The sequence below is a fragment of the Vulpes vulpes genome, chromosome 7, assembly GCF_048418805.1.
Source record: "Vulpes vulpes isolate BD-2025 chromosome 7, VulVul3, whole genome shotgun sequence".
Taxonomy (NCBI): Eukaryota; Metazoa; Chordata; class Mammalia; order Carnivora; family Canidae; genus Vulpes; species Vulpes vulpes.
The window spans coordinates 65,893,364-66,109,671 of NC_132786.1; the positions used below are offsets into that span (position 1 = coordinate 65,893,364).

Here is a 216,308-nt window from a genome sequence, read left to right on the forward strand (position 1 = left end):
GGAAATTTGGACAGAAATACAGACACAGAAGTCACAGGGAGAATGCCATGGGAAGGAGACAGGCATTGGGGCCTTGTGTCTATATGCCCGGGAACAGCAAAGACTGCTGGCAAGCAGCAGATGCTAGAAGCAGAGCAGATTCTCCCTCACAGCCTCAGGATGGAACCAACATGGCCAACACCTTGACTTTGGATTTCTAACATCCAGAATTGGGAGATAATAAATGTCTGTTGTTTTAAAAATAATAATAAATAAAATAAAATACAACACAAATATAGAAAACAAGATATAGTACATCAGATTTGATCTTTAGAAACAATCTGCCAACAAAAGACTCCTGATAAATGCAGGGACTCTGGGACCCAGTGAGTTCACCTGGCAGAGTTCAGCCTGGGAAGAGGGACATGGATCATGCCACATGACATTAGGAGAGGCGAGCCACTGTGTACGAAGCGCAGGAAGCGGAGTAACAAGGCAGAGCTCACAAGGAAAGCTGGGCTTGGGAAGCCGGGCTAGCCACCAGCAAGGACTGAGGGAAGCTGGGATCCTGGAGGAGCCATTGCCTCTGTGCAGCCCTGGTGAGTGTCTCTCAACATATCAAGCTGAAGCTGGGCCCACCCTGCAGAATCTGATCTAAACAGGCTTAGATGAGGATATGTCATCCCAGCACACAGCACAGAGGAGGTTACCAAAGAAATGCAGCCTCAGAAAAGTTGCTCAGTCTCACCTGGGTCCCTATGCACAGAGCCAGGGTTGATGTGGACACGGCCAGCTGGGGCTGGGTGAGCATGGGACGGAGCGGAAGGGGTGGGCTCAGATGCAGACCATGAGGGCTAAGAACAGAGGTATGTTCACTGTGTGTCTGAACAAGAGTGGTCGGAGCTATAGGATTGTTGAGGGACTCTTGGCAGAATGCTCAGAGGTAGTCCCCGGGCACAGTGGACCTGCCCCAGAAGAGAATACTGGCAGGACTCCATTCCTAGCTGAAACTAGAATTAGAATCAGTCAAGGCAAAACAAGGCAGCCAGCACTTATGCAACGCCAGACCCACACATTCTTTCCAAATGAGATTTCCCTTGTGTCCAGAACATCTAGCAGGAGTGGGAGGCAGGGGGTGAGAGGCCTGGAGCGGGGTGAGGTTCCAGATTTTTCTGCAGCTTCTGCAGCCTCCCGGTTCAGGAGTCTGCCCCTGCTTCCCCTGTGGGTGGCCTGGCTGGTCACTCACCAGGCCCCTTTCTGCTTCCCACAGAGGACTGATGTGGCCAGTCCTGGAGGCCACACTAGGTCAGCGAGGCAACTGTGGGGACCAGGCTGGTTGGGATCTGTGCACCTCCCAGCACCCAGGTGCCCCAGGAGAGGTGCCTTGGAGGCCGCGGGTGGGGCTAGGCTGGGGACCCGCAGGATCGGATCACCCTAGGTGAGGCTGCGCTGGCAACTCTGGTTCTTCCACTCTAGGGGCCAGATTCCTCACTTCCACTCATTCCATGGGGAAGCGCAGTTCCACTCCTTACCTCCCCAAGTCCCAGGTGAGGTGGCAGGACCCTGACTTCTTTCCTCAAACTAAACTGAACAAAGACACAGATTACACCTCATCTGGTTCTGCTTTTTATTGGCATGCTGTGCATATACAACAGGGGGTGAAGCCCAGCAGGGTGATCTCCTCGCCCCCCCCAACTCCACCTGGCCCAGTGCTCAGTGCACCTGTGCCAGATTGTGCTTCTTATACAGCAGTGCCCGCCTCTTCTCTCGCTCACGCAGGAAAGCACGCAGGCGCACTGTGGGGAAGGTCACGGCAGCTGGCTGGGAGCCGGCAGGGCCCTCCTCGGTTAGCCACGGGCACTGCAAGCAGCTTGATGCACAAGGCCGGCCCCTAGATAGAAGATGAAGGTGTCTGCTGAGCCCTTGGAGCTGAGGTGGGGCGGGGAAGGGAGGCGGGAAGTGGGTAGGCAAGGTGGGGGAGCGGGCATTGGTGGACGTGGGGCAAGGCGGAGGGTGTTGGCCCTGGCGGGTCCACCTTACCACGGGTGAGCACACAATGTGCTCCGGAGAAAAGCCACAGCGCCGCCAGACAGCCCTGCGTAGCAGCGGCTCAGATGGATCAGCCCCTTGCGCAGGCTTTTCTGCAGGTCGCGTGTCCCTTCACTGTTCACGGGGTACTCCGCACTCAGCCTGCACACAGGGTGTCAGGGCACCCAGGTCACTCTCAGGTGGATGGGGCCACAGGGAGCTCCGGGGTCACCCTCGATGGATAGGGAATCATAGGGAACTGAGATCACCCTCAAATGGATAGGGGACTCGAGGTCTAAGGCTACCCTCATTTGGAGGACACACAGGGGGCTCCCGGGACACCTCGATGTATCCCCAGTCTCCCGGCCCCTGCGCTTGGAGGAGGACTTACATGATGAAGGCTGTGACGCCTATGGCCCAGATGTCGGTCTGCGGGAGGGCACTCTGGCCCTCCAGGAGCTCGGGAGCTGGGGGACAGCACAGGTGAGAGGCTGGCTGTTTGCAGGGCAGTGGGGGGGGGGGGCAGGTCTGGGGGCGGGGCTTCCTCCTGCCCCCCTCCTTTTCCCCCTCTCAACACCCAGGTCAGGTTGGCATCTGCTCCCCGCGCACCCATGGTCTCCACGTAGTCCTTGAAGCCCTTGGACGGCAGGATCCTCTCCTGGGTGAGACTCTGAGCGTTGCCCAGGTCCACGACCTTGAGTAAGTTGTACTCGGTGACGATCATGTTCTCCGACCTGAGGTCCAGGTGTAGGATGCGCTGGGCGTGCAGGTACTGGGCCGCACTCAACATCTGCCACAGGTAGTCCTTCACCTCTGATTCTGAGTAGGAGACCCTGGAGTGGCACGGGGAGGGGGCTCAGCCCTGTCCACACTGCGGAAGGTGCGTGGGGACACCAGCCCTTCTGGTGGGCTTGGGAGGGGTGCCCCCCCAGAGCTCCCTGGCTCTGGCGGGTGGTGGAGGCCAGGCAGCAGGTGGGCGGCGAGGTGAGAGGCAGTGCACCTGTGTGTCAGGTGCCCCTCCACGCCCCGACGTGCTGAGCATCCCGCCCTGGGCCCTGCATCCAGGCGAGTCCTCACCTCTCCGCCAGGCAGGGGAGCAGCTCCGGTCCCAAGCACAACTCCAAGATAAGAACCAGGTGCCGGGGGCTGAGGTAGGCGGCCTGTAGCTGGGCCAGGTGCGGGTGGCGCAGGCTCTTGAGGGCTTCGTATTCCCGCAGCACATCAGTCCTGTCCTCGAGGCGGTAGGGGATGATCTTGGCGGCCAGCGCGCGCCCGCTGGCCTTCTCCTGGCACTGCCGCACGACGCTGAAGCGGCCCCTGGGCAAGCAAACACCGGACTGGCTGGTGAGGACCCCCGCGCCCTCCTTCCCAGGAGGGGCTGGAAAGCGGGGCAGCGGGAGGTGACTGGAGCCTTGGGGAGGGGGCTGAGCCTCTCGGAACCACACCATGTGGGCATGAGAAGCAGGGAGAGAGGCTGAGGCTGGGATGGGAGCAGGGAAAGCGGGGAGGGGGGGCAGGGGGGGCTGCAGCACCTTCGGATCTGTGTCTGGAAGGTGAAGGTCTGTGTGCTAGGGAGGGGCTGCATGGGCCACGGGATGCTGCTCTCTTCCTCCGAGGCTGTGGGAGAAGGAGCCAGTGAGTGGGAGGCACCCCTACAGCGCCAGTTTGCCCCGCCTGGTCTCCTGTACCCTTTCCCAGGCCCTCTAGCAGGGGCCCCATCTGTGAAGCCCCACACTTTTTTCTCTCATTCCTCAGGACCTTTGGGGGCAGAGGCCTACCAGTGAGTGGGTGGGTCTGAGTGAAGGGGCAGGGCCAATGGATAGGACTACCGCCCCACGCCAGCAGGCTTGACAAGCACCTCACCCAGGTGGCTGGGTCCTCCCAGGAGGACCTGCTCTGAGGGGCTGCTGTAGGGTCCCATGCCCGCCTTGCTGACGCAGGCCGTCCGGAAAGTATACAGGCCCCCCGGGGAAAGCTTGCTGGTGAGGTAGCAGCAGTCAAAGATGTCGGAAGCCAGGGTGCTCCAGCTGCCGCCTGGGCCACAAGGAAGTGGGTGAGGGACAGTCCAGGGCCTCCCCATTCCAGAGTCGGGGGGTGCAGAGACCCTTCCCCAAGGGAATACAGAGGTGGCTGGGTTCTGCCCAAGAGGCAAGGCAGCGGGGGCTCCTACCTTCCAGACTGCACTGCACGATGTAGGTCACAGGTCCATAGGACTCCACGGGCTTCCAGACCAGCAGCACTGCATCAGCATACACCTCCCCAATGTCCGGGCGTGGAGAAGATGAGGGGCGCTCTGCAGGGCCCATGGGCAGCCGTCAGAGGTGGGCCCCCCACGGCTTCCCACCACAGCTGAGTGCCCCCAGCCCTGCCTCAACCTCCCGCACCTGCTGCCAGATTCCTGAGCCCACCATCCCCTACAGCTATGCCCCACCTGGGGGCGTCCCAGTCTGCAGAGCGGACTCTCCAGGCCCTGGCCGTGCTGGGGTGGGGAGATGACTGAGTGGTGAGCATCATGCTAAAGGGGCCTCCTCTGGAAGGGGACCAGCACAAACCAACTCACAAAGCATGAGGTGGTCGGCGGGCACCCTAGAAGCACCCATCAGGGTCAGTGCCCACCCCCACCCTGCTGAGAGGGCCTGGCCTACCCACCTGCCTTCCGGAGGACAGCCGTGGTGGCTGCCGTCCCCAGTGTGTTGCTCACACGGCACGTATACACCCCCAGGTCCTCAGCAGTCACCACCAGAATGGTGAGCAGCTGGAAGTGCTTGAGCGTGGCAGAGATGAGGAGGTGGCTGCTGCTCTGCAGGAGAGCCCCGTCTACGGCAGGACAAAGCAGGCCTGGGCAGTGGCACCACATGCACCCTGCCTTCCAGGGGCCTGCCTCCCCCTATTCCAGGGGGCACCCTCTGCCTTCCTGCCACCTGCCCCGGGACATTTTCTTACCTTTGGTCCAGGTGGCCTGTGCAGCCGGCTGGGCCGACACTTGGCAAGCAAGAGTCACGGACTGGCCCAGGACCACTGTTTCGTCTGAGAGCTCCCGTAGAAAGGATGGCGCTAGGGAAGGGAGCCAGACAAGCCTTCAAAGCCACCCCCAACCTGAAAACATGGCCTGCACCCCCAAGACAGGGATGCTAGGGAAACCCATGCCCACTCAGCTCCCCTTCAATACTAGCGCCTCCTCCAGGAAGGCCTCCAGGACTGCCCCAATGCTGGGCACCAGAGCCGCCCTCATGTCCCCACCTAATCTGGGCCCCAGGCCCTGTGGATGTAGGCTTGGCCCCTCCAGTGGCACTGGAAACCAGAGAGGGGCTCCCTCCCCCTGCAGTTGGGTCCCCATGGCTGCCCCTGGGCAGCACACCCACCTTGGTCCCTGCTCTTCAGGCCCAGCCGGAAGGAAGCCAGGCCTGCCTTCTTCTTGGGGGGGCTCTCTTTCTCTGGGCCTGCAGGGAGGAAGAGGCCTCTGGAAGTCACAGCTGTGGAGTCAGCTCCCCTGACGTTGACTGTGTTGGCATCAGTGCGGGAGCAGAGGAGGAGGAACCAGGACCCCCACCCCCCACAGGGGGATTCCTGCATGGCCACAGAGCACAGAGCCCAGGGGTCCAATCCGCTGCTGACACCACACCCTTCCCACCCTGTCAGGGTCAGTCTATCTTGGGCAAAGGCACCAGGGGCAGGGGATGGGGAACGCTCGGGCCACTGGTGTCTGGGGAGGCCTGGCCATGGGCCCCAGGGTCAGGGCCAGTCAGGCAGGGCTCTCTGTTCCCACGCTGGGCCATATGGTGACCTCAGGAACAGAAGCCCCTGTGTGCAGGTGATGTGTGTGGCCCAGGGAACCCCCACCCTAGAGAGTGGCTTCTGGGTCAGCACAGGGGGTGAGGTGCCCCAAGGTTCAGAGCCAGACACCGGCCACCTGCCAGGGCTGGGGGGGGGGGGGGGAGTCACCTTCAGGCCTGCCCTTCAGGAGGCGGGAGATGTGGGCCACAGACGCCCTCACCCTCCGGCGAAGGCCCAGCTCCACGGGCTCCTGCTCCTCTGGCAGCACATGCCTCCCTGGGAGATGGAAGAGGTCACGGGCGGGGGGCGACCATTTGCGCTTCCTGCTGCCTGTGGCCTCTCTGAGCAGGGTCTCCATGTCCTCTGGCTCCTCAGTGATGTGCAAGCTGGCTGGTGTGCCCAGGGCACCTGGCCAGGGCCACCCGGCCTCCGGGAGCGTGGCCAACTCCTCCCCGGCCTCAGACTCAGGGGAGGATGGTGGCTCTGGCTCCACAGGCTTGGGGACCCTCCTGAAGATCATGAACTCAAAAGGGAGGTACTTGATGTCATACAGGTCAGACAGGTTGAGGTAGGCAGGCTCCACCTCTGAGATGTCCAGGGATATGGTGTCTGCTGCCTTGGAGTCCCCGGACAAGTCTCGGATCTGCACCAGGGACACCTGGGAGCCACCACCAAAGTCTTCCCCCGCACTCAGCTCCGGGGAAGCCAGTGGGGGTGCCCCACTGCCCTTGGGAAGGGGCGCTTTGCTGGCCTGGGGTGGTGGGCTCTGGGCCCCTACTTCATCACGCTCCTCTGAGGACTGAGAAGTGGCCCAGGCCATCCTGGCCCACAGGGGACCCTGCCCCAGCATGCCCCCTGCATCCCCACCGAAGGCAAAGGTGCCATAGCCAGCCACGCCTGCGTAGCCTCCACGCCATGCCCCCAGGGAGAACTTCCGTGTTGTAGCCTGCTCCTGAGGCCGTTGCAGGCTGGGTTCCCACTCAAGAGCATCCTCAGGCTCTGCAGCCAGGCCCTCCCTATCCTGGGTAGGCCCAGGCTCCGTTCCTATTGGGGAGGCCAGCCCTGGGGCGCTAGGGGGGCCCCGCTTCCCAGGGAGAGGGCTGTCCTTCAGTTCTGTCTTACCGCCTGGCTGGGGACCCTCTTGGGCTAGGGACAGGAACCCCTTTGGCTCTGGGGAGAGGAGGGAGCTGGAGGGAGCTGAGAGGGACCCGGTGCACTGTTTTGTAGGGAAAGAGCCCGGAGCCTGTGGTGTAATGGCCGGAGGGGGGACCCAGCCTTCCAGGGCAGTAGGACCCCACTGCCCCCCACAGCTGTCCTGAGGTGACCCCTCTTGCTGGGTGGCCCCCAGGGCCCAGGTGATGGACTGAAACAGTCTTGGCCCCTGCTGGGGTCCCTCTGGCAGCTCCCTCTCCCGGGCAACTGTGGCGCCAGCTCTGCCCGGCCAGCTCTGCCCGGAGTCCATCGGGGCGTCTGAGGGAGCCGGGGTAGCGCACTGGCCGCCGCCGCAGGCCTCGACCGAGGGGCTGGGGCCCGGGGCCCCGCGGGCGCTCTCGGAGGAGGGCGCCTTGGCCATCAGGGCGGCCTGCTCGGCGCGGGCCGCCGCCTCCTCCAGCGCGCGGTGCTCCAGCAGTGGCTCCCGCAGGCCAGGCAGGGCGCGGGCGAAGTAGCCGCCCTTGAGCAGGTGCCGCCACCGCGCCGGGGGCCTCGCGCCACCCGCGGGCCCTCCGCGCTCCGGGTCCTCGGCCGCCTGCTGGTGGAAGAGGCTGCGGATGACGCTCTGCCGCGGCACGCAGCCCGGGGCGGCGGCAGGGGGCGCGCGGGCCTCGGCCTCCTCGGGCAGGCTGGCCGAAGGCCGCAGGAAGCCCCGCGGGTGCAGCAGCGGCGAGTGGGTCACCGGAGACGGCGGCAGCGACTTGGCCCGGGCGAAAGGGGCCAGCTCGTTGTCGGAGGAGGAGGACGAGCTGCTGGAGGAGGCGCTGGCGCCACCGCGCAGGTGCCGCGCCACCCCGAGGGACGGGCTGTCGGGCGGGCCCTGGAGCAGCTCGGGGATGGAGCGCATCACCAGGATGGACTTGTAGCTCATCAGGGAGCGCTGCGGGGCGCGGGGGAGGGGACGTCAGCCGTGCGCCCCCCACCCCCGCCTTCTTCGCTCCCGGCAGGCTCAGAAGGGGCACCCGGGAGCCGGGAGGCGCTACAAGCTCCACGCTTCGGATCCCCCGGCTCTGCCCGCGCGGGACTCTGCACGCCCCGCCGCCCTGCCCCCGTGGCTCCGGGAGCGCGGCCCCGAATTGGGATGCCCTGTGCCGCCTGCGGGGCCTGCTTTCTGTCGCCCCCCACTCCAGGCCCCTCCTGGGCGCTGACACCGCATGGCAGCTTCCCCCCTCCCTCCCTCCCTCTTCCCGCCTCCCCCCCCACCCCCCGAGGCTGCGGGGCTCACCTGCCAGCGGCTGCGGGCCAGCAGAAACTTGAGTTGCTTGGTGTTGATAAAGTGGGCCTCCTCCGCGGGCACGGAAGTCTGAGGGGGCCCAGGTGAGAGGGGCGATAAGGGGGGCCCCAGTGCACCCTGGGTCCACACAGCCCCCCCCCCCCCGGCCCTCAGATTGGCCCCCTGTGCACATCTGCTTGGGCCCAGCCTACTTACCTGGAACCAGGGGTGTGTGAGGCATTTGGCTGCACTGGGCCGGGCCCTAGTGAGAGAGGAGGGCCAGGGATCAGGCCAGGTGGCCAGCTGCCCCAGGCCTCAGCCTAAGAGAACCCCAGATGAGGCAACAGGTGGGGGGTGCTGTGCACTCACTTTGGGGCCCTTTGCAGGGTAGCCTTGATGAAGTCCTGGGCATCCTTGCTGAGGTGGGCAGTCATGGGGCTGTTCCAGGACACCCGCCCCTCCAGCACGTTCAGGAGGGTGGCTCGGTCACTCTCACCAGCGAATGGTGATGAGCAGGTCAGGCTAGAGGCAGAGACATGACTTGCCTTCAGATGTGACCTGGACTTGTGATCCATAGAAGCCAGAACTTGTACGGGGCCCCCACTCCTGCCTGGGTTGGCCACAGTGCCATGGCCATCCAGACCCCAGGATTCCCACAATGGTCTGAGACTTGCCCAGAGATCCAGGCTCAGCCCAGGACAGGGATCAAAGCTTAGCTTGAGGTGGGATCCAGGTGAAGGCTACACCAGCAACATGCTCAGAACAGTAGTAATTGGTGGAAGGGGCCCTCCAGCAAACTACCCAGACCCTTTAGGGAAACAGCTCACTGCTTTGCCTGGTGACTCCACAGAGCTTCTCTGGGACAGTGTGTGTAAGAAAAGAGCTCAGCGGAAACCCCTTATCAGTTGGCTGACCGCTGGTTCCCATAATAGCTGCCCTTGGGGTCCTGGATCTTTGATCTGGGGAGCGGCCAGTAGTGCTCGAGGCCTCCCCTGGGCCTGATGGGGAGGGGGTCTGGGGTCGGCTTCAGAGGAGGTGGCTGACAAAGGCTTGGGTCTGCTCACCTGAGGTAGGAGATGACGCCCATGGACCTGCAGGAACAAAACCACAGTCACAGGGTGTGCTCGAGGTGTGTGTGCTGGGGGGGCTGCTGGCATGGAAGCTGGCCTCCCCAGGCACCCACTCACTCACCAGATGTCGGAGGCCTCGCTCACTGGGGTCTGCTCGATGATCTCGGGAGACACAAACTCTGGGGAGCCATACTTGCTGTACTGTGGCTCTCCTGGGGTGATTTTTTGGGCAAAGCCAAAATCGCAGATTTTAATGTCTTCCCGAGCAGGATGTACCATCAGGATGTTGGGGGGCTGTGAGGGAGAGCCAGGGAGGGGTGAGGCCATGCCCTGAGGAGGTTACTCCTGGGGCTGCAGGGAACACTCAGTTCTGTGAGGCCAATGTGGGAGCGCCTCTGATTCATCAGAGCTGTACCCTACCGGAGAGAGCTCCCCATCCCCAGGGGCAACCATGTCCTAACAGGGAATCTAGACATGGTAGGCCTGTGCCCACTCCCTCCCCCGTCTGCAGGCCCCAGGCTCCCACCTGTCCCTCCTGGGTCCCTGGGCACCCATGGGGGCTGAGTAACCTTTATGTCCAGGTGCAGAACGCTGTGGCTGTGCAGGTACTGTAGCCCCTCCACCAGCTGCTGGACATAGACCTTGACCTGTAGCAAAGGCCAGGGCTCAGGTGGGAACCCTCCTCCTCCTCCCCCTTCTCCTCCTCCTCCCCCTTCTACTCCTCCTCCCCCTTCCCTCCTCCTAGCCTTTCCTCTTCTATTACCCCTATCTACAAGGTATCCACTTCCCTCACCATCTGAGCTTGGGATGGTGCCATGGGGCAGGTCATGTGTAAAGCTTCCCAGACCCCATGCACATCAAGGCCAGAGGACTCCTCCAGCCTGGAAATGGATCAGCCTGACCAAAGCAGGACAGGGTGCCTCAGGAGCAGGCTAGGATGGCACACTGGCCAGGCAAGGAATCAGTGTGTGTGGGGTGGGGGGAAGGGGTGCATGGGAGGGCTGGGAGAGCTCTAGGAGGAGTTGCCACACCCTGTGAGGTCCGGGGAGCCCCAGAAGTTCTCTGGGCTGGGGAGCCTGGGGGCGGGGCCTGTGTGGGCAGGGGGACAGCAGGCAGGCAGTCACCTCGGCCTCGGTCACCACACTCTTCTTGAACAGACGGTCCAGCAGCTCCTCCGACGAGCACCTGGCTCAGGTCAAGAAAAGCTCTGGAGTCTGGAACCCACCTAGCCCCACACATCTTTAGCCAGTCTCACCTGGGGTGGGGGTGGGGCCATGCTGGGGAGGAGGTTGAGGAGAGTGGGAGGGACAGGGTCCCCAGGAGGGGGGCTGGGGGCCGCCCCCCCCCCCCGCAGCAGCAAAGGGGGAGGGGAGCGAGCAGTGCGCATGCGTCCCTCCCGGGAGTCCCTCCCTGGAGCTCAGGTGGGCAGCCCGAGGGCCCTCTCAGCATGGACGCTGGGGGCACCCACCTAGCTGGTGAAGCCCCGTGAAGCATGGCAGGGGCCCGGTGAAAACACGTCCTGGACCCTGCGGACACAGCTCCGTGGACACAGCCCTGCCCTAATCCCCGGCCCCTGGCCCCGCGAGCTACGAGGACGGTGCTGCGTCCAGGGACCCCAAACAGCAGGCCCCGCAGGGCCCTGGGACCCTGCCTACCCTCCCTTAGGCTGAGGGCAGGATACAGCTCCAAGACAAGGATCAGGGTCTTCCGGGTCTCAAACTGGTCCAGCAGCCCTGTTACCAGCGGGTGGCTCAGCGTGGCCAGGATGTCCCGCTCGCGGTAGGCCTGGGTGCGTGTCCTGCTCCGCAGCGGGATGAACTTGGCTGCGCAGGACATCTGGCTTCCCTTGTGCTGCGCTCTCTTCACGAAGCCGAACACGCCCCTGCGCGGAGGGGGGCCACGATGGGCGGGCACAGGGCGTGGGGGGCGTGCCGGGCGGAGGAGAGGTGGGGCGGGGCGGAGTTCGCCGCGGTCGGGTCTCAGGAGGCGGGGCGGGCGGCGGGACCCAGGGAGGCGGGGCAGCGGCTCGGGCGCCGGCTTGCGGGCTGTACCTTCCAATTTCCTCCTTGACCTCGTAGAAAGAGTGCAGTTTCCTGCGGTAGCTCTGCTTCTCAGAGTCGGGTTCGCTGTCTCCTGCAGCCAAGGAGCGGGCAGTGTGGGTGAGCACGTCCACTTCGCCCCGCGTAGCATCCCGGTGCTGGAGCCTGTGGGAGGCGACGTACACACCCTCCCGCCCCCGTGCCAGCGAGGCACTGAGACTCACCCCCATGGACCACCAGCTCCGCTTTACACAGCACCTGTCCACCCGCGTTGCGGGCCAGGCATGTGTAGACACCCGCATCACTGTGTGTCACGTCCCTCAGCACCAGGGAGTAGGTGGTGCCTTCCCGCTGCTGGCTGAGCCGGGTGCCATCCACCAGCTGGGCGTTGTCCTGGGGGCACAGGCGGGTGGGCGGGGCCATCAGCCCGACCTGGGGGGCCCCTGCAAGGTGGCCTGTTCCGTCCCCCAGGTACTGCCTTACTGCGGGTGGGAACGCCACACACTCCCGACTCCCAGCACCCAAGGCAGCGCCTGTCCCTACCCGGTACCAGGTTACTGTGGGCTGCGGGTTGCCATCAATGACTGCCTGGAACTGGGCTGTGCTGCCCTTCTGTGCCTGCACATCCTCGATAGTGACCTGCATGGACGGGGATCCTGGGGTGCAGGAGGGAGCCTGTGAGGGGGGACCTGGCGGTGCGCAAGCCCAGCACTGAATCATCAAGCTGGAGCTTGCAGCCAGAGACCCCCTGGTGGGTGAGTCTTGCTCCTGGGCCTGTCCTGACACCCCAGACAAGCAGCCAGGCCCTGGGATACTCCCCAGAGCAAGAGCTCATCTGCCTCCCCCAGTGAGGGCAGCCTTCTCCTGACTCTGCCAAGGCCCCTAAGAGTCCATCTAACCTCTGTCTGTCCTGCTTAGAGACCTTAGCTGTCCAAAGCATGCTAAACCCTGCTGGGGAAGGGGGCATCCACACCCAATTCACTATTGTGGGCGCCCCCAAAGGAGCGTTCTCACCCTCCCCAGAGAGGCCCCTCCTAGGGTATGCAGGGAACAGGGCAGTGAGGCCCCCATCACAGCAAGGCTGGGACATGCCAGGTGGCCTTGCAGGTTCCTCTGCACAAGTGTCCACCCAGTCCAGAGCATGGGGAGCACACGTATAACCTGCTAAGTCCCCACCTACTTGTGGCACCCGTGTCGCTGGCCTGGTACACGTATGTCCGATGTGTGGTCTCCATGAACACGTGGCTGTGGATGTCCCATAGCTCCCCTGCACCTGCCCCCAGCCAGGCTGCACCCTCCATCCTGTGGTGGTGGAGTTGGGTGAGCTGTCTGCCCTCCTCCTGCACCTCTGGAGTGTGGGCAGCCAAGCCTCACCCTAAGATGGGGGTCCCTGCCTCCCCCTCCCTGGACCCCAGTGGACTTTCTGGGAGGGGAAGTCCAGAGAGGGGACCCAGCCCTGTGCAAGGAGAGGGCTCCACCAACATCCCAGGGCAGCCTCTTCTCCCTGCCCTGCCCCTGGGGTGTCCCCTCATGAACTGCCCCCACCCAGCATGCCAGGGAGGTTACCGGATGGGCACAGTGCATTCCTGGCCCTCAGCATGGTCCCCCAAGTCCCGCTCCTGGTCCTCCTTGGGGAGAGGCTGTGGAACCTTCTGCTGCTCAACTGGTCCAAGACAAGGGGCTTAGTGAGAGAGAGCTTGGGATGCAGCTGGGACTGCCCCCCCACAATGCGCCCCTTGTTGTCCTCCAGTCCCAGAGGGTGGGAGCACGAGGCAGAGCAGGGACTTCGTGGGTGCAGGGCCCTCTAGGTCAGAAGAGACAGGGAACATGCACCCCTAAAACCCAGGGCTCCAGACCTCCCTGCAGAGCTCCGAGGTCCAGGCACCCTCGGTCCTAGCTCCTAACTTGGGCCACCAGCCCTGAGGCTCCCCCTGCTGGCCACCCAGACAAGGGCCATGCTGACAGCCAGGTGTAGCAGCTTCTGGGGGAGGGGCCTGAAGGGCTACATCCCTGGAGGGAGCACCTGTGGGGTGGGGGTCATGAGAGATCTACTCCTCCCTTTCCTCCTTCCTCCCCCTTCTCTTCCTTCTCCCTCTCCTCTCCCTCCCCCCTCTTCCCTCTTTTCCTCCTCCTCTCCTTCCCCGGCCTCCTCCTCCTCTCTCCTCCTCCCCCTTCCTTCCACCCCCTACCTCCTACTTCGTCTCCTCCCTATTCCTTCTCCTCCTCCCTCTCCTCTCCCTCCTCCCTCTCCCATCCTCATCCTCCTCCCCCCACCGCCTCTCTCTCCTCCTCCTCCTTCTCTTCCCCCTCCTCTTCCCTCCTCCCTCTCCTCCTCCTCACCCACCTAGGAGCACAGGGTACCCAGGGTGTGTCTGCTCAGGACTGACCACCAAAGCTTCTGGTTCCCAGGACAGATGTACTCATGAAGAACCTCCTAGTACCCATCCCCTGCCTAGTTTCACAGACAGGGAGACTGAGGCTGAGTATATGGGGCTATTGGGATGTCAGGTCCCCAGGGTTCTGCCCATTTGCCCACATTGGATGGATACCTGGGGTGGCCAAGGTTGGGGCCAGCACAGGCCAAGGTTGGGGACTGAGAGCAGGTGGCACTTGGTGGTCAGCCTGAGGCCACTGGGCCTCACCAGATGAATCTGCAGCCTCCATGCCTAAGAGTTGGGGGCCAGACTCCTGGGCTTTGGGTGGCCCTCTAGGGCCAGGGCAGGAGCTGGCATGGTCCCCTGTGGAGGGTCCCGGAGCCTCAGGGCACACCAGCATCCTTGGGACAGACGTGATCTCCTGGTCTGCTGGCTCCAGGGCAGGAGGAGAGACAGCAGCGTCTGTGGGAGAGGCAGGTCAGCGTGTAGGGGTGAGGTGTGACCGGGGCCCCAGGAGAGGGCTCCAGAAATTTTGTGCCAGTCCTCAGAGGCTGCCCTTCCCACCTGCCTGCCCCACCCACCCACTCAAGGCAGCGGAGCTCAGGACCTCTGGGAGCATGTGGGCTTCTTTGGGGACAGGTGAACCTGAATACTTGCCCCCTGTCCTGGCTGGCCCCTCAGGCTCAGTTCATGCCCTCCCTTCTCCCACCCCATGGCCCACTCCAGACTCCAGGGTACTGGGCTACCCAGGCCAAGGTGGGCCCAGCTCCACACTGTAGGGAAGTCTGGGGACAGCCTGATGCTGTCAGGGACCAGGCGCTCCTTCCTGCCCTCCCAGAGCAGCCCCCGCTCCCTGCCTGGCACCTGCAGCCTAACCTCACCCAGGCCACTGCACCATCACTGGCTCCTACCACAGCCTCCCACACAGCCCCCTTAGGGGACTCTCAGACTGTCCCATGTGCTTGCCCCCTGCTCCCCACTTCCCAGCACATTTTCCTCCTCCAGCTGGAGACCAATGTGCATGTAGCGAAACCACAGCTTCACATGCCCAAGAATGCCCACCACTCCATTCCCAGTAGGTCCCCCTGCCTGGAACTCTCCCCTGCCCCAGACCCTTTCTCTTGCTGATTTTCCATATCCTTGGGCCCTCCAGGCCAGAGAGGCAGCTGGGCAGGCTGCTGTTTGCCCCCCGTGGCCCTAGAGCACCTGTCTTGTTCTTACCCAGTCCAAGGACATCAGCAGATCCATGACACATCACACCTTCCCTATCAACCTCGCCGACAACCCCTACTGCACAGGGGGCAGGAAGACCTGCTTAACCCCCAGCAGGCTGGGAGTGACCACTATGTGCTGTCCTGGTCACAGTATATGCACCCATGTGAGCAATCTAAACTGGCAAGCTGTCACACCTCCACCCAGGGACCCCAGAATGGGCCAGAACCTACAGGCTGATGCCAGGGGCTGACTCAGGGCTGCCATTGGTTGGTCTCCAGGACAAGGCCTGGACGGCACTCCCCACAAGTCGCCGGAGCCACCAGAGAATCAAGAAAGCACAGGCAATACAGGGAACCAGTTTATTATCATTGGGGGTAACTGATGGGCCGCTTCCCATACACGGACCCTGGTCCACCCTGCAGAGAGGGCTGGGCCCCACACAGGCCTCCTGGAGGCGGAGAGAAATGTTCATGGTGAAGATGTGGCCGGGAAGTCCCCACTGAGAGGAAGACTGGGTCCCCAGCCTGGACCAGAAGGGACCCAACTGGCAGCCCGGCCTTGTAAACATGGCAGGGCAGATGCAGAGTCCCTGACCTGTGTCTAGAGCCCTGAGCCCAGAGCTGTGGTCCAAGAGTCCCTCTGGCCTGCACTCTTAGGTGGCTTCTGTACTTTCTGAGATTCCCAGTCTGTGTGCAGTGTCTTCAGCTGCATCAGGCCCCATGAGGTAGGAAGTGCTTGGAGTGGAAGGGGTGGGCAGGCTCCAGCCCTGAGTTCTTGGAGATTTGGAGGGAGGATCAGAGCACACATGTCCACAGAGCGCTGGCTTCCTCCATGCAGCCAAAGGGCCCACAGCCAAGCACCTGCTGCTCACAGCCTCAGCCCTGGGAGGGGCCAGGGGCCTTGTCCCCATCTGGGCGGATGTGCAGGGTGACTGTCTCACCCACTGTCCCAAAGCTGACTGTCTGGGTGGAAACCTCCGTTTTGAAGCTGCTCTGGCCACTGTCTGCAGATCTCTGGACCTGGATGCAGAAAGATGGCTTCCAGGATGCAGCACCCCCAGCCCGGGCCTCCTGCATAGAGAAAGAGACTCCTGCAGGGCTGAGAACCTGAGGCCCCAAGGGAGATGCCTCTCGGTGACTGAAAAAACTGGGTGGGTTTCGAGGGCCAAGGAGATGCCCCATGTTGAGCACGACAGGCTGCCCCACAGTGGGTTCACTGATATCTCTCTGGAGCACGGACACTTCGCAGGGTGGGTCGTCAGAAGTGCTAGGCACAGGGCCACAGCAGCCGAAGGTCTCCCCCTCCCGGGGCACATAATCCTCCAGGTCAGCCAGCGTCAGCACTCGGCCGTTGTGGGTGAGGATCTTGGGGTCATGGCCCCAAAGGCCATTGGTGCCCAGGGGCTCCTTGGTTGGGAGGGCACTTCCTCCCTCCACTTTCTCCAGGGGGGCTTCCTCTTCAGCCATCTCAAGAAGGGATGGCCCTGGGGTCTCCTCTGGCCCAGTGTCCATGCAGAAGATGAGGGGCTCTCCAGTGCTGACCGTGGCTCTGCCCCAAGCCTGGGGCTCCTGGGCCAGTAGGTTATTGTTGGAGTTGTTTGCATTGGGGTCTCCTACGGGGGTCCCACCAGGCAGTGTGAAGAGAACCCCTGCCGAGCTGTCAGGTGCCTCTCTGGCAGGGGATGTACCTCTGGATCCTGTCTTCTTCACCCTGACTTCAATGGTCTCTTCAACTTCTACCCACTTGGGCTGGGGTCTTGTGCCCTGGGGTGGGATTGGCGTGTGGGACTCAGGCTCTGTCACATACAGCGTGGGTACGGTGGGCCTCCAGCCTGGCTCCACCTCAGGCCTGCGAGGCTGGCCAGCCCCCAGTGAGTACAGCAGCTCGGGGGCTGCCTGGCCTGGCTTAGGTGGGCTGGCAGTGTGGCGGGAAGGTGAGCGAGAGGGAGACTTGTTGGGGGACCGGCGCCGGCCACGAGGGCTCTTCACCACGGTGGTGATGGTTTCCTCTCTGCAGGGAGAGGGCCAAGAGGAAATCTGTGCAGAGACCTACAGCTTCGCCCAATGCCCGTGCCATCAGCACATGCAGCAGCCACATGGGTGATCAGGTTAGTGTAGCAAGCAAATGGTGACACTGAGTGAACAAATTTCTACATATGTGCTTGAGCCCAACCTCTGGAACCAAAGAAACAAAGCACAAAGCCTCATCTGGCCAACATTAGGCTCTACTCTGCAGGTCTCAAAACAAGAGTTGAGGCATCAGTGGAGGCCCATGTCACATCACAAGGCACCTCCAAACCCCAGACCATGTCTGGGTCACAAGTCTCCATGTACCAGTCTCTCCATTTATGGTCATCTGATTTTGGAGCTGCTAATGCTCCTTGCCGAGCTAATGGACAGGGACACAGGAACACAGCCATGTGGCTTTCCTCATCTGTCCCATGAGTGCTTTGTGCTTTGTATCATGAAGGGTTGCTCCAGGGAGTTCTTAGAGGACAGGAGCCTCAGTGGTCCTCAGTTGGAGAAAGGTTGGCAGCAGATGCCACAGGCACAGGTGCAGGTCCAGGAGGGTTGTCAGAGCCTTGCGGGTGTGACAGCCCAGCAAGAACACCTGGCTCCGGGCATGGCTTGGCTATCATGGGCTGTATGATGTCAAACAGGTACTTCCTCTTTCTGTACCCCTTCCCCCAAATGCAAGTGGGCAGGAAGGAGAAGGGGAGGCAGAACTCAAGGCCAGTGGTATGTGGGCGAGCATCAGGCACTGGCCAAGGACTTTGTAGCAGCCTTGGGGGATGGACCTAAGCTTCTGCAAGTGTGGACCACGAGGCTGAGAAGGCCAAATACTTGCCCGGGGCCAAGATTCAGAATCCCACCAGTCAGCCCTGGCACTCCTCTGCCACCCGGTGCCCCTGACCTTGCTGGGTGCTGTGGTTAAAATTAGTATTAGGTGGTATCAGGGAGCAGAGTAGTGCTAACACACAGACCCTGGGGAACTCACAACTCTTCTGGGCCCTGGAACCTGCATTTTCTCTTAGGCTCAGGCATACATATGGTGAAAGTTCAATGTTGTCACCAGCTGCCTGCTAGGACTAAGGCAGGCTCATGCTCTCTCTCTCCCTCTTATTCAGCGTCTGCCCAACTCAGGGCTCCAACCAGGAGCAGGTACACTCAAGGATAGGCTCAGAGGCGTGTGCTACCCCTTGGGGTGCACGGCAGTTACAGACCTTGCCTCCTCAGCCCTCACCTGGTAAGGAGGAAATGCTACACCCCACCTAACTAATGGGAACACTGAGGCTTGGATGTGTGGCCTATTCAAAATCACGAGACTGCCTTCCAGCCTCATGCCCAGGCTCAGGAGCACTAGGCTTGTCCCTGAGTGAGAGCTTGCCCAAACATCAGGGGAACCTGGGCCAGGCCCATCTGCTGGCCTCATGCCTCTGAAATTCGCCAAGGCAGGACAGTCAGACGGGTGGGGTTCAGGGTGCCTCTTGAGTCCCCTAGCCCAGCTGTCCTAGGTGCGAGTCCTTTCTGAAGTTTTACTGATGGGGCAGCCTGACCCTGTCTGTTTTCCATTTTGTCATCTGTAAGATGTAAATAATAGAAATGTTCCCTTCATGGACGAAATGTAGGGTTAATTTGTGTAAAGCTCTGTCATAGCTATACACCTCCAGAAAGGCTTACTACTGCTCTATGTACTTTGGGCCACAGTGTGCCTTGGGGGAAGAGGGAGGGAGGGGTGGAAGGGGTAACCCAGGATCTGACCAAATGTTGGGTGATAGGGTTCTCCAAAACTTGGCCAACTACAGGCCCCTTTAGGAGATCACAGGTCCATGAGGACCAACTGGAGCTTCCCAGTCATCTGATCTTAGACCAGTCTTTCTGGTCTCCTGCCTTTTGCAAGCTTTTCCACGATCTCCAGCTGCACACACTTCCCACTGGATCGAGGACAAAACCAACTCTACCTTCTGCGGGCTTACTCAGTTCCAGGCCTCTCCAGTTACTTAATTAGCCACAACCTCAGCCTTGAAGGCACCAAATGAGGGGATGGTGGGCGTGGCACCGGGGAAATGGGGTACCCGCTGGCTTTCCATCATGAACCACCCTGAACAAGCCTCCTCTTCCCTGAATTTCAGTTCTCCATCCCCCAATGCTAGGGTTGGGCCTGGAGGCCTTTAAGAGCCCTAGAGTTGTGCTGCCTATCAAGGTTACACTATTTTAATTAAATGCAAGTTAAAGATAATTTTAAAAATCCAGAATTCAATTCTTCAGTGGCTCTCAATACACTTTAAATTCTCAGCCACGTGTGCCTAGTGACTGCTTTTGTTGCGAGCATAATTAAGATATAATATTCCCAACACAAGAGAAAGTTTGTGGGACAAAATTGCCCTAGATCTTTGGGTTTTGAGGGGTAGAATGTTCCCTCTAGCCCACTGTGGGACGCAGTTCAGTTCCTGCTCCAAACTAACTGATGTGATCTGGCCCAAGGCCTGAGTGAGCCATTGCCAAGTACACAGAGCAAGTCTACCTTGTGGAGGCACTGGAGGCATGGAGGCCCTAGAAGAGAGAGCTGTGAAATGTGAAGGCATCCAAGGCCTCAGGGAACAGTGAGCCCCTTCAGAGGCGTCTGCAAGGTGCTGGCAGTCTGCATGGTGAGCAAAGGCCATGTGAGCAGGTAGTCAGACAAGCAGGTGGCTGGGACACACAGGCAAGGTCCATGTGGGTTAGTGGGCATGCAGGGGGCACTACAGTCAGAAGGAATGGTAGGAACACGCCTGCACTTACATGATGACGGTTTTCTTGGGGACTTTAGTCTCCTGCTCAGTGACTACAAAGAAAACAGTTGGAATAGCGAGAGTTACAGATCAGCCAGTGCTTGGGGGCTGAGCCATTTGAGTGGCATGGCAGTGTAGTAACTTGCTCGGCTTCAGAGCACTGTGTCCACGTCGTGCCTCACCTTGCCTGTTATGGGTTGGGAACTCAGTTCTGTCATCTTTAACATGTCTGCTCTGAGTGTCTGGGAGATGAGTGAATGTGACATCAGTATGTCCCATGTGAGGGAATGAGGGTCTTGTAGGGAGTGCAGCAAGAGTAGGGGCCCCACCTGGGCTGCTCACGCAGAAATCCCAGCTCTTCCATCAGCCCATGTGCCCAGGGAGCCCTGTGAATCTGTCAAACCTAACGTCCCACTTCTCAGACAGAAACTGAAGGCTAGGGGGAGGGTGGCAGGGTAACTGGGATGGCTGGTGCCTGTTTTATAAAATATCCTGAAGACCAAGGGCACCTCTCCAGGGGAAAGGGGCTCTGTAGTACTAGAGATGGCACGTCTGAGCTTTGTCCCATGAGGCTATGGAAATCCCATCAAGAGCAACCAGAGACACCATGACAGGGTCCTGAGATCCAAGTGAGTAGGGAAACCTAGGTGTCCCCATAGATATTCCCCATAAACTCAACAGCCTTGATTGTCCTAACTTCCCACCTCCCTGGAGTCAGCAGATGGAGGATCTGAGTTCCAGGGAGAGAACTCACTTGGGACCAGGCCACACCTATTCCCACCCATCTTGAGGCCTCTTCCTCTGTAGCTTCTGGGCAGGGCCACACTTGAAAGAGAGGTGCCCCTCCTAGCCACACCCTGCTGGGCAGCAGATAGTCCACCGGATACCAGGACCCTCAGATCTCAACAGTCCCTCTTGCCATTCTGGGGACAAAGCTGAGTGGGATGCTCAGCAAAGTCAAGTGGCACAGCCTGCAGCACACAGCATCCTGGCTTCCGGTGTGTGGGATTTTAGGCTTTGGTGCAGTGCCACGCAGAGGAAGAATTTCCCTTAGATGACCAAAAGTATTTTAATCTTGTGTACAATTGGGTACACGTGAGTTAAATAGACCAGCTGTATTTGTATGGCCTTTGGGAGCCTCATTTACTTGTGTACATGTGTGCGTGTGTGTGCACATACATACATGTGTGTGTACATACACATATGTATGTATGTCTGTGTGTTTGTGCCCACTGCTTCTTGGAGAGGGAAACCCCCTGGGAGAGAGAATGGGATCCAGCCAAAATGCCTTGTGTGTTTGCCTTAAGTTGGACCCTGAAAGAACCAACCTGTTTGCCACCTGCAGGCCAGACCCTGTGTGCAGAGTGATGGGAGGACACTCCCCTGTCGGGGTCCTGTTCTGGCTGCTACATTGCTGGTACCTTTATTCCTGACCTGACCTGCCACCTGACAGGCTCTAAGCTCCAGTGAATACTGGAGCCATTGGAGGGGTACAGCTGTGCAAAGCGGGGCTTCCAGCCCAATGCAGTTCCAAAAGCGAGGGGGCAGCACCCACCCTACAAGGCCGGCTAGGGCTGTCTTGGCTGCAGAGCCACCAGGTTAAAGATGAAGCGGCAGGATAGGGTTAAGAAGCAGGACATGGCGGGCTCCAACCACTGGGTCTGTGAGGACTGGCCTTCTTGGATGTGAGGTGCCATGTTTCTGGTATTAAGAGGGCTGCCCCTCTTCCAGACTCCAGAGCCATGAGATGATGACAGAAAGTGACCCATCATGACCATGAAGTGAATGCCTCTGTAGGACACACTTGTCACCAGCCCAAGAAGGAGTGCTGAAGTCCTTGCTCCCCAACATAAGATGCCATATGGCAGAAAGCACAGATCCCTGCAGATACCACTAGGCCCTCTGAGGAGCAGGAACATGGACCCCGGCCCACTCTGTGAGGGCTGTGGAAGGCATCAAAGGCTGTGAGGTCGAGCTTCAGATGCCAGGTAGGCTGACTCTGGGAGGGTCCTCAGATAGAGGCTCCTGGACACTGGGCCCCAGGAGGGACTGGATCCATTAGCCCAAGGCATCACAGAAGCCACCTGGGAGGATATATCTTCCAGCCCATCCACCGTGAGAGCTGCAGCTCCACCAGCTCTTGATCTAGCATCAGCCTTCATGTCGCTAGGGACAGGAAGCACAGCTTCTTCTAGGTGGAGCAACTCACACTGGGAGAAGCTGTCCCTGAGGCTGCAGCCTGCTCTGCAAGCACCATAAGGTTCTCTCTGCCTGAGCAGGCCCAGGACACATGCCAGTTGTCCTCCTTCCCATTCTGGCCATTCTGAGGCTAGGCCCAGCTGGGACCCTGGACTCAGAGGTGAGTGGAGGCATGAGGCATCCTGCTGCCCACCCTTCACCTCCCACACAGGAGCACATCTCCCCTCAAGGAGCCCAGACACCCCCACAGGCCAGGCTTGAGAAGTGTAGCCACAGCATTCTGTTTGTTTCCATGACGGCCCAACCCAGTGTGGAGGTACCAGGCCCCCTGCCATCACTCCATCTCCTGGAGCCACACAGGGACCAGCAGGTGGTGCACTGCACTCAGCACGCTTTGCTCAGAGCCGTCCTCCCTAGGGTCCACTGCCCTGCAGCCTGCCAGGCCCAGCCTGGCCTTCCTACACACTCATTACTGCCCCAGGGGTGGTGGGCAAGATGCAGGCCCCCACCCAGGGCTACCGTCTAACCTAGCTGGAACTCTGGGCTCAAGGTTCACCTCATGCTGCCCAGGATGGGGCTGGAACCAGCCCTTGCCTCATAGTCTCTGCATTCCCTTCTCTCCCAGACAGACCCCTCCTCAGCCCTCACTGTCCCTCCTCCAGAAAGCATACCCTGCTTGGAAAGGCTGGTGTGGTGGTTTCCCCCCAACTTGGCCCCACAGCGGCACTTACCTTCCATGGCTGCAAGCTGCTCCCTGTGAAGCTGTTCCCGGGCCCGAACAACAGGGCTCTGCATGCACAGCTCTGCCCCGCCCCTCACAGAGCCCAGCTGGTTCACCAACTGCAGGACGGATGGCAGGAGCCCACTTAGAGCTTGGGGCTCCCTTGGGACCATCCAGGCCATCTCTAGTATGGGGGGCCCTCTGTGGCTGTGTCCCAGAGCCACAGAGCCTGCCACAGAAGAGAGGCCTAGGGGTTTCTTAGGTGGTAGGGACACTATCTGCACAGTATGGCATGGTGGCTGTTCCCACACCCGAGCACTGGAAACGGAACCGAATCTTTACCTACAGTTAACTTGATTTCAACTCAAATTGCATGTATGGCCAGTGGTGATTGAATCAGTGTGGATCTGACTGGCTCAGGTCCATGTGCCTCCCTAGGAGCTGCATGGGGGGCAGGACCCACCTGGCCCAACCCAGGCTACTGGTCTAGCCTCAGCCTACATGTTACTAGGGACAGGAGGCCACACAGGAGCAGCCACATCGGAGAAGATGGCAGCCAGGAAGAGTCACAGCCTGCACGTACCTTCCACAGACCACAACTGGCCCTGCAGGTGGGCAGATGGCTTGGGAAGAAGACAGGATGCCACCTAAGGCTCCCACTCAGGTCCCTGTCCCCTTACATGTACACTTGGTGATGGGCTGGGGGCTCTTCCCTCATCAGGGTGACAGTGGGCTGGGGGCCCCTCCCTCATGGGGACACTGGATGATGGTGGGCCGGGGGCCCCTCCCTCATCGGGGACACTGAGTGATGGTCCCCCAGCCATTCCTGTGCCCGCCTACCTCACCTCACACTCATAATGGCCCAGGTCCTCCTTGCTGGCCGCCAGGATCTCCAGCACCAGCAGACCACTGCGGGGCTCGCTCAGGGTTCGGTATTTGCTGCTAGGCGTCAGCAGAGCCCCGTCCTTGTACCACCTGCAGCCAAACCCGGGTGTGAGGCAGAGCCACCCCAGCTTCCTCCACTGAGACCCTCTTCTCACCCACCCTGCAATTCTGGGCATCCATACAGAGCCCACACTCTCCTGAAGCCCGCCACTCACCCGCCATCCAGCAGGTGATGCCCTCTCTGCGGCAGAAGCCATGTTCAGAACCTGCCCAGCCCCAAGAGGCCCCTACTCATCAGAAAGGCCCACGTTTAGTGTCCAGCCCGCCCCAATGTATTGAGCATGCCACCTACCTTCCCTCCCATGCCCCCAGGCTCCAGCTGCCCAGCCCACCTGATCTGAGGGTGTGGGGCGCCTTCGATGGTGCAGGTGACCTGAGCGTCCTCTCCCTCCACAAAAGGCACTGCCCGGACCTTTTTCACAAACCGTGGGGGTACTGTGGGGCCACAGGGCAGGTAAGGGAAAGACATACAGAGACACCATGGTGGGGCATGACCCTACACCCACCAGCAAGTGTCCCAGGTTCCTGAGGCGGCCCACCTGCAGGCCTGCACCCCCCATGGTGCCACCTAGGTGGATGGGGGTCTGGATGCCTCATACCACAGTCTCCCTCCCCAGACTCACCTTGCACCAGGATTTTGCCCAGTGTGCTGGCATTGCCAGAGGCACTGGCCGCAAAGCACATGTACTGGCCAGAGTCCACTCCAGTCAGGTTGTCCAGAATTAGGGCACACGAGCCATCAGGGTCTTCAATGAGGATGTGGTGTGGATCCACCTCCACTGGCTTTCCATCTGGAAAGGAAGGCAGGGCCGTCATGGAAGGGACCCTGCTGGGGACAGGAGGCTGGACTGTCCGGGGCTCATGGTCCCGGGGCAGTGGGCTGGAGCACAAACCACTGGCGGGGCACCTGGCTGGCCACGCTGACCCACAGTCCTGTGTCCTTCCCCGATCTCTTGCGCCTGCTGTGCCTACTGTGTGGCCTCGGAAAAGTAGCTCAGAGCTAGAGGCAAGAGCCAGGAAAGGGGACCTGACCCCACAGAGGACACACAGACCCTCAATAACCTGGCCACTGATTCCAGGACTCCCGCCCGCCCCCTACCCCTACAGACAAGCTGAGACACTGCCTGTGTCCCTCATCACCGCCCTGTCAAACACCTCAGGCCATAGCACGATTCCCTCCTGGGTGGGGCGGGGGAGGGGGTGGGGAGATGTGTTCTTTCACTGGGTAGGCCCCCATCCTCCACCAATACCTGCAGCTCCATGGCTGACCGCCTTCCAGCAGCCCTGTACCTGCCCAACGAGGCTGCCGTTGAAGTCATAACAGCCCACGAGCAGCATCCTGGCTCATGTCAGGATGCTTTATGTCAGGTGACCCTGCTCTTTCCCATCTGGGGAGAGCACCGGCAGGTGTGCCCACAGCCCCACAGAAGCTCAGCCTCCCCCAAAACCTGTGTTCTCTCCTGTGGGCAGCCCCCTGCCTGCATTTAACACTGGGCCCTGAAATGTGGGGCTGGAACATGCCTCTCTCACTGCAACCACCCATCTCTCCCCAGCCCCAGGGTCTTGGTTTCTGTCTGTATCTGGCTGGCTTGTTGGTTTGTAAGTGGGGAAACACCGCAGATCCTTCACACGTTGGGGACGTGGAAGGGATGCCCTCAAGGATGCGGTATTCCAGAAGAGAAAGGAGGTAAATAAGCAGAGACCCCGTGGCCCTGTGAGAGGACCTGAGCGGGTCCCTGGGCGTTGGCAGCACACACGCTGACCACACCATGGCACCTGCTGGACAGTGAACCCCACTCCCCTTTGCTGCATGAAGACAATGGGAAACAGGGCAGGAGACTGTGTCTGGGTACTGAGAAACTGGTTCAAAGATCCCTGGACAGTGCCCTGGTTGACACACTCTCCTCTGAGCATGCCTGAGGTCAGCTGGTGCCCAGCCAATGCCAGAGCCCACACTGGGTGCCAACCCTGATGGGCAGTGGGCAGGACGGCTGGCGAGGAGCGCAAGGGACACCCTCGGAGGGAGGTGCAGCTGCTGTGTGTGTGCAGGCCTGGCCGCGGACCCCCTCGGGGAGCTGTGGGTGCCCATCAGGAGGGCTCTGGGTTCCAAGGTGGCATCCACAGTGTGGTGACAGGCTCGAGGAGGCAGCGGCGAGTGGGGGGTGTTGGGGCATTCTGACAGGTGGCCCAGCTTCCTGGGCAGCCTTGCTCAGCCCCTGAGGCCAGTGGATGCCCTGCACCTGCATCACTCATGATGTGAGCCAGGTTCCCCGCAAGCAAAGAGGGGACTGTTGCCTTGGAGCATGTCAGGGGACCTGACATGTGCCGTTTGGGATGCCCTGGCTGGAACGTGTCAGGGCAGGGGTGACCTGGGACCCCCAGACTTTGTGGCTCCCATCATGCCCCGAGTCAACCTGAGAGCCCGGCACAGGGCCCACATCAGCATCCACCGTCCCCTCTCCTGGCCACCTGGCTTCCTGCCCTGAGCTGCCAAACGTCCTCCAGAGAGGTGGCTGCAAGGTATCAGCCCCTGCACCCCGTCCGCCCTATCTCTCGGGCTGGCCGCACCGCTGCCCATGTCCTGCCACTGCTCTGTCCTACAGGTTGCCACCTGTCTCCTCCCCTGGACCCCTGGATGCCAGCACCCTTGGGCAGCAAGGGCAGGTCACTCCATCTGAATCTCGGGAGCACACCCTGAGCCTCTGTCCCCCCACCTCCACCAGCACACCGGGCTCGGCTGACTAAGTTACCAGGGACTACTGGACAGGAGGCCTGGGCGCTGTGCCCTGCCATCCCCACCCCTGCCCCCGCCCCCCACCCCGCTCCACACCTCCCTCCCTGGCGGCCCAGGCCCTGCCCAGGCCCCACCCAGATCCTCCTCCCTCCTCCCACCATCCCCACCCCGCCCAGGCCTGATTTCCTCCCGGTTCTTGCTACAGGAACACCACTCTAGGGCCTGGGCCTGCGGACCTTTGTACCAGCTGACGATGGGCTTTGGGGTGCCCGTCACGCGGCAGGCCAGCTTCACCGTCTCACCCAGCTCAGCTGTGCAGTCCGCCAGCTCCTCTTCGAAATCTGGTGGGTCTGGGCACACATATACAGGCCCTGAACTCTTGGGGGTTTGGGGAAGGACAGCGGGGCCCCATGTCCTTGGTACGTCCCTGGCAAGCCCTCCATCCCAGGGTGTGGTTGTTACAGACACTACCCATAACGACCTTCCCTCCAGGTGGCCCCTCCTGTCCCTAACGCTGTCTGGGCTCCTGCACTGTGGTGGGGGTGGGGGCCAGGGGTGGGGCCTGTCCTGTGCTGGGGGAGGGCTCTGTCCTGTGCTGGGTGGAGGCCCCTATCCTGTGCTGGGTGGAGGCCCCTGTCCTGTACTGGGTGGGGGGCCCTGTCCTATACTGGGGACCCTGTCCTGTGCTGGGGGACCCTATACAGGGTGGGGGGCCCTGTCCTGTGCCTGAGACACCCCTGTCCTGTACTGGGGGGCCCATCCTGCACTGGGGGGCCCCTGTATGAATCCCGAGGCTCCCCTATGCTCAAGTCGGGGTCAGCCCCACTTCCCGGCTCAGGCTGCCAGCAGGCTGAGCTGACTGTGCCCCATATGGAGTGTGTCCTGTGTCCCCGGGGCCAGGGGCCATGTGCACTCACGCCACACAGGCAGGGCCAGGCGCTGCTGTAGGCCACAGATCTCCTTCACCCAGGAGCTCTTGGTGATGACTGTCCGCGCCTGCAGCACGTACTTCCGCACGGAGTCCTCCCGCTCGTGCCACACTTCAAAGGCACGGTCATCACCCTCCACCTGGTCGTTGAGGTCGATGCTGCTCAGCTGTAGGGGCGGAACACAGGCTGACTGCCTGGAAGCAGGCCTCAGCCCTTGCCCTGGGGTCCCCACCTACCCGCCACCCCCCTGCCCTACCCGCCACCCCCGTGCAGTACCCCCTTCCCTGCCCGCACCCCCTTGCCCTGCAGCCTCCACCGCACCCCCCTTGCCCTGGCTCCGCAGGCGCCCGCAGACCTTCATCATGTTCCGGAAGACATAGCTGAAAGTGTCAGTGCGAGAATCCCTGCGGGGCTTACAGACCAGCAGGTGGTGGCGGAACAGGAAGACGTGCCGGTGGTGGCCCTTCCAGGGCATCCGTGCGCCCGGTGCCCCCTCCCACACGATGAAGTGGCCCTGGGGGAGCACGCGGCAAGTGGTGAGCCTGGTGCCCGGCCCCCAAGGGGCCCTGCCCAGGTGACAGGCCGTGTCCTGCATCCCAGACCTGACGGATGGGCTCGCCCAGTGCCTCCAGGGTGCCTGGGTAGTTCTCCATGAGTGACAGGTGCAGCTGGTTTTCAGCGCGCTGCGGCAGGGCCGACACCACAGCGTATGCCTGCTCCAGCAGCGCACAGTTCTGCGCGTTCCTCGCCTTGTTGCGGATCAGCTCCTGGGGGACATGGCGTCAGGCCCCGGTGGTGCAGGGGAGGGTCGGGGAGGGTGGCCAAGCAATGCACCCCCTACCTTGAGCAGGGCCTGGTACTGCTGGACCCGCTCCACGGGCTGTTCCAGAAAGTGCTGCAGGGGTGGTGGGGGTGGCTGCGAGGGGTCTGCGGCCGACAGCACCTCTTCTGTATATTTCTGTGAGAACCGCAGGCCGGGGTTGGGGACACACAAGGCCCCCAGATGACCAGTGTCACCAGAGGGGGGGGTGCTGGAGGGCGGGGGCATCGGGGTACACACACGCACACACTCACTGCCCCTGTCCCCAGGCCAGCCATACCCTGACCCCACTGTGTCACCACCTGAAGGTGAGCACAGGGCTGCAGGGGCCCAGGTGGGGGTACCTTGTAGAACTCCTGCACAGCCGGGCTGACCACTGCTGACTCAGCCTGTACTCGGCCCACCAGGAATGCCAGGTACTGCTCGAAGGCCGCCTGATTCTTGATGAAGCACATGGCCACATCGTCATCTGTGTCACAGCTCTGCAGCTCCCGCTGGAAGCTGTGGTGGAGGGCAGGGTAGTCACAGGGAGGGCGAGCCCTCGGGTTTGGGAGGCAACAGCCTGCTGCCCACAGCTGGGCTGCTCGGGAATGAGTATGCTGGGCTGTGGGGGCTGCAGGCGTGGGGCATGAGGGCATGCATGTCTGTGTGCATGTGTGCTGTGTAGGCAGGCAAGGAAGTTCATGTTCATGCAGCTGTGCATGAGCAAGTATGTGTGCCACATATATATATTTTAATAAGCATCCCTTTATTTGCTCATGCCATTACAAAAAACAGATTACGTTAGCAATAAAAAAAGTGTTTTCTTCAAGTCAGAGGCAGTTGCTCCCCAAAGTGTTAAGTAAAACTGTACATCAGTGTTAAAATGTTAAATTTTATATTGTTTTTACTACTTTTGATCTTCTGAACAATTTTATTGAGCAAAATAAGATAAAAGATTACATACTTATTTGATGTTAGGAACGTAGATAAACACATATAAGAGTGTGCATGTGAATGCAGGCCTGCACGTAGGAGAGTGTGCCTGTCATGTGTATGGGTAAGTTTCCAGAGTGTTCTCATGTACATGTGTTGGTGGCAGGTAAGTATACTGCAGGGGCTTCCATGGGTGTTCCCATTTGTGTCCTCATATAGGAGTGTGGTGCACTGAAGAGTGAATCAAGTCAGCAAAGTTCTCTCACATATGCATGTATGTGGGCATGTGTGTACCTCTGTATGGCGTGTACCTGCACGTGTGTGCAGGCATCACTCTCAGCTGTGCACCACTCACACTGTACACGAGTGCCTGGCACATTTGTGCACCCTTGAGGACACGCCCGCCTGCCCACCCACCTGCTGTGGAAGCGGCAGATGTCCTGCACGTTGCGGAAGATGACCGCCTTCTGGCTGGCCACAGCTGTGGGCACGTGAGGGCAGCGGTCCAGGTGCTGCACGTGGTGGCTCTGCAGGAACTGCAGCTTACCCACAAAGGTCTGCTCAGAGCTCAGCAGGTCCTGGATGATGGAGCTGGGAGGGGACGGGGCGAGGGGGATCCAGGAGCATTGAAGGGGGTACTCGGCCTCCCCCTGCCACGCAGCCTGCCACCCACTGTCAAAGCAAGCCCGGTGAAGTAGGGAGAGAGCACTCCCAAGTCCACCTCACCACCACAAAGCCGCTCACATCCCCGCCTGCTGGACCCTCACCTCAGCCTTGTCTTGTATTCATCCTCAGACACGGCCTCCCCCGGGAACTCGGGGGCCTCGGTGGGCCCCCACTCGGGTGACAGCTGGTGAGAAAATGGGAGTGTGGCCTAGGCTCTGGCCCCACCCTGTGGGAGTCGGGCTCCTGTCCTCACGGGGGACGATAATCCCAGGCCCCACCCCAGCCATCCAGTACCTTAAGCCGCCTGTCCAGGTAAGCAGGGGACACCCAGCCTTGCCGAGAGGGGCTGGATTTGGTGGGTTTGGTGCGCACGAGCCAGCGCAGAGGGTGGGCCGAGTCTAGCACCTCCACGTACTGGCCCTCCCGCAGTGAGAGGGCATCCTGCTCTGCCCCCAGGGGCAAGTAGTCAGCCGTGACCACGTAGATATCAAAGATCTGGAGAGATGATGCTGAGTCAGACCCCAGGGGTGCCAGCCTGGCCTATAGCCCTCCCCCAGCCCCTAAGGACCCCAGAGGGGCAGGACCAGGGCAGGTGGCCACCCAGGCTTCCCAAGGCACCCCCAGCCCCTAAGGACCCCAGAGGCTACAGGGTACTTCGCATTAAGTGGTGGGAAAAGCCATCTTGAGATTCCATAGAGTTCCAGAACAGGCTCAACACATCTCTCCTGATGGGAATCCCATCGGGGGGGTGGTAGTGAGGTCACACCAGAGGGCCAAGGCACAGCCTCAGGGATGCCACCCAGATGTGTGCCCTCCACCCTACCTCACACCCCCTGTGACCTGCCCACCCCTGCTGGCAGAGCACCTCGCCTCGTGAGTCTCCGTCCTCTGACTCTGAGGACGACTCCTGGACACTGGAGGAGGGGCGGGAACGGCCGTGCCAGGGGGATGCGGAAGGCGTCTTGGATTCCTCATCGCTGTCACCTCCCGGCACCTGCAGCTTGGCTAGGGGATGCAGGACAGGTGACACCCAGGAAGGGCTCCCCCCATGAGTCCCCGGGGTGGATGGACAAGGGAAACCCCGCCCTCACTCCACAGCCTGTGGTGCCCTCACCATGTGTGATCTTGGCCGACACAATCTCGGTGATCTGGGATGTGAGCTTCTGCAGGAACTCCTCTGTGCCCACCTCAGCCAGGGACAAGTGGCCACGGGTCTCCACTGCTGTGGGCTCTGCGGGGGGGCCACAACCTAGCTCAGCTGGACACATGCCCTGCACACATGCCCAGGAAGCCCCTCCAGGTCCCGTGCTGGGCTCAGTCAGCCAGCAGTGCCAAGGAGCACACAGATGTGAGGCCACCACTGCAAGGAGCTTTGCAGGGCCGGGCTAGGTGAAATGAGAGCTGCCTGGGTGACCCCAAAGGTCAGCAGGCAGACCCTGCTGGGGATGGGGGGCGGATCCAGGAAATAGGAGGTCCTGACAAGGGCATGCCCAGCATATGCGTCCCACACCACCCTTACCCTGCTCTCAGATGCGATCTGCGTCCAGGCCTGCTGGAGGGGAGCCCTGAGCCTAGGGCCGCAAGGCCTCCAGGGGAAGGCGAGCAGGCATTCCTAGGGGCACACAGCCTGGGGCAGCCCTTCCAGGCCTCACCCCTATCAGGGGCATGTCAGCCCCCACTCTGCAACAACATGCTCCCAACCAGCTCATACCTTTCCTCTGTCCAGCAAGGTCAGCGAATCCCACAGGTTCTGACATCTGTGTGGAAATGGCTTGGGTCCTGAAGGGGAGCGGTGTCCTGAGGAATGCCTCAGCAAAGTCCTCTTTTCACAATGGGAACACTGAGGCACAGGGTGGGCCAGGGCTGGCCCGAGCCACAGAGCCCTCGCGGGGCAGGTTTGGGCTGCAGTCTAGATGGGGTTCCCTCCCCCACAACAGCACTGTACCCCCAGGGCTGGGACGCCCTGCTCCTAGGCCTGCTCCCTGCACTCACCCCTGTAGGAAAGTAGAGATGAGGGCCTCCTTCACCCCAGCATGCTCCTCCGCCACCCTGGTCTCCTTAGGCACTGTCAGGAGAACAGGTGAGTCAACACATGTTGGCCCAAGCCCTGAGCCACTTCTGGTTGACACCTGGTCCAGGACATCTGGGGCCCCAGGGGACTTGGCTCTGGTCCCGCGGGAGCCCCAAGATTGAGTGGGGCCCAGGAAGGAAACACTAAGGGTGGCAGGGGGCTTCTAGGAGGGTCCCGGCCAGCTGAGCACAACTGGCAGAACGGGGATGGGAGCTGGCCCACCAGGGGCTGTGGCCTCCAAGTTGGGGGCTTGGTGGATGCGTCCTGAGTAGGTCCCGACCCTGGAGGGGACTCACAGCCAGAGACGTGCAGGCTGGCAGAGCAGAGGGCCTGGCCGGCAGCATTGGTAGCGATGCAAGTGTAGGTGCCCTGGTGTGGCCTGCCCACGTCCAGCAGGACCAGGCTGTGCTGCTGGGCAGAGCTGGCCACTGTGTAGCCTGGCGTGTCACGGCCAATCCACAGCACGCCGCGCTCAGCCTCCTCCCGAAGCCAGTGCACAGCTGGGGCCGGGAATCCTGCAGGCAGGCGGACAGGCCCTCTGAGGGGTGGGGGTCGCCTCTGAGCTCCCTTGGGGGGTCGTAGGTGGGGGCAGGAAGGGGCCTCCTCTGAGCCTCCCGGGGAGATGAGGGGATCCCAGGTGAGGGGCAGGGAGGTACCTGCTCTGAGCCTCCCCAGTTGGGGGGGGGGGGGGTCCCAGGTGGGGGCAGGGAGGTAGGAGCACCCTACCTTCCACCTTCACTGAGAAGGTGATGCTGGAGCCTTTCTTCACTTTTTTGGAGGTGAATCTTTCCAGGAACCGGGGTGGTACCAGCTGCTGCTGCACATCTGGAGAAACAGCAGGCAGTGGTGACCAGCACCTGGGGAGCCTACTCCCTGTTGGGGCACCCAGCCCAGCCACAGCCTCCAGGTCCCAGCCTCATCCTGCCCAGGGCTGGGTTTCCACAGCCTACACCCAGCCCTCCTCCCAGCCTGCCTCCATCTGCATCACGAGGTTGTGTCCCTCACGCGCTTTGGGGGAGCCACCCGCCCCCTCTGCCCTCCGAGTCTGCTCACCCAACGCTGGCTTCTCTTCAGGATCTTTGGGGCCTGAAAGAGGCAAGAAATGGAAATCAGGCCTATAGCAGCCAGGGTCCTCCTGCCCAGGGCCCTGCACCTGCTGGGGGTGGGGCCCACAGGGGAGCCCCACCCACTCCTTTACACACTTCCCAAGACCCAGGCCGCGCAGCCAGGGAGTTCACACTGAGCCTATGTGAACCCAGGCTGATGCCACCTACACCCCATGGCCCCGGGAGCGTGGTGTCCCTCTGGAGCCTACGCAAGGTCTCAGTGGAGGCTGGAGACAGACTAGGCAGCATAGGGCCAGCCAGGCCCAGACTGAAAGCACCTGCCGTCAGTGTTCAGAACTTTGGAAAACAAGGAAGCTCAGACCTCCCCTCCCACAGTGGCCCTTGGCCTCTTCCTCCGCGGGGTCTCCTGGTGCCGGCACACCTGCCTGTTGTGTCTCAGGGCCCCCCAGCACCCCGCACGGCCTGTAGCCACCACCCAGTCCCCACACCCACCCCGGACAATCAGCCGAGCGGACGAGTAGGCAGCGCCCACAGCGTTGCTGATGTAGGCCGAGTACTGGCCATCATCCTCGCAGGTGACCGACACGACCTCCAGGGTGTGCAGCGTCTTCCGGTCAGCCATGTGGATGTGCTCAGAAGCCGTCAGGGGCTGCCCATCTTTGAACCAGTACAGTCGGGGTGCCGGGTAGCCTGGGGCCACAGGAGAGTGGTCAGCACAGAGCCCTCGTCCTGGGGGCACCACCCTACAGCCCCCTGGGGCCTAGGACCGCTCAGACTACACGGTTATATCACGGCTCCTGGCCTTTCTCCCTTTCTCACCTTTCACTTTGACCTGGAACTTGGCCAGGCGTGTGCCGGGGGCCACCTGGAGATCTTTTAGCTCCTCCACCACCTGAGGCAGCTGCCCCTCCTCCGAGGTAGATTCCGTACCCTCTTGCTCCCGGCTGGTGGGGGGAACAAAGAAAGTGCAGTGAGGTGGACCAGCAAGGATCCCAGCACCTGGGGGTCAGGTCAGCCATGGTGGCTTCTGAGGGCCCTGTGTGCTGGACAGACACTGCTGGGGCCTGGATCAGAGCTCCAGCATTCAGATTCTCTTAGTGCCACCCGCTGGGGTGCCGCCACCTGCTGGGGGATAGCCCGCCTGTGTATGGTCCTCTACCTGGACAGGTAGCCCTGGGCGCTGAAGTAGGAGGAGGTCTCTGTGGCATCTGCCGCAGTTTCATAGTCTGTGCTGGTCACTGGGAAAGGAACAGTGGTCGCAGTGAGGCTTGTGTCCCACCTGCCTGGGCACAGCCCCATCCCAGGGCCAGCCACCAGCTCTCACTTCAAGGCCATCCCTGGGAGCTACAAGCATTCCTGGGGCAGACGCCATGGGGTATGTGGTTGCCAGTGGCCCTCTGCACCCAGGCTGTCACCAGCCCGTGCTTCCAGGCCTGGAGCTAACTGCAGGCCCCAACAAATTGCCAACCCTGGGTGATTCTGGGCCTCATGACAGGGGGGGCTGTGTCTTCCAGTTTTACCCACTAGGGGACCCACGCTGGAACCCAACACGCTGGCGCCTGAGCTCAGATGTGCAGCCTCCAGAACCAGGAGCAGGAACCTTCTGTTTAAGCCACATGCTCCGTGGCACCTGTTAGAGCAGCGGGACCAAGACAGCCTCCCCCATCCTGCCTCCGCCCAAAGAAGATGTCAGGAACAATGGTTGTGATCGTGGGATTTAGAATAAGAAACACACATTTGGTCTTTGTCCCAGGACCCTGGCAAGGAGTTCCTAAAACCCTTAGCATTTCCTGTGCTGAGAGCCGTAAGGTGTCTTTGTTACGTACTGAGGTGACCTTGGGCAGCCCCTCAGGATGGGGGCGAGTGGCCAGGGGACCCAACTCTGGGAGCAGAGGGTTGGATGCTTCAGTCCCACCCCCTGACCTCTGATCAGTCACCAATGGCCAGTGATGTAACCAATCACACCCACATCATGAGGCCCCATGAAAACCTGGGAGGTCGGACTTGGGGAGCTTGGAGTTGGTGAACACATGGAGACGTGGAAAGAGTGACCTGCCCCGGAGCTGGCCCCAGGTCACAGCCTTGGATAATAAGCTGGTAATGTCAGACATTTCTCTGAGATCTGAGCCGCTCCAGCAAGTTCAGAGACCCGAGGAGGGGCCATGGGAGCCTCTGGCCTGTAGCTGGGGGGTCAGCGGGGGCGACCCCTGGACTGTGGCTGGCGTCTGCTGTGAGGTGCCCTGTGGGGTGTGGATGGGGGCAGAGCGGAGTTAATTGTAGGACCCCCAACTGGTATCAGAGAATTTCTTGTTGACCCCTTACAGATAGGAAACAATAATGAGCCCCAGCTTCCTGCCTTGAGTCCAGGAGGAGCAACTGAGGCAGAGCTAGGTAGACCCTGAGTAGAGGAGCTGGTGTCCACAGGACAGAAGCCAGACAACAGAAAGCTGCAGAGGCAGTGAGCTCTCTCCTGGAGGATTCAGCAGAGCACTGGCTGGCACGTGCACGCAGGGACAGAGACACCTGAGGGGCCATTAAAACAGCGCAGAGGACGTCATGTTTCCAATCGGACTGGGAACTTCCCCAGTGGATGGCTTCAGGCTCTCAGCAGAGGGAGGGGATCAGCCCTGGACTGAGCCTGCTCCCCACCTAAGAGGAAGACCTTAGGCCTGCAGAGGTAAAGTATGCAGCCCCCACGAGGGCAGGCACCCAGTCAAGGACCACCAAACATGCTCGCAGGCAGGAAAACACCACCCAGTGGGTCAAAACCAAGCCAGGACGGTGCAGGTGGAACTGGCAGAGAAGGAAGTCAAAGTATTAGGACTGCATACATGTCTCCAAATCGTCAGAGACACAGAGCATGTGAAAAGACTCAAGAAGTTGTAGAGAAGAAAAAATACAACAATGGGACGGACAGCAGGTGAGCGATGACAGGACAGTGAAGGGAAGCAAGTAGAGGTACAAACCGCAGGAAATGAAGTGCATGGCGGCAAGAATTGTAAGGGAAGTGTGTCAGCGTGTGGTAGCATCACGGCACACAGCTTCATGTGCATGTGACTGAGGTCCCCAGACGAGGGGGAAAGTTAACACACTTGAAGAAATAACAGCCAAAAACACTTCCAAACTTGATGAGAAAACTAGAAACGCCAAATCCCAAGTGGCTCAGTGAACTGCAAGCACGAGGGAACATAAAGAAAAGCACACCCAAGAACAGCACCGTCAGAGTACTCAAGACCAGCAAAAAGAAGGAAATCCTTAAAAATAAATGCCCAGAGGCCATTTTGGAGGACTTTGAGAAACTGATCCTAAAAGTCATATAAAAATGCCAGGGACTCAGATGCTCCAAACAATCGTGCACAAGAGCAAAGCTGGAGGACTCACTTGTCTCAACTTCAACACTGAGCACGAAGCTACAGGAACCAAGATGGTGTGGGGTTGGCAGAATGACAGACATACCGATAAATGGGAGAGAGGTAGGAGACCAGAAATAGACCCATGTATGTCATGGAAATCAGTGTCTGACACGAGTTCCAAGACAGTTTTATGAAGGAAAATAGTCTTTTCTACGATCGGTCCTGGAACAACTGTATTTCCACAAGAATGGATTGGGGCCTTTCACACCATACACCCAAACGAAGCCTACACACAAGAGCTAAAACCATGAAACTCTTAGAAAAAAACAGGGGTGCAGATCTTTATAACGTCGGATCGGGCAATGGTCTTGTAGACGTGACAACAAACGTACAAGCAACCAAAGAAGCAATGGAGTTCATCACAATTAGAAATTTTTGTGCATCAAGGAACACCATCCAGAAAGTGGAAAGAAAATCCTCAGAATGGGGAAAATAATTTGAAAATCATATATCTGATAATGACCCAGTACCCAGAACATATATATGTATATAGGGTTTCTTTCTGGGATCACAGAAATGTCCTGGCACCTGATGGCAGTGACGCTTGTGCGACACGACGAATATACGTTTTCAAACGGCACATTTTTATGGCATGCAAGTGTCTAAAGCATCCCAATCCTAAGAGTAAAGGCAAGTTTTGCACAGAGAAATGAAGATACGAGTGGCGTCCTGCTTCTCAGCGGAAGCAATGCAAGCTACAAAGGTTGTCTGCGCAACAATATCTTTCAGAACCACCACAGACACACAGATGTTTTCTCCAGGCATACAAAAGGTGGAAGAACTATAGCACACCCAGGCTACGGAGAAGATGCCGAAAGGTGTCCTTCAGGCAGAAGTAAAGCGGAGCCAAAATTCACATCCCCACCGCAAAGTGAAATCCCTTCTATGTGGGCCAACATGTACAACTTTGTGTGGTTCGAGGGACCCGGCCAGCTGTTTGCAGCCGTGCTGCTAAGGGCGCGCCTGTGGCCCCGTGGCCCCTTCGCATGTGCCCAGGACCCCAGTGGGCTGCGTGTCTCAGACCCTTGGAAACACACGCAGGCCGTAAGCCCACTGAGGCAGGATGGGGGAATCCATCAGGGAGGACAATCCTGCCCACACCCCATAGATGCTTGGGTCTCCAGCTGGGACGCTGCCATGCTCGTTTCCAGAGAACATGTCCACGTGACGTTCCCGCCAGCAAGGAATGAGCGACCCCTGTCACTACACCCTGGGCACAGCGTGTTATCTCCAGTTATCATCCTCCCACCCTGCCAGGCACAGCGACGTCTCGCTGGGGTTTCGTCAGCATTTCCCTGCCGCCTAATGATGCAGACAGCTCCCACGTGCGTGTCCTCTCCTGTGAACATCTGGACATGTATTTTGCTTTGTTCTAACTGGACTTTTAATTTTTATTTATTTATTTTTTACCATTTACTGCTAAGCATTCTTTATTTTTTTTTAAGATATAGCTCTTTACTGGACATGTGGTTTGCAGACACATTCTCCCATCCTGAGGTCCATCCACACAGAGAAAATTTTACCAATTTTCCCTTTTCCCTTTTTCTGTTATCTTTACAAAGCTTTATTGAAACCTGTACATCAAGGTGACAATAATTCAGTGTTTGGAAAACAGTAACAAAAAAAGGGTATCCCAGACTCAGGTTTACCAAATAAATACTGGAAACCAGGGAGCGTGTTCCTCCATCTCTGGGCAGGAACACAGGGCCTAACAATAGCTTCTGCTGACCTGGGGACAGGAACCTGTGCTAATGGGCACATCTGCAGCATCTTTCCAGAAACCATGCCCAGCATAAAGAGGTTTGCTTTGGTCCAAAGGATGTCTTCCCAACACAAATTTAGAAGGCTGCTGTTAAGTTCTAAGTTCCTTCCAGAGTAAGCAACAGCAACTGCGACAGCCTTCACTGCTAGGTAGAGACAGAGGTCCTGAGCAAGGCAGCACAGGCTAGCATAGGGTGCTTCTCCAAAGTTTTCATGGTAACACTGCCACCTCATTACGATTAGAATAAAAAGCGTCAAATCTAAGACGTTTTTTCCTGGCTGTGGCTCCTAAAGATGTCTTCCTTTTTTTTTTTTTTTTTTCTGAAAGTATCATACTTTCATATCTTGTATTTATGGATGTAATCCATGTTGAGCTGATTTTTGTTTGAGGCCAAGGTCTAATGTTTTGTTTATAAACATCCCAACTCCTCCAGCACCATGAGATTCTATCCTGGAATCTAAAAGTCTAACCTTCCTCCACTTAGTTGCTCTTGCACTTTTCTCAAAAATAAGATGGACATACTCATGTACTCATGTGAGGCCCACCAGGAGTCACTGCGCTGGACTAAAACAGGCTTCCTGTCCCCTTGTCACTGGGGGAGACTTCTGGGGACTTAGGAACTGTGTGCTAGGAGCCAGGGACGAGACCAAATACCCACTTCTTATCTCAGCACAGCCAGTCACCCACACGTGCCTGGGGCATCTCCAAAGTCCCCAGGCCCATCCCCAGCTTAGACACCCCCCAAGGAGGTAAGGCCCCCCAGCCCCTGTGGTTCCAAATCCCGCATGACCTGACACGAGTGCTCTCTGGGTCCTCCGGCCACCCCGCCCCACCGCTCCCAGCTTCTACCCTGGGGCCACACTCACGGTCTACACGGAGCTCTGCCTTGGTGGAGGACACACCCACACTGTTCTCAGCCATGCAGCGGTAGACGCCCATGTCTGCGGGCACCACGGCCGTAATGATGAGCTGGTGGCCGCCCTGCTGGTCCTCACTGATCATGTAGTGGTCATCCTCCTCCAGCATCCTGCCGTCCTTGAACCAGCACACGGTGGGCACAGGCTGGCCTGTCACCACACAGTCGAAGCTCACGGGATACCCATCCAGTACCTCTTGATTCTGCAGCTCAGTCAGGAACACCGGGGCTAGGATGGATAGATGGGTGTACAGGGGTTCGGCCCCGGGCTTTTCCCCCAGCCACCCCAGCTGCCGGCCCCTCAGTCTGCATCATCTGCACAGCGTGCTCAAGTGAGAGTGCTGGCGGGCTCCCGGGTGGAACAGGACTGTGCCTCCGCCAGCCTCCCCCCATTCTCTGGGAGAATCTGTGCCTTGCCAGCCTGTGTCTCAGGCCACTGAGATGCTAGAGGAATAGAAGCCAGGAGACAGCAGGAGGGGGAGCTGAGGGCAGACAAAGGCTGTGTGGGCTGGGGGTCCAGGGGTTGCAAGCATGAGGACGGCCCCAAATTACACGGAGTTTTCCAGACATGACGCCATGGGTTACATGTTACATCACACCCCTCACAGCTCCCAGGGAGTCACAAGCAAAGAGTGTAAAGGCTTCAGTTGCTGGAGCAGATAGATGATGGGGGCATGGAACCCCTTCTTTTAGAATACTTGTATTCCAAACACTCACGGAGCAAAAAACACAAGCTGTGGAAAGCCAGGGTTCCTCTACCCACTTCACAGAGCAGGACCCCGAGGCCCGCAGAGGCTGGCTCATGACAGGTAGAGCGAGGACGAACAGCGAGCTCTGTCTACCCATAAATTCAGGGCTCTTCCAGCTCAGGAGTCCCCTGGGCCAGCCCCGTGCCCCTCTGTCCTGTCCCACCCCAGGCCACAAGCAGACTCACCAGCCTCGGAGGTCAGCGTGGGGAGCGCGGGGAGCGCCCTCTCCCGGGGTGCCGCAGGGGCGGGAGCCACTTTGCTGATGCGCATCTCCACCCCCCGGGGCCCCTGCTCCGACAAGCTGATGTCCACCCCGATGCCCATGGTGCCAAACATCTCCCGGAAGCACGCGGCAGCGCGCTGGGACTCAGCGAGTGACTCGAAGCGGATGTAGACGAAGCGCTCATCTTCATGGTAGGTCTGCCAGTCCCCGGGCTCCTGGGGCTCCGCGGGGCCCTCATCTGCACTGACGAAGATCTCTTCATCTGAAACCTCGGCGGGGCTCTTGGTGCGGAAGAGGCGGTGCAACCGCCGGGCTGCCCGGCGGAAGGCGTCATCCAGCTCACCCCCCGAGGAGCTCTCCGCCTCACTCTCTGTCCCGCTGACCACCACACATGCGCTGTGGGCCACATGGCCGAACTTGCTGCTCACCTGGCAGGTGTAGCGGCCGGCATCAGCACGGCCCAGGCCCGTGACCAGCAGAGAACAGGTGCCGTCCCCAAGCTGGTCGATGTGGTGGTGCCGGCCGTCAGTCAGCTCCACACCATCCTTCAGCCAGCAGGCATGCACGTCCGCCTTGCTGGACACCACACACTCCAGACGCAGGACATCCCCCACCTGGACCTCGGTGTCCCTGAATGTGCGGGAGAACGCAGGTCCCTCCTGCTGCTTCATCTCCTTGCGGACCTTGTAGCCCTTAAAGGCAGCCTGGATCTTCACGGCTGCTTTGTCCATGGATGGGTCACTCAGGTCCTCAGCACTCAGGTCTGCTGGTGCAGAGTGAGCTGCAGCTGGCTGCTCCTGATGCTTCTGTGGCCTCCCAGATGAGACTGTGGAAACCCCGACCTGTGCACACACGGAAGGTTTGGAAACTGAGGCCTGTGACAGGGCCAGGATGGGGCAGGAATGTATGGAGCGGAGCAGGAAGCAAAGCCCAGGTCTGCTGCCCCAACTCCACGTGGAGCCACTTCCTGCCCACCCAACAACTGGTCAACCATCGCATGCCTCAGGGCTCCTACTGCCACTGAGAGGCAACTCCACCTTCCCTGAGTCACTCTAAGTGGTAACCCAGACAGAGTGACAGGTTGTGAGGGACACCACAGAGAAACCAGTTCCAGCTCGTAGCAGCCAGGTGGATGGTGGGGTGGGTGGATGGGTACGAGGTGGGCAGATAGGTGAGTGCTGGATGGGTAGATGGGTGAGGGGTGGATGGATGAGGGGTGGGTGGGTAGGTGAGATGGTAAGTGGGTGGGTGAATGGTGGGTGCATCATTGAGATAGGTGGTAGATAGTTGGATGGTGGTTGGGTACATGAGAGAGTGAATGGTGGAAGGATGGGTGGGCAGTGGATGGATAAACAGATGATGGATGGATGGATGGATGGATGGATGGATGGATGGATGGAGAGGTAGTGAGTGAATGGTGGAGGGATGGGTGCTGGATGATGTAAGGATGGGTGGATGGATGGGTGGTGGCTGGGCGATGTGTGAATGGACAACAGGTGTATGGACAACGGCTGGCAGATGGGTAGTGAGCGGATAGGTGGCTGTATAAGCTGGCGTCAAATGGACAGATGATGGAACAACACGGGGTGGCTGGTGGAAGACTGGTAGAGACCTAAGACGTCCAGGCTGCTCCCTGCAGGCCACACAGGGCACTCACCTTGCTGGCTGGGGGTGAGGTGCTGGGCCTTCCAGCCTTCTTGAGGTAGGTAACCAGGGAAGGAGTGCCTGCCCGGGACTCGTCATCAGAGCTGGTGTGCGAGAGGTCAGCCTCCCCAGTGCGTGCCAGCTCGTCTGCCGTGGAGTAGTCCTCGGACAGGTCAGGGGCCGCTTCCTCTGCCTCCTGCCGCAGGCGCTGCACGCGCCCGTCCTCCTCGGGCAGCTCACTGATGGAGTCCAGCGTGGGCTCACGGCTCATGCGGCGCTTCCTTGCCAGGGCTTCCCACAGCAGGTGCAGGTCACCCTCTTGGGCCGCCTCAGGGGGCAGGCTGGGCTGCACAGGGGCCTCATCCCTGGATCCTGGGGTCAGCTCCACTGAAGAGGACATGCTGCTGGTCAGCAGGGTGGGCACACAGCCTTGATCCTGGGCCGGCCTTGGCTGCTGACTGCGCTGCCTGCCTGGGCCGCCAAGAGCTCTGAAGGCCCACTGTGCACAAGGATTTAGGGGTTCTGGACTGGCCCTGGGCCCCAGCTCCCCTGGGGAGGCCAGACCTCAACCTACCTCAGGCTCCTGCACAGGGGGAGTGGGCCCAAGCAGAAGGCCAGAGGCAGTGCAGGTGCAGGGGGGCTCATGGTGTGAAGGGGCTCATATTGTGGGGGGTTCATAGTGTTAGGGGGGCTCAGAGCACAGGAGGTGGGGGCATGAGTTCAGGGGAGTGTGGTTCAGAGTGGGGGGCCCATAGTGTGGTGGTGCTCAGAGCATAAAGGTGGGGTCAGAGCATGGGGTTGGGGAGTCAGAGTGAGGGACTCAGAAGGTAGGGGGAGGGAGGCTCAGAGTGCAGGTGAGGGGACGCAGAGCATGGGAGGTGTGGGGTGCAGGGCATGAGGGGGAGGCTCAGAACGCTGGTGGAGGGACGCAGAGCATTGGGGGTGTGGGATGCAGGGCATAGGGTGGAGGCCCACAGGGCAGGGTTGGCCAGGGTCCTGTGGGGGAGCAGTGTGAGCTGAGCTGCCAGCCTTCTGAGGAAGCTGAGCCACAGGACTCTGTGCATTTCCCCCACCAGGCCTCAGTTTGACAGGAGGCAGGCTCCTTAAGAGGACCCCCTGACTGTCTCCAGGGAGCTAATGAGGATGAAGGCCCAGCTCATTCCCACATCCCATGCCCTCCCACCCCCACTGGGTCCCCAGGACGCACCCTGGAAGGAGGCAGTGGCTGCAGAGGAGGTGGGGTCCCAGGCAGGGCTGCAGCAGTACTCCCCCTGGTCCTCCGCCGAGAAGCCCCGGATGACCAGCGTATGTCGCTGACCCCGGCAGAGAACCTGGACGCGCCCGCCAGGTTGGATGAGCTCCGTCCCCTTCAGCCAGACAACTTCACCCGCCTCGGCCACCTCGCACTCCAGACACAGGTCCTCGCCGGCACCCACCTGCCGGGTTTCTGGAGCAGGGAGCATGGGAGCCAGGGGTGCAGGAACTGGGTGCGCAAGAGCCCGGGTCTCTGGAGCTGGGGGCACTAGGGTGGGGGGTGCCGGAGCCCAGGTCTCTGGAGCTGGGGGCGTGGGAGCTGGGGACGCTGGAGCGGAGGGCTCTGTGGGCAAAACCACCACTTCAGCAGACATGCCCCGAGGCTCCTCAGCCTGGGAAGACCAGGAGTGCTCTGGGCAGACTTCACCCTCAATAGCCACAGGGCGCACAGCGACTCACCTAGCCTCACTGTCTGGGGCAGGTGCACTGGCTCCCCAGCCCCCACTGGGCCCACTGCTGCCACGCGGAAGCGGTAGGTCTCCCCAGGGGCCAGGCCGTCCACGATGCACTCAGGCCCGGGCACCAGCTCGTGGCACAGCCGCCACTCGCCCGTGGTGGCTGCCTTCATCTCCACCCGATAGCCGCACAGCCCACCGCCACCATCGCTTGCCGGCGCCACCCATGACAGCGTCACAGAGCGGCCAGTTTGCGCCACCACCTCAGCGTCCTCTGGGGGGTCCGGGAGGCCTGCAGGGAGGAGGGCTGGTCAGTGGAGGCTCCCCATCAGTGCCCGCGGGTGCCCAGCCTGCCTGCCTGGGGTCTGATCCCAGGGTGGGGAGTGGGTGCCGGGTGGTCCACCCCCACAGGCTGGTGAGCCGCTGTGCTTGGGGTCCAGACCCTCTGAGACAGCAAAGGCCACGCTGCGCTCGGGAACCAGGGAGACCGTGTGCCCCAGCCCACCAGGACGGCCCCTCTGGGACCAGAACAGCTGAGCACCCAACCCACACACACTCCCGCCCGCGCAGCAGTCTCGAGAGCCACCCACTCAGCACGGTGAGCCGGGCGGAGGCCACGGCGTCGTGGGCGGCGAAGGTGACCTCGCCAGCGTGGTGTGGCTGGGCACCGCGCAGCAGCAAGGCGTGGTGGCTGCCATCTGCAGTGACCGTCCAGTCAGGGTCGTCCGGCCGCACGGCGGCCCCATTGATGTACCAGGTAGCCTCGCCCACCGGCACCGCCTCGCTCAGCACGCAGGTGAAGTGGGCCCGCCCGCCAACTCGGACCGACGCGTCCCGTGGCGACTCCAGCACGTCCAGGCGCCAGCCTGTGGGGCGGGTCTGCGGTGAGCGCGTCCAGGGGCTGCCTGGAGGCAGGGCGGGGAGCCCCGGAGCCACGGCGTCCGCCAGCCCCGGCCCCTGTCCCCTGGCCGAGGAGGAGGCCGGCCCGCGCAGGAGGGGTCTCAAAGACCAGCGCCCCCAGACCCCAGCCCTGCACCTCCCCTGGGCGGGATCCGGTGGGAGGGGTCTCAGACACCTGGCTCCACCCTGCAGCCCCGCCTCTCCCACACACCTGGGGCGCAGCCTCCGGTGGGAAGTACCTCAGATACGGCCCCCCACACCCCTAACCTCTGACTGTGAGGAATGCGGAAGTCACCACATCCCCCGCCAGGAAGGTCACCCGGCAACTGTCCTGCCGCCGCAGGTTTTTGAGCAGAAGCAGATGCCGCAGACCGTTCTCGAAGTAGACCACCTCCGCGTTTTCTGAGGTGTGCACAGGTTCATCGTCCAGCAGCCAGGTGTGGGCGGCCACCTCAGGGCGGGACAGCTGGCACTCGAACAGTGCCTCGCCACCTTCCAGTGTGTCCACGTTCTCCAAACCGCGTACCACGGTGTTCTTGGCTGCGGGGAACGGGCAGCTCAGGGCGCGTGGGGGCCTCCTCTGCACTGACTCCACACAGTCAGGGGGAAGAGCCTCCCCCGCAGGAGAAAGGGTCCGAGGGCTGAACATAAGGCCGCCAGGGGAAGGGCAGTGTGCGGTGTCACTTGGGGCCTATGCACCCCCACAGCATCACGGCTCTGGTGGCCTTCAATTGTGGCCAGGGAGGGGGTTCTCCACACCAGCCAGGTGAGACGGCTTACTCAGCGGTGTTCCCAGAGCTGCCTGACCCACAGCCAGGCTCATACCCCCCACCTGTACCCCAAGAGCTGTGCCCCTGCGGGGACTACAGAGTGCAGCTCTGGAAATGCGCACCCATCTTCCCAGCCCTGAGCCAGAGCTGAGGCAGGCCAGTCTGCTCCCTGACTCCCACACACCAGCCCTGTCCCTATTCCTGACCCACTCTAATCCTCTTCCGCACACGGTACACTGGTCTTACTAAGTGAGCATGGGTTTCTTCGGTAAGCCATGAGCTCAGGAATGGGGGTTCCTGGCCCCAATGCCAGCTCAGTGCCTGACTGCACAGGCCTGCCCCTGCCACGGCCCATTCCTGTCACGTACCACCTCTTGGGCAGGTGATATCTGAGTGGGCTTCCAGGAGAATGAACCTCAGGGCATGACTGAGCTGGGTGGGGTAGTCATCTAGGCAGGAGGAGTGAGAAGAGAGGACACCAGGATAGGAATGAAGGCAGGATGGTCAGCAGAGCAAGGGATTCAAGGCACCAGGTGGGGTCCTGGCGGCAAAGCTGCATGTTAGGCCAGAAAGGAGGGCCAGGTGGGCCAGGGCTGGCCCAGATGCTGGCAAGGGTGTGACCCTGATGCATGCGACCTCAGGAAGCCACTGCCTACAGGATCTGACCTGACAGAAGAGGGGACAGCCAAGCCCACAGCCCCACCTGCTGTCTGAGGGACGTGCCCAAATGAAACTTGTTCACAGCCCAGGACTGAATCCAAACTTGTGCACGCGCCCTGCAGGCAAGCGTGTCTGCTCAGGACCAGCAGCCCCAGGGACTGAAGGGACCAGAGCAGAGGCCCCCAAGGACCTGTCCACATTCCTCTTCTGGCTGCCTTCCTGGGCCTGGGCCGCTCACAGACCACACATCCCCACATCCTGGCCCTGCTCCTCCCACATCAGAATAAACAGCGGCCACAGCCTAGCAGCCCATCCACACCTCCACTGTGCACTGATGGCTACTTTGGGGCCACAGCTGCCCTTAGTCATGAGGGGAGGAGCAGTGGGGTGACTGCCAAGCCTGCAGTCACCCAGAGTTACCGAGATGGCACCTAGAGTCACCCAGACTGGCGCCAAGATGACACCCAGATGGCACCCAGAGTCACCCAGATCACACCCAGATGGCACTCCTGCTTCATCTCTATACAATCCCGGATATCCAGGCAACAGCAAGCCCCTGAGCCCCCTGCTGTCTCCCACCTCTCTGGGCTCCCCTGTCTACCTACCCTGCCCAGATGCCCTGTCCCCCCACTCCCACCTCTGTCCAGCCTGGCACTCACAGCAGCCCCTGCCCACAGCTGCTATCACGTCCTCCTGCAGCTCCCACCGGGATAGTCCCCAGAATGGAGGAACTGCTGCCTATTCTGATCTGTGTCCCCAAGTGACCACAAAAAAAAGTTTTTTAAAAACTTAGCTCTTTAAAGAGTGAAGGAAGGGGTGGGCAGGCAGTGGCCAGACAAGCCCACCTGCTCATCCTGATGGCCCAGAACACTGCTCCCACCCTCCTGCTCACTCGCCACTAGGAACGGTTCAGATTTTCCCAGATAGGAAGTGGCATCAGCCAAGTGATGACCCCCTCTGACAGGGGCTGCAGCCAACACCACTCTCCTGATTCCCCAGAGCGTCCTTGCTGTACACAGACAGGGACACAGGGCTCCAGTGCCCTCTAGGTGGCCAGCCTGGAAAGCAGAGTAACCAAGACCCCAGGATTCCAGGAGCTTAGCCCAGCACCCCCATCCTGTCCCGTCACGCTGCTGTGGAAGGAGCAGGGGGCTGCCTGCTGCGACCCTGTCTTTCTGGCCTGGTCACAGGGCATAGGCTGTCGCCGCCTGTCTCTATACCACTAAGGACGATCCCAGCCACGCCAGAGCTGTGCAAGGCCTCACCTTGCACTTGCAGCAGGGCCACCACATGGGTGCCCGCAGCCTCACAAGAATAGATGCCACTGTCGCAGGGCAAGGCCGGCCGGAAGGACAGCCTGGCCACGGTCCAGTCCTGCTCTATGACGACACGGCGCCCGTCGGCGCGCACCTCCTGCTCGTCCATCTTCCACGTGGCCTGCACGGGCCGTGAGTACTGGCAGAGGAGCTCGGCCGGGCCGCCCTCCTCCACCACCAGGTCTTGCATGGCACTGACCACCTCCACCGTGGGATCTGTCGGCCGACACCCCGGTCACGCGTCAGCTGGAGCCACGCAGCTGGACCCCACCCTCCCTCTGCCCTCAGAGGCTTGGCAGCAAGCAAGCGCAAGGCTGCGGCGTGAGGGGACCTGTAATGATGACCCAGGGCCCTCTTCACAGGGCAAGCCATGCCTGCCCCCCGCACCACCCACCCTGGCAGATAGCCCTCAGGGCTAAGCCCTCCCGTCCCCTGGGTCCCTGCATCCCCCTGAACCCCTGGCCCAGGGCATGCTTTGCCTCAGCAGGGACACAGCACCTCTCCCCAAAAGCCCCCTGCTGGACACACGGCACCTCCAGCCTAGGTTCTTCTCCAGAGGCCTTGCCAACCTCCTTGGGGTCCCTATCCCTTGTTAGCCTGCTGAAATCCTACTCAACTAATGGTTCACCCCTCAGATGTGGGTGAACGTCCACACTTATTCTAAAGCACAGAGGAGGATCAGGGCAAAAGTGCCGGGTGAAGCCTTTCTGGCCAGCCATCCCAGGGGGACCGGACACCCCCACTGGTGTTCCCCGAAAAAGCCTAGCTCAAAGGGCACAGGACCTCAACTGAGCCCACAGCAAGGGAAGCAGCCACGAGCAGGGACAGTGCAGGCTCGGCCCAGGGCCAGGAAGGGGACTCTCGCCTCCTGGCAGCCCTGTAGACAAGCACCTGGCCACACAGCAGGGGCCAGGCAGGAGGCAGTGCCTGGGCCCCACAAGTGGGTGGGATGGGGTTGGCTTACAGCTTTACCATTGCCCAGCCTGACCTTCTCATCCACCAGTCAGGCCAGCAGACCTCCCACTGTGCCTGCCCATGACACGCACAGAGCAATGCCCAGTCCGTGTCCCAGGACCTGCCCAAACCTGCCACCCCGGGAGCCTGCAGCAAGCGTGCGGAGTCAGTAGGTGCAGAAGCGCCAGCTAAGGGCAGGGTCCCATTGGCCAATACCTTTGACCAACAACTTGGCTGTGGAGACCAGGGGCCCTGCGCGGTAGGTGATGGTGCCGGAGTCGGCAACCCCCAGGCCTGAGAGTGTGAGGGAGTGGAAGGTCCCATCACGCACGGAGATGGCACTCTCGGGGCCATCCTGCAGCAGGGTGCCATCCAGCCACCAGCGGGCTTCCGGCCCACCCGCACGGGACACCTCACAGGAGAACGTGGCCACCTCCCCCGCAAAGACGTCCACATTCTGCAAGCCACGTACCAGGCATGGTGCTGCCTCTGCGCAAGAGGGCAAAAGGAGGGGAGCTGTGCATCCTGGGTTTGTGGGGCCAAGCTGGGGTCCACACAGGCTACGCTGGGCTGAGTCTAGAGATCTACCCAGGCCAGCTGGATCACCTCACTTGTAGAATGATAGGCAGAGACTACCTACAGCAAGCCCATGGAGGGCCGCCTCAGCCCCCCTGTACCCAACACCCCCACTGGAACATGTCCAGGTTCACCAAATGAGACTGATGACCTACATCCATGCCCTTTTCAGAAGGCACAACACATAAGCTCCATGCCCCCAGAATGTGATCTCTGTGGGGTGGGTGTAGGGTGAAAAGAAGCCTGCTGCTCTGATAGGGTGGGGGGTATCTCCCTTGGGAAGTAAGCCCTCCATCCCTGGAAGTGTAGAAGCAGGTACTTCTCCCATCCCCAGAGCTCCATTTGTCCAGACGTCTTGAGGTCCCCCCAGCCCTAAGATTCCTGGGCCCTAATGCCGTGTGGCAATTGCCCCCTGCTCTGTCATGCAGTAGGACCTGAACCCAGGGCCTTCCTAGACACAGATGATGACTGCTCTGTACCTGTGTGCCCACCATGGCTGCATGGCTGCTCCCCTCAGAAGACTCCCATGCCCTTCCTAATGGTGCACTTAATAGTGCACCATTAACATTCCAGCCTGCACTTGCCCTTCCACCCTCTCCCCAAAGTGCACACCTGATGGCATCCTTGCCCTACCCCATCAGCTCCCCATTCCCATCTCCAGTAGAGTTCCCAAGTTCATCTATATGCCACCTACCAGGGCATCCATTCACACACCCCCAGGCTCACAGCCCTCCCCACAAGGCTATGGCCAGGTATCTGACATGAGCCAGCACACTCCAACAGGAGACACCGGGCCAAGAGGCACAGCCCTCAGTGGAGCCTGCAAAGTCCAACCCAGTCCCATGCTGCCCCCTTACAGATGCCCACCCTGGACCCACTCCCACTCCACTCAGGACACCCAGAGTGCCACTCCTCCTCCATCACTCAACTTGAGGGCACTGCACTCTGGAGCCTTTCCCAGTCCCACAGTCCACAGAGCTAACTGTGTCTGTCCACCCTTTGAAGATCCCAGAACAGGGGAGGGGACCTGAGATTCAGGACACATACTGTCTCTATGTCCAACTCTAGATGAGCACATGGATAGAGGTGGGTGGATAGATGATGGATGGATAGATGGATGGATGGATGGGTGGATGGATGGTGGATAGATAAATGTTGGATAAGCAGATGGATAAATGGATACGGTGGGTGGATCTGCAGTAGCTGGATGGATGGTGGGTGGATGACAGATGCATGAATGGATGGTGGGTGAACGTGCAGTAGATGGATGGATGGATAGCAGATGGATGTGCAGTAGATGGATGGATGGATGGATGGAGGGTGGATAGATGATGGATGGGTGGATGAGCAGATGGATGAATGGATGGTGATTTGACAGATGGATGGGTAGTGGACGGATGGCAGATGAGCACATGGACAGTAAATGAACAGATGGACAGATGGATGGTGAATGGATGGATGGTGGATGGGTACATGGTGGAGAGGTGGATTAAAAGGTAGATATGTGGATGTAGACAGAAAAATGTGTGGTGAATGGACGGGTGGATGGAAGAGTAGAGGAATGACCCGCAGGCACGCGGCTGGTTATCGGAGCAAGCTGCCCACCTGTGACCTTTAGCTGGGCCTCCGAGCTACACGAGCCCACTTGGAAACTGATGGTTCCAGCATCCTCCAGGGTTACCTAAAGGAGAGAGGGGGGTCTCAGCCTGGCAGCCCTGCTCCCATCATTTCCACAGGCCCCCAGCCCAGCCCCACCCCACATGCATCGTGGCAGGCAGCAGGTCCCAGGGAGCCTACCTTGTGCAGGGTGAGCAAGTGGAGCGTGCCATGCTCTACTGTGATGTCATTCATCTCGTTGGCCTTCAAGGGCACCCCTCCCAGGGCCCAGTGGGCCTCCTGACCAGAGGCCCTGGACAGTTGGCACCGGAAGTGGGCATCCTGGCCCTCACTGAGCTGCACATCCTGTAGGGCCTCCACGATGGTGACCTCGGGGACTGTGCAGTGGGAGACAGGGCATTGGCCTCTGTGCCAGGCGTGCCTCCCAGCCCCCAGGGCCCGCCCTAGCACCCAATCCCATTTCCTGGAGACATCACGTGGGGCATCACTCCAGTGCATCTTGGCCACCCCGGCACCACCCATTCACAGGGCCACCTCCCCACCGGTTCCCTCCCTGCAAGGGCAGGGACCCAGGGACCTGTCGGGCCCACACAGGGCCTGGACCTTCCACCCTGGGGGCAGTGAGCCAGCCTGGAGCCCACTACCTCGGACAGTGAGCTGGGCGGAGGATGTGTGCCTGCCCACATGGAAGGAGACGGTGCCTGCATCCTCTGGTGTCACACCCTTCAGCTGCAGCATGTGGGTGCGGCCGCTTCGCACAGACACCTCCGTCACCTCGTTGCTCTGCAGGGGCAGGCCTTGGAGCCGCCACTCCACATCCGTGACACCGGCCCGTGACACCTCGCAACTGAACTCCACATCCCCATCGACCTGCACCTCAGCATCCACCAGCCCCCGCACGATGGTCACCTCTGGTTCTGGGGTATAGGTGAAGAGATCCCTTCACCAGCCAGGCCAGGGCACCCAGGCCAACCTCCCACTCCTCCTTCTCTGAGAAGCTTTCCTGAACACCCTCACTCTTCTCTTGCCACAGCCTCTATGTGCCCCACATGACATTTGTCACCATGACATTCAATTCCTAGGGGCAGAGACCCGGCTGGGGGTGCCTCTGTTTGGAGGAAATATAAAAGGAGTTGTGGAGGGGTGGGCTGCCTCTGTCCATCCCCACCCTGTGGCCAGCCCTACCCTAGCCAGGACAGCAGGGAGCCAAGCCCTTTGAGAGACGCAGGGGCTCCATGGCGACGACCAGGACAGGCCGCCCACCCATGGGCTGGGGGTGAGAGGCAGGGCAGTGTCTGGGGAGGGGTGCAGCTTGTTTCCCAGAGCAGAGCAGAAAGGACAAGAGAGAGCCTATGACCCCAGAGCCGCCAAAACAAGGTACAGACAAGTGCTTGACCTTAATGGGTGCTGGGCTGGGCCAGGTGTACGCCTGGGCAGCCGCAGGGAGAAAGTGTGTGGCAGCGAGGACTCACCTTTGACCATGACAGAAGCCATGGTTTTCTGACCACCGGCCATGCAGACGTACTCGCCAGTGTCTTTGGGCTCTAGCCCGTGGATGAGCAGCTCACACGTGGTTCCCACGCGCCTTATCTCATATTTGGGGCTCAGGTGCAGCTCCACACCCTCCTTGAGCCACTGCACTGGGACATCAGTCTCTGCCTTGCTCAGCTGGCAGTGCAGCCAGGCCACACCGCCTTCTTCCTGCTCCGTGCTCTGCAGCTCCTCCTGGAACACGGGCCTGGGGGCTGGGGGGCCAGGGAGCGTTGCTTAGGGCTGCCAAGCAAGGCTCTGGGCTCCCAGCCGGGGATTGAGGGCTCCAGGGGGGGACAAGGCCACTGGGCAGCTTACCTCGGACAGAGAGGCTGGCTGTGCTCTGCGTGTGGCCAGTGTCACAGGTGTAGTGGCCGGCGTCCTCCGGCTCTACGCTTCGCACCAGCAGCTCCACGGTTGTTCCCTTCTGCACCATCTGGTACTTGGCACAAGGAAAAAGCTGCAGGGAACCCTTGCGCCAGTCCACACTGGCACACTCTTGGCTCAGCTCACAACGCAGGCATGCCGTGGCACCTTCATCCACCTCCTGGGCCTCCAGCTCCCTGAGGAACCGCACAGGTGCAGCTGCGGGAGGCAGGAGAGTGTGAGGGCCATGAGGGCCAAGAGGGCCATGAGGGCTGGGGCAGGAGCAACCAGGGAGTGCAGGGGGGAAAGCAGGAGCACAGGAGCGGTATTGCTAGGGGTGCAGGGAGACGGGGGGGGGGGGTGCAACTGCGTGGGTAGGAGAGGAAGTGGGGGTGGGACCCAGGGTGCCACAGAGGTGCAGGGGAGGATCACCAGAGAGCAGCTATAAAGTAGGGGAGGCACCACAGATGCTTAGCTGAGGGGTTCCAGGAGATGGGACTGACTGCTGGGGCAGGGCTAAAGAGTGGGCGGGGCAAACTGCTAAGGATCTGAGGAATGGGAACCTCAGGGGTATGTCTATAGGGTACAGGGGCGTGGCTACCGGGTGCAGGGGTCCTCAGGGGTGTGGCTATGGGGTGCATGGGCATGGCTGCTGGGTAGAGGGGGACCTCAAGGGTGTGGTTATGGGGTGCAGGGGCATGACCACAGGGTACAGATGGGAACCCCTATGGGTTTCCAGTGGGACCTTCACAGGTACAGCAGCTACAGGACTAGGGTGGATCCCACAGGGGTGCTGCTATGGAGTGCAGGAGGGGAACTGCAGAGGTGTGGCTATGTGGCGCAAGGGTGAACCACAAAGGGTGCAGCTGTGGGGGATGGGGTAACCTCAGGGTGAAGGCTGAGCTTCCTACCAGGCTTGACAGGCCCCCAGGGGATGCCCAGGGTGACACTGCCACCCCAAGGCCCAACCCAAAGCACTGGCTCCGGTCTCGCCTTGGGGTTCACCTGTAATGGTGAGGGTGGCACTGGTAGACTGCAGGCCACAGGCACAGGTGTACTCCCCTGAGTCCCCCCGTCGCAGGTCCCGCAGCACAAGCTCCACCGTGGGGCCCTGCTGCCGAGGCTCCCGGCGTGAGTCAGCCTGCAGCTCCAGGCCGCCCTTGCTCCAGACCACAGTGGCACCGGGCCGGGACAGTTCACAGCACAGGGTGACTGATGTACCCTCCTTGGCCTGCAGGCTCCGGAGAGGCTCCTTGAACACCACCTGGGCAGCTGAGGGGTGGGCAAAGGCAGACGGGAGCCAGGATCAGCCCTATGTGGGAGTCCCAACATGCAGCTGGACACACTGAAGGGGGATAACTGGGCCGACTGGGGTGAGACGGTGGCGGGGGGGTCTGTCATACCAGCAGGATGGGCCGTGAGGCCATGAGGATGAACATTAGTGACCAAAGGACACAGAGGTGGGTCCTCTAAAGGCCCGAGAAGATGCCAAGACATAGACAAGGACAGGCACTCATGCACTCCATGCGGCCCCACGCGGCTTTTACCTCTGACGGTGAGCACAGCCGCCGTCCTCTCCTGCCCACACACGCACGAGTACTCCCCGGAGTCCTCCACGGCCAGGCCCCGGATCTGCAGCTCGCACACGGCCCCGTCCTGCCTCAGGCTGACCCTGTCCCCGGCTCTGAGGGCCTCAGGCCCCTTCCTCCACTCCACGGGGGCCGCCTTGCTCAGCTCGCAGCGCAGCGTGGCCGTGGCCCCTTCCGTGGCCTCTTCATTCCTTAGGCTTTTTGTGAACTTGGTGGGCAGCTCTGCAGAGGGTCAAGGTGACACAGAGGAAATCCGATTGTCTTGGGGACACTTGGTCTAAGATGAAACACCCACGAGAATCACATACCAGTAAAGGGTCACAGCGTGAATGACTTAATGAACACACAGATAGCGAGGAAGACAGAGTCCAGAGGGGACATAGCATGGATGTGAACATCGCGACAGATACAGAATAAGGATGTGGAAGCTGGGAGAGACTGGAGAAGGTCACTGGCAAGACGCAGACGTCCACAATCCTACTAGAGAGAAGGGGTGACAGGATGACACTAAGCCGACACCAAGCTCCAGGTCCACGCGACCCCATGCGGTGTTTACCCCTGACGGTGAGCACAGCCACCGTCCTCTCCTGCCCGCACACGCACGAGTACTCCCCGGAGTCCTCCACGGCCAGGCCCCGGATCTGCAGCTCGCACACGGTCCCGTCCTGCCTCAGGCTGACCCTGTCCCCGGCTCTGAGGGCCTCAGGCCCCTTCCTCCACTCCACAGGGGCCGCCTTGCTCAGCTCACAGCGCAGCGTGGCCGTGGCCCCTTCCGTGGCCTCCTCCTTCCTCAGGCCCTTGGTGAACTTGGCGGGCAGCGCTGCAGAGGGTCAAGGTGACACAGACACAATCATGGTCTCTGACCACAGGGAAGAGGCAGAACACGAACATGACAGAGAAGACACAAACCCCAACAGACATGGGCCAGGTGCTGGGTGTGCAGAGCACTTGGTGTAGGCCGTGCCCTGCCCCCCCAGCCTGGCCTGCTCACAGTGTGGCCGTGGCCCTTCCGTGGCTCCCCAGACGTTACGCTTGGTGTGATGCTGGCCAGCACGGCCGGGGAGAGCCAGGACTCCAGAGCCAGTCAGCTTTCTGGGGCCCTGTGTCCAGGATGGGTACACATGCAAGGATCACACCACCTCGAAGGGCCTCACATTAGTGAGACACATGTGGAGACAATGAGGGAGGCCCACAGGCCTTGCACAGATGAGGGGCACAGGGCTGAACATAAACATCAGCATGTCTGCTGAAGGAGGAAACAGGATCCAGGACAAACAGAACCACAGGAGGACAGACATAGGGGCCCACAAAGTGCTACAAAGGAGGGGTGATGGGGAGACAATGGGCAGACACCAAGCCCCAGGTCCACGCGGCCCCACACGGCGTTTACCCCTGACAGTGAGCACAGCCACCGTCCTCTCCTGCCCGCACACGCACGAGTACTCTCCGGAGTCCTCCACGGCCAGGCCCCGGATCTGCAGCTCGCACACGGCCCCGTCCTGCCTCAGGCTGACCCTGTCCCCGGCTCTGAGGGCCTCAGGCCCCTTCCTCCACTCCACGGGGGCCGCCTTGCTCAGCTCGCAGCGCAGTGTGGCCGTGGCCCCTTCCGTGGCTTCCTCCTCCCTCAGGCCCTTGGTGAACTTGGCGGGCAGCGCTGCGGAGGGTCAAGGTGACACAGAGGACGTCAGATGGGGAATCTGAGGACTCAGGCTGTGGACGCTGAGATGCACACAAGAGTCAGTGTGTGGTGGCAGAGCGCGAATTGGCCTAGACCCAGGGACACAGGCCAGCAACGACATAGAGGACCTCTGATGTGGACACACACACGGAAGTGGTCACGGTGCCCAAGGGATGGATAGAGGCAACAACCCAAGGGCACATCTTCCAGCATCTTCCATGGCTCATCCTGCTTCAGGCTCCCTGATACCAGAATCCAGGGCCCAGATCCATCCTGTACCCCACACACCCAGACTATGCCACTGCAGTCACTCCATGCCCATGGCCCCCTCAGTGGTTCCCTATATTGTAGCCGTTTGCAATTCTCACGGACACAGCTGAGGAACGGGGCCCCCCAGACTCTCCACAGGAGTGAAACACCCAGCTGAGGGAAGCGGAGCTGCAGTCCTCACAGCCTGTCCCCTTGTCGCAGTGTCCTAGGGACCCCACTGCCAGCAGCAGCTCTCTCAGGCCACCCACAGCCACACAGCCTGGATCCTCCACCCCTCTGCCCCTGGAGGCTCCTAGACAGGAGGGCACGCAGACTGCTGGGCAGGCCCCCTGCCCGGGCCCTCAGGGTCATCCAGCACCACCATGGCAGAGGCTGTGCTGTCCCCACAGCCCCAGGGCACAGGGGCCTGGCCTGCTCCTTGGACCCTTCAGGATGCGGTGGGTGGCTTCACCCTGTCCTGTTGCATCTGCTTCTCTGAGGGAGGGGACCAAGCCCCCATGGGGTCCCTGAGGGACGGGACCAAGCCCCCACGTGGCCCCTGAGGGGGAGGACCAAGCATGAGCCCAGGTCAGGCCCTGCACTGGGCCCCTGTCCCCAGGGTCCTGTTGTGAGGCCATTGCACGTTGCTTGGGGCCCTCCCTTGGCCTGCCCAGGCCTCAGGACCCTGGCGAATGGGAGGGCCAGGCAGACTCGCAGATCACGGACCCAAGCCAGAAGGTAAGGAATGGCCACAGATGGGAAGCTGGAAATGGAGCTGCCTGGTGGGGGCAGGGCCCCTGGGGACAGTGGGCAAGATGCCCCACAGGAGGTGGCTCCACTGCACAGGGACCCTGCCCCCACCACCCGCCACAGGACATGGCCCTGCCATCTGGGAGCCCTGAGCCAGCCCTCCTGCTCTGGCTGACACAACCCTGCCATTCCCTGAGCACCCTGAGTCCCACCCCAGTCTGACATACCATGTGCCAGCACATACACACATACACCCTGCAGCTACTGGGAGTACAGCCAGCCACCACACATGGACCCCCAGCAACCATGGACACCCACTGCCTTCCTGGGGAAGGCACTCCCTGGCCTTCCCCTCCTTCTACATGCAGACCTCACCTCCCACCTCACCTGGTCACACAGCCCCAACATCACCTCACCTTCCTCACCTCACCTTCCTCACCACCCCACCTCATCTCACCTTCCTCACCCACCCCACCTCACCTCATCTACCTCATCTCACCTCCATATACACCTCACTTCACCTCACCTGCCTCGCTGCACCTCCACACCCACCTTACCTCACCTCCACACACACCTCACCTCAGCTCCACACCCACCTCACCTCACCTCACCTTCCTCATCTACTTCACCTTCCTCATCCACTTAGCTCCTCACTCCCCTCATCTCACCTTCCTCACCCACCTCGCCTCCACATTTCATTTCATCTCACCTCCACACTCAGATCACCTCACCTCCATACATTCCTCACCTACACACACAGACCTCACCTCAATTCACTCTACATATCCAACCTAGCCATACTTCACCTCACCTTAACCTAACACATCATCTCAGCTTCCACCACCATTTCATCTCAACTTACTCTCCACAACTCCCGTTACCTCACTCCACTCACCTTACCTCACTCTCTACACCCAACACACCTCACCTCAACCTTCCTACTTACCTCAACAAACTTTATCTCCAGACCCAACAAATCTCTACCTCATCCCCACACCTAGACCTTACCTCCATCCACCCTCCACACCCACACTTCCTCCTCTACAGCTCTCCTATGGCCCTGGCTCCCCTCCATAATCAGCCTCCTGGTCTCCCGGTTTCTAATGCCAAGCTCCAATCTATGGCGTGCTACCTCCAGAGGCCTCAAAAGGCTGTAATTTCCTTGTATGTACTGAGGGATGCCCCCCACCCCGCCTCCCAGATGTGCCCTCCCTAAGGGCAGGGAGGGCCTTGTTCTCTGCAGTTCACCCAAAATGAGCCTCACACAAGCAGCTACTAGAGATTCATACTGCAGGACACAGGAGACACACAGAGAAGCAGAAGCACCACACACGGTGACCAAGGCAGAGTAAGAGGACATGACACAGCTTCGGGACATCAGACACTGCCCCACGTGGCCCCATGCAGCGTTTACCCCTGACGGTGAGCACAGCCGCCGTCCTCTCCTGCCCACACACGCACGAGTACTCCCCGGAGTCCTCCACGGCCAGGCCCCGGATCTGCAGCTCGCACACGGCCCCGTCCTGCCTCAGGCTGACCCTGTCCCCGGCTCTGAGGGCCTCAGGCCCCTTCCTCCACTCCACGGGGGCCGCCTTGCTCAGCTCGCAGCGCAGCGTGGCCGTGGCCCCTTCCGTGGCCTCTTCATTCCTTAGGCTTTTTGTGAACTTGGTGGGCAGCTCTGCAGAGGGTCAAGGTGACACAGAGGAAATCCGATTGTCTTGGGGACACTTGGTCTAAGATGAAACACCCACGAGAATCACATACCAGTAAAGGGTCACAGCGTGAATGACTTAATGAACACACAGATAGCGAGGAAGACAGAGTCCAGAGGGGACATAGCATGGATGTGAACATCGCGACAGATACAGAATAAGGATGTGGAGGCTGGGAGAGACTGGAGAAGGTCACTGGCAAGACGCAGACATCCACAATCCTACTAGAGAGAAGGGGTGACAGGATGACACTAAGCCGACACCAAGCTCCAGGTCCACGCGACCCCATGCGGTGTTTACCCCTGACGGTGAGCACAGCCACCGTCCTCTCCTGCCCGCACACGCACGAGTACTCCCCGGAGTCCTCCACGGCCAGGCCCCGGATCTGCAGCTCGCACACGGTCCCGTCCTGCCTCAGGCTGACCCTGTCCCCGGCTCTGAGGGCCTCAGGCCCCTTCCTCCACTCCACAGGGGCCGCCTTGCTCAGCTCACAGCGCAGCGTGGCCGTGGCCCCTTCCGTGGCCTCCTCCTTCCTCAGGCCCTTGGTGAACTTGGCGGGCAGCGCTGCAGAGGGTCAAGGTGACACAGACACAATCATGGTCTCTGACCACAGGGAAGAGGCAGAACACGAACATGACAGAGAAGACACAAACCCCAACAGACATGGGCCAGGTGCTGGGTGTGCAGAGCACTTGGTGTAGGCCGTGCCCTGCCCCCCCAGCCTGGCCTGCTCACAGTGTGGCCGTGGCCCTTCCGTGGCTCCCCAGACGTTACGCTTGGTGTGATGCTGGCCAGCACGGCCGGGGAGAGCCAGGACTCCAGAGCCAGTCAGCTTTCTGGGGCCCTGTGTCCAGGATGGGTACACATGCAAGGATCACACCACCTCGAAGGGCCTCACATTAGTGAGACACATGTGGAGACAATGAGGGAGGCCCACAGGCCTTGCACAGATGAGGGGCACAGGGCTGAACATAAACATCAGCATGTCTGCTGAAGGAGGAAACAGGATCCAGGACAAACAGAACCACAGGAGGACAGACATAGGGGCCCACAAAGTGCTACAAAGGAGGGGTGATGGGGAGACAATGGGCAGACACCAAGCCCCAGGTCCACGCGGCCCCACACGGCGTTTACCCCTGACAGTGAGCACAGCCACCGTCCTCTCCTGCCCGCACACGCACGAGTACTCTCCGGAGTCCTCCACGGCCAGGCCCCGGATCTGCAGCTCGCACACGGCCCCGTCCTGCCTCAGGCTGACCCTGTCCCCGGCTCTGAGGGCCTCAGGCCCCTTCCTCCACTCCACGGGGGCCGCCTTGCTCAGCTCACAGCGCAGTGTGGCCGTGGCCCCTTCCGTGGCTTCCTTGTTCCTCAGTCTCCCTATGAACTCGGTGGGCTGGGCTGTAACAGGGCACACAGACTAGGTCATGTTCATCATCCCACCAGCATAAAGGGGCCTGGGGGCCGGCAGGCAGGGGTGCTTACCCTTCACATTGAGGGTGGCCAAGGTCATCTGGTCCCCGAAGCAGCAGGAGTACTGCCCACTGTCCTGGGGCCGCAGGTCCCGCACCACCAGCTCCAGCACTGGGCCGTCCTGCCTCATGCTGTACTTGCCTCCGGGCCGCAGAACTTCGTCTCCCCGGCGCCACTGCACGGGTGCAGCCACCGTGGACAACACACAGCGCAGTGTGGCAGCGCCACCCTCCAGCATATCCAGGTCTTGTAGCCCCTCCCGGAAGCACACCGGCCGCGCTGTGGGCAGGCACAGGCCTGGCTCAGCACCCATTGCGGCCACCTGGCTCATAGCCCCTGCTAGGGGCCACGGGCAAGCCGTGGCCTGATAGTTCAGGCAGGCCCACCTCGCCCTTCCCACACAGGAGCTACAGAACACAATCCCCAACACTGTCTTCCAGGAGGGGGACAAATGGTCAAGAGCAGAGAAGGACAGAGTAGGGTGGTCTGTACCCCCCAAATCCACACACTGGAGTGCCCCAAACCCCAGAACCTCACAATGACTGTGTTTGGAGGTAGGGTCTTAACCAACGTGATTAACATAGATGAGGTCATCTGGAGGTGCCTAATCCCACAAGACACATGATCACGTCAGAGAAAGTTAGGGCACACACACAGGGAGAAAATGGCATGTACACGCCGTGCAGGGACCTTTGGAAGGATGTGGCCCTGCCGACACCCGGCCCTGTGACTTCCCAGCACCAGGACAAGGAATGGTAAATGCTGCTGTGGAAGGGTTGGCCTGTGGTGTCTGTGATGTGGCCCATATGCTGACACAGGTGGAGATGAGCCAAGTTGGGAGAGGGGGACACAGATGGGCCAGAAACCAAGACACAAGATCGCTGCTGGTCAGGAGGCCATGGTGGCAGAAGGGGCAACTGGAGCCAGACTGTGGGGGTCATGGGCCTCCCCAACCAGGAGAGGAGGAGCCACATGGGGCCTGGGCGCCCCCCCCCCCCTCCGCCCCAAGACAAGGGCATGACCCTGGGAACTTACCGTGGACCCTGACAATGGAGGTGCTCCAGGAATCCCCAGCCTCACACTTATAGCGCCCGCCGTCCTGCATGGTGGCACCCGTAATGATCAGCTGGGCACGGTGGCCCTCCTGGCTCAGCTGGCACCGGGCTGATGGCCGCAGGACCTTCCCATCCTTGGTCCAGCACACAGAGCCATCCAGGGTGGTGATCTCGCAAACCAGGGTCAGCTCCTCCCCCTCTGTGACCGTAGTATCTGTGAGCTCCCGGGAGAAGACGCTGGGCTTTTCTGGGGGTACAGAGCAAAGCAAGGACACTTGGGGACTCCTGCAGACCAAGCAGCTCCCTGGCCAAGTGTGCAACTGTCCCTTCAGGCGGGGCCACAGGGGAACAGGGCAGGCCCGAGGTGCCGCAGCCCACAGTGTGGACACAGTGGATCATCTCTGCACGCCATATGCGATGACCACCCAAAATGAGCCCTACGGGCCGGGCACGGTCAGCCCAGGACCATGCTATGCACGTGGCCAAGATCTGCCCACCATGAGGCTGCACCCTCCAGCCCAGGGACCAGACCTCTCAGGGCACAGAGCATACCACCCACCTGTGACCCGAAGGGTGGCCGAGGCCCGCTGGTCCCCTGCCTCAAAGTGGATGGTGCCCGAGTCCTTGAGGGCAAGCTGCCGCAGGGTTAACACGTGGTAGCCACCTGGCTGAACCTCGATCTCATTGAGCTCGTTGGGGTGCAGGGGCGTCTTGTCCAGGAACCAGTGGACAGGCCCATAGTCGGCAGGAGAGACACGGCAGGAGAAGGTGGCTGAGGCTCCCTCACGCACCTCCACGTCCTCCAGAGCCTCCGTAATGAGTACACGCTGGCCTGCAGAGCCAGTAAGAGCAGTAAGTCAGGGTCCCCAGCCACCAGCTCCAAGGGAAACGGTCACTCCCCAAGACCCGGGCAGGCTCACAGCTCATAGGCCGCAGGTGACAAACCCAGGAACCAGGAAGGGGCGCAGAGCTGAACTGTCCAGGCCCACCTCCAGGGTCCTCCTGCGGAGCACAGAGGCTGGGCGCAGAGGGCCCTCGGCCGCTGAACTGTACTCCACACCTGCCTGCATCCGTCCCCAAGGTCCCAGACGCCATTAAATCAGGGATGAACAAAAGGACCAGGAGCGTGACAACAGTTTTGCCTTCGCTAAAATCAAATTCAAATACTTTGGAGGATTAGCGACATGAATCATTAGGGACAAAGACCCCACTTCTGCCGTGAACAACGTAGGTGTGGGGACAGCTCAGAAAGCAGTCCTGACGACTACGGTGGATGCTGCTTCCAGGCTCCTCCTGTACCTGCAGGGGTCTGAGGGCTGTGGGGCCATGGAAAGAACTTGGGGGCGACCCAGAAGCTGGCAGCAAGTGCAGAGCAGATGAGAAAGCACGCGAAGACCAACACAACTCTGGCCACACTGCCGACAGCCTCACAACCATGTCTGGTCTTCGCAGACAGGGCTTTGCTCCTGTGGGGTCTCACTCTAACCCATGTTGTTTGGACTAAGCATGGGTGCTGCTTTGTTATGGAGCACGGTTTCTAACCTACTCAGGGGTCTCCACGTGAGCTCACTACACGGCTGGCTGTCATAGAAAAAACACAGCAAGCCTTTGTGGTTCTTCCCTTGCTTCCTGTGGACAGATTCCGCCCCCCACCCTGCCCTGGGGGACCCTGCCCTGAGCCTGGATGCTGGCCTTGGTGATGAGGGCAGTGCACTCCCCTGCTAGACATGTGCGTCCTATGGCCCTAGGCAGCCACAGCTCCTACGGCAGGCCCGTTCCCCTATCTGTGAGGTGGGGGAATAACTCTCAGGCTACCCACAGGTACAGCTGCTACTCACACCTGAGGCCTCCCAGGCCCCCACATCCCATGTGCAATCCTTCCCGAACCCCGGGGCCAGCACACAGGAGGGGCTCTCAGCAAACAGCTGCACAAGGACACCCACGCCGTCACACCAGGTCCCTCCAGGAGGGCCTCGGTGACAATACCCCCAGTGCTGAAGTGTCAGGGATCAGGTCCGACGGCCTCCAAGCCCATGTTCAACAAAGCTTGTGCCCACCCGGGCCTCACCTTGCACCAGGAGCCGGGCCTGGGAAGAGGCCTGGCCAATGTCACAGGTGTAGGTGTCACTGTCTGCCTTCTCCAGGGCATTGATGGTGAGCTTCAAGGTTAGGCCGTCCTGGCTGGGCACGTGCTTCCTTGAGGCATGCAGTTCTGTGACACCCTTGCGCCAGGTCACCGTGGCTGCGGGATGCTCTGTCTTGCACATGAACACAGCCATGCCCCTCTCTTCCACCTGCACATCAGCAAGCTCCTCCGTGAACCGGTTTGCCTTTTCTGGGAGGGGGTGGAAGGAGGGGAGGTTGAAGGCAGCACAGACCCCATGCCAGCCCCTCAGGATGGGGAATGGCCCCCATCCTGCACAGATCCCCTGCTGAGCCAGGAGGGGAAGAGGCCATGGGGACCCATGCCGGGATCTCTGGTGGGGTCACCTTCCACACAGACTGTCGCCGTAGTCCTGGAAGCCTCTGTCTCGCATGAGTATTGGCCCGAATCCCTGAGTGAGACTTCATGGACCACCAGCATGGCCCGAGTGCCTTCCGTGACCAGCTGGTACTTCTGACTGTTGCGAATGGACTTCCCATCCCTTAGCCACCGCACCGGGGTGCTGGCCCGAGACAGCTCACAGCTCAGCACCACATCGTCACCCGGAGCGGCCCGCTGGTCCTCCAGGGGCTTCATGATATCCACTGGCCTCTCTGAAGAGAGCAGAGCAGCCACACATGAGGCCCAGCCAGGCCCTAGCCATGCTGAGGGAGAGGCCAAGACCACAAAACCTATACAGAGCCCCCATGGTCACAGGGGAGGGTTGGGGAGGGAAAACATGAGACCACAGACTCTCAGGCCTCAGGATCACTCAGATCCCCAGCATCTGCTGTGAACCAAATCACGCAGCCGTGTTTCTGCCAGGTGCACGAGCTCAAGAACGCCAGTGGTGGTGCCACAAGCTCAGGGGGCTGCCCAGCTGTGGGACCACACAGTAGACACCAGAAACTCTGCTCCCGCCCACACACTGGATGATCTCACCCTCTGGAGTGAGCTCCCTTGGGAAACTAAACCCCCAGCACCTTAACAGATGCCTCTGGGCCCCCACCAGGGGAGCTCCCCAGGCCTGGGGAACAGAGTCCTAGCAGTGCCCATCCTAGCCCGCAGCCCCGCTCCACCTCCAGCCTGCCCTGCCCGTGATGCTCACCTCTGACAATGAGGGAGGCCTTGGAGGTGAGGTCCCGCATGGAGAACACCACCTCCCCAGCGTCACTAGCAGCAGCATCTCGGACAGCCAAGGTGTACTTGCGGCCCTGGCGTGTGGCCCGGAAGCGGCCAGAATCTCCCACCATCTTGCCGCCTACGGTCCATGTGGCTGCATCACCGGTACTCTCGTGGGACAGGACACACTCAAAGCTGCAGCTCTGGCCCTCCAGCACCTCCACTGTCTTGAGTCTCTTGGTGATGCCTACGTGCAGGTCTGAGGGCCACAGGAGACGGTGGTCATGCCAGCCAGGACGCCAGTGCCCCCTCCCCGATCTACATGCCCTGTCACAAGGGCTGAGACCTCACTCCCACCCTCCAGCCCCAGTCTTGGTGGGCCTGCTGACCCCCAGCCTCCAGCTGGCCAAACCCTGGTGTTTGCATCGCCGAGGGCTGTTGCAACCAGTATGATCGCCATCCTATCTTACAGAGAGCAATCACCGTCCACAGTAGTCATGAGCTCAAAAGCTCCTGAGCTTCCAGTGTCCCCTTCCTGAAGGGGAAGGATGGGTGCCCCAAGTGAAGGGGCCCTCCAGCTCCCAAACTCACCACACTGCTCTGTCTTCTTCCCTGAACCATCTAAAACTTCGCCAGACCTTTAGAGACCTGCCACAGGGTGACCAGGGCACAACCCTGCCATGTACATGCAAGAAGGGAGAATGGGACCACAGCTGGGCCGGGACAGCAGTGCACACAGGAGGCCAGGCCCAGGCTGAGAGGGACATCCGAAGGGACCCTGGTGTCCCGGGGGGTGAGAGGGCTGATGCTGCCCTGCTGGCGGGTGACCTATGACGTGGTTGCCTAACAAACAAGAAGGTGGTCTACCAACAACCACCTTCTCCGGGTAGTGCCTGCAGCCTGGGAGTCCTTCTAGGGCATCCTATGTCTGACACCTGGGCCTCTGCCACAGGCTGCCTCCAAGAGGTAACCCCTGACTACCCTCTGCACCCCTGCAACTGCTCACACAGACCCTGGTGCAGAGCGAGGTTTCCAGCCTCTGCAGAATCCCTGGCACCTGGTGACCCTATCAAACAGGGCCAGCCCAGTGTCCCCAGCCCGACCTTGCTCAGCATCGCTCACGCCCTGCCTGCACCTGGGCCTGCTCAGATCATAGGAACCTGCTCCTCCAGGAGTCTGAGCTGACCGCTCGGTCTGCAGCAGCTTCTAGCCTTGGAGAATGGGTGCCCCCCTCCCCCGACCCTTTCCCCTGCCCTGGGCTCAGTCCCGCGCTCCTGGCCCGGTCCCGCCCCCTGAAGCTAACCCCTGCCACACACCGTGCACAATGACTCGGGCGCGGGTCTCCTCCAAGCCCACGCTGCAAGTGTAGAGGCCGGTGTCGTCCCGGCTCAAGTCGTGCACCACGAGCCCACGCGTCCCCGCCGTGTGCAGGAAGTCATACTTGTCGCTGGGGCCCAGCTCCACACCGTCCTTTCGCCACACCACGCAGGCCTGGGGGTCTGAGACCTCGCACTGCAGGGCCAGCGTGCCCCGTTCCTCCGCGGATACATCGTCCAAGGCCTTCAGGAACACTACCGGCTTTGCTGGAGGGAGAGTGTGGGGAGCTGAGCCAGTGCCACCTCCTGCCTGCGGAGAGCACCCCCCCCCCACGCCGAAGGACCCCAGGGATGCCTCACCCTTGACCTCCAGGCGGGCGGTAGCCGACACTTTGGGGGAGGAGACGCGCACGGTGCCTGTGTCCACCCGCCGGACCCGCTTCAGCACCAGCGTGTGGCAACGGCCCTCGTGGGTGATCTCGTGGAAGCTGTCGTTGTACAGAGGCGCGCCGTTGAGCGACCACTCCACCTCCTCGTCCTCATGGGACAGCTCGCACGAGAAACAGGCCCGGCCCTCCTCCGTGGCTTGTGCGTCCTGCAGTGGCTGCGTCACGGTCACCTCGCGGGCTGCCAGGAGCACAGCGGCTGCTCAGCACCCGCCACAGGTGCCCCCGGCCCCGGCCCCCTCCCGGACCCTGCGCGCCCCCGCTACCTTCCACCGTGACCTGGGCACTGCTCTCGGCGCTGCCAGCCTGGCACCGGTAGATGCCTGCATCAGCAGGTATGAGGCGGAGAATGCGCAGCTCAGCCATGTGGCCCTCCAGCATCATCTTGAACTTCTCCGAGGGTGCCAGGGGCGTGTCCTCCTTGTACCACTGCACAGCCTTGGGGGGCGGCTTAAAGTCACAGGACAGGACCACCGACTGCAGCTCGCGCCCTGCCTTGGGCTCCAGTGGCCGTGTGAGCACCATGGGGATGTCTGCAGTTGGAGGGGAGAGGGTAGCGCTGCCGACACGGAGGGCCCCCCGGGGTCCCCACAGCCCGAGGAGGTTACCCCCACCTGTGCCAGGTCCATGCCAGGTCCATGAGCAGCCTACCTGTGGGGCCACGCCCTCACCTGAGACCACCAGGCGCGCGGTGGAGCGCGACTTGCCAATGGTGAAGTGCACTGGGCCGGTCATGGTGGAGCAGGTGCGCCGCAGCGTCAGCCGGTGCACGGTGCCCTCCTGCTCCATGCCCACATTGGCCCCGGCCTGCAGCACCGTCTTTCCCAGGAGCCACTTGGGTGGCCGCACCGATGGGATGGAAGTCTCACACTCAAACCAGGCAGGGGCAGGTTCCATCACTGTCATGTCCTGCAGGCCGCGCACGATGGTGATGGATTGCTCTGTGGGCAAGGGGCTGGTCACCGGCGGCGTCCCATAGGGAGGACCGCCAGCCGCTCCCGGGACGCTGGAGAGGTGCTCGCACTGCCCTGCCCGCACCTTCCACAAAGAACTGGGCGCTTGTCTTCACGTCCCTGGCATCGCAGGTGTAGGTGTCTTCGTCCTCGGGCTGCACATCCTTGATGACTAGCTTCCGGTAGAGGCCGTCACTGACCATCTCGTACTTGGGCCCAGAATGCAATTCCACGCTGCCCTTGAACCACTGCACCTGGGCGCTGGCCCGAGACATCTGGCATTCCAGTACTCCGCGGTGCTTCTCCATGGCTATCTTGTCCCGCAGTGGGCGCAAGATGGTCACTGGCAGCTCTGTGGGTGTGGCCCATGAGGAAGTGGGGTTCTCAGGGCGCCCAGAACCCTACCCTCACCGTGGCCTGGGGGCTCTGCCTCTGTGTCTTCCTGCCACCAGGCTGGGCCCCTGCACTGGGGCAGAACAGCCCTTGCTGACCCCTTCCCCTCTCACCAGGGCCACTAGGGGGCGACCCCATGTCACCCAGGGGCTCGCTTCTCTGGGGCCCACTTGGAAGACAGGAAAGGGATGTGTGCTCACTCAGGAGCCATCCAGCACAAACCCTCCCCTGCACTCTCACCTTTCACTCGCAGCTGCGCTCGAGATTCTGCAGTTTCAACCACAAATTTGATCTCCCCTGCATCTTCTACCAGGACCCTCCGGTAGATGAGCGTGTGTGTCCTTCCTGGAAAGACGGGCCACTCAGTACTGGGGGACGGAGGGGGGATGTGCCCACCCGAGGCCTGCTGAGCGTCGCACCTTCCTGGCGGATGCGCACGTTGTCACTGGGCCGGAGCTTGCTGCCCTCCCAGAACCACTCTGCTGGCACCTCATCGAGAGAGACCTCACAGGAGAAGGTGGCGCCCTCCTTCTCCATCACTTCCACATCCTCCAGAGGCCTCACGATCTGGACCTTGCGACCTGGGGTAACAAGCCAGGCCCTGTCACACACAGACACACGGAGCTTTCCCCCTCCCCCGACTACTGAGGAGCACAGGGCAGGGCAGAGCAAGGGGGCTCAGCATTCGGCTGGGAAATGCAGGGAGGCCTGGACCCCTAATCTGCCCACCTTGCACCTTCAGGGAGGCTGAGCTCTGCGTGTCACGGGCGTCACACACGTACACGCCCTGGTCCCCGAGCTCACACCGGTAAATGATGAGACTCCGACATGCACCTTGGGCCACCATGCCCACTGTCTTGCCCACCCGCAGCTCCACGCCGTCCTAAGGAGGGATGAGGTCAGGTCAGACACTGGGGCTGCCCAACAGAGCCACCCCACCCCTGCGAGGCCACGAACAGGCAGGGGGAGCCCAGGACTCCCGCAACAGGGAGGTACCTTCAGCCAGCGTACATCCACGTTGGGGCGTGACAGCTCACACTCCAGGGTCACCTTGTCCTTCTCTGTGGCCACTATGTCCTGCAGGGGGCGGCTGAACCTCACAGGCAGCTCTAGGTTGGCAGGACAGGAGAGGTGAGAGGCAGGGTGGTGGGGGGAGGGCTGAGCTGAGTGGTATCACATGGCTGGTTCTAGGAATGAGACCCAATGCCCCTGACCCACAGGATTCCACCACCCTGTGCTGCCCGCCTTCCCCAAGGGCAGAGGTGAGGCGCTCTGCAATGGGTCCTGCCCAAGCCCACGCACCAGTGACTACAAGCCGCGCAGACGTGTGCACCCCCTCAGCTTTGAAAGCAATGAGGCCACCGTCCTGTGGCCGCAGCCCGAATAGCGTCAGGGTGTGGATGGGGCCGTGCACCGCCAGCTGGCATGTGGGCCCTGGCTGCAGCCGCAGGCCATCATGCGTCCAGCTGCCCTCCACATCGTCATGGGACAGCTCCACCTCCATGCTGATGGTGCCCTGCTCCGGTGCCTCCACTGCCTGCAGGCCCCGCACCAGCCGGACCTGGCGCACTGCAGGACAAACGCACAGGGAGGGGTGAGTCCCTGTCCGGACACCATGGTCCTCAGGCCACTCACCGCCCCAGGGGCCTCAGAGCGGGCCAGCTGTCCAGGAGGGAGAAGCCCACCCCATCCGCCCTCGCTCCCTTCCTGGCATCCCCCAGGGCCCATCCCTCCAGGGGGACATCTGCTCCCCTCCCCGTCCCGTCCCATCTCCTTCCCAGTTGCCCACCCCCCAGGCCCAGCCTGCTGCTGCTGCTCACTTTCAACGGTGAGCTTGGCCTGGGTCTTGTCGTCCGGAGTCTCACACCCATAGAAGCCACGGTCAGCAAAACCCACGCAGCGAAGAATCAAGCGGTGACTGGTGCTCTCCGCGTGAATCTCCACATTCTTGCCTGGCGCCAGGGCGGTAGCATTCCGTGTCCACTTAACCTCAGGCCACGGCCGAGTCAGCTCCACTTCCATGGTCACCAAGCTCCGCTCTTCCACTGTCTGTGGCTCTAGCTTCTTTCTGAACAGCACTGGGGCCTCTGGGGTCCCAAGCAAGGGAGGTCACTGCAGCCACTGCCACTCGGGAAGGCCAGAGCTCGGGGGCCCTTCCACCCCGGCCCACGCCTGGCGGCACAGCTGATCCCCAGCATGATCTCACATGCTGACTCCAGGCTGGCCCCAGCGTGCACCTGTACAGGTACAACTACAGGGGAGGAAGCCCAGGCCCTGGGACGCTGTGCATTCCCCAGCATGCCTCTCATCACCAGCAGCCCTACCCCCCATGACCCTGCCATGCCTGGAACTCCTAAGTATGGTGCAGGCCTCCTAGTCCAGGCCCTGCCACCATTTCCCCAAAAGCTGTGTGCTCACATGACTCCCACTCAGGACCTGCAGCAGATCCCCAGGGGAGGTCCTGGCATCAGCCCATCACCACCTCCGGCCTCTGCCTGCACCAGCTGCCAACCCCACTTCCTCCGCTTTGCTCTCCAGGGGGTTTTGGCTTGGGATGCCTCCTCCAGGAAGCCTCCCTGGACAGCTTCAACCTCTGCCCACTCCCCAACCAGATGCATTTTGTAGGAGTTTCCTTTGCCTCCTTCAGAGTAGGTACCTGACACCTGGGCCCCACCCAGAGAAGCCTCCAGGTCACCCAGACCAGCTGGACACAAGCTGGCATCGAGTGCTGCCAGGAAACCAGCCCTTGGGGAGGCCCTCCCTGCCACACAAACACACTGCACACACACACACCTCGCACGCGGAGAGCAGCAGAGGACAAGACGCCCTCAGCCTCCACGGTGATCTGGCCAGAGTCCTCCAGGGTCAGGCTGCACACCGTCAGGCTGTGGCTGGCACCACTCTGCGAGATTAGAAACTTCTCGCTGGGCTGCAGCAGGGTGCCGTCCCGGAACCACGAGACCGCTGCGTCGCTGGGGGACACGACGCACTGGAAGGTGGCCTCACCGCCCTCCTCGGCCACCACGGCGCTCACCCCCGACGTGAACTTGACCATGCGGGGAGCTGCGGATGGGAATTTTGCTGGAGAGGCGGGAGGAAGGCGGGGGACCAGGTAGAGGCAAAGGCCCCATCTCCCCGGCATGGACAAAGGACGCCTCCTCCAGGAAGCTGCCCAGGTGCACCCCGCCCGACCGCGCACCCTACCGCCGCGTACCGCTGACCCTGAGCTGCGCGCTGGTGCGGTCGTCGCGGGTTTCGCATGCGTACTCCCCTGCATCCTCCAGCCGCAGGCCCGACACGGTGAGCGTGCGCCGGGGCCCCGCAGCTTCCATGCGGAAGCGCTTGCCGGCCCGGAGCTGCACGCTCCCGTGGCGCCACACGACCTCAGCCTGCGGCGGGCTCAGCTCACAGGCCAGGGTCACCGTGCCGCCCAGCTCCCCGCTGGCGGGCTCCAGGTGCTGGCAGAACTTGGCTGCCACCTCTGCGGGGGGGGGGGGGGGGGGGGGGCAGGCGCATCACTGCGGTGGCCCCGAGGCCACCTCTGCACACAGCAGCGGGCTGGTGAGTCCTACTCTGGCTCTGCACAGGGTCACTGCCCACAGCACCTCCCGGGGGAGCGCACCCCCCGGTGCCCTCACCCTGCACACACGGGGCTCTGGGGGCCGCCCAGTCCCGCTGACCTTCCACCTGCACGGGGAAGTCCTGCCCCTCTGCGCCCACGCGGCAGCTGTAGACTGCGCTGTCCAGGGTTTGTGCTCCGTGGACCGTCAGGGTGTGGGTGACCCCCAGGCTGGCCATTTCATGCCGCTTGCTTCTACGGATCTCCACGCCGTCCTTGAGCCAGGTCACCGCAGCCACAGAGGGTGTCACCAGGGTGGCGGTCAGGAATATGTCCTCGTGCTCCCTGACCACCAGAGGCTCCCTGCGGCCAGGTTTCTGCAGGGTAGGGGGCTCAGGCTCCGGCTCTGGGGGGGACATCGGTGGGCATAAGAGCAGGGCCCTTCCTTTCCTGGCCTGTGCCCCATCCCACCTAGGAGCCAGACCACCTGCCAGCCACTACCCAGACCCAGAGCCAGACAGAGCACCCAGAAGGAGCCACCTGGGACCACAGGCCTGAGGCCAGGAGTTCTGTCCCTCCCAGACCTGAGAGCCCAGGATCCCTGCCCACCAGGGAAGGTGGGCCCCATGGGCAAAGACTGCAGGAAGGGAAACCAAGTGTTTCAAAGAGACGCTGACACAGCCTGGGCCTGGACCCATGTTTCAGAAGGGCCTCAGGAACAGGGCAGGAGAGGGGATAGGATAGGACAACCTGGCCCAGGTCCATGCCCGGATTGGCACCCAAGCAAGGGCAAGCCAATGGGGCTAGGCAAAGGACAGCTGGACCCTCAGGATCCCAAGGCCGGAGACCACTCAACTGAGGCTGCATACCTCCACAACAAGGATTTAAAATGGGAAATGTGTCTGTTCAAAACCCTACACAGAAAAGTTCTTCTGATAGAGCAGTGCTTAGCAGGTGCAGGTGACCAAGGAAGCCTCAGTGGCAGGTTTTGTACTAGATAAGGTGCCGATGTGACAGAGAAGAAAAAACCTTAGAGAAGCAGATGCCAAGAATATGCCACAATACGGCCTGCGGCATGTTGTCCAAACCAAGGACCCAGGAACTGGACAGAGGCTGAGATTGGGCCCATTAGCAGACATCCCCACGCATGGACAACACACACCAGATCCCACTGTGTCAAAAAGTCCACCTTTCCAAATTTGTCAGGCGCTATAACCTCTGCCCAATGCTAAAACCCACCTGCAAACTCGAGACTGAAAAACACCTTCTGGGCTGATCAAAACATTATCAAAGTTAAGATGCAGTACTGGGCGGTGCCTGGGTGGCTCAGGTCAGGATCTCAGGGTCCTGGGATTGAGCTCTGCATCGGGGCGGGGGTGGGGGGGGGAGGCAGGGCGGAACTTGGGGGGGGATCCCTGCTCAGCAAGGAATCTGCTTCTCCCTCTCCCTCTGCTGCTCCCCCTGCTTGTGCTCTCTCAAATAAAATCTTAAAAAAAAAAAAAAAACTTAAAAGATGCAGCACTGGGGAAGCGGGAGTACCCAGGAAGCTGGGAAGTTCTCCAGGCTGGGCACCAGCTGTGTGGCCCTCAGGCCCACATGGGTCCCTGCTCCCACCGACTCTGTGCCGACAGCCGTTGGTGATGGGCTGGGGGGTAATGAAGCTGTACCTCTATCCCCCGTGTGATGCTTCCGACAGACTGGTGTCACCTTGCTCATACTTCGTCTCACGCAGAGACCCTGAAATCCATGACAGACCTACACTATGAAGTGTTTCTACAGCCCCGGCCTGCTTTGCTATAGAACTTACGCTACCACGTAAAATGAGATAAGAGCACAGCTCCTTTCCTATTCTGTATAAGAAAGTCCACGAGCAAGAAGTGATTAAATTCCAGCATATCTGGAAGAATTCACCCGGCAAGCCTTTGGACTCACACGTGGATTCACAAAGACATTTTGTTACTGGCGCTACATCCCGGCGGGGCCGTTTGCATTGTCTACTTCTCCTAAGATTCTGTTGGAGAGAGGGGAAGAGAGAAAGCAAGCGGGGGGAGGGGGGCAGGCAGAGGGAGAAGGAGACCCCCGTTAAGCTGGGAGCCCGACACAGCTCGATCCTGGGAGCATGGGAACAGGACCTGAGCCGAAGGCAGACGCTTCACCCACAGACCCACGCAGGGAGCCCCACTGTTGACTTCATACATCAGTTTGATTTCCTTTCCTACAACCGCTGGGACAACGTGTCATCACCATTCTGATTCTCTTGCATTAAATGGTGTCAGACTGTCTTAAACAGCAAGTCGAAAAGGCGCACAGCCGCCGTGGCGGTGTCCATGCACGCCCGCGGGGTCATGATCTCCTGAGACAACAGCAGTCCACTGTGTGCGGCCCCAGGGCCAGGGCGGGGCTGCGCTGACCCTCATCCGAGACACGGAACATAAAGACAAAGTCACAGGATTCTCTGAGAACCGGCCCGGGAGGCACAGCTCATGGGCCCCCATCGCAGACCCTTTCTGCCAGTCGAGGGGGGGTCGCCACCACAGCGCTCTGGGTCACAAGTGTGCCCATGGGCTGCGTACTCCTCTCCCTCTCTCAACCCTTGCCTCGGAATCCCACGGAGTTCTAACACGGGATATCCTAACTGGAGACAAAATGATACAGGACGAGCTTTGTGAAGGCAGCTCCCGGACACACGCCTGTTGCACCACGGGTGCTTGGCTACCACTTCCATGCTCACTATTTCCTTGAGGCTCTGCCATGAGCATCTCTCTGGCCTTTGTGCAGAGAGGTTCCATACCCGTGTGCAAGGAAAGAAGCACGCCCAGGACACCTAAAACCTCCATCACAAACACGCAGTGTCGAGATAATTCCAGGGATGACTGGGTGCCCGCGTGCTTGCCCTGGGCACTGGACTCCACACGTCTCTCGATGGTGAGAAACACCCAACGAGGCCTCTGGGAACCACTAGAGCATCCACAGGTGAGGACATCTGGTCAACTATGGCCGGGACACCAAATGGAGCCCAGGTGCCGGACGGCAAAGAACAACCGTGCATTCCGAACGAGTGGCTGAGGGTTGCCCACGAGGGGCCCATTCGCTTCAGTAAACCCTTGCCCGGCAATATCTCTGGGATCAGCCACCAGACAGAAAGTGGCAGCTGGGAGGAAGGGACAGGAAAGCTCCCGGGTCCGTCTGGGCTGTGGGCTAGTGTGACCATCGCCTGTAATCCAGGCTATTCTCCGCGAACTGACCTGCGACGTCCAGGCGGAAGGACACCTTCTGGCCCCCGGCCTCGCAGCTGTACTCCCCGGCGTCGGCCCGCCCCGCCTGCTGCACCACCAGCCTCCTGCTGCAGCCCTGGGCCTCCACGTGCACCCTGGAGCTCGCACTCAGCTTCTTCCCGTCCTTGTACCACGTCACCTCGGTCCCGGCCTGGGCCACCTCGCAGCTCAGCGTGGCGCTGCCGCCCGCCTTGGCCTGCACCTCACTGCGTGCTGGCTGCTCCTTGGCAAACACCAGTGTAGGCTCTGGGGACACAGGGGGACATGCAGGGTCAGAGGCACCATCCAAGGGAGGAAGGCAGCACTGGGGGGAGAAAGATTACACGGGGCTGCAGGGGACTGGGAACGTCCCCAGGCTCTGCGCCAGCCATGTGACTGGAGAAGCCCCATAGCTTCTCGACCATGAGGGACACGATTCATGTGCCCATCCCTCACTGCTCCACAGGGGCCCCTAGACGTGGGGACCACACATCCCATCATGGCTCTACACACGCTTTCCAGGTGGGGCGGGGGGGGGGGGGCGCCACATTCTAAAAGTGTCCCACCTAGTCTGGTTCCAGGTGGGGCTAGAATGTTTATCACCGCCGCATGTGGGCCACCCAGTGAGGCACCTCCATTCCAGGCTGATCCACATGGGCTTGTCCAGGAGCAGACCATATCTTCTCCTAGAACTCCGTGAGAGCTGCTCCAGTTGGGATCATACATCCTACAACTGCCCCATGTGGGCCCTCCAGGTGAGGACAGTACATTCTAACTCTGCTCCACATAGGCTGTTCCAGGGGGCACCACACATCCCATCATTGCCCCACCTGGGCTGTTCCAGGGGGCAGTCTGGGACACTTCTGTGTACATGGACTCTGTGGTCATGATACATGGATTGTTCTACTTTCCCGGAGGACATTCGACATTTCTGTAGAGTTTGAAGGGAACTTTCCCCCGCTATGGTCTACAAAGCTTCCGAGTCTCCAGCCGTCTCCTATCTTAGTATTTTCAACTGGTGTCTATCTGGTGGAGTCCCTGTACTTCCCCCAGCATCTCTGTCACTGTCTGCTGACTCATGAGGCCTGGCACCTCCCCCAGTATTACTGGGCTGCCCACTCCTGGTTGCTCCACTGTGGGGACACTGTTCATGTCTCTGCTCACTCACCAACAGTACCGTCTTTTCTCTATTCATTTTAAGGCACTCTTTCCTTAAAAGTTAGAGACTGACAACTATGTGTTTAAAGTTGTTTTCCCAAACCTGTGGCTTGCCTTTTCACTCTCTTATGGCCTCTTCAGAGGAATGAAATTCTCAATGCTAGTGTCATCACATATGTCTATCTTGTCCTATTGCATTCAGAGCTTTCAAGTTCTATGGAAGGAATCTTTCCTTACCCGAATCTTCAAACAACTGTGTGTCATCTGAAGGTTTCATGGTTGCTGTCCTACCAGGACATGGCTTTTGGGTGTTGTGTGAATTCCATTACAGTTTAATTTTTTCCCTATTTTAAATGATTCAAGCACCGTTTATGAAAACAACTCCTCTCTCCTTATCGTATAGACATTGCAGTAGAAACAAACAAACCTGCGGTTTGGCAGGAGTCCGTTTATGCAAAACTCTGTTTCTGTTTTGTTTTGACCCCTTGATCTGCAAACTACCCCTGCGTCGAGCTGCACAGATACCGCACATCCATGTGAAAAACAATATCCTGAAGCAACCAGGACAGGATAATCTAAAGTTTAGTTGACATATTTCCAAATATGATTATATGGTCAAGACCTCCCCTATTGGTTTCAAGAAACTGAAATGTCTCCTGCTAAGAAGAACCCCGGACAGTGCCCCGCAAAAAAGCACAGTCACATAACCAAGGTGTGAGATGCTTAGTCTACTTGATGCCTCTACCCGAGCGTGGAGCACAGCCATCATCCTGGTCACCGAGGAACTCTGGGAGGGTTCTGTGCAGGTGCTCAGATGCATGACTAAGCATTAGGACATGACAGCACCGCTCGGGGGCGCAAAAACGGCCCTGTCACTGCACACACACACCCTTCTCATTAAACCTCCATCCGTCCAGCCATGGCTACGAAAATAGAGGCAACAGGATGGCAGAGGTGAAAAGGTGAGGACGAATGCAGGGAGCAGCAGGGCCTATGGGGTGTGTAATGCAATCCCTTCATCACCTCCACACAAGACTCAGTTGGTGGAACTGACCTGCGACGTCCAGGCGGAAGGACACCTTCTGGCCCCCGGCCTCGCAGCTGTACTCCCCGGCGTCGGCCCGCCCCGCCTGCTGCACCACCAGCCTCCTGCTGCAGCCCTGGGCCTCCACGTGCACCCTGGAGCTCGCACTCAGCTTCTTCCCGTCCTTGTACCACGTCACCTCGGTCCCGGCCTGGGCCACCTCGCAGCTCAGCGTGGCGCTGCCGCCCGCCTTGGCCTGCACCTCACTGCGTGCTGGCTGCTCCTTGGCAAACACCAGTGTAGGCTCTGGGGACACAGGGGGACGCATGATCAAAACCATATCTGAGTCAAGATGTAGTACTGGGCGGTGCCGGGGTGGCTCAGGTCAGGATCTCAGGGTCCTGGGATTGAGCTCTGCATTGGGGCGGGGGGAAGCGGGCGGGGGGTTCCCTGCTCAGCAAGGAATCTGCTTCTCCCTCTCCCTCTGCTGCTCCCCCTGCTTGTGCTCTCTCAAATAAAATCTTAAAAAAAAAAAAAAAAATTAAAAGATGCAGCACTGGGGAAGCGGGAGTACCCAGGAAGCTGGGAAGTTCTCCAGGCTGGGCACCAGCTGTGTGGCCCTCAGGCCCACATGGGTCCCTGCTCCCACCGACTCTGTGCCGACAGCCGTTGGTGATGGGCTGGGGGGTAATGAAGCTGTACCTCTATCCCCCGTGTGATGCTTCCGACAGACTGGTGTCACCTTGCTCATACTTCGTCTCACGCAGAGACCCTGAAATCCATGACAGACCTACACTATGAAGTGTTTCTACAGCCCCGGCCTGCTTTGCTATAGAACTTACGCTACCACGTAAAATGAGATAAGAGCACAGCTCCTTTCCTATTCTGTATAAGAAAGTCCACGAGCAAGAAGTGATTAAATTCCAGCATATCTGGAAGAATTCACCCGGCAAGCCTTTGGACTCACACGTGGATTCACAAAGACATTTTGTTACTGGCGCTACATCCCGGCGGGGCCGTTTGCATTGTCTACTTCTCCTAAGATTCTGTTGGAGAGAGGGGAAGAGAGAAAGCAAGCGGGGGGAGGGGGGCAGGCAGAGGGAGAAGGAGACCCCCGTTAAGCTGGGAGCCCGACACAGCTCGATCCTGGGAGCATGGGAACAGGACCTGAGCCGAAGGCAGACGCTTCACCCACAGACCCACGCAGGGAGCCCCACTGTTGACTTCATACATCAGTTTGATTTCCTTTCCTACAACCGCTGGGACAACGTGTCATCACCATTCTGATTCTCTTGCATTAAATGGTGTCAGACTGTCTTAAACAGCAAGTCGAAAAGGCGCACAGCCGCCGTGGCGGTGTCCATGCACGCCCGCGGGGTCATGATCTCCTGAGACAACAGCAGTCCACTGTGTGCGGCCCCAGGGCCAGGGCGGGGCTGCGCTGACCCTCATCCGAGACACGGAACATAAAGACAAAGTCACAGGATTCTCTGAGAACCGGCCCGGGAGGCACAGCTCATGGGCCCCCATCGCAGACCCTTTCTGCCAGTCGAGGGGGGGTCGCCACCACAGCGCTCTGGGTCACAAGTGTGCCCATGGGCTGCGTACTCCTCTCCCTCTCTCAACCCTTGCCTCGGAATCCCACGGAGTTCTAACACGGGATATCCTAACTGGAGACAAAATGATACAGGACGAGCTTTGTGAAGGCAGCTCCCGGACACACGCCTGTTGCACCACGGGTGCTTGGCTACCACTTCCATGCTCACTATTTCCTTGAGGCTCTGCCATGAGCATCTCTCTGGCCTTTGTGCAGAGAGGTTCCATACCCGTGTGCAAGGAAAGAAGCACACCCAGGACACCTAAAACCTCCATCACAAACACGCAGTGTCGAGATAATTCCAGGGATGACTGGGTGCCCGCGTGCTTGCCCTGGGCACTGGACTCCACACGTCTCTCGATGGTGAGAAACACCCAACGAGGCCTCTGGGAACCACTAGAGCATCCACAGGTGAGGACATCTGGTCAACTATGGCCGGGACACCAAATGGAGCCCAGGTGCCGGACGGCAAAGAACAACCGTGCATTCCGAACGAGTGGCTGAGGGTTGCCCACGAGGGGCCCATTCGCTTCAGTAAACCCTTGCCCGGCAATATCTCTGGGATCAGCCACCAGACAGAAAGTGGCAGCTGGGAGGAAGGGACAGGAAAGCTCCCGGGTCCGTCTGGGCTGTGGGCTAGTGTGACCATCGCCTGTAATCCAGGCTATTCTCCGCGAACTGACCTGCGACGTCCAGGCGGAAGGACACCTTCTGGCCCCCGGCCTCGCAGCTGTACTCCCCGGCGTCGGCCCGCCCCGCCTGCTGCACCACCAGCCTCCTGCTGCAGCCCTGGGCCTCCACGTGCACCCTGGAGCTCGCACTCAGCTTCTTCCCGTCCTTGTACCACGTCACCTCGGTCCCGGCCTGGGCCACCTCGCAGCTCAGCGTGGCGCTGCCGCCCGCCTTGGCCTGCACCTCACTGCGTGCTGGCTGCTCCTTGGCAAACACCAGTGTAGGCTCTGGGGACACAGGGGGACATGCAGGGTCAGAGGCACCATCCAAGGGAGGAAGGCAGCACTGGGGGGAGAAAGATTACACGGGGCTGCAGGGGACTGGGAACGTCCCCAGGCTCTGCGCCAGCCATGTGACTGGAGAAGCCCCATAGCTTCTCGACCATGAGGGACACGATTCATGTGCCCATCCCTCACTGCTCCACAGGGGCCCCTAGACGTGGGGACCACACATCCCATCATGGCTCTACACACGCTTTCCAGGTGGGGCGGGGGGGGGGGGGGCGCCACATTCTAAAAGTGTCCCACCTAGTCTGGTTCCAGGTGGGGCTAGAATGTTTATCACCGCCGCATGTGGGCCACCCAGTGAGGCACCTCCATTCCAGGCTGATCCACATGGGCTTGTCCAGGAGCAGACCATATCTTCTCCTAGAACTCCGTGAGAGCTGCTCCAGTTGGGATCATACATCCTACAACTGCCCCATGTGGGCCCTCCAGGTGAGGACAGTACATTCTAACTCTGCTCCACATAGGCTGTTCCAGGGGGCACCACACATCCCATCATTGCCCCACCTGGGCTGTTCCAGGGGGCAGTCTGGGACACTTCTGTGTACATGGACTCTGTGGTCATGATACATGGATTGTTCTACTTTCCCGGAGGACATTCGACATTTCTGTAGAGTTTGAAGGGAACTTTCCCCCGCTATGGTCTACAAAGCTTCCGAGTCTCCAGCCGTCTCCTATCTTAGTATTTTCAACTGGTGTCTATCTGGTGGAGTCCCTGTACTTCCCCCAGCATCTCTGTCACTGTCTGCTGACTCATGAGGCCTGGCACCTCCCCCAGTATTACTGGGCTGCCCACTCCTGGTTGCTCCACTGTGGGGACACTGTTCATGTCTCTGCTCACTCACCAACAGTACCGTCTTTTCTCTATTCATTTTAAGGCACTCTTTCCTTAAAAGTTAGAGACTGACAACTATGTGTTTAAAGTTGTTTTCCCAAACCTGTGGCTTGCCTTTTCACTCTCTTATGGCCTCTTCAGAGGAATGAAATTCTCAATGCTAGTGTCATCACATATGTCTATCTTGTCCTATTGCATTCAGAGCTTTCAAGTTCTATGGAAGGAATCTTTCCTTACCCGAATCTTCAAACAACTGTGTGTCATCTGAAGGTTTCATGGTTGCTGTCCTACCAGGACATGGCTTTTGGGTGTTGTGTGAATTCCATTACAGTTTAATTTTTTCCCTATTTTAAATGATTCAAGCACCATTTATGAAAACAACTCCTCTCTCCTTATCGTATAGACATTGCAGTAGAAACAAACAAACCTGCGGTTTGGCAGGAGTCCGTTTATGCAAAACTCTGTTTCTGTTTTGTTTTGACCCCTTGATCTGCAAACTACCCCTGCGTCGAGCTGCACAGATACCGCACATCCATGTGAAAAACAATATCCTGAAGCAACCAGGACAGGATAATCTAAAGTTTAGTTGACATATTTCCAAATATGATTATATGGTCAAGACCTCCCCTATTGGTTTCAAGAAACTGAAATGTCTCCTGCTAAGAAGAACCCCGGACAGTGCCCCGCAAAAAAGCACAGTCACATAACCAAGGTGTGAGATGCTTAGTCTACTTGATGCCTCTACCCGAGCGTGGAGCACAGCCATCATCCTGGTCACCGAGGAACTCTGGGAGGGTTCTGTGCAGGTGCTCAGATGCATGACTAAGCATTAGGACATGACAGCACCGCTCGGGGGCGCAAAAACGGCCCTGTCACTGCACACACACACCCTTCTCATTAAACCTCCATCCGTCCAGCCATGGCTAGGAAAATAGAGGCAACAGGATGGCAGAGGTGAAAAGGTGAGGACGAATGCAGGGAGCAGCAGGGCCTATGGGGTGTGTAATGCAATCCCTTCATCACCTCCACACAAGACTCAGTTGGTGGAACTGACCTGCGACGTCCAGGCGGAAGGACACCTTCTGGCCCCCGGCCTCGCAGCTGTACTCCCCGGCGTCGGCCCGCCCCGCCTGCTGCACCACCAGCCTCCTGCTGCAGCCCTGGGCCTCCACGTGCACCCTGGAGCTCGCACTCAGCTTCTTCCCGTCCTTGTACCACGTCACCTCGGTCCCGGCCTGGGCCACCTCGCAGCTCAGCGTGGCGCTGCCGCCCGCCTTGGCCTGCACCTCACTGCGTGCTGGCTGCTCCTTGGCAAACACCAGTGTAGGCTCTGGGGACACAGGGGGACGCATGATCAAAACCATATCTGAGTCAAGATGTAGTACTGGGCGGTGCCGGGGTGGCTCAGGTCAGGATCTCAGGGTCCTGGGATTGAGCTCTGCATTGGGGCGGGGGGAAGCGGGCGGGGGGTTCCCTGCTCAGCAAGGAATCTGCTTCTCCCTCTCCCTCTGCTGCTCCCCCTGCTTGTGCTCTCTCAAATAAAATCTTAAAAAAAAAAAAAAAAATTAAAAGATGCAGCACTGGGGAAGCGGGAGTACCCAGGAAGCTGGGAAGTTCTCCAGGCTGGGCACCAGCTGTGTGGCCCTCAGGCCCACATGGGTCCCTGCTCCCACCGACTCTGTGCCGACAGCCGTTGGTGATGGGCTGGGGGGTAATGAAGCTGTACCTCTATCCCCCGTGTGATGCTTCCGACAGACTGGTGTCACCTTGCTCATACTTCGTCTCACGCAGAGACCCTGAAATCCATGACAGACCTACACTATGAAGTGTTTCTACAGCCCCGGCCTGCTTTGCTATAGAACTTACGCTACCACGTAAAATGAGATAAGAGCACAGCTCCTTTCCTATTCTGTATAAGAAAGTCCACGAGCAAGAAGTGATTAAATTCCAGCATATCTGGAAGAATTCACCCGGCAAGCCTTTGGACTCACACGTGGATTCACAAAGACATTTTGTTACTGGCGCTACATCCCGGCGGGGCCGTTTGCATTGTCTACTTCTCCTAAGATTCTGTTGGAGAGAGGGGAAGAGAGAAAGCAAGCGGGGGGAGGGGGGCAGGCAGAGGGAGAAGGAGACCCCCGTTAAGCTGGGAGCCCGACACAGCTCGATCCTGGGAGCATGGGAACAGGACCTGAGCCGAAGGCAGACGCTTCACCCACAGACCCACGCAGGGAGCCCCACTGTTGACTTCATACATCAGTTTGATTTCCTTTCCTACAACCGCTGGGACAACGTGTCATCACCATTCTGATTCTCTTGCATTAAATGGTGTCAGACTGTCTTAAACAGCAAGTCGAAAAGGCGCACAGCCGCCGTGGCGGTGTCCATGCACGCCCGCGGGGTCATGATCTCCTGAGACAACAGCAGTCCACTGTGTGCGGCCCCAGGGCCAGGGCGGGGCTGCGCTGACCCTCATCCGAGACACGGAACATAAAGACAAAGTCACAGGATTCTCTGAGAACCGGCCCGGGAGGCACAGCTCATGGGCCCCCATCGCAGACCCTTTCTGCCAGTCGAGGGGGGGTCGCCACCACAGCGCTCTGGGTCACAAGTGTGCCCATGGGCTGCGTACTCCTCTCCCTCTCTCAACCCTTGCCTCGGAATCCCACGGAGTTCTAACACGGGATATCCTAACTGGAGACAAAATGATACAGGACAAGCTTTGTGAAGGCAGCTCCCGGACACACGCCTGTTGCACCACGGGTGCTTGGCTACCACTTCCATGCTCACTATTTCCTTGAGGCTCTGCCATGAGCATCTCTCTGGCCTTTGTGCAGAGAGGTTCCATACCCGTGTGCAAGGAAAGAAGCACGCCCAGGACACCTAAAACCTCCATCACAAACACGCAGTGTCGAGATAATTCCAGGGATGACTGGGTGCCCGCGTGCTTGCCCTGGGCACTGGACTCCACACGTCTCTCGATGGTGAGAAACACCCAACGAGGCCTCTGGGAACCACTAGAGCATCCACAGGTGAGGACATCTGGTCAACTATGGCCGGGACACCAAATGGAGCCCAGGTGCCGGACGGCAAAGAACAACCGTGCATTCCGAACGAGTGGCTGAGGGTTGCCCACGAGGGGCCCATTCGCTTCAGTAAACCCTTGCCCGGCAATATCTCTGGGATCAGCCACCAGACAGAAAGTGGCAGCTGGGAGGAAGGGACAGGAAAGCTCCCGGGTCCGTCTGGGCTGTGGGCTAGTGTGACCATCGCCTGTAATCCAGGCTATTCTCCGCGAACTGACCTGCGACGTCCAGGCGGAAGGACACCTTCTGGCCCCCGGCCTCGCAGCTGTACTCCCCGGCGTCGGCCCGCCCCGCCTGCTGCACCACCAGCCTCCTGCTGCAGCCCTGGGCCTCCACGTGCACCCTGGAGCTCGCACTCAGCTTCTTCCCGTCCTTGTACCACGTCACCTCGGTCCCGGCCTGGGCCACCTCGCAGCTCAGCGTGGCGCTGCCGCCCGCCTTGGCCTGCACCTCACTGCGTGCTGGCTGCTCCTTGGCAAACACCAGTGTAGGCTCTGGGGACACAGGGGGACATGCAGGGTCAGAGGCACCATCCAAGGGAGGAAGGCAGCACTGGGGGGAGAAAGATTACACGGGGCTGCAGGGGACTGGGAACGTCCCCAGGCTCTGCGCCAGCCATGTGACTGGAGAAGCCCCATAGCTTCTCGACCATGAGGGACACGATTCATGTGCCCATCCCTCACTGCTCCACAGGGGCCCCTAGACGTGGGGACCACACATCCCATCATGGCTCTACACACGCTTTCCAGGTGGGGCGGGGGGGGGGGGCGCCACATTCTAAAAGTGTCCCACCTAGTCTGGTTCCAGGTGGGGCTAGAATGTTTATCACCGCCGCATGTGGGCCACCCAGTGAGGCACCTCCATTCCAGGCTGATCCACATGGGCTTGTCCAGGAGCAGACCATATCTTCTCCTAGAACTCCGTGAGAGCTGCTCCAGTTGGGATCATACATCCTACAACTGCCCCATGTGGGCCCTCCAGGTGAGGACAGTACATTCTAACTCTGCTCCACATAGGCTGTTCCAGGGGGCACCACACATCCCATCATTGCCCCACCTGGGCTGTTCCAGGGGGCAGTCTGGGACACTTCTGTGTACATGGACTCTGTGGTCATGATACATGGATTGTTCTACTTTCCCGGAGGACATTCGACATTTCTGTAGAGTTTGAAGGGAACTTTCCCCCGCTATGGTCTACAAAGCTTCCGAGTCTCCAGCCGTCTCCTATCTTAGTATTTTCAACTGGTGTCTATCTGGTGGAGTCCCTGTACTTCCCCCAGCATCTCTGTCACTGTCTGCTGACTCATGAGGCCTGGCACCTCCCCCAGTATTACTGGGCTGCCCACTCCTGGTTGCTCCACTGTGGGGACACTGTTCATGTCTCTGCTCACTCACCAACAGTACCGTCTTTTCTCTATTCATTTTAAGGCACTCTTTCCTTAAAAGTTAGAGACTGACAACTATGTGTTTAAAGTTGTTTTCCCAAACCTGTGGCTTGCCTTTTCACTCTCTTATGGCCTCTTCAGAGGAATGAAATTCTCAATGCTAGTGTCATCACATATGTCTATCTTGTCCTATTGCATTCAGAGCTTTCAAGTTCTATGGAAGGAATCTTTCCTTACCCGAATCTTCAAACAACTGTGTGTCATCTGAAGGTTTCATGGTTGCTGTCCTACCAGGACATGGCTTTTGGGTGTTGTGTGAATTCCATTACAGTTTAATTTTTTCCCTATTTTAAATGATTCAAGCACCGTTTATGAAAACAACTCCTCTCTCCTTATCGTATAGACATTGCAGTAGAAACAAACAAACCTGCGGTTTGGCAGGAGTCCGTTTATGCAAAACTCTGTTTCTGTTTTGTTTTGACCCCTTGATCTGCAAACTACCCCTGCGTCGAGCTGCACAGATACCGCACATCCATGTGAAAAACAATATCCTGAAGCAACCAGGACAGGATAATCTAAAGTTTAGTTGACATATTTCCAAATATGATTATATGGTCAAGACCTCCCCTATTGGTTTCAAGAAACTGAAATGTCTCCTGCTAAGAAGAACCCCGGACAGTGCCCCGCAAAAAAGCACAGTCACATAACCAAGGTGTGAGATGCTTAGTCTACTTGATGCCTCTACCCGAGCGTGGAGCACAGCCATCATCCTGGTCACCGAGGAACTCTGGGAGGGTTCTGTGCAGGTGCTCAGATGCATGACTAAGCATTAGGACATGACAGCACCGCTCGGGGGCGCAAAAACGGCCCTGTCACTGCACACACACACCCTTCTCATTAAACCTCCATCCGTCCAGCCATGGCTACGAAAATAGAGGCAACAGGATGGCAGAGGTGAAAAGGTGAGGACGAATGCAGGGAGCAGCAGGGCCTATGGGGTGTGTAATGCAATCCCTTCATCACCTCCACACAAGACTCAGTTGGTGGAACTGACCTGCGACGTCCAGGCGGAAGGACACCTTCTGGCCCCCGGCCTCGCAGCTGTACTCCCCGGCGTCGGCCCGCCCCGCCTGCTGCACCACCAGCCTCCTGCTGCAGCCCTGGGCCTCCACGTGCACCCTGGAGCTCGCACTCAGCTTCTTCCCGTCCTTGTACCACGTCACCTCGGTCCCGGCCTGGGCCACCTCGCAGCTCAGCGTGGCGCTGCCGCCCGCCTTGGCCTGCACCTCACTGCGTGCTGGCTGCTCCTTGGCAAACACCAGTGTAGGCTCTGGGGACACAGGGGGACGCATGATCAAAACCATATCTGAGTCAAGATGTAGTACTGGGCGGTGCCGGGGTGGCTCAGGTCAGGATCTCAGGGTCCTGGGATTGAGCTCTGCATTGGGGCGGGGGGAAGCGGGCGGGGCGGGGGGGGGCGGGGGGTTCCCTGCTCAGCAAGGAATCTGCTTCTCCCTCTCCCTCTGCTGCTCCCCCTGCTTGTGCTCTCTCAAATAAAATCTTAAAAAAAAAAAAAAAATTAAAAGATGCAGCACTGGGGAAGCGGGAGTACCCAGGAAGCTGGGAAGTTCTCCAGGCTGGGCACCAGCTGTGTGGCCCTCAGGCCCACATGGGTCCCTGCTCCCACCGACTCTGTGCCGACAGCCGTTGGTGATGGGCTGGGGGGTAATGAAGCTGTACCTCTATCCCCCGTGTGATGCTTCCGACAGACTGGTGTCACCTTGCTCATACTTCGTCTCACGCAGAGACCCTGAAATCCATGACAGACCTACACTATGAAGTGTTTCTACAGCCCCGGCCTGCTTTGCTATAGAACTTACGCTACCACGTAAAATGAGATAAGAGCACAGCTCCTTTCCTATTCTGTATAAGAAAGTCCACGAGCAAGAAGTGATTAAATTCCAGCATATCTGGAAGAATTCACCCGGCAAGCCTTTGGACTCACACGTGGATTCACAAAGACATTTTGTTACTGGCGCTACATCCCGGCGGGGCCGTTTGCATTGTCTACTTCTCCTAAGATTCTGTTGGAGAGAGGGGAAGAGAGAAAGCAAGCGGGGGGAGGGGGGCAGGCAGAGGGAGAAGGAGACCCCCGTTAAGCTGGGAGCCCGACACAGCTCGATCCTGGGAGCATGGGAACAGGACCTGAGCCGAAGGCAGACGCTTCACCCACAGACCCACGCAGGGAGCCCCACTGTTGACTTCATACATCAGTTTGATTTCCTTTCCTACAACCGCTGGGACAACGTGTCATCACCATTCTGATTCTCTTGCATTAAATGGTGTCAGACTGTCTTAAACAGCAAGTCGAAAAGGCGCACAGCCGCCGTGGCGGTGTCCATGCACGCCCGCGGGGTCATGATCTCCTGAGACAACAGCAGTCCACTGTGTGCGGCCCCAGGGCCAGGGCGGGGCTGCGCTGACCCTCATCCGAGACACGGAACATAAAGACAAAGTCACAGGATTCTCTGAGAACCGGCCCGGGAGGCACAGCTCATGGGCCCCCATCGCAGACCCTTTCTGCCAGTCGAGGGGGGGTCGCCACCACAGCGCTCTGGGTCACAAGTGTGCCCATGGGCTGCGTACTCCTCTCCCTCTCTCAACCCTTGCCTCGGAATCCCACGGAGTTCTAACACGGGATATCCTAACTGGAGACAAAATGATACAGGACAAGCTTTGTGAAGGCAGCTCCCGGACACACGCCTGTTGCACCACGGGTGCTTGGCTACCACTTCCATGCTCACTATTTCCTTGAGGCTCTGCCATGAGCATCTCTCTGGCCTTTGTGCAGAGAGGTTCCATACCCGTGTGCAAGGAAAGAAGCACGCCCAGGACACCTAAAACCTCCATCACAAACACGCAGTGTCGAGATAATTCCAGGGATGACTGGGTGCCCGCGTGCTTGCCCTGGGCACTGGACTCCACACGTCTCTCGATGGTGAGAAACACCCAACGAGGCCTCTGGGAACCACTAGAGCATCCACAGGTGAGGACATCTGGTCAACTATGGCCGGGACACCAAATGGAGCCCAGGTGCCGGACGGCAAAGAACAACCGTGCATTCCGAACGAGTGGCTGAGGGTTGCCCACGAGGGGCCCATTCGCTTCAGTAAACCCTTGCCCGGCAATATCTCTGGGATCAGCCACCAGACAGAAAGTGGCAGCTGGGAGGAAGGGACAGGAAAGCTCCCGGGTCCGTCTGGGCTGTGGGCTAGTGTGACCATCGCCTGTAATCCAGGCTATTCTCCGCGAACTGACCTGCGACGTCCAGGCGGAAGGACACCTTCTGGCCCCCGGCCTCGCAGCTGTACTCCCCGGCGTCGGCCCGCCCCGCCTGCTGCACCACCAGCCTCCTGCTGCAGCCCTGGGCCTCCACGTGCACCCTGGAGCTCGCACTCAGCTTCTTTCCGTCCTTGTACCACGTCACCTCGGTCCCGGCCTGGGCCACCTCGCAGCTCAGCGTGGCGCTGCCGCCCGCCTTGGCCTGCACCTCACTGCGTGCTGGCTGCTCCTTGGCAAACACCAGTGTAGGCTCTGGGGACACAGGGGGACATGCAGGGTCAGAGGCACCATCCAAGGGAGGAAGGCAGCACTGGGGGGAGAAAGATTACACGGGGCTGCAGGGGACTGGGAACGTCCCCAGGCTCTGCGCCAGCCATGTGACTGGAGAAGCCCCATAGCTTCTCGACCATGAGGGACACGATTCATGTGCCCATCCCTCACTGCTCCACAGGGGCCCCTAGACGTGGGGACCACACATCCCATCATGGCTCTACACACGCTTTCCAGGTGGGGCGGGGGGGGGGGGGCGCCACATTCTAAAAGTGTCCCACCTAGTCTGGTTCCAGGTGGGGCTAGAATGTTTATCACCGCCGCATGTGGGCCACCCAGTGAGGCACCTCCATTCCAGGCTGATCCACATGGGCTTGTCCAGGAGCAGACCATATCTTCTCCTAGAACTCCGTGAGAGCTGCTCCAGTTGGGATCATACATCCTACAACTGCCCCATGTGGGCCCTCCAGGTGAGGACAGTACATTCTAACTCTGCTCCACATAGGCTGTTCCAGGGGGCACCACACATCCCATCATTGCCCCACCTGGGCTGTTCCAGGGGGCAGTCTGGGACACTTCTGTGTACATGGACTCTGTGGTCATGATACATGGATTGTTCTACTTTCCCGGAGGACATTCGACATTTCTGTAGAGTTTGAAGGGAACTTTCCCCCGCTATGGTCTACAAAGCTTCCGAGTCTCCAGCCATCTCCTATCTTAGTATTTTCAACTGGTGTCTATCTGGTGGAGTCCCTGTACTTCCCCCAGCATCTCTGTCACTGTCTGCTGACTCATGAGGCCTGGCACCTCCCCCAGTATTACTGGGCTGCCCACTCCTGGTTGCTCCACTGTGGGGACACTGTTCATGTCTCTGCTCACTCACCAACAGTACCGTCTTTTCTCTATTCATTTTAAGGCACTCTTTCCTTAAAAGTTAGAGACTGACAACTATGTGTTTAAAGTTGTTTTCCCAAACCTGTGGCTTGCCTTTTCACTCTCTTATGGCCTCTTCAGAGGAATGAAATTCTCAATGCTAGTGTCATCACATATGTCTATCTTGTCCTATTGCATTCAGAGCTTTCAAGTTCTATGGAAGGAATCTTTCCTTACCCGAATCTTCAAACAACTGTGTGTCATCTGAAGGTTTCATGGTTGCTGTCCTACCAGGACATGGCTTTTGGGTGTTGTGTGAATTCCATTACAGTTTAATTTTTTCCCTATTTTAAATGATTCAAGCACCGTTTATGAAAACAACTCCTCTCTCCTTATCGTATAGACATTGCAGTAGAAACAAACAAACCTGCGGTTTGGCAGGAGTCCGTTTATGCAAAACTCTGTTTCTGTTTTGTTTTGACCCCTTGATCTGCAAACTACCCCTGCGTCGAGCTGCACAGATACCGCACATCCATGTGAAAAACAATATCCTGAAGCAACCAGGACAGGATAATCTAAAGTTTAGTTGACATATTTCCAAATATGATTATATGGTCAAGACCTCCCCTATTGGTTTCAAGAAACTGAAATGTCTCCTGCTAAGAAGAACCCCGGACAGTGCCCCGCAAAAAAGCACAGTCACATAACCAAGGTGTGAGATGCTTAGTCTACTTGATGCCTCTACCCGAGCGTGGAGCACAGCCATCATCCTGGTCACCGAGGAACTCTGGGAGGGTTCTGTGCAGGTGCTCAGATGCATGACTAAGCATTAGGACATGACAGCACCGCTCGGGGGCGCAAAAACGGCCCTGTCACTGCACACACACACCCTTCTCATTAAACCTCCATCCGTCCAGCCATGGCTACGAAAATAGAGGCAACAGGATGGCAGAGGTGAAAAGGTGAGGACGAATGCAGGGAGCAGCAGGGCCTATGGGGTGTGTAATGCAATCCCTTCATCACCTCCACACAAGACTCAGTTGGTGGAACTGACCTGCGACGTCCAGGCGGAAGGACACCTTCTGGCCCCCGGCCTCGCAGCTGTACTCCCCGGCGTCGGCCCGCCCCGCCTGCTGCACCACCAGCCTCCTGCTGCAGCCCTGGGCCTCCACGTGCACCCTGGAGCTCGCACTCAGCTTCTTCCCGTCCTTGTACCACGTCACCTCGGTCCCGGCCTGGGCCACCTCGCAGCTCAGCGTGGCGCTGCCGCCCGCCTTGGCCTGCACCTCACTGCGTGCTGGCTGCTCCTTGGCAAACACCAGTGTAGGCTCTGGGGACACAGGGGGACGCATGATCAAAACCATATCTGAGTCAAGATGTAGTACTGGGCGGTGCCGGGGTGGCTCAGGTCAGGATCTCAGGGTCCTGGGATTGAGCTCTGCATTGGGGCGGGGGGAAGCGGGCGGGGCGGGGGGGGGGGCGGGGGGTTCCCTGCTCAGCAAGGAATCTGCTTCTCCCTCTCCCTCTGCTGCTCCCCCTGCTTGTGCTCTCTCAAATAAAATCTTAAAAAAAAAAAAAAAATTAAAAGATGCAGCACTGGGGAAGCGGGAGTACCCAGGAAGCTGGGAAGTTCTCCAGGCTGGGCACCAGCTGTGTGGCCCTCAGGCCCACATGGGTCCCTGCTCCCACCGACTCTGTGCCGACAGCCGTTGGTGATGGGCTGGGGGGTAATGAAGCTGTACCTCTATCCCCCGTGTGATGCTTCCGACAGACTGGTGTCACCTTGCTCATACTTCGTCTCACGCAGAGACCCTGAAATCCATGACAGACCTACACTATGAAGTGTTTCTACAGCCCCGGCCTGCTTTGCTATAGAACTTACGCTACCACGTAAAATGAGATAAGAGCACAGCTCCTTTCCTATTCTGTATAAGAAAGTCCACGAGCAAGAAGTGATTAAATTCCAGCATATCTGGAAGAATTCACCCGGCAAGCCTTTGGACTCACACGTGGATTCACAAAGACATTTTGTTACTGGTGCTACATCCCGGCGGGGCCGTTTGCATTGTCTACTTCTCCTAAGATTCTGTTGGAGAGAGGGGAAGAGAGAAAGCAAGCGGGGGGAGGGGGGCAGGCAGAGGGAGAAGGAGACCCCCGTTAAGCTGGGAGCCCGACACAGCTCGATCCTGGGAGCATGGGAACAGGACCTGAGCCGAAGGCAGACGCTTCACCCACAGACCCACGCAGGGAGCCCCACTGTTGACTTCATACATCAGTTTGATTTCCTTTCCTACAACCGCTGGGACAACGTGTCATCACCATTCTGATTCTCTTGCATTAAATGGTGTCAGACTGTCTTAAACAGCAAGTCGAAAAGGCGCACAGCCGCCGTGGCGGTGTCCATGCACGCCCGCGGGGTCATGATCTCCTGAGACAACAGCAGTCCACTGTGTGCGGCCCCAGGGCCAGGGCGGGGCTGCGCTGACCCTCATCCGAGACACGGAACATAAAGACAAAGTCACAGGATTCTCTGAGAACCGGCCCGGGAGGCACAGCTCATGGGCCCCCATCGCAGACCCTTTCTGCCAGTCGAGGGGGGGTCGCCACCACAGCGCTCTGGGTCACAAGTGTGCCCATGGGCTGCGTACTCCTCTCCCTCTCTCAACCCTTGCCTCGGAATCCCACGGAGTTCTAACACGGGATATCCTAACTGGAGACAAAATGATACAGGACGAGCTTTGTGAAGGCAGCTCCCGGACACACGCCTGTTGCACCACGGGTGCTTGGCTACCACTTCCATGCTCACTATTTCCTTGAGGCTCTGCCATGAGCATCTCTCTGGCCTTTGTGCAGAGAGGTTCCATACCCGTGTGCAAGGAAAGAAGCACGCCCAGGACACCTAAAACCTCCATCACAAACACGCAGTGTCGAGATAATTCCAGGGATGACTGGGTGCCCGCGTGCTTGCCCTGGGCACTGGACTCCACACGTCTCTCGATGGTGAGAAACACCCAACGAGGCCTCTGGGAACCACTAGAGCATCCACAGGTGAGGACATCTGGTCAACTATGGCCGGGACACCAAATGGAGCCCAGGTGCCGGACGGCAAAGAACAACCGTGCATTCCGAACGAGTGGCTGAGGGTTGCCCACGAGGGGCCCATTCGCTTCAGTAAACCCTTGCCCGGCAATATCTCTGGGATCAGCCACCAGACAGAAAGTGGCAGCTGGGAGGAAGGGACAGGAAAGCTCCCGGGTCCGTCTGGGCTGTGGGCTAGTGTGACCATCGCCTGTAATCCAGGCTATTCTCCGCGAACTGACCTGCGACGTCCAGGCGGAAGGACACCTTCTGGCCCCCGGCCTCGCAGCTGTACTCCCCGGCGTCGGCCCGCCCCGCCTGCTGCACCACCAGCCTCCTGCTGCAGCCCTGGGCCTCCACGTGCACCCTGGAGCTCGCACTCAGCTTCTTCCCGTCCTTGTACCACGTCACCTCGGTCCCGGCCTGGGCCACCTCGCAGCTCAGCGTGGCGCTGCCGCCCGCCTTGGCCTGCACCTCACTGCGTGCTGGCTGCTCCTTGGCAAACACCAGTGTAGGCTCTGGGGACACAGGGGGACATGCAGGGTCAGAGGCACCATCCAAGGGAGGAAGGCAGCACTGGGGGGAGAAAGATTACACGGGGCTGCAGGGGACTGGGAACGTCCCCAGGCTCTGCGCCAGCCATGTGACTGGAGAAGCCCCATAGCTTCTCGACCATGAGGGACACGATTCATGTGCCCATCCCTCACTGCTCCACAGGGGCCCCTAGACGTGGGGACCACACATCCCATCATGGCTCTACACACGCTTTCCAGGTGGGGCGGGGGGGGGGGGGGCGCCACATTCTAAAAGTGTCCCACCTAGTCTGGTTCCAGGTGGGGCTAGAATGTTTATCACCGCCGCATGTGGGCCACCCAGTGAGGCACCTCCATTCCAGGCTGATCCACATGGGCTTGTCCAGGAGCAGACCATATCTTCTCCTAGAACTCCGTGAGAGCTGCTCCAGTTGGGATCATACATCCTACAACTGCCCCATGTGGGCCCTCCAGGTGAGGACAGTACATTCTAACTCTGCTCCACATAGGCTGTTCCAGGGGGCACCACACATCCCATCATTGCCCCACCTGGGCTGTTCCAGGGGGCAGTCTGGGACACTTCTGTGTACATGGACTCTGTGGTCATGATACATGGATTGTTCTACTTTCCCGGAGGACATTCGACATTTCTGTAGAGTTTGAAGGGAACTTTCCCCCGCTATGGTCTACAAAGCTTCCGAGTCTCCAGCCGTCTCCTATCTTAGTATTTTCAACTGGTGTCTATCTGGTGGAGTCCCTGTACTTCCCCCAGCATCTCTGTCACTGTCTGCTGACTCATGAGGCCTGGCACCTCCCCCAGTATTACTGGGCTGCCCACTCCTGGTTGCTCCACTGTGGGGACACTGTTCATGTCTCTGCTCACTCACCAACAGTACCGTCTTTTCTCTATTCATTTTAAGGCACTCTTTCCTTAAAAGTTAGAGACTGACAACTATGTGTTTAAAGTTGTTTTCCCAAACCTGTGGCTTGCCTTTTCACTCTCTTATGGCCTCTTCAGAGGAATGAAATTCTCAATGCTAGTGTCATCACATATGTCTATCTTGTCCTATTGCATTCAGAGCTTTCAAGTTCTATGGAAGGAATCTTTCCTTACCCGAATCTTCAAACAACTGTGTGTCATCTGAAGGTTTCATGGTTGCTGTCCTACCAGGACATGGCTTTTGGGTGTTGTGTGAATTCCATTACAGTTTAATTTTTTCCCTATTTTAAATGATTCAAGCACCGTTTATGAAAACAACTCCTCTCTCCTTATCGTATAGACATTGCAGTAGAAACAAACAAACCTGCGGTTTGGCAGGAGTCCGTTTATGCAAAACTCTGTTTCTGTTTTGTTTTGACCCCTTGATCTGCAAACTACCCCTGCGTCGAGCTGCACAGATACCGCACATCCATGTGAAAAACAATATCCTGAAGCAACCAGGACAGGATAATCTAAAGTTTAGTTGACATATTTCCAAATATGATTATATGGTCAAGACCTCCCCTATTGGTTTCAAGAAACTGAAATGTCTCCTGCTAAGAAGAACCCCGGACAGTGCCCCGCAAAAAAGCACAGTCACATAACCAAGGTGTGAGATGCTTAGTCTACTTGATGCCTCTACCCGAGCGTGGAGCACAGCCATCATCCTGGTCACCGAGGAACTCTGGGAGGGTTCTGTGCAGGTGCTCAGATGCATGACTAAGCATTAGGACATGACAGCACCGCTCGGGGGCGCAAAAACGGCCCTGTCACTGCACACACACACCCTTCTCATTAAACCTCCATCCGTCCAGCCATGGCTACGAAAATAGAGGCAACAGGATGGCAGAGGTGAAAAGGTGAGGACGAATGCAGGGAGCAGCAGGGCCTATGGGGTGTGTAATGCAATCCCTTCATCACCTCCACACAAGACTCAGTTGGTGGAACTGACCTGCGACGTCCAGGCGGAAGGACACCTTCTGGCCCCCGGCCTCGCAGCTGTACTCCCCGGCGTCGGCCCGCCCCGCCTGCTGCACCACCAGCCTCCTGCTGCAGCCCTGGGCCTCCACGTGCACCCTGGAGCTCGCACTCAGCTTCTTCCCGTCCTTGTACCACGTCACCTCGGTCCCGGCCTGGGCCACCTCGCAGCTCAGCGTGGCGCTGCCGCCCGCCTTGGCCTGCACCTCACTGCGTGCTGGCTGCTCCTTGGCAAACACCAGTGTAGGCTCTGGGGACACAGGGGGACGCATGATCAAAACCATATCTGAGTCAAGATGTAGTACTGGGCGGTGCCGGGGTGGCTCAGGTCAGGATCTCAGGGTCCTGGGATTGAGCTCTGCATTGGGGCGGGGGGAAGCGGGCGGGGCGGGGGGGGGGCGGGGGGTTCCCTGCTCAGCAAGGAATCTGCTTCTCCCTCTCCCTCTGCTGCTCCCCCTGCTTGTGCTCTCTCAAATAAAATCTTAAAAAAAAAAAAAAAAATTAAAAGATGCAGCACTGGGGAAGCGGGAGTACCCAGGAAGCTGGGAAGTTCTCCAGGCTGGGCACCAGCTGTGTGGCCCTCAGGCCCACATGGGTCCCTGCTCCCACCGACTCTGTGCCGACAGCCGTTGGTGATGGGCTGGGGGGTAATGAAGCTGTACCTCTATCCCCCGTGTGATGCTTCCGACAGACTGGTGTCACCTTGCTCATACTTCGTCTCACGCAGAGACCCTGAAATCCATGACAGACCTACACTATGAAGTGTTTCTACAGCCCCGGCCTGCTTTGCTATAGAACTTACGCTACCACGTAAAATGAGATAAGAGCACAGCTCCTTTCCTATTCTGTATAAGAAAGTCCACGAGCAAGAAGTGATTAAATTCCAGCATATCTGGAAGAATTCACCCGGCAAGCCTTTGGACTCACACGTGGATTCACAAAGACATTTTGTTACTGGCGCTACATCCCGGCGGGGCCGTTTGCATTGTCTACTTCTCCTAAGATTCTGTTGGAGAGAGGGGAAGAGAGAAAGCAAGCGGGGGGAGGGGGGCAGGCAGAGGGAGAAGGAGACCCCCGTTAAGCTGGGAGCCCGACACAGCTCGATCCTGGGAGCATGGGAACAGGACCTGAGCCGAAGGCAGACGCTTCACCCACAGACCCACGCAGGGAGCCCCACTGTTGACTTCATACATCAGTTTGATTTCCTTTCCTACAACCGCTGGGACAACGTGTCATCACCATTCTGATTCTCTTGCATTAAATGGTGTCAGACTGTCTTAAACAGCAAGTCGAAAAGGCGCACAGCCGCCGTGGCGGTGTCCATGCACGCCCGCGGGGTCATGATCTCCTGAGACAACAGCAGTCCACTGTGTGCGGCCCCAGGGCCAGGGCGGGGCTGCGCTGACCCTCATCCGAGACACGGAACATAAAGACAAAGTCACAGGATTCTCTGAGAACCGGCCCGGGAGGCACAGCTCATGGGCCCCCATCGCAGACCCTTTCTGCCAGTCGAGGGGGGGTCGCCACCACAGCGCTCTGGGTCACAAGTGTGCCCATGGGCTGCGTACTCCTCTCCCTCTCTCAACCCTTGCCTCGGAATCCCACGGAGTTCTAACACGGGATATCCTAACTGGAGACAAAATGATACAGGACGAGCTTTGTGAAGGCAGCTCCCGGACACACGCCTGTTGCACCACGGGTGCTTGGCTACCACTTCCATGCTCACTATTTCCTTGAGGCTCTGCCATGAGCATCTCTCTGGCCTTTGTGCAGAGAGGTTCCATACCCGTGTGCAAGGAAAGAAGCACGCCCAGGACACCTAAAACCTCCATCACAAACACGCAGTGTCGAGATAATTCCAGGGATGACTGGGTGCCCGCGTGCTTGCCCTGGGCACTGGACTCCACACGTCTCTCGATGGTGAGAAACACCCAACGAGGCCTCTGGGAACCACTAGAGCATCCACAGGTGAGGACATCTGGTCAACTATGGCCGGGACACCAAATGGAGCCCAGGTGCCGGACGGCAAAGAACAACCGTGCATTCCGAACGAGTGGCTGAGGGTTGCCCACGAGGGGCCCATTCGCTTCAGTAAACCCTTGCCCGGCAATATCTCTGGGATCAGCCACCAGACAGAAAGTGGCAGCTGGGAGGAAGGGACAGGAAAGCTCCCGGGTCCGTCTGGGCTGTGGGCTAGTGTGACCATCGCCTGTAATCCAGGCTATTCTCCGCGAACTGACCTGCGACGTCCAGGCGGAAGGACACCTTCTGGCCCCCGGCCTCGCAGCTGTACTCCCCGGCGTCGGCCCGCCCCGCCTGCTGCACCACCAGCCTCCTGCTGCAGCCCTGGGCCTCCACGTGCACCCTGGAGCTCGCACTCAGCTTCTTCCCGTCCTTGTACCACGTCACCTCGGTCCCGGCCTGGGCCACCTCGCAGCTCAGCGTGGCGCTGCCGCCCGCCTTGGCCTGCACCTCACTGCGTGCTGGCTGCTCCTTGGCAAACACCAGTGTAGGCTCTGGGGACACAGGGGGACATGCAGGGTCAGAGGCACCATCCAAGGGAGGAAGGCAGCACTGGGGGGAGAAAGATTACACGGGGCTGCAGGGGACTGGGAACGTCCCCAGGCTCTGCGCCAGCCATGTGACTGGAGAAGCCCCATAGCTTCTCGACCATGAGGGACACGATTCATGTGCCCATCCCTCACTGCTCCACAGGGGCCCCTAGACGTGGGGACCACACATCCCATCATGGCTCTACACACGCTTTCCAGGTGGGGCGGGGGGGGGGGGGGCGCCACATTCTAAAAGTGTCCCACCTAGTCTGGTTCCAGGTGGGGCTAGAATGTTTATCACCGCCGCATGTGGGCCACCCAGTGAGGCACCTCCATTCCAGGCTGATCCACATGGGCTTGTCCAGGAGCAGACCATATCTTCTCCTAGAACTCCGTGAGAGCTGCTCCAGTTGGGATCATACATCCTACAACTGCCCCATGTGGGCCCTCCAGGTGAGGACAGTACATTCTAACTCTGCTCCACATAGGCTGTTCCAGGGGGCACCACACATCCCATCATTGCCCCACCTGGGCTGTTCCAGGGGGCAGTCTGGGACACTTCTGTGTACATGGACTCTGTGGTCATGATACATGGATTGTTCTACTTTCCCGGAGGACATTCGACATTTCTGTAGAGTTTGAAGGGAACTTTCCCCCGCTATGGTCTACAAAGCTTCCGAGTCTCCAGCCGTCTCCTATCTTAGTATTTTCAACTGGTGTCTATCTGGTGGAGTCCCTGTACTTCCCCCAGCATCTCTGTCACTGTCTGCTGACTCATGAGGCCTGGCACCTCCCCCAGTATTACTGGGCTGCCCACTCCTGGTTGCTCCACTGTGGGGACACTGTTCATGTCTCTGCTCACTCACCAACAGTACCGTCTTTTCTCTATTCATTTTAAGGCACTCTTTCCTTAAAAGTTAGAGACTGACAACTATGTGTTTAAAGTTGTTTTCCCAAACCTGTGGCTTGCCTTTTCACTCTCTTATGGCCTCTTCAGAGGAATGAAATTCTCAATGCTAGTGTCATCACATATGTCTATCTTGTCCTATTGCATTCAGAGCTTTCAAGTTCTATGGAAGGAATCTTTCCTTACCCGAATCTTCAAACAACTGTGTGTCATCTGAAGGTTTCATGGTTGCTGTCCTACCAGGACATGGCTTTTGGGTGTTGTGTGAATTCCATTACAGTTTAATTTTTTCCCTATTTTAAATGATTCAAGCACCGTTTATGAAAACAACTCCTCTCTCCTTATCGTATAGACATTGCAGTAGAAACAAACAAACCTGCGGTTTGGCAGGAGTCCGTTTATGCAAAACTCTGTTTCTGTTTTGTTTTGACCCCTTGATCTGCAAACTACCCCTGCGTCGAGCTGCACAGATACCGCACATCCATGTGAAAAACAATATCCTGAAGCAACCAGGACAGGATAATCTAAAGTTTAGTTGACATATTTCCAAATATGATTATATGGTCAAGACCTCCCCTATTGGTTTCAAGAAACTGAAATGTCTCCTGCTAAGAAGAACCCCGGACAGTGCCCCGCAAAAAAGCACAGTCACATAACCAAGGTGTGAGATGCTTAGTCTACTTGATGCCTCTACCCGAGCGTGGAGCACAGCCATCATCCTGGTCACCGAGGAACTCTGGGAGGGTTCTGTGCAGGTGCTCAGATGCATGACTAAGCATTAGGACATGACAGCACCGCTCGGGGGCGCAAAAACGGCCCTGTCACTGCACACACACACCCTTCTCATTAAACCTCCATCCGTCCAGCCATGGCTACGAAAATAGAGGCAACAGGATGGCAGAGGTGAAAAGGTGAGGACGAATGCAGGGAGCAGCAGGGCCTATGGGGTGTGTAATGCAATCCCTTCATCACCTCCACACAAGACTCAGTTGGTGGAACTGACCTGCGACGTCCAGGCGGAAGGACACCTTCTGGCCCCCGGCCTCGCAGCTGTACTCCCCGGCGTCGGCCCGCCCCGCCTGCTGCACCACCAGCCTCCTGCTGCAGCCCTGGGCCTCCACGTGCACCCTGGAGCTCGCACTCAGCTTCTTCCCGTCCTTGTACCACGTCACCTCGGTCCCGGCCTGGGCCACCTCGCAGCTCAGCGTGGCGCTGCCGCCCGCCTTGGCCTGCACCTCACTGCGTGCTGGCTGCTCCTTGGCAAACACCAGTGTAGGCTCTGGGGACACAGGGGGACGCATGATCAAAACCATATCTGAGTCAAGATGTAGTACTGGGCGGTGCCGGGGTGGCTCAGGTCAGGATCTCAGGGTCCTGGGATTGAGCTCTGCATTGGGGCGGGGGGAAGCGGGCGGGGCGGGGGGGGGCGGGGGGTTCCCTGCTCAGCAAGGAATCTGCTTCTCCCTCTCCCTCTGCTGCTCCCCCTGCTTGTGCTCTCTCAAATAAAATCTTAAAAAAAAAAAAAAAAATTAAAAGATGCAGCACTGGGGAAGCGGGAGTACCCAGGAAGCTGGGAAGTTCTCCAGGCTGGGCACCAGCTGTGTGGCCCTCAGGCCCACATGGGTCCCTGCTCCCACCGACTCTGTGCCGACAGCCGTTGGTGATGGGCTGGGGGGTAATGAAGCTGTACCTCTATCCCCCGTGTGATGCTTCCGACAGACTGGTGTCACCTTGCTCATACTTCGTCTCACGCAGAGACCCTGAAATCCATGACAGACCTACACTATGAAGTGTTTCTACAGCCCCGGCCTGCTTTGCTATAGAACTTACGCTACCACGTAAAATGAGATAAGAGCACAGCTCCTTTCCTATTCTGTATAAGAAAGTCCACGAGCAAGAAGTGATTAAATTCCAGCATATCTGGAAGAATTCACCCGGCAAGCCTTTGGACTCACACGTGGATTCACAAAGACATTTTGTTACTGGCGCTACATCCCGGCGGGGCCGTTTGCATTGTCTACTTCTCCTAAGATTCTGTTGGAGAGAGGGGAAGAGAGAAAGCAAGCGGGGGGAGGGGGGCAGGCAGAGGGAGAAGGAGACCCCCGTTAAGCTGGGAGCCCGACACAGCTCGATCCTGGGAGCATGGGAACAGGACCTGAGCCGAAGGCAGACGCTTCACCCACAGACCCACGCAGGGAGCCCCACTGTTGACTTCATACATCAGTTTGATTTCCTTTCCTACAACCGCTGGGACAACGTGTCATCACCATTCTGATTCTCTTGCATTAAATGGTGTCAGACTGTCTTAAACAGCAAGTCGAAAAGGCGCACAGCCGCCGTGGCGGTGTCCATGCACGCCCGCGGGGTCATGATCTCCTGAGACAACAGCAGTCCACTGTGTGCGGCCCCAGGGCCAGGGCGGGGCTGCGCTGACCCTCATCCGAGACACGGAACATAAAGACAAAGTCACAGGATTCTCTGAGAACCGGCCCGGGAGGCACAGCTCATGGGCCCCCATCGCAGACCCTTTCTGCCAGTCGAGGGGGGGTCGCCACCACAGCGCTCTGGGTCACAAGTGTGCCCATGGGCTGCGTACTCCTCTCCCTCTCTCAACCCTTGCCTCGGAATCCCACGGAGTTCTAACACGGGATATCCTAACTGGAGACAAAATGATACAGGACGAGCTTTGTGAAGGCAGCTCCCGGACACACGCCTGTTGCACCACGGGTGCTTGGCTACCACTTCCATGCTCACTATTTCCTTGAGGCTCTGCCATGAGCATCTCTCTGGCCTTTGTGCAGAGAGGTTCCATACCCGTGTGCAAGGAAAGAAGCACGCCCAGGACACCTAAAACCTCCATCACAAACACGCAGTGTCGAGATAATTCCAGGGATGACTGGGTGCCCGCGTGCTTGCCCTGGGCACTGGACTCCACACGTCTCTCGATGGTGAGAAACACCCAACGAGGCCTCTGGGAACCACTAGAGCATCCACAGGTGAGGACATCTGGTCAACTATGGCCGGGACACCAAATGGAGCCCAGGTGCCGGACGGCAAAGAACAACCGTGCATTCCGAACGAGTGGCTGAGGGTTGCCCACGAGGGGCCCATTCGCTTCAGTAAACCCTTGCCCGGCAATATCTCTGGGATCAGCCACCAGACAGAAAGTGGCAGCTGGGAGGAAGGGACAGGAAAGCTCCCGGGTCCGTCTGGGCTGTGGGCTAGTGTGACCATCGCCTGTAATCCAGGCTATTCTCCGCGAACTGACCTGCGACGTCCAGGCGGAAGGACACCTTCTGGCCCCCGGCCTCGCAGCTGTACTCCCCGGCGTCGGCCCGCCCCGCCTGCTGCACCACCAGCCTCCTGCTGCAGCCCTGGGCCTCCACGTGCACCCTGGAGCTCGCACTCAGCTTCTTCCCGTCCTTGTACCACGTCACCTCGGTCCCGGCCTGGGCCACCTCGCAGCTCAGCGTGGCGCTGCCGCCCGCCTTGGCCTGCACCTCACTGCATGGTGGCTGCTCCTTGGCAAACACCGCAGAGGGCTCTGGGGACACAGAGGGACAATCAAATACCTAGAATCAGATGAGGGTCTACCTTTCGGATGCCAACCCTAGGATGCCTCGGCCACAAGCCTGCTCTGCTCCTAGCACCCTCTACATGGAGAACCCTACAGTCTAAAGACACATAAAGCAAGGAATTGCTTAGTTCTCAGGATGTGAAGACAAGTCAAATAATTTCCAGGTAGATGAGTGTTACAATTCAGGATTTGGCATTTATCATCTGTGATCCCATAACTCTCCTAACCTATGGAGGCATACCCTATTGCCTGCACGTCAAAGCACAGGTATTTTCAGGGAGAATTTCCTATGCACTGTCACCATCAATGGATTACACCCAAGTCACAAGAACACAGACACAACTTCTAATTCAGCCTGTAGATTCTAGCAAGCCAATCACCATCCTCATAATCAAACCCTGGCCTTAGGACTGGGCATGGTTTTATCAATTTACCTCTTTGCCTTCATGTCACATTACTTCTAGGACCCACTCTGTCACTCTAGACTAAATATTTTTTCCTTTGAACATATATTCATCAGTAATTTTTTCCAGCTAGCTTTTGTGAGTGGTAAATTCTCTTCATTAACTTGCTGAAAACATCTTTATTTCACTTGAACTTTTGAATGATAGTTTAGCTGGATACAGAATTCTAGTTGACTGTTCTCTTCCCCCAGAACATTAAAGATGATCTTCGTTGCCGTTGACAAGGATAACTGTCCTCCCATTGATCTTTGTTTTTCTGTGGTTCACTAGGATGCATATAGCTGGGAATTTATTTTTCCTACATTTCCCATGATCACTTGGAAGTCCTGAAGCTTAGCATTCACATCTTCAACTGCTGCTAAAAGTTCTCTGCATGATGGCCTTCAGACTTTTAACTTCTCATTCTCTCCAGTCTCTCCTAAAAGTCCTTTTGGACATACACCTGGCCAACTGCTTCTCTTCTCTACATCTGTCCTTTTTTTTGTTTCTGTGTTCCACTCTGTGTAACTTCTCCTAAATCTATCTTCCAATTCAGTGATTTTTCTGTCTAATGTGTTTTTATTTCTTCACTAAGTTGTTCATTCTGAATGCTGTGTTTCCCATTCAAGAAGCTTCACTTGCTGCTTCTTTGAATCTGCCTGTTCTTATTATTATTTTACTTTTTTCTTGCTTTTCCAAGTCTCCCATATTACTCATCTTCAGTGTGCTGCTTCATCATATGAGGTCCCTGGGGGGTCTAATCCCAATTTTTTCTGTGACTTCCAACTCTCTTCTATATAGGATTGTTCCTCCGGTGCTTAGATACATTTTATTGTGAGTACATCTGATGTGGCATCCTTTGCCATGTGGCTCTGGTGGTGGGGTAACCCTCCTTGTACTCTTACCATTGCCAGGCACTCCAGGACTACTACTGGCCCGGAGCCCCATTTGTAGGTTAACTTCTCAGTCTGGGGTCCCTAGTATTATAAATTGAAATCTCAATCCCAAGTGAGAAATAGTTTCCTATTTCTTAGAGGGAACTTTTCCCACCTGAGCCAAGGAAGATGTACAAGTCCCCTGTGACCTCCCTGGGCTGCAGGAGATTGCTCTTCTGGTCCACTTTTTCTTTAATGATGTAGTTCTAGAAGGTTTCCATCTCTTTATGCTGATCTCTGCTCCACTTCCTATTTGTTCTCATGCCTATTTGCAAGCTGGTAAGTCAGACCCAGGTCCCTGGGACCCAAACTCCCCGCAGCAACTGTGCACCAACTCATCATGCACTGCTTTAGTTTCTTTAGTGCCTCCTCCTCTCTAGCACCTCGAAATGTCCCTTTTTTTCTCCTTGCCAGTCCATTAAATTGACCTGACTTTGTTACATTCTGCCTAACATTTTGAGATGTCCATAGTGGGAGAGTTTTCAAACTATAGAAGTCCACAGTACTGCTGGAACCTGAAATCCAGAGGGGGTGCTTTTAACTCTACCTTTCCAATTTCAACTACTAGAGACTCTGCTTTGAGAACACCTCTCTATTTTCCCAATAGAAGTCAATGAAACTCTTGATTTTGGACCTGCACATCAAAGCATAGGTATTCTCAGGGAGAATTCTTTATGTTATATCACCAAGAATGGGCAATATCCTGAGTTACAAGATATTTAATTGAATTTTTAGTATTTTTGAAATGCACATAGCCAAAGTATAGACAGTTTTATTTTTATGCCTCAACCTGTATTTTTCATGGAGAAAAACATAAAGCATCCAGCTGACTTTCACCTGGGGCAGGCAGCTGGATGGAGTGATGATCCAACAATCTGTGCAGTGGCTAATAGGGGCTGTGATCAGCCTTCATGCCACTGGGTTCTCCCTCCAACCTTCCAGGCCTATATGGTCCCAGCTCCCTCAGGATCCCAGGGCTAGGTCCCATCATCACCCACTCCTTCCACAGTACTTCTTCCCCCAGTCCCTCCCACCACCAAAATGCCAACAAATCCTGAATATCTATTCCCAGATCAGCATCAACTGAGTACCATGTCCAGACAGCCAACCACCCCCCAGAAATCCCAGGCTAGTTTGTTACCTGCTCCTCCCAGTGAATCTGCTCCTATCCACATGCCACATCTCAGATGGTGGCCCCTCAGTCTATCAGTGCTCAGTGTTCACCTAAGCTTGTAAGACTCACCTATGCCTACTGTTTCTCAGCCCACACCCACCTGAGCACCACTTCATACATTCATACACCCTCTCTGTCCCTTCAACCACCACCTCTATTTGACCCAGACACCTCCAGAGGCAAAATCTCTGCAGTAAGATGTCTCCAGTGGCCAAACAGATTAAGTGGAGTCCACATGCTTCTTGTGGATGTGATGTTCACATGAGCTCCTGCCATATCTGCCCTTCCAGCCAATAACAGCCTTATTTCTGGAATCATGGCCTCTCTATAATTTTTCCACCCCTTCAGGCTACCACCAGAATTCAGCAAATGGATGAGTCCTCACAAGCACTACCATGTGAAAGCAGAGAACACCTCAACCACACAGCCAACCATCATCCTCAGCAATGGCCAGCTGGATACACACCTTTCAGACTGTATGGTGAGGCACCTGCCACTCATTCTGTGGCCCCAGATTCACCTGCATCCTCAAGATAAGATTACACCAAGTCTCTTATTTCTGATGTTCACTTCACAGGAATCCTCACAGATTAACCTTGAAGGAAATTGTGTCTCTTTGATATTCATGTCATAAAATCATTCCTCATCACACTGTGCGTGGGTATGTCTGTGTATATATGGGGGGTATGTATGTATGTATGGGTGTATGTCCATGTATATATTTATGTATTTCTATGCATGTGTTTAAATGTGTATGTGTGTATGTATATCTATGCATGTGTTATGAGAATATATGTTTAAATGTACATGCATGTATGTTTCTGTGTATGTATGTTTATGTGTGTGTTAAAAGGTGTGCTGGGGTGTATATATGTCCATGCATGTGTATACGTGTGTTGTGAACATGTATATGTGTCTGTGCATGTGTGTGTGCACACATGAATGTATTTAAATTGCACACATGTATGTGTGTGCATGTTTGTGTGTGCTTGAGATGGCATGCCACTGGCTGTGCTCAGGAAGTATGTGGACTCTCCATAGTCACCCTGACTGCACAGCTGAGCCCACACCATGAGGCCCCCAGATACACAGTGGTTTACCTTCAAAATTGACCTGATTGAGTTACAAATATCACCACAAGGATACCTAGGATTTGTCCCACACTAGAAACACCAAAGTTTGGGTCCATCTACATAATTACAAAAAATTAGAATACATATTTTTACAAAAACACCTGTGGTTAGTCCCAGTTTTGGGCACAAATACTCCACCCTATCTCAGTCACCAAATATAGCCACAGGGCCATGGAGCTGGTTTGAAGGTTCTCAAAGTAAGCAGCAGCAGGCAGATTGGGGAGGAAAAAAAAAACAGAATTCAAAATCCACCAAACAAAAGTGAGTCTACCTTTTCCCCCTTGTCTACACACAGGGCAGCTCAACATCCAGAAGTAGTCCCCCGCTCTCCCCCACAGCATAGGGAAGAGAACCCCAAATGCTCAGAGAGAATAGAAGACATCTCATTTTTTCTCCATGTTCTCACACCCTAGCCCATGAAGATTAGAGACCCCTAGAACACTGGGGGAGGGTGAAGAACATTGTTCTCCAACCAAAGGAGGACCCACAGATCTTTCTTTTTTCCATCCTCCTACTGATGTATGTCGGACCATGAGAGAAGCAAGCACCAGAACAACATGCTTAGAGCTCCACCTTTCCAACTAAAGAACTAAAAAAGATGACAGAGGATCTAGAACATGACGTTGTCCAGGAACACCAGGGCTCACCCTTGAGCCACATGTGAGTGGATCTGACCCCAACCAGCAGACCAAAGACTTTGAGCTCTAAAGGGGGGTATGGTCCCTGTCCAGAACTACACTAACCACTAGGTAAACACATTCAGGACAAACCCAAATGGCACTTCAGAGCCTCTGTAAACAAAATAACCCATGGGAGGCTGGCAGGAACCCATAGCTTGAACTCAACAAAGCTTATTTCCAGCTTAAAAAAAATCAACACTAGACATAAAGAAGACCCAGGGTTTCAAAATATAGTAATCAGTATATCCACAATGCCATCCAAAACAGTGCCCTAAAAAAACAGGAAACTCGCAGTTCACATGCTTGGGAGAAGACTATTAACAAATACCAATGTCAGAATGACACAGGTGCTGGAAATATCTGACAAAGACTTTAAAGCAGCTATTACAAAAATGTTCCAAGAAGTGAAAGCAAATACCCTTGGAAGGATTGGAAACACAGAAACTCTCAACAAAGAAGGACAAGATATAAAGAACCAATGTACCTTTTACAAGTGGAAAATAAAAAAATGGGAATAATTCACTGAACAGGCTCAGTAGCAGAATCAGTAGACAGAAAAGCTACTGAACTTGAAGATAAGTCAATGAAAATTAAGCAATCTAAGTAAGAGAAAGAAAAGGAATTTTAGATAGAGCTTCAGGGATCTATGGAATGAAACTGAAAGGACTAAAATTCATGTCATTGATCCTATAAATAGAGAAGAGTATATTTCAAAAAATATTTTCAAGAAACAATGATTGAAGCCTTTTCAAATTTGGTGAAAAACATCAACCAGATTAAAAGAGCCCAGCAAACTGCAGACACAATAAACCTAAAGAAATCCACACCCAGACACACCATTTCAGAGTCACTGAAAACTAAACAACAAAGACTCTTGAAAGCAGGAAGAGAATACAAACACATGATTTTCAGGGAGACAATTTGAATGACTGAATATCTCATCAAAAAATAGTCACCATCAAAAGAAAGAGCCAGAATTCTGTATCCAGCAAAAATATCCTTCAGGAAGTAGACTGAAAGTCAGTAACAGAAATATGGAAGTAAAATCTCTAAATAGTTGGGAATCAAACAGTACACTTCTAAAAATACAGAAATCAAATTAGTCTGAAGGTAAATTAGGAAATATTTTAAACTGAACAATGAAAATAAAAACATATCAAAATGTGTAGGATAAAGTTAATACTTAGGGAGAAACTTACACCATTAAATATTTATAATAGACTCCTGATGTACCCACAGCTGATACACTGTCTATAAACCTGGTCACAGTCTCCCCTCTCTGAACCAGACACACGTGAATTTGGACCAGATCCTGCAGACTCTCCCTGACAACACCCCCACCCCCTCCCTTCTCTTCTCCCCTCTGCTCCCCTGTCCCTCAGGCTTTGGTTTCTCAAAAAAAAAAATTATAATAGAAAAGAAAAAATTTCAATCAGTAATCCATTTTTTTCCACCTTAATAATTTAAAAGCAAAATAAAGGGATCCCTGGGTGGCTCAGCGGTTTGGCGCCTGCCTTTGGCCCAGGGAGCGGTCCTGGAGTCCCGGGATCGAGTCCTGCATTGGGCTCCCAGCTGGGAGCCTGCTTCTCCCTCCTCCTGTGTCTCTGCCTCTCTCTCTCTCTCTCTCTCATAAATAAATAAATCTTAAAAAATAAAAATAAAAAATAAAAGCAAAATAAACCCAGAGCAAGCAGAATGAAAAGTAATAAAGATAAGAACAGAAAGCAACTAAATTGAAAAAATAGAGAAAATCAACGAAAACTATATATGGTACTTTGAAAAGATCAATAAAATTGATAAATCTCTAGCAAGGCTAAAAAAGAAAAAGGAGAGATGATCTAAGCTAACAGGGATGCCTGGGTGGCTCAGCGTTGAGTGTCTGCCTTCAGCTCAAGGCATGATCCCAGGATCCAGGATCAAGTCCCACATCAGGCTCCCTGTGGAAGCCTGCTTCTCCCTCTGCCTGTGTCTCTGCCTCCCTGTCTCTCTCTCTCTCTCTCTCTCTCTCTCTCTCTCTCTGTATGTCTCTCATGAATAAATAAATCTTAAAAATACGTGTATATATATACATATACATATATATATGCATATACATATATATATATATATATATATATATATATATATATATGCTAACAATATCAGGAATGGAATGAAACATCACCACAGATGCCCCTGACATTAAAAGTATAATAAAGGGGGGATCCCTGGGTGGCTCAGCAGTTTAGCGCCTGCCTTTGGCCCAGGGCATGATCCTGGAGTCCTGGGATCAAGTCCCATGTCGGGCTCCCTGCATAGTCTGCTTCTCCCTCTGCCTGTGTGTCTGCCTCTCTCACTCTGCGTCTTTCAGGAATAAATAAATAAAATATTTAAAACAAAAAAAGTATAATAATAAAATTTTAAATAAAATATTTAAAACAAAAAATATATAATATAATAATATAATATAATAATAATTATAATATAATATAATAATAAAATTTTAAATAGAATATTTAAAACAAAAAAAGTATAATAACACTACAAGAAGCTCTATGCACACAAATTAAACAAACTTGATGAGACAGAACAATTCCTCAAAAATCACAAACTACTAAAATTTGCCCAAGAGGAAATAGGTAATCTCCATAATTTAATCACTATAAATGAAATGCTTTCAAAATTTAAAACTTCGAAAGAAATAAAAATTTAGGTCAGGATGATTTCACTGGTTTCATCAGGGAAATAACTAAAAAAAGAAATTTAAAAAGGAAGAGAAGGGGAAAGGAGAAAAAATGAGTGGGAAATATCAGAAAGGGAGACAGAACATGAGAGACTTCTAACTCTGGGAAACGAACAAAGGGTGGTAGAAAGGGAGGTGAGCAGGGGGTGGGGGTGACTGGGTGATGGGCACTGAGGGAGGGCACTTGAAGGGATGAGCACTGGGTGTTATGCTATCTGTTGGCAAATTGAACTCCAATAAAAAAAAATTAAAATTAAATAAATAAAAAATAAAAAGGAAGAGAAATCACATCAATTCTACACAATCTCTCACAGAAAACAAATGAGAAGGGAGCCCTCTCCAAGCCATTTTGTTAAGCCAGCATTACTCTGAGGACAAAACCACACAAAATCATATATGAAAACTACAAACCAAAATTCTTCAATAATATAAATACAAATATACTCAACCAAATGGCATCCCATTGAATCAGAAACATGTAAAAAGAATAACACACCATAATCAAGTGGCCTTACTCTCAGGATTGCAAGGCTAGTTAAATATTTTAAAATCTAAAGGAGATGTCAGCAAAAATGGTAAATTAACAACTTTTCAAAAAATGTGTAAAACTCTCCACCATAAAAGCAATTAAAACCCTTGCAAAAATTGTTGGAATCACCTTTTTTTCAGGCTCTGGAAATTAACCAAAGGCATATAGCAATCTATGGAGCATATATTCCAGGAAAACAGCTGAACAGTAAGATCATCAAGATTTGTGGTGTTTTAACCTACTGAATTTTCATACATGCCTCCCTATCCCTGGGGTAGTCTGGAAAACCAATAGTCCACAGTCACAGTGAAGAATGGCAGCCTGAGGGGGACAGAATGGGGCAAAAGCCCCATTCCCCGAGAACTGTCATTATTTGACCTATGTGGTGATTCACTAGAAAATTCCAGTCATTGAAAATATCAGTGAGGGTGACAACACATGAGAGACACCTAACTCAGGGAAATGAACAAGGGGTAGTGGAAGGGGAAGTGGGCAGGGGGTTGGGGGACTGGGTGATGGGCAATGAGGGGGGCACTTGGCGGGATGAGCACTGGGTGTTATGCCATATGTTGGCAAATTGAACTCCAATAAAAAAAAATTTTTTAAAGGAAAATTCCACTCAGAAGACTGACTTCCCTCCTGCCTTCCTGCCTTCCTTTCTTCCTTCCTTCCTTCCTTCCTATCCAAGCCTGAACAGAAGCTCACTCAATGCAAATAGCCTTTTCCCCCAATAGCAGTTGTTGAAACCATCACAAGCAATTACTGAATATCATGGCTGCCCAAGGTGGTGGATATCAGTTGGGCAAACAACAGGCTAACTAAACAGCTTAAAAGGAAATGCTGTAGAATGATGTCCATAGAGAGCTATGGAAAGCTCTGGCACATTCCTAGAAGGTCATACATATACATACACTCAGGAATCACTTGAGAAGGTCCTAAATTCACACACTGGACTAATCTTGAGGAAGTGGAAGCATGACATAAGGGCAAATATGGAGTTGTAAACTGCCTGGCTAACTGGTATATGCATGCACCAACACCCATACAAAAGCCCACAGAAAAAATTGAGAGACTTACTGGTTACAGGCATCTAAAGTCATCACTGTAGCTGACCAATAAGCTAACCAATCAGAAATTTCAGTGGTTTACACAGTACAAAATGCAGACTCCACAGAGGTAGTTCAGAAAAGTGACTGAACACACAAACAACAGCAACAAAAACAAACAGCAAAAGGTTGGACAATATGAACTCAAGATCCCACATTATATTACTTAATATTCCACTTGTCAACAAAGAATTACATGACATGCCCATTACAGGAAACGAAGAAGTCACAATGAGGTCCCTGAGAATGTCCAGATATTGTCTCACTAAACAAAGTCTTTATGTCAGCTGGTTTAAATATGTTCAGAGAACTAAAGGAAACCATTTCTCAACAAATAAAGAAATATATGAGAACAATGTCTCACCAAATAGAGAATACCAATAACAAGATAAATTTCTTTAAAAAAAAAAATTGAGAACCGCAAGAGGGGCAGTGGAGTTTCCAGTATCCTGGAGTCACTAACAGAGGAAGTGCACCCCGGGGTACAGTGCCCCACATACCACGGCTGATCTTGGTAAAGGGCAGGAGCGCATGTCCAGCGGGGCCTTGGGGAGAAGTCAGTCCATCAGGCAGGGGCTCCAGATGGAGGGGGCTGCACTCTGTTGCTTTTGGGAGCCGGGGCCCTGGGAGCATGATTCCAGTAGCACAGGCCCTGGATCCCAGGGCGCCGGGGACACAGCCCAGATTCCTGCATTCCCCCGAGACATGCGAAGGTAGGGAGGACACAGGACAGCAAGGACTCTCCTGCCGCCAGATGCCCCCAAGCTGTGCAGATCAGTGCCCCACACCAGGAGCATCCAGGCCAGTGTGGACTGGGAGACTGTGATAGTTATAGTGGAAGCAGACTCCAGAGCTGGAGAGCTGGCCACCACCAGTGTTGTTGATCCTCCTGGTGTCATCCTGTGCCTGGGACGGAGCAGGGCCGCCAGAAGACAGGGGCCTCACAGGATAAACAGCTCCCACTGAGCCGTGCACCTGTCAGGGGGCCGGCATCTCCCCCAGGTGAGCAACTGAGAATCAGCACAGCAGACCCTCCCCCAGAAGACTAGCTGGAAGGACAGGGGAAGAGCAAGTTCTTGGCAGAGCAGCTCTGGAAAGCTCCAGGGAAAGTGGAGGGATTTACAGGGTACAGAACCAGAGGGTACCCCTCTCTTTTTTTTTCTTCCTTTTTTCCAGTACAACTCGTTTTTAGCCACTCTGCACTGAGCAAAATGACTAGAAAGAAGAACTCACCACAAAAGAAAGAATCAGAAACAGTACTCTCTCCCAAAGAGTTACAAAATTTTGATTGCAATTCGATGTCAGAAAGCCAACTCAGAAGCACAATTATACAGCTACTGGTGTCTCTGGAAAAAATCATAAAGGATTCAAGAGACATCGTGACTGCAGAATTTAGATCTAATCAGGCCGAAATTAAAAATCAAGTAAATGAGATGCAATCCAAACTGGAGGTCCTAACGATGAGGGTTAATGAGGTAGAAGACAGAGTGAGTGACATAGAAGACAAGTTGATGGCAAGGAAGGAAGCCGAGGAAAAAAAGAGAAAAACAAATAAAAAGACCATGAGGATAGGTTAAGGGAAACAAATGACAGCCTCAGAAGGAAAAATCTATGTTTAATTGGGGTTCCAGAGGATGCCAAGAGGGACAGAGGGATAGAAAGCATATTTGAACAAATCATAACTGAGAACTTCCCTAATTTGGGAAGGGAAAAAGACATTCAGATCCAGGAGAAAAAGAGATCCCCCCCTAAAATCAATAAAAACTGTTCAACACCTCGACATATAATAGTGAAACTTGCAAATTCCAAAGATAAAGCGAAAATCCTTAAAGCAGCAAGAGACAAGAGATCCCTAACCTTTATGGGAGATATATTAGATTAAAAGCAGACCTCTGCACAGAGACCTGGGAGGCCAGAAAGGGCTGGCAGGATATATACAGGGTCCTAAAAGAGAAGAACATGCAGCCAAGAATACTTTATCCAGCAAGGCTCTCATTCAGAATAGAAGGAGAGATAAAGAGCTTCCAAGATAGGCAGAAAATGAAAGAATATGTGACCACCAAACCAGCTCTGCAAGAAATATTAATGAGGATTCTGTAAAAGAAAGAGGATGCCCAAAGAAATAATCCAAAAACAGGAACTGAATAGGTATTATGATGACACTAAATTCTATCTTTCAATAGTAACTCTGCACATGAATGGGCTTAATGATCCCATCAAAAGACGTAGTCCTTTTACAGACTGGATAAAAAAGCAAGACCCATTTATTTGCTGTCTACAAAACACTCATTTAAAACCTAAGGATACCTTACAGCCTGAAAATGAAAGGTTAGAGAACAATTTACCATTCAAATGGTCCTCAAAAGAAAGCTGGGGTACCAGTATTCATATCAGATAAATTAAAGTTTATCCCAAAGACTGTAGTAAGAGATGAAGAGGGACACTATATCATACTTAAAAGGTTGATCCAACAAGAGGACCTTAAATCATGAATATTTATGCCCCTAAGGTGAAAACTGCCAAGTACATCAATTAATAACCAAAGCAAAGACATAGATAATAATACACTAATACTGGGAAATTTCAACACGGCATTTTCTGCAAATGACAGATCTTCTAAGCACAATATCTCCAAAGAAACAAGAGCTTTAAATGATACACTGGACCAGATAGATTTCACAGATATCTACAGAACTTTACATCCAAATGCAACTGAATACACATTCTTCTCAAGTGCACATGGAACTTTCTCCAGAATAGACCACATACTGGGTCACAAATCAGGTCTGAACCAATACCAAAGATTGGGATCGTCCCCTGCATATTCTCAGACCATAATGCCTTGAAATTAGAACTAAATCACAAAAAGTTTGGAAGGATTTCAAACACGTGGAGGTTAAGGACCATCCTGTTAAAAGATGAAAGGGTCAACAAGGAAATTAGAGAAGAATTAAAAAGATTCATGGAAACTATTGAGAATGAAGATACAACCATTCAAAATCTTTGGGATACAGCAAAAGCAGTCCTGAGGGGGAAATACATCGCAATACAAGCATCCATTCAAAAACTGGAAAGAACTCAAATACAGAAGCTAACCTTACACATAAAGGAGCTAGAGAAAAAACGGCAAATAGATCCTACGCCCAACAGAAGAAGAGAGTTAATAAAGAGTCTAGCAGAACTCAATGAAATAGAGACCAGAAGAGCTGTGGAACAGATCAACAGATCCAGGAGTTGGTTCTTTCAAAGAATTAATAAGATAGATAAACCATTAGCCAGCCTTATTAAAAAGAAGAGAGAGAAGACTCAAATTAATAAAATCATGAATGAGAAAGGATAGATCACCACCAATACCAAGGAAATACAAACAATTTTTAAAAACATATTATGAACAGCTATACGCCAATAAATTAGGCAATCTAGAAGAAATGGACTCATTCCTGGAAAACCACAAACTACCAAAACTGGAACAGGAAGAAACAGAAAACCTGAACAGGCCAATAACCAGGGAGGAAATTGAAGCAGTCATCAAAACCTCCCAAGACACAAGAATCCAGGGCCAGATGGCTTCCCAGGAGAACTCTATCAAACGTTTAAAGAAGAAACCAGGGATCCCTGGGTGGCGCAGCGGTTTGGCGCCTGCCTTTGGCCGAGGGCACGATCCTGGAGACCCAGGATCGAATCCCACATCAGGCTCCCGGTGCATGGAGCCTGCTTCTCCCTCTACCTGTGTCTCTGCCTCTCTCTCTTTCTCTCTGTATGACTATCATAAATAAAAAAAAAAATTAAAAAAAAAATAAAGAAGAAACCATACCTATTCTACTAAAGCTGTTCCTAAAGATAGAAAGAGATGGAGTACTTCCAAACTCATTCTATGAGGCCGGCATCACCTTAGTTGCAAAACCAGACAAAGACCCCTCCAAAAAAGGAGAATTATAGACCAATATCCTTGATGAACACAGATACAAAAATTCTCAACAAGATACTAGCCAATAGGATCCAACAGTACATTAAGAAGATTATTCACCATGACCAAGTGGGATTTATCCCCAGGATGTAAAGCTGGTTCAACACTCATAAAGCAATCAATGTGATTGTTCATATCAGCAAGAGAAAAAACAAGAACCATAGGATCCTCTCAATAGATGCAGAGAAAGCGTTGGACAAAATACAGCATCCATTCCTGATCAAAACTCTTCAGAGTGTAGGGATAGAGGGAACTTTCCTCAGCATCTTAGAAGCAATCTTGAAAAGCCCACAGCAAATATCATTCTCAATGGGGAAGCACTGGGAGCCTTTCCCCTAAGATCAGGAACAAGACAGGGATGTCCACTCTCACCACTGCTATTCAACATAGTACTGGAAGTCCTAGCCTCAGCAATCAGACAACAAAAAGACATTAAAGGCATTCAAATTGGCAAAGAAGAAGTCAAACTCTCCGTCTTCACTGATGACATGATACTCTACATAGAAAATGCAAAAGCCTCCACCCCAAGATTGCTAGAACTCATACAGCAATTTGGTAGGGTGGCAGGATACAAAATCAATGCCCAGAAATCAATAGCATTTCTAGACACTAACAATGAGACTGATGAAAGAGAAATTAAGGAGTCAATCCCATTTACAATTGCACCCAAAAGCATAAGATACCTAGGAATAAACCTAACCAAAGAGGTAAAGGATCTCTACCCTAAAAACAATAGAACACTTCTGAAAGAAATTGAGGAAGACACAAAGAGATGGAAAAATATTCCATGCTCATGGACTGGCAGAATTAATATTGTGAAAATGTCAATGTTACCCAGGGCAATTTACACGTTTAATACAATCCCTATCAAAATACCATGGACTTTCTTCAGAGAGTTAGAACAAATTATTTTAAGATTTGTGTGGAATCAGAAAAGACCCCAAATAGCCAGGGGAACTTTAAAAAAGAAAACCATACCTGGGGGCATCACAATGCCAGATTTCAGGTTGTACTACAAAGCTGTGGTCATCAAGACAGTGTGGTACTGGCACAAAAAAGGACACGTAGATCAATGGAACAGAATAGAGAACCCAGAAGTGGACCCTGAACTTTATGGTCAACTAATACTCGATAGAGGAAAGACTATCCATTGGAAGAAAGACAGTCTCTTCAATAAATGCTGCTGGGAAAATTGGACATCCACATGCAGAAGAATGAAACTAGACCACTCTCTTGCACCAGACACAAAGATAAACTCAAAATGGATGAAAGATCTAAATGTGAGACAAGATTCCATCAAAATCCTAGAGGAGAACACAGGCAACACCCTTTTTGAACTCGGCCACAGTAACTTCTTGCAAGATACATCCACGAAGGCAAAAGAAATAAAAGCAAGAATGAACTATTGGGACTTCATCAAGATAAGAAGCTTTTGCACAGCAAAGGATACAGTCAACAAAACTCAAAGACAACCTACAGAATGGGAGAAGATATTTGCAAATGACGTATCAGATAAAGGGCTAGTTTCTAAGATCTATAAAGAACTTATTAAACTCAACACCAAAGAAACAAACAATCCAATCATGAAATGGGCAAAAGACATGAAGAGAAATCTCAGAGGAAGACATAGACATGGCCAACACGCACATGAGAAAATGCTCTGCATCACTTGCCATCAGGGAAATACAAATCAAAACCACAATGAGATACCACCTCACACCAGTGAGAATGGGGAAAATTAACAAGGCAGGAAACCACAAATGTTGGAGAGGATGTGGAGAAAAGGGAACCCTCTTACACTGTTGGTGGGAATGTGAACTGGTGCAGCCACTCTGGAAAACTGTGTGGAGGTTCCTCAAGGAGTTAAAAATAGACCTGCCCTACGACCCAGCAATTGCACTGCTGGGGATTTACCCCAAAGATTCGGATGCAATGAAACGCCGGGACACCTGCACCCCGATGTTTCTAGCAGCAATGTCCACAATAGCCAAACTGTGGAAGGAGCCTCGGTGTCCATCAAAAGATGAATGGATCAAGAAGATGTGGTTTATGTATACAATGGAATATTACTCAGCCATTAGAAACGACAAAGACCCACCATTTGCTTCAATGTGGATGGAACTGGAGGGTATTATGCTGAGTGAAGTAAGTCAATCGGAGAAGGACAAACAGTGTATGTTCTCATTCATTGGGGAATATAAATAACAGTGAAAGGGAATATAAGGGAATGGAGAAGAAATGTGTGGGAAATATCAGAAAGGGAGACAGAACATAAAGACTCCTAACTCTGGGAAATGAACTAGGGGTGGTAGAAGGGGAGGAGGGTGGGGCTGGGGGTGAATGGGTGACAGGCACTGAGGGGGACACTTGATGGGATGAGCACTGGGTGTTATTCTGTATGTTGGTAAATTGAACACCAATAAAAAATTAATTTACTAAAATAAATAAATAAATAAAAAAGAAAACATCCATGCAACCCCCACCCAGGTGAAGAAACAGACCACCTCTGAAGCCCCCTGGTGTTCTCCTTCCCTTCACTACACACTCTGTCCTCTCCAAAAATACCATGATTCTGACTTCTAACATCACAGATTACTTTGGCTTGGCCCATGATCTTTCAATGAACAGCTGTTTTACACAGAGTTTAGTTGCTCAGACCTAAAAAATAAATGTGAATTGGAATGAAATGGGGAATTAAGACAGCATATCCCCAAAGAAATCCCATACCATACCATTAAGGTCTATGGGGTCTTCCCTCGGGAGTGATGAAAATTGGGACTAGTTGAAGGTGGGGATTATACAACATTGTGATGTACTAAATGCTACTGAAATGTTTGCTTTAAAATGGCTAATTTTGTTATGTGACTTTTACCTCAAAAAAAAAAAAAAAAAACTTCATCCCTTAAAAAAAAAAAAAAAAAAAAGAAACGACAAATACCCACCATTTGCTTCGACGTGGATGGAACTGGAGGTATTATGCTGAGTGAAATAAGTCACTCAGAGGAGGACAAACATTATATGGAGAAACAGTATATTTCTTTTTTTTATTTCTTTTTTTGGAGTTCAATTTGCCAACATATAGCATAACACCCAGTGCTCATCCCATCAAGTGCCCTCCTCAGTGCCTGTCACCCAGTCACCCCCACCCCTTCCACCTCCTTTCCACTACCCCTTTGTTTGTTTCCCAGAGTTAGGAGTCTCTCATGTTCTGTCACCCTCTCTGATATTTCCCATTCATTTTCTCTCCTTTCCCCTTTACTCCCTTTCACTATTTTTTATATTCCCCAAATTAATGGACGTGGATGGAACTGGAGGGTATTATGCTGAGTGAAGTAAGTCAATCAGAGAAGGACAAACATTATATGGTCTCATTCATTTGAGTAATATAAAAATTTGAAAGGGAATAAAGGGGAAAGGAGAGAAAATGAGTGGAAATATCAGAAAGGGAGACAGAACATGACAGACACCTAACTCTGGAAAACGAGCAAGGGGTAGTGGAAGGGGATTTGGGTGGGGGGATCGATGACTGGGTGATGGGCACTGAGGGCGGCACTTGATGGGATGAGCACTGGCTGTTATGCTATATGTTGGCAAATCAAACTCCAATAAAAAATATGCAAAAAAAAGATTTTATTTTTTTCATGAGAGTCAGAGAGAGAGAGAGAGAGAGGAGAGAGAGAGAGGCAGAGACACAGGCAGAGGGAGAGGCAGGCTCCCTGTGGGGAGCCTGATGCAAGACTCAATCCTAGGACCCCTGGATCATGCCCTGCCAAAGGCAGACGCTCAACTGCTGAGCCTTCCATGTGTCCCAACAAGATAGATTTCTAAAGGCAAACAGAAATTCTAGATTTGAAAAGTATAACTAGAATTAAAAGTTACTAAAGGGATTGACATCTGATTTGTGCAGATAGAAGAAAAAATCAGCAAATCTGAATGCAGGTCTCATGAAATTACCCAGTCTGAAGAGCAGAAAGTAAAAGGAATGGAGGAAATCAACAGAGCCTTAGTTGTCTGTGGGGCAACATATGCACAAGAGGGTTTTATAGGGAGAAATGACAAAAAAGGGGCACAGAGAATATGTAAGAAAGAATGCTCAAAAATCTCCAAAATTAACGTTCAAGAAGCTCAACAAATAATAGGAAATGTAATTACACAGATAAACATAAAAGCCAGTATTACAGCATTCTTAGTTTGTAGCTCTTCATTTTTTTACATGACTTAAAATACAAATGCACAAACAATAATTAGAAAACCACAAAGTTAATGGACTAAAGTTAGTGTATACAGACATAACTTTTGATGATGAAAACATAAAGCCATCCGTTGTATGGGGCACAGAACTGTAAAGGAGCAGTTTTTAGTTTAAACTAAGATGGCATAATTTTAAACTTGAATATTACAAAGTAATGATATCAACAAAAACAACTCACAGGGAGACCAAACTACATGAAGTGAAAACAAGCAGATTAAAGAGAGAAACAGATACACAATAATAGTCGGAGACCTCAGTGCTCTGCTTTCAGTAATGGACAAACAGACAGGAGCTTGGTAAGGAAAGGGCAGCATACGCCAAGTAGACCCAGCTGTCTCTGCAGAACTCTGCACCCAACCACAGCAGGAGACACTTTACTCAAGCGCACACAGGAGGTTCTCTAGCACAGACCACCAGTTATCCCAGGAAATGAGTCTCAATAAATGTAAAGATATTGAAATAATACAAGTATCTTTCCCAAACACAGTGGAATAAAGCTAGAAGTCATTAATGGAAGCAAAGTGGAGAGGTGCCTGGGGGGGCTAAGTCGGTGAAGCATCTGCCTTTGGCTCAGGTCGTGATCCAAGGGTTCTGGGATGGAATCCCATGTCTGGCTCCTTGCTCAGTAGGGAGCCTGCTTCTCCCTCTGCCCCTTCTCTCCCCTCCCCACTCATACTCTCTCTCTCCCTCAGAAATAAATAAATAAATAAATAAATAAATAAATAACAAATCTTTTTAAAAAGAAGGAAAACTGGAAAATTCACAAGTCTGTGGAAATTCAACTACACACTCTTAAAGAAGAATTATAAGGAAAATTAGAAAATATTTTGAGATAGACAGAAATGAAAACACAACAGACCAAGACTAATAAGGTGCAGTGTTTGGAGGAAAACTCACAGCTATAAATTATAGGCCTGTGTCAAAAAACATGAGCACAAATCAATAACCCAATTTCACACCTTAAGAAACTAGAAAAAAAGGAGTAAGTAAAACCCAAGGTTAGAAGAAAGGAAATGAAATCTCAGCTGAGATGAATGAAACACAGAATAAAAAAACCAATAGAAAAAATGGGAGATGTTTGAAACAACCAACAAAATTGACCAACCATTAGCTAGACGGACACAGAAAGTTAGATGACTTGGATTATTACAACAGAATCAATGCAGGGACATCAGCACAGACCTTACACCATGGACAAGTGCATGGTAATGAGTTGGACGATGAAGATGAAATGGACAAACTCACAGAAACACACAAGCTACCAAAACTGACCCCAGAAGAAACAGAAAGCCTGAACACACCTACAATAAGTAAAGAGATTAAGTAGGTAACCAAAAACAAAATGAGAGGGACACCCGGGTGGCTCAGTGGTTGAGTGCTTGCCTTCAGCTCAAGGCGTGATCCTGGAGTTCCAGTATCGAGTCCCACATTGGGCTCCCTGCATGGAGCCTGCTACTCCCTCTGCCTCTCTGTGTCTCTCATGAATAAATAAATAAAATCTTTTAAAACATAAATAAATAAATAAATAAATAGGCAGCCAGACTGGAAATAAAGTAGTAAAACTAGCTGCACATACAGGTGACACCTTTTTGTATCTAAAATAAAAATCCTTAGGAATCCACAAAAAAAACAACATGTGAATAAACCAGTTCAGCAAGGGTTTAGGACACAAGACCAATATTCAAAAGTTCACTCTATCTCTGTGTATTAGTGATGAACTATCCCAAAATAAAATTTAAAAACAATTCCATTTAAAGAAGTATCAGAAAGAATAAAATACTTAGGGGATCCCTGGGTGGCTCAGCAGTTCAGCATCTGCCTTCGGCCCGAGGCATGATCCTGGAGTCTCAGGATGGAGTCCCGCATCAGGCATCCTGCATGGAGCCTGCTTCTCCCTCTGCCTGTGTCTCTGTCTCTCTCTCTGTCTCTGTCTCTCTCTGTGTGTCTCTCATGGATAAATAAGTAAAATCTTAAAAAAAAAAAAAAAGAATAAAATACTTAGCAACAAACTCAACAGGTATTCCACACTAAAAACTATAAACTGTTGAAAAATTTTAAGGCCTACATAAACAGAGAGGCAGCCTGTATTTATGTCCTGAAAGGTTGATATTGTTAAGATAGCAATTCAAATGGGTCTACACATTCAGCTCAATCGCCATCAAAATACCAGTTGTCCTTTTTGTAAAATTTGTAAAGCTGATCCTAAAAATCACATGGCAATGCAAGGGAACTCAAATAATGAAAACAATAGTAAAATAAAAAGAACATGGGATGCCTGGGTGGCTCAGCAGTTTGGCACCTGCCTTCGGCCCAGGGCATGATCCTGGAGACCAAGGATGGAGTCCCGCATCAGGTTCCCTGGATGGAGCCTGCTTCTCTCTCTCTGCCTGTGTCTCTGCCTCTCTCTCTGTATCTCTCATTAATAAATAAATAAATAAAATCTTTTTAAAAAAATAAATAAAATAAAAAGAACAAAGTTGGAGGACCCACACTTCCCAATTTCAAAACTCACTACAAAGCCACAGTGACCTAGACTGTGGTATTGACATAAGACAGATGGACTGACATATATGTCAGTGAAAAAGGACTGAGAATCCAGAACTAAAACCTGACATTGATGATCAATTGATTTTTGACAAATGTGCCAAGAAAATTTAACAGGGAAAAAAAGATATCTGTTCAACAAACCGTGCTGGAACACCTGGATTTCCACATGCAGAGGGTGGAGGTGGGTCTCATCGTCACAGCACACAGAGAAACTAACTCCAAATGGGCCGAAGACCTAAATGTAAGAGTAAAACTAGACAACTCTTAGAAGAAAACAGGTGTCAGTTGGTGTGACCTTGGATCAGGTACTGGTTTCCAAGATAGGACACGAAACATACAAGCAACCAAAGCGGGTACATTGAAATTCATCACAACTTAAAAACTTCTGTGCATCAAGAGACACTATTGACAAAATAAATGGGAAAAGATATCTGGAAATCTTGTATCTGATAAGGACCTAGTGTCCAGAATATGTAAAGAACCCTTACAACTCAACAATAAAAAGATAAACACCACTATGTAAAAATGAGACAGAGAACCTGAATAGACATTTGTCCACAGAAGACATCCAGATGGCTGACATGTACCTGAAGGGATGCTCAGCGGCACTCCTTGCCAGGGAAATGCACACCCAGACCACAACAAGATGTCACCTCACACTCACCAGTGTGGCGACAAGCAAAAAATAAATAGATGAAAATAATGAGTATTGGTGAGGACGTTAAGCACATGGATTCTTGCACACTCTTGGTGGGAGTGTGAGAGGGCAGCCAGTGTGGGAAATCGAGCACTTCCAGGGCGGACGCATGAAATCGCTATATGACCAAGCCATCCCAAGGGAACCAAATAGAAACATTCACTCGCACAAAATGTCCCGGCAGCGCTGTTCTTAACAGCCCAGCATGGGACCAACCACATCATTTGCCGGCTGGTGGAAAGGACACAGTCCACAGAGCAGGAGGTCACCAGGCTGTATGCATGAAGCACACATGCACAGCACAGCACATGGGGGCCATGGAAGCACCACACTCGTGCGAAGGGCCCGACTTGAGGGGCCACATGGCACGTGGTCCCATGTAGTGTCCCTGACCGGCAAAGCCAGGGGCACACAACGGACCTATGGTTGCCAGGGGCTGCGGGAGCACACACGCGGTGGCATACTGCTGGCATTTCATAGTCGTGAAAGCGTTCTAGAATGAGGTGGTGCTGGAGCATACAACCTTGCAACGTACTCAAAATCGCGGAATCGGGAAAGCACAGGTTTATGGTGTTTTACTCAATTCTCCCGGCCCTGCTTCCTGCTCAGCCTCCTGCTCCAAGCCTCACACACCACCAGCCAGCGCCTTCCAGAACGTTCCAGACCTCAGCGTATGGGCCCTCCTTGAGGGCTACCCGCCTATGACACTTGGGTTCACCCTGCAGGGCCTATGCCCTGGCTGTCTTGCGTGGCCAGCCCTGGTCCCCTCCCCTGCCTACCTTGGTCAGGAGGTCAGAATTCACAGGGTCACCACGGGAGGCAGCCCAAGCTGCCCCCAGAGGGCCAGGGGGTCTTGTGGGCACAGTGTCTCAGCAAAGCCCCAGAAACTCCATTACCACTTCACATATGGGACAACTGAGTCACAAGGAGCAAATTCAGGAGGTTCCAGGGAAGCAGGATCAAATGGTCACTAACAGGGGGCTCAGGACACCAAGCTCTGTGCCCTCCCAGGTCTGGAGGCCAGGAGTCCTCAGTCAAGGTGTCGTGGCTGTGCTCCCTCTAAGGTTCCAGTAGGACCCCTCCACCTGGAGGGGCCCCTTGCATTTTGGGCTCGTGGCCATGTCTCCCCAGTCTCTGCCTCTGTCACCACATGGTCATCTCAAATCTCCTTCTCTTGTAAGGACACCTGTCATAGGACTCAGCGCCCGCCCGGCACCAGGGCGCTCTCACCTCAAGATCCCTGCCTGGGTCACCTCTGCAAAGACCCCATTTCTACATAGGGCCACACTCTGGGGTCCAGCAGGATAGGAATTTGGGGGGCACACATCAGCAACAATCTGACCAAGATCACCCGTCAGGGCTGAGATCGGACCCCTTCCACACCCCAGCACTGCCTGCCTTGAAGGGGGCGTCCGGACTCAGGATGCATCTGCCCCACGTGGGCACAGAGGGGTCCCTGGTCAGACCCAGGCTGGCCACTCGACCCCAGGCCCACCTCCTCCACCCTGGACATCCCACTGCCCAGACAGTAGGCCAGAGGCTCATTTTTCCGAGCCAAATGCACAGCCCCAGCCAGCGGGGTCCGGCCCCAGCCAGTGGGGTCCTGCCTCAGCACACACGTTGGGGGCAGACATGCACCCTTCCTGAGGCCCTAAGCAAAGCCAGCTGCTCCAAGGTCTGGAGTGTTTGTTACTGGGCATTAGCTCACTGACTGACACAGGCCTGACACAACTGTTGACCTCAGTCCAGCCCCCAGCAAACGCCTCCTCCAGGCCTGCTCCTGGAATGTGGTCACACCCCTCCTTGTCAACTGACCTGCAACGTGCAGGCGGAAGGACACCTTCTGGCCCCCGGCCTCGCAGCTGTACTCCCCGGCGTCGGCCCCCCCCGCCTGCTGCACCACCAGCCTCCTGCTGCAGCCCTGGGCCTCCACGTGCACCCTGGAGCTCGCACTCAGCTTCTTCCCGTCCTTGTACCACGTCACCTCGGTCCCGGCCTGGGCCACCTCGCAGCTCAGCGTGGCGCTGCCGCCCGCCTTGGCCTGCACCTCACTGCGTGCTGGCTGCTCCTTGGCAAACACCAGTGTAGGCTCTGGGGACACGGGGACACAGCGTCAGAGGCCCCGGAGGTGACATTCCCTGAGCCCTGGAGCCCGGGTACACACGCTCTGGACTCAGGGCAGCCTTACCCCCCCCCCCCACCAGGTGCAGCTGGTGGGACCCTTCTCAGGCACAGGGGAATCCAAAGCCCTAACCCCTCCTGGGCATGCTGGGGAGCAGCCTCCGAGCACCATGATGGGCAGCCAGGACACCGTCTGGGGCAGACGGAAGGTGGGGGGCTGTGGCTGAGACCCCACCAAGGGTCAGCACTGAGGCCCCAGTAGCTTCTAGAAAGAGTCAGAGCCACAGGCATCAAGAGCCCAACCTAAGCTGCTGAGGACACTTCCAGCACCTTTCGGGTCTTGTCAGTGTCACTGCCTCATCTTCAAAAGGGAGAAAGGGTGGGATCCCTGGGTGGCGCAGCGGTTTGGCGCCTGCCTTTGGCCCAGGGCGCGATCCTGGAGACCCGGGATCGAATCCCACATCAGGCTCCCAGTGCATGGAGCCTGCTTCTCCCTCCGCCTGTGTCTCTGCCTCTCTCTCTCTCTCTGTGACTATCATAAATAAATAAATAAATAAATAAAAATTAAAAAAAAAAAAAAAAAAAAAAAAGGGAGAAAGGGGCTGCAACTTTCCTTGTCTTTTTATTTTCCGCATCCACATCTTTTCTCATCTAAATGTTAGTTCTCTGGGAAGTTTCTTCTCCCAAATCCAGAAGGAAGTACCCCTCCCAGGCATCTGGGGCTGCAGCTCACCAGAGACACGCAGCTGGAAGTCCACGGAGTCCTCACCCACGCGGCACGAGTAGGTCCCCTCGTCCTGCCTGCTGACCGAGGACGCCACCAGCCGGTGTCGCGTGCCCACGTCCTCCTGTGAGAAGCGCTGGCTGGAGCGGCTCAGCTCCGTGCCATCCTTGTACCAGCGCACACGCACGTGGGCCTCGGAGGTCTCACATTCGAAGTGGGCCAGGCCTCCAGCCACGGCCTCCACGCAGCCGCCAGCTGTGTCCTTGTGCAGGAAGGGAGTAAGCCCTGCAAGGGCACACGGACAGGTCAGGCAGCAAGGCCTGGGAGGCCTCACCCCGACCAGGGCCCCTTCGGAGGCAGAACCAGGGCCCCTCGGGGGCAGGACCAGGGCCCTTTAGGAGGAAGAACTGGCTGGGCTACTGAGTTCTAACCCCCGCACCACCCAGGGCTGCCCCCAACGCCCTCCCCAGCCCTGCCCACAGGTCACCCACCCCTGCAGGGCTCCCACTGCTCACACCCCCTCAAGGCTGCCCAGAGCTGGGGCATGTCCCACGGTCAAGACAGGGGCGGTGGGCCCATGAGGACCCAGACACACACGCGGGAGACGTCACCTTGCACGGAGAGCTGGTAGGCGATGCGGCCCCCACTGCTGATGCACTCGTACAGGCCAGCATCGTCTCGCACCACATCCCGCACCAGCAGGGTCCGCTGCCTGGCTGATGCCTGCACCTCGTACTTGGGGCCTGGTGGCAACACGTGGCCATCCTTCAGCCATGTCACCGCCGCTGCCTGGTCTGACAGCTCAGCCAGGAGCTGTGCCTCTTCATGCAGCTGGGCCAGCACCTCCCTCACAGTGGCCACCGGAGGCATGGCGGTCAGTCCTGGGGGCTCTGGGGGCCACATACAGGAGGACAGAAGGTGTGTAGACAGAGAGAGGAGGGGACAGAGGGAAAGGAAACAGAGAAGGAGCGGACAGGGGAGAGGGGATGGGTGGGGAGGGGACAAAGCAGGAGTGGAGGGGACAGACGGGTGGACAGATGGGTAGGGGAGGGGACCCAGGGGGAGGGAGGAGAGGCAGTGGAGAGTGAACAAAAGGGAGTGTCAGGCAGAGGGGAACAGAGAGGAGCCAGAAATGCAAACTGTGGAAGGAGCCTCGGTGTCCATCGAAAGATGAATGGATAAAGAAGATGTGGTTTATGTATACAATGGAATATTCCTCAGCCATTAGAAGCGACAAATACCCACCATTTGCTTCAACGTGGATGGAACTGGAGGATATTATGCTGAGTGAAGTAAGTCAATCGGAGAAGGACAAACATGGTCTCATTCATTTGGGGAATATAAAAAAATAGTAAAAGGGAAAAAAGGGGAAAGGAGAAAAAATGAGTGGGAAATATCAGAAAGGGAGATAGAACATGGAAGACTCCTAAGTCTGGGAAATGAACTAGGGGTGGTGGAAGGGGAGGAGGGCGGGGGGTGCGGGTCACTGGGTGACGGGCACTGACAGGGGCACTTGAGGGGATGAGCACTGGGTGTTATTCTATATGTTGGCAAATTGAACACCAATAAAAAATAAATTTATAAAAAAAAAAAGAGAGAGAGGAGCCAGAAAGGAAGGGACAAGATTGCAGAGTGACGGAATGAGCGGAGAGGAATGGGAGTCGGGGAGACACCGAGGCTCTGTGCCCCCTTCCACTCATATCCCAGCCTCCCCTCTGCAGCCCTGCCTCATCCAGCAGACCCCCTACCAGCCCACCTGCCCCACCCCAAGGACAGAGGCCTGGGGGTCATAGCTGGGTCGCCTACCTCGGACCTCCATGCGGATGCTGCTCTCAATGCCGTTGGCCATGAACTTGAGCTCAGCGCCCTGCAGGCTGGCGGACGCAGCACGGATGGTGAGGGTGTGGCGAGTGCCATCCTGGCGGATCACATACATACTGCTGGCCTTCAGGGCCTGCCCGTCCAGGAACCACTCGCCCTCCGAGGCCAAGGTGAGGTCCACGGAGAAGGTCACCTCGCCACCCTCCACTGCTGCCACTGCCTTCAGAGGTGTCTTCACGGCCAGCTGGGGGGCTGCAGGGTGAGGGCTTCAGGAAGGGGCCCGCCTCTGCCCACCTCACCTCCTCCCCTAGAGCTGGGGCCCAAGAGCTCCCTCCCCCAGGAAGCCCACGGAGCCCACACCCAGAGTGCCCACACCTACCCAGGTGGACAGTCCCCGGGAACTCGAGGTAGGGGCTGTGGCCAAAGCTGTTCACAGCTGACACCCGGAACTGGAAGTCCCCCTCCTCAGACATGTTGGCTATGGTCAACTCCTGTGTGGCCACCCACTCAGCCTCGTGGCACCGACTCCAGGTATAGGCGCCAAGCCGCTTCTTTTCCACCACATAGCCGTCGATAGGGACAGGGCGGTCTCCGTGGGGTGGTGGGGACCAGCCGAGGGTCACAGAGCACTCCGTCCTGGCCTTTACCACGGGGGCCTCAGGGGCTTGCAGGGGCAGCTTCCTAGGGGCTAGGGAGAGCACAGCTCACCGATGTCACCAACTGGGAGCTCCCTCAACCCCTGGGTCCAGGTCAACCCAGCAAGGTGTTACACAACCCCCAGCCCTACTGAGGGGGCTGCTTCCACGGTCTGGAATGGCCATGGCCCAAGGGGACAGCAATACCAATGGAGGCTGTGGGCGTGTGACCCCTGGCTCCAGCCCTATGGCCGTTGATTTGGTTGCGGTGGAAAGAGTGCTCTGGCTTTTGGGGAAACACAGCCCAGGTGGCCTAGGGACAAACCCCATCTGTGCATCCAAGGCTCAGGCTAGGCAGTGACCACAGCAGAGCACATTCCACAGGTCCATGTGCTGGGGCACATTCCTTCCCCAACAAAGGGCTGGCCCAGTGGGGGCCCGTGGGGGAGGGTCCTACCTCCCAACCTACAAATTTGAGACCAAAGGGCCCAGAAAGAGGACATGCTCACCCACAATGCCCCACACCTGCCTCACCCACGCGTGTGCTTCTAGAACAACCTCTACCTTCTAACTTGGTTTGCAGAGTGGGGAATCACCAGCACTCCTACCTCGCAGTCACCTGGGGTGATCACCGTGAAGGAGGGCAGCAAACCAGGGGTGGGATGCGTCGGCCCAACCCCCCAAACCCTCCCTGTGGCAGACCCCAGGGCACAGGGCTGGGTGGACAGAGGAAGGGGGGCTCTCCTTACCAGACACAAAGAACTGAGTGGATGTCCGGCAGTCCCCGGCCGTGAAGGTCACCTCGCCCACGTCCTCCAGGGTGCACTTGGAGATGGTTAGCGTGTGGCACCTGCCATCCGTGGTGATGGCCACTCGGCCCCCAGCCACCACCTCCTCCTGGTTCCTCAGCCAGTGGACGGGGTCCTCGGGCCTGGCCAGCTCCACGCAGAACATGGCCGTGTCCCCCACGCGCACCGCGGTCTTCCTGGGGAGCCTCCGGACTAGGTTGCCTGCGGTAGGCAGGGCGCGGGGGCGGGGTATGGTCAGGGGGAGGGGGCACGGGCTGCCCTGCCGGCGCACCTCCGGCCCCGCCCCAACCGCAGCCCACCTTGCACCGCCAGCTCCGCCACAGTGCGGCTGCCCTCCGCAGTCTCGCAGATGTAGACGGCGTCGTCGTCCGCCGACACGTTGCGCACGGTCAGCCGGCGCTCGGTGCCCGCCTCCTCGATGCCGTACTTGGCGCTAGCCCACAGCCGCGTCTCCTCCTTGTACCACGCGGCCTCCGTGGACGGCAGCGGCACCTCGCACTGGAACGTAGCCGACTCCTTCTCCTGCACCTCCAGGTCCCGCAGTCGCTTCTTGAAGGGCATGGTGGGCTCTGCGGGGAGAGGGGGAGAGCGCGTGAGGCGGGGAGGAGCGGGGAGGCGCAGGGGAGCGCCCCGGGCGCGGCGGGGTGAGGGTTAGGGCTGGAGCGGGGGCGGGGGACGGGGAAGGCAGAGAGGCTGTAGGGATGGGGAGGAGGAGGAGGACGGGAGGGGGCAGAGGAGAGGGCACAGAACCTAGAGCCTCCCCTCTTAATATAAGATGTCTGGAAGAGGAGGAGAAACAGGCACATAAAGCCACAAGAAGCCCAGGGACGCTGCTCCCGGGCGCAACACCCCGTGGGCCCGTGGCCCCGCCAGCCTCCCGCCCCCAGCCCCTGGGCCCGCTGAGACCGCGGGCCCAGCCCTGCTGCCCTAGCACTTCCCCCACACAGTGTCTGCAGGCACCCCCTAGCCCTGGGGAGTCGGGCCACTTCCCCCGCCCTGGGAGACTGCTGCGGGTCAGAAATGGAGGTCAGGAGCCTCGCCCACCAAACCCGACGGTGCTTCCCGTCCTCTGCCCCCGAGCCCTGGGGGAGGCCCAGACCCCTACCAGGGCCCTCAGCAGAAGCCGGAACAGCGGTCCAGAAGGGTCTTCAGGCTCAGCGGCCACAGCCTCTGGCCTGCCTTTGTCCCCACCCTGCCAGCGAGAGACCCCTCAGCATCCCGTGACGGCGGAGTGCCTGGGGGGAGGGGGCGCCGAGGATACAGCGCTTTGCTGTTCACTCCTGTGACTCGCAAACGCCAGAGCCAAGACTCCGGATTCCACCGCGGATTTCGTTCTCGGTGGAAAGGAGCGGGGAAGGGGCCGCGCGGGGATAGTGCGGCCCGCGAGCGGAGCTCACCTCGCACGACCACCAGCACGGAGCTGTAGGTCTGGCCCACCAGGTTGGACGCCGTGCAGGTGTAGAGGCCCCGGTCCGACTGCTTGCAGAAGAGGATCTTGAGCACGAAGTTCTCCTGGGCGTCCTCGTACACCACGTGTCGCCGGCCCTCCACCACCAGCTGCCCATCCTTCTTCCAGACCGTCTCGGGCTTGGGCTCCCCGGTCACGTAGCAGCTAAGACGCGCGTGCTTGCCCTCGGTCACCGTACAGGTGCGCGTGCAGGAACCGGGAGGCGAGGCTGGGGCGCCCTCGGCGCGCATGGCCTCGCGCCGCCGCTGCAGGTGCGCCAGGAGCGCGGCCGTGGAGGCCCCGGGCGGGCTGGCGGCGTCCGCGTCCGCGTCCGCGTCCACCGTGAGCGCCGCGTCCGCGCTGGCGGCGCCCAGCGGGTTCTCGGCGCGCACAGTGTAGGTGCCGCCGTCGCGGGGCCGCGCGTCCCGGATGCGCAGCGCGCTCGCCTCGCCGAGGGCCTCCACGCGCACGCGGGGCTCGTCCGGCGCGCCCAAGCGCCGGCCGTCCTTGGCCCAGCTCACGGCCATGGGCGGGGAGCCGCGCACGCGGCAGCGGAAGGTGGCCTGGGCGCCCTCGCGCACGCGGATGGACGTGGGCCGCAGCAGGAAGTGGGGCGCCTGCTCGGCGCGCGCCGCCTCGGCGTCCACCTGCAGCCCGACGGCTGCGAAGGCCTCGCCGATGGCGTTGCGCGCGCGGCACACGTACTGGCCGCTGTCGCCCAGCGCCAGGTCCAGGATGGTGAGCCGGTACAGGTCGCCGTCCTGGGCCAGGCGGAAGCGCGCACCCTCCTCCACCGGCAGCTGGTCCTTCTCCCAGCTCACTTGCGGCGTCGGGTTGCCCACGATCTGGCAGCTCAGTGTGGCGTCCTTGCCCACCGACACCACAAAGGCCTTGGGCCGGGTCAGGAATCGGGGGGCCCCGCTGAATGAGTGATCCATGGCAGCGGCGGGGGGGGGGGGGGGGGGGGGGGGGCGGCGGCGGGAGGGACCTGCGAGTGGGTTGGCGGAAGGTCAGAGTGGGGAGGAGACCCAGGTGGTGGCCGAGTCCCGCACCTGTGCCCCACCTGGCCATTCCCCATTCAGACCTCCTGAAGGACCCGGAGGTCTCACCCCCCACCCCACCCCCGCCCCTCACCCCCCACCCCCGTATGTAGAGTCACCAGGAGGCACCATGGACCAGAAACTCAGATTTAACCCTTTCTGGGCATTCGTGTTCTGTTGCCACACCCCCCCACCACAGGCTTTGCTCACAGTTGGGTATCTCTTCCTCCTGACCCCCAGCTCTAGCCCCACAGCCCAACTCGAGGTCCTATTGAGCACCATCTCCAAACATCACAACAGCAGCCTGGCTGGCCCTGTCCACCAATGTCCTTCCTACCTGGGTCCACACAGACCCGCATGTGTGTGCCCCCCCCCCCCCCAGCTGCGTCCAGGCACCAGTCCCCCTCCCTGACATACCACAGCCTCCTGGATGCTGAACCTCCAATCTGCCTGTGTCTCCTGCTCCAAGAGGAGGCGGTTCTCCCACCTGGGCAGGGCGGGCCCTGGGAGGCCTGTGCTGGGCACCTGCTGCTAGCCCAGCCCCTCTCTGACTGCTTACTCCCGAGGTCACGGGATTCTCCACCCCAGGAGGCTCTCCTTTCCTCTGTGGGTCCCTGCCCTGCTTGCCCAGGCAGTGCCCATGACAGAAGTCCCCCCTGCAGCTGCCAGTGCCTCTCCTGGGAGTTCCAGGTCCCTTTAACCCCGAGCCTGCCACCGTCTGAGTGCTGAAGCCCACGAGCTGCCCACACCCCCTTCCTGCGAGCACCCGCTCCTGGTTTGGGACAGCCCACAGTCAGCGGACAGGAAGACAGGCACAGAGTACTCTGGAAGAATCTGGGCCGTCCAGGCTGAGGCTGGCCAGGTTAGCCGGCAGGGCCCGGTCAACCTACAGACTTTGGCTGGCTCCCTGCCGGGACAGGGTTGGCACCACACAAACCAAAGGCCTCAGGTCACTGGCCTCTGCCCATCCCGGCAGGCCCTGGCTGGCCTTCAGCACAGGTGGGTTAGGTGAGCCGGGCCTGGCCTACCCTCCACCCCACCCACCCCTGGCTTCAGTAAGAGCAGCAGCCTCTTGGGCTCAGGGCTGGCCCCAAACGCCTGATCACCCTCCTCAATCGGGGCTGGGCTTCCAGCAGGACTGCCTACTGGGGACAAGTGGGGTGACATCCTGTGATTCAGGGCCTAATCCCCTTAATCCCCCTCGAGGTGAGTCCCCAGCAGCAGCCTGCTGACTCACTGTGCAGTCAGCACCTCTGTCCCCTAGCCCCACTGCCTGGCCAAGTTCTGGGGCTGGGAGGACCCAGGCGAGTGGCTACCCGGGCTCCGCCTCCATGGACGCCCTCCTGGGCCTCGCTGTCCCTCTGGGGAAGGGTTACTCTGACACCAGGTCTCCAGAGGCCCTGCGCTCTGAGCTCCCAGTGACCCTCCCCTGGATTGCAGTTGGCCCGGGGGTCCCCTGAGCCAGGACAGTGCACCTCACGCCCCCCCACCAGCCACTGCGGGAGCAGGTATGGGAGCTAGGTGCTCTGAGCTCACAAGTGGGCAGGGTCAGAGGGCCACCTCCACAGCTGTGGCCTCTGGGAGCCAGGACCAGGATGGGAGAGGGAGCTCCCATCACTGCACGTCCTTAGAGGGAGCCAGCCCAGCACTCGGCAGGTGATAGCACTCTGGCCTGCAAGGGTGGGTAGAGACCCCAAGATCCTAGAAGGCCTCAGGGCTGGTGCTGATGCCCGGCTCCCTGGCATGGGGCCTGTGTTCCCCAGCTCAGTGCAGCAGCCCATGAGGCCTGGGAGCCCCCTCTAGGCAGGTTCCCCCTCTGCTCAGTAGGGCCATGGCACCCTAGATGCTGACGAAGGACTCCAGAACCCTGGAGCGGGGGGCAGAACTCCTCCTGGGCATGAACATGCAACAGTGATGGCAGAGACGGGACACTCAGGAGGGGACACGGGGCCAGCACCTCAGCCCCAGCCTCCCAGGGAAGCCCCTTCTTCCCTCAGTGTGGACCCCATTCACACTCCTCACCCCTTGGAGGCCCCAATCTGCCACTAGCAGGAGCCTCCCTCCACATGGCTACATGGCGACCATGACCTCCCCAGACCCATCTGGGGTCATGCCTCCAGAGCTTCCAAGTCCCGAGGACCAACCTGAGCCCTGCTCACAGCCTCCATCCTTGTTTTTCTAGAACTTGGCCAACCTTGGGGCCTCCTCATGGGGCCCCTGGACCATTTCCCAGATGAACCAAGCATGGGGAATTGCTGGCAGCCTCACTGCACAGCCTTGACGCCTCCCTGGAGCCCCCGCTGCCCCCACCCCTGTCCCCCACACCCCTCTTCTAGAAAAGACCTTCCCTAAACCCCTGGGCTGGCGGCTTCCCGAACTCCCGGGGAAATTCTTTCCTGGAGTCAGGTGTCAGTGCCCCTCTGGCTGTCCCCTCTGCTGAGCCAACAGGCCAAAAATAGCCCCAGCTGTCAGCGGGCATCCATCCTAGCAGGCTGGGGGCAGGGCCGGCCAGACCCCCAGGCCTCCCTCTGAGCAGGGGGCAGTGGAGGAGAAGGTGGAGGCCTGCATGGCCCCTGACCTCCCACCCTGCGTGAGGGCCCAGCTCAAGTCACCAGGGCATCAGGGGCTGGGTTCCAGGGCCCCAACCCATGGAGCTACACGGCCTGGCTGGACACCCCCCCACCAGGCCCCTCTGTACCCCAGAGTCCTGACCTTCAACTGGACAGCCCTGGGGGAGAGGGCCTAGGTCCCGCTCAGCCCCCACCCTGCCTGTAGGCCTCCTCACCTGTCTCTACGGGGAGGCTGGGAGCAGCTCCCACGTGGGGGGTGCAAACGGTGGGCAGGGGCTGCTGGGTCTCACTTCCCTCCACAGGCCCAGGACCGACACGGCTCCCACCCAGCAGCCCACTCTCTGGCCGGTCCTCAGACTGGATGGGGACGAAAGGACAGGCGGACGCTGTCAGCTGGAGAAGGCTGGGCCCGCCCCCACGGCCGGCCAGCCCAGCCCAGCCCAGCTCCAAAATAGCCCGAGTGTCAGAGCTGGGATTTGGTTTCACCCCCAGCCCCAGGGAGGCAAAGGGCAGAGGCTCTGGGTGGCCAGGGGTGGGGGTGGGGGGCAGCGATGGTGTGGGTGAGGCTGGGACCCCACCTGGTAGGGAACCCTGCTCAGACTAGCATCCTGGAGTACTAGGCAGAGGGGACCCAGGATGCACCAGAGGGCACCCAGGACAATCCAGCGGGGAGAGGGGGACTTGCAACCACCCAGAGGGCACCCAGAATGTGTCAGAGGGCACCCAGGACTGTCAGGGGGGAGAGGGGGACTTGGGACCACCCAGAATGTGTCAGAGGGCACCCAGAACTGTCAGGGGGAGAGAGGGGGACTTGGGACCACCCAGAGGACACCCAGAAAGTGCCAGAGGGCACCCAGGACAGTCCAAGGGGAAGAGGGGGGGTTGGGACCACCCAGAGAGGATCCAGAAAGTACCAGAGGACGCCCAGGACTGTCCAGGGGGAGAGGGAAACCCAGAACCCCCAGAGGGCAGATGGACTCAGGCCATGCTGAGGGCACTGCCACCTGAGGGTCCCAGAGTCTGGGTGGAGGTGGCACCCAGAAGCCCTGCACACCCCAGCATCAGCCCCCATCCATCCCCACCACACCATGCCCAAGGCAGCTTCTTTATCCCTGGTCCCTCTGGGCAGCACCTGGCCTGGCTGGGTGTCCCCAGCACCTGTAAATGGGGGTGAAGACCCTGAGAACCCATCCAGGGACCTCACTGGCCATGGACAAGGGCCCAGGCCCAGGAGGATGGCTGGCAGGACAATGGTGAGCACTGCTATGTCCCCAGAAAGGCTGTCCCCCTCCATTCCCTTGGTCCTGCTGCAGGGACAAGCAGGGACAATACACCAGGCCCACCTGGAGGAAAGGTGGCCCTTGCCTGGTGAGGGCCTCACCAGGACCCAGAGGCCCCTGTGCATGTCCTGGGTCTCCTGGGAGGGGGCTGCCCCCTAGCCCCCGAGGCCCAGGTCTGAGACCCCCCCCCCCATCAAGGAGCTCATCTAGGGGTGGGACCAGGGCAAGATACCCAGCAGGCTGCTTATATCCGCCCGCCCCGGAGGCTTCTCCTGCAGTATCCACCTGCTGACACCCAGCCCAGCGGGTGGCCGGGGCCTGGGTCTAAGCACCCAAGGGGTGGGAACAAGGGTAGGCAGGATGGGGGAGGCTCTGCTGCCCAGCCTCACCCCTGCCCCCAAGCATGAGGAAACTGAGTCTGAGCCCAGACCAGAAACCCTGGAGATGCAGAATCAGGCACCATCATGGCCACACACAGCAGGACGTTAAACACATTTATTTCTCAGGGTGCTGGCAGGTGTCATCTGGGAAGGCGATGCTTGCAGACCCTGGGATGCTGAGGTGTCTCCCAGGTACAGACGCAGCCCCCCTCAATGTGCCCCAGTGAACAGAGGGCAGCACTGGGGGACCCCCTGCTCCCTGAGGACACTGCTCCCAGTCCGGGCCCAGGCCAGGATGTCACTGCACTGACCCCCCTAACACCAGCATCCGAGGGGTACTCACTCTCCTCCTCCTGTCCTTTGTCCCTCTACAACTCATCCTCTTCTTCCTCCATCTTCCTCCCTGTCCTGCGTCCCTCCACAGCTCACCCTCCTCCTTCTGTCCCCCTCCCTGTCCTGTGTTCCTCCACAGCTCACTCTCCTCCTCCTCTGTCCTTCTCCCTGTCCTGTGTCCCTCCACAGCTCACTCTCCTCCTCCTCTGTCCTTCTCCCTGTCCTGTGTCCCTCCACAGCTCACCCTCCTCCTCCTCTGTCCCCCTCCCTGTCCTGTGTTCCTCCACAGCTCATCGTCCTCCCCCTCAGTCCCCCTCCCTGTCCTGTGTCCCTCCACAGCTCACTCTCCTCCTCCTCTGTCCTTCTCCCTGTCCTGTGTCCCTCCACAGCTCACTCTCCTCCTCCTCTGTCCTTCTCCCTGTCCTGTGTCCCTCCACAGCTCACCCTCCTCCTCCTGTCCCCCTCCCTGTCCTGTGTCCCTCCACAGCTCATTCTCCTCCTCCTCTGTCCTCCTCCCTGTCCTGCTCCAGAGCTCACCCTCCTCCTCCTCTGTCCCCCTCCCTGTCCTGTGTCCCTCCATAACTCACCCTCCTCCTCTGTCGCCCTGCCTGTCCTGTCCCTCCACAGCTCACCCTTGTCGTCCTCTGTCCCCCTCCATGTCCTCTGAATCTCATGCTCTGTGTCTCTGGGTCACTTGTCCCCACTTCCCTTGAGGACAGACATTTGGTCCTAGGAAGTGGCAGCTGCAGTTCAGCTCCCCCACACACACACACCGCCTGTGCCACATCGCATATGGCGTCACTGCTGTTGCCCCTGCCCACACAGCAGAGGGCTCCTGTGGGACAGCCCTCTGCTGGTGCTCCCTGCCTCTAGTCAGATCCCCCACACTGGCTGCACTCCACAGTATTGGACGTGGGCCCTGACTAGGACTAGCCTCCCTGGGCTGTAAGCGCTCCGTCTGCAGGGAGCCCATGCTCACAGGCATCCCAGGCCTGAGCCCCTTCCTCTGGCCATGGCCCCGCACGGCTCCCCCAGGAGCAGGGACCGGGCTGCAAACTCCTGGCCTGGAAGCTCTACCACGAGCCCCTGTGATAGCTGGCAGTGCTCCTAAGGGGAACATGGTGCACTCGGTGGGGGAGGGGAACCTGCTTCACTCTCCCCGACTTGGACCATGTGTGGTGTAAATGCTCCTCTCGGGAAGGCAAGCCCGCGTCACCTTCTGGTGTTCCCTCCAGAGACATGGACAGTCCCCAGGATGGAGTGTCTGCAATTTGCAGCAGGGAGACTGTGGTTCAGGGGGCATGGTTTGCTTGTTCACACGGCTGAGGGGTCACACCTTTCTCCCTGAGTGACTGACCAATGGCCAGGAGACCAGGGAGGTGTGATGACACAGCCTGTGCAGACCCAGGCACAAAATGGGGACATTAGTGGGGGAAATGGTGGTTTCCAAGTAAAGTTCCGAAAGAATTGCCGCTGCTTTAAGGGCAGCTGGGGGATTGCACACATGCAAGCCTCCCATCCGGCCAGTTCCTGGTGCCCACACCACCCGCTCCCCACCATGAGAGGCTGAGCTTCCAGCCAGGAGCTGAGGGTGAGGGCCAGGGGTCAAGCAGGGGAAAGGGACCCAGAGCCAGGCAGTGAGAGGGGCTCCTGGGGAGCAAAGGGACCACAGGGACATCCTGGGCTGGGCTGGCCACAGGCAGGACTCCCAGGCTCTGCACAGTGGCTGCACTCACCCTCGTGCAGGAGAAGGAAAAGGGGAGCTGGGTGGGGAGATGTGGGTGGGCAGGGCAGGTCTGGGAGAGGCATTGAGGGTCCCTGGGGCAGGGAGAGCTGCCAGCCCAAAGCCATGGCTGAGGCCCGGGGAGGAGACCCAAGGTGGGGGGACCCCAGCATCTGCGCTAGTGCCCTGTGCACACTCCTGGGGCAGGCCATCTCTCTGGACCTGAGTGCAGCCACCCGCGACCACAGCCCACACTGGAGAGGTGCCAGGACATGCCGCCTCCAGGCCTGCACCCCAGTCCCCACCAGGACCACGGAAGCCCCGCCACTGGGGCCAGCCCTGTCTATCCCCACCACAGGGGGGCTCAGGGGGGCTGCAAACCCCAGAGAAGGTTGCAAAAGAAGTTGTCACAGATTTACACCGCATGCAAGGAATGGGGGGGCCAGCCAGCAGTCATGGGGTAAAGCCTTTGACTCCCGCAGCCCCAGAAGGCCCATGTTCCTGGGGCCCTGCCTCTTCTCACTCCACTGGGGCTTCAAGTGGACTTTCCCCGGGAGTCCTTGGAGACACAGTAAGATCCACTGGCACAAATGACCGCTGCGCAGATCCAGGGAGTGCTGCGGCTAGGGAGCTATGGGGTGGGGAGCCACAACAGGAACCCCACAGGCGCACAGATTCCCAGAGTCAGGTGTGCAGAGAACTCGTCCACAAGGTTACTAACGGGTGGGTCCCAGGCACACAGCACTGCTGGGAGACCGCGGGCTTTCTCCCCTCCATGTGCCTCCCCAGTTCCACGCCCGCCCGAGACCAAGTGCTTGCTCCCTCCCAGGTGACTGTGCTGTTTGTTGCTGGGTGAGTTTGGTCAACAGAAGAAAATTGGACCATGGAGGAGTCTCTGATCCTCTTTCTCTCTTTCTCCTAAACATACTCCAAACAGCCTCACCTTTCTGTTTCCAAAACAAGAGTGAAGGAAGGAGGCCCCCAAATGTGTGTGCTATGAGGGTATAGCACCTGCTGCCAGAAATGAGGTGCATTAAAGACCCAGGACTTCATCTGTGGCCATGAGGACCAGGGGGCAGGACAGGGCTCGCCCAGAGGGAACCTCAGCTCCGGAGGGAAACTGGGGATCATCTTTGGGGAGGCTGTGCTCCAGTCAGGGGTCAGCAAAGCTTTCCAGGGACATGCAGACCCCTCCTGAGGAAGTGCATCCCTGGTGCAGGTGCAGGCAGCGAGCTCCTGCTTCACCGAGGCCATATGCACGAGGCCATATGCACGTGTCCTCAGGACTCTGACTAGGTAGGGCCTTGGCTGAGCTGGGGCCCCTGAAAGCCAGTCTTCTGGGTGTGGGCCCAAGGGCTACCTCCAAGGTATCCAGGTGTGCAGCATGCCTTCTGGGTGTGGTCCCAAAGGTTACCTCCAGGGTATCCAGGTGCACAGCATACCTTACTGGCTGCATCGTAAAACCTCACCTGTGCCCAAGACAAAGCGTGCCGAGGTGCAGCTTCTGCCTCCTTCCTAAGATGGGTTGGGGGCCTCAGGAGCAGAAGGAGGGCAGCTCTGCACCTGTAGGACCCTGCTGACCTTCTGTCAACCCACAAGGCTGTCCCCACTCCCAAACGGGCTGTGTGTGTTCTGAGTAGGGGGAAGACATGGGTGTTTTCTTCACTGAGAACTCAAGTGTGAACCAAACCTAGAGACCCCTTGATTCCAGGAGGACCCCAAGATTTCCTGGCCTGTGGTGCGGACCCAACAGACTCACAGGTGGGCTTGCTTTAGACCAAATGTTGACTGCTCCCTCAGGTACCCCAGCACCACCCTGGGAGCTAACCCCACACACTGGAGAGCTGCCCCCCCCCCAAATTCATACACTGCCACCAGTGCCATGGTCCTGGAGGCAGGGCCTTCAGGGGGTGATGAGGTCCTGAGGGTGAGTCCCAGGATGGGATTTGTGCCCTCGTGAAGGGAGTGCCAGAGAGCACCCTCACCCCTTCCGTCACAGGGCACAGTGAAGGACGTCACCTGTGACACCACCTGTGACCTGGGAATTGGGCCTCCATAGACATGGCAGCATCTCCAACACCCAGCCTCCAAAGCCCTAAGAAATGTCTTTACAAGAGTCCCATCTGCACTGTCCCATCTCAGCAGCCCCAGAGGACTGAGGGACCGACCGCTCATCGGAAGAGCCACAGCCACATGTGTGAACCCATGGCTGTCACATCTGAGTCATGAAGCATTTTGTACTAGGCTTTTAGAGGATCACACAGCCCCAACCAGATCGACTCAGAGGCAATCACAGAATCTTAGGGAGGGTTGTGCCTGCCTGTAGCCGAGCCTGCTGGGGAGCCAGGGCCAGGTGCTAGGCAGCTGGGCTGCCCACACAGCTCAACCTGTGGCATCTGGTCTCACCCTGGTTCCTGACACGGAACTTCTGGCCCCCTGGGAAGGCCCCGGCAACAGCAGCACCCCACACTCTAAGCAGGCCACTCTGGGTAGGCTCCGGAGTGGGGGCTGGTCACCAGGAGGATGAAGCTGGACCTGAAGCCTGGAATTTCCAGCCCCACGTCCACCCTAGGGGCAGGTTCCTCATCCTTCATGCCTCCTTGATAAAGCTCCCATGGGAATTCCAGGAGCAGGGCATTCGGGGAGCTTCTGGGTTCGTGCCTCCCAATGTGGGGAGGGAGGGGCACCCCGAGTCCACAGGGAAGGACACTCCTGTGCTCGGGGCCTCCCAGACCTCACCTATGTGCCTGTCTACCTGACTGCTCATGAGTGCCCTGCGTCACATCCTTCACTGTATAAGAAGCCAGTAACCGTCCATAACTGTGTCCCTGGAATCCATGAGCTGCTCCAGCACATAGTGGAATCCAGGGTGGGGGCCCTGGGGACTGCGGACCTGCAGCCTGTGGGTCGGAGCACAGGTGACACGGGGATTGGCATCTGCGGTGAGATGGCCTTGTGGCCTGAGAGCCCTGATCCCATGGGGCCTGACGCCAACACCACACAGACAAGGTCAGACCTGAGTTAAATGTAGTCCCCCAAACGCCCCCACCCCCACGCTGGTGTCCATGGAAAATCAGAGAATTGGTTGTTGTCGGAAAACACCCCGGGTCCCATCGGTTCTGAAAGCTCGAGGGGAGTGGCAATTGTAACAAAACTTCCCTGAGGAAGTGGCCCTTGTGGAAAATGAAAGTGTGAAGATGAGTGAAGCCATCATGTCACCTGCACACCCACGGCCACACTGTCCAGCCAGTGAATGGCACTAGCTGGGCTTTCTGGTTTTCACCCTGTGACATTCTGATAAACCACCCCTTGTATGATGCATATCACAAGCGCTGAACATTTCTAAATTTTTTTTTTTTAATTAGGCTCCACAAGCCTCGGTGTCCATCGAAAGACGAATGGATAAAGATGTGGTTTATGTATACAATGGAATATTACTCTGCCATTAGAAACTACAAATACCCACCATTTGCTTCAACGTGGATGGAACTGGAGGGTATTATGCTGAGTGAAATAAGTCAATCGGAGAAGGACAAACATTATATAGTCTCATTCATTTGGGGAATATAAATAATAGTGAAAGGGAATATAAAGGAAGGGAGAAGAAATGTGTGGGAAATATCAGGAAGGGAGACAGAACATAAAGACTCCTAACTCTGGGAAACGAACTAGGGGTGGTGTAAGGGGAGGAGGGCAGGGGGGTGGGGGGGAATGGGTGACGGGCACTGAGGGGGACACTTGACGGGATGAGCACTGGGTGTTATTCTGTATGTTGGTAAATTGAACACCAATAAACATTAATTTATTAAAAAAATAAAAATAAAAATAAAAATAAATTAGGCTCCACAATCCAACATGGGGTTTGAATTCAACGATCCTACTGATGGAGGTGCCCCAGGTGCCCCGGTAAATGCTGAATATGTTGATGAAACAGTGCTTCTGCTTCCCAAAGCACCAGCTGCCTGCAGCAGTCACCCAGTGCTAAGAGGCTCCACCTGCCCCAGGCCCTCCCATCACTGGAATCATCCTTGTGCCCCGTGGAAATACTTTTTAACCAAGACCAGGGGGAAATCACACATTTTGTAACATGTCCGGAGGTGTGTCGATCTTCTGATCCTCTATTTTGTTGGATGTGGTCAGTCCACACTGGGATGAAGCTGGTGTGTCTCCAGAGCAGGTCTGCAACACCTTGGGGGCCCACGGACACCTTCCCAGCTGGCAGGTCCCCCCAACATGTTCACAGTCCATAAGAGTGCTGTCAGCCCTGGCAACACATTAGTAGCTACAGTGTCTCACATGTGCCCAGGCCACAGCCCAGAGCCATCGGATCACCACTCCTGGGGTGGGTAGGCCGAGCAGCAGGGCCCCCAGGCCTTGTCCCCGAGCACCATGGCCCCGACCTCCATGCAGAAACAAGGTACCAAGGTCCCACTTGCAGGGACTTGCTCGGCAGCAGACCAGGTATAATGGGCAGGTGAAAACCAACTCAAGAAAACACGTATAATCTCTGGACACGTCTCCTCAGGGCAGGGAGCCCACGAAGAGACCCAGATTTGGGAACATCTATGAAAACAGGAATGACATTGAGCATGTGGTGCTGTCTGGCCTCGTGCTCCAGCTTGGCTGCTCAGCGAGGCCAAGAGGACGGGCTCCCCATTAGCAATCAGCAGGTGGGGTATGCGCCAGTGCTGCTCACTCCACAGCCACGTCGGGGGGGGGGGGGGGGGGGGGGGGGGGGGGGCTAACCCCTAAGGCAGCACGGGCCCTGGGTTCCCAGCAAGCGCCCACCACATTTGGAGGCCGCACCTATCCACGGAGGCACGGCAGACACAGCACCCAGGCCCTGGCAGAGCAGCGGCTCCAGCGCAGGAGAGCCAAGCAAGCAGCCCAGGCCACTGTACAGGGCACATGGCGCACACCCCAAGAGCTCTCAAGCTCTGCTTGGAGGAACCCAGGCAAGGAAGGTTCTGGCCCAAGGCTGCCCTTGAAAACATCAGCCTGTCTTGAGTAAGCCAGAGAGCTTGTCAGGAAGCTTCAATGATAAAGCTGTGGCTCAGGGCTGGATGAAGGGAAGAGAAGGAAATGGAATGGGATGGAGTGGAACCACAGAAAGCCTGGAAACCAGAACCAGCAGCTCTCCTCTGAAACACAAATGATGTCACCACTTCACACCTGTCACAGGATGATGTCCCCAGCATCCATCCTAGAGGAGAACAAAACTCCCTTGACCACACTGAGATTTGTAGTGGCTGCCCAAGAAAAGACACCAGACACAAACTTTGGAAATGATGCCGCCACACACATGCCTTTCAGGAGTTCCTACGCGCATGTACCACAGTACAGGGACAGTTAGGGCAGTGGTGGTGGCAAAACATGGTGAGCGTCAAGTAAGTCAGGGCAGAGCACCAGAAACACTGGCAGCTCCTCAGCTGTTGCCATGGAAGACACTGGTACGAGCATTCCCCAGAGACACAGAACCAACACAGGCCCATCCATGTTCACCTGGGTGAGCAGGCTGGAGGCCCAAGAGAGCCAGTGCTCCAGTGCAAGTCCAAGGACAGAGAGGGGATAGGGGACCCAGAGGAGGGCGTGGGAGAACGTGGGGGGCTAAGTTGGATGCCAGTGTGAGGACCGCAGTGAGGAGCCAGCTAGGGCAGCAGTGGCTTCCCAGGCCTGGGGTCAGGCGTTGCCCTGACGAGGCTCTCCAGCACACCTTCTGTTCAAAGCAGAAGGGAGCCCATGCTGTGGCTCTCACCATGTGGGTCCCTGCACCCCATGGGCCCTTCGAAGGACCCAGCAGTCAGGACAGTCCTCACGGAAAATGCCATCTGCATCTTACCCACAGCCTCAGGCCTCCCCTCTGCAGCACTGTGCCAAGAACCCAGCTGTCTGGGGTGCAGCTTGTGTTAGAGGGATTCCCACACTGCGATAAATGGCACTCCCTTCTCTGCGTTGTGTTGTTGGTTTTGGAGAACATAGCTTTTCATTAAAAGTATGTCTCCCATGTGAACATCATCTCCTGTCCTGCTCTGTGTGCCAGGTAAGGAGCCAAGTTTACTCCCTTGGTGAAATATCATTGAGTCAGGATCCCTGAACCTGCTTTATATTGTGATTAACTTTTCCTTTATGATACAATAAAGCTGACAGCATGGAAAGATGCAATCCACATGAGCATCTTTGTAGTTTCGTCATGACGAGCAGGAAGGCCCAGGTCTCACTGAGACCACTCAATGGGTGAGGGGCAGCCCCCTCAACAGACAGTGTTGGATGTCCACAGTGGAAGTTCTCCCTGACATTGGCCTTGGCAAAGATTTTTTAGACCTGATGCCCAAGCACAAGTGCCAAGAGCTTGTGGTAGGGAGAACCACATGGAAGCCCTAGCTTCTGTGCAGCAGGTGATACTGTGGATAAGGTGAAGTGACAGCCTACAGATCAGGAGCACTCTCTGTAAACCACATGGCCGTAAGGGATTGTGGCCAAATGAACCCATGTGGCCCAACCGAGGCAGAAAAAGAAAGGGTCAGATTCACAGTAATTAGTCAAATGGTAGCTGCCAGGGGCAAGCGGATGAGGACAAACATCATCCTTCATGACAAGAGAGAGTCCCAGGGATCTGATGCACAGCATGGTTACAGAAGGAAAACACAAGCAGACACTTCCCCGAACTCACTGGATTATGCACTTTACATGGATGCAGTTGACACATCAATATAGATGATTAAAAAAAAAATGATATCATGGGGCGCCTGGGTAGCTCAGCCTGCCTTCAGCTCAGGGCATGATCCCGGGGTCCTGGGATCGAGTTCTGCATCGGGCTCCCCGCAGGCAGCCTGCTTTTCCTCTGCCTGTGTCTCTGCCTCTCTCTGTGTGTCTCTTATGAATAAGTAAAATCTTTTTTAAAAAAATATTATTATGGGATCCCTGGATGGCTCAGTGGTTTGGCACCTGCCTTCGGCCCAGGGCGTGGTCCTGGAGTCCCGGGATGGAGTCCCACGTTGGGCTCCCTGCATGGAGCCTGCTTCTTCCTCTGCCTGTGTCTCTGCCCATCTCTCTCTCTCTGTGTGTCTCTCACGAATGAACAAATAAAATCTTTTTAAAAAATGATATCATGAGCAATCTCATCACAATGAAATTGAGAACTAAGATGATGTGGACAAGTTTTTAGAAAACACAACCACCATTTCAATTCATGCCTACAAAAACCAGTAAACTCCAACAACCGGTCATGATATTTCCTTTAGGTTTTATTTTTTATTTTTTGGCAGGGAGAGAGTGCATGGGCAGGGTTAGGGAGGGGCAGAGGGAGAGAGGATCTGAATGGACATTTTTCCAAAGAAGACATGCAGACAGTAACTGGCACCTGAGAAGATACTCCACATCATTCAGCCTCAGGGAAATACAAGTCAGACTACTGTGAGGTACCACCTCACACCTGTCAGAATGCCTAGGATCAGAAAGATGAGAAACAACAGGTATTGGAGAGGGTGCAGGGAAAGGGGAGCCCTCATGCTCTGTTGGGGGCAATTTAAGCTGGTGCAGCCACTGTGGGAAACAGTGTGGAGGCTTCTCAGTGAAAAACAGAAATGCCATAGGATGCAGCAACTCCACTTCTGAGTATCTATCTGAAGAAAATGGAAGCACTAAGCTGAGAAGACCTCTGCACCCCCATGTTCAGAGCAGCAGTATCTACGAAGCCCTGACACCGACCAGGGAATGGATAAACATTTGGTGTATGTACAAGGGAATAGTATTCAGCTATATAAAGAACAGAACCTTGCCATCTGCAACGTGAACAAACCTCCCAGGCATTATACAGAGTGACATGAGTCACAGACAAACATTTATTTCTTGATTACAGGATTTTACTCAGATGTGGAATCTAAAAAAAAACCCAAAGAACTCAAATAGGCTTCCTTCCTCCCTCCCTCCTGTCTCTGTCTCCGTGTGTCTCTCTCCCCTCCCCCCCTGTATGGTATCACGTCTCATTCACAGACTTCAGCATTGGGATCAGACTCTCTTCTCCCCAGAAGGGCTGGGTGTCCATGGACAGCTCGAGCTCTGAGTTTCCATCCAGGTTCTCTGCTTCTAGGAAGCCTGACCAAGGTTCACCGTGGGCTGCGGGCTGCAGCTGCATCGCCCTTACCCGCCTGTGTCCTTCCCTTCAGACACACACCTGCCCGTACTGACCCAACTCACACCCCTCATCATCTTCTCGCTGTGCTCTCTCCTGTAAGGGACTCCTCCCTATGGACTATACCCTACCTGGCTTACTCTCTGGCCAAAAAGTAAGTTTCTGGAAAATGAACCATAGTTTTCCTCTGAGTCACACTTAGAACGAATCCTGTAGATATGTTTCTTTGCAGGAAAGTCTAAGCTGAAAAACTTAGTTCACTGTCTTCCCCATTATATACTGGAAACTTCTGTTTATGACTATGTTTTGCGGGTTAGAGATTTTCCTAAATTGATACTCTGGTCTCTCAGACACTCTGTCCTCCCACTTAATATTTCTATTGTTTTAGGTGATGCATCTCCCCACAATTTTTTTCCAATACAAGACAAGCCTCTTAATGTCACATATTGAACTAACACAAAATGAGGTAGCGCAAAACTGACGAGCTCTATATTTCCACAAGTACATGGAGCCTGTTTAAAATAAGTGACATGGGCAGCCCAAGCTCATGATCCTGGAGACCTGGGATTGAGTCCCACATCGGGCTCCCTGCATGGAGCCTGCTTCTCCCTCTGCCTGTGTCTCTGCCTCTCTCCCTCTCTGTGTCTCTCATGAATAAATAAATAAATAAAATTTAAAATAAAATAAAATAAAATAAAATAAAATAAAATAAATAAAATGACATGTACCAAGAACAGCTAATGGTGTCAATTCTGTTCACCACTAGATTTCCAGCACCAGCATGAGGCCTGCATTTAGAAATCTCTCCAGGGACGCCTAGGGGGCTCAGTGGTTGAGCATCTGCCTTCGGCTCAGGCCGTGATCCCAGGGTCCTGGGATCGAGTCCCACATTGGGCTACCTGCATGGAGCCTGCTTCTCCCTTTGCCGGTGTCCCTGCCTCTCTCTCTCTCTCTCTCAGAAGAAATAAAATCTTTCAAAAATAAATTAATTAAATAAATTTGTTTAAAAAAGAAGTCTCTCCATGTGTTTGCAGAATTATGTAGACAGGGGATCCCTGGGTGGCTCAGTGGTTTAGCACCTGCCTTTGGCCCAGGGCGTGATGCTGGAGTCTGGGGATCAAGTCCCATGTTGGGCTCCCGGCATGGAGCCTGCTTCTCCCTCTGCCTGTGTCTCTGCCTCTCTCTCTCTCCGTGTCTCTCATGAGTAAATAAATAAAATCTTAAAAAAAAAAAAAGAATTACGAGACAAGCTCACACTCATATCCTCAATTCTAAAGTTGAAAGTACAACTGACTTAAAAAAGAATTTGCCTGTCAGTGTAGGTAGAGAAATTTATAATCCTTGTTTACACAATAAATCATCATGCTCTTGAGAAATGAAAAAAAGAAAGAGAAAAAAATGTAAGGCTTCTGGTAGACACACACTTCCTCTGAAATTTATATGTGAAGGTGCAGACCATCCAAGGCCTGAAGAGCCTTGAAAAAGAATTAGGTGGAAGAGCCCATCATGCCCAAGAGAAGGCATGGACGGATGAGCGGGACAGCACAGGGTACCCACACACAGACCCACACACACATACCCTGCTGGCCTCTGGCACACCAAGGGAAGAGGGGCCTTTTCAAGAAAGGGTTCTGAGAACCTGCACATCCACCCAAATCTCACCCCAGATGTTTGCAAGACTCGTGCAAATCAGGGGCTCAGACACAGAACAGACACCATGCAGCTCTCAGAGAAAACACAGAAGAAAACCTTCCGAGTCTAGGACCCCAGCAAAGAGCGCCTGCACAGGGCACCCATCACAATGCATAAAAGGGAGCATGGGTATCAATATCCCGCCACTGGGCATCTACCCAACGGATTTGCAAAGACGAATGCACCCCTGTGTTTTGTGCAGCACTGTTCACAGCAGACGAGACCCGGCAGGACCTGAGGCTCTATCCAGAGATAGATACCAGGGGGATACTCGCCACCGAAGAGGAGATCCTGCCATCTAAGGCCACCAGGCCGGACCCAGAGTGTATGGTGCTAAGTGAAGTGAGTCAGTTGGAAAAAGATAAATACCTTGTGATTTCACTCACTTGACAAAGATAAAAACATCCAAACAAAACCCAGAAGCAGACGTGTAAATACAGAGAATACACTGAAGGCTGCTGGGGGGTGGGGAGGTCCCAACTCCCTATGATAGAACGACTAAGTCACGGGGAGGAAAGGCACAGCAGGGGGACACGGTCCATACTATTATGACAGCATCTGCGGTGACAGATGGCAGCTACACTTGTGGTAAGTCCCCATGAAGTACAGAGAAGCTAAGTCACAAGCTCACACACCTGAAGCTGCCATGATGCTGTGTGTCAGCTATACCTCAACAAAAAATTCATTATATAAACAAATAAACAAATAAAAAAGAGGTGGGAAAAAATGACAGAAGGGACATCCCTACGAATCCTACAGAAATTAACAGGGTAATAAGGGAATACGATGAGCCACTCTGTGCCCCAAAGCTGATAGCCTGGAGGACACACAAGGTGCCATCTGCCAACAACACTCCGGGAAGGAGAGGCAAGCAGTACCAATAGGGCTCAACCTACCAAAGAAACCAAGGCAATAATAAATAACCTTCCAAAACAGAAAGCACCAGGCCTAGCTGGGATCCGAGTGGATTCCACCAAACATTCCAGGAAGGAAACTAACAGCCCCCTCTAGTCTCTGTGGGAAGATAGCACATGGGGAACACCTCCCTTCTCCATGAGCAAGGCCAACAGCACCCGGACACCAATACCAAAGACATTACAAGAAAAGACCACAAACCAACATGTGTCTTCAACAGAGACACAGAAACAAAAACACAAAAAGGAAAAAGGAAAGACCAGTGTTTTGGAGCCCGTCAAAATTTAGACCTTCTGCTCTGCACAAGCCCAGGTGACAGATGGCACGTCCAGCCACCCACAGGGCTGGAAATGTGCAAGCCACGGTCGACCCTCGGCACTCATGGTTTCTGGCTTGGCGAATCCGCCCATGTATGAAGCGTGCCTATGTGCCCACAGCAGTTCTGGAGACATGCTGCATCCCCGCGGACACATGCAGAACAGTGACACAGTGCTACAACATGCACCCTCCATAGGGTCCCTTCCACGGTTGGTTCAGGACCGTGATCTGCACTTGGGGATTTCTGCTGGAGATGTCCCTGTGTACAAGCAGGGACCTGGGGGGTTGTCTGGTGCTCCAGAGTGCAAGGGGGTTGCACTGTGCCTCACAGGGAGCATGAGCGTGCAGGAGGTGCTGCAGTTGGGCCTTGAGTCTCGCTGGGGCCTGTGGGTCCAGTGTGAATGCATCAGCAGTACCTACACATAAGTGGTCTTCAAACAAGACATACATCAGGTGAAGCCGCCTATTGCCGACAGAAATGTTGAGGCCGGAGCTTGGCAGGAAGCAAAGTGCACTTTGTGGGAATCAACACAACAGGACACTCTAGTACAGAATGCACGCACCCTTACAGGTGGGCTGCCCCAGGTCAGGAGAATCCTCAGCATCTGAGGAAGGACTGGGACAGAAACCCAGACTCCCCAGTAAAAATGAAACACAAGATCCCACTAGGAACCTGGCAAAAGTCCTGAGAAGGCATTGCAGCACGAGGGCAGAGAGGCCATCAGGGAAATTCATGTCAAATCCACCACAAGACGCCTCTCACAACAGGTAAAACCAAATCCACTGGCTACCCCCAAAACAGGAAACTGGATCTCTGGCATGCTTCCGATAGGAGCGCATGACACAGCAGGTGCTCTAGAAAAGTCTGCAGACCTTGTCAAGTTAACACGTCAATGGCCCAGGCCGGCCTCACCTCCTCTGGGCATGTGTACACGTGAAACCTGTGCATGAACATTCACAGCCGCCGTTTCTGCAGTCGACTCAAGTGTCCTGGCCCAGGGGGTGGCTGAACAGACCATGATGGATGGCCCCATGGAGCCAACAGACAGGCAGAAATGAGCTCCATGCAGCCACCATGGGGACCTAGCACAGTCCTGGAGAGCTGTGCTGAGTGGCCCAGGGGAGATGTCTGGGTGGGTCCTCTCCCAAAGCGCAGCTGACAGGACAGAATGTAGAAAGAGGGCAGATGGTGGTGGACATGGAGGGGCTATAGAGGCTGGGGGGGGGGGGGGCATCCTGTGACCCAACTGTCCTGGAGACACTGCCCCCGGGTGACAACCCCAGCAGGACCGTACAGGCACAGGAACAAGAGGAGGGGGTGCTCACCAGGACACTGGGTCCTGTGTGATGTTGCAGCAGCTGTGCACACAGCTACCACTGGGGACCGGCAGGGGGCGGGGAGAGGGGGGCCCAGAACACAGGGTGGTGGGGATCCCAGGCAGGTCCAGGCAGGGGGCCCCACTGGTGAGCCCTGGGCCCAGTGTCCCCCAGAGCCCGGTCCCTCCCATGGGTCCACCATACCCTCTGCTCCTGTCCTCCAGGCCACCAGCCACCCAGCAGGCAGCCCTGCAAAGCCTCCCTGATGCCTCCTATAAGGAGGTGGGCCACCCCTGGCTCCTCACCCGTCAACACCCTCCCCACCCCCAGCCTGGGGATCCTGCCAGGACTGCCACATTTCCCCCAGCTCCTCCTGTGCACAACAGCCCACCTCCCTGACCCCACCCGAGCTCCGCCCAGCCAGGCCTCCTCCAGCGCTCCCCCTCCTGGCCTCCCCCCACCCCCCGCTCCTCCCAGCCCCCTCCCAGCCCCGCCCTCCCGGCCCCCCCTCCAGCCCCACCTGCAACCACACTGCTCTATGCAGTTGGAAAGACAGTCAAGGTGTAGCATTCTGCAAGGCTCTCCCCAAGATGTACCCTCTCTCCGGGGATGCCGAGCACACCTGCCCCTCCACCCCGGCCCTGTGTGTGCGTCCAGGCCCTGCTACACCCCGACTCCACACACTGCCTATCGTCCCGCTACTCCCCCACCCCGCTGTGCCTGGACCCTGCACACAGCCTGCCCCATTCCAGCTTCATCACATGAAAATCCAGCCTACTTTGTAGTTATCTCATGGCTGGTGGGCACTCACCTACTGAGGGAACAGATGAGTGAATGAAAGGTAGACCAGGACACGACATGGCAGACTCCAGAATGTTCACCAGCAGAATCCCTGTGGCCAACTTTCCCTGACCAACTCCCCTTGGAGAGCTCTCCACAAAACACAATTTCTTCAGAAATTACTCACAAATATGACCACACTGGATCAACACCCCAGGAAGAAATGGAGACAGGGACGTTGGGGTGGCTGGGGCTCCCCACCGTCGCTCACACACAGCCAGGCATCGGCCGGATGTCTGAAATCTAAACACCAGATCTCCAAGTGGAAGTTACAAGGGCTGCCACAGGTCAGCAAGGCCATGCTGTCCGCGGGCACACCACACGGAGTGGTCACGCGGAGAGCATGGGTGGCTCCCCACGCAGCCCTGTGGGTCTGACCTCGGGCGGTGATCTGACCAGATAAGGCTTATGTCTACAAAGGGCTCGCTCCCATTGTGGGCATCCGCGGAGACCCCCGCCAGAACAGGCAGAGGCCACCTGCTCAGAGCTCTGACATGGCAAGGGAGTCGGCCACCCAAGCCATGTCTGCAGATTCACAGGCAGTTGGGGGCCTCCACCATTGGTGATGGATTATGGGATTATGGTGTGGCTGCCAGGGCTGGGGCTGGAGATGGGCCAGTTTCCTGGGCAGGCTATGGGGTCATGAGTATTTACAACAGTCCAGCCAGGGTCCATCAGTCCATCTGTCCGCTCAGGGCTGCTTTCCCGGTAACAGGACACAGCGACACTAACTGTGGTCCAGCTGCCCGACAGGAGCACTGCCCTCCCCGCAAAGCTCTAGAGCAGCCTCAGCTGTGGGAGGTGGGGTGTAGGCACTGCCTGGAACGGGGTGGACAGGAGCTGCCCGGTGGTGGGAAGTTCCAGGCTCTGGGGTGCACAGCTGTAAACACTTCTCAGAACCCATGAAATAGCAGCATCTATGCATTTCACCATAGGCCAATTTTACCCCTGAGGGGAAGAAAGAGGTTGATGTTGATGAAGGCATTAGGCATGAGGGGGCTGAGGTCTGCCACCTGCTTGGACAGGCAACGAAAAATGACAAAGGCTGAGGGTCCCAGAAGATGGGGGTGCTGGCCGGGGACCCAGCAGCCAAATGCCTGCAGTCAGGCAGGTGCACAGGTGCTCACTGCCAACTCTCATGCCCCCTGGGCCCCTGGGTTATGTGTACACAACAAAATGTAGAGGGAAGTCAGGGCACTCCGGTGGCTCAGCTGGTTAAGGGACTGACTCTGGCTTTCAGCTCAGGTCATGATCTGGGGGTCCTGAGACTGAGTCCCACGTCAGGCTCCGAGCCAAGTGTGAAGTCAGCTTCAGATGGTCTCTCTCCCTCTGCCCCTCCCCTCCTCCATGCTCACCCTCTCTAAAATAAATAAATAATTTCTCAGTCTCTAAAATAAATAAGCCTTTAAAAAGCAATGTTACAAAAAAAAAAAAAAAAGCAATGTTACTTGACAGGATAAGCACTGGGTGTTATTCTATATGTTGGCAAATTGAACACCAATAAAAACTAAATTTATTAAAAATAATAATAAACAAAAAATAAACAAAAAATAAATGTTGAGGGAAACACGTCTAAACAAGCTTCACAGGGGGGACCAGGGGCCTTGGGAGGGCCAGAGCCCTTCACCGGCCACTACCCGGACCCTCTCAGGGCACAGGGGTGGGGCATATGACAGCTTACTTCTCAGAACTCTGAGCTTCGCACGCACACACAAGCAGCTGTGAGACACAGCAAGGGGCTGAACACACACACCCGTTCTCAGAAATCGGCATTTGTGAGCACAGAAGCAGGCGTCAGCATCACGCACTGCCTGATGCCCTCGGACCCCCAGTGGCGAACACCAGTCTGCCCGCCTTCTGCCGTCTGCTCCAGGCTCCCAGCTCCCCAGCCCTCCCATCCTCAGAGGCCTCTTCCCAGGGCTCTGCTGGGAGATTTCATCTGCTGAGTTCTCAGGGTGTCTGGTCTACACAAAACCAAGTCCCACCACCTTCTACCCAAAAGGAAACCAGAATTCCACACAGGCTACTTGTGGGTCACATTTTAATAGCCACCCTGTAACATCAAAGAGGACACCCCAGGACTAGAGGTTCACATTGCAGGGGACAACGGAAGTCAGTGGTCTCAAGCGGGGAGGAAAGTCACCCCCAACTGTGAAACCTTGGCCACATCTCAAACCAGCAGCAAGTAAACCAAGCAGAAGCTCCATCCTGGGCCCTGCTGTCCAGGCCCAGGGCAGCTCCAGGGCAGGAGATGTGGAGGGCTGGCATGAGGGAAGGCAGTGCCCAGAGCCCGCCTGTTCTATTGGCCAGCCCCAGATGCAGAAGGATGCAGGCAGCCCCAGGGCGAGGCTGGACTGCCCTTGTCCTGCGCTGATGGTGGAATGACCTGCAAACCCTCAAAGCTGGCATCTTGTCCAACATCACACAGCAGAGGCTACAGCTCAGCTCAGTCCAGAAACAGATGTGCAGCAGGCTCCTCCTCACCCCCAGGCCAGGGTGGGCTTCTGCCACTCCCAGCCACAGGGAAGCCCCCACACAACGGCCCATGCAGGGCCTCCAACCCACCACGAGAAGCACGGTGGGCAGGGCATGCCTGGGCCGCACCTGGGCAACACCAGCGGCCCTGGGAGGCCCACTACACCTGGGGGCCTCCAGAGCAGGGGACCGCTGTGGGCAGTGAGGGTCAGCCTGCAGAACGTGGCCAGCAGACAGGGCCCTCCACAGCTCCCCTGGCAGCTCCAGAATCTCTGGGAGTGGCGGGCATCTGGGGCTACTTGGTAGCCATGGGCCACCAGTCCGGCACAGACACAGTTACGGCCACCTGGCCGCTCTCAGAGGTCCTGATGTGGAGAGGACCTCTGATTTTCTCTGACCGTAGCAAGGCCAGGCCCACATCTCCCTGGCCTGCCCGGTACTTGCCAGCCACCTGCCCCGACTCCATGAGCACCGTGGTGCCAGGCGTGATGCCACTGGCAGGGAGAGGGCCTGAGAGCTGTACCGGGAAGAGGCGCTTGCGGATGACGCCCATGTGGTGGGTGCGAGCTGTCAGCTCCTGGCCGATGTAGCAGCCCTTCGTGAAGCTGACGCCATTCATGAAAGCCAGGTTGGACTCCAGGGGCAGGGCTACTCCTGGGGGCAGGTCACGGATCCCCTCGGGAACACCTGCAGGGTAGGAGGGAAGTGGCTCCCTGAGGCCTGAGGGGTCCTTCAGCCAGGGGGTGGGGGGCACCCCTCCCATGCCCCACACCCTGCAGAGCCCGCTGTCCACGCGCCAGCCTCCAGCACAGGTGGGGTTGTGGAGAGCTAGCACTGAACACCTGAGCCCCTACCCAGGCCCCCCAGAGCACAGGCCCAGCACAGGGCCACCACTCCACCCCACCCCCACCCGACCATGCCCCATCCCACACCCAGACCTTGCCGGTACCGGTGCCGGTGATAGTCCCGGAGGTCTCCCAGCTGGCCCCTGGGTACCAGGGCCAGGCCCTCATCCTGGGTGAGAAGCCGCCAGCCCATGCGGGCGGTCCGAGGGTCGCGGGTGAGGATGGTGGCCCCGTTGGCCTGCTCCCACAGCGGCACAGCCCCACCAGCCTCCTCAGGAGAACTGGGCAGTATAGCCCACACACGCAGCTCCGGGCACGGCTCCACCTTGACCTTCCGTCGGATCTTGTACAGAGCCAGGTGCCCCTGCAGCGCGCCCAGCACCGCACTGTCACACTCCAGAAGGAAGGCGGGTGCCTCGTCCAGCTCGGAGAGACTGCAGGCAGAGGCAGGAGCTCCTGAGGTCAGTGCCCAGCCATGGACCACCCGTCTGTACCGCTGTGTGCCACCCTGAGCCCCACACGCCGTGTGAGACCTCATGTCCACTGAGGCAGCCCTCCCCACCCATAGGGCTGGCAGAGCTGGTGCGGGCCCAGGGAGTAGAGCACGCGGGGCAGGCCCGGGGCCACAGCCCTGCAGGTGGGGGCAGGCCCGGGGCCATGGCACTGCGCAGTCTTCACAGACAGAGGAGCACAGACCACGGCTAGTGCAGGGTCCTTAGCGGGACGTCCAGGGCCCACACAGTACAGAGGCGGGATCCTGGCTAAGAAGTGGATTGAACACGGACCCACAGCTGAGGGGAAACTGAGGCAGGGAACTGGTAAGACCAGCCAGGTTTATGTCTGAGAAGGTCACCAGGTGCTGCCCCTGGCCCTTCCCCTAGTCCCCACCAGCAGGCGCCCCCCCGGCCCCTCCCCCAGACCCCACCAGGTGCTGCTCCCCTCCCCTCCCCCCATGCCCCACCACCAGGTGTCCCTGGTCCTTCCCCCCAGGTCCCACCAGCTGGTGCCCCCAGCTGGTGCCCCCCAGACAAAACAGGGTTAAGTGCTGCCCTGGAAAAACCAGTCACTCTCAAAGAAAAGAGCTGCAGGGGTTTGCTTGCCTCACCCTAAGTATACATCCTGTTGTGTTCACACTCATCCCACAAACAGCAGCCATGGGTCCCAACCAATACAGGTGGACAGAGCTAAAAAAATGTCAAGGTATGTGAGCCCAAGCCAAACAACTCCCTTTGTCTAACCTCCTGAGACGACCCATTACTCAGGGTAGAAACGAACAGCCAGGGAGGAGTAGGGGCTGAGAAGGGCGGATGTGCGCACAGGGCTGACGGGACAGCTGTCCTTTTTTTTTTTTTTTTTTTTTTTTTTGGGACAGCTGTCCTAACCCAGTCACAGACACCTGCGCACCCAGACACACATTCACACGTATGTGGCTCACGTCCCACCCCTGAGTGTCACCCCAGACCACAGGAGGCAAGACTGTGTGTGGAACTAGGGGAAAGGTGCTTGGAGCCTCCCTGCTCCTTTTTCTGCTTCCTGTGTCTACAATTATTTAAAAAAAAAAAAAAAAAGTTAAAAGAGATAAAAAAGCAGCTGCCTGGAAAGATGGAGCTCAGGGTGTCTGTAGGGGATCAGCGCCCTGCACAGCGCCCAGTATGCTGGCATGTGCCCTGCCATAAACACAAGATTCCACTCTACCCTGGGCCAGGATCTTCACACATACACGGTCCCTTGAGGATGCGGTGGGGGGCCAGGACCGGACAAGGACAGAGGCTGGCTGGCATGCTCCAAGTCACCTAGGGGTGCACCTACTGGGTGCACAAGAGGGGCTGAGGACACAGTGGCATGCAAGCTCCCAAGAGCCACCCCCCGAAGGCCAGGGCAGGAGTGCTGCCGAGATGCTGGTTATATGCATATATGCCAGGGGGCACCCCCTGCTGGAAACAAGGGAGCAGATGACAGTCCCTGTCCTCAATGGGGAGAGCACCTAGCAAGGCCAGCATAGCCAGGGGCAGAACCTACAGCATCTCCTACACGGTCTGTACCCGGGGAGGGCCCACAGCACTCGGGGAGGGTCCCGCAGCATCAGGGCCACGTAGGGGTCCCATGCATAGTTGGAATGAGACAGCACACAGCCTGGCCTGAAAGGATGAGCCAGCAAGTGTCACATCTGACAAACGTCTGTTGTTCAAAATACAGAAGAGCCCTGGAAACTCATCAAGAAACAAACAACCAGATTAAAAGCAGGCCAGAGACTTTAAGAGACAGCTCCCAGGGAAGACAGCAGAAGGCAAAGAAGCTGGTTTGTAGGACAGCACAGCCGCTCTGGAAGACAGTTCGGCGGCTTCTGGCAAAACCAAATGCTCTTCCGCTACAACCCAGCCATGGAGCTTCTAGGCACTGTCCCAAAGCAGATCCCCAAATCCCGACTCGGGGGCTTACAGCAGCTTTACCACAATCGCCACAACCGGGAATTGTGAATGCCTACAGACACCTTGGGCCGTCCACACAATGGACAGGACTCAGTGCTGAGAACAAACGGGCTTCTAAACCATAAGGAGCAGTGGGGGAACCTGAGGGGTGGGTTACTGGGTGAAAGCCGCCCATCCCAGCAGGCACGCACTCTGTGATTTCAAGTGTGGGCGTCCTGGAGAAGACGGGGCTGTTGACACAGGAGACAGGTCCCCTCTGTGGGCGCCTGGGGGCAGGGGGGAAGACTCGGGGAGCACTACAGAGCTTTGGGGCCATGAAACCATCGTTGTGTGACCCTGCGGTCCTGGGCACACACATCCTACTCCATGCCCACGGCAGGCACAGCACCAGGAGTGAACCCCATGGAAGGGGGGGTGGGAGGGTGAGGGGGCTCTGGGTGATGCAGCACCAGTGCGGGTCCATCAGCTGGAACCATGCACCCTCCTTCTGGTGGGGACGCTGACCTGAGGGCGGCTGCAAACAGGAGCTCTCCAATCCTTCCCCTCAATTCTACTGGAGCCAGAAGCCGCTCCAAACAGTGAAGGCCACTATAAAAGCAAAGCAGCGAAGCCACCCCTGCGACCAGGTGCCGCACCCAGGAACACAGAACAGGGAGCCTGAGGAAGGGACAAGGTGCGGACGCCAGAAACTCCAGAGAGCAGCAGGCAGGGGCGCTGGGCTCCCAGGGAGGCGGCCGTCTCCGCAGCGCAAACTGGGCCAGGCAAGTAGGCAGGACTGGACCCACCGGAGGAGCCAGACCTCACGGCAGGTACTGGGCCTACACATACCTCACGCAGGGACGTGGCTCCTCACCGCCCCGAAAGGGAGCCGACTGCGGGGCGGGGCGACCCCCCGTGGCACCGAGGACCCCGCACGCGGCTTCCCCAAGCGCAGCTGAGCAGAAACCGCCCCCGAAGGCGCCCGCCTCGCGAGCCGCGGGAGTCTCCGGCGCGGCGCTGGACGCCTGGTCCGCCGCCCTCCCCCGGGCCCTCCCGCCGCCAGCTCGGCGGCCCGCGCTCACCCGTACAGGAGGACGTCGCAGAGCGTGCGGCCCTGCACGGTGAGGAAGTGGGCGTAGCGGGCTCGCACCGGGGGCGCGGCCGCGCCGGCAGGACCCGGGCACGGCAGCTCGTTGGTCAGCAGCCCCAGGAGGAAGGGCGCCGAGTCCGGGCCGCGCACGCGCACCAGAGCGCGCTCGGCCAGCTGGAAGCAGGCCCAGGCCGCAGCACCCCCAGGGTCGTCGCCCTGACAGCCCGCGCCCTGAGCCAGGCGGCGCTCTGGAGCCGCGCGCAGCCGCCAGCACCGGGCCGGGCCGCCGCGCCCCGGGACCGCGCCCCGGAGCAGCGCCGCGGCCGCCATCTTGGGGAGGAGTGGGGCGGCGTGAAGGGGCGGCCCCGCTCCGGCGCGGGCGGGCGGGCGGGCGCCACAGCGCTCTCTGGCGGCGGGCGGGAGTACACGGGGGGCGCGGCTCGCGGAGCCGGACGGAGCTTCTGGCGGGCGGGGCTTTGGCGCGGAGGGGGTGGGGCCAGGGCCGTGGGGCGGGGATTGTGAGGAGGGGACGGGAGGGCGGGGCGGGGCTTGCGGGGGGCGGGGCTTTGGCGCGGAGGGGGTGGGGCCCGGGCCGTGGGGCGGGGATTGTGAGGAGGGGACGGGAGAGCGGGGCGGGGCTTGCAGGGGGCGGGGCCTCGCGTTGTCCGTCAGCCTCCCGCCTGGTCCTGGCCCCTGACCCGTGCCTGTAGTCCCGCTGGCCTTACTGCGGCAGGGTGAGCTCCGCCACTTTGCTAAGGCGCCGTCCAGCTCATTTACGTGCCCCGCCACCAGCTCCCAGGACTCCCGCTGCCCTGTGTCGGGGAACCTGACTCCCGAGGGCGTCCGGAGCAGGCCAGTTTCCTATGTGTAGGAGCAGGTGCCAGGGCTTCCTCTGTCGTGGGGAGGTGTCCGTGGCTTGGAGACCCCGGTCGCAGTTCCTGTGGGTTCGTGTGCAGGACGCCTTTCTCCCCCTGTGGATTCTCAGCTCTCACAATCCCCTTTTCTGATGCCCTGGATGCTAGATGTGCTTGGGAGGGGGTCTCCGCTCTGCCCCCATCCACGTGGAGTCACACCCCACAGGCCACCTCACAGCAGACGCCAGCCACAGTCCAGGGCCGCCCCCGCTGACCCCCCAGCTACAGGCCAGAGGCTCCCACAGCCCCTCCTCGGGTCCCTGAACTTGCTGGAGCGGCTCAGATCTCAGAGAAAAGTCTGACGTTACCAGCTTATTATCCAAGGCTGTGACCCCAGGGCCAGACCCGGGGCAGGTCACTGTCCCCACGTCTCCACGTGCTCACCAGCCCCAAGCTTCCCAAGCCTGTCCTCCTGGATTTTCATGGGGCCTCATCACTGGGCATTGGCGACTGACCCCTCTCCCCTCCCAGAGATCAGGGGGCAGGACTGAAGCATCCAACCCTCTGCTCCCAGGGTTGGGTCCCCTGGCCACCTGCCCCCATCCTGAGGGATTGCCCAAGGTCACCTCCACACTCCCTCAGGGGCTCCTTACAAGCACCAGGACACCTTCATCACTCTCCTCACTTGGGGAAACCCCAAGGGCCTTGGGCGTTCTGTGCCAGGAGCGGTGACAAAGACACACACATGCTTCCTGGTATAAACCACATGATCATAGGTGCACACCCCAAGGGGAGTTGCCAGGTCATATGGTAATTTTCTGACTTTCCAGGGAAAGTCCATACCATTTTCAGTGGTGTGTGCATCAATTGGGAGACACGCCCCATCCCAGGTGGCTAAACCAGACATCGGTGTCTTGAAATTCTGGAGCCTGGAGTCCAGGAACGGTCAGTTTCTGCTGAGGCCTCTCCGTGGCATGCAGACAGGGCCCTCTTGCCTTTACTGTGCCTTCTCCTGACCTGGTCTACCTGTCAGAGCCCCCCCCCCCCCCCCGTAGCAACCTGGCATGCAAATGAGGCCAGAGGCCAGGCTGTGCCAGCCCCTGCCCAGTGCTCCAGGGCCATGCTCACACCCTGTGGTACCCACCCCCCTCACACTGCCTGCAAGCACAGCTCCACGTCCCTGTCTGCACTTGAGACATCTTCCCCAAATTCCAGATCCGCGGCCTGCTGGGCACCCCCTTGTGTGTCCCGTCCCTCAAGCAAGAGCATGTTTGCACCAGTGGGACCGCACAGCTCCAATGGCCCTGAAGAAAAATTTTGGGACACCTCCCTCTGCACACCTGCATCCAGGAGCTTGGGGCTCCACATGGCACCAGGTCCCCCTGCGGCATGGCCCCTGGGACTACCCGGGTGGTCTCCTTGGGTTCGGGTACTGAAGAGACCACTTGAAAAGGCTCTGGCTGCTGGAGCCACAGCCACCCTGAGTGGCATCCCACGGTAAGCAGTGTGGTCCTGCACCTAGCGACCCCACAGCTGCCCACCTGCGGCCATCTCCAGACTGCCCCCCCTTGCCCTGGCCACTCTCTGAGACACTGAATGCCCCACTGATTCATGTGGTTAGTGTGTGAAGCACCAGCATCTGGGGTCTCTGTGGCTCCCTGCCGCACCCTGGGGCACAGGTAACAGTTGCAATGCACAGGCCAGCGTCCAGGCAAGCTCCATGGAAGGGCCCATCGTGCATGGTCCAAGCACCTTAGCAGCCTCATCCGGGGCCCTGACCTACCTGTCCCTCTGCCTCGGCACCTCTGCTGACCCGGCTCCCTTGCACCCTTCCCAACCCTTGTCACACTCATGCTGCCCAGGACCTAGGAGGTGCCAAGTCCCTCCTGACTGGCGGCACAATGACGAGTGTGGGTGTCCCAGGTCCTTGGCCCCCCTCCCGGCTGGCGCCCTGGCTGTGACCCGCCAGCCCTGGTATGCGTCCCCCCTGGCCGCTGGCTGTGCGCCCTTTCTATAGAAGATCTTCCTCTGCCCAGCCTGGCATTCCACAGGTGACCTGGCACCTCCCTGTGTGCCCGGGGAGGATGGAGAGGAAGCCACTGGGACGACACGGGCTGGGGGTCACGTTCCTCTGGCCTCACGTCAGCCCATCCCTCAGCCAGCACAAGAGAGCTTTCCCACCAGCTCTGGCCAGCAGGCACCCCCCGGAAACTTCCCTGACCTTCCCAGTGCCCCCCCCCCACCCCCGGCACTGTGCATCGCAGCAGCTGCCTGCCCCAGGGCTGCTCAAGGACTCCCCAACCCAAACAGAGCCAGTGAAGCTTTGGCTTCTGCCTCAAGTCACTGCCACGCCCAGAGCCTCAGGGCAGGTGGCTGCCCCCACCCACCCACCAGCGCCACCCCAAGCCCCCTCCTCCAGGAGGCCCTCTGGGCTCTCCATGCCAGCCTGGCCAGCCCGCCAGTGTGTGGGCTGTGCCTTCCTGGGTGCAGCTCTATGCCAGAGGTGGTGGAGGTGGTGGAGGTGGTGGGGCGCGGGTCTGTCTGGGCGCGGAGGCTCCCGGGCACCCATACTCCTCTACCTGGGTCAGTCCGGCAGCTGCATCGTCGCTGTGCCCCCCATCGGAGGGGCGGAGAGCCGGGAGCTGGGAAACCGGCAGGCCTAGGGGTCCCGGACTCGACTTCCCAGCTGCTGCTGGGACAGGGGTGGTTTCCTGTTATTCTCTGCTCGCGGCCTCCTCCCTTCCCAAAGGGAAGCGTCCGGGCAGCCCCTCCCCACAGCCCTCCACAGTTGCCCCAGTGCCAGCAAGTTGGCTCCAGCTGTGGAAACGGATGACAGCCAGACAAGGCCATCCCGTCTGCTCTGGCCCCCCAGCCCAGCAAGGCCTGGGCTCTGCCTCCTCCACGCTGCAGGGACCAGAAGATGGGGGGCAGTTAGGGGTTGGCCCTGCATCCTGGGTTCAGCCTGCATCCTCACAGCACTCCCAGGTGCATGGGGAAACTGAGGCACTCATGGAGAGGGGCTTGTTCAAGTAGCTGAATGAGTATTGAGTGCAGGGGACTGCTCAGGTGTGTCTCCAGCTCCGGGAGTTAGGAGCCTCAAGAGCCTGGGCACCACGTCCTTTAGGGCGCCTTCAGGTGTGGGATCAGGCCATGTCAGTGTTCTGTAGGCTCTAGGCCTGGGCAGCCGAGACGGCATGACCACAGAGCCTAAGTCCCTGCGTGCAGAGGGCACAGAAGTCAGGGGATCCCTAGGGGTACATGTGGGCCCCCGTGTCCCTGGGGTGGGTGCTCTGTCAGCAAGCCTTGGCTGCTAGGATGTGGATTAGTGGGGGGTCTCCAGAGAATCAAAACCACTAGGGTATGTGTCGAGGGAGAGAGATTTATCTTAGGAAATGGGGTCGTGTGGGGATGGGGCTGGCGACCTGCATGATGGGCTGCATGATAAGCTGGGCTGTAGTCCCAGCCTGAGTCTGTCCCAGCAATGTGAGTTACCTTCCATGCCACCTTTTTGTTCTGCTTAGGCCTTCACCTCATTAGGTCAGACCCACCCACACTGGCCCAGGCATCTACTTTACTTGGTCTGCAGATTTTTTTTTTTTAAGATTATTTATTTATTCATGAGAGACACAGAGAGAGAGAGAGACAGAGACACAGGCAGAGGGAGAAGCAGGCTCCATGCAGGGAGCCCGATGCGGGACTCCATTCCGGTCTCCAGGATCACGCTCTGGGCTGAAGGCGGCACTAAACCGCTGCGCCACCGAGCTGCCCTGTCTGCAGATTTAATCCCCAGACTGAGCAGGGACCTCAGGCTTTACTCGGCAGACCATCACCTGATTGGATGAGGCCCACCTCCACTGGCAAAAGCAATCTGCTTGACCAAAGTGTGCTATCAGTGTCAATGTCATCTGAAAACACACCTTCATGTGACATCTAAGCTGGCGTAGGCACAAGTCACTGGGCACGGATACCTAGCCTACCCACATCTGCCTTCTGTATCCAGGGACTCACAGCAGAATGGTTTCCCCAGCAGCCCCCTGGCAGGTCCTCCTCCTGCTGACTCCAACTGCCTCATATTGCATGCAAACCAATTAAGAGTGGGGTGAGGGAGGGGATTGGGGTACAGAAACCAGATAGGCTGCACCCTAGAGGCAATTCACAGGGGGTGTCAGGACACTGGTTTGAGGAGGGTAAGTGACCACAAAGTCCCTGGGAGCAGGCCCCAGCGTGGGTGAGGGGATGGGGTCCCTCATCTATGGGAGGGGGGGTAGTAGGTGACCAAGCAGGCTGCAGCATGGGGAGGGGACAGGGTCCTTCTTCCTATGGGGGGGAGCAGGTGACCAAGCAGGCCCCAGCTTGGGTGAGGGGACAGGGTCCTTCATCCATGGGGGATGCAGGTGACCCAGGCTGGCAGGGCCCATGTGGTGGTGGTGGTCTCTGAGACCCCACCGTCAGATTTCCTATTCCACATGTGCCCTTCACTGTAACATGGACCCCCCCCCCCCCACAATGAGTCCGGTTGGCTCCTGGATCCCGCAGGCCTGTGGCCACCGTGGAAACAGTGTGACATCCAGGCTGGGGACCAGAGTCACCGGCCTGAGCCACGCTGAGAGGCCCCACCACAGAGACCTGGACTCCCAGGACAACACCACCAGTAGCACACCTCAAATAGGGATGCATAGGCCTCCAGCGTGTCCTGGGCTGGATGCCCCTGGGGACCCAGCGTCACTTGGTGTCACGGGCAGGCTGACACTGGGCCGGGGACACTGACAAGGGTTTGCCGGCCAGGAGGGCTTGTCCCAGCCTGCTCGGGGCCTGAGTTGTTTTGGAGGATGCTGGGTCCCCTAAGTCGAGTTGGAGGGGGCTCCTTGCTGGCAGCAGCTGAGCCTCCCCTCAGCTGTGGCCAGGTTCAGTAATGCTGTGCCCTGAGTGCCCGCCACCCGCCTGTGTTCTTTGTTCTCACCATCTGCGGGTTCGGCCATGACCCCCTGGCCTGCTGCCTGACACTGAAGGGCACCCACGTGGCTTGAGCCTTGCTTCTCCCAGCAAAGCTGGAGCTGAGCCATGCATCCCTGGGGGGCAGTGGTACACACAAGCGCATGTACAGACACCCGCACGCATCACACATGCATACACACAGGCATGCACACTCACCTACATGTCCACACCACACTATATACACGTGTGTGCATGCACAACATAGGTGTGCATGTCCACATGCACCCACGGAGGCAGCTGTAAACAAAAGTTAGTTTTATTTTGCTTCCTTTGTCCTGGGAACTGTGTTTGAATTAGGGAGGGGGCTGGGGGCAGAGAAGGGGCACAGAGGACCCCAGAACCCCTTCCCCAGGATGGCCTCCACCCAAGCCCTGACCACCACCTGCAGAAAGTGAGCCCACAGGTTTGTAGAACTTCAGTGTGTTCAGAGGAAGGGGCCACAGCACAGTACGAGAAGCCCCAGCAGCTGTGGTCTGTCTTATGGCATCACCACTGTCCGGCAGGGAGCTGAGAGCACGCTCCCCTCTGAGGGAGGACCAGGGCCCAGCAGGGGCCAGGCCCATCCCAACCTTGGTTTCCCCTTCTGCTCAAGAAAGACCTAGGATTGCTTTCAGCCCTGCAGGAAACAGGAGGGGGGCAGGGGGGGAGGGAGCCCCATTGGTGGCCACAGGGAGTAGGGACCTAGCACGGTGCCCCCAGTGCCCCCATCCCCCCCCCAGGTGCCCCTGGGTGACGCAGGTGGGCTGCTGCAGGGGAGAGGGTGAAGCCCCTGCCCGCTCAGCGGGGTCCCTCCTACTCGGGCAGCCAGCCAGGGGGCCAGGAGCGGCTAGGAGGGGGTGGGAGGAGTGTACCCCAGCCACAGTCCCCTCCACCCTTCCGGGTTGGGGATCAGAGCTGGGGACCCTCGCAGGGTCCTCGTCCTACCCTGGACACAGGAGGGCTCGGGGAGGGACCGGCAGGGACATGGAGCAGATGGCGCGTGCCCCCCTCCCGCCTCCCGACATTGAGGGTCCCCGCGGAGGTGGGGAGGAGAAGGAAGAAGACAGACGATGCCCTGCGCGCCCGCCGCGTCCGCTGCCCGCCCCGCAGCCCCCGCAGCCCCCGCGCCGCCGCGAGGCGCCCGTCAGATCCACACCGTGGTCTTGCCCTCCCTACTGCTGGCACTGCCCTTCTCTGAGCCCGCCCGGGGCTTCCCGCCCGGCCCCGCCTGGCCGCCGCCCGCGCCCGTGCCCCCCGACGCGGCGCTGCCCGAGCCCGAGGCGGGGGCGCCGGGCCGCGCGGGGCCCCGGGCGGCAGCGAGGAGGCCGGGGCCCGGCGGGCTGTCGCGTTCCCCCAGCGCGTGGCCGTCCCGCAGCGCCCGCAGCGCCAGGCTCGCCAGGTCAGGCTCGGGGCGCGCGCGCTCGGCCGCGCGCACCACCAGGCTGTAGTCGGGCGGGCAGGCCAGGCCGGTGGGCGGCGGGCAGGGCGGCGGGCGGGCCGCGGGCCCCGGGGCGGCGGGCGCGGGGCGGCGGGCGCGCACGGCGTCCTGCGCGCTGCCCAGGCCCAGGTGCGCCATCTCGCACAGGTTGAGCAGCAGGCAGAGGCAGCTGACCACGTACATGACCAGCAGGAACACGGTCTTCTCCGTGGGCCGCGACACGAAGCAGTCCACCACGTGCGGGCAGGGCTGGCGGCTGCAAGCGAAGAACGGCCGCACCTCGAAGCCGTACAGCAGGTACTGGCCCACCAGGAAGGCCACCTCGAAGGCGGCCCGCGCCACCAACTGGGCCACGTACACGCGCATCAGGCCCTCGCGCTGGATGCGCCTCCGCCCGTCGTGCTGCCCCGCGGGGCCCACCGCCGCCGCCTTGTCCAGGCCCGCGCCCTTGGCCGCCAACGCGTCCTCGGCCTCCGCGTCGTCGTCGCCCGGGCCGTCGGCCGCCCCCGACTCCTCCTCGTCGTCGCCCAGGCCCAGCATGGGCTCCTCCTCGCTCAGGCCGGCGGGCTCGGGCCACCCGGGGTGCGGCGGGGGTGGAAGCGGCAGGGGCGCGCGGGGCGGCCGGCGGCCGGAGGCCCCGGGGGGCAGGCGGCGTCGGGGCGCGCGGCGGCGCTCCTCCTCCGAGGCGCGGGCCAGGCGGTGCACGGCGTAGCCCAGGTACATGACGGACGGCGTGGAGATCACCACGATCTGGAAGACCCAGAAGCGCACATGCGACAGGGGCGCGAAGGCGTCGTAGCAGACGTTGTCGCAGCCTGGCTGCCGCGTGTTGCACGTGAATTTGGTCTGCTCGTCCGAGTAGATGGACTCCCCGCCCACGGCTGTGAGCACGATGCGGAACACCACCAGCACGGTGAGCCACACCTTGCCCACGAACGTCGAGTGGTTGTGGATCTCCTCCAGCAGCCGCGTCAGGAAGCTCCAGCTCATGTTGGTCATAGGGGCGGGGGCGCGGGACCTGCAGGGGCGGCAGGGGGAGCTCAACCTGGGGCGGGGCAGAGGGTGGGGTGGGCGGGTAGTGAACCAGCGGATCTAAGGGGCGCTCCCAGGGCGCGGAGGGGGTGGGACAAGACCAGCGGGGACTTGGGCTGGCCGGGACCAGCTCCCGAAGGGGTGTGGAGGGGAGACAGTGCCAGGGGACTCAAGGAGCTCTCCTGGGTGGGGTGGGGTGGGGAGGTTAGGACCTGAGGACCGGAGGAGCACTCCTGGAGCAGGAGTCATGGAGCACTGGGGGGGACTGGGCGCATCTCAGCGCCTGGAGCCAGGGACCCTGCCTGAGGAAGGGGGGTGTCTTGCCACCCTCCAGGAGCTCCATGCCCACCCTGGGTCCTGACCTCGCCCTGAGGAGGGATAAGGGAGAAGTCAGGATACCCCTGGCTCACCCCAAGGTCCCTCCCACATCCCAGCGGCCTGCAGCTGCTCCAGCACCCTGTCTACCCTCCCACCAAAGCCCGGCCCCTGGCAAACTGTGCCCCACCCCCAGCTCTGGGGACCCAGCCCAGACCCTGAGAGCCCATGGGAGACCAAGGCCAGCCCACTCAGGCAGTGTGCAGGTCAGTGGAAAGGGTCTCATGCAGCCCAGTCCCCACCATCCAGGCACACCCCCAACCCAGCCCCTTCCAACCCCAGGCCCCCTAGCAGCACGCCGTGCCCCGCTTTCCACTCCACAACTGCGTGGGGCCTTGGCTTCCTCCCTCTGCACGAAGGACCCCCCACCTTCATGCCTCCCTGAAGGCACCTGTGGGGTCCCCACGCTGCTGCCCAAGCCTTGGGGTTGCTTCCCCTCCTGTCCCGACACCACCACCCTGTCCACCCTATGGCCACATAGCAGGACATCCCCTCTGGGAAGCCAAGGGAGGCCCGACATCTGTCCAGGACAGGGACTGGTCCAGCAAGACACAGGGACCTTAGGGCATCTGTGACCCTTGGAGACAGCCACAAGGCCACCCGCCACGTCCCAGATGGGAGGCCCTTGTGGATGAGCTGCCCTGGAGACAGACGCTGCTGTTCATCTTTCTCTGCCTCCAGGAAGGGGACAGGGGCGTCAGCCTCCCAACGCCCACCCTCCCAACTTGGTGACCAAGGCCAGTACCTGCGTCGGGGGAGTTTGGGGACAGGAGACCCCTGATGTCAGGTGCGTCTGCCCCCTCCCTCTGCGTGGGAGGCAGCGTGGGCAGGTGTGGAATGGAGCTGCAGAAGCAGCAGGGGCTCGGGGAAGCTCAGCTTTATGCAGCTGGAGCCTCTCCCCTTGGGTGGGGGCAGGAAGAGGGGGCAGCTGGGGTTCCTGGGGAAATGACCCTTCTTCCTCACATCTGTGTGCAGTGCCCCTCAGAGCCACACATGCACAAGCCCTTCTCAGATGCATACATGCGTATGGTTGCACATGTGAACCCCCACCTGCATGCTCATGTGTGCACACGCTCACAATCAGATGCGCAGATGTCCATTTGGGTATTTGGGAGCACACAGGATACACCCGCTCCTGACTGCACACATTTACAAGCAAATGCACTGGCACACGTGCAAGCTCTCAGACACACGTGTGCACACTTACAGCCTGGTGCACAGGTGCACACCCCCGGGGAACACAGACACACATGCACCACCCCGCCCACACAGGGCTGCGCACCGGAGCCCCGACTCCCTCTCTGGAGTGTCTCTGACCCCCTGAACCCCCAGACTGGCTGCTCTTCCTTCCGGGGTTCTAAGCACAGGTCTCCCAGGACCTGTGCCCGCCCCAACCTGACAGCCCCACCTCCGCAGAAACCCAGAAAAGGGGGAAGCATGGGGGGAGGGGGGCCCCCACCTCTTCTCTTCCTCCCAGGACTGGGGCCCCAGGAGGAGCAGAGAGGAAGAGTTGTTGGTGTGTGCTCTAGGCGTGCAGTAGAGCTTGCTGTAGGCCCACCAGTCCCCGGGGGTCCCTGTCCCCACAGGCCCCTGGCCAGCTCCAGGTGTGCACTGTGCAGCCCGTTCCGAGGTGTGAGGGTCATATCCCTGGAGGTGACGCCTCCCATCAGGTCTGGCCCTGCAGGCCCCTCAGTCTGGGGGCGGGGTGGGGGGAGGGTGCCATCTGGGGAGCAGGAGGCTCTCCCCGAGGTCTCCCAGCACAGTGGGGACTCAAGTTCCCTTTGGGTAGGGGGCAGAGGCTCACAGGTGGCAGCACCACTACTCTTCAGACGAGGGCCAGTGCCCAGTGTGTGCAGGGCCTGGGTCGCACCCGCCTGACGCCAGCGCTGCAGTAGCCAGAAGGCTGCACTGACTGGCTGTGCCTGGAGGAGCCCAGGCCTGGCATCAGGACCACGCAGGATGGGGCTCCAGATCCTGGCTTCCACCCCCCCCATGCCTCCTGACACACGCGGGTGCTGGCAGGAAGGGGACCCCAGCCCTTAGCCGCCCCTTGCGACCTGAACCCCGGAGGCACACTGCCACTCCCGCTCCCAGGGCTCCCAAGAGTCATAGCCAAGCACCAGCCACCCAGGTAAGCGACCCCAGGTCGAGCCCACGGCTGCAGGGCCTGTGCTCTGCCCTGGCAGGTACACACACACACACACACACACACACACACACATACACAGGCTCATGCCCTCCTGGATGTGCCCACGTGCACTCCCGCCCATGTCCTCGCCCTGCTCACACCTTGCACATGCCCTACCCCGCACACACTCCTGCCAGTCAACATCCTGCGTTCCGTGCCCTGGCTTACCCTGCACGTGCCCCCACACCCACCCCTCCAAGCGGCACACGTCCCGCCCGCGGCCACGCCCCCACGTGTCCATGCCCATGCCCCGCCCCTCCTGCCTGGGGGCGGGGACCGCAGCGCTGCCCTCACCGGCGGGGGGGGGGGGGGGGGGGGGTGTCTCACTACTGGACCCGTTGGGGGAGGGGCGGGGAGTCGTGAGTTAGCGTGGGACACCTAGGTCTGCGCCCATGTTCAGCTGCCCACGACACGATGGCTCCCCGGGGACTGACACGGAGACGTGTGTGTAGGGAGGTTTGTACACACGCCTAGTCCCTTGCTGGGTAGCTCACAGGGTGGCAGTGCAAAACACCCACAGCAATGGACACACGCACCATGGTCCTCCTCGGCAAAGAGCCCTGCACTTGTGGACATGTGGTGGGTGTCAGACATGTGCCAGAGCATGTGCCTGTGCCCGAGATCGAGGAAGTGGAACGGCACACGCACGCAGACATGGGCTCTCATGCACACCCGGGCAGACATACACTCATGCACCTGTGTGCAGACACACAGGCTCTCTGGCATACATGTGCCCACGCGGGCTCTCATGGACTCGTGGATCGACATGGGTTCTCATGCACACGTGTGCAACACAGGCTCTCAGGCACATGGGCTCTCGTGCACATGTGTGCGGGCACACAGGCTTTCATGCACACATGCGCACACGTGTGCCCACACACATGCACCCACACAGGCAAGCACATGCACACATCCATGCATGCACGTACACACGTCCTTACACTGCGAGGGCTGCGTCTCTGGGTAGCAGGAGTAAGGAGTGGTGCAGCCTGGGTCCTGGAGTCCCCCCAGGCATAAAGTAGAGGTGAGTGCTTACTGCTAGAAACTATTACGTGGATGAAAGTAGAAGGAAAGGGAATTCCAAAGTTTCTGCAGCCCCCTCCCCTAGCTCCCGTCCTGAGGGCCAGCATACCAGGAGGGACAATGCAAGCTGGCACAAATCCCCACCCAAGTGAGAAGCCGGCCTGGGGCCCAGGTCAGGTTGCCCCTGTGCAGAGACAGTCATTAGGGCACCAGGGTTAGCAGGGGCCAAGTGATGGGAGATTCTCCCACAAATACCTGACCTTCCCGGGGACTGGGGTATCAACACGGACAAAGTGAGGAAACAGAGCACCCGAGGCCCACAGGCACCCTCTCCGGATGACTCGATGCCCCCTGAGACCCTGGGCACCCCAGAGTAGCTGTGAGGATGAATGCTCTGTGCCCTGCTGGACTCCACAACGGGAGGGCCAGGGGACAGTGTGAGAAGGCAGGGGCGCCTGGCCCCCTGCTACCAGGTAGGTTCTTGGAGGCTGCAGGCAGGGGACCAGGCCTGGCTGCCAGAGGACCCTGACCCGGAGGAGGGGGATGCGGGGGCACTGACCTGAGGCCCAGGGTGGGGGCACACAGGGGGAGGAGGGTCCGTTTAGATGGCATGTCACCCAGAGCTGGGTCAGGGGTGGGGTGGTGGTGTCACTTCGGGGTTGCGGGAGGGGCCATTGTGGGGCTGGGGGCCAGCGGGTCACGGGGGTGGGGTAGGGGGTGGGCTCAGGCAGCACCAGGCCACCCCTATGCACCCCCCCACCTCAGTGGCCTCCGTGGAGGAGGAAGTTCTTCGCACCCCTGAGCCTGAACAAGCCTGGGAGGGCAGGGGGACACGTGGGGGGCTGAAACTGGGCCTGCCCAGCTGCTTCCTTCCCATCCCTGCCCTGCTTCCTCCCAGGAGCCCCTCCAGGCCAGGCGGGGCTTCCTCCCTGTGAGGCGGGGCTGTGGGCAGGGCCCCCAGAACCCAGAACGCTCAGCCCCCCCAGAAGGCTCCGCTCCCCCTAGAATGCTTGCCCCCCCCCAGAACGCTCAGCTCCTCTGCAGTGTCCCCCCCCCACCCAGAGCCAGGCTCCTCCCCTTTCTAACTCATCCACCTGTGAGCGCCCATAAGCACCCTGAGGTCAGCTTGGCCTGGCCTCAGGACTCACCCGCGGACCCCCTTTGTCTGCTAGGGGTTGCTTCCTTGGGGTTCCCCTCTGGGTCTCTGCCCCTGGACCCCCATCCTGGCCGCCCCAGTCAGGTTCCACCTGCACCATCCAATCCCACAGTGTGGACTCCAGGCTGCCTGGGGGGGAGGGGCAGGGAATGCACATCCACCCACCCCTGCAGCAGCCAGCACTCAGTGTGCTGAGGACCAGCCCCCAGGCTTCCGGCCCTCACAGCCTCCCTCCCTGCCCCTCCACACACTCCCGACTCCCCCACCAGCCTCCCCTCTGGCAGCCTCACTCCCCCTCCACACCCCTAGGCGCCCCCCTCTGCAGACTCCCTCCCCTTCCATATCCCCAGGCTCCCTGTCCCCTCTTCAGCCTCCCTCCTTCACCCCCCCTTCGCCTCACCTCTACAGCCTCCCTCCTCCTCCACACCCCCAGGCTCCCCCTTCCCCTCTACAGCTCCCACTAGGCTCCCCTTTCATGCCCCCTCCTGCTCCTGGCTTGTCTGCAGGTCCTGCCCAAGGGGTTCACAGGTCCCCATCCTCAAGGTTCTTGGGCTGGCCTGGTGCATGTGCAGACTGTGGCACTGGCACACAGGGCACGCACGCATGCACACTCCCCTACTCCCCTATTGAGCCCCTTCCCCCAGGCCTTTGGTGTGTTCCACTCCTACCACACCTGTGCTCAGCAGAGGCAGATGCACCTGGGAAGCTGGCTGGGCCAGTACCCGCCAAGGACCCAGGGGCCCCTCTCTGTCCACTCCCACTGCAACCCTGATGTGAGGGTGGTCCTCCTACGGGGAGCCCTGGGGCCCCGGGCGTGGGGGAGGGCTGGGACCTGGGGGAGCACCCTGTGGGGCCCTCCAGCCCTGCCCAGGCCCTGCTGGCAAGGCCTGGAGGCTGCATCCACCCACCCCTCTAGCCATTCTGGGTGACTCCACTCCTCCCACCCCACCGGACTCCGCACATCCTCGGCACCCGCTCCAGCCCACCTGGTACAGATCCCTGCCCCACAGCAGAGCCTGGCCACCCGCCCTCTCCCCATTCCTGCCTGGGTCGCCCAGACAACTCACTCACGACATCTGGCACACTGGGGGCCGCTCCTGGGGAACAGGCTCAAGTCTGCTCTCAGTGACCCTAGGGCCCAGACCTGAGGAACTGGTGTCTACCAGGCGCCTGGAAGGAACCTCAGGCCGGGTCAGAAGCAGGGTGTGGGGTGGGCAGGTGTGCCCACCCCAGTTCCTCCGCCTATGTGTACAGGGAAGCCTCCCCAGCCTCCTACCAGGCCCGATGGGTCTGAAGCCCAGCCTCTGGACATGCTGCAGCTGCCTGGCCAGCAGGAGCTGGCTGGACAACGCAGCCTGAGAAGTCCCAGCTGCCAGGGAAGGTTCCAGGCGCACCCCCTCCCTTCCTGCTCACCAGCTGGCCTGAGTAGGGCCCCCTCCCCCATCATCACTTTGTCCCCCCACATCAGGGAGGGGGGCCTTGGTCTGGCCACGCTAAGTACCTGTGGTCCCCTAGGGGCAGCCACTGCAGGAGGGGATGCCTGGGCCAAGACCCTGTGCCCACAGAGATGTCGCATGACGCTCATCTCCAAATTGATGCCCACATCTGGTCCCTTGGACAGGGCCCTACCTTCTCCAGGCCAGGAAGTAGGAGTCCCTGAGCCCTTCCACCTGCCAGCCGGCTGGACACTGGCCCTTCAGGGTGTATGCCTGGCTGAGTCCTGGGCCTGACCCAGGGCCACCTCTCACCACCAAGCACAATGCAGGGGGAGGGCCTTCAAGGGCTCCATTGTTCCCCCCAAGGCCTAGGGTGTGAATTCCCGATTGTCCGGGGCTGGACAGGGCCCAGAGTAGGAAGGGGCGTCCCCTACGGCCCCCTCCCTCCCCTTCCCTCATGTCAGGCTGGCCCCGCCTCACCTGCCTCAGGCCTGGGCATGGGGAGGCCCAGGAACCCTCGCATCCAGGCCAGGCTCCCACCTACCCTCCTGGTGCATCTGTGCTTTGGGACAGGGTCCACCCACCCCGTCTGGCTTCTGCCTGGGTCCCAAGAGCACATCCCAGGCGTAGCACGTCTCCCACCCTCCACAGCACCCTGGCTCCAGGTATCTCCCTGGACCCCTAAGTCCCATGTCCCCCCCGGAGCCCAGCACTGGACTGGGATGGGCCACAGGACGCAGGGTTTGGCCTCCCTCCTGGGGCAGCAGTGCTGTCCCTCAGCCACCACAGCTCAGCTCAGGGACCCTGAGGACAAAGGGCTCAGGCAGGGTGAGCTCTGTGCCCTCCCCACAGCCTAAGGGCACCTCCACAGGGCAGCAGGAGAGGCCAGCAGACCCATCTGCTCCTGCCAGGGCCCCATACCCACTGGGGCCTCGGGCAGGAAGCAGCCCAGCTGCAGGGGATGTACCCAACACCTGATGGGGGGCAGCTGCTGCCAATCCCTGATGTGAAGATGGGGCACAGGAAGTCGGGCTGGCAGCCCAGAGCAGCAGGTGCTGCACAGCACGTGCGGCTGGTCAGGGATGGGCTGCCAGGAGTGGGGGTGCACATGTACAGCCCGTCCCCAAATCCCTGGCCCAAAGGGCAATCCACGGGCTCACAGACACCATAACCCAGCAGTTTTTTATTGGAGGCCACCCCAGCTCCCAGGAGATGGGGAGAGGCCAGGGTCTACCAGCCGTGGCAGCCTGAGCAGGAGAGGTGGGCAGCACCCCCACCAGGGAGGACACCACTGGCATTTCTTCTCAGGAGCAGCTGGTCCTCTGAGCCTTCTTGATTTCCTGCCACGGAGAGGAGGCGGGTTGGGGCCAGGGTCGGCTGACAGGCCACGTAGCCTCTACCAGCCCTCAGGCCTGTAAGCACAACAGGCCTGAGTGCCCCCTGAGAGCCCACCTCTGATAGCGCCTCCTCCAGGGCCCGATAAGCCTTCTCCAGATTGTCGTTGATGATGACCAGGTCAAACAGGCCCTGCTCCTTGCCTGTGGGGTGTGTATGGGGGGGAAGGACACAGGTTGGCATGGGCCCTCCTCCCCAGGGACTCCCGTGCTGCATGAGGAGCCTGGGGGGAGGGGGGACGCTGGCGCCCACACTCACTGCTCTCCATGTCCACCTGGGCGGCAGCCAGCCGCTTGGCCAGGCTCTCCTCTGTCTCTGTGTTGCGCTGGCGCAGCCGCTGCTCCTGAAACATGTGGGAGGGTCAGAGCCTCTGTGGTCACCTGCTGCTCCCGCTCCTGCCCTGGGGCTCCAGCCTCACCCCACCCCCACCAGGACATCCAGTGAGGGTGGCTGCACGAAGATGTAGATGGGCCGCAGGTCAGTCTTCTTAATGTTACGCACGCCTTGCAGGTCCACGTCTAGCACGCATATGCGGTTCATGGCCTGCACGGCCCGCACGGCTGCTTTGCTGCAGGAATAGACAGACAGGGATGGCTCAGGGGGCTTCCTGTGGTCTCGAGGAGCCTGAGCAGAACCATCGCTGCCCATACCCTGGGCGTGGACCTGGCCGGGGCGAGCATGGGAACCTACCCGGATCCCAGCACCTCCTCCAGCTCTCTGGAAGCACTTGTGTGCTGGGCCCTCTGTGGGGCTGAGGGCGCCTGTGGGCCAAGGCACAGGGTCCTGGCTGTCACCACACAGCCCAAGGCCCCAGGGACTCCCTCTGGGGGCCCACCAGCATTCCCAGCTGTGCCTAGGGTGCAGTGAGATGGGTCTTGCAGGGGCTCAGGGACAGGCTGCACATGGAGGCCTGCCCAGGCCTGCCTGTCTGACCCGGACGTGGCTCTGGGCCTGGAGCTCTAGGCATCCCAGACAGATGGGAGGTGCTAACAAAGACCCTACTGTGGGTTATGAGGAGGGAAGGGGAGCCCAGCACAGCCCATGCCCCTATGGGATCCAGATGCCTTGAGTCCCCGCTACACACGGGTCTGGAGGCGCCCTTGGCTTCCAGGGGCTTGGCCAGGTGGATGGAGGTGGCCTGGAGAGCCCCAGTGCTGTCCCACCCTGAGTGCTGGCGGGGTGGGTACTGACCCCAACTGCCCCAAAACCCAGAGAGCACCCCCTGCCTAGGTCCAGCCAAAGGGAGAGCCTCTGGGAGGGAGAGAACATTGGCAGTGGCCCACCTGGTCCCATACAGGTTCCCCGAGAACTCGGCGTGCTCGATGAAGTCGCCTGCAGCGATGTCCCGCTGCATCACCTCCCTGGTGACGAAGTAGTAATCTGCAGGGAAGGGTCCACTGAGCCACAGTGGCTGAGCCCCCAGGGCCCTCAGGGAAGGGACCCATCTGGCTCACAGGGGGGTTGCACTGGCCATCAAGCAGGGAGCATCCGTGCACACAGCATGTGGTTACACGCCCCTGCTCAGGGAGCCTGGAAACCATGGGCTCCCTGGGGGAGGCTCCTGGGGGCCGGGGGGCCAGTCAGCATGGGCAGGGGAGGTGGAAGGGACTTCCTGGGTCCTGCTACCACCACAGAGACCCTCGTGGTGCATGGAGAATGGCCCACAAGCCAAGAGAAGGGCCTGTGGAGATCTCCACAGGGCGTCGGGGCCCCCACCCCGTCTGGACACCAATGCCCCAAGTCCGCCTGCCTTGCAGGAGGACCCGAGGACCCAGCTCACCTTTGCCATTCTCTTCTCCAGGCCGCGGGTCCCTTGTGGTGTCTAGGAACGAGCACCCAGGATCCATATGGGCCCAGGGTCCCTATACTCCATCCATGGTCCTCCCCACAGGGCCTGGCTCAGCCTCCATGTGTGGGTGTACGGGGTCAGGATCAGGGTAGCAGTGCGGGAACCCTCCCCGTGGGTGGGTGTGGGAGCTCAGGGTCAGGGTCAGCAGTGCGGGGACCCCCCCTGTGGGTGGGTGTGGGGGCTCAGGGTCGGGGTCAGCAGTGCAGGGACTCTCCCTGTGGGTAGGTGTGAGGGGGTCAGGGTCAGGTCAGCAGGGGGCCCAGCCCCCCATCCCCCCTTCAGGCTCCCTGAGCCAGGGCCTCACGGGACACGCTGAAGCCAAAGATGCTGCCGTGCTCCTGCAGCAGTCTCTTGAGCAGGGTGCTCTTCCCTGCCCCTGACGGTCCACTCAGAACGACAGGCCTTGGTCCCGACATCCCTGCGGGTAAGGGGAGTGGTGTCAGCAAGGCTGGAGGGACACGCCCCCCCCGCCCCCCCGCATGCGGACATGTGAACAACCCCACGGCTGGGGCAGAGCTGCAGGCCCTGGACTTAGAGCCCACCTGTGGCTTCCCTCCCCATCCACAGAAGGTGCCCTGTGCCCCCAGCACCCTGCCCCACAGCCTCAGACCCATCTGTGGAACCCAAGGCCTGGTCTGAACAATTCCACCGGGCCCAGCCGGAGGGACCACAGCATCCTAACTGCTCTGATGTGGGGCCCCAGGAAGCTGGCAGGTGGACAGTTGCCCCCCACCCCCACCCCACACGGGAGGAGGGGAGCTCTGCACCCACCCGACCACCCCGGGCTGCAGCCTCCTCACAGCCTCCTCACAGCCTGGGCTCCCTGAAGAGCTGGCAGGGGTGGTAACCAGGCCCACGCCCCACCCTCCGGGCACTAATCCCTCCCAAGGCAGCTGGCCCCACCCCCCCAGGACAGAGGGAAGAGGCAGCTCCCCCCCCACCCAGGCACGAGGTGCCACATGTGAGGAGGGCCAGGCACAGCCTGCCATAGGGAGGCCGGGAGGGTGTGTGGGGAGCTGGCGCCGCCCCCTCCTGGCAGGTTCCTGTCCAGGGTCCCCAAGGGCAGGGCCAGATTCCCTGGGGCTGCCCAGTGTTCCGGCCGAGGGCTGCCACGGGGCCACCGGCTTTCCTAATCCTTGATGTAGGCCAACATGGTAATCTGGCTCAAGGCGGCTATTCTGAGACCACCCCGCCACACACACTGCCCCGAGAGGACACCACCCCAGGAGGATGGAGCAGGAGGGATCCCCTGCTGAGCACACATGAGCCGATTGAGGCCGCACATGTGAGCGTCACCTCCAGTGACACCTCACCTTACCAGGTGTCCTGCTCAACGACATGTTTTTCAACTTAGCCACAACCCCACTGGACTCCCCCTCTGTCCTGGAGTCCAGGCTCTCCTGTCCAAGGCCCAGGCTCAGTGCCTGGTGGGGTCACCCCAGCTCTGTGGGACTTCCCAGGTGCTAGGGATGGGGCGAGCCAAGTGGGGCTGCAGGCTGGGGTGTGGAGTGTGGAAAGAAGGCTTGGCTCTGTCCACCACGTGCCTGTCCCCGGCCTGCATGGTGCTGTGCCACTGCCCGCCCACCCCACCTTCCTGCCTGCAGGGCTGAGCAGGTCTCCCTGGGCCCTGCTGTCCAGATGGCAGTACAGGGGGACACCCGCCCAGTGGTGATCACAGCACCACTCCCTCAATCCAGCAGATGTGGCTGGGCACCTTGGGACCTGACTGGGAGCACCCACGTCCCGGGGCAGAAGAACATAAAGGGGCTCCCCACCAAGGATGGGAGGACGTGGCACCCCCATGCCCTGAGCACTGTGTAGCTCCTGCTCCCCAACCCACAGGCAGCTCTGGCTACTGCAGACAGCAAACCTACCAGGAAAGACACGTCTTCCATCAGGGCCCCACAGTGCACATGAAGTCCCAGCGCCTGCCGCCCTCACAGGTCATGCCACTCAGGTCTTACTGGCTCCTGACCTGACGCCGGGGCCCTCCGGCCTGTCCCAGGAGGCTGTGTGCCCCAGAGCCCTGCCAGTGCAGGTCACTCCCACCTGAGCAGGCTGCAGTGGAAGGTGTACTCAAGATCCACCAGGGCAAAGGCCGCCCCCCTCCCTTCCACAGCTGGGAGGCAATGGCGCGCCCTGCCGGCCTTCTCCCAGTATCCTCCTGCCTGGCCCCCCCACCCCCCACCCGCTGGCCCTCAAACCCAGGCTCCAGACCTCCTCCTGCCCTCCCTCAAGTGCAGAAACCCTGATACGGTGGGTAGGCACAGAAGCTTGGCCCTGCCAAGGGCACTGAGTGGGTCCTCACGTGGGGCCCACAGGGCCGAGTTCCCTCCCTGCTCCCAAGGCTGGCTCCACCCACCACAAGCACAGGCTCACCTGACCAAAACAGGGCAGCCTGGCCTGGCACCCAGGGCCACGTATGCACAGTGCTGAGCAAAGTCACCAGCATGGGATGGCACTACAGGCCCTGGCTGTGCTCCAGGGTGCCCTCTCATAGTGGACCTGGCCAAAACGGCTGGTCATGGCTGTCCCTGAGACAGGCCATGTGAGGACACATCCCAACTAAGCGACCTCATACAAGCCTGTCTTGAGAGGGGACGCTCAGAAAGCAGTAGACACCTTTTTTTCTCACTTGCTCTCCCCACTTCCTTGAAAGAAAGCCAGGCCCTCTGAAACTGTGGACGGCTCCAGGGCAGGGCTGGGGGGCCCCAGGCACCAGAGCTACAGAGCAGGAAGGAGCCCAGACCCTCAGAGGGGACACTCTGCCCTGAGCACTGAGCAAGCGCAGGCAGGGTGGGGGCAGAGGTGATGGCCCCCACACCTGTGCTCCCAGTAGGTCACCCTCACTGCTGCACATTTCCTCTGGACAGGGGGTTGACGGCTTCCACCCCCAATCCTATCACAGTGCTCCCTCTCTCAGCTACACCCGACACACTACAGAAAACAGACACAAGCTGCTTAGACTGAACTGTGCCCGCAAACAAACATGCGGCAGGTGATAACCCCCAAGACTGCTAATCCAGCCACAGGGCAAGGGCTCGGTGGGGTTCCCAGAACACGACCCTGGTCAGCACAAGCAGACAGCACCTCTGCAGGCACAGCAGGGACCTGGGCTGTGGGTGGCCCTGAGGAGCGCTGGAGTGCCACTCTTACCAGAAAAGGGCAGCACAGGGGTGTCCAGCTGTGGGTGCAAAGTCCGGAGACGGAAGCACCCCAGGCCCCCTTGTGGATGAAGCACAAAGCATGCCCAGTCAGGGTCCAGAAGATCTCAGGGTGACAGAACAGTCTGGGAAGGTCCACATTTGGGGACTCAGTAGAAAACCATGCCTGCCCCCCCCCCACTGGCCATTAACTCCTCCCCTTCCTCCTGGCGGGAAAGGACCAGTGACAGCTGGGAAGGCGGCAGGCCCCCGTCCTGCACCCCAGGCCAGCTCCAGGCCAGCTGAGCTCACCCCTCCCTCTGCTCCCAAAGCCCCGTGTAATCGCAGCAACCACCCGTACGCAGCAAGCCTGACTCCTGTCTGTGCTCCTGCGACAGGCTGAAAGACGCCCAGGAGCCAGACGCGCCGCAGGCTAGCCGAGGGGGCCGGAGGGGGCCGGGGGGGCCGGATCCGGAACGTGGAGGGGCGGAGCGGCCAGCGTCACCCGCGCACGCTCCGCAAGGCCGCCCGGCAGAGCGCGCGGGGCCCCGGACGCCCCGGCAGAGCGTACCCCGGCGTGGCCGCGTGCCCGAGGCGGCAGCAGGCCCGCCCCACTCCGGTCCAGCCTCCGTCCCCGAGTGCGGGAACACGCGGCGCTCAGGACAGGGCCGGCCACACCGAGCGGTCCGCATGCCCCCCGCTCTACCCCTGCGCTCGCTCCCGGCACGGGCCGCAGAGGCGGGAGCGCGGCGCCTGGCCGGAAGCGTCCCCCCCGACCCCCGGAACGGCCCTGCCGACCCTGGGAGCAGCTCCGGTTCTCGCCACGGCTCCCGCGCAGACCCGCGCGCTCCGGACGGCTTCGGAGCGCCGCCCGCCCGCCCCTCGCTCCGCCGCGTCCACGGGGGAACGCGCTAACCCGCTCGCGCACTCCGAGAGCCCCGGCGCCAGCCTCTCACCGTCCGCGGGGGCCCGGCCCAGGGCGGCCGCCGCCAGCCCGGCCAGCGGGCGTCGCAGCATGAGGGGGGGCGCCGCCGCCGCCGCCGCCGTCGCCGCCGCCCGCGGGGCTACGTCACAGCACCGCGCCAGCACGCCTCCGCCCGAAGGGCTAACGTCACAGCCCGGCGCCGGCCCCGCCCGCCCCTCAGGGTTGCGTCAGCACCGTGCGACGCCGCGAGGGCGGAGGACGTAGGCGAGGTGGCCCCGAGCTGGGGGACGGGGTCAGGTCGGTGCCGGGAAGGGCGCTCCCGACGGGTGGTCCGGGCCTCGCCGCCGGCGCTCGAGGGCGGCGGCGTCGGGAGCAGCCCGGCAGCCCGTCTTCCCGGGGCGCGGGGAGGGCTGCCCACACTCCCGGGGGGCCGAGGCACGCTCGCGGTCGCGGACACTGGCACGGACGCCCCGGGGCCCTGCGCGCGGGAGGAGCGGCCGTGCGTCCCCGCTGTCCCGGTCCGCACGCCGCTGTCCGCCGGGAATCGCCGCCGTCCCGCCGTCCCGCCGACCCCCCTCCCCGCCGCTGACCTCCCGTCCCGCTGATCCCCTCTCCGCGCTCAGGACCGCTTCCCGGCATCTGGCGCTCGGAGACCGTCCACAGCTTAGTCTAACAGCGAGTTGCGGGGGGGGGGGGGGGGCAGCCTGACAGGTCGCGGGGAGGACAGAGACCTGGAGGGGATGCCTCTGTGGGAGACAACATGTGTCCGAGCTCTCCCTGGGGTTAGGCGAAGGTTAATGAGGTGGGAAACCCTGTTTTATTCCCTCCCCAGGCCTCAGCTGCCACAGGGGCCCTCAGGAGGAATGGCCGCCAGGGGCAACCTGCTTGGGTAAGTGGGGACTTGGGGCCCCTTGGCCTGCTGTCTGGGTGCTAGAGGGGTGGTCAGCACCTTGCTCTGGAGCAGGCAGGGGGGTGTGGATGGCTACCCTGGCAGGGGTTGAGGGAGGCCGCAGGAAACACACCGTCACCGTGACTTTCCTGTTCAGATCTGCAGCCCAGCCTGGCTCTGGGTCCGTGGAGAGAGCCATGCCTGCCTGCTGTTCCCACTGAAACCACTTGGTCTCCCCGACAGGACAAGTGTGGCCTGAGGGTGGTTTTTATGAGGACAGAAGCAGAGCCAGTCTCTAGTTGGCTCTGTGGATATGGGGCGGAGGGGGCTCCTGACACCGCCATCAGGGTGAAAGGAGCCAAGGGACTCTGGCTGCTGCCTTCCTGCAGGGCATCTGCCCTAGGAGAGTTCCCCCTGTAGCCCTGTCTTGCTGATAGGACAGGGAGCATCCGCTGTGTTCTCAGCCCTGCAGAAGCCGCCTCCCCCCCCCCCCCCCCCCCGCCCCGGCCCCCGCAGTCCACCGGCCCAGGGTCCTCAGGGTGGCCATGTGCCCTCTCCCCAGTGCTGCTCCTGCCCTGCCAGCCTAACCACAGGCTTCTCTGGCGCTGGAGCTGGCCATCTGTCTCCTCTCTGCCGGTGTTTCTTTTGCCAAAATTTACTGAGTGCCCAGTTGGGGCTCTGGGACTTCAGAGCAAATAAGATGTGGTTCTTGCAGCTAGGGCTGTGGGGTCTAGTGGAGGATGCATAGGTACCATACCCTCAGGCCGAGGGGTGCTGGGAACGCCACCCAGGGCAGGTGCCTGTGCAGGGGCTGTACTGCTGCTCTGTGGAACCGGAGATCCTGAGAGCTGAGTGAAAGCCTGCAGAGCATGGGGACTCACCAGGAGCCAGAGAGGGGATGGTTTGGGCTTCGTCCATCAGTGGCTCTACCACTCACAGCCAGGGAGCCCTCTGAAGGCACTTGGTGGCGTCAGACACAGCACTGGGCAGCAGGGCTACTCCTGGAATGCCTGGCAGCTCCAGGGAGGTGTGGAATTGTACCCTGTCACAACCTGGGGTCGTGGGAGGGGGACGGGTGGGGGAGAGACAGCTTTGGGGTCCTGTAGCCCCTATAGGTGGCCCGCATGGGGCTTCCTCTTCTGGTTTCTTGGAGGCACACCCTGCTGTGTGCAGGGAGTCCAGCTGCCTGCTGCGTTCAGAAGCCAGGTGGACCCTAGGGGTGTTGGTTACAGGTGGGCGGCTTCCTCTGTTGGCAGTTCTGGAGGCTGCAAGTCTGAGGTCAGGGTCCAGGCAGGGTTAAGTTCTGCCAAAGCCTGCCTTCCTGGTCCTGAATGCTCTTCTAAGAGCAGCAGTCCCACTGTGGGGGGATGGGGGAGGCTCATGACCTTCTAGGGTTCCCTCGTCTGATGTCATCTCATGGAGGTAGAGCTGCAGTGTGTGAATTTGGGGGAGACACAAAGGTCCAGGCTATGGCACTAGGTCTCTGCTCCCCTGGAATCTTTCCTGCCTGATGCTGTGTGGTGACCCTGCTCTCAGCCCACTGGGGGCCTGGCTGCTGACCTCTGACGTCACTTGTCCAGAAGGTCCCTGCACTTGCCCCTGCAGCCTCTTCCACGGGGCAGGGGCTGCTCTGACCACACTCCAGTCTGGTATGCGTCACCGCATGCCCCCACAGGAGCTGGACAGCCTGAGCTGCATGGGCGCTTGGGTCCGAGCACCAGCCACTGACCAGAACGTGTGTTTGTAGCCTGCTGCGGCAGCAGGTACTGACGGGGGCTGCTCCAGTATGTCGCCTACACACATCCTCCTGGCAGGCTGACAGCAACAGGGCCTTGCTCACGCGTGTGCACCGACAAGCCTATGCACGCCTCTACCCTGTGCTCCTGGTCAAGCAGGATGGCTCCACCATCCACATCCGCTATCGGGAGCCACGACGAATACTCGAGGTATGCCTCCCTCCCCAGTGCTCCCTGGGGTGCAGCTGCTCCTCCAGGGGCTCGTGGGCTGTGCCCACAAGCAGCTTAAAGCGGGGAGTAGGGGGAGAAGCCATGATCTGGGATTGCTGGAGGTGGAGTGGTCACCCCATCTGTCAGACCAGACAGCAGCGGTGAGCTGCGTATGTAACGATGATCAATCTTGAGAAAACAATGTGTAAAGATGGAGAGCTCTGATGACAGAGAAAACCCAGCAGAACGTAAAAGCCCTAAATACAGAGTGGAGAATGAGGTGAAGTGGAAGCAGGGACAAGGTCCTAGGCCCTCGAAGTGAGCTTGTGCATGCCCTTCCCCACAGATGCCCGTGGACCTGGATGCCCTGTCCCCAGAGGAGAGGCGGGCACGGTTCCGGAAACGAGAGTCACAGGTCCAGAAGAAAAAGGAGGAGCCAGAGCTCTATGATGACTTCGACGTGGAGCGGTACAAGCAGTTTTGGATGAAAAAATGACCAGGCCTGGAAGTGTCCTTAAACCGTGTGTTCTCGAAGCTGCCTCCACCTGGCCTTTCCTTCCTGCACGCTCGAGTCTGTTGTGAGCTCTCTGCGACCCAGAGGGCTAGGTGGCTAAGGATTGGGTCAGGCTGTGGTGTTCAGACGAGGTCTGAAGGGAGTGCCCGTGTGGGAGGAGGAAGGAGAGGGCCCTGGAGCCCCTCACTCCCTGACCAGCTGCAGCCTTGGGGGCCAGGGGCCCTCAAGAAGAGAGTGGGAGGAGCAGGGTGTCAGGGATGCCGGTATGGGCTGTCAGTGGACTGGCCCACAAAGGGAGGTGCCTTCAGCTGGGCTTGTGGCCCCTGTGGCTCCAACAAACCTGTGGTCGGCTGCCATTCTTCTGCTCCAGCGGTGGGTTTCAGCCTGGCCAGGCTTCTGCAAGACCAAAAGGGCAAGCCCCAACATTTCCACTTGTCGCTGGCCTGGCCCAGGCCTGCCTCTTGCCCTGGCCTGGGCTGTCGGGACTCTTGGAAACCTGAGTGCCCACTGTAGGGCACTGATACAAAAGGTGGGGAAGGCGCCCATGTTCCATGGGAGGGGGCTGTGTCTGGGCTCCCGGGGAAGGGTGCTGCATTAAGCACCCACCTTTGGACTCCTAAGTCCCTGCTGGTCCACTGAGTTTCCTGGCCATGCGCAGGGTCCTGGGAACATCCAACGGCATCGTCTGCCCTTCCCTTGAAGTGGGGTCACAGCAACGATGCAGGGGTCAACAGCAGAGCAGAGGGTGAGCGGGGCAGGGACAAGTGGGACTTGTAGCCACAAGGCAGGGTGGGTGCTGGTGATGGAAATCACTAAGAGGGCCCCCCCAGGCAGGGGGTTCTGGCAGAAATCACCTACTGAGATTGCTGCTGGTGGGCCTGGCAAGACCTCCACTAACGCACGGGCACCTGCTTAGCTTCTGAAGGGGGCGGGAGGTGGCAGGCTCTTCCCCACAGTGGGTGACACGGTGAAGTGGACGGAGGGCCCAGGCCCGTCTGCAGCGCTCTGGTCAGTGGAGGTCCCATCTGCACCAGGTGTTCCTGTGTGTGGGCCCCCGACCCCCCCTCCGCAGGACCTCTCCGCCACCCACGTGGGGGGCCTCACACACTGTCCATGCTGCTGCTCCCCCGTGTCCAGGGCTCGGAGCTGATCCTGCTTTGCCCAGCACAGCCGCCCCCCGCGGCGCCAGAGGAGCCCGTGCATTGGCGCACCTGCGCCGTCCCGCCTGCCCTCCACGCTGGGGTCTCCAGGGGACAGCCCCGGGAGTTGCCGGCCTGTCACGCTCCCTCCGGAGCCGAGCCGCCCCCGGTGCCCGCTGCCGGCACTGCGGCCCCACCCGCTCGCCCATCTCCCGGCACAGCCCCAGGCCCGTCGCCCGCACAATGTGGCTCCCAACGCCGGCAGGATCCTCGGGACCCGCCTTGGCGCCGACGCCCGCTCGCTTCCCTGGCGGTGCGCCTAGCGCTGGCGGCGGGGCGGGGCGGGGCGGGGCGGGGCGGGGCGGCGGGGCCGGGGAGCAACGCGCAGGCGCCTGCGGCGCTGCCCGGGCATACGCGAGTGTGACGTCAAGGCGCGCGACGCGGCAGCGGGCCCGGCGCCGGCGCCGCCCGGGGCGGCCAGGCCGGGGTTTACGAAGGCAGGGGGCGGCGGACGGCCTGGCACCATGTTCGGCTCCAGCCGGGGCGGCGTGCGTGGTGGGCAGGACCAGTTCAGCTGGGAGGACGTGAAGACCGACAAACAGAGGGAGAACTACCTGGGTCGGTGCGGCGCCGGGCCCGGGGGTTGGGGGGGCGGGGGCGGGGAGGACGCCCGAGCTGCAGTGCGAGGTGCCGCAGGTGCGGGAAAGCGGGGTTGCGAGGTCCTCGGGCGTGGGAAGCCGGGGGCGGGGGTGCGGGGAAGGAGAGGGCGCGAGGTGCGGAAAGGGGGGCTGCGGGCGTGGGAAGGCGGGGAGCGGCGACCAGCGGGCCGAGCTGTCGCGCTGCGTCCCCGCAGGCAACTCGCTGATGGCCCCCGTGGGCCGCTGGCAGAAGGGCCGAGACCTCACTTGGTACGCCAAGGGCCGGGCGGACGGCGCGGGACTGAGCCGGGAGGAGGAGCTGGCGGCCGTGCGGCAGGCGGAGCAGGAGGCACTCATGGCGGCGCTGTGAGTGGGCCCCGTGGGGTCGGGGGAGCTCGGGGGGCCCGGGGGCGAGGCGGGGTCCAAGGGGCAAGGCCAGGGACTCCGGCCGCCGCCTGAAGCTCGCCCGCGGCCCCCACAGAGGCTACAAGAACGTGAGGAAGCAGCCCACTGGCCTGAGCAAGGAGGTGAGGGGCGCACGGGGGGCGGGGCGCCCGGAGTCTGCGCGAACCCCCGCCTGAGACCCGCTGCGCTCCGCACAGGACTTTGTGGAGGTCTGCAAGCGAGAAGGAGGGGACCATGAGGAGAAGGGAGTGGACCGGCTGCTGGGCCTAGGGAGCTCCAGGTGCGTGGCTGGGGGGTGGAAGGGGCCCTCCCCAGGTGCACGCACCGCCCCCCCGAGGGAGGCCTGGGCCTTCTCACCGTGGGGTCCTCGCCTGCCTTCCCGCAGCGGCTCTGCAGGCCGAGTGGCGCTGTCCCGGGAAGACAAGGAGGCCGCCAAGCTGGGGCTGTCGGTGTTCACGGTAAACCCCCCCTCTCTGCGGGCGGGCGCCAAAACTGGGACGCCCCCCCCCCACACAGCCCCCTAGAGTGCCTTCCTTCCTTGCTCCTTCCCTCCCCAGCACCACCGCGTGGAGAGCAGCCGCCCAGGGGCCTCCCCCGCCTCTGCTAGGAAGAAGCCTCGGTTTGAGGAGGAGAAGGTGCAGCCTGGGTAAGGGCTGCTCCCACCCCTTGGTCCCAGGCCCACCTGCTGGGCTCCCCCGAGGGGAAGGCAGGGTGCAGTCCCACCCCTGCTTTTCCTCCCTGGAAGCAGGGCGCCTTCCTACCTCTGCTGCTCCTGGCAGTTTCCTGCCACAACGGGAAGGACCGCTGTACCCACTAGCCACGGGGGGGTGGTCTGTGTGGACAGTGCACAGGGGACCCCACCCCACATCCCTGCAGCCTGGAGAGCCACAGGAAGAGCAGGAAAGAGAAGAAAAAGAAGAAGAAGAGGAAGAAGAAGCACAAGAAAGAGAAGAAGAAAGACAAGGCACACAGGAGCAGGGTGGCCTCTCCACTGTCTCCAGCTCCTGCGAGGTAGGTGTGCTCAGTCTTGGTGGGGCAGAGAGAAGGTCTGGGGAGCAGGGCAGCCTCCCCCTGACCGCATGTCCCCATATCCCCAGGCCAGGGCACCACCAGTGCGGCTCTGACTCTGAAGATTCCTTGCCCTCCTCCAAGAGGCGACGCAGCCACCACAGTGACTGAGGCCAGATCACAAGGGGCCCCCATGTCCAGCAGGGGACCTGCCCCGGGAGGACACACTTGCTTGGGAAGGCCCCGAGACACTTCTATTTTTCAACTCACTTTGTACTTAAATAAACTTATTTTAAGGGGAAAGTCTCTAATCCTTGAGGGAAGGTGGCTGTCATGTCCCAGTAAAGTTCCAGCAAGACCAGCCTGAGACCCTGCTGGGACGGCGGGGGGGCTCTCCCTGGATTACCAGGTCCAACCCCAGGGCACGGACGTGAACCTGGAGTCAGCAGTGTGCCCACCCCTGGGAGGTGAGCACCTAGTCATTAAACCCTCCTCTTACAGCCTGCCTGCAGGGAGGATGAAACCCAGGGTTCACTCATGATTGTGAAACTGGCATCTTTGTTTGACTTTAAGTCATCAAACTAAAAACGATTCTGTCTTCATAACCCTGACCCTGGTTTTTCAACCTGGTAATGGTGTAAACAATCTTGGGCGGGGGCCAGACTGGGCACCCCCAGCCAGAAGAAGGAACCAGACCAGCATGCCCAGTCAGGTGGGAGGGATGGCCTCCAGCCAAAGAGCCACTAGGAGCCCTGCCAGGGGTTTCCTACCCCTCAGGAGCAGGCTGGCTGGCAGGGATGGGCATGGGCAAGAGCAGGCCTCGGGCACACCCAGTGTGGTGACCCTGCTGTCCCTCCCATGTCCCAGTCCCACAGAATAGACCAGGACCAGGGGCTGCACTACCAGTCAGCGGGTGGATGATGAGAGGGCGCTGGGTCATATGCACACCTAACACAGGGAGCAGTGAGCCACACAATGTAGGTCCCTAGCCAGTGACATCCTCTGTGCACAGTGGTAAGTGTGGGTCAGTGGCACCCAAGCACTGGAAAGCCATGAAATAGTTAAGAGATTTTATTCTAGTAGCTATAATTACAGTGCTTGTTTGTCGAAATGAAAACTGAAAACAAGTATACAAAACAGTTGATTACTAATCGTGTATTGAAAGCAGTAAGAGGTTCCACGACACCAAATAAACCAGTTCTGAGAACTTCCCCAAGATAAAGTTGAACAGCTCCAGCTTCTTCAGTGTTTATCAAAATACAAAAGAAAACAGTAGAGGTCGTTGTTTTGATGGCAAATCTGACCCTTGCAGGCTGAGGGAGTGAAAGCACATGTAGACCGGGGCTCCCGGGGCTCGGGGCTGAGGTGCTGGGATGACTGGCCTGCCCGCCCGCACTCCTGCTGGTGAGACCCCAGGCAGCCCAGAGGAAGCCAGAGTGCCCACACTGCCCCCAGGGAGGCCGGGGTCCCTCCGAGGGGTCCGTGAGCGGTGATGCAGCCCCCAGCCCATCTCCTGGGCAGCCGTGTAAGCACAAGTACAAGCACAAATGCTAGGGGATACAGGATGACCCGAGACAAGAGCGATCACAGGGACCCTATTGTGACCATGCAGAATGGACCGTGGCTGGTTCTGCCCTGTCTCACGTTCCCGACGGGAAATGGCCCACTGGTGGACTGGACTCTGGCTGCCACTGCAGAACCTACACTAGGCACATATCTCCCTTCTGTGTGTTCAAGTGTTCTCCTTTTCTTGTATTTGTAATGATTTTAAAAATGCACTGAGTTTGGGTTAAAAACCAACCACCAAAATGGATCTCAACATAGACCTAATGCCCAGAGGAGGTGTGCCAGGCTGGTCCCACACAGCGACTCCCGGAGGCCCCATGTGCCTAAATCCCTTCTCAGTATTGAACGGTGGGTTGATTCTCTTTGTACAATAAAAAAAGCTGAGTAATATTGCATAGGAGTACCAGAAACTGCCTCGTTGGGAACACAAAACTATTTACATTAAATAAAAACCCGGCTGCAGGCTGCGTCTGCACATTTACAGCATGGTGAAGCACACTGTGACCAACCATGGAGACAGCTTCTGGCACTCACACCACATGAGAGTAAAGCAGGGTGGAAGGAGGGAGTGAGGGGAGGGGGGCGCGGCTCACTTCTGGTTCCGGAGCTGATTGGACAGCCAGTCCAGTCCCTCATAGAGCCCATCCCCGCTGGTGGCACAGGTGGCCTGAATGTACCAGTTCCTGTGGCGCAGGGAGTGCAGCCCCAGCTTGTCCGTGATCTCAGCTGCATTCATGGCGTTCGGGAGGTCCTGGTGAGAGAGGCCCAGTGGCCTGGGGTCAGCAGATTGCAGGGACCAGCCCTCCTGCCCTGGGACCCCTGGCTGCCCCACCCCTGCCCCCATCCTGCAAGCCGTCCACTGGCACAGGGCACGGTCTGCTGGCAGCCAGGTCCCGCTTGTGCGCCTACCTGCTTGTTGGCAAACACCAGCAGGACGGCATCCCTGAGCTCATCCTCCGCCAGCATCCTCATGAGCTCCTCACGGGCCTCATTCACACGCTCCCGGTCATTGCTGTCAACCACAAAGATGAGACCTGCGGAGCCGCGGGCATTAGTACCAGCACCAAAGGCACCCCGACCTCTCCCTCGGGCCATAGCCCCTCTGCTCACCTTGTGTATTCTGGAAGTAGTGGCGCCACAGAGGCCGGATCTTGTCCTGGCCACCCACATCCCACACGGTGAAGCTGATGTTCTTGTACTCCACGGTCTCCACGTTGAAGCCTGTGGGAGCATGACCTGGGTGAGCCTCGCGAAGAGCTGCCCCCGCCGTCCCCCCACGCCCACTGCCCCCCCTCCTCACCTATGGTGGGAATGGTGGTCACGATCTCACCCAGCTTTAGTTTGTACAGGATGGTGGTCTTCCCTGCAGCATCCAGGCCCACCATGAGAATGCGCATTTCTTTTTTGCCAAAAAGGCCCTTGAAGAGGTTTGCGAAGATATTTCCCATGCTGTAGACTGGTGGGAGCAACACTGGCCAGAGAAACCTGTAGAGACAGGAGTCCTGGGTCTCTGTGCTGCTCAGGGCCAGCAGTGTAGGAACAGCTTGGGGCCCTCCCTCCAGCACCAGATGAGACCTGGTTCCCAAGCAGCAGACATGGAGTCCTGCCCTTACATGGGAGCTCTGGGGATCTCAGGGCAGGTATGACCGAAGCCAGAGGCTGCTGTCACCAGAAAATGATGCCCACATCTGTTCCACCTGCCCTGGGCGTGATATATAACACATGACACATGGAGGGGGAATGCTTTCAGTGAATGTGAGATGCTCCAGAGTATCGGCAAAGCGGCTGCAACAACCATCCCAGCGGTGACACAGGCCAGAGCCCACCTTCACTGACAAACTGAAGCTTTGCATTCACCCATAGGCAGGACCTGGGCCCTGGGACAGCACAACAGCCATGACATCCGAGGGGGAACCTGTCAGGCGGGCACTTTCACCCCAGGGTGGAAGTAGCCCCTAGGCCACATCAGGGACTATTTGCCCCAGGGTCCCCTCGTTGAGAGCAGAAACCTGGCCTGACCCCTCCACAGGGAGGTACTTTCATTCTAGTTTCCTTTCCTAACAGGGACTTGGGAGACAGTCACTTTCTCAAATGCAGGTTGCCCAGGCATCTAGGTTTTTAACACCTAGCAAAGCCATGTAGCAGGGTGTGGGGCAGCCTTCAGAAAAGAGCAATTGTCTGTGTGGACAGAATGTTAGTGTGTTCCAGGCAGGCAGGCAGATAGAGCAGTCCTGAGGTGGAAGGAGCCCAGCCATGCACAGCTGTCCCTAGGAGTGGTCAGGAGACCCCAGGCTTTGGAGCATGGAGAGGATGCAGGCCTGCCTCCATGTCACTTCTGATGACAGGCTCAGGTAGCATCACCAGGGCTCCACTATGTTCAGCCCTCATCACCAGTGAGCACTGGGTGAGAACATATACATTCCCACTCCCCCTAGTTTCAGCACCCAACATTCTGGCCGAATCACCACCAGAATGACTGTCAAACCTGCCTCATCATTCCTACAACCAGTCCATCAGCACTGGCCCCTAGGATCCAGGAGGCAATGACATTCCTGTTTTATGTGGTAGGTCTGATGCTGTGGTGGCTCCAGGCATGCCCAGTGGAGGCCTTCCAACAGGCTTGAGTACACTTTTTTCAGTTGTTAAAAAATTTTATAATTAAGTCCTCTCTACCCCCAATGTGGGGCCTGAACTTACAACACTGAGATCAAGAATTGCACGCTCTACTGACTGTGCCAGCTGGGCGCCTGGATTCAATGCATTTTTGACGTTTTTATTCTTTTGGTTGTGAACAGTATTTATTCACAAAATTATAATTTAAAATAATCTTTACTGCAACATTTCCTTTTTCCTCAGCCAATTTTCCTAACATATACTCTCTGGGGAACACACATGTTCATTCTCAGTTCACTGTTGAAATCACTAATGAAGAGGTACCCAACCCACAAAGACAAAAAGAAAAAGAGGGCGACAAGGCATTCTAGAAGCCATGGTGGGGTGGGTGGGCCTGACCTCATCATGTGTGTCCTCAGCTCTGCAGGGAAGGGACCTTCTTAGAGCAACTGAACCAGGGGCCCTGCTGCCCCCTGTATCCTTGGCAGGTGAGGTGCTGGACAGACAGGCACTCTACCCCACCGGCCTCCCAGCCAGGGCAGGACCTATGGCTGCTCGTTTCAGGAGGACCCAGAATAGCCATGGCCTAGCTCCCTTTAAAAACCTACCAATGGAAGAAAGGAAAAGAATTTGGGGGTGGGGGACGGAAGACTATTGAAAACAACCACGCAACCCACACCTAGCCCCAAGGCAACAAGGTGATGATCTGATGCAGAAAAAACAAGGACAGGGTGTTGGACACAGGGAAAGGCTCTTGGCAGACCTGACAGCCAAAGTGAAATACACACACACACACACACACACGATGGATAAAAAAGATTAGGAGCAATTTAAAAGGTCCACATTGACCTTGGTCATGGGAGTGTCTTTTTAGACACAACACCAGAGGCATGAACCATGAAAGAAACAACTGACATGGGGGACTTCATTAAAGCTACAAACTTCCACTCTGGGCAAGACCATGTCAAGAGAGTAAGACTGACCAGACTGAGAAAACATGTGCAACATCAAGGACTGTTGTCTAAGAAATACCCAAAAAGACCATTTAAAATTCAGTAACAAGCAAATTTTTTTCTTTTCTTTCTCTTTCCTTTCCTTTTTTAAAAAAATTTTTAAAGATTTTATTTATTTATTCATGAGAGACACACAGAGAGAGGCAGAGACACAGGCAGAGGGAGAAGCAGGCTCCCTACAGGGAGCCCTATGTGGGACTCCATCCTGAGTCTCCAGGATCACGCCCTGGGCTGAAGGCAGCGTTAAACTGCTGAACCACCGCGGCTGCCCAACAAGCAAATTTCAATTGCATTTCGGAACTATAAAATGGGAGACACCTGGGTGGCTGCATCAGTTGAGCTTTTAACTCCTGATTTTGGCTCAGGTCATGATCTCAGGGTCATGGGACTGAGCCCTTCACTGGGCTCCAGAATGGGCACGGGGCCTGCTTAAGATTCTCTCTCCCTCTACCCCTGCAGTTCCTCCTCCTCTTAAAAAAAGAAAAATCGTAAAATGGACCAAAGACCAAACACCTCCCCAAAGACATATAGATGGCAAATGCACACATGAAGAGACTCTCCACATAATACGTCATCAGAGAAATGCAAATCAGAGCTGCCCACTACACACCTATTAGAAAGGCCCAAACCCACGACCCGGTGACACCACCTGCCAGTGAGGATGTGGGGCCACGGGAACTCTAATGCCTCATTGGTGGTTTGTAGGACAGTACAGCCGCTCTGGAAGACAGTTCGGCGGCTTCTGGCAAAACCAAATGCTCTTCCGCTACAACCCAGCCATGGAGCTTCTAGGCACTGTCCCAAAGCAGATCCCCAAATCCCGACTCGGGGGCTTACAGCAGCTTTACCACAATCGCCACAACCGGGAATTGTGAATGCCTACAGACACCTTGGGCCGTCCACACAATGGACAGGACTCAGTGCTGAGAACAAACGGGCTTCTAAACCATAAGGAGCAGTGGGGGAACCTGAGGGGTGGGTTACTGGGTGAAAGCCGCCCATCCCAGCAGGCACGCACTCTGTGATTTCAAGTGTGGGCGTCCTGGAGAAGACGGGGCTGTGGACACAGGAGACAGGTCCCCTCTGTGGGCGCCTGGGGGCAGGGGGGAAGACTCGGGGAGCACTACAGAGCTTTGGGGCCGCGAAACCACCGTGTGACCCTGAGACATCCTCCCATATGTGTCCATGCCCACAGCAGGCACAGCACCAGGAGTGAACCTGGAAGACAGGGGTGTGGGCGGGCTCTGGGTGATGTAGCACCAGTGCGGGTCCATCAGCTGGAACCCATGCATCCTCTCTCTGGTGGGGACGCTAACCTGAGGGCGACTGCAAACAGGAGCTCTCTAATCCTTTCCCTCAATTCTACTGGAGCCAGAAACTGCTCCAAAGTCTTTGGGGCAGGGGGAGCAGAAATTCTTAAACAAAATAACATTTAACAGAAACTCCAAAAAACAAAGAGCACAGAAAATTTTGAGAAGTTAGTTCTTAAATGTTCCAGCTCAGGAAAACAGAAACCTCCAGACTGAGGGAGCCTGGGGTACAAACACTGAAACAGATCTACTCAGGACACCAGGGGTCAAAGCACATTATGGAAGGGACACAGCAGGGCTTTCAACCTCCAAGTCTATAATACCCAGCCACAGTAGCAATGCAGGGGAGGGGCAGAGCAAAGGTAAGGCCAGACATGCAAGCCTCCAAGTAGGTGGCTACAGGTGAGGGGAGCCCGGGGGGGCTCCTGCACAGGCTAGAGCAGGAAGGCAGAGTTCCAGAGAAGGGGAAAGCGCTATGCGCATGGCTAAAAACTGGGGCCTGGCAATCCTACTGATGACAGGTGCGATGACAGGTACACAAAAACACCCAGGGATGAAAAGGAACAATAAAGATAGCGTTTTAAGATTTCCTGTGGGAAAATGTAAGCCAGTCACCAGCTGGCTCAATCACAGTTCCATTACTGTTACTGCTGGGATCCAGGGGCTGAGGCCAGGGCCCAAAGCAGACAAACTAGGACTGTTTGCAGCACATTCATCTATAAACAGCCCTCAGAGCGGAGCCACGACAGGGGACTGGGGTCTACTTGTTTCAGCGTTACTGGATCTTGTTCTTACCAATCGACACAAGGTCCCAGGGGCCCCCACCTTGTCCCTGGCCTCCTCTGATGAGCTCTCAAGACCAATGTGGTCCCTGTCCTGCCCGAAGTCCTAGAGCCCCCCAGGGGGGCTGGGGATGAGCATAAAGTCTTGGGTTTACCATTTCCTGTTCTGCAAAAGGTCAAGACTTAGCACAGCATCTGCCACAGGAGACAGTTGACACGGACCGCCAGAGCCATCCTGTGGCCTCTCGGCACAGGTTCTAACATGCAGGACACCTGGCCCAGGTGCTATGTCACACCTTCTGCCACCAGAATCCCTTGAGCTCAAGTCCAAACCCGTCCTTCAGGTTTACGGTGATGATTCTCTGCATCAGGGAGCAATGAAAACATGGACTTTGTCACCAAAGCTCCCTCCTGGGAGGATGAGTGCCACCCCACAGCCCTGTAGGAATGAGTTTTTCCTCTGTTAGGACCAGGAAAAATGTAAAGCAAAGAAGGTGGTGGCCTTTGTTCTCGGATGCAAAGGTCTACTTGGCCACAGGCCAACGCCAACAACGGGGCCTCCCTGGGCAAGCCAGTCCAACGAGATAAAAACGCAGCTCCGTGAGTTTACAACTGTTCCACTCCGATAAATGAACACAACGTGACTGGTTTAGCTGCTGTGGAAAAGTGCAGCCTCGGCATCCCCTCCACAGGCCTGTGAGGTTTCAGGAGACACAAAGGAAGAAAGTCTGCTACCTTCCCTGAAACCGTCAGAGGTGATTACCAACAGAACCTGAACTGTTTGCAGTCGTTAGCCCAAAGAAACCAACAACCTGAGTTTGACTTGGAAAATGAAAACGCGACCCAGGGAGGCAAAGACTTGAGGGTTTGGGCTCCATTCTGTGCTGGGAATGGGGAGTTCAGATGGATGAATCCTGTACTCCAATGAAAAGGTGGGAGACACCTGAGCTTTTCTTCTTTCCACCTTTGTGAAAGTCAGGTTTATTGGGCCTGAGTTACACACTGTAAAATGTGCAACTCCGCAGTCCAGACTCTCACTTGATATCTAATGGAAAAGAAATTCACAAACCAAAGACTTTCCCTAGGAGCTGATATGCATTGGGGACCACTTTTTTTTGTGTGTGTGCCCAGGAGAGCATATTCCTATATATTTTATATATATATATATATATATATATATATATATATATATGTTCAATTTGTCAACATATAGTATAACACCCAGTGCTCATTTCGGCAAGTGCCCTCGCCCAGTGCCCGTCATCCAGTCACCCCAACCCCCCACCCACCTTCCTTTCCACTACCCCTTGTTCGTTTCCCAAACTTAGGTGTCTCTCATGTTTTGTCACCCTCACTGATAGTTTCACTCATTTTCTCTCCTTTTGGGGATCACTTTCTAAGGGTTTCCTGAACAAGCAAATTGTGTCTAGCAGCCACCTATGTGCAGAGACACTCAAAAGCCCAACTCACCCAACATGTAGAATTTGACTGTAAAAGGGGTTTGTTGGTGATATGATCACAATGTGCCACAAAGCAGCTTTTTGCCCACCAACTCAGGACCCCAGTCTCGGGTCATCATTCTGCCTGCAAGCCCAAAACTCCACTTAGTAGCGCAGGCTGCTTCGGCAGCTGAGCAGTACATGACACATCATCCCTATTTCATAGAATCAGTCTGTGCCAGTACTAGTGATGAGGTACGTCTCATACTCCTAACACAACTGTGACAAAAGACAGGGATCAACATGCTCACAGGGGCGAGTATTCAGCCTGGCACTCAGTGGATGCAATTAAACTGTAATCTTTTCTCCCACCCAGTGTTATGTACATAACGGACACATCACTGAACGAGTCTCAGGTATGCAACACAATGACTCTGTGGGTAGGTATATACTGCAAAAAGATCATCACAAAAAGTCTAGTCAACATCCTTCATGTCCCAAAGTTACATATTATTTTCTTATGAGGAGAACTTCCGATTCTCCTCCTTAGGAATGTCTCTATTATAAAATCCAGTCCTGTGAACTAGTCACTGTAGTTCCTGATGTCCCAGGACAGACTTAGACTGTTAAGCCTGCACCTCTGGACCACAGTCACCCAGCCTCCCACTCCTAGCAGGAACTTCCAGCAGGAAGGGACAAGGCACCCAAGCAGAGACTATCCCTCTGCTCTGCACCCTTAGGCCAGCTGTCTACTCGCCCTCACTCTGTGCTCTGCCTCTGAGAGCTGAAGAAGGAGCTGGCAGATCTGACTCAAAGGGCACAGCCAGGGAAATGCAATTTGCTTGCCCTTTGCCTGCTTTAGATTCAGAGTTAAGGGACGCCTAGGTGGCTCAGCGGTTGGGCAAATACGTTCGGCTCAGGGGGTGATCCTGGAGACCCAGGATTGAGTCCCACATTGGGCTCCTTGCACAGAGCCTGCTTCTCCCTCTGCCTGTGTCTCTGTCCCTCTGTCTCTCATGAATAAATAAATAAAATCTTAAAAAAAAAAAAAGATTCAGGGGATCCCTGCGTGGCGCAGCGGTTTGGCGCCTGCCTTTGGCCCAGGGTGTGATCCTGGAGACCCGGGATCGAATCCCACATCGGGCTCCCGGTGCATGGAGCCTGCTTCTCTCTCTACCTGTGTCTCTGCCTCTCTCTCTCTCTCTCTCTCTCTGTGACTATCATAAATAAATAATTAAAAAAAAATGCCACGCTAAAAAAAAAAATTAAAAAAAAAAAAGATTCAGAGTTAAATGCAACAGCTAGAAATGAATTTCGTTATCAGTGTAGCTCCTCTACAGTAACACACATGCCCAAGAATCACTGTCCACTGTCAAAGGGAACAGACCACATGGGGACTGCTGGACTGTAACTCACCCCTCGCCACCAGCTACAAAGACCAAAGCTCCTAACTGAACAACAGATTTAAGGTCTATAGTTCCTCTCACTAAGAGTCTTCAAGTTTTACTATTTTTTAACCTATCCTCAAAACACCTCACCGAAATGAATGGATGGGAACAAATAAGCAGACAAGCTAGCACAGTGTGAACAATATGCACAGGAGACCACTCAACAAAGGTCAGTCGGCCCCCGAATCGACTCATCTGAGACAAGACACACACACTGCGGCCTTGCCAGGATGCTGCGTCAGGAGCCTCTCTCAGCTCTGTGCATTCGCCCTGCTGGCAGATGCTGACTGACTGTTCCAACACCATTTCCTCACGCCTGACTTGTCCCTGGGGTGGGGCAGCAGCGATGGGTTGCCTTCCAGGTCCTCCTGCAGGGCTGGTGGTGGGGACCCCTGGCCCTCACTCTACTCTGACTTACAGGTTAAGGGCACAAATACTTTCCTTCTGACCCTAAATGCAGTAAAGTCTGAAGGACCTGTTACTGAAAAAGAAACCCCAAAGATTAAAAAAGCAAATTTGCATCAACCACAACAAATTAAGCTGCAAATTGAGGAATTCAAGTAATTTGTGACAAGGCAGAGCAGCATCTGAAAAACCACCCATCACCCCAAGAAGCATCCTGGCACTGACCCTTACCAATCTGCAGGGGGTTAGTTACTGGTCCTTCTCAAGCCAGCTGGAACTGTAGCTCAATCCCCCACAGTGGCAACCAGAGGACCAGCAGTCTGGGATGGGTCAGGAAACCTCAGACCTCATTCCAGGGACACTCCAGTGCCTTCTCCATGAGGTGCTCACTCAACCTGGGACCTTACCTTGATAGGAAATGGTCCTTTCTACGCTGCCTTCTGGGTGTATCCTCACCACACTCACGAAAGGAGCAACTGCACAAGAGCAGCACCGGGCGCAGAGCTTCAACAACACGCAGCAAACACAAGTGGCAGACCAGGGAACGGGAGTGGAAGAGTGCCAGCATACGCCCTCTGACCCCACCTCCACCGCGAGCAAGTTCTCAGAGGAGTCTTTCATGGTGGGGTCCCCATCCACGTGCTGAGGCTGCTGCACCTTTACTGTGCCTCTTCAGAGGGGTCACCAAAGCCCACCACACAGGCCCTGAGATTCCCCCCCCCCATACCCTTCTGGGAACCACCTAGGACAAGGAGGCCCCTGAGGCTCTCTCAGCACAGAGGCATGGGGGGCAGATTAAGCTAATCTTTAACCATTGGCTTCTGTCTTCCAGGGACCATTATTGAAAATAAAATAAACGAGCAGCCCCATCTCTTTTCTGTAGGACGGCCTTCCTGAGGACATAGAAAAGCCAAGTGCAGCAGAGGTTCAGCACCTCTGTGGGATCCCCTAGTATATCTGCCCTCTGCCAGTGGTCTTCTCAGGCTCAGGGCCCCTCTACCATGCTGGTCCTGTTCTGGAGGCCACCATCCTTATGGGGACTTCTCATGTCTGGCCATCTCTCCATGGCCTCTTCCTGCTCTGGCCACACTTGCAACCACAGACAGCCCTGGTGCCCATACCATCCTCTGCTTGAAGCCCCTCAGATGAACAGGAGGTCCCATCAGGTCAGCATCCTGCACATTCACATTCTGGTACCACCGCCTCCAGGGACCCCCCCCCCTCTCCTGCAGACTCCTTTCCCACAGATCTCCCAGCAAGACTGAACCCCAAACATAACCTAGCAACCTCCTCCTAGGTCCTTGGGTCCAAACCCCAGAGATACCCACCACCTCTCTTTGTGCCCCTCATCCCCCATCTGCCTGCTTCACCAGCAACTGCCCTCACCCCTCCCTCTGAAAGGCACCAGTACCTGCCCATGAACTGGCCCTGGCCCCCTCATCTCCCCTCTGGCATCCCAATAGCCTGTGGCTTCCACCCCACCAGCAAGGGGTCTGCTGGTCAGAGTCAAATGCCTGCATACTACCTGTCATGCTAGGGTGCTCACAAGGGTCACGGCTGACACCATGGAGTTTCATGTGCCACACCATCATCTCAAGAGGAAGCTGGCAGCCAGCACAACCAGCACACACCCTGGACTGCAAAAAACCGGTCATGTTGCTCCACCTATCACCAAATGGGGAAATAAAGGGCAGTGACCCATTATCAAACATGTGCTTCCAGACTAGGAACGACCACACTACAAATTCTGCCAAACCACCTGCCAGAGACTGCTGCAAATGCACACCACTGCAGCACATGTCAGGGCCTCAGATCTGAGGACACGGTGGCTCTGTCGACAAAGCAGTTAAGTTTCTCCTGGAAACAGAAAGAAACTCTGTAATAAAGTTCTACAAAGAACAAAATACAATCTTCCTTGATTTGCAAGGTAGTCGCATTTATGGAAAATTCAGAACATCTATTAAAACCACACACACACACACACACACACACACGTGTTGCTTCTGTACACAAAACACAGATACGAGGTCACACAGAACGCATTCTTCCCAGTCCCACAAACTCCAGGGTGCTGGGACCACTGGCTTGCAGTAGGCTTCCCCGCCCTCCTCACCCAAACTGCTCCTGGCAGGTGTCCAAACCCACCAGGTGCACTCCTGCCAAAGGGCCTCAGCACTGAGGGCTCCCCCAGCAGGGAGAAGCTTTTTGTTTCTCCCACACATCCACAGGACCCCTTCTAACCCTCTGTCCTCACACCCCTCTCCAACATCGCACATCCATCCACCCTGTCTCATGCTCGACCAGTGGGGCTTCCTCCACTGCTCACCCATAAGATCAACTGTCAGGGAGCAGAGGAAAAACCATAAAGCCACACCTATCAGGACCCAGAAGGATTAAAACGTAGAAAGACTAATCACACATCTATAAATATGCTTTTCCTAAAAAAAACAAACAAACAAACAAAAAAAAAAAACGAGTTTGTCAGGAAAAACCCATCAGGTCAACCATGAGTTTCATGCTGGGGCAGTCTGACAATCCTCTGACATTCCAGGGAGGCAATCAGGGCTGTAGAGACATGGCAAGCGTGTGCATCTCGGCAAGGGCCCATACCATGGGACCTCAGGTACTAAATATGTTTTCTTCACTCTCCTCAAGAATTGGCAAAACCTTCCATCACTTTGACAGAGAGAAACACTAAAAGCTATTATTATTTTCAACGAAGTTTCACCACCCATACCAACAGAACATAGGGTATTTTTTAACATGAATTAATAGTTTCAATTAATCAGGAATCCCATGCTCACCTACAGATAGGAAAATTCACAGGAAAACACACTGTTGGCAGCAATTTTTAAGACAGCCTCTGTTTTGAATCCTGTGATCAAAACGCTGGCAATTTAAGTCTCTCTTCATTGCTACCCCTCATGAATGAGACTACACAGAATCTTGAAACTGCTTTCTTGGCCACCTGCACCTAGGTCAAACTGATGCGATACTGAAGAACGTCACGTTAAAAGGTAACAGAGCTAACCACCAAGTTTTCTGTTTGGCTTCCTTATACTGCACCACACAAATGATTTCACACGTACTACAAACCAAAAGACATGAGATGTTTAACATTTGACTTGTCTTTTAAAATCCCTTCTAGTTCGCTAGCATCCCTATGAGAAGCAAATTTATTAAAATGTATGTGGATCCTAAGTGGGCCTCCCTTTAATTTATGCTGTACACTAAAGGTCACCTCTGCAGCCTCAGAGATACATAGAAACATTTGTGTCCTAAACAGTATCACCCCCATGCTTGTAAAATCTCAGCCCACCTTCTGCTTCTGTGCTTTTTGTTTCTTCTCTTCTTTAGTCAGGGCTGGAGAGGAGCCCCCTCTGCCCTATCTTCTGTGGACAGGCTGCTGAGCTCTCCTGGCCAGGGTGTGCAGAGACCAGGACACGAGGGGCTATAGGGACGTTTGCCACTGCTCCCGACTCACACAAGGAAGTTGGGGAGGCAGGCCTGCAGGGGATGGCCTATGATGCTCCTAAGGACACAAAGCTCTGAGGCTGTTTTCGTGAACCTTGTCACATTTCTTTTAGCTCGTCAGGCCAACCCATCCAAGAGCATGCACCATCTCCCAGGACAGTGACAAACTGTATAGTAGGTACACTACACCTACGCTTTAGAGTTCCTAGTAATCACCAGAATATGCACCTAGGACGACGTAAATCAGCTGAGGGTCACTTGCGTGACCTGGAATCCCCCTCAGCCTCCTCCCCATCCGTCCACCACCCCCAATACTCTGGACTCACATGCTCACTATCCCACTCTTCCTCTTTCTCATGCGTGCCCTAAGCTATTCTTTCCCGGCCACATAGCAAGTCACTCAATCCACTACTGGGTCAAGACCAAATACTGGCCATGCCAACAAGGAGATGGGAGTACAGGACCTAAGCTCTTACCTAACTTCAGGAAGCCAAGGAAGAAAGAGAGCAGACTGAAATTCACACACCAAGACACCCTCTTGAAGAACTGGAAGGATGGAGTGCAGCTTCTCACAGCAGGTGAGCACACTTGCTATGGACCTGCACAGGCTCATCCCTCTGGCCACCTGACTGGAGACCACACCCAGCAATACTGAAACAAGCAGAGAAGCCCAAGGGTGCCTTCCTGGACTTCCGAGCCTGTCCAGTCTGGGGAGACACAGCTCAGCAGGTCTGAATGTCCTCTTTGTGGAGCACACAAAGCTAACAGTTCGACCACGTGGGAGAAACCAGAACTGTGAGGGGCACACCACCAATTTCTGCTTTTGGGGGCAATCAGACAGCACATGAATCAGCCATTCTCCAAACCCACTACCTCAAGTCCTTTGAAGTAGCAAATCTGGACACCTGTCTCTGAAGGCAGCCTCCTAGGAAGCAGAGGCTCCATAATGCCCCAGTGATGTGGATTATTTCCAGCAAGGCATTCCTGAAAACAGGGACAACTCTGCAGAAGCACATCTACGTTCAGCCCATTAACAAGACCAAATCCTTACGGGAGGAGGACAAGACGCTCTAACAAAATGGCTAGATTGGTGATTAACACACACTCAACTCCCTCTAATTCTGGAGCCAGCTGGTGAGAGCATATGCATTTCCAGCTTGTGCAGTTAGGGTACTCCGTGCTTGCCGACACTCCAAGCGATATCGGCAGCCCCGCAGTGGGTCCCCCATATAATACACTGGGAGAGGTCTGTCTCACCACAGCTACAACACAGCCTGGCGTCCTTCACACAGACACACAAAGCCAGAAATGCAGAACCAGCCATGCAAACAGCAGACAGAAAAACGTGCTGACCACTCACTTGCTAGTTCTGAAACAAGAACTACAGCCGACCACTGGAACACCAGCAGCAGGCCCAAGGCACAGCACTAACAGTGACTTCCGGGACCACCCCAAAGCTCTGCGTTCCCTCCTCCTGTCAACGACTTCTTGTGCAATTCTGCTTGACGTTTGAGGAAATGGGAGGGTGCCACGAGCTCAGAGGGCAGTCGGAGCTAAGCACTCTACACTAACCAGCAAGCCTTGTTAACCCCTGGCTCAGCACCACCCGCACCATGCAACAAGTGAGCGCTAGGGCGCAGGGCCTTCCCATCTCTGCCCACCGCGGGCGGCCGGGAAGCAAGGCCCGTGTCCTGGCCCCACCACCGGCGCCTCCTGGGGCCGCAGAGGCTACCCTCGGACCCCAGGACCCCTCCCCAGGGCACCGGTACGGGAAGGCTGCCCCGTCCCACCCCCATCCTCCGAGCCCACAGGAACGGGGCTCAAACCCTGGCCCTCGCATGACCTTGGCAGCGTCCCGGACCCCGGGCTTCGGTTTCCTGGTCCTCGAGACCCCGAGGCGGGAGGCCTCGCAGGCGGAGCAGGAAGCAGAGCTTCCTGGGGAGCCCGTGGCCCGGGCCGGACTTCCGGGCGTCCACCCCGGCGGCTCTACGGGGCGCGAGGCCGCGGCGGGGCGCTGGGGCAGCCGACCCTCGCCCGGGGCTCCGCCGCCGCCGCGGTCCCCTCTCACGGCCGGCTCTCGGCTCCTAGCCCCCGCCCCGGCCCCGACCCCCCACCCTAGCCTCGACGCCAGGCCCGCTCTTGGCACCCTTCCCCCCAGCCCCGGCCTCGACCCGGCCTCAACTTGACCCCAGCCCAGCCTCGACCCCCGGCCCAGTCCTCGACCCCCGCACTGCCTCGTTCCTCATCCCAGCCTCGACCTCGGACTCGACTCGAGCCCGCCCCCGTCTCCATCCCCGGCCCGGCCCAGCCCGCCGCGCCCGCCCCGCCTCGGCCCTCGGCCCCGGCCCCCGCCCCCGGCCCCCGGCCCCCGGTCCCGGCCCCGGCCTCGGGCCTCGCCACCCCGGCCTCACCCCGGCCCCCGCCCCGCCCGGCCTCACATGGCCCTCACCGCCCGCCGCCACGGCGGTGGGCAGGGCCTCGCGGGGCCGGGACCGCCCCCGCCACCCAGCCCCGGCCTCGACCCCGGCCCCGGCCCGCCGCCTCACCCTCGGCGGCCGCGGCGAGGCTACTGCTCCGAGCCAGGCGTTGGTTTCGCTCCCACAAGATGGCGGCTCTGACGGCGGCCACGTCAGTGCCTCCTGCCGCGGGGGACGCTGGGGGACGGGGCGGGCCCGCCTGCGGCTCCGCCCACTCCCCGCCGCAGCGCGCACGCGCAGACTCTGGGCAGGAGCGGGCGCGCGGGGACGAGGACTCACCGCGCGGGCGTACTTGCTTTCCCTGGCCCGGGGCGGAGTCAGCCTGCCCGGGCCCCGCTTTTTGCCGACCCCGGGTGTCTCAAACCCACCTACTGGTGTAGATGAAGGGCCGAGGTGGGGAAGGGCCCTGCGGCCGCGGTGCACGAAAGGGCGCCTGTGCCCTCCCTAACCGAGCAGGTCCCGGTGGACCAGCGGCCCGGTGTGGGAATCGCGGCCGCAGTCGGTGCCCGGGCCCCGGCGCGACCCCAGAGCCCACCCGACGGAGCAGGCCGCAGACCGAATAAAGAAGCCGCGTCCAGTGGCGCAGCCAGGCTGGGGACAGCGCTGCCCCGGGGTCGCCGCGAGCCGAGGTCCCGGAACACCGGAAGGAGGAGCCGCCTCCCCCCGGGAAGCCTCCTTGCGCTGGTCTGAGGGGCGCCGCTCCCCAGGCTCCAGGCTCAGGCCCCGGCTGTGATCCCACGGAGGACCTGACGCTTCCCTCCTGCCCGAAACGTGCCTCGAAGCCTCATGCAACGTGCCCTCAGGGGTCTACACCTCCAGGAGTGGCACAGAATCCCGGTAGTGCTGGCCCCCTACCCCCAGAGACCAGTCCTGCCAGATTATGCTGGTGGCCCTGTGTCTTCAGAAACTTTCTTTGAAATTTAAAAAATCCTAGAAAATCTAGTCAGGAAGGAGTGTCCAAAAGATACACGCACAGTTTAAAAACGAATGATTCCTGTGCGCGGCCTCTCGGTGAAGGCATCCGCCGTCCTCTTGATTCTGTCCTTCCTGGCTTGTCCCCTGTGGGGGGGAAGGGGCATTTTTAGACTGTGGAGGCCGAGAAAATTAAGGCCATTCCACTTTAAGTTCAGTGTTAGTATAGTAGCACAAGTGCAGCCATCCCAGGCCCCTGCGAAGAAGAGCTGAACTTTACCTTACTTCAGTTACAGGAAGAAAACAGCTTGCAGCTTAACGGCCTAGAAAGCCCCATATTAGAATAAGAACAGAGCTCAATGCCCTTGAAGGCCCCTTATCAAAATGTAAACAGAACTTGAGGAATTGCTTCACCCCTTCTTGGGGTCCCCTAGACCAGCCCTTAAAACTAAGCTAAAACCCTGCTCTGCTGTGTCGGGTGTACTTGGACCGAAACTCGAGCTTGTAAATAAACACTCGTGTGTTTGCATCAGTGTCAGCTCCTTGGTGGTTTCTCGGATTCTTGGTGGTTTCTCAGATTTGCAATCTTGGGCCCAACAAGGCCAGGCCACACAGTTATGGGGTTCATCAGGGGAAGGATCCCTGCCCCCACAGGAGATCTGTCAGTGAGCCAGGAAGTGCCAGGGGGTTTCCTGGAGGAAACCGAGGCCCAGGTGCTCACCAGAGGTTCTCCAGGGAACTATGGCCCTCTGCCCCTCTTCCCTGAAGCCCACAGATAAGACACCCTGGGGACACATAGATGGCATGGGGTGCCTGCCCACCTCCTGCCAGGAGGGGGTGAGGTGAGCTGGCTGCAGGGTGCTCTAGATTCTCACCTCTAGTCTGACTTCTGACCAGGGGCTTGGGTCAATCTCCTATTCCCTAGGGGGCCCAGGCCCAGGCCCAGGTCCAACACAAGGATGCTAAACAGGAAGGGTGGCTGGGAAAGCAACTCAAGGATCGGAGGACTGGCAGGAGCATAGGGGCAGAGGAGGGGATTGGTGGGGCACTGGGGATACTCCCTCCTTTGGGGTGCCCTGGCCGGCAGGCACCTCTCACAGCTATGTGATGGGTGTTGTTTGGGGAGGCTGAGCATGCTCAGAGAGGTTGCATGAGGCTGGGCCTCCTGCCTGCCCCATCAGCACCTGTGCTATTGTGCCAGCCGCACCCTGCTGCCCAGGACAGGGGCTGCTATCTTGGGTGTCTCCAGATCACTACTCAGTTAAGGCCCTCATTATCTGGCACCTAGGACAGTGTGGGGAGAGGGGCCTCTGGTTCCCTGGTCTGGACATGGACCCCTGAGCCCAGAGGGGACCCCAAGACAAATTCCTGTCCAGATGGGTGAGGGCCCCACATCTCCCTCTGCTCTGTTCCCCTCTTCCCCAGGCCTAGCCCCAAAGCCCACCTTCCTGCATGTCCCTCCTAGGCCAGGCTGCGGTACCTTCGGCCCCTACACACCACCCCTCATTCCCCACCCCACCCCGAGGCTGCCCTGCCTCCTGTCCTGGGGCCAACCAGGCGGTGACTCTCATCCCTGTGGTCATGCCAGCATCCCATGGTGGGCAGGGTGTGGGCACCACCCAGAGTCACACATGGGGGAGGCCTGCATCGCCTTAAGGCCCTTGAACATCCCTGCTTACCTGTACCCACTCCTGCCTCCGTTTCCCTATCTCTGAACCCTTACTGTGGCCTCCTCCCCCAGCCCAGCTCGTGGGGCCCCTGCTCATCCCTGGCCCAGGCTGGAAGTACTCCTGATCTGGGGCTTTGCTCCTTCTGTCCCGGGCTGGGCAGCCCCTGCATGTGTTGCTTGACTCCTCCACCTGGGGCACCGTGGCCCTCCTGGGGCAGGCCAGCGGCATGGGGCAAGAGTATCTCCCGCCTGGTTCTCAGCGCCTGGGGAGACAGCGGGGGAAGCCGAATGGGGTGCCCCACGCAGCAGGCACCGTTTCTCTGCTCTGAAGCCCTCTGTCTGCCATGTAGCATTCCTCATCAAACGCAGTCGTCCTTCCCAAACAGCAGGAGGCCAGGACCTGTGGATTTGTGGGCAACACAAACCCCACTTTCCTATCACATTATAGCTGGTATGGGAGCCAGTGGTAGGTTCCTGCCCCCCTCACACCTGCAGTCAGGGAAGGTGCCAGCCCACTAGCAGCCCCGTCATCCTGTGGAGCCACTGGGAACCTCCCACCCTTGAGGTCGTGCACCCAGGGTGCTTTTCTGCTTTCAGTAACTGGATCTGTTCCTGTGGAAATGGAACCCCATTTATTTTAGACACTAATGAGACAGGGCCCCTTTCACCAGCCTGATAGGGGGTCTCTGCGGCACACATAGCCTCCACATTCCAAATCAACAGGGACCCCCGACACCTGCTGGCCTCAGATGCTGCTCTCACTTGTGGGGCCCCGGCAGGTAGTCTGTGGGCGCCTGTCTCAGCCCCGCTTCCCCACGGTGGTTGGAATGGGGTCTCTGGGGTGGCCCTGGCCCCGGCCCCCACCCCAGCCAGCAATGGCACAGCTAAGCCCACCCAGCTGACAGCATGGTTCCCACTAGCCTGAGAGGCCACCAGGACTGGCTGGGGCATTGGCTCTTGCCCAGGCAATGTGGACAGCTAGACCCCTGGAGGGCCCCTGGAGGGTGGCAGAGCCTCTGGGCCCCACGCCTGCGCCTCCTCCCACCTGAGCTTGGGCCTGGCTCTGTGGTATCCAGCCTGGGGGGTGGGGTACCGCACCCGATCTCATGGTGTGTCACACCCCCAGCCTCCAGCCTCACCCAAAGACAGTGGCCAGGGCGCTCAACTGCTTGGCACCCCGACCCCCAGCCCCGCTTCCCTGTGAGCCCGGGTCCTGGGGGACAATTCTGGTGGGGACAGGACAGGCTGCCTTGGTGACCAGTGGCTTCTCTGGGACAAGCCGTGGCGAGCAGCCATGGGGGCCCTGGTGTGTCCCAATGTTTTAAATGGATACGCACGTGTATTCAGGGAGTGTTGGGACACGGATGCATCCATGCACTTGGCGGGGCCGCCCCCGGTTGCTGGGTCCACGGAGGTGCGAATTGGGCTGCAGGGAGTATCGTTACGCTGGCGTGGCAGGAATACTGTCCCTTGGGTGGCACCTGGAGCGGACTTGGGGTGAGACGGCAGGGCATCTTTACCGAGGTCCGACCCACCAGCCTTTGGGAGCAGCCATGCGGCTGACACCCTCGCAGGCGGGCCTCCCCTCTGCGGCTCTGCACAGAGCCATTTTGGAGGGGAGGCCACTGGTACTCAGGGCCTGGCCAGGCTGGGCTGCCCTTCCAGGGGGTCTCAGAATGGAGCCCCCACCCTCAGACTGGGGTCTTCCCTGGCCTCCTGGCTTCACCATCCACAGGGCACCCCCCCTCTTGCCCCTGCATTACCTTGTTGGAGCAGACGACTCTGGCCCTCCCCAGTGGCACCCCTGCCCTCTTCCCTCTGCCCTCTCCCCTTCAGTAACACCCTGAGCCTGCCCCTCTTCCTAGGGACCGGGGGCAGAGAGGAGCCTTCCCTATGTTGGAGAAAATCCTCCCTGGGCCCTGTGAAGGGAGCAGTGGACCCTTAGCCAGGGCCCACCTGGGACAGCAGCAGGACCTGAGTCTGAGCTCAGAGCTCACCAACCAGCCTTGGGGTGTCCCGTCAGGGCACATGGCGGGGGTGTGTGGTGCGGCTGCATCTGTGGCGCAGGCACTGGAGTCTGCTCTAGTCACAGCTGTCAGGAATATCTGGGGGCCAGGGGTGCAGCCAGGCGGGCAGGGGCCAGCCTGGGGCAGGAGCAGCCCTGGAAGGTGGGACAGCATGCGTGAGCTACTGTCACTGGAGGCATGGAGAGGAGGTTCAGTGGTTTTCCAGCACAGGAGTTTGGCATCAGGTAAGGCTTGCTGAAAGTGAGCTGGAGCTATAGTCCATTATGTGTTGTATAGAAGAAAGTCTGACGTGGGAAAGCTGGAGTGGAAGAGCTTCCTTTTGTCCCTGGAGCATGTGTTTGAAGGGCAGTGTGGGTAAAGGGTACGAGTGATACGTGGACACAGTCAGTCGGGGTGGAAGGAGAGCCCTCTGTGGGGCCTGAGGTGTGTCTGGGGGGTGCCTGGCACCCTGTGAGGTGGTGGGTTCGGGAGGGAGGAGGTGGTTGGGCCCCCATGGGTCTGGCACGGAAACATGCACTGGGAGGGCTGTAACCCCCAGCTTCACTGGGATGAAGTTGTTCTCTTGAGGTCAACCCCAAGTTCGAGGCCCAGACAGAGGGCAAAGGGGGAACCCCGCCAGGCCACGAGGCTCTGTGCATTCAGGGTTCTGAGAACCCCAGCCATGTGCCCCAAACCTGGGGCCCCTGCTCAGGGAGGCAGGAGGGACCCTCCTGAGCCTTCAAGGTGACCTGGTCTCCAGACCTGGGAAAGGACGAAGCCTGGTCTCCTGAGCCACCCGGTGGTGGTCAGTGGCCGCAGCAGCCTGCACCTTCGGGTGGGTGCTCCTCACTCACTCAGTGGGTTCGTGCCTGAAAGAGTGGGGGCTCTTTGGACACCATCTCCCTGCTCTGTCTGTGTCCACGTGGTCTCTGCACACAGGCACTGCTCTGGGGCTCGGGGTCACCATGGCTCTGGCTACTGGGGTCAGACCCATGCCCTCCTGGGCCATCCCAGGCAGGACCAGCAGCGGGCCGCCTGGCAGCAGCTTGTGAAGACACCCCGTCACCCCACTCCCTTCACTCATTGCCCCCAAAGCCTGGTGTCTGCAGGAAACTAGGTGTGGATGTCAGTCCTGCAGCCATAGGTATTGCAAGACCGCCCAGGGAAAGATGGGCTGCCATGGGGCAGAGCTCACACGCCTGCCTCAACCTCCCCACACTGGCCCCTGCCCCGTCCTGGGTGTGGACCATTCTGGGGAGCCCACGTGGGATGCACGGACTCTCCCAAGGACTCACATGTGTCTCGTGTGCCACCCTACCCGGCAAAGCCAGAGCACTTGGACACTAAGCAGAGTGGGGGGCCGCAGGGGTCGGGTACCTAGCAGGTGGCCAGGTCAGAAGCCCCCAGGGGGGCTGACAGGCTCTCCACCCCCATGTGCATGGCCCTCTGCTGCCGGACACCCCCAGCTCATTTCAGCTCACAGGCCAGGCACTCCGGCCCCCACTCTCCTCGGCCCTGCCTAGGGTCCTCACCCAGGGCCTTTGTGCTGGCTGCCCACCTCCAGGTGAGTTCCCTCCCTCTGTCCCTCCCTCCGTCCCTCCATCCGTCCCTCCCTCTATCCCTCTGTCCCTCCCTCCGTGGGGCTGTGTGCTTCCCCTGCTGCCTCTCTCTGCCCCTAACTCTACTCTCTTCCACTGCATACCACACATTTGATGCATTTATTTGTTTTACTGTGTGGCCCCCGCTGACAGGCAGGGCCTTTGCAGCAGACAGGTGGTGGATGCTCGTTGAGCACTTGTCCGCTGTTCGGGTGGGTCCCAGGGCCTGCCAGGAGGCTCAAAGTGGGAGCACAGGGACCAGACCGGAGTCTGGGCAAAGGCAGGCTGGCCTCCCCACCAGGCGAGCCGGATTCGCGGCGGCGGTCAGCGGGAGGCGCTGTTGCCCAGGACACGGATGCCCGGGCGAGCTGGGAACTACACGCTTTAATTAAAACCCGCCCCTCTGCCTGACCCCACTCTGCCACCGCATTCTCCACTTAATTGGGGCTCTTCAGAGCGGCCGAGGTTAATTAAAAAGCCCACCGGAGGCATCGTGGTGTCCTGGCATCTGCCGCCAGCGCCTGCCTGCGCACCCCACCCCGAGCCCCAGAGGGCTGCCCCTCGCCTGCCCCCGCGCCTGGGCCCACCTCCTCACGGCTTGCCCCCCCCTCCCCCGCCGAGGCCAAATATCCTCCAGGAACCCTGTTTCTGACCTCAGGGCGGAGGGCTGGAGCGGACATTGCCTGCAGCCCTGCGATGTGCTGGCCTGTGTGCTCCAGTCGCAGCCCCCACCTGTGGGCCCGGCGGTGCACCAGGGCCTGGGGAGCCGGTTCCTGGGAGGCCAGGGGTCTCTGGCTCTGCCCAGCGTCCTATGAGGGGGAGTACGGTCTCAGAGGAAGAGAACAGAACTTGCCCCAGGCGCTCTGCTGCCAGGTGTGTTCAGGGCAGTGAGTGCCCCATGGGAAGCCAGCAGTGCCACGCGGGGGCTCAGGCCGCCAGGGGAGAAGCCATTGACATTGGGATCTGGGACCTGAACCTTCAAGGACCTCCTATCCCCAGGCCTCGCTGCAGGGAGGGATATGGCACAGGCCAGCAGAGAAAGGCAGAGTCCCTGACAAAAGCTAGTCTTGTTTGGCCATTGATGGGAGCACAGGAGGTCAGAGCATCCCGGCCGCTGCCCCAGGATGGCCTCCTGCCCACCTGCAGCCCTGGGCCTGGGCCTGCAGGAAGTGTAGGGGCCAGACCCAGGGGCCACAGAGGGGCGGGGCAGGGGGCTAGGGGGCCAGAGCGGGCATCCGGGCTCTGTTAGCAGAGAGAGACACCCCTCGTTAACTTGGTGAGAAAAATCCAAACCCGACAGTGACGGTGTGCAGGTGTGCGAAGTTCTCGTGGGAGCAGCACAGGGGGCTCCGGGGACGTGCTGGTGGGTCTTCCTGGCCCGTAACCTGCTCAGGCCCCGGGACCCCCATTGGAGGGGACACAGGAAGTGTATGTGTCCCTTCTCTGGCTGAGGATGCAGGCACCTCACCTGGGGGCCCGGCCAGGCTCTGCTCACAGATGAGGTCCCTGCAGGGACACAGCTGGCCCTGGAGTTAGGAACGCGTGTTGGTTCCTTGCACCTGCCACGTGTGGGGCCATGTGTCAGAGAGAGGCCAAGAGCAGGTCTGAGGCCCCTTGAGTGTGTCCTGGCCCAGGGCCCTTCCTCTGGCCTCCTTCCCACATGTGTGGGACCTGTGTCACCCCACCCTCAGCGCCCCCACCATACCTGTCATCCTCACGGCGGGTGGGCTGTGGTGAGGCTGCACCCCTGCTGCTCAGAGGGGAGGTTGAGGGCCCCGGCTGTGGGCTGAGCTGTGCACCGGGGAGGCCACGGTGCCCTGCGGGTCTGAACTGATTGCTGGTGGGGCTCGTGCAGGTGGGGAGCCAGAAGCATCTGCTGGTTATGCGGGCCTGTCCTTAGTTTGCTGTGAATGCTAGGAGGCCAGGACGAGGCCTCCCCCCCCCCCCCCCCCCCCGGTCTGCACATGGTGATGGCTGTGCTGTCATTCTGAGGCTCGCCGGCGTCAGTCCTCAGGCCACCTCCCCAGGTCCTGACGTGGAGCACAGAGCCATTCCTTGGTGGGCACATGCATAGGGAGCCCCGGCGTCACCACAGAGCCAGCTGATAGAGTGAGGCGACTCATCCAATCTGGGGCTGGGGCCAGGGCCGGCTAGGGAGGGACTGAAGGGAGCTGAGCCCTTGGATCAGGAGGGGCACCCGCCATGCTCTGGCCTGCAGCCCTAGGGACAGGCCGGGTGGGGGGCTTGGCACCAGAGCCCCCCGCACACATGTGCAAGCACACATGTGGCCGGGTACCACGTGCAGGCTCATGAGGTGTGGCTGTTGCTGGCCTTGCAGGGTCCCAGGTGACAGTGCTCTGGGAGGCACGAAGCCCCCAGCCCCTGTGGCTGGAGGGTGCAGGGAGGTGGGGGTACTGCAGGTGGGACGTGCCTTGCCTGCTGTCAGCGTCTCCATTGTGGGTCGGAGCACTGGGACCAGACGGCTGCAGGTGTAGGCCGAGACAGGAGAGTTAGCCTGCGAGCACTGGGGAGCCATGGAAAGTTCTTGAGCAGGGGAGGGGCTAGAGGAAGGCGACCTGGCCCTGCGCTCAGCTCCTGCAGTTCTGGCTCAGACCAGGAATTTTTTTTTTTTTCAGACCAGGAATTAAGACACACGGGAAGAAGCAGGTGTCAGACAGCTGGACCCACTACCCGCCTCGCCCCTGTGCAGGCGCTGGGCTGGCAGGTCTGTGTCCAGCAAGGACCCCGTGATTGCAGCTGGAAGGGGGGTTCTGAGACGTGCTAGAGGGGCTGCCCAGCTTGCTTGCCCCTCCGCAGCCGGCCCTCAGGCAGGGACACAGGACGGGCAGTGCTGGCGCCTGCAAGCCAGGGTTCTGCTCTTCAGCCTCCTGCATGAGGGCCCACATGGCTGCAGGGCACAGTCTTGACACCTGCCATCAGACCTGGAGGATGCCAACGAGGTGGGGGTCCTGCCTGGGAGGCAAGCGATAGGAGCTGCGGTTGGATGCAGAGTACCCTGAGGGAGCTGGAGGGTGCATGTGAGGCTTTGGAGCTCTTCCTCAGATGACCGTCTCTGCCGTGAAAGTCTCACCTCCTCCTAGAAGCCCCCCAGGATTAGCTACAATGTGCCAAGTGTCGGCCACCTGCAAGCATGCAAGGACCCTGCTGGCATATGCAGTGCAAGCCTCCCATGTGGCTGAGCTCCTTTAGCGTGGGGGAGGAAGGCCCTCCTGGAGCTGGGCCCCCCCGGGGGGTGGGTGCCGGCCCTGCCAGCCCAGTGCCTCCTTCCAGCCAGCATGTTTGGGTGGACAAGTCCTGGTCCTCACACCATAAACACCAATTTGCAGGGCCCTGAGAGCCAAATGACTATTTACTGTGTGCTCCAGAGACTCAAATAAAAAAGTGGGAGAGAGAGAGAGAGAGACATGGTGGAGGTGCCAGCCTCGAGCTAAACGTCAATTAGCACCTCCTGACTAGCTCCTGTCCCTGCTGCCAGGCAGGCGGTGGCAGCTCCCTGGCTGGGGCCCTCCCGGGGCTGCCCGCTGACCTGGGCACCCCTCCTGGTCCCCATGGCTGCAGGCATGGACGCCAGAGTGTCTGGCAACGCCAGAGCCAGAGGAGCAATGCCTATGCTTACCTCCTGCTGGAAGCCCCTCCGGGTGGCCCGGAAGGCAGTGAAGGGGGCCACCACCCTCCACCCTCCAGGGCCAAGGTCACCAGGCAGGTGAGGGGTGGGGCAGGTGGGAATGTCATCCACAAGGTGTTCCCCATTCCCCTACTTTACAGTGGGACAGGGAGGAAGGAAACAGGGCAGCCTTGCCTTCATGAACTCACACTGGGTAGAAACCCTTGTCCAGCATGCATCAGTTTACCTGGTGGACCTATGAACATAAAGGCTGGCAGCGCCCCCACCCAAGCAGGAGGGGAGGGACACCATCCTGGTCTTCCCTGGCCATGACTGTGCCCTTGGAGGCTGCATGCCACCCACACCAGCTTACCTGGGCTGGGGGGCAGCACGGGCAGGTCAGGCACCGTGTTTGTGTGAGCCGGAGGCCAAGAGGCTTCCTGGTGGAGACGGAGCAGCTGACTGCCCAGCCAAGACCTCAGGATGCCCTGTCCTTGGGGCAGCGTGAGGGTTTCCACAAAGGTAGCAGGGGTTTCAATGGGAAACAGCCTGAGAGCTGAGTGGGTCACGGAGGACCTAAGACTCTGCTGGGAGGCTGCTGGGAGGGGCAGAGGGACTGGGGCCACTCCAGGCCAACAGGACAGCCCCCGACATGGACTGTTTCCATTCCAGACCCCAGGGCAGGGCCATGTCCCCTAGGCTGGACCCTGCCCTCCAGACCAGCCCCAGGGGCAGGGACAAAGATCTCCAGGCTCCTATGCAGGGTAGGGGTCAGCACCATGCGGCACCATGTGTGTGGAGCTGGGCTTAGCCCTTGGTGCCAGGCTTGAGGACCCCGAGGTGACCCTGCACCTGCTACCCCAGAGATCCTGGCCCTGGATGTTGTTATGGCCCAGCACAGAGTAAAGAGGTGGCTAGCATGTCCTTGCAGGGAGGGCACAGGACCCAGAAACCAGGAGACTGGGGGAGGGAGGGCTGGTGGGGGCTCAGGGGAGGGGGCAGCCACACCCCTTACAGGACTTCAAAGCTGCAGCCCTGGGAGTGTGAGATTTGCAGGGGGCTGAGCCAAGGGGGGCCTGGTGGGGTGAGGCCCCACTACCGCCCGGGCCTTTAATATGGTTATTCCTGTCCTGTCTCAACTACCTGCGAACAGGCCCACCGGGCCCATTTCCTCCCTCTCCAGGGCAGCGGGAGGGGCTGTAAACTCCCCGCAGAGGCCCAGGGGCCAGGCTGCCCTGCTCTGCCCTCGGAGTGGGGGGTATCGGCGGTGGGGGGGAGTGGGCCAGGCCGCAGAGGGGGCTTTCCATGCAGTACCCCTGTCAGTAAGCAGTGAGCAGTGAGCAGACAGGCCCCTCAGAGCATTTCCTCTTGCCCCGGAGGGAAACTGAGGCTGGCCAGCAGAGCTGAGGGTTTTGGTTCCTTGCTCCCTCAAGCTGTTTCCAGTCACCCACGCCCGCACACCAGGCCTGCTCCGCGTGGCCCACTGGCCAGGGTCGTGCCCCATCTTGGCTCCGAGTTCTGTCTCCCTCCGTCCTGCAGCCACAGGGAGCGAAGACCATGTCCTCAATGGGCTCCCAGACCTGCAGAGGGGCCTCAGGCCCAGCACCTGGGGGCCTGCCCAGGTTCCTGACATGCTGTGTGTCCTCAGGCCAGCACCTTGCCCTCTGGGCACAGAGCCTGGAGGCTGGGGGTCTGCAGTCCAGTATGTGGGCCAGGCAGGCTGCGCCCACTCTGGCTAATCCCCCAGGGCGGCCCCATTGGCTCCCTAGCTCCCCTGGAGGCCCTGCGGCAGTGCCCTCCCCTGTGACCTGGTGGCCATGCCTGTGCATCTGGCTCCTACCCCACCCACCTCTCCAACCCTTTCATCTGTGGCAACCCCAGCACCTGGGTCCCCACAGGTGCCAATTAGGGCGGCTGCTGCCTGGGCGCTATCTCAGAGGTAGTGCGCTGTGCAGTGTTCCATGGACTGGGCCCGAGGGTGGCAGGGCAGGGCACCTGTCACCCCCTATCTCCAGGGCTGGGGCCTGGGCAGAGACTCAGCCAGGATGGCTACGGGCTGCACTCAGAGCTCCCCCAGGGGACCCACTCCCGTGGAGCACATTGCTGTCCCTGCTCCTGCCTCGGCCTTGGCTGGTGCTCTTGATCACCGGCTCCTTCTTCATAGAGTGTCTGCCCACAGCCCCACTGGTTTAGCTGACGCCTGGGCCCCAGCTGGGAGTCCCCAGTGCTCTGCTGCAGCATCAGAGCAGGGGTGACCCACCCTGAAAGGGAGGGTGGGAGAGCAACCAGCATGAGGCCCTGGCCTTGGGGTGGGATGCGGGACAGCCAGCCCAGTGAGCTGAGCCTGACTCTGGGTGTGACAGGAGGGGTCCTGGGAGTCCATGGCCCTGCATTCGTGTCCAGGTCCACTGCCCTACTGGGACCCTCCTGCTCTGTCTCCAGCTTGGAGACTCCGGGGAAGAAGACCAGTGTGGCTGGTAAGGGATGGAGGGGAGGCCTGGGCTCCCCTTGACATCCTGTTGCAGGGACGAGGCCACAACCACCCCCTACGCCATAGCTCTGTTTGCTTCTCCTGTACTTCAACACCTACCACCCCACACCCTCTCCTGGTTCTCCCAGTGCACAGCTCTGCTGGATTGGATACGTCTGCCCTGGGTCTGTGCCCCCTCATCCCAGTCCCCTTCCTGCCCTGGGTCTGCGCCCCCTCATCCCAGTCCCCTTCTTGCCCTGGGTCTGCGGCCCCTGGCCAAGGTCCCTGTCCAGCCAGCTGTGACTTTCTGGCTGCAGGGATGCTGTGGTGGGGATGCCATGGGCCCTGGCGCTCTAGCTGCTGAGCTGGCTGCTTTCGGCTTCTCTCCCTCTGCTCTGCTAAGCCCCCCCCCGCCCCCCGCCACTGCCTGCCCCCAGCCCCCTCCCTTCCAGCAAATGGCCCCAGTTGGGTGGCTGTGCTGGGCTTGACCTCCAAGAGGATAGGGGCTGGGTCTTCAGCTTCCCTGTCACCTTCCTCCCATCCCCACCGATCCCAGCCTGTCCCCCACCCTTGACTCCTCAGCTCTCTCCTTCCCTGGTGGTTAGTCTGGCTGGGTATCAGGGCAGGGCACAGATGTGGGGCATGGATGTAGGGCACGGTGAGGGACAGGAGCCCTGCCCTGCACCTAGCTTGGGCAGGGAAGGCTGCGTGCAGCCCTGTATACCCCACATGCCCCGAGTCAGGCCAGACGTGGGCCATAGCCTCAGAAGGGCCGGTGATGCTCCAGCCAGCAGGACACCTGGCCTGGGAAGGCAGGGAGGAGGCTCCCGAAGGCAGGGCCACCCCATCCCCATACCAAGGGCCTGAGCATGGTGCTGGGATACAGCCCAGCTTTGAGGCTGCCCATCCCTGCCAAGCCTTGCACCCTGCAGTTATTCCGCCCTGGCACAGTGGGGAGGCCAGGCATCCTGTGGTGCTCTGGCTTCTGGCCCAAGGAGCTCTTGGCCTCTTGCAGCAGCTCTGCCAGCAAGAGATGTCCTTTGTGGCCTTCATGCTGGACTCTGGCTGCATGAGCTGTGACTGCTAAGCTGGCCTTGATTGGAGGCAGGAGGAGGTCAGGCCCAAGAACAGCACCCCGATATCCAGGCTCTGTGTGGGCTGGCTAGCCTCAGGTCAAGGGGTATGCGTGCCTCCCAGGCAAGCCAGTCTCCCGGAAGACCCTGTGCTGGGCCATGCTGGGGATCCCACACAGGGGCCACGTAGTCAGCCCTGGAATGTACGCTGGGGAAGCATGCTACGGATACCCGGGAACATTTGGGGCTTACAGCGGACTTGGGGAAGACTCCGGCCCCACCGATCGGCATGAGGTCTGCCAAGGGGCTGCCCAGGTGCTCAGCACGGCCCGTCTCCTGCAGTGAGCAGGTCGTAGCCTCCATCCCCCTGGACCCCTTCGGTCTACAGTCTATCCTGTCCCACACCTCAGGAGGGCCTCTTTTCTTTGGTGGCCATTCCTCTCACCCTGGACTCCTGGTCTCTGGCGTTCACCCCTCCTGGCATGGCGCACGGACATCTCCTCTCCCAGAGGGCCACCGCTGATCTGGCCCCTGTGCCTCGCCAATGCACTGCCAAAAATCCAGCACAGTCCACTCTCGTTTGGTTGTTTCTTCTTTTTGTTTGTTTTTTACTTTCCCCAAATGGTTTGAAACTCACAAGCTATGACTAAAATAATTTCTTTCATAGAAAGAAAAGGAAAACAACAACAACACATCTGTTTGTCTAGCTCCAGTGTATGGTGGATATAGCAGCATCACAAATAAAATTAAAACAAAAAATGCAAGACTCAAGGCAGAGGGACTTTGCGTCCCCACCGGTGTGCAGGTCATCCTGCAGCACCGTCTCCTCCCCCTGCCTGGCTGTGGGCCCTCAGGGCCGGGGGTGGGGGACATTTCACAGTGGCAGAGGCTGAGCAGGGAGAGGTCTCTGCATGGCAGCACTGGGTGAGAGGTCCCGTGGGCAAGGGCCAAGGGTCCAGCAGCCTCTGGCTCCCAGGCAGGGTGGATGGGGCAGATGGAGAGGCTCCGGCAGGGGGCAGGCAGGTGTGGGACGCCATAGCCACAGCAGCAGGACCTGGGGTCAATCCTAGCCTCAGGGTGCTGGACACAGACCCCCTCCCTGAGGGCTGTGGGTCCTCTGCCTGCAGCATGGGTGTGAACTTCCCCTCCTCAAACCTCCCACACCGCCCAACCCCAGCCAAGGTGAGCCTCCAAGGCAGGGTCTGGATGGTGACACCGACCAGCTGCTTGGGCAGCCTTGGGGCCTGAGCCCCCTTCCTGCCTTCCCCTTCCTAGGGGGCTGTGGGCCAGGGAGATGGGGGGACAGGTGCTGAGGCCCAGTGGGAGTCAGGATGGGGATGGAACTGGATGCTTTGGTCCCCTGTGGATGGGAGGTGAGGACAGAGGAGGGCTGGCCAGGCACTGAGACTTTCAGGCAGCTGCAAAGTGCAGGTCCCTGCTGACCAAGCCAAGAGCGCGGTCTGGCAGTGACGCTGGAACCGTCCCTGGGAAGGTGGCCTGGGTGGCCGAGGCCAGGGCGCGTGGCAGCCAGGGCACAGCCAGGCTTTAGAGTCCAGACTCCTCTGCTGCTGGGCTCCCCGTCCTTTCACCGGCCAGAACCGTTTCCTGGGGCTCGGCACGGCCAGAGGCGACCCAGGCCGGGGTCCTGCGTGGGAACTTTGGCAGATGCCTCCAGACCCCTGAACAGCTCCAGGGTACCAGACTGGACCACGGCGCCCAGACCAGGGGTGGGAGGGCCAGATGCCATCCCTCGGGGTCTCCGCTTCTAGTTCCGCAGGAGCTACTGCTTCACACAGACGAAATGGGGTGGGGGTGGGGGAAATGGCAGCAGGGAGCTGCGCCCCAGGGATGAACTCCCTCCTACACCCACGGAACCCCGCCCATCACGGAGGAGCCCCGCTCCCACCCAGGAGGCCCGCAGCTGGGTGGAAGCCCACCCCACTCAGGAGCCTCATCCCAGCCCTGTCGCTGGGAACCCTCTCCCATCCAGGGGTCCCCGTCCTGAAGTCCCGCCCCCACGGAGAAACCGCGGCCCTTTCAAGAAAGGAACCAGAATCTGTCCGAGGATTCTCCTCGCCCCCGCCCTCCTAGGAAGGAGCCCACCCCCATTCAGGAGCCCGCCCCCAGAGAGGATCCCCGCCCCATCCAGGGAGGAAACCAGCACTCGTCAGGCGGACCCCGCCCGCCACTGGAAGCCCCAGCTGGGGACCCTGCCCTATCGGGGTGGAGCCCCGTCCCCCTTCTTCTCGGGAGGAGCCCTCCCCCGGGTAAGACCC

The 216,308-nt window shown here is 58.2% G+C and overlaps 7 protein-coding genes across 38 annotated transcripts; 2 read left to right on the forward strand and 5 right to left on the reverse strand.

The window, feature by feature from the left end:
* Positions 1–1,592: 1,592 nt before the first annotated feature.
* OBSCN (obscurin, cytoskeletal calmodulin and titin-interacting RhoGEF) lies at positions 1,593–132,438 on the reverse strand. Of its 14 annotated transcripts, XM_072763960.1 has the most exons (112): positions 132,294–132,438; positions 128,419–129,456; positions 127,321–127,590; positions 126,962–127,222; positions 125,957–126,265; positions 125,563–125,829; positions 124,368–124,646; positions 123,766–124,041; positions 122,727–123,002; positions 100,418–100,693; positions 98,153–98,428; positions 95,931–96,206; positions 93,665–93,940; positions 91,443–91,718; positions 89,177–89,452; positions 86,956–87,231; positions 84,692–84,967; positions 82,472–82,747; positions 80,222–80,497; positions 78,000–78,275; positions 75,750–76,025; positions 73,529–73,804; positions 70,405–70,689; positions 69,939–70,205; positions 69,518–69,787; positions 68,545–68,811; positions 68,027–68,293; positions 67,721–67,833; positions 67,454–67,607; positions 67,144–67,305; positions 66,965–67,069; positions 66,417–66,683; positions 66,050–66,319; positions 65,645–65,911; positions 65,293–65,559; positions 64,933–65,199; positions 63,603–63,875; positions 62,842–63,108; positions 62,420–62,686; positions 60,911–61,183; positions 60,332–60,598; positions 59,309–59,575; positions 58,961–59,224; positions 58,127–58,390; positions 57,529–57,792; positions 54,828–55,091; positions 53,994–54,257; positions 53,396–53,659; positions 52,854–53,120; positions 51,801–52,067; positions 51,425–51,697; positions 50,597–50,869; positions 50,133–50,329; positions 49,941–50,016; positions 47,976–48,248; positions 46,755–47,021; positions 44,327–44,599; positions 43,750–44,025; positions 43,164–43,451; positions 42,658–43,047; positions 41,464–41,837; positions 39,769–40,648; positions 38,785–39,063; positions 33,903–33,981; positions 33,563–33,687; positions 33,236–33,433; positions 32,730–32,762; positions 32,403–32,501; positions 31,973–32,191; positions 31,598–31,670; positions 31,317–31,402; positions 30,720–30,836; positions 30,471–30,610; positions 29,900–30,100; positions 29,707–29,789; positions 29,357–29,530; positions 28,369–28,525; positions 28,046–28,162; positions 27,807–27,971; positions 27,560–27,718; positions 27,193–27,370; positions 26,512–26,625; positions 24,165–24,332; positions 23,874–23,976; positions 23,442–23,571; positions 22,607–22,715; positions 13,865–14,152; positions 12,882–12,978; positions 12,496–12,617; positions 11,859–11,971; positions 11,540–11,708; positions 11,328–11,409; positions 10,958–11,158; positions 10,401–10,461; positions 9,846–9,923; positions 9,398–9,570; positions 9,271–9,297; positions 8,576–8,728; positions 8,423–8,468; positions 8,219–8,296; positions 5,950–7,873; positions 5,370–5,447; positions 4,951–5,061; positions 4,657–4,824; positions 4,178–4,300; positions 3,871–4,041; positions 3,540–3,624; positions 3,085–3,324; positions 2,617–2,840; positions 2,399–2,474; positions 2,020–2,169; positions 1,593–1,870 (listed from the first exon to the last, which is right to left on the reverse strand). In XM_072763960.1, exons 2-112 carry the CDS (start codon positions 129,404–129,406, stop codon positions 1,693–1,695), a joined length of 25,836 nt encoding a protein of 8,611 aa, XP_072620061.1. In that variant the 5' UTR covers positions 129,407–129,456; positions 132,294–132,438; the 3' UTR covers positions 1,593–1,692. The 14 variants fall into 14 exon arrangements, with proteins under 14 accessions (XP_072620061.1, XP_072620059.1, XP_072620058.1 ...); XM_072763958.1 differs by lacking the exon at positions 132,294–132,438 and having other exon boundaries at positions 42,658–42,897; positions 128,419–129,439; XM_072763957.1 differs by lacking the exon at positions 132,294–132,438 and having other exon boundaries at positions 31,317–31,384; positions 128,419–129,439.
* An 18,593-nt stretch (positions 132,439–151,031) lies between these two features.
* IBA57 (iron-sulfur cluster assembly factor IBA57) lies at positions 151,032–156,171 on the reverse strand. Of its 2 annotated transcripts, none has more exons than XM_025988719.2 (3): positions 155,818–156,171; positions 152,421–152,761; positions 151,032–152,169 (listed from the first exon to the last, which is right to left on the reverse strand). In XM_025988719.2, exons 1-3 carry the CDS (start codon positions 156,153–156,155, stop codon positions 151,778–151,780), a joined length of 1,071 nt encoding a protein of 356 aa, XP_025844504.2. In that variant the 5' UTR covers positions 156,156–156,171; the 3' UTR covers positions 151,032–151,777. The 2 variants fall into 2 exon arrangements, with proteins under 2 accessions (XP_025844504.2, XP_072620072.1); XM_072763971.1 differs by lacking the exon at positions 155,818–156,171 and adding an exon at positions 155,585–155,787.
* Positions 156,172–161,914: 5,743 nt separating this feature from the next.
* GJC2 (gap junction protein gamma 2) lies at positions 161,915–170,671 on the reverse strand. 4 transcript variants are annotated; one of them, XM_072763972.1, is made up of 2 exons: positions 170,495–170,671; positions 161,915–164,109 (listed from the first exon to the last, which is right to left on the reverse strand). In XM_072763972.1, exon 2 carries the CDS (start codon positions 164,088–164,090, stop codon positions 162,798–162,800), a length of 1,293 nt encoding a protein of 430 aa, XP_072620073.1. In that variant the 5' UTR covers positions 164,091–164,109; positions 170,495–170,671; the 3' UTR covers positions 161,915–162,797. The 4 variants fall into 4 exon arrangements, with proteins under 4 accessions (XP_072620073.1, XP_072620076.1, XP_072620075.1 ...); XM_072763975.1 differs by lacking the exon at positions 170,495–170,671 and adding an exon at positions 170,142–170,477; XM_072763974.1 differs by lacking the exon at positions 170,495–170,671 and adding an exon at positions 169,933–170,141.
* Positions 170,672–171,464: 793 nt separating this feature from the next.
* On the reverse strand, positions 171,465–177,780 carry GUK1 (guanylate kinase 1). 12 transcript variants are annotated; one of them, XM_072763983.1, is made up of 10 exons: positions 177,050–177,131; positions 176,702–176,834; positions 175,420–175,603; positions 173,850–173,963; positions 173,477–173,518; positions 172,980–173,076; positions 172,120–172,264; positions 171,955–172,039; positions 171,754–171,839; positions 171,465–171,641 (listed from the first exon to the last, which is right to left on the reverse strand). In XM_072763983.1, exons 4-10 carry the CDS (start codon positions 173,959–173,961, stop codon positions 171,606–171,608), a joined length of 603 nt encoding a protein of 200 aa, XP_072620084.1. In that variant the 5' UTR covers positions 173,962–173,963; positions 175,420–175,603; positions 176,702–176,834; positions 177,050–177,131; the 3' UTR covers positions 171,465–171,605. The 12 variants fall into 12 exon arrangements, 11 of the variants coding, with proteins under 11 accessions (XP_072620084.1, XP_072620083.1, XP_072620085.1 ...); XM_072763982.1 differs by lacking the exon at positions 177,050–177,131 and having other exon boundaries at positions 176,702–176,859; XM_072763984.1 differs by lacking the exon at positions 177,050–177,131 and having other exon boundaries at positions 172,126–172,264; positions 176,702–176,846.
* MRPL55 (mitochondrial ribosomal protein L55) lies at positions 177,773–180,982 on the forward strand. Its single transcript, XM_025988698.2, has 4 exons — positions 177,773–177,910; positions 178,446–178,502; positions 180,250–180,448; positions 180,795–180,982. Exons 2-4 carry the CDS (start codon positions 178,477–178,479, stop codon positions 180,942–180,944), a joined length of 375 nt encoding a protein of 124 aa, XP_025844483.1. The 5' UTR covers positions 177,773–177,910; positions 178,446–178,476; the 3' UTR covers positions 180,945–180,982.
* Positions 180,983–181,473: 491 nt separating this feature from the next.
* C7H1orf35 (chromosome 7 C1orf35 homolog) lies at positions 181,474–184,757 on the forward strand. 4 transcript variants are annotated; one of them, XM_025988707.2, is made up of 8 exons: positions 181,474–182,723; positions 182,955–183,105; positions 183,221–183,266; positions 183,342–183,424; positions 183,530–183,602; positions 183,702–183,790; positions 184,021–184,155; positions 184,242–184,455. In XM_025988707.2, the coding sequence occupies exons 2-8, from the start codon at positions 182,966–182,968 to the stop codon at positions 184,321–184,323; spliced, it is 648 nt and encodes a 215-aa protein (XP_025844492.1). In that variant the 5' UTR covers positions 181,474–182,723; positions 182,955–182,965; the 3' UTR covers positions 184,324–184,455. The 4 variants fall into 4 exon arrangements, with proteins under 4 accessions (XP_025844492.1, XP_025844491.1, XP_025844490.1 ...); XM_025988706.2 differs by having other exon boundaries at positions 181,474–182,719; XM_025988705.2 differs by lacking the exon at positions 183,530–183,602 and having other exon boundaries at positions 184,242–184,757.
* Positions 184,758–185,208: 451 nt separating this feature from the next.
* Positions 185,209–200,897, reverse strand: ARF1 (ARF GTPase 1). Its single transcript, XM_072763986.1, has 5 exons — positions 200,749–200,897; positions 187,019–187,203; positions 186,829–186,939; positions 186,628–186,752; positions 185,209–186,469 (listed from the first exon to the last, which is right to left on the reverse strand). Exons 2-5 carry the CDS (start codon positions 187,164–187,166, stop codon positions 186,308–186,310), a joined length of 546 nt encoding a protein of 181 aa, XP_072620087.1. The 5' UTR covers positions 187,167–187,203; positions 200,749–200,897; the 3' UTR covers positions 185,209–186,307.
* Between the last annotated feature and the right edge of the window lie 15,411 nt (positions 200,898–216,308).

Coding starts and splice junctions, on each gene's coding strand:
- ARF1 (XM_072763986.1), bottom strand. CDS start 187,166: ATGGGAAATATCTTCGCAAACCTCTTCAAGGGCCTTTTTGGCAAAAAA. Junction 186,940..187,018: donor GACCACCATTCCCACCATAG/GTGAGGAGGGGG, acceptor ATGCTCCCACAG/GCTTCAACGTGGAGACCGTG. Junction 186,470..186,627: donor TGGTGTTTGCCAACAAGCAG/GTAGGCGCACAA, acceptor CTCTCTCACCAG/GACCTCCCGAACGCCATGAA.
- C7H1orf35 (XM_025988704.2), top strand. CDS start 182,626: ATGTTCGGCTCCAGCCGGGGCGGCGTGCGTGGTGGGCAGGACCAGTTC. Junction 182,720..182,954: donor ACAGAGGGAGAACTACCTGG/GTCGGTGCGGCG, acceptor GCGTCCCCGCAG/GCAACTCGCTGATGGCCCCC. Junction 183,791..184,020: donor GAGGAGAAGGTGCAGCCTGG/GTAAGGGCTGCT, acceptor ACATCCCTGCAG/CCTGGAGAGCCACAGGAAGA.
- MRPL55 (XM_025988698.2), top strand. CDS start 178,477: ATGGCCGCCAGGGGCAACCTGCTTGG. Junction 178,503..180,249: donor GCCAGGGGCAACCTGCTTGG/GTAAGTGGGGAC, acceptor GTGTGTTTGTAG/CCTGCTGCGGCAGCAGGTAC. Junction 180,449..180,794: donor AGCCACGACGAATACTCGAG/GTATGCCTCCCT, acceptor CCTTCCCCACAG/ATGCCCGTGGACCTGGATGC.
- OBSCN (XM_072763960.1), bottom strand. CDS start 129,406: ATGGATCACTCATTCAGCGGGGCCCCCCGATTCCTGACCCGGCCCAAG. Junction 80,498..82,471: donor CTTCCGCCTGGACGTCGCAG/GTCAGTTCGCGG, acceptor CTGTGTCCCCAG/AGCCTACACTGGTGTTTGCC. Junction 4,042..4,177: donor CGTGCAGTGCAGTCTGGAAG/GTAGGAGCCCCC, acceptor CTTGTGGCCCAG/GCGGCAGCTGGAGCACCCTG.
- IBA57 (XM_025988719.2), bottom strand. CDS start 156,155: ATGGCGGCCGCGGCGCTGCTCCGGGGCGCGGTCCCGGGGCGCGGCGGC. Junction 152,762..155,817: donor TGCGACGTCCTCCTGTACGG/GTGAGCGCGGGC, acceptor CTCTGCCTGCAG/TCTCTCCGAGCTGGACGAGG. Junction 152,170..152,420: donor CCGGCACCGGTACCGGCAAG/GTCTGGGTGTGG, acceptor CCTACCCTGCAG/GTGTTCCCGAGGGGATCCGT.
- GUK1 (XM_072763978.1), bottom strand. CDS start 177,705: ATGCTGCGACGCCCGCTGGCCGGGCTGGCGGCGGCCGCCCTGGGCCGG. Junction 171,840..171,954: donor CCAGGTGGACATGGAGAGCA/GTGAGTGTGGGC, acceptor CACACCCCACAG/GCAAGGAGCAGGGCCTGTTT. Junction 171,642..171,753: donor TGGAGGAGGCGCTATCAGAG/GTGGGCTCTCAG, acceptor TCTCCGTGGCAG/GAAATCAAGAAGGCTCAGAG.